A 288,358-nucleotide genomic window follows, 5' to 3' on the forward strand; every position below is an offset into this window, starting at 1 on the left:
ATTAAAAGATAATATCAAACGATTGATTTATCAGATACATTGTATGATCGTGAGTCTCTATTGAGAGGTCCACTTTGATGTAGGAAACCTTTTCTTTTTAACGATATTCGAAATAAATGGTAAAGTGAACAAATATGTCAATTAACGATTACTGGACAAAGGTTAGTAGAGATTAACTTTCAACACAATAATTGTCTCGTGTCTCTTGATAAAGTTAATTATTTAGTTTTCTTAATATTGAAAACTTTTTACGACATAGATGAAACCTTTTAAAGAATGATTTTGAATATAACTAATTCTGGAAAACTAAATTATATTTATTCGATTTAGGTCAAATATATGAAAGCGTTCTTCGAAATAATAGATTTTTAATTATTATAACGCTTCGATAAAAAGATGTGAATGTAATTAGTTTTAGAGAACTATAGTTATTCGATTTAGTATGAGCACGTTTTTCGATATAATAGAATTTGATTGTTAAAATGTTTTTATGGATTTTCAATGATATGAAAATGAAAATAAAGATAAAATAAAGATTTCTAATTAGCACTAAAATACTACAACATTTCATCTCAAGATTTCAAGTTAAAATGATGGAAATCACTAAACCTGTGCACTTGCACGAGAAAAATCATAACTAAATCATACTGACTCGAAAAAGGGTGATTCCGGTGTCCAGACGTCCGTAACTCAAAAATCTACAACTTTCGTGAAGACACCATACACGGACAGCGTACCTATCTACGCGAAACGCGTAATGTTTGTCGACATAAAAAGTTTGTCGACATAAAAAGTGATGGCGGCTTACCTTTTTATTATTATTATATTATATATTATATTATTATATTATTATTTTACATATATATATATATGAACGAAGTACTTATTAGGAACTAAAAAAAAACACTCACACACTCACATAAATAAATCACTCTGAATATTTTCTAGCTTAAAATTTTAAATTAGTAGTATGGTACTGTAACAAGTGATACATGGGTATTTTAATTTGGGTTACAAACCGATTATAACTAAGGAAACTATGGGTTATTGCCAAGGAGGTTATGGGTAATATTCGGGGATATATTTATGAATCAAACCTAGTGTTTATCATCTCCGTTACGTCTACGTACTTTCCTACAATATTGAATCTCAATATTGATATGTTGAGATCTACGATTATTTGATAATCCGAGTTTCGGTCACATTACGATGAACAACTTTATATGCTGCTAAGGTGAGTTTCATATGATCCCTTTTACTCAATATATTTTTGGGCTGAGAATACATGCGACTGTTTATAAATACTGAAAATACTAGATTTATATACGTGAGTTTCATTTGCTCCCTTTTTAAATGCTTTTGCAATATATATTTTTGGGCTGAGAATACATGCACTTTATTTTAAACGCAAAGGACACAAGTACATACTAAATTCTACACCGAGTTTGAACCGAAAATCCCTTAGCTTTGGTAACTAGTAACTGCCGGTTATAAGAACTGGTGGGCGCGAGTAGTTATATATGGATCCATAGGGCTTGATATCCCCGTCCGAGCTAGAGCGCTAGCCTTTTAACGGACGTATGCTATTTGAGAAGCGTACACGTTGGTTTGCGTGTATTATTAAGATGATTATACAAAGGGTATAAAATATATATACGTTAAGTTTAGTTACCATGGTGCTCAATTTCGTAGAATATTTTGATAAACGTTTCTGGATGAAACAACTGAAAACTTGTGATTCACCTTTATAAACAGATTATGCATAACACTAAAACTATGAACTCACCAACCTTTGTGTTGACACTTGTTAGTATGTTTATTCTCAGGTTTCCTAGAAGTCTTCCGCTGTTTGCTTATATGTTATACAAGCCATGTGCATGGAGTCATACATGATTTATTCAAGAAAACGTTGCATTCACAAAATCATCACCATCCATCTTATTTTGACTGCATTGTCAACGGAAATACTATTGTAAACTATTATTTACGGTGATTGTTTATATGTAGAAAGCATCAGATGTTGAAAACCTTTAATTTAAATATTCATATATGGTGTGCCTTTTCAAAAGAATGCAATGTTTACAAAACGTATCATATAGAGGTCAAATACCTCGCAATGAAATCAATGAATGATGTGTTCGTCCATATGGATTTGGAGCGATCGTCACAATACCATTTTCCATTTCTTCAGTAGTGAATCTTTCTTCCCATTTAGAAAGTGCAAAGCTGTTATCTTCAAGTATCATGTTATGTAATATGAGACAACATTCCATCACTCTTCGCATCCTGTTAACGCTCATACTTCATGAAGCTATGCGTATAATATGAAAACGACCTTGAAGAACCCCAAACGCCCTCTCTACATCCTTTCGGGCACTAGCTTGAAATCTTGTAAACTTAATCGTTGGTTCTTCAGTTGTACATGAATATCCTTTAACTAAAGTTGCCCAATCGGGATATATACCATCCGCAAGGTAATATCCTTTGCTATATTCATGCCCATTTACCTCAAATGGTGCGGATGAAAATGTTCCGTTCTTAAGTTTATCAAATATAGGTGATTGGTTCAAAACGTTGATATCATTGTTTGAACCTGCCATCCCAAAAAAAAAAAGCATGCCAATTCCACAAGTCATAAGAAGCAACAGCTTCAAGCATAAGGGTCGGTTTCTTGTGATCACCCCTAGTGTATTGTCCTTTTAAAGCAACAGGACAATTCCTCCACTCCCAGTACATACAATATATACTCCCGAGCATACCCCTAAACCCATGTCTCTCCTCGTGAGCACTATATCATCTAACAACATCGTGTGCATTCGGAGATCGCATGTATTCCTTTTTGTACAATGTAATAATACACATACAAAAGTAATCTAGACATAGTATTAATGTTTGCTCATTCATTTGCAAATATTCATCCCACATATCGGGAGCGGTACCATACGCCAATTGACGTATAGCCGACGTACATTTTTGTAAAGTAGTAAATGTAGGCCTACCGATAGCATCAACTCGTTGAGAAAAGTAAGTAAAATATTCTATAATCACTTTGGAAAGTAGTAATACCTTGCACTATCCGGAGAAATAATTGTATTCGCATGCGAAAACGGAGTTTAAATTTTCTTTGTGGATATTTTGGCGTCTCACAAAAATATTCATCCCACAAACGTTGTGCACCAACCTCCCATTCCCTAGGAATGTAACATCTAACTCTCGGAATAGATGGTTGATAACGCCAAAATTATACATATTTGTTGTCGTTAGTTCGATCCGATTTTGTATCATTTTGTATGTAATTGTTGTACTTGTGTATTGTAATAAGTTAAAATGTGTGTATAATCCATTGTGAGTGTTGAAGCGAAGATTTATGGAAAATATTGCTGATTTTAGAAGATTCTGCGCACCTGCACCGTTTTGGCCATAACTCGGTCATACGACCTCGCAAAAGGGTGAATTCGGAGCCCAGACGTCCGTAAATCAGAGCTATACAACATCATATTGGAAACTTACCAATAAATAGTACTAGATGCAGCGCATCTGCCTTAGATGCGGTGCATCTGAGGCCAAAAAAGTCCCGAAAGTTTCAGATGCGGAGCATTAGACATCAACAAAGCCAGATGCAGCGCATCTCATCCAGATGCGGTGCATCTGAAGGCCTGCTGACAGTTTTGGGTGTTAAAACGAGCTGGAATCCACTAAAAGTAAAGAGATGAGGCGCATCCCTTCTAGATGCGGCGCATCTGATGCATTTCTGGCCATTTTACCTAACTTTTGAGCCTATTTAAGAAGAGCTTTGGTTACACATTAGAGACACCACAATATAGATCAGTAGTAGTCTGAGAAGGGGGTTTCCCCGGCCATTCTAAAGGGTTCTTCACCCTTTTGAGCATCAAGATTGAAGAAGGGATCATACGCTACAATAGGTACTCTCGGTTTCATTTATTTTAGTGATAAGATTATGAATTCCTATTGTTTTGATTGTATTGTTGTAACCTTCATTATTATGATTGGCTAAAGCCTTGTGTGTTTACTTTAATGTAAGATTTATGGTTTGGGATTGTTCTATCTTTTAACGTTATTTAAGTTTCTATGATGTTTGATTGATTAAATTACCATGTCCAACCAAAAGAACCATAGTTATGTTAGTTTGGTACTTTCCTTCAATTACATAGATTGTTAACTACATGCGACACTAGAAACACAATCTATGCTTCAATACTTTTAGTAATCTAGACGGGTAAACATATACTTAATTGACGACTTTGCTATATGTTTAGATCGGTAATTGAATAAGTACTAGAACTACATAGTCATGAATTTGCCTTAAGTGATTGTTGTAATTTAGGTTTTACGTGAGTTTAACCGGTTTGGGTCTAATTAATCTAATCAATCTAAATCAATTATGTTCTTCCATAGATCCATTGTTGTAAGTATCCATTTACTCTAGTTCAATTATACAAGTTATGAATTGGTTTATGTGAGTTTATCAATGTTCATGGCTTGTACTTCAACACTTAGTGATTTAGACATCTACATGTGAGTGTAGGATGGTAATTGAATGGTAACTAGATTTCACAATAGTGTTGTTTATTTAGAGTGATCTTAATAAACTAGGTGTTATGTGAATTCAACTAAGGAAGAGTCTTATTGATTAAACATAGGTAAAGAAGAACTAATGACAAGGTTTATGTGAATTTACTAAGTTTATAGTTCTCGGTTTATAGATATTGTGAGATTGATATGAACCATTTACTTGTAACTACAAAATAACGGGTTTAAGTACAAAAGAACAATTCCCTATCATTTATCAAGCATTGAAGTAAACACCGCCTTCTCATCCTTGTTATTTATCTCATTTTATTTCCTGTTTGTCACTTAACAATTCTACAATTAAAACTCCCTCTTTAGAATAATTAATCATTTAAATTCCTTAAAACAAACTTCTCCATGTGGATCGAACTGGTCAATTTACTTGCTAGTTACTGCATGATCGGGTTTTAGTTGCCTGTATTATGTGTTAATTATTAAGCATATTGTCTACATTTTAAAGGTTACGTCTTAACACATCAACTTTTTTGCACCGCTGCCGGGGAGCGGTTTTGTTTAAAAGATTTCAATAGACTTTTAGTTATTCGATCCTTTCGTGGGAAGTCATTTTCACGAAAGTTACCTGCTTTATTTTTGTTTTTGTTTGTTTTGTTTTTCTTTTGTGGTGTGATTGCAGCTAGGTTACAGGTATAATATGGCTGGGTATGATTATATGATTTCGGAAGCCATGTATGATGTCCAACAATCGGGTGAATCATCGGTTTTCATGGGTATGAATGATGATTGGTATATGGATTCTCGGGAAGCTATGGTTGAACCAAGAAGTGTTTGTGAGACTTATGGAGGTCACTATATGCCCGAGGAGTGTGATGATAGTCTTATGTATCATTATACCCCTATGGACCAACCATGGGATTATTATGAAAATGGTAACTCATCCTGGAATTCATCTCAACAAGACCTTCAAATATAACAAGGAGAGGAGAGTCAGTCGAATTTAGAAGATGTAATTTTAGACTTCATGAGAAACGAGACTGAACGGAGCCAAAATTTGCAAGAAACACTAGCGGGCCAGCAAGAATCCATTGAGCGCTTATAGAGGACCATGAGCTGTCTACTCTACCAAATTGAAGAAAGGGAGCCGGACACTTTTTCGGCTAATTCACTAGCTTATTCGAGGGGTAATACGCAGATACCCGAGGTGGAGAGTGTTGAGCCTACCATTATTATACCACCTACCACCCCAGTTATGTCCACATTTGCAATACTTAATCCAGGAATTGATGAGGGGGAATTGCGGGCGATAGGTTGGTATTCATGGGATAGTGATGATGATGATGTTTTAACTACCGAGGTCGAAGAAATGGAGTCATCAAAGATCATCGACGATGAGGAGTCTAATATAGTAGAACCATTCCAGGAGTCACCTTCTCATGCGGAATTTGTATATCCTCACGAGGTTAGCACTTGAAATATATTAAAAGATGATCTGTTTAGACATGATCCACCTGAAAGAATAAAATTTTTGCTGCAAGCCGCACTTAGGAGAGAGTCATGTGTTGACTCTCGGGTTAGGTATTCCTTTTTCAAAAAATTGAAAAAGGAATTATATGATATAATATATACCACCCGAGACGTTAATGACTGGCTCACGTTACTTATTCGTGAAACTTTTTCCACTGATTTTACATGTCGTCCGATAAGTGTGGGGAAGAATGACCCCATTAGGTATTAAAAGAAGGGGTAAAGTTGGGTGCACAACTCATTAATAAATATGTACCATATAAAATGAGTAATGTGCTATGTGCTGCAATTTTTAAAGACTGACATGAAGTTCAGCAAAATACTTGCTTGATGATTAGTTTGTGATAGCGTTTAAGGAATGAATGATGTTCTTATCGTGATAGCAAATTCAGCGCCATCATCCCGTGATCTTCGGCTTAAAGCCTAGAAAGTATTAAATCTCTTTCATACTATCTGTCCTCTCGAATTTTACAATTTTTCTGATTTCATGTAATGAGGGCATTACATGATCTTAAGTGTGGGGAAGGAGTAAATTCTTTCGGGTTTTACAAAAAAACATGGTTTAAAATGACTTAAAATGTGGGTTTTACAAAAACATGGTTTAAAATGGCTTAAAATGTGAAAATTTTTAACTTTATAAATTCATTTACATGAATTTATTTTGTATAAAAGACTCAAGAAATAGCCAACTAAGGAAATGATCAACACGCAATATCACATACTTCGCGCAAGGATTCTATGGTACTTTGTTGAATTGGAAATCAAATCCAATACTCATTGAATTAAGGAAGTCAAGTCTTCCAAAATGACGCACTTGCTAACTTATGATTAGAAGATGCAGTCCAGAACAGCTATAGGTTGACGAAAAATCTTGAAAAGTCATCTCTATCATCGGCTGGAAATCCACCACACCTCAACATCAAACAGGGTTTTTGGTGATCAGACTTATCATAACCATGAGATGGATCTGTCTCGTACAATGGGGGGTGGGGCACAGTGCAAATTAGCTTTTAAGACTAATGAATTTAATCCCCAGATGGATGATCTCCGTAAAGATTAAACGCATCTATGTTTGACCGCGGTCAACATACATATGCCATAACGAATTGAGGTGTGCAAACTCATGGTTCACCGATGATATTTGGACATGAAATAGTTTCTTCTAAAACTTATGATTTTTTATGAACTATATTGTGTAAAACCATTTTTAGGACATCCGGTTACAAGTTCCATGATACTACAATCATGGGGGCGAGTAGCTTACTAATCGCCGACTGAGGCTTCGGTTTTCAGTTACCCTCAACCGGACTTTGAGGTTAAAACCGAAAAACTTGATTAGTGTAAAAACTAACATGACTATTTTTCAAAATATCAAAGGTTTTCTGCAAAGATCCTAATTTCCCTAAGGATCCAAATTTTTAAGAAATGTGGACTTTAAAACTGAAACAACCCAACCCGTATTCCATATGATAATTTTTTTTTTAAAATAATACATATTTACGCGCCAATTAAAAGTGTAAATCATTTCACAAAGTTCATTTAAACGTACAACAATTTAAATGTTTACAAAAGGCACGAAGGCCATTAATTAAGTTCAATACAAGTTTGACCCACTACAAATGATAGTTTATAATCCAAACGACACTTGAGCATGGTTTGGGACTAAACTACCCAAAACGTTAGGCCAACTTCCAAGCTTCAACAAAACATCATCAAAGGCCACCTAATGCCCGATAACCCCTTTGTCCTTATCCGCACCTATGACTAAAAAGATAAATAACGAGAGGGGTAAGCTAACGCTTAGTGAATGCAATAATTATACATGTTCATATATAACCTACTTACTTGCATCACTTACACAATACCGTACATAAGCTAGCAATTCGACAACTATGCAAACATTAAGCATAAACCAAGATCCGCAATTCACAAGAAGCTAGCGTCAATAGTAGCATATAGTTCACAATGTAATATGCTAAATACACATTTACACAACCATGGTTATCCAATCATACAAGGGAACGGTACATGAAAGCCCGTTGGAGTTCATAACATCCATTAGTGTTACTTAAACACCGCGTATTCACTAATCCCCCGGGTGATGTCTTGAACACCGCGACTAACTCACCCTCATGACAATGTGGCGTCTTAAACACCGCGACGAATCCACACGTCAATCAAAACAATGAGTGGTGTCTTGAACACCGCGACTATTCCACTCTCATGACAATGTGGCGTCTTAAACACCGCGACAATACCACATGTCAATCAACAATGAGTAGTGTCTTAAACACCGTGACAATACTACTCGCTACTAGAATGTGGTGTCGTGAACACCGCGACAATTCCACATTCATACCACACAAATAAATACATTATATACGTACACGCATAATTATTCCACTCACCTTGACACAAGGATGATGACTATGCACTTCCGAACTTCAAAGCAATGTACTGATACTATCAACGTGTAGCTAGAGACACAAGGAATAACTTTAAATCTTGCTCCAAGGTTCGATTCACAATTCTCCAACTCCAAATCTTAAATTTAATCTAAATGGGTTTTGTGTTTTGGGAGAGAAAATGGAAAGAAAAGAGAAAAAGAAATGAATTAAATGAACAAGTGGTGGAGATTTAATGCTCCCATCAGATCTACACGTTAAATTACCAATTTGCCCCTTGAAATCCCTTAAAAAGAGCAAAGTCCGGAATCTGTCCAGCAGGACTGCCGTGGCGCGGCTCATTCGTCGCGGCGCGACGTATAAAGGGAAATTCGACCCTTCTTAACCCATTTTCTGATCCAGGTTTGCTTAATATGCCGCGGCGCGAGACCCTTTATCGCGGCGCGACGAACAACGTGCACCAGTGATCCTATTTAAACCCCTTCCAGACTCAAATTTGTTTCCATTGTCGCGGCGCAACCAAGGCCATCGCGGAGCGGCTTAAGGCTGTACCTGAACAGCTCGACAACCTTAAACAAATTTCGATTTTATTTAATTTGTACATTCCAAACCCGCTTCCTATATTCACCTAGCCTTCACCAATAGTCTCACAAGACTTAACGCTAACAAAACCCATGTTTAAACTTATATATGCACACATTATCAAGTATACATATATGTATATATGTATATATATATATCTACACGTATATTCATACATTTACGCATAAGCTAACGAGTTATAAACGTACAAATGATTAAGTATGTCCCTTTCGATACGTACGGGAAAACGGAATGTTACAACTCTCCCCCACTTGAATCGGAGCACGTCCTCGCGATCCAAGCCGCATGACAAGAAGGAAGATAAACCAACACAAACTCTTCGGGCTCCCAAGTAAACTCGGAACCCTTACTACGACGCCATTGAACTTTAAAAGTCCTAACCTCTTTATGTCTCAACCTTTTGACCTTCTCATCAAGTATGGCAATCGGCTCTTCAATATACTCTAACTTATTGTTTAGCTCGATCTCGTCTAATGGCACCCAAGATGAATCATCCGCAAGACAATTACGGAGATGGGAAACATGAAATGTATTATGGATCCCCGCAAGCTCTTCGGGTAATTCCAAACGATACGCGACTTCACCAACACGAGCTAAAACCTTAAATGGTCCAATAAACCGAGGAGCTAACTTTCCCCGTTTTCGAAATCGAATAATACCTTTCCATGGCGAAACCTTAAGCATCACCATGTCACCTTCTTGGAATTCGATCGTTCGTCTACGTTTGTCGGCATACAACTTTTGCCTATCTTGAGCCTTTTTCAAATGCTCTCGAATCATATCAATCTTGCTATTTGTCTCTAAAACTAAATCGGTACTCCCGATTTCCTTTTGTCCCACTTCACCCTAACAAATCGGGGTTCGACATCTACGCCCATAAAGCATCTCATATTGGCGGCATCCCGATACTAGTATGATAACTATTATTGTACGAGAATTCCACCAAAGGCAAATGCTCATCCCAACTACCACCGAAATCAATAATGCACGCTCGTAACATATCTTCCAAAGTTTGATTCGTACGTTCGGTTTGACCGTTCGTTTGAGGATGGTATGCCGTGCTCAACTTCAATTGTGTACCCATATCTTCGTGAAACTTTTCCCAAAATCGAGATGTAAAACGGGTATCTCGATCTGAAATAATAGATATAGGAACTCCATGTCGAGAGATGACTTCCTTGATAAACAACTTAGCCAAGGTCTCCGACGATATCGCTTCCCGAATGGGAAGAAACAAAGCACTTTTCATCAATCGATCAACAATCACCCAAATCGAATCAAATTGGGTTCTCGCCGTTTTAGGTAACTTTGTAATGAAATCCATGGTAATGTGCTCCCATTTCCATTTCGGGATTTCTAACGGTTGTAACTTACCATACGGCTTTTGGTGCTCGACCTTAACTTGAAAACACGTGACACATTGCTCCACATACTTCACAACATCACGTTTCATGCCCGGCCACCAATAATCTTTCCTTAAATCATGATACATTTTCGTCACTCCCGGATGAATGGAATACTTTGACTTATGTGCTTCATCAAGTAGCACTCGCCGGTAATCACCCATCTTAGGCACCCACACTCTTTCTTGAAAAGACAACAAACCACGCGAGCCCATAGTGATGAACTCCGATTGCCCTACAATTCGTTCTTCGTGTTTGTTGTGAACGTAAGCCTCTATTTGAATCTCACCAAGCTTTACAAGAAAATCATTAGTAATAATCATACGTAACAATCCCAATCGTAATGCCGGGTGATGACTTTTTCGACTTAACGCATCCGCGACCACATTCGCCTTGCCCGGATGATAAAGTATTTCACAATCATAATCCTTTACCACATCCATCCATCTACGTTGACGATAATTCAAATCTATTTGAGTAAAGAGGTGTTTCAAACTCTTATGATCCAAATAAATCGTACACTTGACTCCATACAAGTAGTGGCGCCAAATTTTCAACGCATGTACCACCGCCGCTAATTCAAGATCGTGAGTCGGGTATCTCTTTTCGTGTTCCTTTAATTGTCGAGAGGCATAAGCGATGACTTTACATCTTTGCATTAAAACACACCCGAGCCCATTTAAAGAAGCATCACAATAAACCGTCATGTCTTCTACCCCTTCCGGCAATACCAACACCGGAGCTTGACACAACTTCTCTTTTAACAATTGAAAAGCAATTTCTTGCTCGTTCTCCTAATTGAACCTTACGTTCTTCCTCGTCAACTTCGTCAAAGGAGAAGCAATCTTAGAAAAGTCTTGGATAAACTGACGATAATAACCGGCCAATCCGAGAAAACTTCGGATTTCCGTAGGCATAGTCGGTCGTCCCCAACTCTTCACCGTTTCTATCTTCACCGGATCTACTTGAATACCTTCTTGATTCACAATATGGCCAAGGAATTGAACTTCCCTTAGCCAAAATTCACATTTGGAGAACTTAGCATACAATTTATCCTTTCGCAACGTCTTCAACACTTCACGCAAATGGTGTTCATGTTCCTTCATACTCTTAGAATAAACAAGTATGTCGTCAATGAACACAATTACCGACTTGTCCAACATAGGTTGGCACACTCGGTTCATAAGATCCATGAATGCCGCCGGTGCATTCGTAAGACCAAAAGGCATAACTACAAACTCAAAATGCCCATAACGCGTTCGAAAAGCCGTTTTCTCTATGTCTTCCTCACGGACCCGCACTTGATGATAGCCGGACCGTAAGTCAATCTTAGAAAAATACGTCGCACCTTGGAGTTGGTCAAACAAATCGTCAATCCGAGGCAATGGATAACGATTCTTGATCGTCACTTTATTCAACTCCCTATAATCGATGCACATCCGCATACTTCCATCTTTCTTTTTCACAAACAAAACTGGATCACCCCATGGCGAGGAACTCTGTCGAATGAAACCCTTTTCAAGCAACTCTTGGGTTTGATTTAACAACTCTTGCATTTCCGTTGGCGCTAAATGATAAGGAGTTTTAGCAATGGGAGTAGCTCCCGGAACCAACTCAATGTGAAATTCTACTTGTCTTTCCTCCGGAACCCCCGGTAACTCATCCGGAAAAACATCTTCGAACTCACTAACCACCAGAATTTCACGTATAGGTGGTGGCTCATCACGAGTATCAACAACATGGGCAAGAAAAGCCATGCCACCACTAACAAGAGAACGACGTGCCTGTGCAAAAGTGCACATCGGCACAAGTCTCCTACGCTTATCACCGTGAATAATTAACTCTCCCCCACTTGGGGTCTTCACTCGAATAGATTTTTCATGGCATGCGATATCGGCTCTATTTCGATCGAGCCAATCCATACCAACAACGATATCAAAATCTCCCAAAGTCAAAGGGATGAGATCAATTTTAAAGTTTTCGGCACCAAACACAACATCACAATTTTTACACACATCAACCACTAGCACCGTCTTGCCATCCGCTATTTCGACTTCTACCGGACGGCTTAACTTAGCTAGCGGTTTGTTAAGCTTAGATACAAATCGAGGCGACATAAAAGACAAATTAGCACCGCTATCAAATAATATCCTTGCCGGATTAGAGTTAACCATGAAGGTACCTGAGACAACTTCATTGGAATGCTCGGCCTCATCGTTGGTCATCAAATAATTTCGCCCTCAGGCCGTACCCGCCGCCTTCTCTAACCTCTTAACATTATCATTAATCAAATTGGGACATTCCGGCTTCTTGTGCCCTTCCTTACCACAATTATAACAAGTGAGTTTGGTTGTGGAAGATGGTTTGGTGCAATCACGGGCCATATGCCCCCTTCGCCCACAATTGTGACAAGAATAAGGAAAATCCCCCGAAGCACCTTTCTTCACGCTACCAACACTCTCGGAGCCCTTCTTATGCTTCTTGTTAGAAAAATTCGATTGATTAGTAGCTTCAAACTTCTTTTTGCCCAAGGTAAAGTCACTTTTTCTCAACACAAGTGCCTCAAAACCTTTGGCCATGTTAAACAACTCATCAAAGCTTTTTACTACATTCACACTTATCTTCTCTTGATAACTATCATTCAAGACCCGATAGAAATCTTCTTTCAACATCTTATCATTCCCGACATACTCCGGGCAAAATTGGGTCTTGGATAAAAACACGGATTTGAGAGTGTTCAAATCCATCGACCCTTGCCTCAAGGAACGTAACTCGTCCTTAAACCTAGTAAGATCGGCCAAAGTTCGGTACTCATCGAAAAACTCCACCTTGAATTCATCCCAAGTAAAATCCATGCATTGTTTTTCACCATAAACTTGGATTTTCGCATCCCACCATAGCTTAGCATCACCTCTCAACATGCTAAAACCATACCTTGTCTTCTTATCAAGAGGACATTCACAAGTACGGAAAGCCCCCTCCATATTGGAGATCCACCGGGCACTCTTCAACGGGTCTCTTTCGCCCTCAAAAGTAGGTGGTTGAGCATCTTTGAAATTCATAAAGAAAAAGTCGCGTCTTCCCACATTATTTTCATGTAGGACGGCCTTAACTTGTTCCTTTACTACATTGACTAATTGCTTGTCAATTGAATCTAGGAACATCTTCTTGATATCCCTAAGATTCTCTGCCTTTTGACTTTTAAGAATGGCCTCAATCTTGGCCGTCAACTCGGCATCCCCACTCGTATCTCCGTTATCATGTTCGGTGTCGTGTCCGTTTCTCATCTTCATTCTATAAAACGGAAAAGATTAAACAACGAAACGAAAGACATGACACATATACATATACGCCATACCGCCCCATCTTGCTCAACAATCGTCGTACATTGCTTGTTTGACACGATTTGCACCCGTAACAATGGTAGCTAGTCATTGCTATGCGAGCACGTCGCATTAACTTGCTAGTACAACGTCTATCTCGCTTGATGACTACAACTACAACACCAAACAATTAGTGCAGGGTTAAATCACGTAAACCTAAGCACTAACAAATTCCCGATTCGACCCGAAATCCTACAAGTCCCGCCTAAAAGTGCATACACAATAAAGTCTAAGTCTAGGCACCTATCTCAAGTCGCCTAAATCCCTTAGACCATGCTCTGATACCACTTGAAACAACCCAACCCGTATTCCATACGATATTTTTTTTTTAAAATAATATACATTTACGCGCCAATTAAACGTGTAAACCATTCCACAAAGTTCATTTAAACGTACAACAATTTAAATGTTTACAAAAGGCACGAAGGTCATTAATTAAGTTCAATACAAGTTTGACCCACTACAAATGATAGTTTATAATCCAAATGACACTTGAGCATGGTTTGGGACTAAACTACCCAAAACGTTAGGCCAACTTCCAAGCTTCAACAAAACATCATCAAGGGCCACCTAATGCCCGATAACCCCTTTGCCCTTATTCGCACCTGCGACTAAAAAGATAAACAACGAGAGGGGTAAGCTAACGCTTAGTGAATGCAATAATTATACATGTTCATATATAACCTACTTACTTGCATCACTTACACAATACCGTACACATGCTAGCAATTCGACAACTATGCAAACATTAAGCATAAACCAAGATCCGCAATTCACAAGAAGCTAGCGTCAATAGTAGCATATAGTTCACAATGTAATATGCTAAATACACATTCATACAACCATGGTTATCCAATCATACAAGGGAACGGTACATGAAAGCCCGTTGGAGTTCATAACATCCATTAGTGTTACTTAAACACCGCGTATTCACTAATCCCCCGGGTGATGTCTTGAACACCGCGACTAACTCACCCTCATGACGATGTGGCGTCTTAAACACCGCGACGAATCCACACGTCAATCAAAACAATGAGTGGTGTCTTGAACACCGCGACTATTCCACTCTCATGATAATGTGGCATCTTAAACACCGCGACAATACCACATGTCAATCAACAATGAGTAGTGTCTTAAACACCGCGACAATACTACTCGCTACTAGAATGTGGTGTCGTGAACACCGCGACAATTCCACATTCATACCACACAAATAAATACATTATATACGTACACGCATAATTATTCCACTCACCTTGACACAAGGATGATGACTATGCACTTCCGAACTTCAAAGCAATGTACCGAGACTATCAACGTGTAGCTATAGACACAAGGAACAACTTTAAATCTTGCTTCAAGGTTTGATTCACAATTCTCCAACTCCAAATCTTAAATTTAATCTAAATGGGTTTTATGTTTTGGGAGAGAAAATGGAAAGAAAAGAGAAAAAGAAATGAATTAAATGAACAAGTGGTGGAGATTTAATGCTCCCATCAGATCTACACATTAAATTACCAATTTGCCCCTTGAAATCCCTTAAAAAGAGCAAAGTCCGGAATCTGTCCAGTAGGACTGCCGAGGCGCGACGTATAAAGGGAAATTCGACCCTTCTTAACCCATTTTCTGATCCAGGTTTGCTTGATATGCCGCGGCGTGAGACCCTTTATCGCGGCGCGGCGAACAACGTGCACCAGTGATCCTATTTAAACCCCTTCCAGACTCAAATTTGTTTCCATTGTCGCGGCGCGACCAAGGCCATCGCGGCGCGGCTTAAGGCTGTACCTGAACAGCTCGACAACCTTAAACAAATTTCGATTTTATTTAATTTGTACATTCCAAACCCGCTTCCTATATTCACATAGCCTTCACCAATAGTCTCACAAGACTTAACGCTAACAAAACCCATGTTTAAACTTATATATGCACACATTATCAAGTATACATATATGTATATATATATCTACACATATATTCATACATTTACGCATAAGCTAACGAGTTATAAACGTACAAATGATTAAGTATGTACCTTTCGATACGTACGGGAAAACAGGATGTTACAAAAACCCACCTTTCGACTTTGGTGTGATTTCATTTCGTGTGTGTACTCAAAGTGTGTGTATTACATTGTGAAATAAATAAAAGCGTGTGTACTCTAAAGGTGTGTGTATAATCAAAACGCGTGAGTTTGATTCGTGTGTTAAATAAAAAGTGTGAGTGTGTATATATTGTGATTCGAGTGTGTTTTCATCAAAGTGTGTTCACTATAGTAAATTTCAATTTCTTGTACGTCTTGGTTGAGGACAAGCAAGGTTTAAATGTGGGGATTTGATAACGCCAAAATTATACATATTTGTTGTCGTTAGTTCGATCCGATTTTGTATCATTTTTATGTAATTGTCATACTTGTGTATTGTAATAAGTTAAAATGTGTGTATAATCCATTGTGAGTGTTGAAGCGAAGATTTATGGAAAATATTGCTGATTTTAGAAGATTCTGCGCACCTGCACCGTTTTGGCCATAACTCGGTCATACGAACTCGAAAAAGGGTGAATCCGAAGCCCAGACGTCCATAACTCAGAGCTCTACAACATCATATTGGAATATTATGAATAAACAGTACTATATGCGGCGCATCTGCCTTAGATACGGCGCATCTGAGGCCAAAAAAGTCCCGAAAGTTTCAGATGCGGAGCATTAGACATCAACAAAGCCAGATGCGGCGCATCTCATCCAGATGCGGCGCATCTGAAGGCCTGCCGACAGTTTTGGGTGTTAAAACGAGCTGGAATCCACTAAAAGTAAAGAGATGCGGCGCATCCCTTCTAGATGCGGCGCATCTGATGCATTTCTGGCCATTTTACCTAACTTTTGAGCCTATTTAAGAAGAGCTTTGGTTACACATTTGAGACACCACAATATAGATCAGTAGTAGTCCGAGAAGGGGGTTTCCCCAGCCATTCTAAAGGGTTCTTCACCCTTTTAAGCATCAAGATTGAAGAAGGGATCATACGCTACAATAGGTACTCTCGGTTTCATTTATTTTAGTGATAAGATTATGAATTCCTATTGTTTCGATTGTATTGTTGTAACCTTCATTATTATGATTGGTTAAAGCCTTGTGTGTTTACTTTAATGTAAGATTTATGGTTTGAGATTGTTCTATCTTTTAACGTTATTTAAGTTTCTATGATATTTGATTGATTAAATTACCATGTCCAACCAAAAGAACCATAGTTATGTTAGTTTGGTACTTTCCTTCAATTACATAGATTGTTAACTACATGCGACACTAGGAACACAATCTATGCTTCAATACTTTTAGTAATCTAGACGGGTAAACATATACTTAATTGACGACTTTGCTATATGTTTAGATCGGTAATTGAATAAGTACTAGAACTACATAATCATGAATTTGCCTCAAGTGATTGTTGTAATTTAGGTTTTACGTGAGTTTAACCGGTTTGGGTCTAATTAATCTAATCAATCTAAATCAATTATGTTCTTTCATAGATCCATTGTTGTAAGTATCCATTTACTCTAGTTCAATTATACAAGTTATGAATTGGTTTATGTGAGTTTATCAATGTTCATGGCTTGTACTTCAACACTTGGTGATTTAGACATCTACATGTGAGTGTAGGATGGTAATTGAATGGTAACTAGATTTCACAATAGTGTTGTTTATTTAGAGTGATCTTAATGAACTAGGTTTTATGTGAATTCAATCAAGGAAGAGTCTTATTGATTAAACATAGGTAAAGAAGAACTAATGACAAGGTTTATGTGAATTTACTAAGTTTATAGTTCTCGGTTTATAGATATTGTGAGATTGATATGAACCATTTACTTGTAACTACAAAATAACGGGTTTAAGTACAAAAGAACAATTCCATATCATTTATCAAGCATTTAAGTAAACACCGCCTTCTCATCCTTGTTATTTATCTCATTTTATTTCCTGTTTGTCACTTAACAATTCTACAATTAAAACTCCCTCTTTAGAATAATTAATCGTTTAAAGTCCTTAAAACAAAATTCTCCCCGTGGATCGAACTGGTCAATTTACTTGCTAGTTACTGCATGATCGGGTTTTAGTTGCCTGTATTATGTGTTAATTATTAAGCATATTGTCTACATTTTAAATGTTACGTCTTAACACATCAATGGTGCTGATTCGACTTCGGAATCATAATCTTCTATTTCTTGAATTAATTGAACAATCCGCAAATCTTCGGAGTCAGAACTAGACCCCCGTAACCTCGAACCCATTTATAAACTAATAAACTTTTGTAAAAAAAATAAAAAGTAGAAAGAAATAGAGTAAGTAAGAATGAATTGTGTGAAAAATGATATGATTGTTGGGATTTAAATAGAAGTAAAATGGAGTAAAAATTGAATTTTTTTTAATAAAAAAAAAAACCAAAATACGGGTATATATCCGTTGGGTAACGGATATATTACCCCACCCAATCATTTGCTGCCACCACACCATTTGAAGCCCATTTTTTCCAGTCAAAAAGCCGACTGATGCCCCCCCAGTGTCAAAAACTGACGCCCCGTTAATGGCGTCAGGGGCGTCAGATTGCGCCACCTCGTCTGACGCTGGCCCATCTGACGCTGCGTTGTATCTGACGCTGAGTGGGAACTTCCAACCCATCTGTAATAGACTTACAAAGATATTATCAAGTTCCTCTGACTCATTCACAATGAAATGCCTACACATATAATATTGAGTGGGAACGTTCATATAAAAATCAATAAGACATGTATCTTCAACTTAGACGTCTCAATTATAATTTTTTTATCTAGATCTTTTTAATTAAATAACTAGTGTAATATTATTTGTTACTGATAATTATTCATTTTTTATATTTAAGAAGAATTATTTATTTGTCTAAAAAAATTACGAGTATTTGACAAAAAGAAAAAAAATGAGCCTCGACGTACATGATAAGTATGTATCAAGCCTCTTTTACATTTACATCTTGATCTTAACTAGTTGTGGAGCCCTCGCTTCGCGCCGGAGGCTCCGTTTTGAATGCGAGTTAAAAAAAGTCTTGATCTATTTTGTAAAAAAGAATTTTTTTTCGACATCTAACGTTCAAGGGTTGTTCCTTTTGTGAAAGTTGCTTATTTTAGCTTCTTTTTTTTTTAAGTTAGTAGATCTATTTTGTAAAAAAAATGTTTTTCGACATCTTTTGGTAGCATTGAAGGGTTGTTTATTTTATGAAAGTTGCCTCTTTTATCGTTGAGAAAGAAAAGAGAGAGAAAAAAAAGTTAGTTGAATTTTTTGTAAAAAAGAATTTTTTTCGACATCATTTGGTAACATTGAAGGGTTGGTTCTTTTACGAAAGTTGCTTCTTTAATCGTTGGAGACCAAAAAAAAAAGTGAAATGACGAAAATACCTCCGGTTACTATTGGTGAGTAGTGAAATAGTGTTTTGTCTAGTAGTATATATAGACAATAGACAATTTATTTTACGCAGTATAACAATACATTAAATAAATTATTAATTAATTAATTAATAGAAATAGAAATAAAGTGTTAAACCTGACATGGATTTGACATTGTGCAATAGGGGGTATAACGATGTTGTGCCAAATAAATATAGATAGATCATTAAGGTGGTGTTTCGGATGGCAATGGATACCCAGTGGCGGAATTTGGAAAAAAAAATTAGGAGGGCCGAAACAATATTTTAATGTAACCACGCAGGCTTGCCTGAGTGGCCACCGAGTTGCCCAATGAAGCATACCACCCGGATTCAATTCCTGGCTATGCCAAATTGTTCACAAAAGGGAGTGTGACTAGGGGTGCGCATAATGTGTAATTTACCCGGTACCAGGTCTCGCGCTCGGGGGCTTGATTACTCGAGGTTTTACCTTCTATGGATGAGCCAATGCGCTCGTTCATAGAAGAGTTTCCTTGCTTACAAAAAAAATAATATTTTAATGTGTAGAAAATCGTGATAGAAAAATCCTTAGAAGAAAGAAAATCATTAGACAAAATATAAGAAATTATAGAAATAGAAATAGTACACAGAATTAAAACGTAAAAGTGGTGGCATATGAGCTGGAACATACGGAGTAAAACAATCACACGTACAAGCATATAATTACCCCTAATTAGTTAAAATACTAATTACACTAATACCCCAAATATTTAGGAGGGCTATTGACCTCCTTTGTCCCTTCAATCTTCCGCCATTGAGATACCCGATCCAGTGGATATTCATCCGATCTACCCAATTATTCATGGATATGGACGATCTAAATGGATATGGATATGAATGTGGATGAAAAAATTTCATCCATGGATGAACCCGCTTTCACCCGAAATAACTAAATATATAAATTTATCACTCAAATTAGTATTATTTATGTAGTGATATTTTATTAATTATATTCATATTCATCTTTCTTTATATTTTCTCTAAAATATAACTTTCTTCTTATATTTTGTTTTGTTTAAATAATCAAATGTATTTATCGTACTTTGGTGGTTCAAATGTGATTACATGTAACTAAAAGTAAGCAACTTACATGTCGATATCTTTACATGTTTAATAGGTTATCTATTGAATATTTGTTATATAGATTAGTAAAATGTGACCTTCGGTCTCATAAACTATTAAAAATATTACTTTTGATCGTATATAGTGAACCACCGCTTATAATTGTTAAAAATAAAATAAATTTAAACGGATATGGATAATTATCCATTAACCCGCTTCACCCGACGGATATGGATATAGATGGATGAAAAGTAAAAAAAAATAAATGGATATGGATATGGATACGGCCTCACCCGATCCATATTCGATCCATTGCCATCCCTAGTTGTTTGTTTTTTATATTGAAGACCTTATTTAGTCTTATGTTTGTGAACTGGAAGACATTTTCATTGAAGACGGTTTGTTTTTTTGAAGAAATAAGCAAAAATAAGATCTTAAAATGTCTTTAAATGAGAAGACCTAAAATATAGCTTGTCACTCTTAAAGACATTTTGAATTGTACCATTCTTTCCTCCTATTTTGAGTTGTAACCTTCTCTCCTCCGTAGTTGTAACCAAAACTAACAACCTTAACTTAATTTCAAGCCTACGAAATCAAAACTCATACCTGATTAAACAAGCTATCTATCTGTTACTTTATCTCAACTAATTTGTCCTTAGTTCTTCGTTCAACCTTTCCAATCTCGTAGATAACCTAACCCTCATTAGGCATCTGTGACTTTTTAACAAAATAATAGATTTGAGAAATACCGTGGTGTTGATAGCGATTTTGGTAGAGTCCCAATATTTCTCAAATGTCGTCAATAGCTTATCAACCGTAGTTTGACGATCATCCGTTCAGTTGAGTTGGTGAATAATCAATTTGCATTTGTGTTTTTGTTATTAATAGTATTGAGTTGGTGAATAATCGATTTGCATTTGTGTTTTTGTTATTAATAGTATTTGTGGATGGAAGCGTAATTTCTGTATTTTTGTTAAATTTAATTTTGTTATTACTATTGTTATTATTATTATTATTTTAGTTATGATTCGATAAAAGTTTTTTCAATTTATTTTTCAAGTTTGAATTGTACTATAAATGTTAAATTAAAAAAATGTTATGTTAATTAATGTTTTTGTTTTATAATAGTTCAATGGTCAATTATAAAACATCAAAGTACCATTAATTGAGAATGACTTTTGCAGACGTAAAAAACAAACAGCCTTCGATTTACAATTTGCAGACTTCAGAACTACATCTTCTTTGGTAGACATGGTTACAGACTTCATATATAAAACATCTTAAAAAATAGACACCTAAGTATACATAGCATCATTTAATGAATTGCTAAAACGATAAACATAATATTAACTTGAATGCCATTGATTGACATTTATATATATTCGTGAAACAATTCATGTAGAGTATGTGATATGTTATAATATCAATCTTAATACTCTATTCTCCTGGCTGGTTTCTATGTTTTATTAATTTGTGTTGCAACTAACAAGGTTTATAATGATAGGACGCTGCTCTCGCCGATTGAACTACATTCCCACAAAATTAAGTTATAAAGCCTCGATATTTTTCATTCACTTTCACTGTTTTGCAATGGAAATACTAAGCTCGCGCAAATAAGCTCATCCAAACACTAAAGGTGAACGTCTTTCGTAACATTAAACAAATAAGCTAGGAAAACCGATCACCACCATATAGTTCTTATAATAACACCCTACACTTTTTTGTTGGTAAATCAAGCCACAGATTAAATCACACAAAAACTTAATAAAACCCCAATCCTTAATACAACCCAATCCTTAATACATATAGCAGCCATCAGCCACAAGTCTGTTAAATATGTTCAAAACATCTGGTCCATGCCATAACATACATACAGATAATAATAATAATAATAATAATAATAATAATAATAATAATAATAATAATAATAATAATAATAATAATAATAATAATAATAATAATAATAATAATAATATATTTTATAATATGATAAGGCCACTTACTATCATTCGATTCTTTCACTATCATTTTCCCTGCCACATCAGCGACATATCAGCACAAATTCTTTAACATTCCTTTCACTAAATACTCACTATCATACACTTCATTCCAAACTTTAACCAATTTAAAATTATTATTTAAATACAATAAATAAATACCAATAATTAAAAAACAATTGATTTAATAAAATTAAAAACATTACATTAATAATAATTTTAAACATTACATAATTAAAAAATAAAAGACAATACATAAATAAAAAGAAAACGTTACATAATAAATAAATAAAATACGAACTTTTTAATAAAAAACGAGCTACTCGAGTGGTGTCGGGTCGTCGTCTTCGTCTTCGTTTTGTTGTTCTTCGGTGTTTGTGTTTTCTTCGTCTTCGTCGGTTAACAAGATCGTCTTCATTTTTTGTCGATACTTTTGAAGTATTTTTTGGTTTTCCCATGGCAAGTCCAGGTTGATGCTTGTGTTGAAAATTCGAAAGGCGTGATTCATTACTTTCATCAAAACCGATTGCGAGCAATTTCTTGTTGGGCGACCAACATTTGAGAACGAACTTCTTCGGATGAACAAGAAGAGGCGGCGTCAGACGAAGCCGAACTCTTTCAGTTTTTTCTCCCGGCTAGTCGACCCGGTGGACGTCGGATTGCATCTTCCCCGAATAAAGTAGAGTGATCGGGGTTTGGATCAACCCTTAATGGTTGATCGTCCCCCAAAGTGATCGGTGACTCCGGTATTGCACGCCAGCGAGATGTCACAACGCCTTCCGGGGCACAAAATTTCGGACAAGTTTTAAGTACTTGCCATGCTTTGTAATGCGTAAACGAAACACTTTGACGCTTCCGATATTCTTCACGCGCCGCTTCAATGACATCCGCGTCATTATGTCCACTTTGCCAAATTTTCTTAATTGGTTGTAAATACCAATAAAAACTTTGATATCTCTTGACATTTTCGCCCATTTCCCCGTTGTTGTATCGTTGTTCCTATGTCGATCGGCGACTTGATTATAGTTGTTCACAACCGTATTACAAAACGAATCGGCCGATTGTGAAGTTCCAATTTTCGAATTTTCCGTGGCATCGAGCCAACGTTTGACCAAAATTTCTTCTTCTTCCGGAGTCCAATGCATAAGTTGACGTTTCGGCTTGTCGCTTCCTTCGACTAATTTACTTTTTCCCTTTCTTTTAGCTTTTTGTTTTTGGTCTCGGGTTGTGTTTCGGGGACGGTTTCAAGCGTCGGTTGTGTTAAATGATGTTGTATGTATGGAAGTTGTTGTTGTGTGTGACGCCCCGTACAAAACCATCGTGTACGATTCGTCAACAACAGGATCTTTACACGGTCAAGTACTACATGCTATTTGAAAACCAGTTTTGCATTCATAAAAGACATAGCGTTTACAAAAGATAACGTGACACAAAGGCTGTAACACCGGCCATTTTTTTTTTAAACACACACAGCGGAAGACTTTATTAACAAACACACTATAAGTCGCGTCATTACATTAATCTGAGTAATTAAGTTTAAGTTTACACAACGGTGTTACGTTATTACAAAACATTATTTATACAAAAGTTCACATCAGAGTTGGGTTGTCAAACATGTCTTCTGCATCAATACCCATCCCGACTAGCAGTACCTAAACCTGCAAAGAGGGAAACATGTGGGGGATTAGCGCACCGCTAAGTGAATGAAATCTATCTAACAGATATAGCTTAAGCCACACAGAAGCTATATACTAACAACAACACTTGCTAACTACCAACTAGCATACAATAAGACAATACGAGGATCGGCGGCTTGTACGAGCACACGACTCCCAGCTGATCGGGCCTGAGTCTACCGATAGTCCCTGCTACTCAATTAACAGTATAGTTATCCAGATGCAGGGGATGCATCATTCACACTATACTCCACAATTAGTAGCCTATGGACCCAACCTCCCCTAGGCACGGTTGACCTCATACGGACTCTAACCTCTCCCAGGCACGGTCTCGAGTCCCCAGTCTCCCTAGGCCCGACTGGTGCCATTCACACAGTGTACACATAATTCACATACAACATCAGGCAAACGGTATTATTCTATCATGGCAATTCCTACACTATGCATGGTAAAAGAGTCAACCACAGTAGCATGATATGCTACTTAAACTCTATCCGTAGATAGACCCACTCACCAATTACCAGCAACTGCTCAGTTATTATTTCTGAACTTCCTCCTTGTCCTTTTCTCCTGAGAACAGCAAAAACCAAGTTAGAATAGTGTTCCCATCAAGATTAGACACGCTGACAGCGAATTATAGCAAATTTGTAAAAAAATGCGTCCGCTAAAATTTTCATGCTTAACACTTATGCACTTTCAAAATTTACATCCTGAAAATCTTAAAAATACACGGACAGCATAACGGCTATAAATCAACACTTAGTAAAATTTTCACTGCCAAAGACCATCGGTCGATGGTCCCATCCATCGGCCGATCGTCAACACACCATCGGTCGATGGTCTCCCCCAATCGGTCGATCGTTAAAATTACATCCGCTGGATAGAAGTCCTACACCATCGGTCGATGGTCTTGTCCACCGACCGATCGTCCCTCACCATCGGTCGATGGTCAACGACCATCGGCCGAAGGTAGTTCATCAGCTGCAGCAACAGCAAAGTGACGGGTTTCAACCCAAAATTACCAAATCTCGACTTTGGACACGTTTTTGACCTCAAAACTGAACACAACTCGTACACTAAACTTTTTGGAACATAAACCCACAACATTCAAACACAAACAACATCAATTTCTACCAATTTGACACAAAACCCCATTTTAACAAAAATTAACTTAAAAACCCATTTAATCACAGATTTGATCATGAAATCTTACAAACCTTACCTTGTTAGAATCACAATGACACAAGGAACGTTTTGACACCAAAATCAAGCTTCAATTCGAGATTAAATGATTTAGGGTTGAGATGAAAATGGTGAAGTTTAGGTTAGGTGAATGTGTGAGTGAGAGGAAAGTTCAGGAAACCTCAAGAAAAGAGCTGGTCACTAGCTTATATTTGTGTTAAAACACAATACCCCATCACACACGGGTATTTACCAGTTATCTGAAATCTTTCGCACAAGATTAGGTAACCCAAACGAGGTCCAAATAAAATAAACAAACCTGTTCTGGGACCCTTGTCACAAACTGGACACAACACAAATATAATAAAACACTAATTAAATAATTAAAATAAAAGCACTTAAAACTAAGCACAAACCCTTAGGGCAAAATGGACAACTTACAACTAGCCCGGGTTTCAGTCTGTTACAAAGGCCGTTACAAAGCCATTATTTGAAAATAACATAAACTACGAATGCAAAAGAAAAGTTCCATGATTGAGACATCTCTAAGAGTATGCAGCGGAATTCTAGCACAGCAGGTCCTTAACAGCAAGTCTAAACACCAAGACAGCAAGTCTAAACAGCGGAAGAAACAAACCTCTAAGCACCTGAGAAAACATGTTTAAAAACGTCAACAATAATGTTGGTGAGCTATAGTTTAAGTTGTAACAGTAATGTAAGGTAGGCCACGAGATTTCAGTGTTCCAATACATTATGAAAAGTATATGTTTAACCGTGGGCACTTGGTAACTAACTTAACGTTTATAACCCCCTAAAAGTACACTTGGCGAGTGAGTATATTTACGAAGTATTAAACACCCGTTAAATGCTAGCGCGACTAGCCCGAGTGGGGATGTCAAACCCTATGGATCCATATCTAAGATTCGCGTTCACCGGTTCAAAAACCAACAACTAAACGTTACCGAGCTAAGGGGAAAGTTTATGCCGTTGTATAACCCACACATATATAAAGTTTAAGTACTCGTGCCTAGTATGTAAAACGTAAAAAGCGCATGTATTCTCAGTCCCAAAATAGTTAAAGTAAAAAGGGATGCTATAACTCATAGTGATAAGAGCGATAAAGTCGATAATGAAAGTATGCAAGTAGTAAGTCGGTCCGAAAGGTCGTCAACCTAAGTCAAAGGTTATTAGGTCAGTGTGTTATCCTCATAAGTTCTAATAGTGCATAAAATAAGTTTAAGTGTCATCATCATCATCATCGTCCATCATCATAAATGCTAAGTAAGTTTGACAAGAATAGAGATCGAAACAATAGGCTGACTTCGGTCAGCTGCTACGACCTCTACGTAAATCGAAAAGACGCGTAATCAGTGTCTATGGCTCCGTATATGAGTTCCCTAACCGTTGACCAATTTTCAGAACCTAATCGTCTTCGTTTGACCGTGGCGACGGTTTAAGTGCGAGTAGGTCAGAAATTTCAGCACAACGTTAATAGGGTGTAGTGACTTTTGGAAGGCCATAAATCCTAAACCGTAACTCGGATTAAGACGAGGTCTAAATGGAAAATCATCTACTCGAACCGAACTAACCGAAAATCAACTTTCCAGTATCCCGGGTGGTCTGATCAGATCCAGAAAACAGTAATCAAGGTGCTCCGGTGGGGTTCTTAGTGCTTGATGCTCATCACGGTTCTCATCCTTGATGCTTGTAGCTTCAAGTGTACAACTCGCTGATGGGTTAGCATCACCTTGACCAAGATTTTACCATCAACACACAATATGTTAAGACCAAGTAAGAACACAACTCATTTAAGAGTCTTAGTGTAGCGACCCGATCAAATCATGTTTGACGGCGCCGTCTACTTAGGTCCCGTTACGTGGTCATAAGTCTTTAAAACAACGTTTGACCAAAAGATATGTCGCATTCATTTCAAATGTAAAGATTGTTCAAAGTTTACAAGAATAGTTCCACCACAAGTTGCGTTACAAAGTTATAAGTACAAATGAAACTTATGCGACACAATTTAAAAGTAGCCAAAAGACGCTCCATGTATGCATATATACTCGACATCCAATGCAAGTATCAAAATAAAGAGCGGAAGCATGTATCATGTATCGTTCAAGGACCTGAGAAAAACATAGAAATCTGTCAACGAAAACGTTGGTGAAATCATAGGTTTGAGTAAGTAAGTACAAGTGAACCACAAGATTTGCAACAATGAGATAATAGTAATACATTCCAAAAGTTTGTTTCACGAGCACCCAATTATCAATGCTTAACATTCCTTCCATAGAACCCATCACAATAGTGTTTGAACATACATTGTTTCTCGAAAATATATTTCATTCGTAAACGGTAGCGAACCGTTTGAATGAGGGTTTGTCAAACCCATATGGCCATATAACATAAGTTCTCGCTTACACCCGGCAAGTGTAACTAATGATAATTGAATTGAGAATTTTTGTTCAAACTCGTATGTAGAATGTTTGTTTTCCTGTACTTGTGTTCACTTAGTAAAAAGAAACGTTTATGTTTTTCTCATCCCAAATGTAAGTGCAAAAGAGTAAAAGTGGGACTATGATCTCACCTTTGATTGCAAGAGTAAGTAAGTACTTCAACAAGTAATGTGCGCAAAGGACAACGCTAGCCTCGACCTAAACAAATAGGTTGTATCAATAACGATAGTCACGAAGGGTCAAAGTTGCTCAATTAGTCCTATGGCTCAACACGACTCGATTATGAAGCATGTGAAGCAAATAGTCAAGTTTCATGCAAGATACATGTATAGAAACAAGTTAGAAAGATTGCATAATCAATTGGTTAAGTTTGAGAAAAAGTCAAACTTTGGTCGGTCAAAGTCAACGAAAAAGTCAACATGTTCGGGTCGGGTCCCGAACAAATTTTCTATGCTAATTATTCATATATAAGTATATTAAAACAAGTTTCATGTGAATCGAAGGTCGGTAGCTAGTCAAACATTTCACGTGAAATGGGACACGGAGGTCAGAATCTGTCCAGGTTGTTCTGCGCGCCGCGCGGGGTGAGGTGCGCGCCGCGCCACTTGCTGTTCAGCTATTTTCCTGTTTTTCAAAGATATGCACGAACCAAAACCAATTCTAACACAACACTTGACCCGCAAATACTTATAACGCTTATCATACATCGTTGGAAAGGTGTTTTGACGAGGAATGCAACTAAACACATATCATCAATCAAACTTCCACTTATAACAACCAAAAACCGCAATTAATGTTCCTCATTCAATGCATACAAGTCATAAATGCCATTTAATGATTTGGTAACCAAATTACATGAACAATATGCCGTTTCGAAGGTAATTAAGCATACAACACAACCTAACACTTACAATTAGCATTTCGTGTCATTTAAAGCATCAAAAGTCCATTTCTAGTTCATGAAACCCTAACTCAAATTCACCAAATTTCATAATCAAGTTTAGAAGGTTTCTTTAACCAAACCATACATCATAACGAAGCTAGTAACACTAGGAATAAGATTAAAACATGAACTCTTAGCATCAAACAACATATGAACACTCAAAACTCAAGATTAAGCATGTGAACTTTCAATATGAACTAGTTACATCAAAATAGCAAGAACAAACATACAAATCACATAATCATACTAGACTTGAGCCATAGACACTAATTAACAACCTTTTAACTCAAAAATCTCAAGAACACATAAAATTAGTGATTTTAGAAAGTTACCCAAATGCAATGAGATTGGTATGGAATCGAAGAGGAGATCACGAGGAGTTCAAATATGTAATTTGTTTGGCCCGAAGCTTGATCGATTGAATATGGATGAAGATTTGCTTTTTGATGAATTTAAAGAAAATATGAAAGTAGAGAATAAAAAGAGAAAAGAAAATGAAAAATGGAGGTGAAAGATGGTTGACTAGTCAAGTGCTAGTCACCATTTTGGGGTTTTGGCAAAACAAGTCCCTCAAGTCGTAGTCGGGTGCGTTAAATTACCTAAACGAGATAATTTGAAACGCGTATTAACGGGAGATGTTATAAACATATAACGGAGTTTAAAATAGTTAAACGGAAAAGTAAACGGAAAAAGGCGGGATGTTACACTTAGATGGATGATGAACCAAGGTTACATCATATCCTTAGTCATAACACAATTACAAGTTACATTTACAACTAAAGCTACAAACTTTACCTCAATCAAACAAGAATGAACATAATCTAAGTCAAATGAAGTGATAGAATCCTAAGCTAGAGAGCTTGGATCCTTTTCACACAAGTTATAAGGTCACAAAGCTAGAAAGCTTGAACTTTTAGTGTTCTTGAAGAACTTGAAGCATAAAGCTTAGATCTTTAAGTTATATGAAGACCATAAACACAAGTTTTGATCTTTATAACAAAATAATGAAATCATAAGTTAGAAAACTTAGATCCAACAAAAGATATGAAGATTCAAGCTAGAAAGCTTGCATCTTGGTTGTTCTTGAAGATCTTGAAGCATAAAGCTTGGATCTTTAAGTTACATGAAGATTACAAACACAAGTTTGAATCTTTATAACAAAATAGCAAGATTAAAGTTAAAAAAAATATAGATCTACAAAGTGGGTGAAGATTCAAAGCTAGAAAGCTTGAATCTTCCATGTTCTTGAAGGATTCAAATCTAAGTTTGAATCTACAAGATGTAATCAAGATCAAAGCTAAAAAGCTAGACTCATGATGATGATGATGATGAATTTGTGAGAGAGAGAGAGGAAGAAGAAGAAGAAAAATCAATACTTACACGTTTTAGAGAGAGAAGGACTAGAGAGAGAATTAGAGAGTGAGTGTGTGTGAATTACAAATGAAAGCAAGTGTAAAATGGATGGAATGAGGCTTGTATTTATAGGTGGATGGGGTGAGGTAGGGGGTATGTGGCCGTGGGTATGGGTGGGGGGACAAGGGAGACCAACTTTTGCTTTTTGGTTAATGGTTGTCTAAAGTTGGTGCTTATGTTGGGATCTCATGCAACATTAAGGATAATGCTTGACATAAATGCTAGTATGTTCCCTCTAATAAATGGGCATTTGTCTTACATATTAATGGGTCACTAGCTAATAATAATTGGGCTAATTAAATAGTCCACTAACTAGTGTAGGGTGGGCTAAGGCACAACAAGGTAGAAAGTCCAACAAGACTAACTAGTAAGCATAAGTAAATTACTACGCGTAATTAAGCATCCATAAACCCAAGTAATTATTATTATAAAATAATAATTAAGATTTCGTAGTCATAATATTCCGATTACGACAAAAGTTAAACGTGTACGCAGTACGCAGTTTGTTCGTAACGTCAAGTGACACTAACGGTCATAAAGGTTTCCGGTGATCAAGTTAAGTATCCTACGTACTTAAAGGCACGTTTTAACACATAAATGAAAGTAAGCCATGTGTATAAAGATTCCAGAGTATAAAGTAGCACAATACGCACAAATACGCAGTTTCGCTAAAACACAAGGCATAAAAGCAAGTCGAAAAAGTCGGGTCGTTACATTGTGATTGTGAAAAGAATTGTTGTTGGTTAATAGGAAATTGTTGAGGAGAATAATATGTATTCATGTTTTGAAATTGTAATTGTTGTTGAATGGTAGTGGTGGTGGTTGAACAATTGTAATTGTTGTTGAAATGGTGGTGGTGGTTGAACAAAATTTTGTTGTTGAGAAAAACTAGTTTGGCTTGGAGACGAATTGCTAGCTTGGTTCGAAGATGATTGATTTGGTGACGGGATTAGATTGTTTAACATATGGTTCAAGAAATCGTTATTTGGGTTAGACATTTTTTTTTTTTTTTTTTGGATTGAAATATTGAGAGTGTATTGTGTTTGAATAAAGATTCAGATTGAGAGTCTAGTGATTGAGTTTGTGTAGTATGTGTATGTATATATAGGGAAATAAAGTAAGGTATAAAAAAAATGCATTATAGCCGTTGAAAAAAAAGGCTGCATTTAGCCGTTGGGAACAAAAAAAAGAAAAAAAGAAAAAAAGAAAAAAAAAGAAAATACTGAGTTTACTGTTGCAAAAAAAAAACGCGTGAGGCCCACATGTCATCCCGTTAGAGCCGTTGCAGGCTTGGCTAACGAGGCCGGTAACGAAATGCTGGTGGTGGCGGTTATCCGTTAACGGTGAGTGGCGGTGGTGTTTCACTGTTGATAGCAAGTGGCCTTATCGTTTCACTAGTGTTAGCATGCTCTTTTCACTAGAGATATGGAATGGCCTAACTAACTATTGAAAATACCGACATTATCCAATTTTTTTAATATTTTGTTCATTTAAAAAGCTGGAGTATTTTTATTTGTTTTTTAATTGGTAAGACACCGAAGCTGTAAAAAAGAAGAATCTGATTTCTGATTATTATATTTAGAACGAACAAATAAGGGGAAAAAACGTGTTCTCATATATCACCTATTTGACTTGAGAAATAGTGTGTGAGCCTTTATGTGGGACCCAAGCATCGTCAACGAAATGCACCTGACCAATAACCAAGTCACAATTCACAATCATATATGGAAACTCGTGGTCGTCAACATTCGTGATACTCACCCTCTCACCGTAACTAAAAGCCACATAACTACTACATCTCTCCACTTCCATCTACTCTGCGCCACCGGTGCGCATCATATTAACCTACGCATATACCTACTGAGATTGTACCTAACTTCACGTTCTGTACGCCGTGAGCGTCATGCCAACGCCAACTAATCGGAATGTTAAAATTATTCCGTTTCAACATCCGTACACCGGCGGAGATACTGCAACAACGTCGTCGACGTCATCATCGGTTTCGAGATTGAGAGAGAAGTTTGATCGGATGAAAATGATTGACTGGATAGAAATGTTTATTCCTTGTTCACGGTGGATTCGTACTTACAATTGGCGCGAATATTTACAACCGGATTTAGTTTCTGGTGTTACCGTCGGTATAATGCTCGTTCCGCAGGTATATTTATTAATTAATTGTTGCTTTATCAGCTTAGTTGTTTTAATTGATGAAGTATCTGTTATATTTATCTGCATTTTGTTTGGTAGCATATTATAGTTATTTTTTGGGGACAATATTTTAGGTTAAAGTATCTGTAATAAAAATAATGAAAGTTATAAACTGTAAGCTATATATTTATCACTCTTATGAATTAAAAAAAAATATATAAACGGTTCGATTTAGTGAACTGAGATAAAATTAATGACCTCATTGATTTTCAGCTATAAGCTATGTAAAACAATGTTATTTTGAATTCATGGAGGTTATTTTTCTCAACCTGTTTGGAACAAATATTTGGTGTATAGGTGATATTTATATACTGTATATATGATATAAAATGATGAATTGATTGATGATGTGTAAAGTTATTGTTATTTGATTTATCTTTTGTTTCTATATATGTGAAGTCTATGTCATATGCAAAGCTAGCTGGACTTCAACCAATATATGGACTTTGTAAGTTTTAACTTATGCTCTGTTGGATAACTTTTGTTAATGAGTTAAAAGAAGTGAGAAAAGGATATGTTTACCTATCTTTGTAACTAACTGTCGCATTTTTGTATGGTTCTTGCATATCAGATACTGGCTTAGTGCCTATATTTGTGTACGCCGTATTCGGGTCATCGCGTCAGCTTGCTGTTGGTCCAGTTGCCTTAGTTTCATTATTAGTCTCTAATGTTCTAGGCAATTTTGATGCATCTGGTGAATTATATACGGAACTAGCCATATTATTGTCACTAATGGTTGGGATTCTAGAATGCACTATGGGACTCTTGAGGTACTTTTTGATTATGTTGATTAAGTCGATGTAGTTCTTAATCAATTTATTTACAACGTGCAGTAGATTCTAAAAATTTGAATTTTTAAGAACCTTAAGTATCTTTAACCGATATGATAACTTGTTATTAATTGTAGGCTAGGATGGATTATCCGATTTATAAGCCATTCTGTGATTTCTGGCTTCACGACTGCTTCGGCCATTGTTATAGCCCTGTCTCAAGCGAAATATTTTTTGGGCTATAGTGTAGAAAGAAGCAGTGAAATTATTCCACTAATTAGGAGTATAATAGCTGGCGCAGATCAGGTATATTTTTATTAGCCAGAAATATACTAATTAGGAGCATAATAGCTGGACCAGAATCAACTTTATTAATATATTTTGTAGTGATTGTTAATAAGGATATAAGTAGATAGACAAAGGAATCTTTGCAGAGGTGGTTGGCTGTTGTCTGTTGTATGTCTTTAACTTAAAATATAGTGTTTAACATTCTTTTTTAAATGGGGACATCATTGGTCAGATATTTTATTTTCATGGTTTTAGTTTGATGATAAACTATTTAAAGGGACCAAGTGGCCTTAAATTAAGGTTCCAAATGATCAGAAACTATGGTTGAGTTCAGAAATATGATATGGAGAACAAAATATGTGATCCCACTACGCCAGCACAACCTCTCCTACTTATATCTGTGTGTTGTGCCTTGTAAAAAATATTAAAGAAATTGAATGTAATCACATGATAAAAATATGGTTTATATAGAGGGTAACAAAAGTATGGTTGTAACTCAGAGAAACTTTGAATTATGTTATAACTAAGCTCAAATCATGTATAAAGTTGTGACCAACATCAACTTTTGAGCCATGAAGCTAAATGTAACCCAAACACACGATTTATACTAATTGTTTGTGTGCGTAAGAATGCTCGAATAGAGCACTACAACTTACAAACCTTCACATTTATCACAGTTTATAATTTTCAAATCAAGATATGATTCACTATGCTTTTGCTCCTTGATAACTTTATCATTCAACGTTAATAATCTCTCGCTTATTGTAGTCGTCATTGATAATGGTTTCTGTTTGTAGTTCTCATGGCCTCCTTTTGTGATGGGGTCAACTATTCTTGCAATTATGCTGATCATGAAGCACTTGGTACACGCTATTTCATCCAATTAAGTTAGATTTATTGTGTGTCTTCCGAGATGGTTAATTATATGGATTATTTCCTTCACATAGGGAAAATCAAGGAAAAATTTTCGGTTTTTGCGAGCAGGTGGTCCCCTTACTGCAGTTGTTCTGGGTACAACTTTTGTGAAAATATTTCACCCGTCTTCCATTTCTGTGGTAAGAATAATGAAAGGAACCTTTTTGTTACCGTTACTAAAAATAAACTATTATATCTTTGTATTAGCAATCAGATTGTTTACTCTCAGTGCATCCTTACCCGTACAAATACAAGCCAGAGTCAACTTTATACAAAGCAGAAATATCATATAAAATTGGATAACTATATCTTAAGCAACGTATTCTTTATTTCTTTCATTATCTGTTTTATAATGACTTTACGTATGTATTTGAGTGAGAAATTAAGGTGGGAAATATACCGCAAGGGCTTCCCTCGTTTTCCATCCCTAAAGAGTTTGCGCATGCGAAGTCTTTAATCTCTACAACGTTTCTTATTACTGGAGTGGCCATATTGGTAAGAGCAGAAATCTTTTACTAGCTAGTATCGTTTATATTATATGTACAGGCTGATTGCATAAAAAGTTAACCAACGTTTTTTGGCCAGATAAAGCCATTGTAGTTAATTAACCCATGAACATAAACATAGTAACATGAAGGTATCCATAACCGGTCAAAATGATTGCCTGGATGCTCACATATCAGTAAATTTCACAATGCTGACCATTTCATCAAAAACCTAAAAAACAATCATCTTAGATGCGTAGGTAATTTCCTTGAATCATAAATTTTATGGGTTTTCATGACCTAAAGACAGTTTGTGACCACATAAAATTTCCATTTTCATGATATTAACCTTCCACTGACTACACATTTGAAATATAGGAATCTGTAGGGATTGCTAAAGCCCTTGCTGCAAAGAATGGTTATGAATTGGATTCAAATCAAGAGGTATGTTCATGTGAAAACCGTTCATTATAATGTATTTTTTTTTTTTTTTCTTTGGAGCATTCATATCAGAATCCTTACTAATCAACTTAATACTATTTTCTAACAGTTGTTTGGGCTCGGGGTAGCCAATATTTTTGGGTCCTTTTTCTCAGCATATCCTGCAACAGGTGGGGTTTTCTTGGTGTCTTTTCATCAGTGTATGCATACTTAGATAAAATATGTAACTAAACCTTATTCCACTTTACTAATTCAAGTTATGCTTTATGTGTATCTATCTATTGAATATCTTGGATAGGTTCCTTCTCAAGGTCAGCAGTTAATCATGAAAGTGGCGCGAAAACTGGACTGTCGGGTATTATTATGGGCATCATAATATGTTGCACTCTGTTATTCATGACACCATTGTTTGAATGCATACCCCAGGTATGTCTGGTTTCGATACTGTGTTCTCTTGTTCTGCTAGTTTACTTTTCGGATCCCAATTCTGTTTCGAACTAATCCTCATAATCCAATAAGAAATTAAGTTTTCGATATTTGATTTTCTTTTATGTATCTGATCCTTTTCACCTTTGCAGTGTGCTCTAGCCGCTATTGTGGTCTCTGCTGTAATTGGGCTGGTAAGTATGTTATTTCCTTTCCCCAGAAATTTAGAAGATTTACATTTTTTTCATATATTCAATCTCTAAAAAGATATATAAGCTTAAGATTAATTAATACAGGTGGACTATGAAGAGGCAATGTTTTTGTGGCAAGTTGATAAAAAAGATTTTACTCTTTGGACAATTACTAGTGCAACTACACTATTCCTGGGGTTGGAGATTGGTGTCCTTGTTGGGGTATGCATTTATTCTCGTGTATCACATAAACACACATATTAACCACCTTTGACTTTGTCGCTAATAATGTCCATAGCACCATGCCTAAATAATCTAAAGTATTAGACCGTGTTGATATTTGTAGGTTGGTTTTTCTCTTGCTTTTGTGATTCATGAATCGGCAAACCCACATATGGGTGAGCTACTTAATTTATTTTAAAGATACAAGTAGCTGACTTTATGCTTATCTAATTGTCATTTTTTTTTGTATTGCAGCTGTGTTGGGGCGTCTTCCTGGCACAACTGTGTACCGAAACACTCGACAATACCCAGAGGCATACACATACAATGGGATCGTGGTTGTTCGAATAGATGCACCTTTCTATTTTGCCAATACAAGCTTTATAAAAGACAGGTGATTAATAATGTGGCTTGACTTTGTTCTATCCCCCATTCAATGATGTTTAGTTGTTATTTTACCGCAAGTGTTTGCTATATCTTTGTTATTGGATTTCAGGCTGCGGGAGTATGAAATTTCGGTTGACCAGTCTACTAGCAGACGTGGACCAGAAGTTGAAAGAATATGCTTTGTAATTCTGGAGTTGGCACGTATGCACTCATCATCTTTTCTTCTATATATTATATTATATTATTAATTAACTAGTTAACCATTAATCATAAAGGTGATTTTCAATGATCTTTTACTGCTAAATAAGTAAATGGTCATTCTCTTGAGTCTTGATTAATTAAAACAGTCATCGAACCATAAACTCCATCAATATTTTCTCAAGTGCATTAATTTTTTGATGTTTTTATATGGACTATATGAGGAAATGTGTCGATGATAAATCAACCTGGTATGTCATTTTAGCTGTTACCTATGTCGACTCCAGTGCAGTTCAAGCTTTGAAAGAGTTATATCAAGAATACAAGTTGAGAAACATCCAGGTGCATAATCGTGTTCCCCTATCATTATTACTTATACTTCGAATTAATTTAAACAATAGTATTTAACTAGTAAAATACTAGCTTATTATTTAGTGTCAAATAATCTTATCATGTGACAACTTTCTACCTTTTGTAACGCAGATAGCCATTGCAAATCCAAACCATGATGTTCTCATAACTCTATCGAAATCCGGATTTATCGATCTTGTTGGAAAAGAATGGTGTTTTGTAAGAGTGCACGATGCTGTTCAAGTTTGTCTTCAGTACGTTCAGACCTCGGTCCACTCACCCAGAGCACCACGACAATCGAAAGAGAGACTAACACTTCATAGCAGTTCGAGTTATACAGACCTTCTGAAGCTGAAAGAAAGACGTAAAGACGACTTATATGCAGATGAAATGGAGTCAGGTGAAAGACAACGTTTAATATCCAGAGATTCGGACCCCACTCTGGAGCCATTGTTGGAGGAGAAATCTGACTAATAATGCAGTTTTCTGCTAATTGTTTTGTACTGGTTTGTACCATATGTATTGAATAAGTGGGATTGTTTAACCCCCTAATGATTTGAATTTGTACCGGTGATGTGGTACTTGCGGCTTGCCGGTTTTCTTGTATGTATGTATGTAATCTTGTTGTGCAAATCATTTTTTGGTACATGTAGAAAAATATTGTGATTTGAAAGAATGTTGTATTTTAAGTTTACTTGAATTGAGATCTCATTTAGATTGTTACTGATTTATATCCTGCTAGAATACTACCAGTGATCCGGGTACCTATCCGATTGACACCATTTGATGATCATAAGTATTAAGTCATAAATGGTACACTTTTTCCGTAAAAATTCTGCAACTTTCTGTGCTCTTAAGTCTTAAACAGTGGGAATGGTTATAAAAGTAGATAATCTTATGATTGAATGATGAAGACATCGCTAGGCTAGTTGATTCTAATAGTGTTGTCAATAATCCGATAAAGAGATTTCTCACAAGCTATTGGTGTTCGTATTGACAGAATATATAAAATGACAACATATTGAGAAAATGACCACTTCCCATATATTTATAGGTATAACGGTAATAGTAGTTACTTCCATCAAATAACTGCCAAAGTTAGTTAGGGTTAATTATGTCATTAAGGCATCCATTATTTAATGGTGTATAATAGAATTGGTAAAAGGTCACATAAAATTAAATATTCCAACAATACATGTATGGTTACTAAGCTGTATTTTTTTTAAAGGAATGATAAATTGACCTTATTATCGGTAACCACATCCCTAGCATATACTAATCATGCTGAGCTGCAAGTGTTCACAACAGTTCACCGTAATTAACCCCAACTTCAGGGATAAAATGGTAATTCGTCTTTTTTTCAACTAAGCGCATGTTTTCCCCCTCGTTTAGACTAATGATCATCAATTATTTCAATAAAAATGACCATATATAATATGTTTTATTGTGTTCATTTACTTTTACGTATATATAAAATATAAAGTATAAATATCTAAAGATTAAATAAATATAGATACATCATTAAGTGTACTGTGTACATATCATCATTTAATCAATTGCTAAAACGACACAATATTAACTTGAATGGAGAGGAATCACCAAGCGACCATTAGCATAGCACTATCAAGCTAACCTTTCCAACCAAGAGATTGTAGATAGTTCATGGATTGACATTTGTATATATTCATGCAAAAATGTAGAGTAATTTAATGTATCATTGAAAAAATTATAGTAGAGTATGTGAATGCATCATTGAAAAAATTATAGTAGAGTATGTGAATGTATCATTGAAAAAATAATAGTAGAGTATGTGCATCAGTGCATGTATCATTGAAAATATAATAGCAATCTTAATACTCTTTTCTCGTATTTTATATGTTTTATTTATTTGTGTCGCAATCGCAACTAACAAGGTTCGAACTCGCAACTTTTATAATAGTAGGACCGTGCTCTCACCGATTGAACTACATCCCATGAAAATAAGTTGTACAATCTCAACTTTTTTTCGTTCCCTTTCACCGTTTTGCAATCGAAGTACTAAGGTCGCGCAAATAAGCTCATCCAAACACTGAACGTGAGCTTCTTTCGTAACATTAAGCAAATAAACTAAGAAATTCAATCCCCACCATATACACTTCTAATAGTAACACACTAACACCCTACTCTTTTTGTTGGTAAATCAAGCCACAGATTAAATCACACAAAAACTTATAATAAAACTCCAATCCTTTCATATATATAGCAGACATCAACCACAAGTCTGTTAAATATGGTTAAAACATTTGGGCCATGTCATAACATACATTCAATAATATATTTATAATGATAAGTTTAGAAAATGAGTTACTAGAATCATAGTTTAGGGCAGGTTCATGCATTAACCTTTGGAGCCCAACCAGCAATAACATATTCTTCTTTAGGAGGTTTGGTTTTCTCAAACGACGGTAGAGAAAAGAGTAACTGCACCAAAAACACAGCAATTATGTTTTGCCATTAAAATACATAGAAAAAGACGATAAGCACATAAATTCACAGCTGCGAACACAAGTTTTCATTTAAGAACATTAATTAAAAAAAAGTCTAACCCATGTTCCATAAAGGGGTTAAGCAAAGCTAAACAATAGGGTGACATTCTAATGTTTGACTGTTAAGCAGGACTAAAGGTGTGACTGAATAAGACTATCTATATTTGATATGTTAAACCATAATTTAAAATATGTGAACATAAGTATAATAATAATGATGTTAGTATAAGATAGGGATTAATTCCGAGTTTTGGCCGAGTTTTGGCCGAGTTTGACCGAGTTTGACCAAGTTTGACCAAGTTTGACCGAGTACTCCCTGGGTTTTTCCACAACAGAGTTTGACAAAGACATACTAACTAAAAAGACTAAAATAACTAGTGCATTAACAACTTTTAACTCTAAAATGTGATCCAACTGTTAGGCACTTAACCACTTCAAAATGACCCACATCATTATCATTATACTGTTTTATACAATTTATGTCTTCCATGCAACTATTTTCAGACACTAATGGAATGCTGATAGGACCCAAAATGTATTTTTTTAATTCAATTTGAAGAGATAGCGACAAAAAACAAGTAGATTGGTAGGTAAGCGAGAAAATCATCAAACACGTTCTACTCAAAACACATATGTAAATTCAAGTCATGTAAAACTACTAAAAAATGACTTTAAAAGGCATATTTCATACCTTTATGTAGTTATGCACATGATTCAGACTTTCAGGAACAGTCCATTTCTTAAAATGACCAAGAGCCACCTCAAGATGATAGAGCTTTGGTGCCAAACCCAAATCAACGGCTGTGATCTTATCCCCATTAATATAAGGTCCCTAATATATCATTACACAAATCAATTATCACTCAAACAGAACATCAAGATCTGTGCAGACTAAATATAACAAAAAATAACAATATTCATTACTTATGGTCTATAATAACAAGGGTATTTCATATTTCATGTGGCATACATTATTCTTGAGGTGTTCATCCAATGCCTTTAACTCATCAACTAAAGCTTGCTCTGTTCCATCATTCTCGTCCTTGCTCTTTAAAAAAGCTATAAACTTCGGGAAAATCTTTGACCCCCTACGATTTCATGTCACGCCAAAAATGGATGAAACAATACAATGAATTGAAAAGTTTATGGTTATATTAGCTCATGTTGAGTACTAGGTGTGAACATATAACACAATATCTGTCTTACGTCAACACAAGTCTTTTTGGAACAATTGTGAATTTGATATGTTAAAAAAAACTATATTGATCTTCTACAGTGGTAGCTAAGCAAGGTCATAAAAGTAGCTAACCGAGACTACATGGTCGGGGCCTTGTAGGGGACTAGTCGGTCAAGTTGGAACTAGTCACACATTGACCAACTTTGACTGTTTTGACCGATTTTGACCACATAAATCCGACTCTTGACCGATTTTGACCCGTTGTTGACTGACGTTGACTGGAGTTGGCTTTGAACTACTTCAAAAAGCCGCCCAGTCATCCGACTTTTGCAACCATGAGCTAAAGTGAAATGAAATGTCAGCTTCTTCAACTAAATTTGCACCCTTGTAATTGTTTAAGATAGTTATGATTCCAAATTGATCAACAAAGTCTCATTTATGGTCAATTTGACTACAGAAATTCAGAATCCATTTGAAAAACAAAAACCACAGTCAAGATATAAATAAATGACCAAATTGCTCATAATCTAAATGTAAGGGCACTCTACATTCAACAACATGACTAACTGGCATAAATATGTAAATATGTATACTAACTCAAGTCATAAAATAAAACAAGTAGTAATTGACTTTTAGCCAACATCCTTTGACCAAATAAGTCAAAAATAATTAAATAAATAAAATAATAATATTGAAATTAAGAAACAACATACACAGAAGTAAGCTCAGGGGGAGTTAAAAGAGAAGGTTCAGGAAACTTCTCTTCAATAAGACCAACAATTGCATCAGAATCAGATATCCATTTCTCATCAAACTTAATCAGAGGAACTTTCCCTTCTGGGTTCACTTCAAGAAACCTACAAAAACATTATTTTTTCAAAATGTTCAAGATTCTCAGGAAAAAAAAAAAAAAAAAAAAAAGGCATCATAATCAGTTAATCACCATTCAGGTTTGTTGCTAAAATCAATAAGATGAGTATTGTAAGGCACTTTCTTCTCTTCAAGAGTCAAAAGAACCCTCTGGCAAAATGGACCTAAATTTCATCATAAAAAAAGGTCACTAAAAATTGTTGTGTATACAAAATAAATGGTGAAAAAGAAAGAAAGATAGAAAATAATTACAGTCTCCAAGAACATCAGGTGCACCAGCAGCAGCTTTCACACAGATCTCAATCTCCATTTAGAGATATATCAAGTGTTGATTTTGGTTAGGAGATGGTGTTTGTATATAGACTGAAATCTGGGACGTATACGTTTCGATATTTATATTCACATGCCCCGTGAGTGTGACTTGATATAATATGGAGTCATAAGGAATACTCCCGTCTTAATTTTATTTTTTATTTTTTTAACACCGATTGAATCAACCGAGGGGACTAAACTACCCTTTGCGATCATCTCCTGTTTCGACTATGCCGATGCAGCGACAATAACCCCGCCCCCATCGCTTCCCGGGAGGAAACCTTAAAACCGATTCAAGGGCACGGCCAAGTAAAACTCCCCTCCCCTTTACCCCCCAAACGATATGTGAAAAGTGTCATGTGTGGATACTTCATGTCAGGGATTATAATGAGAAGAGGGGTGTATAATGAAAACTTCCTCATCAATCCCGAAGGTTTGCTACCTCCTTTATTTGAAGCAAGTCTTACTCACCCTGGAGAAGCGTCCTCTTTTGTTATATAGTTAACACTCGCCTCATCTTCACTGCTTAAGAAAAACTGGAAGGATTTGCCCCTAAACGGATAACTGTAAGGGACCTACAAACCCAAGCACAGGCCATAGACTTTCTCAGGCAGCGTATATTGACTTCTTCCTTTGCTATCACTTTCCCTATCAGACTTCGAGCCACTTCATCTATGCCATCAAACTCTTCAAAATCAGCCTTCCTTGACTACCTGTCTTTCTTCTACTAGTTCGGGTGGAAACCCTGATCAGGCGGGTGGCCTAGCTAACCCCTTTCTTCGTGCTTATACGAAAGATCGCTTCGCTTGCCATTGAACGGATCACAGGAAATCACCTAGCAGATAGAATCCGGAAAGAGCCAAGACAAAAATACTACAACAACATTGCACACATTAAGATACCTACGGTTTAGAGAATGACCAGGTCTTACACACCTAAACAAGTAAGACTTGAAAGAAATGCCTAACATGACACTCCCGTGGCAGTTCTGAGAAAGATAGGAGTGAGAGTGTCTCTTGAGTAGAGTATACTTCCCCTCAGTTAATTTTATTACTGTATTAGAGTTAAACTCAAGATTGCAAAAGACGTGAGACGGAGTCGAGACGGTCGAGTGACGGGATCGAGACAGACGTTGATCAAAGTTGACTTTTAAACATATAAGTATATAAATGTATATTTGTGTACATATTTTAAAGCCAAAAACCTAATTGACTAATTTGTACCCATAACCGTTATCACCGTTAATATAATACAGAAAATTCAAACTAAAATAAGACAAATTTGATCGATTTTACCGATTTTCTGGCTTTTCTGAATTTTAAGAGACTTTGACTTGATTTTTTTCATCTTTGACCCGGAATTTTGACCGTTGACTGTCATATTAGACGGTTTTCTTTGAGACGGGACGGACTAGTCACCAAACCGTCGCAACGGGCGTTGCAACGGCTCGAGACAGGGTGTTTTGCAACATTGGTTAAACCTATGATGTAAACAAAAAAAAAGTTTTGATAGTAAAATAATGATATTTTGAAACAATATGTTTTTTGTGTAGAGATAATTGAATTGAATTAAAAAGAATATAATATTTGCTTTTAATTTTTATAATTTCTCAATTTTATACGAGAAATACTCACTAGTAACTAGTGCCATGAGTTACAAATTAATAGTGATGAACATTAATTTCTCATTACTCTCCAATACTCCACTATGTAGAATTGAGTTTTTTTTTTGTTGTTAATTTTTCATTACTATTTCATTTATAATTTCTTTATATATAGTAAATAGTAATAGACAAAACACTTTCATTATTCAACAATAATAACAAAAGGTATTTTCGTCATTTCACTTTTTTTTTTTTTTTTTTTTAAGGCATCTTACACTTGCTTTTGAGGGTATCTGTTATTTGGTATCACCCTTATATATTTTTTTACCTACCTACATGACTCAGACATGTTCAATAGTTGGGTTCATCTCCACCCTCAGGTTTCTCCGCCCATCCCTTTTGGTCTCTCTGGTACGTTGGGTTTCTCCACCCTTCGGTTTCTCCACTCTTTGGTTTCTCCGCCGGTTTTGCTCCTTTGCCGGTGAAAGTGGGTTGGCGATTTCGTTTATTTGCCGGGGAAATCATACTCGGCTGACATCGATTGAAACCGTAATGGTTGTGATTGTATCGGCGGTCGTAAGGTTCGAATTCCAGATTTTGAAACCCTATGGATTCATCGTCGGAAATTAACGGAAACGGTCAACTTAACGATTTTTTTATAAAGCTGCTCAGGTAAAATTTGATCACTCACTTTGTTAATTAATTGGGGCTTTTTCCATGTGATTTAAATTATTTAGGGTTTGAATGTACACATGTTAGTAATTTTGTATATACGCATCTTATATATGAGTAGGTTTGTTAAAATTTTATGTGAAAGTTCAGGAGCCTTTAAGGAAGACAGAAAATTATTGTTAAAATTTGTTGGTGTTAAATTATTTAACGTTTTCAATACTATTTTCCACTGTTAATTGTTATTGTATGATATTATCGTATGTTTCACATTCACAGAAAACGTAGTAGCGATAAAAAAAGACTGAAAATTTAAGGCCTTTAAGAAAGAGATGAACGTAGAAAAGAGAAATTAGTAGCTGACTTTTGAATTTGATTGAAAAGCATAGCTTAAACATCAGCAAACTTGGATGCTAAAGCTCAGTGTAGAGTTGTTATTAGTAGCTGATATTTGAACATATATATTAGGATAAATTGGCTTATATAATAATAATGGATTTGTTATGTATGTATTTGAATGTTTATATGAGTTATATTGGTGCATATTACTGGGTATAATCTTTTGATTCAGAACTGAGAACTTGCTACACTTGCTAAACTGTTTTGTTATTTGAGATTGATGCATATGTATGTTATAAATTTTTCCGACACCATCGTTAAACTCGAAATAATTTTAGGAACACAATGTCACTAATTATACGCAAAACGGACGCTTTTTAAAAAAAAAAGCTAAATATTTTTAATTCGCCTCGAGTTGCGCTTCAACGACATCATCGTTAACCACGAAATAATTTTACAAACTAAACGCAATAAAATACATTGAAAACCGAACCCCCGGCGCGAAGCGAGGGTTCGTAAACTAGTTATAACTAATATTTATTATTTTGAAACATATGCTCTTAGAGTAGTAATTAACATATCTTTTTAATAAATTTATTTAATTTAGAGATTAACTCACTTGTGCCCTAAGATTATAAATTAAGAAACATTTATAGACCAAAATTTGCCATAAATAATATGAATTTTAATAAATATATAATATGTATAAGTGATAATTTTTATTAATTAACTTTTATATTAAATTTGGAAAATCTAGTGCATTAACTAAGCGTTATTTTATTCTCTTAGGCATAAGTTAGCCAAACTTCAGGGTTGAAAAACTCAGATCTTGGAGAGATCTCGTTTGGATATTTTTTTAAGAGTAAATTACACCGTTCGTCCCTGTGGTTTAATGTAAATTACGGCGGTCGTCCTTATTTCTCATAAATTACATCATTAGTCACGGTGGTTTTTAAAAGGACGACCGCGTTAAACCACAGGGACGAACGGTGTAATTTACTCTTTTTTTTAAAGATCTCGACATTTCATGGAGATTTCGGGGAAATTTTAGATGTTGACTTACTTTGATTTTTTAGTTTTTTAATTATATATACATATATATATACATACATATATATATACATATATATATATATATATATATATATATATATATATATATATATATATATATATATACATTTTTACGAGATTTTACAAGAAAATCCGAGAAATGAGTGAAAAAAATCGAGAAATTGCTAGATTTTACGGTTGACGAGAAATCTCGTGAGATCAAGTTTGACCCCGTTGACGAGAAATCTCGCGAGATTGACATCTCTTCTCGGCTGCCTTTAAAAAATAAGATCTCGGGGAGAAATGAGGAGATTTGCAACACTGCCAAACCTTATATATTATTGTAGGTCACAAACTTTTAAATTGTGTATCATTGCGAACAAAATGTTATCGATTACCGACTGGACCAGTTAAAATGATTATGTGAAATTTTTTCTTTTTCTTTTAAAGATGACGTGAATATAGTTATTATTTACTTGCATGTTACCGATTACCTTATCAAGTATAGTATACGTAGTAACCTTGTGTTGTAGCTCAATGGTAGTGGCATGTCTCTCTTAGCAAGAGGTCAGGAGTTCGACTCCCGTGGGGTGCAGTATTGCACACAATGTTGCCTCTTTAGCCTTGAATTCCACCCAAGGGTGCCTTCTGCACATCGCGTTGCGAGGGCATTGGGGGAGGGGGTTTTACCGCCTATGCCTTCGGATTGAGTCGGGTTTCCTCCTGTGCGGCAGTTGGGGGCGGGTTATGCAACTGCGGGAGATGAATGCGTTGGTGGTTAAGTCTTCCATGGGTGATCCCGTACTGCTTTTAAAAAAAAGTGTAGTATGTGTAGTTTGTGTATTCATCATAAACTAAAATTATTGTTACCATACTTGTAATTGTGTATTCAATAACTAATACAAATACATTGATACATCTTTGTTTGTTTGTTCTTAATTTCACCAAACTTGATTTGTTATAAACATTGATATTAAACATTGAATTCTTACTTTCTTACTATATGTCAATTAACTTATTTTGTTAGGAAGACTAGCATATTTTTCGAAATGAAAGTATTTCTATTTGACAAAACTATAAAAAATTATATGATAATTTATTAATATTTATTTATTTGGTTTTATTTTTTTATAAATTTTCTGGTTAAAAATTGAATCTGATCCAATAATTATTATAAGAGCAAAAGCAAAATTAATAGTTAATATCTAATTATATACGATCAAATTTAAGACTTGTAGAAACCTGTGACAATCCGGAAATTTTCGACCAAATTTAAACTTAATCTTTATATGATTCTGATACGATAATCAAAATTTGTAATGTTGAGTCTCGAAAATTTTGGAACTATGTTCATACATTCAATTACCCTTTTGACAAAGGTACGAATCACGAAACGTAAAGTACAAGTTTTCTAAGCATACGAAAATGCATTCGAGAAACCGGAACTGAGACATTAGTCGAGCGTAAACGTACGAGTCATCGGACCAAAAATTAAAAGTCAACTATGCACGTGAATATAATATAATATATAATTAATTAATATAAATTATATATATTATATATATATTATAAAAATATGTCGACAAACAAAACAACAAAAAATTGTGAGCTGAATTTTGGGGCCATGCGATCGCATGAGAAATAGGCATAAAACCATGCGATCGCATGACAGTCAGGATTCAGAAACATTCTATAAATTGGCCAGTTTGCTCGACGCACACACACACACATATCCTCACATCTCTATGCTCACTTTATATATATTTATATTATTATTATTATTATTATTATTATTATTATTATTATTATTAAGATTAATATTAATATTATTATTAATCTTATAATTAGGAGTATTATTATTAGTATTATTATACATAAAATACTACGACGAGGTCATGAGCAAGTTATTTTTAAAACAAGCTTTTCGAGCGGGATAGAGCTAAGGAAATTATGGGTTATAGCTATGGAGGTTATGGGTATTGCTTGGGGGTTATGATCATGAGTCAAAGGTCAACCTAGTATTTATCATCTCCGTTGCGTCTACGTACTTTCCTACAATATTGAATCACAATATTGATACGTGAGCATTCATATTTTATCTTTTATATATTAATAGTGTATCCATGTCTAGTGCTCGAGTATATATGTTTATGAATGCTTGTACGCTAAATTTCGTCGTTAGATAGTTTTATGATTAATCACGAATTTAATACATATACTACTGATATAAGGTATATGATATGCATGTTATTGGAAAGCTGGCGAAAATTTAATAACTTTTCATTTAGAAATCGAGTGATTTCGATGAACGGATTAAAAGATATGGTCAACTGAATTATGTTTAACGTTAATTGAAATTGTGTTTGAAACTGTAAATTAATATTTAAACAACTTGTCTATGAGATTGATAAATTGGATTTTTGGATACTACTAGTCGAGTAAATGAATTCTTATATAAGACACATCTCGTTTTGTTGAACAATTGTCAAAGTTGACTGTCTTATCATGTTTTAAAGCTTTATAAACACTATAATCTGATTCTACAAGTATTGAAAAAACTATGTGAAATAATAAAATATTTTCGATTGCCATGATAATTCAAATATAATATAGCTCCTGATATAAATAATATTTTGAGTTTGATAAACTATAAATTCATTCAATTATCAAGACTTATACTATGTTAATAAACATGTATAGATTTAAAGATCATATTGGGTCAGGCTGACTTTTGAGATGACTTTTGTTAACTTTTGCAAGTCGGTCTCGAGCATTAGGATTGTGATACACTATGACCAGACCTAGTTTGTTAAACATTTATTGACCAACATATGTTCTCTAGGTTGAGATCTACGGTTATTTGGGTATTCCGAGTTTCGGTCACATTTCGATGAACAACTTTATGTGCCGCTAAGGTGAGTTTCATTTGCTCCCTTTTTAAATTCTTTTGCAATATATATTTTTGGGCTGAGAATACATGGACTTTATTTTAAACACAATGGATACAAGTACATACTAAATTCTACACTGAGTTTGAACCGAAAATCCCTTAGCTTTGGTAACTAGTAACTGCCCGTTATAAGAACTGGTGGGCGCGAGTAGTAGTATATGGATCCATAGGGCTTGATATCCCCGTCCGAGCTAGATCGCTAGCCTTTTAACGGACGTATGCTATTTGAGAAGCGTACACGTTGGTTTGCGTGTATTATTAAGATGATTATACAAATGGTATAAATTATATATACGTTAAGTTTAGTTACCAGGATGCTCAATTTCGTAGAATATTTTGATAAACGTTTCTGGATGAAACAACTGAAATCTTGTGATCCACCTTTATATACAGATTATGCGCAACATTAAAACTATGAACTCACCAACCTTTGTGTTGACACTTGTTAGCATGTTTATTCTCAGGTTCCCTAGAAGTCTTCCACTGTTTGCTTATATGTTAGACAATCTATGTGCATGGAGTCTTACATGGCATATTTTTCAAGGAAACGTTGCATTCACCAAATCATCACCATGTATCTTATTTTGACTGCATTGTCAACGGAAGTACTATTGTAAACTATTATTTACGGTGATTGTCTATATGTAGAAATCATCAGATGTCGAAAACCTTTGATTTAAATATTCATTTATGGTGTGCCTTTTCAAAAGAATGCAATGTTTACAAAACGTATCATATCGAGGTCAAATACCTCGCAATGAAATCGATGAATGACGTGTTCGTCCATATGGATTTGGAGCGATCGTCACAGTTGGTATCAGAGCTTGAGGTCATAGGGAACCAGAATTTGTAATAGTGTGTTTAACTGGTAATTGTTAGGATGCATTAGTGAGTCTGGACTATGACCGTATCTGTTTTTACCGAGTTTTGCTTATCATTTCTTGTCAGAAATTACATGCTTATCTAGACACGTTTTTCTGCATTTATTGCATAGATAGTGAATGGACAAATTTCGTATCTTAAGTAGATCTATTACAGTAAACTCTGTCTTACACTTTCCGAAAATTTCTCCGTAACTTATGGGATTTTGGTATTATATATACATATGTAAATTATGTATCGGATAATACCAAACTAAATCCTATAATCTATCTCAAATCAAAATCAATTCCCTGATTATACAAGATGGATCCCGAATCTAGTTCAAATTCCTTAAACTCCGACAGCTATTCCGATATGGATATTCACCTGAACTCCGAAGACAGTGTAACCGGAATGGATCAACCAATCAGCCATCACCTATTCTGGATGAATTGGGGATGAGTTCGTAGCCTACTTAATCATTGGAGACAGGAAGAAGGTGATCTTTTCCATCCACCACATTGCCCTCTTGGTGATGAACCTGAAGCACTTACCGGTGAACCTATCCGAAACACCATTTTCTCTCTCATTTCCAGAGTATCTCATCATGATTATATACTATCTCAAATTCTAGATCTTATTCATCCGCTCGTCCGAACCGACAATCACCCCGGTGTAATAGAAGAAGTCAACGAGCTTCGCGCTCGAGTAGTGGCTTTGGAGAATATGGTGCAAAGGTTACAAGCACCAGCAGCATCACCAGCATCAACAGTACCACCATCATTAACACCAACAGTACCATTACCACCATCAACAACATCAACATCCCATGATTCAACATCACAAGATGTTCCACGAGCATCAACGTCATACGCACCATAGATACCAAGGAGTACCAACAACAATAACCGATGAAGTATTGATTCATAACTTCATTGGAGAAATATTCTACAGCGATTATGTAATATCTAAAGTTTTAAAGATTATATATTCTAGTCCTAATCGAAAACCAGATGAGATTAATATTATTAAATCCATGATTACATCTAAAGAAAATATATATGTAGGTATATTTTCATAAAGATTGTAATTAAAAATTCTTTTGTGCAAACTGTTAATGGGAGAATATTTTAACGGGTAGGTAATACCCGAAAGATATATATAAATTCACAATTAATATGTTACATTCTTCAATTCTGATTCAACAAATCATCAACTATACTCACTACTTTCACAACGAGATATATTCTTTCATAGAAATCAAAACAACCATACTCATTCAAATTCAATTACATATTCTGATTTTAACATATCAGAATCCAAGGCGAGATATAACCGATATCATCACTCTTAGATTTCTACATCTTTCAAAGCTGTATTTTGATTTCAAAACTGTGCTAGAACATCATATGTATATTAACGATTACGATCGGTGTTCAAACCCTTCGAAATTCCTGAAGACACTTCAAATAATGAACAATCGAGATGATGATCCAACCACATGTTATCCACAGTTATGTACCTGAAAAACTCTTGAAACCAAAGTCATAGTTTAACAAGTATCCGTGTTAGACCCTTTGGCATTTATTAGCTAAAATAACTTTGCAATCCCTTTACAAAGTAGTCAGTTTTGTCACAGCTCCAGCAAGTCAACTTCGATTCTTCAGTCGAAACAGCCTTATTATAACCTTGATATATACGTTGCCCCTTTCGCCATCGTTACCGGGGAACCGTTTATGTTCCACCACAAATAAACTTACCAACAACTTCACTGATCTTTGACTTTCCGAAAAATCATTATATTTATCGAAACCCCATCATTTACTCATCTGCATCTTATAACAAGAATTGTCTTGCCAATTACTGGGAATCAGCAATCAGTATTTTGAAATCTCGCAGCATGTCTACTCCAACAGTTATATGTGTACATATAACATCTATCTCCTATACTTACGTACTTTGAATGTGAAATTTCTGAAAAACACCCTAAACTGCGAACTAATTCTCGAAATTTCGAAAGATGCTGATGAAGCAGCAAAAACTGTAAACGACCTTAACAGTAAAAAGTTTGATGATAAAGAATAGGGTGTTGGCAAAGCTCAGAAAAAGAGAAGGTTTGGAACTGGAAAACAATTTGAGCAAAGTATGAAGGAGGCTGTGGACAAATCACAAAGACTAAACCTGCCTTCAAAGAATCCAAATGATTCAGTATCTGCTAAAGTCATTAACGAATATCTTGCTCCTGACTCTAAACCCTTGCGGACAATATTCTTCATCATCTTCTGATATTAGAAATTTTAAGATATCATCGTATCTTTTATTATAAATATCCTCCATATTTCTGAAGATATTTCCATAACTATTCTTATCTGAAATAATTTATCTCTTTGCACCATCTGTATTATATCATAAAAGAAACTATTTTAGTTTCTAAATTCTGAAACCTTCAAGTTTAAAATATGAATGTTTTTGAAGTAGTGTTGGGAATTGAAGCATGAGTTAGTATAATATAATGACACTTGATCAACGTGATTATATTACAGTAAGTCGTGCTGAGTTTCTAAATGGGACATGACGATTCACAGACCATACCGTCATCATGTGCCATGTTATACGACTCTGGTATTCTATTTACCCTCTAAGAATATCAAGAAAATATTTTCTTGATGATTCGTTCTTTTCCGGATATTCTGGTAATTTGACAAATCAAAATCATGCCATTACAATTTCCTTCTTAAGAACATTAGCTATGTTCATTTCAAAATCCATACCTATGAATTCTGGACCATTATTCGCTTGACTTGAAGTCGGGATGAGGAGACAAAAATATGGAACTCTTGGATATAAAAGAAAGTATAAAGCTCGACAACAACACATAAATTACAAACCGTGCATATCAATACGTATTGCCACGTAAAGACACGGGAGAATTAAAATTACTATAACCCCAAGGTAATAATAAAAATAAATAAAATTCTCCGGTGGTAGATGAAAGAGAAGAATGACAGATATGAAAGTTAGTAATATATCAAGGATCAGAACTGGATGTAGTATATTGACGAATGATTCAAAGTATGAATTAAAGGAGAAAGAATAGAGGGTGTGAGTTGTGGAAATAAGAAAACGAAGAGAATGGATTTATAGTGACATATCCGACAGAGCAATCAAAACAGGTTATCGCATTTAACCAAAGAAGATCCTAATTTCCTTAATTATCGAAGAATCAAATCTTATTACGAAAATTTTCTCTAAATTCCTTGAAATCCAGAAATCAATCCTATCTACGTCAAAAGATATGACGAATCTACATTTATTCATTTCACTCTTTTGTGATAGCTTCACTCGTACTCTTCACAAAATCAAATTGTTTGTCTATATTACTCGATGATGATAAAACTCTAATTTTCAGCTTGTATGCGTCATGAAAACATACTTACTGTCAGCCATGACCATCCCAATCAAATTTCGGGACGAAATTTCTTTAACGGGTACGTACTGTGACAACCCCAAAATTTTCGACCAAATTTAAACTTAATCTTTATATGATTCTGACACGATAATCAAAGTTTGTAATGTTGAGTCTCGAAAATTTTGGAACTATGTTCATACATTCAATTACCCTTTTGACTATGCTCGACGATTCACGAACGAATATATAAATGGATATGAATATATATATATATATATATATATATATATATATATATATATATATATATATATATATATATTATAACTTGAAAACGTTAACAAAGTATTAAATGTATAATATTTTAGATTAAACGTATTTGTCTCAATATATGCTTAATATATTCATCTACGGAATTAGAAAATAATACCAACGATTGGATTAGCAGATATTTCAACAATTATAGATTCCGTAAGTATTGTGATAAGTCTTTGTTGAGAGGTCCACCTTGATTTAAGAAATCTTTCCTTTTTGTAAGATCCTGTTTTCCCAGGTGCTTTGGACGCCGTTCAAATTGGTGGGACGCCGTCCCATTGTGAAGGGCTGGACGCCGTCCAAAAATCTGGACGCCGTCCAGATTAGCTGGCAGGCCAGCTGCATTGTTTTTAGATATTTTAAGTGGGTATTTTGGTAAATTCACTTGGGGAACGAATTTAAGGCCTTAGATCAGTTGGTGGAGCCTCATTCACTCCATTATCAACCACCTCATCCTTCCACTTCAAGTTTAGAGAGAGTGAGAGGAAAGTTTTAGAGTGAGAAAGCTCCATCTAAGGAAGAAGAAGCTTGTTTCGGGTTAGAGCTCGAGCATTAAAGTTGTTCATCTCCTCACTAGCTACGTTTTGATTGTGGTGGTAAGTCATAAACTTGATTTCCTTAGTTAAATTGTTTAAGGGTTAGGGTTTGGGCTAGTGATGAACATTAAAACCCATTTGTTGTGATTTGGGGGTTTTTTGGGTAAGTTTGGGTCATGAAGATTCAAAGATGACTAACCTAGAGTTTTGAAAAGTTAAAGTATGTAAATGGGTCTTAAAGGCCTAGTGAATCGCTAGCACACTTGTAGTTAATGTTAGTGGGTGTCATTTAGGTTAGTGGATGACCCGAAATGGGTATGTTGACTTTAAATTAGTCAAAGGGCTAATGATTGACTTAGTTGGGAAATGTGGGTGTGAAATACCCTAATGGTGTAATAGTTAGTGTTGTTGGACCTCAATCACTAGCTTTTAAGTGATTAATGATGGTCTTGACCCTTAAGGGGCGGTTTTGGTAAAACGGGGCATTTAATGCATTTAAGTCATTAAATGCACATAAGTGAATTGTTGGTATTTAGTCCAACAAGATTGTGTGTTGATTGAAGTATTTATTATATTAGGTACTTTGCTTTGAAGGTTGCGGAAGTATAAAACCATCATCGAATCTTTAAGGTGAGTGGAATAATTATGTGTGTCCGTATATAATGTATTTATTTGTGTTGTATGGATGTGGAATTGTCGCGTTGTTCAAGACACCACATTCTAAGTAATGAGTAGTATTGTCGCGGTGTTTAAGACACTACTCATTGGTTGATTGACATGTGGATGCCGCGGTGTTCAAGGCACCACATTGTCATGGGAGTGGATGCCGCGGTGTTCAAGGCACCACTCATTGTTTTGATTGACATGTGGATTCGTTGCGTTGTTCAAGACGCCACATTGTCATGGGGGTGAGTGAGTCGCGTTGTTCAAGACATCACCCGGGGGATTAGCGATTACGCGGTGTTTAAGTAACACTAATGGATGTTATGAACTCCGACGGTCTTTTAAGTACCGTTCCCTTGTTCGATTGGTTAACCATGGTTGTATAAATTTTGTATCGGCATATTTTAATTATGAACTATATGCTATTGGTATTGCTAGCTCATTGTGAATTTCGGTTATCGGTATATGCATAATGTTTTGCATGATTGTCGAATTGCTAGCTCGTGGACAGTATTGTGTAAGTGATGCATGTAAGTAGGTTATATATGTATATGTATAATTATTGCACTCACTAAGCTTTAGCTTACTCTCTCGTTGTTTACCTTTTTAGGCTCTGGCGCGGACAAAGGAAAAGGTATTCTGTTGGATTAGTGTTCTCCCGCTTATTTTGATAGGGGATGCTTTTAGGTAGCTATTGGAAGTTCGGCCAAGATTTGGGTAGTTTAACCCCAAACACCATGCTCTAGTGTCGTTTGGAAATTAAACTAGTATGGTCAAAACTTGTATTTTTGAACGAAACGAGTAATTCGGGCCGATGTGGGCCCGGTGATGTAAAACTTGTTTTGATGATGAAAACCTCTTAGTTTATTATATTGTGATATGTTGTGAAAAGATTTTCGTTTAAAAGTGTCGGAAAGCGGGATTTTCGCTCGTGTAAGTTGGACCCGGGGACAGCAGCTGGAAGGCCAATTGGACGCCGTCCAGATCTGCTGGACGCCGTCCCACCCTTCATTGCTGGACGCCGTCCAGATGTGCTGCACCAGATTTTTTTTTTTTTTTGGTACACGTTTTTGGTGACTTGAAGTCGGGTTGTTACACTTTTTGACTGTATTTGATATATAAATAACTTGCAACGTGTATAGAAAAAGTATTTATATATATATATATATATATATATATATATATATATATATATATATATATATATATATATATATATATATATATATATATATATATTAAGGTTCGAAATTATTTTTGTAAACAATAGTAACACCCATTTATTGTTCCATTTGATAAATAAATATTATATACAAATTTATATTTTTCTAAACGAAAATATATATTTTACAATGTGATAATGCATAGAATTGAATTAGATATAAAACGTTTCGATATTATTAAATATATTTTAATAAACAATGTGGAGTTGATTTATAGAAGCAAATGACCAAATTACTAAAATGTATAAGTTATACTTTGAGTAATATAGTTTATTGATAATTTAAGATTATATTTTGAAAAAGGTACGAATCACGAAACGTAAAGTACAAGTTTTCTAAGCATATGAAAATGCATTCGAGAAACCGGAACTGAGACATTAGTCGAGCGTAAACGTACGAGTCATCGGACCAAAAATTAAAAGTCAACTATGCACGTGAATATAATATAATATATAATTAATATATATATATATATATATATATATATATATATATATATATATATATATGTCGACAAACAAAACAACAAAAAATTGTGAGCTGGATTTTGAGGCCATGCGATCGCATGAGAAATAGGCATAAAACCCATGCGATCGCATGGCAGTCAGGATTCAGAAACATTCTATAAATTGGCCAGTTTGCCCGACGCACACACACACATATCCTCACATCTCTATGCTCACTTTATATAAATTTATATTATTATTATAATAATAATTATTATTATTATTATTATTATTATTATTATTATTATTATTATTATTATTATTATTATTATTATTATTATTATTATTATTATTATTATTATTATTATTATTATTATTATTATTATTATTATTATTATTATTATTATTATTATTAGGAGTATTATTATTAGTATTATTATACATAAAATACTACGACGAGGTCATGAGCAAGTTATTTTTAAAACAAGCTTTTCGAGCGGGATAGAGCTAAGGAAATTATGGGTTATAGCTATGGAGGTTATGGGTATTGCTTGAGGGTTATGATCATGAGTCAAAGGTCAACCTAGTATTTATCATCTCCGTTGCGTCTACGTACTTTCCTACAATATTGAATCACAATATTGATACGTGAGCATTCATATTTTATCTTTTATATATTAATAGTGTATCCATGTCTAGTGCTCGAGTATATATGTTTATGAATGCTTGTACGCTAAATTTCGTCGTTAGATAGTTTTATGATGAATCACGAATTTAATACATATACTACTGATATAAGGTATATGATATGCATGTTATTGGAAAGCTGGCGAAAATTTAATAACTTTTCATTTAGAAATCGAGTGATTTCGATGAACGGATTAAAAGATATGGTCAACTGAATTATGTTTAACGTTAATTGAAATTGTGTTTGAAACTGTAAATTAATATTTAAACAACTTGTCTATGAGATTGATAAATTGGATTTTTGGATACTACTAGTCGAGTAAATGAATTCTTATATAAGACACATCTCGTTTTGTTGAACAATTGTCAAAGTTGACTGTCTTATCATGTTTTAAAGCTTTATAAACACTATAATCTGATTCTACAAGTATTGGAAAACTATGTGAAATAATAAAATATTTTCAATTGTCATGATAATTCAAATATAATATAGCTCCTGATATAAATAATATTTTGAGTTTGATAAACTATAAATTCGTTCAATTATCAAGACTTATACTATGTTAATAAACATGTATAGATTTAAAGATCATATTGGGTCAGGTTGACTTTTGAGATGACTTTTGTTAACTTTTGCAAGTCGGTCTCGAGCATTAGAATTGTGATACACTATGACCAGACCTAGCTTGTTAAACATTTATTGACCAACATATGTTCTCTAGGTTGAGATCTACGGTTATTTGGGTATTCTGAGTTTCGGTCACATTTCGGTGAACAACTTTATGTGCCGCTAAGGTGAGTTTCATTTGCTCCCTTTTTAAATTCTTTTGAAATATATATTTTTGGGCTGAGAATACATGGACTTTATTTTAAACACAATGGATACAAGTACATACTAAATTCTACACTGAGTTTAAACCGAAAATCCCTTAGCTTTGGTAACTAGTAACTGCCCGTTATAAGAACTGGTGGGCGCGAGTAGTAGTATATGGATCCATAGGGCTTGATATCCCCGTCCGAGCTAGAGCGCTAGCCTTTTAACGGACGTATGCTATTTGAGAAGCGTACACGTTGGTTTGCGTGTATTATTAAGATGATTATACAAATGGTATAAATTATATATACGTTAAGTTTAGTTACCAGGGTGCTCAATTTCGTAAAATATTTTGATAAACGTTTCTGGATGAAACAACTGAAATCTTGTGATCCACCTTTATATACAGATTATGCGCAACATTAAAACTATGAACTCACCAACCTTTGTGTTGACACTTGTTAGCATGTTTATTCTCAGGTTTCCTAGAAGTCTTTCGCTGTTTGCTTATATGTTAGTCAAGCTATGTGCATGGAGTCTTACATGGCATATTTTTCAAGAAAACGTTGCATTCACCAAATCATCACCATGTATCTTATTTTGACTGCATTGTCAACGAAAGTACTATTGTAAACTATTATTTACGGTGATTGTCTATATGTAGAAATTATCATATGTCGAAAACCTTTGATTTAAATATTCATTTATGGTGTGCCTTTTCAAAAGAATGCAATGTTTACAAAACGTATCATATAGAGGTCAAATACCTCGCAATGAAATCGATGAATGACGTGTTCGTCCATATGGATTTGGAGCGATCGTCACAAAACTACTCATTAAAAGTATCAATCAAATCCAATTACATGTCAACTTCAATTGTTATAGACAGAGTCTGCTTGGTTGATGTCGATCTATTGAAGAAGGTTCGAATTTAACTTGGTCTTGACCGTCTCATGCTTTTCTTTTTTTCTTGGCAATAGCTTATTTCTTGGGTTGATGGTTGGAGTGGATCGTAAGAGGAGAAAGACAAGATCTTGGTGATTTGTGCGGCTTCCATTTGGATGCGTTTGTAGATTCGTAACAACACTATGTTCGAACTCGTTCCGTTGAAGAAATGTCTTTTATTTTATTAAGTTTATAATTTTTTTTAATTGATTTTGTAACAGAGGCTGTCAAAATGTAAGTTGGAACGTATTACTTTCTAAGCTATTGTAATTGGTTTTGCTAGGGGTTAGTTTATTAATATGTTCGGTTAAAAAGAAAACTTCAATTGTTATGGGCGGAAGGAGAATTTCAATCTTTAATGAACCAAATTTTACCCACTAGAAATTGAAAGATGAGTGGCATCTATGGTCCTCTCATTTCGATAGTGGAATTAAAGTGATGGATCACTTGCCTAAAGAATATGTATCTTTTTCTAACAAAGTTAAAATAATTGAGAATTGCGCAACGACGTAACCATGAAACCTTCACTTTATGCTCTTGGCCGGTGGACACTTGTAGGAATCAAACTTAACTAAAATCTAAAAGTTGACTACTCACTAAATTAGACAAAATAAATCAAATCATTACTTGTGCAAATTAAAATATTGTATAACCGTATTTCAAACAAAATAATTTATGAAATAAGACAAAATTAATATAATGCATTCTCACAAAGCGAACGAGAAGGCCCTGGAGTTAGGGCGAAGCCCTACCCGGTTTCAAACGTTATTAGAGTTATCTCAAGTTCTCATGCGCTTTAAGCGAGGGGAACCTTGGGCAAAGTTATGTCAAGAATCTAGAAAAAATCATTAGTCATGTGAAACTCGTCTCCGAATAACTAGTTCTCAAAAAAAGAGCTATGAACGACTGATAAACGGATTGTGTAAACACTACACTTCAACTAGAGGTTGGGGGTTCAAGCCTCGTTGTGAACTTATACGTGGATAAACTTATATTGAGTGTGTGAGTTGTTTTTTTTAGAAAATAATACAGTAATAATAAAAAAAAAAATGTATATATTAATTACATTTTATTTAAAAAAGTGTATCTTAATTTGCGATTGATAGACTTTATCATCACGAAACTTGAAATTGAGATGTTACAACTCACGTGTACAATTACGGCGCAGATAAATTAGGCAACATCACGTAAACGTCGTTGACCACTGATTATAGATACACACGTTGGTGGGCGCGTACAGTGATGTAATTCATTCAATTCAAATACATATAAACCCTAAATTCTGTCTCAATTTCATTTAGCCACCATTAAATTCAACTTCATTCTCAATTCAATTCAAACAATTCTGGTAATAACAATACAGTACTAGCTAGCTTCTGATTAATCGAAGACTTAATTCCGTGTTTTGAAGACGTTGATAACAATAATCATCTGATGGATATATTTGAGGTACGTTCTTTATATCAATTCAAATTTATTTTCGTTTCTTGTTGAACATGTAATTAGTTTCAATTGATTGCTTTTTAATCCGAATTAATCATTATGAATTTATGATCATGATGAGGAAAATGATGTTATTCACTTTCTACTTATCTGCTTGTGTTCCTTTTCAATTATAAATTTATAATGTTAAGTTAGTCGTCATAATTGCTACTTATTATGTCATGTTATTTGAATCATATCAGTACATTATTATTCAGAAAAATGAATATATTAATTCTTTAAATAGGCACGATGAAGATTGAACGAAACAATCAGAGTGTCATTGCAAGATTGATGGATTTTAACGTGGTGCCACGTCAGCAACATCAGGTGTATGGACAACAAAGAGTCTTCTCTGAGAACTACATACGGAATTTTGTTTCTGTAAGTTCGAATGAGACGAGACCAAGTAGAATTAGGCGAAAGAGTATACCGGAAACTAAGAAAATTTTGAGAAGTGATGATTGTTTTGATGAAATGGGCTTGAATTCAACTACCGTTGATTATCAAACGAATGGTACTCAAGAAAGAAATTTTGGGGATGTTGAACATGGTTCTATACCGTCATTTTTACGTGATGGTAGTAGTATTTTCGGGTGGGAATTTAAGAAGCAGCTTCTAGAAAGATCGAAAAGGACTAAATTTTGTAAACATATTCGGTCTAGTAGTAAACGTGTTTGTAATCTTGGTGAAGCACCTTCAGCGTTGGATCTTGAGTTAAAGCAAAGAGCGGAGATGGAAACACGATTTGGTATCAGGAGTAGTGAAGGTTGGAGAGATAAATCTGTCTCCAATTTACCGATATCAAAACAGTTAGATTTGTCTTCTAGTACAAATATAAAGTTCAAGAAAATGTCGAATAGTGATTCAAGATTGAGATCTGGAATATATAATAAGAACGTGTCTGCAAACTCTGAGGTTGTTGAGCTTTCTTGTTCTTCAAATGCTTTATTTGTGCAGGTAATACTTGATCCTTCTGTTGTATTTCTATCATGTTATTCAATTAAAATTTAGAGATCTTTTATCAGTCAGTATCAATCTTTGGTTCTATAAAGAAGTTAAGCATACGTTTTGGTTCATTGGGAAATGGGAAGTGAGACATTTGTAGTTGCGTATTTTGCAGGATTCACAATGTGAAGCGGGACTAATGTCTATGAATCGAATAGATATTCATGATGAGCTTCCGAGAAACACAGGTGAAGCTTATCTGCATAGTCCAAATTCGGTCCTGGAACCCGAAAATTCATCAAGCTTTGTATATGGTGGTGGTCTTAGCACTGATCTGCATGGTTAGTTTATTCAGAAGAGTTATCTTTCTAGATGTTGCGAGATCCTCAGGATCTGGTGGGTGGGCTAAAAGTCATAACTGGTCATTTGTAGTATGGGTTGGAGCGGGTTGGGTTGGGTTGGTTTGACCCACTTGCAGAGTTTTAACCATTTTTATATACTTTATCAACGCCTTTATTTAAAAAGAATATTACTCCAGTTAATCTTATCTTTGAACTAAAAGAATTATGAGGTTGCATACGTTAAATATATTATGGGTGACTTTTAACCCATTTGACATGTTCAACTATTTGATTTTGACCCATGACCCTTTTAGCTTACCCAGTTGACCTTTAATTTGTCAAAACACCACTTTTATCTTTTTCCTTTATAGTCGTTTGTGCGTGTGTTTATAGACTGCTAAATACTGTAGGTCTATCGATAAAACTTCAAATTCTTAAATCAGCATCGGAAGGAAATCATTCTAACGCTAATGTAGTCACATTGGGTGAAGGAGACTCTACCGAAAGTTCTCTTTCTCTTCATGAACACTTTGAACGTTTAAGATGTTATGGGTCAGAAGACACCCAACAATTTTCGTATTTACTAAACTTTCTCAATAAATTGGGATTTGATGGTGAAGAAATGGAGTTAAGTTTTGAAAAACGGCATCCCTGTGAACACATGTTAGATTCTTCGATGTTTGAAACGTTAGAAAAGTTATACAACAAGCAAGAATCATGGAATAAATCTGATAGGCGGCTCTTGTTTGACCGTATAAACTTTGGGTTGACTGAGACCGTTCGGTCAAAGCCTTTGAGGAGAAAAATGACTACTTTGTTTAGGGATATAATTGCGGAAGAATTGTGGAATATGCTAGTTAGTCAGGAAAAAGATGCGAATGCGGACTTATCCATGAAGGTTTTCAGTAAAGAACCGTGGCTCGAGTTCTCTGATGAAGTGGATTTCATTGCTGAACAGATTGAATCGTTTTTGTTCAATGAGCTTTTAATGGAGTTGGTTGTTGTTTGAAGATATTATTACAGAGGATTCTACATTCTTTTAACCGAAACACATATAAAAAGTAGGGATTACTGTTGTAAAAACAGGTAACGATCAGAGACCCACCATCTTGAGGAGCTGTTGGTGAAGCTCGGTATAGAGTATATATGATGTGAATCATGCGATTATAGAGATTGGTTTGTGTATACAATATGGGTATATAGCATTTCTCTTATAGACTATAGATTTGAGTGTGAACAAGGTCAAGTTTGATCTTTGATAGAGTTTTGTGTATCAAGTGGTTTTTGTATACAATATGGGTATATAGCAGCAGCATCAAATATTTTCATTCTTTTACAGATTTGAGTGTGAATAAAGGTCAAGTTTAATTTTTGATATAGTTTTGTGTAATAAGTGGTTTGTGTGTACATAGTGATGATGTTTAAAAAATCATTTGGTAAAATTCAGAAAGACACAGGTAACACATTTCAATTACAGATCAGTTCAAGATACAATATATGAAGAAGAAAAGCACTATAAACACAAAGTTATAATCACAAAGCACAAATGAAAATGCGCTCGTAGCCTTTGGTGTTGTGAGGTAAATATTGACATGAACATCAGTTTGAACGCCATCAGTAGTATGATCCTTCACTTGAGGCAGACTCTCAATCGTCGCATAACCTTTAGCTTCATCATATTTCCCAGTTCCACCAATCACATCAATATGCTTGAAACCCTTGTCCACGGCCAAGCACACCGGTACCAAGCTCGTGTCCTTTGGTTAGTTCATTTATTTAACGGCGATTCACTCGAACATTAGTTGTTCGAGGGTTATGCCAACTGGAAGTTGACCAGCTGAAACGAACGGCTCGTTGACAACGTTGTTGTTGTTACCGGTGATATGGACGACGGTGTTGGAATTCGGGTTGTTTTGGGAGTTGTTACCGGTGAAATCGGTTAAGAACGGGAGGTTGTTGTTAATGACTATACCATTAATACTGTTTAACAGAAGTCCATCAGTGTTTGGGAAAACTTGGTTGTTGGGAGTGGAGAAAGAAACTGCGTTAGCATTTGAACTTAGGCATGAGCAAATGGACCGAAAAACCGAAACCGAACCGGTACTGGTACTGAAAACCGTACCGAACGGTAAGCGGTATCGGTTTCGGTTTTAAGAAATCAACGTTTTCGGTACCGGTATTTTACGGTTCCGGTTCCGGTAAATATCCGGGATTACGGTACCAAATACCGAAATTATACACATACTATAAAATAGAATATTAGAATGAGATAAATAGAAAAAATACTCAAAAAATCCCTAGTTCCCTACATACTTACGGTGTCGACTTTTCTGCAATCATAAAGCTACAAAAATTTGTGCCGCAAATAAGGAACTTCTTCCTTCAAAATTGTTATATTCATTGTATTTGAACTTTTAATTGTGTTAGATATATTGGCAATACAAATTTCCACTGTGGCATCCGAGTCGGCATTTAGTACGGGTGATCGTGTACTTGACCCGTATAGAACAACGTTGTCAACCCAAATAGTGGAAGCATTGATTTGCAACTAAGAGTGGATAAAACAATTAAGTATTCCTATATTTGAAGATGAAGTAATTGATATACTGAAAGATGATGACGTCGCAATTGGTAAAATGTTATGTGTTATTTATTTTGTTTCTAAAAAATATTTGTACATGTTTTTACGATAAATAATGACCGATTAACAAAATTTGTGTTTTTTTATTATATAGAGATGAAAGAGACGATCAAGATACATAACAAAAGGGAAAAGAGAATGCGACCTCCGAAGCTTAGTTGGTTTTTTTGTTAAACTTTATTTAAACGAATTTTACAATAAGTTTTTCTATTTTTTTAATAGACATACATGTATGCAATTTTTGTTTTAATTACCAATTTTATTTCGTCATTCTTATATTTGTCTTTCGCATGTTCATATTCATTTTATTTATATATCATTGCTCTTTAACGAATAATTTACACTATATATAATCAAAAAATAATATTGTATATGTACATACATCATACCACGTCACTCGTATTATCTACATCATTGTCCAAAAATTGCGGTACCAAGTGGGTAAAAAACCGAAAAATACTGGTCCCGTACCGGTACCGAAACCGGTACCGTATTGAAATTTCGGTACGGTTTCAGTTCTTCATTTTACCCAATTTCGATACCGGTACTAACCGATTCCGGTACGGTTCGGTATAAACTTTGGGTTGACTGAGATCGTTCGGTCAAAGCCTTTAAGGAGAAAAATGACTACTTTTTTTAGGGATATAGTTGCGGAAGAAATGTGGAATATGCTACCTAGTCAGGAAAAAGATGCGAATGCCGACTTATCCATGAAGACTCTCGGTAAAGAACCATGGCTCGAGTTGTCTGATGACGTGGATTTTTCATTGTTGAAGAAATTGAATCCTTTTTGTTCAATGATCTTGTAATGGAGTTGGTTGCTGTTTGAAGATATTATAGAGTAGGGATTAGTGTTATAAAAACAGATCATAGAGATTGGTTTGTGACTTTGTGTATACAATATGGGTGTATAGCAGCATCAAATATTTTCATTCTTGTATAGATTTGAGTGTGAATAAGGTCAAGTTTAATTTTTGACAGAGTTTTGTGTAATAAGTGATTTGTGTATACATACTGATGATGTTCAAAAAACCATTTGGTTAAATAAAAAACGATAAAAGTAACACGTTTCAACTACAGATCACTCCGAGGTACAATATATGAAGAAGAAAGCTAATATGTAAAATCAGGTGTATAAATCATGCATGGAAATCACCGGTTATTAGATTAAAAACACATGCAAGTGTACAGTCGTATCGTAGTAACGTTTTGATAAATCCATTAAAAACACAACTAGACAAGTGTACTCAGTCGTATAGTAGTAATGATTTGGTAAATCCATTAAGTGGTCCACAACATAGGAGTCGTGAGATCAAATGGGTTTATTAAATTTGTCCAAATACTAAAATTGTAATTGGGTGTTACAATGACAATCTCATTATTTGGTCTTTTTAGTTTGTCTGTATATTTGTTCGATTGAGTAATACGTTAATGACGTGTTGTCTAACTATGAGCAACGTTTTTGATATGGGGTTCAAGTTATGATAACACATACGTGGGATATAGTTGAGGCTAAATTTAAGTCGGTTAGTACAAACCTACAAAGTTCGAGGACTAGTTGTGTTGTTCGGTAAATGTGCAAGGGTCCAAAATGTTAATTTTTATTTAGCTCATATAAAATAGGCGAAGTCGGGAAGTTTGAATGGTGGTGTCACAAAATAAAACAAAAATAGATCTAGTTAGGGATACGAAAAAATATCGAAATATAAAATGTACCATACCGAAATACAACTTAAATCTAAATCAAACACAAACTTCATTTCCCAACTCAAAATCAAAACACACTTCAATCTTTCAAGAATGTTGATTGGGCCACCCATGAAAGTCACAATTTCTGTCTACTTCGGAGGTCAATTCCGTAGTAATTTCAAAGATTACGATTACACCCGGCGTACGACACTAGAGTTCGAAGACATTGACATCCGCGATGTGGGTTTTACGGACCTTGAAGCCTTTCTGGATGAAAAGGTTCTGTTTGAATATACGGACATCTTTGATTTTGAAGATGACTATGATCCAGAAGTGGAGGCTACACAGCTCCGTACCGACGATCAGTTAGATGAAATAAAAGAAACCTTAATGGAGCGTTCTTATCGCATTTCTTTGTATTTGGTTTACGACAATGAGTATGTTGCGGACAAGTACGATACCGATGGCCAGTTTTTTGGAAGCTCTGATTCCGACTAATAACTTGTTGTAAATGTGTTTGTGTTTCTCTGTTATTGTATTTTCTTTTAAAAAAATGTAATCGTGTTTGTGTTTATTAAATAAAAGTGTTGTTTGAAAATAAGCTAGCAACAATAATAATCATAATCATAATAATAATAATAAACTAATAATTTATAACTGAAAAAAAATATTACATTAAATTAAAAAACAATACAAGTAAATTAAAAATACAATAAACATAAACTTCATCTAGTTGAAAGTCCCCTTCATCATCTTGTTCATCTCCATCTTCATCCTCTTCTTCATAATCTTCTTCCTCATTTTCTTCATCATTAACGTGTTCGAGAATGTTTGAAGGTCCTGCTACCGGATCATATCGAACACGGTGGTTTGGTGGAAGATTTCAAATATGTTCGATTAACATATCTCGAATAAAATGATGACTGCTCCTATCTCGTAGTTCTTTATCCATTCGCATATGTAGTTCAAGCCGTTCTCAAACGTTTAATCGTCTAGAACGACGCATCGGTGGGTAATCTTCCTCAAGTTCACAAAATGCACGCTCAATATCTTCGGTTATCATATTGTGTAAGAACACACAAGTATACATAATAAGTTGAATCTTGCTTACATAGAATTGTCTTTTCGGATTTTTAATAATTGCCCATCGACCTTGAAGTATACCGAAAGCTCGTTCAATATCTTTTCTTGCGGACTCTTGGAATCTTTTAAATTTCATTCCCTTTGAGTCAAGGGTACTTTTGAACGATTTAACCAGTGTTGTCCATTCTGGATAAATTCCATCGGCCAAATAATACTCATTAGTAAATGAAGCCCCATTCACCGTATAGTTACATGGAGGCCGGTAACTGATCTTTTAATAAATCATCAAACAAATCTGATTTATTTAGCACATTTATGTCGTTGTTTGAACCTGCAGGACCAAAATAAGAATGCAAATCCACGTATTATACGAGGCCACTGCCTCTAACATTATTGTTGGGTAACCATGATGACCTCGTGTATATTGCCCTTTCCAACAAACTGGACAATTTCTCCAACCCAATGCATACAATCGATACTCTCTAACATACCCGGAAAACCATGAATTTCTTCATGTTTAGCAATTAAGTCTTGCACATCATGTGCATTTGACTTCCTCATGTATTCGGCCCATATAAATGTAACACACTTTTGCAAAAGTGTTCCACACATTCATAAGATGTTGATTCACCCATATGTAAATATTCGTCAAATGTATCGGGCGCAACACCGTACGCTAATTGTCTTATAACGGACGTACATTTTTAAAAAACATTAAAACCAAATAAACCGGTTGCATCCCGCTTTTGACGAAAAAATTCAATATAATCGGGAATAGGTTCTTGATTAAAATTGATTATACCTCGACATATACGGATAAATAAAGACTTGCTCATACGGAAACGTCTTCTGAACTTATCCTCTGGAAATGTGGGCGTGTCGAAAAAATAATCTTTGAACAATTGTTGAGCTTTTCCTTCACGATCTTGTGAAAAATGTCTTCTAGCAGCTCTAGGTATAGAAACAACTTCTTGTTCTTTTTCATCTTGCTCTAAAAAATCGATAAAATTGAGTGCTTGAAGTGAATTATATGCATTTGCAATTGCAAAGGCCTCTTTATAATGTTGATCATCATGATCCAAACTCGAACATTTTTTAAAATAATCATAATTTTTATAATATTGAGTGATAGTTTGTAGTAGTGTAGAATGTGTGAAATAGAGTAGTGGTTGATATAGAAAATAATTTGTAATTAAAAAAAAAGAAATCCAACCGTTGGCAACGGCTATATGCCACATTTATAATTATTTTTTTTAATCGAAAAAAAAGTTATAACGTCTACAACTTTGGTTAAACACGGCAGAATGGGCGACGACTTAGCAACGGCGTCACAACAGCGCTTGTTAGCAACGGCGCCGTGAGTAGACGGTCGAATGGTGGCCCAATGAAGCAACCGTTGTGAGCAGTCTAAGGGCAATAAACGTTTTTGTAGCTTTTTATTTCAAAAACTTGGAATGTTAATTAATTGGCCACACATTTGTCAAGGGCTTTTTATATATAAAATTAAAAGATTAAACCTAATTAAGGGGTGTATATAAAAAGAGGTGCCGTGTGTTGATTTACGGGCCCTACTTGGGGTTTTATTGCTCTTACTCACGAAAAATAAAGAAGCAAATGTGTGTTTTGATTGGTCAAGAAAAAGAGAAACAATTACAAGTGTTGGTGTTGCTGTACGATCAGAACAAGGAAGAAAAGAGCCAAGGAACTATTGCATAATTTTTAATCTGGTTATTTCTTATTATTTTACTTCATATATATATTTTGGTGATTGTTCATGAACAAATATTATTTTTTATTATTCTGAATAGTAATTTGTATCTATGTGAATAATGAATTATTTATATCTTATTTATTGGTGTTCGTATTCAATTTATATTATGATTATGATCATTAGCTAAATTTAAATATGTTTACTTAGATTAAATACTGTGTTATATTGGATGATATTTGGTTGGTTAATTCAATTTGTTTGATAACCTAATGCTTGAATGAAATAACGATTCTAGATGTTATTTGTTCGACTTAATTGGTAATTGTGATTGTTGATCAAGCATAAAATGGTCGAAGATGTTCGGTTCATGCGAGATCAACGATAAGGGGGATTTAAGGGTTTTTTTGAGTTTAACTCTCCGGCCCGGAGTACCGTGAATAACCCCCATACAAGATGATGATCTCAGAAAGGGTGGTTAAATGTAACCCACCATCATTCGGGTTAACAGGAGTTGATGGCTCGTTGGACGGTGTTAGGGTTTATTGTTCAAGGAACGTTACCTAAGAACCGTTATCTATTATGATTGCGCCGATAGAGCGATGTAGTTATCTAGTATTTTTCTCTCTCTATCGTGAATCCTCTTTATGTGAAGTTGGATATGATTATTTATAGGCAAGAGTGGTTGTTATCTTCTCTGCCACGTAGGCGACAAGAAAAAGGGGGAGGGGACAGAATAGTACAAGGTAGTACTATTACGTCTCATGGATCGTGTACCTACGTGGTCCCCTCCATATCATGCTCTTTTGCCACATCCTGCCATTTGTACGATAGTCATGATTCTGTCCACAGTACCTCGTACTGTTTTTTATCTTATTCAGCCCCCATTGTGGAATCCGGGAAGTCGTCACCTGAATCGCGCCAATTATGGTGCGCACTGGTCTTGTAAGAATGGTAAAGCGAGACTTATGCGATCATAAGTATGCGCGATATGTTAGCATATTTTTATGCACGTCATTAATTGTCTAGTAGAACGAGAGCTCATTGGAGTCTATTACACAGCAAAAACAACAACAAAACCCAATCCCGCATATGCGAGGTATGAGAGAGGTGATATGTAGACTATCATTCCCCTATCCTAGAAAAAAGACAAGTAATTTCTCCACCCGAAGTGAAACACTCCCAAGAGTAGAGAAAGTCATCCATCTCAATGTTCTATTGATAGAGATATTGCTTCCAAAAGGACCTCCGACCTATAAGTAGAAAAAATTTTAAAAATAAAAATAAAAAATGAGACGCCATGAAAATCGTAAAATCAAATTTCCATTAGCTTTAAATCCTGCCTGGAATTCAATTTAGGTTCTAAGCGACCGTCAAGTCGTCAATAAATCGACGCTTGTTGTTGACTCGGTTAATAGAGCCAACATTGGAGTCTATTACATTTATTTTTAGTTGCTTAATCTATTATTTATTGGTGATTGTGATTGTCCGATTTAGTGACGCCTATTAGAGTCTATTGCAACCATTCCAATTGATTAGTTTAGGTTCGGTATTTAAGCGTTTAACCGGAGACGGTAACGAATTAAGTTCAACTAATAGTTATACAGGGGTGGATCATGCACAACGAGAGTTGGTGTAATTGTTGATGACTACGAGAGTAGGGTCACTATTTGAGTCATTGAGTAGTTGATTTGTTAGTCATAATCAGGAGGTCTTAGGCGACAAGGAGAGTTGTGTAGTGACCCGAACTTTTCCATATTTATATATATTAATTGAGATTGATATTTACATGATTAAATGTTTCCAACATGTTAAGCAATCAAACTTGTTAAGACTTGATTAATTGAAATATGTTTCATATAGACAATTGACCACCCAAGTTGACCGGCGATTCACGAACGTTAAAACTTGTAAAAACGACATGACGATATATATATGGATATACATATGGTTAACATGAGATTATGATAAGTAAGTATCTCCATAAGTATATTAACAATGAGTTATATACATATAAACAAGACTACTAACTTAAGGATTTCGAAACGAGACATATATGTAACGATTATCGTTGTAACGACATTTAAATGTATATATATCATATTAAGATATATTAATGTATCATAATATCATGATAATATAATAATTTAACATCTCATTAGATATAATAAACAATGGGTTAACAACATTAATTGAGATCGTTAACTTAAAGGTTTCAAAACAACACTTACATGTAACGACTAACGGTGACTTAACGACTCAGTTAAAATGTATATACATGTAGTGTATTTAGATGTATTAAAATACTTTTGAAAAACTTCAAGACATATATCAAAACACTCATACTTAACGAAAATGGTTACAGTTACTTTTCCATTCTTTTCTTTCATCAAGAATTCTAGTCGTATTCTTACCCGTATTATACACAGCTTCAAAACGTACTTACTATGAGTATATACCAATAGGAACTAGCATGGGATTCCACTCTTGATTATGTCATGTATGACTAATCAATTTTAACTTCTACCATGAGCTAGTCAACTGATAAGGCTAAAAAGGAACATATATTTCATAGCAATATCCCTCCTAAATAATAGGTTTTCATATGTAATTGTATTATATTTTCATTGTAATTGTTTAAATAAATAAGTGCGAAGACAAAAGGCGAAAACGAAGATTTGAAGACACAAACGTCCAAAAAGCTCAAATGTTCAAGATACAATTCAAAAGGTTCAATTTATTGATGAAAAACGTCTAAAAATGACAAGAGTACAAGTTACAAAATGCAAAGTACAAGATATTAAATTGTACGCAAGGACGTTCGAAAATCCGGAACCGGGACATGAGTCAACTATCAACGCCCGACGCAATGGACCAAAAATTACAAGTCAACTATGTACAAGAATATAATATAATATTTAAATAATTATATAAATTATTTATATATTATATATATTTAAAAATTATGTCGACAAGCTATGAGACAAATGATCCTGAGCTGGATTTTCAAACTCCGCGACTCGCGGAGTTTGAAGGCTAAAAACTCCACGACTCGCGGAGCTGTCAAAAATCAAAACTCCTATAAAAGCTCACGAATTCTGCGAGTAAAAAAATATAATAATAATAATACTCCTATGTAATAATAATAAATATATATATATATATATATATATATATATATATATATATATATATATATATATATATATATATATATATATATATATATTATATATAGTATAGTATAGTTTTATATTAGATTAGTTTTGGGTTATGCGAAGGTTATTTTACGGGTTTTAAAGTCGGAGCTCTGTCCGTGTAACACTACGCGATAAATAATCAATGTAAGCTATGTTCTCCTTTTTAAATTAAATGTCTCGTACTTAAGTTATTATTATGCTTATTTAAGCCGAAGTAATCATGATGTTGAGCTAAATATTAAAGACGGGGTAATTGGGTTTTGTACCATAATTGGGGTTTGGACAAAAGAACGACACTTGTGGAAATTAGACTATGGGCTATTAATGGGCTTTATATTAAATTAACGATACCTCGTTAATTTAATATAAAGGTTATGATTTGACGTATCTATATATAACCACATATGCTTAATCGGACACGATGGGCGGGATATTTATAAGTACGAATTATTGTTCATTTGACCGGACACGGGGATGGATTAATAGTCAATGGACTCATTAAAACAGGGGTGGATTACATTCAAGGGTAATTGGTGTAATTGTTAACAAAATATTAAAACCTTGGATTACACACAGTCGATAACCTGGTGTATTCATTAAACAAAGTATTAAGACCTTGTTACAGTTCGAATCCCCAGTTAGTTGGAATATTTGACTTCGGGCATAAGGTTAAATTTGCCGAGCATTTTATAATTATGATCGATGAACTATTGTGGACAAAAACCAGATAGGTTTCAAATACATCCAGGACAAAGGACAATTAACCCAGGACAATAAATTAAAATCAAAACGTCAAACATCATGATTACGGAAGTTTAAATAAGCATAATATATTTTATTTCATTTTTCCTCGTACTTTTATTTATTGTCATTTTAATTATTGTTATTTATTTTATATTGTTATTTAAATATCGTCATTTACTATACGCTTCGCTTAAAATATAAATCGACAAACCGGTCATTAAACGGTAAACCCCCTTTTATATATTATTATATATAATTATATATATTTTATACAAATATAGTTGTTTAAAAATATAGTGTGCAATAAGCCCACTCCCTGTGGAACGAACCGGACTTACTAAAAACTATACTACTCTACGATTAGGTACACTGCCTATAGTGTTATAGCAAGGTTTGGGTATATCCCATTTGTAAATAAATAATTAAAACTTGTGTAATTTGTAACGTATTTCGCACTAAAAATAATACTATTTTGTATACACCCCCTACGACATCAAGTTTTTGGCGCCGCTGCCGGGGACTTGGCGAAACGCTATATTTTTAATATATATTTGTATAAATATATTTTTAGAAAAACAATATCAAATTTAAAAAAAAAATAAAAAAAAAAACCGAAAAAAAATAAAAAATAAAATATATATATAAATCTAGTTTTACGATTTTTATTTATAAAATTATAAAGTAGTTCTATTTTTATATAAGTTTTTATTATATAAATATTTAGATTTTAAAACAGAAAAATATAAATAAAAAAAAAACACGTCGAATTAAAAACTGTACCAGAGTTGAATTTTGGAACCCCGCGACTCGCGGGGTTTGCTGCATCGATTACCGCGACTCGCGGAGACACTCTGACACGGGTACACAGAACCTTAATTCAGCATTAATTACGGATAATTATTAATTATTATTATTATAACCCTAACTAATTATTATTATTATAATTACTTTTACTTTTTATTTAATTTATATATTTTAGTTAAATTAGTTTAATTAATTTGTAAAATTAATAGTTTTAATAAATAAATAATATAAAAATAATATTTTTATAAAAATTGTACTTTTTACAACTTTTTGTATATTTTTATATTTTGTCCCTTTTTAATCGTTTTAGCGTAATATTTGTATTTTTAGCTCATATTTAGTTTTAAACTTAGTTTTTGCCATAGTTATTTTTACTTCTAGATTTTTAGGCTTTGCCGTAAAATCCCTTAAGTGCTTTTTCTTTAGACTAAGATTTAGGTGCTTTAGAATTTTGCGACGCCGTTTTTATATTTTAGTACCTTTTTAAGTTATTACCATTTAGGATATAGTTTTTCTTTTAAGCTTTAATATTTTTAGACGCAACTTTTAATTCTTAGTTTTTAATTCCTTTTTAAGTTACGACGCGCTATTTTCTTATTTTTATTTTTCGACGTTTTTCGACGCGCATTCTTTTTCTTTCTTATTTCTCGACGCTTTAGTTTTTAGGACTTAGAAATTTTCTCTATTTCTTATCTAATATCTCAAACAGAAAGAAAAATTATTTAAGTGGTTAAATTAATGGACGTTGACAATTTTCTGCTTCGTAGTAATAGTTGGATTTGTTAGTGGCTGAGTTGTGAGCTTCCGATTTAAAGGGTTCTGGCTCCCTGCTGCATCTTTTGGCTATTCGAAACGTGGACAAAAGCAGAAAAGTCTATTAATTGGACAACTTATATATGTTTTTCTATTTTTATAACTAATAGGATAATTAGTAAATGCACCACATTGTAGCTAAAATTTGGCCATCGCAATAAAATGGAAAATTTTGAAAACAAGGCTATGGAAACTCTTTTTGATATCCAAAATCAATTAAATCAATACTCTCAAACGAGTGTTGATGACAATTCGTTCGGTCAATCTTGGATCACGAATGACGAAACAATAACTGGTTGTGAAATCTGTGGAGATTATCACTCAACATGGGAATGTTATTATTACGTTCCTATGAAAAATTACGCACCCACGGAACCTGAATGGAATGATTATGAAGAATACAATTCAAATTGGGATTATTCCCAAGAATATATCCAAACTCAACAACCAGTAGACGAGGAAAATTACGTGTCTGAAAATTTATTAGACAATATGAAAATCAAACTCGAAGAACCCAATGCTCAAAATGAACAAATGAGAGAGTTTGTAAACCGGCAAGCTGAAACTCTATCAGACTACACACCTGTTGATCTGAGGAGTCGTGTGCAAGAAAATCTCATATCATCGAATTTTGATGAATTCGAGAGCTCCGAAATCACCAATTTTCCCGATGATACTTTTTATTCAGTCTTACCAATTTCACAACATATCGACACATTAGCCTCTACCGACGAAATCATTGATCCATCAATAGATGAAAAAGAAGTAAGGGTGACAAATTGGTACTCTTGGAAAAACAATAACGTTGAAAATTTTACCCCCGAGACCAAAGTGGTGGGACCAATAAGGACCGTTAAAGAAGAAGAATTTGCTTCGATCTCGAATTTTACCATCTCACAACCTTCCAACCCAATATTCTCAATAGACGAGTCATCTACCGGAAATGAACTACGAGCTGTAATAGATAATGACACCTCGAATTTCACCCAATTGGGTAATAGAGGTGAAAACTTTGACGTCGAGAATAAACGAAAGGAAATGTTAGGAATTGTCCACCCTATAGATATAAGTATGTCGGTGTATATCGATCCATTTGACCAAGAACCAGAAAAGAGACCTATCCATTTACTAAAAGCTACACTTAAAAAAGAATTAAGTAGTGACGATTGGGTGGGTCTAAACTTTAAACCCATTGATATATTATACACCACCCGAGATGTAAATAATTGGCTCACTACTCTAATTCATGGAACTTATTCTACCGACTTCACATGTCGTCAGCTAAGTGTGGAGAAGTCTAACCCCACTTAACGTTAAATTAGGGGTTCGGGTTAGTGCATAACTCGTTAATAAACATGCATAATAAATTAGGGTAAAAGACGCATTTTCAAAAATTATCAAACAGTTCAGAAAAGCAACCGTTTTTGAAAAAAAAAACATGTGTGATAAAACAAGAAGGAATGAACGATGAGGTGCACCATCTATCATCCTGCAATTTTATGGTATCTTTAACTACTTTCTACACTAATCACCCTCATGAATTTATAATTATAGTCTGATTTCATGCAAATGAGGGCATTGCATGATCTTAAGTGTGGGGAAGGGTTATAAATTCTCTCGGGTTTACACTTGGTTTTATTTGCCAAATTTTGTGAAAATTTGAAAAAATTTCAACTAAATGAAGTCAAAATCATGTTTATACATATTTATAAACGATGAAAACTAGGTGTTAATACCGAAATTATCGTTACCTCGGAAAGGACATAAATTGAGAAACACCCTAAAACGATTGAATTCATTTAAAATGGAATAAAGGAGAATAAAAAGGCAAAGAAAGAAACTAAGTGTGGGGAGAATGTGCCAAGTTATTCAATTAAAAACTATCTATCACATGTTTCTGTAAAGTTTATTGCAGGTGCTTTTGTTTTGAACTAAATTAACTGTTTTACCCGATTTACTGTAATGAAAGATGGATCTACACGATGAATCAATTCCATCATTTAAAGGAAGTAAAGTCTTTCGAAAAAGACACGCGCTTCTTGATTTAGGTCATGAAGTTGTCGTCCAGACCAGCTGTAGGTTGACGAAAAATCTAAAAAAGTCATCTCTAAAATCAGCAGGAAATCCACGGACCTCAGCATCAAACAGGGTCGCCAAGTGGTCAGATTTATCCTAACCATGAGAAGGATTTATCTCGTAAAATGGGGAGGGCGCCGTGCAAATTAGCTTGATAAGACTAATGAATCAGACCCCCAGAAAGGATAATCTCCTTAAAGATTAAAAATCAGCTTTTAAGCCTGATATTACTCAATCCTTGAGATTGACCTTAAAGATTGAGAATTACAAACTCATGGAATTCAATGATATCTAAACTCGAGCTTGAACGAGAAAATATTTTGATCAAAATTACAAACCGATTTGTTTTCTGAAAACCCTATTTTCAATGCGTTCATTACCATTGAACGTAAAATCCTAGGAATTCACCTGGAATTCATTAGGTCACCTGAACCAAATCGGGTGTCAACCGTAAGAACGGTGGTTGCATAGCATGGTCAAAGACAAGACCTTGTGCCAGACTGAAAAATCATAGGATGATCTTTACTATTGCTCCTACAAAGGATAGTAATAGCATCCGACACGTTTATAGACCATAATCAAAAGCATGTCACGGGACATTGCCTTAACAGTTGCTTGTTCATCACTTTCCTTTATAACCGGACGGTAGTTTGCCGAAAGGTAATATACGGGACAAGTAAACTGGACGTGTTGCTTTCCTAATACAAGGTTAGCAAGTGGGTAACACAAAACCACAAGTGTTGAGCTAAAATTTTCAAATCTGAAACCCACACAACCCACAAAAATATTTTGCAAACACCGGTGAAGGGTTATTCCGGAAAACTTATCTAGGGTAAAAGCTAGATTGAATTTTCAAAAGATCAAATATTTTCATAAAGATCCAATTTCCTTAAGGATCTACATTTTTATAGTCATGTGGGACTGTAAACCGCCTTTCAAATGTGCACTTTGCTTTGGAAACCGAAAGTAAATCGGCTATTTGATTGCAAGTGTCGTTGACCTAAACCCGAGGCAACTGTGGATGACACACCCACCTTTAACCATGGTTCTATCGTTACTATCATTGTTTATACCACCATATCAAAATCACTGATGTACAAAGTGTGATGAATAAAAAAGTGATTCATGTATGTTTTTATTTCAAGTTCTGTATTGCTTGAGGACAAGCAACGCTCAAGTGTGGGGATATTTGATAAGGCTAAAAAGGAACATATATTTCATAGCAATATCCCTCCTAAATAATAGGTTTTCATATGTAATTGTATTATATTTTCATTGTAATTGTTTAAATAAATAAGTGCGAAGACAAAAGGCGAAAACGAAGATTTGAAGACACAAACGTCCAAAAAGCTCAAATGTTCAAGATACAATTCAAAAGGTTCAATTTATTGATGAAAAACGTCTAAAAATGACAAGAGTACAAGTTACAAAATGCAAAGTACAAGATATTAAATTGTACGCAAGGACGTTCGAAAATCCGGAACCGGGACATGAGTCAACTATCAACGCCCGACGCAATGGACCAAAAATTACAAGTCAACTATGTACAAGAATATAATATAATATTTAAATAATTATATAAATTATTTATATATTATATATATTTAAAAATTATGTCGACAAGCTATGAGACAAATGATCCTGAGCTGGATTTTCAAACTCCGCGACTCGCGGAGTTTGAAGGCTAAAAACTCCACGACTCGCGGAGCTGTCAAAAATCAAAACTCCTATAAAAGCTCACGAATTCTGCGAGTAAAAAAATATAATAATAATAATACTCCTATGTAATAATAATAAATATATATATATATATATATATATATATATATATATATATATATATATATATATATATATATATATATATATATATATATATATTATATATAGTATAGTATAGTTTTATATTAGATTAGTTTTGGGTTATGCGAAGGTTATTTTACGGGTTTTAAAGTCGGAGCTCTGTCCGTGTAACACTACGCGATAAATAATCAATGTAAGCTATGTTCTCCTTTTTAAATTAAATGTCTCGTACTTAAGTTATTATTATGCTTATTTAAGCCGAAGTAATCATGATGTTGAGCTAAATATTAAAGACGGGGTAATTGGGTTTTGTACCATAATTGGGGTTTGGACAAAAGAACGACACTTGTGGAAATTAGACTATGGGCTATTAATGGGCTTTATATTAAATTAACGATACCTCGTTAATTTAATATAAAGGTTATGATTTGACGTATCTATATATAACCACATATGCTTAATCGGACACGATGGGTGGGATATTTATAAGTACGAATTATTGTTCATTTGACCGGACACGGGGATGGATTAATAGTCAATGGACTCATTAAAACAGGGGTGGATTACATTCAAGGGTAATTGGTGTAATTGTTAACAAAATATTAAAACCTTGGATTACACACAGTCGATAACCTGGTGTATTAATTAAACAAAGTATTAAGACCTTGTTACAGTTCGAATCCCCAGTTAGTTGGAATATTTGACTTCGGGCATAAGGTTAAATTTGCCGAGCATTTTATAATTATGATCGATGAACTATTGTGGACAAAAACCAGATAGGTTTCAAATACATCCAGGACAAAGGACAATTAACCCAGGACAATAAATTAAAATCAAAACGTCAAACATCATGATTACGGAAGTTTAAATAAGCATAATATATTTTATTTCATTTTCCTCGTACTTTTATTTATTGTCATTTTAATTATTGTTATTTATTTTATATTGTTATTTAAATATCGTCATTTACTATACGCTTCGCTTAAAATATAAATCGACAAACCGGTCATTAAACGGTAAACCCCCTTTTATATATTATTATATATAATTATATATATTTTATACAAATATAGTTGTTTAAAAATATAGTGTGCAATAAGCCCACTCCCTGTGGAACGAACCGGACTTACTAAAAACTATACTACTCTACGATTAGGTACACTGCCTATAGTTTTGTAGCAAGGTTTGGGTATATCCCATTTGTAAATAAATAATTAAAACTTGTGTAATTTGTAACGTATTTCGCACTAAAAATAATACTATTTTGTATACACCCCCTACGACATCATCAACTAACTAGAACTCCTTTTAACCCCACTCACCACTCACCAATTACCACTCATCATTCACTCCATTTCACTTCCAATTCTCTTTCTAATTCTCTCTCAACACACACACACTATTATGAACGTATTTTTCCAGTAGTTAATCATCATCTTCATCAAAAATCACTTCAAGAATCAAGCTATAATCATCATAGGAAGAACACTTCAAGAACACTTCAAAAATCCCTTCAAGTTTACTAATTTACTTCCAAGCTTTCTAATCCATTCCAAGTAATCATCTAAGATCAAGAAACCTTTGTTATATACAGTAGGTTATCTTTCTTATTCAAAGTAATATTCATATTCAAACTTTGATTCAATTTCTATAACTATAAACTATCTTAATTCGAGTAAAAATCTTACTTGAACTTGTTTTTGTGTCATGATCCTACTTCAAGAACTTTCAAGCTATCCAAGATCCTTTGAAGCTAGATCATTTCTTGTCACTTCCAGTAGGTTTACCTACTAAACTTGAGGTAGTAATGATGTTCATAACATCATTCGATTCATATATATAAAACTATCTTATTCGAAGGTTTAAACTCGTAATCACTAGAACATAGTTTAGTTAATTCTAAACTTATTCACAAACAAAAGTTAATCCTTCTAACTTGACTTTTAAAATTAACTACACACATGTTATTTATCTATATGATATGCTAACTTAATGATTTAAAACCTGGAAACACGAAAAACACCGTAAAACCGGATTTACGCCGTCGTAGTAACACCGCGGGCTGTTTTGGGTTAATTAATTAAAAACTATGATAAACTTTGATTTAAAAGTTGTTATTTTGAGAAAATGATTTTTATTATGAACATGAAACTATATCCAAAAATTATGGTTAAACTCAAAGTGGAAGTATGTTTTCTAAAATGGTCATCTAGACGTCGTTCTTTCGACTGAAATGACTACCTTTACAAAAATGACTTGTAACTTATTTTTCTGACTATAAACCTATACTTTTCTGTTTAGATTCATAAAATAGAGTTCAATATGAAACCATAGCAATTTGATTCACTCAAAAAGGATTTAAAATGAAGAAGTTATGGGTAAAACAAGATTGGATAATTTTTCTCATTTTAGCTACGTGAAAATTGGTAACAAATCTATTCCAACCATAACTTAATCAACTTGTATTGTATATTATGTAATCTTGAGATACCATAGACACGTATACAATGTTTCGACCCATCATGTCGACACATCTATATATATTTCGGAACAACCATAGACACTCTATATGTGAATGTTGGAGTTAGCTATACAGGGTTGAGGTTGATTCCAAAATATATATAGTTTGAGTTGTGATCAATACTGAGATACGTATACACTGGGTCGTGGATTGATTCAAGATAATATTTATCGATTTATTTCTGTACATCTAACTGTGGACAACTAGTTGTAGGTTACTAACGAATACAGCTGACTTAATAAACTTAAAACATCAAAATATATTAAAAGTGTTGTAAATATATTTTAAACATACTTTGATATATATGTATATATTGTTATAGGTTCGTGAATCAACCAGTGGCCAAGTCTTACTTCCCGACGAAGTAAAAATCTGTGAAAGTGAGTTATAGTCCCACTTTTAAAATCTAATATTTTTGGGATGAGAATACATGCAGGTTTTATAAATGATTTACAAAGTAGACACAAGTACGTGAAACTACATTCTATGGTTGAATTATCGAAATCAAATATGCCCCTTTTTATTAAGTCTGGTAATCTAAGAATTAGGGAACAGACACCCTAATTGACGCGAATCCTAAAGATAGATCTATTGGGCCTAACAAACCCCATCCAAAGTACCGGATGCTTTAGTACTTCGAAATTTATATCATATCCGAAGGGTGTCCCGGAATGATGGGGATATTCTTATATATGCATCTTGTTAATGTCGGTTACCAGGTGTTCACCATATGAATGATTTTTATCTCTATGTATGGGATGTGTATTGAAATATGAAATCTTGTGGTCTATTGTTACGATTTGATATGTATAGGTTAAACCTATAACTCACCAACATTTTTGTTGACATTTAAAGCATGTTTATTCTCAGGCGAATACTAAGAGCTTCCGCTGTTGCATACTAAAATAAGGACAAGATTTGGAGTCCATGTTTGTATGATATTGTGTAAAAACTGCATTCAAGAAACTGATTTCGATGTAACATATTTGTATTGTAAACCATTATGTAATGGTCGTGTGTAAACAGGATATTTTAGATTATCATTATTTGATAATCTACGTAAAGCTTTTTAAACCTTTATTTATGAAATAAAGGTTATGGTTTGTTTTAAAAATGAATGCAGTCTTTGAAAAACGTCTCATATAGAGGTCAAAACCTCGCAACGAAATCAATTAATATGGAACGTTTTTAATCAATAAGAACGGGACATTTCAGTTGGTATCCGAGCGTTGGTCTTAGAGAACCAGAATTTTGCATTAGTGTGTCTTATCGAGTTTGTTAGGATGCATTAGTGAGTCTGGACTTCGACCGTGTTTACTTGAAAAATGATTGCTTAACAAATTTTATTGGAAACTATATATTTTTAACATGTGAATATTATGTGATATATTAATCTCTTAACGCGTTTGATATTATGTGATAGATGTCTACCTCTAGAACAAGTCCCATTGACTCACCTAATAATAATGAAGAGTCAAATGTAAATTGGAATGATTCGTGGACTGATTCACAAGTTCCCGAAGAGGAACCGGAAGAAGAATCGAAACCGGAAGAAGAATCGGAACCGGATGAAGAAATAGAACCGGTGGGGGAAATAATAAAACGGTTAAGTAAAAGAAAATCCTCAACCAACCGACCAAGGTTAATTATGGTCAATGGTGTTTCCGCCAAGGAAGCAAAATATTGGGAGGATTACCAATTCTCCGATGAATCGGATTCCGACGAGAATTCCGTTGATGTTATAGAAATTACCCCAACTGAATTTAAAAAGGCAAAAGAAAATAATAAGGGAAAGGGCATAAAAATAGAGAAATCTAATTCCAACCCCGATGAACTTTATATGTATCGTCAACCCCCGAAGTCCTTAAGTTGTAACAATGACCCGGGAACCTCTAAACCACCAGGTTTTTCTAAACCAATGTGGACAACGATGACTCGTATTAGGGGAACATCATATATCCCTAGAAACTTGGCAAAACGAACCAAAACCAAACAAGAAGAAACGAGCGAGTCAAAATAAGATAGTTGTATTCGTGTGGTGTAATATATGTAATATAGTGTGCTTATGCTTTATGATATATGTAAAAATTGCTTGTATTAATAAGTATTTTTTTTATGAATAACTCTTGTCTATTTTACAGTATAAAAACACAAAATGGATAGACAACCCAATATTTTAAGAGACCTACCCGGAGACATGATTGATGAAATCTTGTCTAGAGTCGGTCAGAATTCTTCGGCACAACTATTTAAGGCGAGATCAGTTTGTAAGACATTCGAAGAACGTTCCAAGAATGCCTTGGTTTATAAAAGGCTTTCGTTCGAAAGATAGGGGATATCACATTGGGAAATCCATAAGTTACGATGTGTTTACTTTGACGCATATATTGCGGGGAACCCAAATGCTATTTTACGCAATGGGTTAAGAAATTATTTTGACTCTGTATATCCGAATATAGGACTTCGTGATTTAGAAAAAGCGGCTAACATGCAACATAAAGAAGCATGTTATGCTTACGGGTTAGTAATGTTCGCTTCTCACCAAAGTGAGAACAAGAACATCGGGCTACAACTATTAAACAAAACGTTCCCACAAGTGACGGAGTCGGTAATTGGGGTAAGAAATGAGGTTTTTAGGTTATTACGAGACTGTTGGTCATTACGTAACCCTCGTCCCTTTGACGACGTTACAACACGCTGTCTTATCAACGGCCATAACGGTTATGTTCCACAAGACCAAGGATGGGAAGTAGTCCTAGTAAAACCAGAATGCATGACTTGTTTCTGGACGTATGAATTACGTGTCTTTATTGCCTTTGCTGAACGACTTGTGTACTAGCTAGAATTATCTTCACAACTATCTTGTATCAAAGTTATTGTGTGCTATATTTCATGCTTTATGTAAAATAAGCGGTATTGTAAGTTTGTAAAATATTGTATAAAAGTTTGAACGCGAAATATTATTACAATCAGTTTTTCATATAGAATTGTGGTAGTTGAATTGTATATTAGCTACTAAGTATGAACTTAACGGGAAATGGCACCGACTACTCGACACACCGTGAATATGAATGAAGAGGAATTCCGTACTTTTCTAGCTTCAAACATAGCCGCAGTACAGGCTGCGCTACATACCAACAATAACCTTGGATCTGGCAGTACAGGAAATCGTGTAGGATGCACCTACAAAGAATTCACTGCCTGCAAACCTTTGGAATTTGATGGAACCGAAGGACCGATCGGATTGAAACGGTGGACCGAGAAGGTCGAATCGGTGTTTGCCATAAGTAAGTGTACTGAAGAGGACAAAGTGAAGTACGCTACGCATACCTTCACAGGTTCTGCGTTAACATGGTGGAATACCTATCTAGAGCAAGTGGGACAAGATGATGCGTACGCACTACCATGGTCAGCATTCAAGCACTTGATGAACGAGAAGTACCGTCCCAGAACCGAGGTCAATAAGCTCAAGACAGAACTTAGAGGGTTACGAACCCAAGGATTTGATATTACCACGTACGAAAGACGATTCACAGAATTGTGCCTATTGTGTCCGGGAGTATTCGAAGATGAGGAAGAGAAGATCGACGCGTTTGTGAAAGGATTACCGGAAAGAATCCAAGAAGATATAAGTTCACACGAGCCCGCCTCCATACAACAGGCATCTAGAATGGCTCACAAACTAGTGAACCAGATTGAAGAAAGAATTAAAGAACAGACTGCTGAAGAGGCCAATGTGAAGCAAGTCAAAAGAAAGTGGGAGGAAAACGGTGATAAGAATCACCAATACAACAACAACAATAATCGCAACAATTATCCCAACAATCGCAACATCAATCGCAACTACAACAAACGGCCCAACAACAACAACAACAACAACAGCAACTACAGCAACTACAACAATCATCCCAACAACAATAATAACCGCAACAACAACAACAATCAGAAGCAGCTATGCCAAAGGTGTGAAAAGTATCACTCGGGGTTCTGCACCAAATTTTGCAACAAGTGTAAAAGAAATGGTCATAGCGCGGTGAAGTGTGAGGTCTACGGACCAGGGGTTAATAGAACGAAAGGAACAAATAGTATCGGAACGAGTAATGGCGGAGCAAGTAGTGTCGGAGCAAGTTATGCCAATGTAGTTTGTTATAAATATGGAAAACCGGGCCACATTATTAGAAATTGCCCGAACCAGGAGAACACGAATGGACAAGGCCGCGGAAGAGTTTTCAATATTAATGCGGCAGAGGCACAGGAAGACCCAGAGCTTGTTACGGGTGCGTTTCTTATTGACAATAAATCCGCTTACGTTTTATTTGATTCGGGTGCGGATAGAAGCTATATGAGTAGAGATTTTTGTGCTAAATTAAGTTGTCCATTGACGCCTTTGGATAGTAAATTTTTACTCGAATTAGCAAATGGTAAATTAATTTCAGCAGATAATATATGTCGGAATCGAGAAATTAAACTGGTTAGCGAAACATTTAAGATTGATTTGATACCAGTAGAGTTAGGGAGTTTTGATGTGATAATCGGTATGGACTGGTTGAAAGAAGTGAAAGCAGAGATCGTTTGTTACAAAAATGCAATTCGCATTATACGAGAAAAAGGAAAACCCTTAATGGTGTACGGAGAAAAGGGCAACACGAAGCTACATCTTATTAGTAATTTGAAGGCACAAAAACTAATAAGAAAAGGTTGCTATGCTGTTCTAGCACACGTCGAGAAAGTACAAACTGAAGAAAAGAGCATCAATGATGTTCCCATTGCAAAATAATTTCCCGATGTATTTCCGAAAGAATTACCGGGATTACCCCAACATCGATCCGTTGAATTTCAAATAGATCTTGTACCAGGAGCTGCACCAATAGCTCGTGCTCCTTACAGACTCGCACCCAGCGAGATGAAAGAACTGCAAAGCCAATTAAAAGAACTTTTAGAGCGTGGTTTCATTCGACCAAGCACATCACCGTGGGGAGCTCCTGTTTTGTTTGTCAAGAAGAAAGATGGTACATTCAGGTTGTGTATCGACTACCGAGAGTTGAACAAACTTACCATCAAGAACCGCAACCCACTACCGAGAATCGATGACTTATTTGATCAACTACAAGGCTCGTCTGTTTATTCAAAGATTGACTTACGTTCCGGGTATCATCAAATGCGGGTGAAAGAAGATGATATTCCAAAGACTGCTTTCAGAACACGTTACGGTCATTACGAGTTTATGGTCATGCCGTTTGGTTTAACTAATGCACCAGCTGTGTTCATGGACCTTATGAACCGAGTGTGTGGACCATACCTTGACAAGTTTGTCATTGTTTTCATTGATGACATACTTATTTACTCAAAGAATGACCAAGAACACGGTGAACATTTGAGAAATGTGTTAGAAGTATTGAGGAAGGAAGAATTGTACGCTAAGTTTTCAAAGTGTGCATTTTGGTTGGAAGAAGTTCAATTCCTCGGTCACATAGTGAACAAAGAAGGTATTAAGGTGGATCCGGCAAAGATAGAAACTGTTGAAAAGTGGGAAACCCCGAAAACTCCGAAACACATACGCCAGTTTTTAGGACTAGCTGGTTACTACAGAAGGTTCATCCAAGACTTTTCCAGAATAGCAAAACCCTTAACTGCATTAACGCATAAAGGGAAGAAATTTGAATGGAATGATGAACAAGAGAAAGCGTTTCAGTTATTGAAGAAAAAGCTAACTACGGCACCTATATTGTCATTGCCTGAAGGGAATGATGATTTTGTGATTTATTGTGACGCATCAAAGCAAGGTCTCGGTTGTGTATTAATGCAACGAATGAAGGTGATTGCTTATGCGTCTAGACAATTGAAGATTCACGAACAAAATTATACGACGCATGATTTGGAATTAGGCGCGGTTGTTTTTGCATTAAAGACTTGGAGGCACTACTTATATGGGGTCAAAAGTATTATATATACCGACCACAAAAGTCTTCAACACATATTTAATCAGAAACAACTGAATATGAGGCAGTGTAGGTGGATTGAATTATTGAATGATTACGACTTTGAGATTCGTTACCACCCGGGGAAGGCAAATGTGGTAGCCGATGCCTTGAGCAGGAAGGACAGAGAACCCATTCGAGTAAAATCTATGAATATAATGATTCATAATAACCTTACTACTCAAATAAAGGAGGCGCAACAAGGAGTTTTAAAAGAGAGAAATTTAAAGGATGAAATACCCAAAGGATCGGAGAAACATCTTAATATTCGGGAAGACGGAACCCGGTATAGAGCTGAAAGGATTTGGGTACCAAAATTTGGAGATATGAGAGAAATGGTACTTAGAGAAGCTCATAAAACCAGATACTCAATACATCCTGGAACGGGGAAGATGTACGAGGATCTCAAGAAACATTTTTGGTGGCCGGGTATGAAAGCCGATGTTGCTAAATATGTAGGAGAATGTTTGACGTGTTCTAAGGTCAAAGCTGAGCATCAGAAACCATCAGGTCTACTTCAACAACCCGAAATCTCAGAATGGAAATGGGAAAACATTACCATGGATTTCATCACTAAATTGCCAAGGACTGCAAGTGGTTTTGATACTATTTGGGTAATAGTTGATCGTCTCACCAAATCAGCACACTTCCTGCCAATAAGAGAAGATGACAAGATGGAGAAGTTAGCACGACTGTATTTGAAGGAAGTCGTCTCCAGACATGGAATACCAATCTCTATTATCTCTGATAGGGATGGCAGATTTATTTCAAGATTCTGGCAGACATTACAGCAAGCATTAGGAACTCGTCTAGACATGAGTACTGCCTATCATCCACAAACTAATGGGCAGAGCGAAAGGACGATACAAACGCTTGAAGACATGCTACGAGCATGTGTTATTGATTTCGGAAACAGTTGGGATCGACATCTACCGTTAGCAGAATTTTTCTACAACAACAGCTACCATTCAAGCATTGAGATGGCGCCGTTTGAAGCACTTTATGGTAGAAAGTGCAGGTCTCCGATTTGTTGGAGTGAAGTGGGGGATAGACAGATTACGGGTCCGGAGATTATACAAGAAACTACCGAGAAGATCATCCAAATTCAACAACGGTTGAAAACCGCCCAAAGTCGACAAAAGAGCTACGCTGACATTAAAAGAAAAGATATAGAATTTGAAATTGGAGAGATGGTCATGCTTAAAGTTGCACCTTGGAAAGGCATTGTTCGATTTGGTAAACGAGGGAAATTAAATCCAAGGTATATTGGACCATTCAAGATTATTGATCGTGTCGGACCAGTAGCTTACCGACTTGAGTTACCTCAACAACTCGCGGCTGTACATAACACTTTCCACGTCTCGAATTTGAAGAAATGTTTTGCTAAAGAAGATCTCACTATTCCATTAGATGAAATCCAAATCAACAAAAAACTCCAATTCATCGAAGAACCCGTCGAAATAATGGATCGTGAGGTTAAAAGACTTAAGCAAAACAAGATACCAATTGTTAAGGTTCGATGGAATGCTCATAGAGAACCCGAGTTCACCTGGGAGCGTGAAGATCAGATGAAGAAGAAATACCCGCATCTATTTCCAGAAGATTCGTCAACACCTTCAACAGCTTAAAATTTCTGGACGAAATTTATTTAACGGGTAGGTACTGTAGTGACCTAAACTTTTCCATGTTTATATATATTAATTGAGATTGATATTTACATGATTAAATGTTTCCAACATGTTAAGCAATCAAACTTGTTAAGACTTGATTAATTGAAATATGTTTCATATAGACAATTGACCACCCAAGTTGACCGGCGATTCACGAACGTTAAAACTTGTAAAAACGACATGACGATATATATATGGATATACATATGGTTAACATGAGATTATGATAAGTAAGTATCTCCATAAGTATATTAACAATGAGTTATATACATATAAACAAGACTACTAACTTAAGGATTTCGAAACGAGACATATATGTAACGATTATCGTTGTAACGACATTTAAATGTATATATATCATATTAAGATATATTAATGTATCATAATATCATGATAATATAATAATTTAACATCTCATTAGATATAATAAACAATGGGTTAACAACATTAATTGAGATCGTTAACTTAAAGGTTTCAAAACAACACTTACATGTAACGACTAACGGTGACTTAACGACTCAGTTAAAATGTATATACATGTAGTGTATTTAGATGTATTAAAATACTTTTGGAAAACTTCGAGACATATATCAAAACACTCATACTTAATGAAAATGTTTAGAGTTATTTTTCCATTCTTTTCTTTCATCAAGAATTCTAGTCGTATTCTTACCCGTATTATACAAAGCTTCAAAACATACTTACTATGAGTATATACCAATAGGAACTAGCATGGGATTCCACTCTTGATTATGTCATGTATGACTAATCAATTTTAACTTCTACCATGAGCTAGTCAACTAACTAGAACTCCTTTTAACCCCACTCACCAATTACCACTCACCAATTACCACTCATCATTCACTCCATTTCACTTCCAATTCTCTTTCTAATTCTCTCTCAACACACACACACTATTATGAACGTATTTTTCCAGTAGTTAATCATCATCTTCATCAAAAATCACTTCAAGAATCAAGCTATAATCATCATAGGAAGAACACTTCAAGAACACTTCAAAAATCCCTTCAAGTTTACTAATTTACTTCCAAGCTTTCTAATCCATTCCAAGTAATCACCTAAGATCAAGAAACCTTTGTTATATACAGTAGGTTATCTTTATTATTCAAGGTAATATTCATATTCAAACTTTGATTCAATTTCTATAACTATAAACTATCTTAATTCGAGTAAAAATCTTACTTGAACTTGTTTTTGTGTCATGATCCTACTTCAAGAACTTTCAAGCCATCCAAGATCCTTTGAAGCTAGATCATTTCTTGTCACTTCCAGTAGGTTTACCTACTAAACTTGAGGTAGTAATGATGTTCATAACATTATTCGATTCATATATATAAAACTATCTTATTCGAAGGTTTAAACTCGTAATCACTAGAACATAGTTTAGTTAATTCTAAACTTGTTCGCAAAAAAAGTTAATCCTTATAACTTGACTTTTAAAATTAACTACACACATGTTCTATATCTATATGATATGCTAACTTAATGATTTAAAACCTGGAAACACGAAAAACACCGTAAAACCGGATTTACGCCGTCGTAGTAACACCGCGGGCTGTTTTGGGTTAGTTAATTAAAAACTATGATAAACTTTGATTTAAAAGTTGTTATTCTGAGAAAATGATTTTTATTATGAACATGAAACTATATCCAAAAATTATGGTTAAACTCAAAGTGGAAGTATGTTTTCTAAAATGGTCATCTAGACGTCGTTCTTTCGACTGAAATGACTACCTTTACAAAAATGACTTGTAACTTATTTTTCCGACCATAAACCTATACTTTTCTTTTTAGATTCATAAAATAGAGTTCAATATGAAACCATAGCAATTTGATTCACTCAAAACGGATTTAAAATGAAGAAGTTATGGGTAAAACAAGATTGGATAATTTTTCTCATTTTAGCTATGTGAAAATTGGTAACAAATGTAGCGACCCGGCAAAATCGTCATTGACGGCGCTGACTACTTAGGTCCCGTTGCATGGTCATAGTCCCTATATGAGACTCGTTTGACCAAAATTATGTCGCATTCATTTGAAACGTACAAGACTTGCAAAGTTTAGTTTACAAACAATTCGACAACAAGTTTAAGATTACAAAAATTGTAAAGTATAAATGAAATAACTTGCGACATAATATAAGTTGAAAATCACAGTTGCTATAAATAGCGTAAGTATGTATGCTTTAAGGTTTAATCCAAAAGTGCTATCACTAGCGTATGCATGTATGCTTGACCTCAAGCAAGTAATCAAAGTGTGCGGAAGCATGTATCAAGTAGCCGAGTATGAACCTGAGAAACATATAGAAAACTGTCAACGAAAAACGTTGGTGAAATCATAGGTGTATTTGTAAACGTTGTTTTTGAACCACAAGATTTAGTATTCCCATAGTTGATTATCAAAATCGTTTGCATTCCAAAAGTATTGTTCGCGAGCACCCAATTATCAAGACTTAACGTTTCCTTCCATAGAACCCCATCACAATAGTGTTAGAACATACACTGTTTCTCGAAAATATATTTCATCCGTAGACGGTAGCGAACCGTCCGTAATGAGGGTTTGTCAAACCCGTATGGCCACACAATATAAGTTCTCGCTTACACCCTGCAAGTTTAACTAATGATAATCGAATTGAGGATTTTTGTTCTAACTCGCTGTGGAATGTTTGTTTTCCTTGTACTTGTGTTCAAAGTATAAAAGTAAGTAGTACAAAATGTAACAAAGTATATTTCTCAGCCCACAATTTAAAAGTATAAAAAGTTGTTGAAAAGGTGGGACTATGATCTCACCTCGAGTGCACGAGTATAAATGTACTTCACAAAGTAAACGTGTGCATGAAAGTTGCTTAGCCTTGACCTAAACAAATAAGTTGTATCAATTAACCGGTTACGACACAAGGTCGGGTGAAATGTGTTCAATTAGTCCTATGGCTCATTACGACTCGATTATATAGCATGTGAATCACGTTGTCAAGTTTCATGCAAGAATCAAGTATAAAATAAGATTAGAACGATTGTATAAGTGTTTTGTTAAGTTTGACTAATAGTCAAACTTGGTCAAAGCAACGAAAAAGTCAACGGGGTCGGGTCGGGTCCCGAACTATTTTTCTGAGGTTTTTATTCATATATAAGCATGTTAGAACAAGTTACATGTGAATCGGAGGTGCGTAGCATAGCAAACATTTTTCGAAATTTGACAAAGTAGGTCAGAACCCAAACACGGCTATTGCCGCGCCGCGGCCAGAGGTGTCGCGCCGCGACATTAGGCGTGGCCTGGTACCTGGTCAGTTTCAAAAGTTCAAGTCTTGATCCAAAATTCAATTTAGCACAAAACGCAAACCGTAAACACTTAGAATACGCATCTTATATCATTGGAAAGCTCTTTTGACAAGGAATACAATTAACTACCTTTCACCAAGCAAAAACATCAATTACAATAACCGAAAACTCGTCAATTGATCAAGAAAGATTTATTTTCAAAGTTTCAAGTTCGTAAAACGTATTTTATGATTCGGGAATCCAATTTACACATACGATATGCCGTTTCGAAGGTAATTAAGCATACATTGCATCTAAACACTTACTAACAACATTAACAAGCATTCAACGCATCAAAAGTTCATTTCAAAGTCTATCAAACCCTAACCAAAATTCACAAAAATCAATAATCATGTGTTTGAAGTTTTCTTAATCAACCTACGCATCAAAACGAAGCTAGTGATACTAGTAACACAATTAAAACATGAACTTTAACAATCAAACAACATTTAATCTTCCAAAATGCAAGATTAAGCAAACCCATTTCAAATGTTCAAACTAGTTACTCAAAACAACAAATCGAGCAAACAAAATATATATTCATGTTACACACGAGCCATAGACACTAACTAACACCATTTCAAGTATAAAAACACGAATTTAGAGAAAATCTAGAGTTTTAGAAATGTTACCCAAACTTGATGAAATTGGTACCAAAATGTAGAGGATGAAGAGAGGATCACGAAAATGTAATTTGTTTTTATGTTTGCCTCTTGATCCGGATTTAGATGATGATTTCTTGTTTGTGTTCTTGAGAGAAAAAAAAGAAAGTAAGAAAGAAAGAAAGATGAATGAATGAATGGATGAGGAAGGTGGGAGGTGGTTGACTTAGTCAACCACTAGTCACCTTTTTGGTTAAATGGCAAAACTAGTCCCTCCAGTTTGTAGTCGGGTGCGAGAATTAACCGAACGAATATTTTAAAAATGCTCGAGTAAACGAGTGATGTTATAATTAAGTAACGGGAATATTATGAACGTTAGTCAACGGAAACTACGAATTTAAATAACGAAAGGTATTATTTAAAAAAAAATAGTGTTAAAAATAAATTTAACGGAAAAAACGCGGGATGTTACATTACCTACACCTTAAAAGAAATTTCATCCCGAAATTTAGTTGGAAGTAGTAGTTGTTGTTTCTTCTTCGAAACCTTGCGTTGCAAATTCTACGGATATGTGAAGGTACTTCCTTGGGCATTTCAATGAACTTTGACAATCGGGATTTTACGTTGGTTTAAAGTTTGGTTTCACGATATATAGTTTCAATCGGTCCTCCTATGAGGTGGAGTTTATCGTTGATAGTAAGTTCATCGAAGAGGATAACAAGTTCTTGTTTCGCAAGACACGCCTTTAAGTTTGATACGTAGAATTTAGGATGAACGGAGACTCGAATGAGTTGAAAAATCTAAACGGCTAGTAACGGGTCCAAAACGCCCCAGGATTTTAAAAGGACTAAAAATATCGCGGATTTAGCTATCTACGTTTCCCGAAACGGATTACACCTTTTCAAGGTGCGACTTTAACGTTACGCGGTTACCCACTTGGAATTCGAGAGGTTCACGTCTAACATCGGCATAGTTCTTTTGGCGACTACGATCCGCCTTGAGCCTTTCTTGGAATTGAAAAATTTTCCGGTTGTTTCATGAATGATTTCGGGTCCGGTGGTTCGCTTGTCACCTACTTCGGTTCAACAATTTAAGAAAACGACAATTACGGCTATACGGGTCCTCGAAAGTGTGACGTTAAGACTTGAATGATAACCATCGTTGTAAGAGAATTTGGTTAAAGGCAAAAACTTTTCTCAAGTAAATTTGAAGTTGATAACACAAATTCGTATTACGGTTTCCAAGGTTTGAATCGTATGTTTGCTCGGTCCGTCGGGTTGTGGTTGATGTGCGGTACTCATGTCTAAACGTGGTCCCGAGACTTTTTGTGAGGCACTCCAAAATATAGAAGTGAAACGAGGATCTCGATCCGAAACGAGGTACATCTCTTTAAGGTATATTTGAAAGAGTTTGTTAGGACGTGAAAACGTTTGTTGGAACAAGTTTCTGTTTCTCAAGAATTTCGCGCCGCGGAAGATTTATCGGTTTCCGAAAATGTTCGATAGGACTATTCACCCTCGAGGCGAATACTAGTATAGTGTGAAGAGTCTCTCTCTCCATTGAGAATTTAGATAAAATATTTCCTTAAACGGAAGTACGAGTGTATGGCGAGAGAAATTTTCGCCTCGATGTGAGCATACCAAGCATTTTGTAGTTCGTCTATAAAAACTATAAGAAAACGAGATAGTACACACGTGTAACATATGTTTGAAGTCGGAAGAATTTGTCATTCATTCGGAAGCATCAATATGGTTTGACAATAATCGAAAATGTGTCCCGGGTATGGTTGTTATCAGTATTCTCGGAGTTTTCGGATGTTCAAACAAGAAAAATAAAGTCATGTACATGGCACATGGTGGTGATTAGGTTGATCGAGTCTAACCACCATCACGTGTCATTAGAACTTTGGTATGTCTTACCGTAATATAACCACGTTGATCGAGTGTCGTTATATTACGCTAACTCATACCTCCATTCCCACATCACTCCATAACATCAAGTTCGTGTAACTGTGAAGATCTAATATGAACAAAATGTAATGACGTCTCAAACGTGACTCGTATTAAATCGAAAGAATTTCTGCAACTCTAAGGAAGCGTTCCCCGAGGGAAGTGTATAAATGATTGTTCACGTCATTGCGGTTCAAGTCAAGCGATAATGCCCTTAGGCACGAAAAGAGTAACAAATCATGATAACAAAAAGTACGCAACCGTAGTGATAATTAGCGATGACGATACTCACCTAGAGTAGTGATGGTAGTAACAAGAAGTGGTAGATAGTAAGGAACACCGGTGTGACACCGATAGTAAGTTGAAACGGTGGCGAATCATAATCTGGGAGACAGGGTTCCTGGACAAGTGTGACTAATGAAGTTGTTGTCATCCTTACGCGCATGAATCTCGAATTTACGTGTGTTACCAGGAAGTGGCAGAATACGGATTCGTATGATGAAAGTTTGGTACCATTATGGAGTTCACCTAAGAAAGATTCAAGTATATATGCACAAATAGTCAAGTAAGTGCTATCTATAGCAAATGCAAGTCAGGATGCAATGATTAACTATCCGGTTGTAGTCTAGATTCACTAATGCGTCTTAACGACTCTATCAGACACACTAATGCACATCCTAGTTCCCTACAACCAACGCTCTGATACCATCTGTAGCGACCCGGCAAAATCGTCATTGACGGCGCCGACTACTTAGGTCCCGTTGCGTGGTCATAGTCCCTATATGAGACTCGTTTGACCAAAATTATGTCGCATTCATTTGAAACGTACAAGACTTGCAAAGTTTAGTTTACAAACAATTCGACAACAAGTTTAAGATTACAAAAATTGTAAAGTATAAATGAAATAACTTGCGACATAATATAAGTTGAAAATCACAGTTGCTATAAATAGCGTAAGTATGTATGCTTTAAGGTTTAATCCAAAAGTGCTATCACTAGCGTATGCATGTATGCTTGACCTCAAGCAAGTAATCAAAGTGTGCGGAAGCATGTATCAAGTAGTCGAGTATGAACCTGAGAAACATATAGAAAACTGTCAACGAAAAACGTTGGTGAAATCATAGGTGTATTTGTAAACGTTGTTTTTGAACCACAAGATTTAGTATTTCCATAGTTGATTATCAAAATCGTTTGCATTCCAAAAGTATTGTTCGCGAGCACCCAATTATCAAGACTTAACGTTTCCTTCCATAGAACCCCATCACAATAATGTTAGAACATACACTGTTTCTCGAAAATATATTTCATCCGTAGACGGTAGCGAACCGTCCGTAATGAGGGTTTGTCAAACCCGTATGGCCACACAATATAAGTTCTCGCTTACACCCTGCAAGTGTAACTAATGATAATCAAATTGAGGATTTTTGTTCTAACTCGCTGTGGAATGTTTGTTTTCCTTGTACTTGTGTTCAAAGTATAAAAGTAAGTAGTACAAAATGTAACAAAGTATATTTCTCAGCCCACAATTTAAAAGTATAAAAAGTTGTTGAAAAGGTGGGACTATGATCTCACCTCGAGTGCACGAGTATAAATGTACTTCACAAAGTAAACGTGTGCATGAAAGTTGCTTAGCCTTGACCTAAACAAATAAGCTGTATCAATTAACCGGTTACGACACAAGGTCGGGTGAAATGTGTTCAATTAGTCCTATGGCTCATTACGACTCGATTATATAGCATGTGAATCACGTTGTCAAGTTTCATGCAAGAACAAGTATAAAATAAGATTAGAACGATTGTATAAGTGTTTTGTTAAGTTTGACGGTCAAAGTCAACGAAAAAGTCAACGGGGTCGGGTCGGGTCCCGAACTATTTTTCTGAGGTTTTTATTCATATATAAGCATGTTAGAACAAGTTACATGTGAATCGGAGGTGCGTAGCATAGCAAACATTTTTCGAAATTTGACAAAGTAGGTCAGAACCTAAACACGGCTATTGCCGCGCCGCGGCCAGAGGTGTCGCGCCGCGACATTAGCCGTGGCCTGGTACCTGGTCAGTTTCAAAAGTTCAAGTCTTGATCCAAAATTCAATTTAGCACAAAACGCAAACCGTAAACACTTAGAATACGCATCTTATATCATTGGAAAGCTCTTTTGACAAGGAATACAATTAACTACCTTTCACCAAGCAAAAACATCAATTACAATAACCGAAAATTCGTCAATTGATCAAGAAAGGTTTATTTTCAAAGTTTCAAGTTCGTAAAACGTATTTTATGATTCGGGAATCCAATTTACACATACGATATGCCGTTTCGAAGGTAATTAAGCATACATTGCATCTAAACACTTACTAACAACATTAACAAGCATTCAACGCATCAAAAGTTCATTTCAAAGTCTATCAAACCCTAACTAAAATTCACAAAAATCAATAATCATGTGTTTGAAGTTTTCTTAATCAACCTACGCATCAAAACGAAGCTAGTGATACTAGTAACACAATTAAAACATGAACTTTAACAATCAAACAATATTTAATCTTCCAAAATGCAAGATTAAGCGAACCCATTTCAAATGTTCAAACTAGTTACTCAAAACAACAAATCGAGCAAACAAAATATATATTCATGTTACACACGAGCCATAGACACTAACTAACACCATTTCAAGTATAAAAACACGAATTTAGAGAAAATCTAGAGTTTTAGAAATGTTACCCAAACTTGATGAAATTGGTACCAAAATGTAGAGGATGAAGAGAGGATCACGAAAATGTAATTTGTTTTGATGTTTGCCTCTTGATTCGGATTTAGATGATGATTTTTTGTTTGTGTTCTTGAGAGAAAAAAAAGAAAGTAAGAAAGAAAGAAAGATGAATGAATGAATGGATGAGGAAGGTGGGAGGTGGTTGACTTAGTCAACCACTAGTCACCTTTTTGGTTAAATGGCAAAACTAGTCCCTCCAGTTTGTAGTCGGGTGCGAGAATTAACCGAACGAATATTTTAAAAACGCTCGAGTAAACGAGTGATGTTATAATTAAGTAACGGGAATATTATGAACGTTAGTCAACGGAAACTACGAATTTAAATAACGAAAGGTATTATTTAAAAAAAAAATAGTGTTAAAAATAAATTTAACGGAAAAAACGCGGGATGTTACAACAAATCTATTCCAACCATAACTTAATCAACTTGTATTGTATATTATGTAATCTTGAGATACCATAGACACGTATACAATGTTTCGACCTATCATGTCGACACATCTATATATATTTCGGAACAACCATAGACACTCTATATGTGAATGTTGGAGTTAGCTATACAGGGTTGAGGTTGATTCCAAAATATATATAGTTTGAGTTGTGATCAATACTGAGATACGTATACACTGGGTCGTGGATTGATTCAAGATAATATTTATCGATTTATTTCTGTACATCTAACTGTGGACAACTAGTTGTAGGTTACTAACGAGGACAGCTGACTTAATAAACTTAAAACATCAAAATATATTAAAAGTGTTGTAAATATATTTTAAACATACTTTGATATATATGTATATATTGTTATAGGTTCGTGAATCAACCAGTGGCCAAGTCTTACTTCCCGACGAAGTAAAAATCTGTGAAAGTGAGTTATAGTCCCACTTTTAAAATCTAATATTTTTGGGATGAGAATACATGCTGGTTTTATAAATGATTTACAAAATAGACACAAGTACGTGAAACTACATTCTATGGTTGAATTATCAAAATCGAATATGCCCCTTTTTATTAAGTCTGGTAATCTAAGAATTAGGGAACAGACACCCTAATTGACACGAATCCTAAAGATAGATCTATTGGGCCTAACAAACCCCATCCAAAGTACCGGATGCTTTAGAACTTCGAAATTTATATCATATCCGAAGGGTGTCCCGGAATGATGGGGATATTCTTATATATGCATCTTGTTAATGTCGGTTTCCAGGTGTTCACCATATGAATGATTTTTATCTCTATGTATGGGATGTGTATTGAAATATGAAATCTTGTGGTCTATTGTTACGATTTGATATGTATAGGTTAAACCTATAACTCACCAACATTTTTGTTGACATTTAAAGCATGTTTATTCTCAGGTGAATACTAAGAGCTTCTGCTGTTGCATACTAAAATATGGACAAGATTTGGAGTCCATGTTTGTATGATATTGTGTAAAAACTGCATTCAAGAAACTGATTTCGATGTAACATATTTGTATTGTAAACCATTATGTAATGGTCGTGTGTAAACAGGATATTTTAGATTATCATTATTTGATAATCTACGTAAAGCTTTTTAAACCTTTATTTATGAAATAAAGGTTATGGTTTGTTTTAAAAATGAATGCAATCTTTGAAAAACGTCTCATATAGAGGTCAAAACCTCGCAACGAAATCAATTAATATGGAACGTTTTTAATCAATAAGAACGGGACATTTCAAGTTGCATCGTGTAATTCTGTATAGGTGTCTGCGCTTCCAGGTGGACCGACTAAGTATTTCACGTACATTGAGAATTAATCCAGTATTAAGTTATTTAAATATCTTTCATAACCCGTCCTAATCCATCAGGACGAAGTCCATATCGATTATAAACGATTCATAATAGTTGATTACATCGCGAGGTACTTGACCTCTATATGATACATTTTACAAATATCGTATTTGTTTTTAAAAGACAAACTTTCAATACATTGAAAGTTGATGGCCTGCATACCATTTCATAATATATCTAAACTATAAATGACTTAATAATAATCTTGATGAACTCGACGACTCGAATGCAACGTCTTTTGAAATATGTCATGAATGACTCCAAATAATATGAGCAAATGCACAGCGGAAGATTTCTTTCATACCTGAGAATAAACATGCTTTAAAGTGTCAACCAAAAGGTTGGTGAGTTCATTAGTTTATCATAAATAATCATTTCAGATAGTATAATAGACCACAAGATTTCATTTTCATAAACATCATTCTCGTATCAGGCATTTCGCAAACTGCATAGAGATAAAAATCATTCATATGGATTGAACACCTGGTAACCGACGTTAACTTAATGCATAGAATATCCCCAAAACATAACCTCTCGTCTGTATAATAATCTCAAAGTACTAAAGCATTCGTACCCCGAATGGGACTTGTCAAGGTCCATAGATCTATCTTTAGGATTCGCGTCAATCAGGGGCCATTTCCCTAAATTCTTAGGTTACCAGACTTGAAGGGCGATATTCGGTTTAATAATCCAACCATAGAATGTAATTTTAAGTACTTGTGTCTATTCTGTAAAATAGTTGTAAAAGCAGTGCATGTATTCTCAGTCCCAAAAATATATATTGCAAAAGCATTTAAAAAGGGAGCAAATGAAACTCACCTAATGTATTTTGTAGTAAAAATACATATGACGACATTTAACAATTGAACAATGCAGGGTTGGCCTCGGATTCACGAACCTATATCATTATATATATATATATATATATATATATATATATATATATATATATATATATATATATATATATATATATATATATATATATATATATATATATATATATTTATTAGTTATATCATTTTTATATCAAAAGTATATATATGTTTCATGTATTTCTTTTGTATATGAAAATATAAATTTTGTTATGTTTAATGTATAAAATATATATATCGTTTGTTTGTTAAAATTAATAGTTGTAATAATACTAAAATGGTATTTGTAATGGTAATATGATAATATTGATAATACTTAATATTAGTAATAAAAATAATAATGTTAATAATTCTATTAGTGATAAATATAATGATATTAATAATAAAAGTTGTAAAGATATTAATTTTTACTATTACTGATAGTTATGATAATGGTTTTAGTAATTATATAATAATACTCATTAACAATACTACTTATAATGGTAGTAATAGAAGTAATAATATAATTGTAGTGATAATAATAATAATATTAATAGAAGTAATAAATATGATAATGCTAATAATAATAATAATGATATTTATAATAATACTTATGTTAATAATAATGATACTAATATTAGTATTACTTATATTACCATAATCTCATTCATAACATTATAATTTCACTTAATCAATTCCTAATATAATTATTATCGTTTTATAATATCAAGTTTGTATCATAATAAAAGTTTTATTATTATCTTCATCCCTAATCCTATTTACATATTTATATTTATATTCATATTCATATCATACTTATATTCTTGTCATCAAAACATATCAATCATTATCATTTTTTTCATAATAACACTAATATGTATAATACTTAATAATAATAATAATAATAATAATAATAATAATAATAATAACAATAGCAATAATAATTTATAATAATAATAATAATAATAATAATAACAACAATAATAATAATAATAATAATAATTACAATAATGAATGTAATAAAAAAGACTACCTTTAAGAAAAACAGCAAAAATAGTGTCCCGGCTCGGGCTCGAACCTGAGACCTTTCGCTAAACCGACACTCCTCTTAGCCGCTCCTCCATTCTAATTTTTCTGAATTAATACAGAACTATATGTATATAACTCGTATAAATTAATTGTTCCTGTTCTTCATCTTCTTCCTTAAATAAATTGACCAGGGATGTTTCAAAACTAAATTACCGAATTTTATGGCTTCAATTAAGACTTGTAAACATTAATAACATCATAAAATGTGGTTTTGAACAATAAAAAAAAACGAAAGAAAAAAAAAACAGCAACCTTGCTGCAGTCGCTGGGTTTTTTTTTAAAAAAAATAAAGATTTCGCATTAGAGGTTGTTTTGGACAAATTCATCAACATGAACTAGGTTCTAAATGATTCGTAAAAACTTTCTGAATCATCTATTGATTCGTAAACATCAATCTGAATCCGAATTTTGATATGAACAAAACAGTTGAATATTTCAATTTATACTTTGACCTTAAAATTGAAACTCATTTTGAGAAATTGAAACGCGAATTTTTGCAGAACGATCATTTAGTACATTCCTAACAAAACTGCATTTGTACTTTTTGAAATTGATTTCGAATTCGAGCTTTTGATAAAAAGTTAAGCAAACAGAGGTATCGATTGTTTTTCTTTCAATTTTTGTTTATATTTGACAATTAAAAGCAAACGAAAGCAAAGTATGATTGATAAAAAGGGTGGAATTCGAATGATTTATTTATCAATATGAATTTGATCGTTTGTATGTAAAGAAGGAAATGGGTCGACAGGTTTGGTCAGGGAGGAAAAATAAAAATATAAAAAAAAAATACAAAGTCAGATGGTGCTTGTGTCGACCAGATTCATGAATGAGTAGAAAAAAGGAAACAAAACTAAAAAAATAATTCTGCTAAAGTCTAACAGATCACGCGTAATATAAGTCCTTTTATATTATATTTAATATTAAATATTAAATATTAATATATTAATAATTATTAATATAAATGAAGATTTGTTAATAATAATACTAATTGATAATGATAATAATAATATTAATATTAATATTTATATATATATATCAAATGGTATAACTATATGTTATATATACATTTAATATAATGATGTTAAAAGTACTAATGTTGATATTAATCTCGAAAGTGATAATAATATTACTTTTAGTAACTATATTTTAATTTATAATTTAATTTAATATCTTAATATTATTTATTATTAATTATGTAATATAATATATTATATAATAACATATATTGAATATTTAATAGTTACACATTATATATATATATATATATATATATATATATATATATATATATATATATATATAATGTAATTGTATTTACATATTAGTTACATCATATATATTTAAATATGAATACCTTACTAATGTTTTATATATATAATTATTATATATCTATTTACTATATTACATTAGTTCATAATAGAGATAGATATTATAAATTTCAACACATAATATTTATATCTTTTATATTACCATATACATATAATAATGATTATGTATAGTTATCATATATGTTTATGTATGGATTCTTTTTAATAAATACTTTATTATATTATATATTATTTTACACATTTAGTTCTACTGATTAATTTATATTTTAATATTTCACATTATTATTTATACACACACACACACACACACACACATATATATATATATATATATATATATATATATATATATATATATATATATATATATATATATATATACATACATACATACACACACACACACATATTTATTAACAACAATTGTTCGTGAATCGTCGGGAATAGTCACTGCTTAAATGAATACATGAGCACAGTTTAAAAAAAATTGTTGAGACTCAACATTACAGACTTTGCTTATCGTGTCGGAAACATATAAAGATTAAGTTTAAATTTAGTCGGAAATTCTCGGGTCATCACAGTACCTACCCGTTAAAGAAATTTCGTCCTGAAATTTGAGTGAGGTGGTCATGGCTAACAATAATAATGTTTTCATAACCAATATGAGTTGATAATTAGAGGTTTATCATCATTGAATAATAATGATAAAATAATTCGATTATTCTAAAGATACGAATGAAGCTATCGCAAAAGAGTGAATTGAAGAAAATAAGATTTTTCTTAGCTTTTGATGTAAACAGGGTTGAATTTAGAAAATAAGGTGCGTCTTAACTTTTGACGTTGTCTTGGTTGAATTCCGGAATTCAAGGGATTTAAAAGAAAATCTTGGAAACCTATAAGATCTGATTCTTTGGGATTTATAGAAATCAAGATCTCTATAATCAAGGTTGCAGAATTCGGATCTCGGGGAGATCTCGTTTGGACTTTTTTAGGGAGATCTCGGCATCTCGAAATAATCTCGGGGAGATCTCGGACGTTGACTTACGTTGATTTTATAGTTTTTTTTAATAAAAATATACATAAAAACATAAATATATGTATATTTATATACGTTTTTACGAGATTTTACAAAAATAACTGAGAAATCAGCGTGAAAATCTTAGAAATTGCGAATTTTACAAGAAAATCTTATAAATTGGCAAGAAAATCTGAGAAATCGTAGCTTTGACTAAGTTTGACCCCGTTGATTGAGAAATCTCGGGAGATGAACATCTCGTCTCGCTTGCCTTCTAAAAATGAGATCTCGGGGGAGATCTCGGGAGATTTACAACACTGTCTATAATTAAATACGGTGATCTGTCTCGATTAATCTGCCTGATATTCCCATTATAAATTAAACTCTTCCGTTCCATTATTCTCACCATTCCTATACTTTCTTTCTTAGTCCATACATCCAAAAGATTATAATAATGCTTAATCCGGTTCTAATTCTTGTTCTTATTCCGACTATCGTAATGATCGTTCTTCTTTTCCAACTCCCACCGGAAAAATCTGTTTATTTCTACTATGCTATAGGGATTATTGTATGCATAATCCTTCCGTGTCTTTTTATTGCTATACGCACTGATATCCACGGTTTGTAATTTCAGTGTTATCATTGGGCTTTATATTTTCCCTTATATACCGGAGCTCTTTGCCTTTTTATTCTCTTCTCGACTCTAAGTATAACCAGTAATGGTCCAGAATTCGTAGGTATGGGTTTTCGAATTAACATGACTAATGTTCTAAGAGAGATTGTAATAGCACGATCTCGAGTGGTTAAGTTACCAGAATTCAAGAGAAAAGATAGAACTATCAAGAAATTATGTTCTTGATATATTTAGAGATTAGATAGAATGTAAGAGTCGTGTAACATGGCACATGATGACGTTATGATCTGTGAATCATCACGTTCCAATAGAAACTCAGCATAACTTACTGTAATATAATCACGTTGATCAAGTGTCATTATATTATACTAACTCATGCTTCAGTTCCCAACACTACTTCAGAATTCATTCATAGTTTATACTTAGATTTTACAGAAATTTTCCAGTATAATGTATTACAGATAGCACGAAGAGGTATATAATTTTGAACGAGAATATTTATGAAAATATCCTCATAAATATCGAAGATATTTATGATGATATTTTGGAATTTCTAAGTTCGAAGGTTGATGAAGAAAGATTTTTCGCAAGATTTTAACACGAGTACGGAGCAAGATATTCGTTGAAGGTTTCATCAGATCCAGAATTACTTGGATTCTTTGAATATATGGTATGGTCCGTGTATTTGGCCTTGGTCTCCTTCATGGTTTGCTCAATAAGTTTTTCAGTACCAAATTTTCTATCGAGCGTTCCTAACACTCCCTTCTTTATCATCAAACTTTTGGCCGTTTAAACCATCTACAATTTTTTTGTTTCCTCTGCATTTAATGCTACAATATCTGAATCATCGATTATCAATCCAAGGTGGTTTCAGGAGAATTGTATTTTTTTTAGATGATTAAACGCTGATGGTAATATGGTGGAATATAAAAGGTTTCTCGGTAACAATAAAAGAGCACGTATATATATCAAGGTTGTAATAAGGTTGTTTTGAATGAAAAGTCGAAGTTGTCTAGCTGGAGCTTTGACAAAATTGGCTATTTTGAAAAAGAACTGCAAAGTTATTTTGGGTAATAATAATACTAGAGGAATTAGCACAGCTACGTGTTAAACGTTTACTCAGTTTTCGAGAGTTTTTCAGGTGTATAACTATATGCATAAATCTTTTCTTTCGTAGATGAAGTGCGGTTGGTTCATCCTCTCGATTGAGGTGTTATCAAGAATCATGAAAGGTTTGAACGCAGATTGTAATTGTCAAGATACAAATGAGGTTTAAGATGAAATCAAGTGGCAAACTTGAAGAGATGTTTAGTTTCATATGTTATAATCAATGTTTTAATTCATTTTAATTGTCCAATGTTGGTAGTCCTCAGTTGATAGTTCACAGTTAGCAGTTCAATAATTCATATATAGTTTAATATGTAATATTTGAATTAATTAATACGTATCGTGACCCGTGTACATGTCTCAGACTCGATCACAACTCAAATTATATATATTATTGTAAAATCAACCTCAACCATGTATAGAGAACTCGTTCATTACTGCATATAGAGTGTTTATGGTTATTCCAAATAATATATATAAATGCGTCGATATGATATGTCAAAACCTTGTATACGTGTCCCGATATTTAAAGTGCGTAAAATAAATAACAGAAATTAAATAACGATAAATAAAGTGTGTAAAGTAAATAACAGAAATTAAATGACGATAAATAAAATTGCGAGAATGTAAATTGCGATAATTAAATTGCGATAAATAAAATGTAATCAGTTAGCTAGGAACAATTAGCTAGGAACAGTTAGCGTGGATTCTTAACAAAATTTCTCATAGTTAATTTGTTTGTTTCTAACAAATTTTATTTTGTCAAATGTTTTCTTCATTATGCCACTTGTTGGATTCTGATAAATCAAAATCCCAATATGAAATTGGATGAATATGGTTATTCCGTGGTGAACGGATTTGTATATCGGTGGATGTAAGTAGGATAGTAAATGACTATTGAATCTGATTCGAAGAATGTACAGTGTAACTTATTGATGTGAAATCTAAATATTCCTCGGGTATTACCTACCCGTTAAAATATTTTCATCATTAACAGTTTGTACAAAATAATTTTCAATTACAATCGTTATGAAAAAATATATATACATATATATTTTCTTCAGATGTAATCATGGATTTAATGAGTTAACATGATATTAATCTCATTTGCTTTTCGGTTTGAGCTAGAATAAGTAATCTCTAAAACTTTCAGAAACCACATATTCTTCGCAGAATATTTATTCAATGAAGTTATGAATTAATACTTCATCGTTCATTGTTGTTGGTACTCCTTGGTATCTATGGTGCGTATGACGTTGATGTTCGTGTGACAAATTGTGAAGTTGAGGTTTGCGATGCGGTTGTTGTTGGTGGTGGTAATGGTACTGTTGGCGTTGGTGGTGGTGATATTGGTTATGCTGCTGGTGCTGCTGCTGGTGTTTGTAACCTTTGCACCATATTCTCCAAAGCCACTACCCGAGCGCGAAGCTCGTTGACTTCTTCTAATACACCGGGGTGATTGTCGGTTCGGACGAGCGGATAAATATGATCTAGAATTTGGTATAGTATATAATCGTGACGAGATACCCTGGAAATGAGAGAGAAAATGGTGTTTCGGACAGGTTCGCCGGTAAGTGCTTCAGGTTCTTCGTCAAGAGGGCAATGTGGTGGATGGAAATGATCACCTTCTTCTTGTCTCCAATGATTGAGGAGGCTACGAACCCATCCCCAATTCATCCAGAATAGATGATAACTGATTGGTTGATCCATTCCGGTCACACTGCTTTTGGAGCTTGGGTGAGATTCCATTTCGGAATCCGAGGGACTTGAACTGATGACAAATTCCATTTCGTACGATTGGATAAAGGATTTTTTTTTTTTTGATATAAAATGATTTTCCGGCTATCGGGTGGTATTCTATTTACATAGGATATATATATATATATGTATAGATCAAAAGATTTCGTAGATTACGGAGGAATTTGCGGGATATGTCAGGCAAAGTTTAAAGTAACAGATACGATAAGATATGATTTAGCAGATACGCTAAGATATGAATTTTGTCTATACACTACTCATGCAATTAATGTAGCAAGGCGTGTCTAGACTAATAATGATAAGCATGTAATTTTCTAAGGATGATAAGCAGATGATTTTCGAATAGAAATGATAAGCAAAACTTTTGACATGCAGACACGGTCGAAGTCCAGACTCACTAATGCATCCTATCAACTTATCAGTTAGACACACTAATGCAGACCTGGTTCGCTAAGACCACCGCTCTGATACCAACTTTCATAACCCGTCCTAATCCATCCGGACGAAATCCATATCGATTATAAACGATTCATAATAGTTGATTACATCTCGAGGTACTTGACCTCTATATGATACATTTTACAAACATCGCATTTGTTTTTAAAAGACAAACTTTCAATACATTGAAAGTTGACGGCATGCATACCATTTCATAATATATCTAAACTATAAATGACTTAATAATAGTCTTGATGAACTCGACGACTCGAATGCAACGTCTTTTGAAATATGTCATGAATGACTCCAAATAATATGAGCAAATGCACAGCGGAAGATTTCTTTCATACCTGAGAATAAACATGCTTTAAAGTGTCAACCAAAAGGTTGGTGAGTTCATTATTTTATCATAAATAATCATTTCAGATAGTATAATAGACCACAAGATTTCATTTTCATAAACATCATTCTCGTATCAGGCATTTCGCAAACTGCCTAGAGATAAAAATCATTCATATGGATTGAACACCTGGTAACCGACGTTAACTTAATGCATAGAATATCCCTAAAACAGAACCTCTCGTATGTATAATAATCTCGAAGTACTAAAGCATTCGTACCCCGAATGGGACTTGTCAAGGTCCATAGATCTATCTTTAGGATTCGCGTCAATCAGGGGCCATTTCCCTAAATTCTTAGGTTACCAGACTTGAAGGGTGATATTCGGTTTAATAATCTAACCATAGAATGTAATTTTAAGTACTTGTGTCTATTCCGTAAAATAGTTGTAAAAGCAGTGCATGTATTCTCAGTCCCAAAAATATATATTGCAAAAGCATTTAAAAATGGAGCAAATGAAACTCACCTAATGTATTTTGTAGTAAAAATACATATGACGACATTTAACAATTGAACAATGCAGGGTTGGCCTCGGATTCACGAACTTATATCATTTGTTTATTTATTAATACACACACACACATATATATATATATATAAATATATATATATATATATATATATATATATATATATATATATATATATATATATATATATATATATATAAATATATATAAATTTATTAGTTATATCATTTTTATATCAAAAAAATATATATATGTTTCATGTATTTCTTTTGTATATGAAAATATAAATTTTGTTATGTTTAATGTATAAAATATATATATCTTTTGTTTGTTAAAATTAATAGTTGTAATAATACTAAAATGATATGTGTAATGGTAATATGATAATATTGATAATACTTAATATTAGTAATAAAAATAATAATGTTAATAATTCTATTAGTGATAAATATAATGATATTAATAATAAAAGTTGTAAAGATATTAATTTTTACTATTACTGATAGTTATGATAATGGTTTTAGTAATTATATAATAATACTCATTAACAATACTACTTATAATGGCAGTAATAGAAGTAATAATATAATTGTAGTGATAATAATAATAATATTAATAGAAGTAATAAATATGATAATGCTAATAATAATAATAATAATGATATTTATAATAATACTTATGTTAATAATAATGATAGTAATATTAGTATTACTTATATTACCATAATCTCATTCATAACATTATAATTTCACTTAATCAATTCCTAATATAATTATTATCGTTTTATAATATCAAGTTTGTATCATAATAAAAGTTTTATTATTATCTTCATCCCTAATCCTATTTACATATTTATATTTATATTCATATTCATATCATACTTATATTTTTGTCATCAAAACATATCAATCATTATCATTTTTCATAATAACACTAATATGTATAATACTTAATAATAATAATAATAATAATAATAATAATAATAATAATAATAATAATAATAATAATAATAATAATAATAATAATAATAATAATAAAAATAGCAATAATAATTTATAAAAATAATAATAATAATAATAATAACAATAATAATAATAATTACAGTAATGAATTTAATAAAAAGACTACCTTTAAGAAAAACAGCAAAAAGAGTGTCCCGGCTCGGGCTCGAACCTGCGACCTCTCGCTAAACCGACACTCCTCTTAACCACTCCTCCATTCTAATTTTTCTGAATTAATACAGAACTATATGTATATAACTCGTATAAATTAATTGTTCCTGTTCTTCATCTTCTTCCTTAAATAAATCGACCAGGGATGTTTCAAAACTAAATTACCGAATTTTATGGCTTCAATTAAGACTTGTAAACATTAATAACATCATAAAATGTGGTTTTGAACAATAAAAAAAAACGAAAGAAAAAAAAACAGCAACCTTGCTGCAGTCGCTGGTTTTTTTTTTAAAAAAAAAAAATAAAGATTTCGCATTAGAGGTTGTTTTGGACAAATTCATCAACATGAACTAGGTTCTAAATGATTCGTAAAAACTTTCTGGATCATCTATTGATTCGTAAACATCAATCTGAATCTGAATTTTGATATGAACAAAACAGTTGACTTTTTTCAATTTATACTTTGACCTTAAAATTGAAACTCAATTTGATGAATTGAAACGCGAATTTTTGCAGAACGATCCTTTAGTACATTCCTAACAAAACTGCATTTGTACTTTTTGAAATTGATTTCGAATTCGAATTTTTGATAAAAAGTTAAGCAAACAGAGGTATCGATTGTTTTTCTTTCAATTTTTGTTTATATTTGACAATTAAAAGCAAACGAAAGCAAAGTATGATTGATAAAGAGGGTGGAATTCGAATGATTTCTTTATCAATATGAATTTGATCGTTTGTATGTAAAGAAGGAAATGGGTCGACAGGTTTGGTCAGGGAGGAAAAATAAAAATATAAAAAAAAATACAAAGCCAGATGCTGCTTGTGTCGACCAGATTCATGAATGAGTAGAAAAAAAGAAACAAAACAAAAAAAATAATTCTGCTAAAGTCTAACAGATCACGCGTAATATAAGTCCTTTTATATTATATTTAATATTAAATATTAAATATTAATATATTAATAATTATTAAATATAAATGCAGATTTGTTAATAATAATACTAATTGATAATGATAATAATAATATTAATATTAATATTTATATATATATATCAAATGGTATAACTATATGTTATATATATATTTAATATAATGATGTTAAAAATACTAATGTTGATATTAATCTTGAAAGTGATAATAATATTACTTTTAGTAACTATATTTTAATTTATAATTTAATTTAATATCTTAATATTATTTATTATTAATTATGTAATATAATATATTATATAATAACATATACTGAATATTTAATAGTTATACATTATATATATATATATATATATATATATATATATATATATTATGTAATTGTATTTACATATTAGTTACATCATATATATTTAAATATGAATACCTTACTAATGTTTTATATATATAATTATTATATATCTATTTACTATATTACATTAGTTCATAATAGAGATTGATATTATAAATTTCAACACATAATATTTATATCTTTTATATTACCATATACATATAATAATGATTATGTATAGTTATCATATATGTTTATGTATGGATTCTTTTTAATAAATACTTTATTATATTATATATTATTTTACACATTTAGTTCTACTGATTAATTTGTATTTTAATATTTCACATTATTATTTATACACATATATTTATATATATATACATATATATATATATATATATATATATATACACACACACATATTTATTAACAACAATTGTTCGTGAATCGTCGGGAATAGTCACCGCTTAAATGAATACATGAGCACAGTTTAAAAAAAATTGTTGAGACTCAACATTACAGACTTTGCTTATCGTGTCGGAAACATATAAAGATTAAGTTTAAATTTAGTCGAAAATTTCCGGGTCATCACAATATCCAACATACAAGCGAATATAGTCTAGGTAAACATATTCGTCTCGTTTTGGTATTTGTCTACTTGCTACTTGTTTCATTTATTATTTTTAGTTATTATTATTTATTTTGACATTCCGGTCTTTAAACGGAAAACCCATACTTGTTTGTTTACTTGCTACGTGTTTACTTGTTTATTTGTTCTAATTAATCACATTTTAGTATACATTCTTGAATTACATCCATAATATTCTTGGAACGATACCTGTATTTTACCATTTTCTATACTATTGCACGATCGGGTACACTGTCTGTAGTTGTGTGGTAGTCATTTTAACCGGTGTTTTTCAGACTTAAATTATATACTAGATTTTACACATCAACGGTACTTTTGGTATGGTAGCAGTATTTTCCCGTTTAATACCTGGTACTGCGTAACAATCATAAGTTATTCATAATTCATATACTTCGTCATGTTTTCATTATAATATGATGTAATGTTGTCGTTGTTTGGTTGATGTGTAGCTTCTTATAAATTACGCGTACTCACGTATATGTTATTTATATGTAGAGTCTCCATGTGATAGTTCGAAAAAGTACTCATTATTTACACTTTGTTAATAATTTCGAAACAAGGTTGAAATGTTAATTCGCCATATTTTTAAGAAGTTATGATGTTTTAGGTGTTACGACATGTTAAAATTATGTTATATTAATTTAATTAGGAATTAAATTAAATTGATGATGTTTTAGACTTTTAGTCTGTCATACAAGATAGCAAATTAGCAACTACTTTGCATGTTTTGGGATTTATCATTAAGAATCACTACATGATCCTTTATGAGACGTAAATCAATTGCAAATGACAATGAAGAAACGAGTAAGAATGATTCAATTTGTTATTTAAATCGGTACCATATAGGTATAGGTATACTACCTATTTTTACTGTACCGGTATCGGAACTGTACCGGTACCGAACCGATAAAATCGGTACGGTAGTACTCATTTTCGGATAAAAAATAAAAGCAGTACTAACCAGTTCAGTACAGTTCAGTACCGATACAATATCACACTCATCCCTATACCAAACATCAAAAAGGAGTTGGTCGACCACTTCACAAACTCCTCTTTTATGTTTACCACTTCACAAACTTCTCTTTTAAGTTTGGTAGGCTATGTAGTCAATCATCATTGTAAAGTGGTCGACTAACTTCTTGGTAGACTATGTAGTTGGCCATCCTATTGAAGTGGTCGACTAACTCCTCTTTTATATTTGGTAGACTATGTAGTCAACCATCCTATTGAAGTGGTCGACCAACTCTTTGGTAGACTATGTAGTCGACCATCATATTGAATTGGTCGACCAACTCCTATTTAATGTTTGGTAGACTATGTAGTCTACCATCATATTGAAGTGGTCGACCAACAGTTGTAAAAAGGTGTAGTCGACCACTCTATACATGTGGTCTATCAAAATGATGGTCGACCCAACGGTATATAACCCCAAGTGCAACCACACGCCACCAGCATGCCATTAACGCGGCGTGCTGGTGGGCTCGAAGGTCTAGCGTGCTGGATGGTGGCACGATGCAAACTGAAGCGTGTTCAAGCTCATATGACTACGTGGCGAACATGGGATGAATGGTTGAACGACTAGTTTGACCCATTTCATATGCAACGGCTAGAAATACAAATACATAAAACTTAATAAATACATAAAATTAGTAAATGAATATATAAAATTTTCATCTATAAAAATACACTCCACTCACTTTATTTTTTACACCATCTCATATATATTTTCTCCCACTCTATTATTCTTCTATATTTTCTAAAACAACTATCAAACTGTAACAACCCAAACCAACCCGCGATTAAACCGTGTAAAATTACAACAACAAAAATTTTTTTTTGCTGAACTGCCACCTGGCGCGGCGCGCCATATAGGCCGCGCGGCGCGCCAAACCTGACTGTCCGGAAAGTCTTTAAATGCGAAAATGTTTGACTAGTTCCCGACATATTTAGGCGTAACGCTTTTAACCCCATGTTCCATATATAAAAACTAGCACGTTCTATTAATAAAATTATGTTTACGAAGCGGGGCCCACATCGACCCAAATTACCCTTTAAGTATCAAAATTACAATTTTCGACCATAAGACTTTTAATACAAAATAAAGCCGAGCATGGCGATTGGGGATACGCTACCCAATCCTAATAAATCCAAAAGCAAGCCTTCTACGCAAACTATGCAAGTCCTCTAATCCTCGCGCTTACCCGAGCCACCATCCGCATGCAATCTATAAAAAGAGTCAACAACGAGAGGGTAAGCTAACGCTTAGTGAATGATAATATACTACATACATATATATGTATAAAATGGACACGCCACAAAATAACAAATACCGCATACCGAGGCATCCATATAAGGCACTACACTAAGCATACCATACGATCTCTAAGCAACGAGCTAAAGATACAACAACAATATAAGTTCACCAACGACGAAGTGAACAACGCCAAATAGCTACACCCGGAGGGTTAGCTACAACACAACAATACATTAATATGTAACAATATAAATATAACAACGCGTAACACTCCCAAGGTTAACCATAACGCTATGGTGCTACCGGCTCGTGGTTCACACCATACGCAATTGAGTCATACTCTTTTATAGTGCTACCAGCTCGTGGTTCACACTCGATGCTACCGGCTCGTGGTTCACATCAATTATTTTATAGTGCTACCGGCTCGTGGTTCACACTCGATGCTACCGGCTCGTGGTTCACATCTTAGTTTATAGTGCTACCGGCTCGTGGTTCACACTCGATGCTACCGGCTCGTGGTTCACATCAATTATTTTATAGTGCTACCGGCTCGTGGTTCACACTCGATGCTACCGGCTCGTGGTTCACATCTTAGTTTATAGTGCTACCGGCTCGTGGTTCACACTCGATGCTACCGGCTCGTGGTTCACATCTTAATTTATAGTGCTACCGGCTCGTGGTTCACACTCGATGCTACCATAACATCCACAAACAAATACGCCATAAACATGAACGCATAATTATTCCACTCACAATATTAACCCTTCGCCATTGGGGTTATATAATCCACATCGCCCGCCCATGTGATAACGTACACACAAAGTGTGCACCTCGTCAAAGGTGGTCAACCAAAATGCACAACCGTGCCAATTGGACCTATACACAAGTCCATCAATCCACCTATATGTGAAGTGAGCTCTATGACCGAGAACCACTTCACCCGACCCGCACCCATCCTACACATACATATGCACATAGGATATTAACACTCACCTTGAAGTCTTGAAGAAAGCTTCCAAGTAAACCAGAACTCGCCAATGGAAAATACCTATTCCATTATCACAATTACAACAATACACTTAGAGTGGATTTACAAATCAACCCAATTCGTCACTTAGTGCAATTTCGACCCAAATGCACTTCCAAGCACAAACCGTGCCCAAAACTAACCAATAATCACTAACACAAGTGAGAATGGTCCTAATACGCCAATTAAACCCGAACTCAAGTGTTAAACACGTGTCATACCCATTTTGACACTTAAACCCTAATTTTGACCCATAAGGTCAAAATCTCACCATTTACAAGTTTTGACACCAAAACACATTTAACTTGGTTTTATACTTCAACTTAATCCATTTTAAGTTTATAAACCTCATTAAATCGCCAAATGGGTCATAATCACCACCAAACCCTAGTTTGACCCAAAGTCACAATTAGTCAACCAAATAACCTTAAATGGGTTTCAATACTTCCATAATCACTAACTTAAGTGATTAAACTCAATTTCAAGTCCTAAACATGGCCAATTAGTTCACCAACCCAAAATCCACCAACACTAACAATAAACCCAATTACTAGCATCACTAAACCCATTTCATCATCTAAAAGGGTTTTACAACAAACTAACTCAAAACCCTAACTTGAATAACAAATCCAATAAATGAAATTCGGAGTTTGAGCTTACCAATACTACCACAACGTAGCTAGGAACGAAAGGAACAACTTTAGAACTCGAGCTTTTGATCCAAACGGCCTCCTTCTTCTCCAAAACCCCAAATCTCTCTCTAGAATCTCTCTCTCTCTCTAGATAGTTGGGAGTGATGAATGGATGTGAAAATGATCCAAAACTGATCCAAACCAGCTAATATGGCTCACAAATCCGGCCCCAAGTGAAATTACCCAAATACCCTTCATTAAAACCAATTAACACAAAGGATTCTGTCAGCGCCAAGTGGCGCGGCGCGCCCCAAACCCGCGCGGCGCGCGACCCTACTGAAACAGTTTCTTTTGCATTTTAATTTATATACAATAAAACCCACACCTTTGAACACCATAATACACAAGTATACAATATAAATATTCGGGTCTTACAACTCTCCCCTACTTAAACTCGATCACGTCCTCGTGATCCTCGTCACTTAACCAAACGGACCACACTCCACGGTCCTCAAACATACGTCCCAATCCGACTTTCCTAGGCAACTCTTCCCAATGAATCACCTCTAACAACCAAAATCGTCACACGCGATTTAACAAATCACAATCCGAGCACTAAAACCATGCTCAATCCCTCACATCGGGAAACTCCACCAATCTCGAACCGAAATATCAACCCTCTAGCGTAACATTACCAAGTACAATGCTAAAAGCAACCAAGTTTAAATCCTAAAGTCAACAATCCGAAACGATGAAGACCGAACCAAACGAACCCTTGCGGATTACACCAATCACTAAACATCCCTTGTAGTGCGCCATACGACCAATACACAACTACCGTAACATCATAATCCAACGGCTAGAACCGATAGCGCCCAAAATGACTATGGAAACGCAAAACCCAAGGTGTACGAAATCAACCATCGTCACACCCGTAACAAACATGTGAGCGAAACACGGCTATCGCCTCACTAATCCCACAACATGGTCCTCACGGCCCCACCATTAACGTATAAAACGACCGATAGTTCCCGCAACATGGTCCTTACGACCCTACCATTGATGTATCAAACAACCAATAGATCACACGACACGAAGGCTGGCCGAAAACACACGCGCCCTAGTGAATCTGAACTACACGCGACTCACTACCTTCACCACAACAACAATCGGGAATGGCCGAACTACACGCGCCATAGTGAATCCGAACTACACGAGAGTCACTATCCTGGAGGAATGACCGAACTACACGAGTCATTTGTGAATCCGAACTACACAAGACTCACTCCTCAATACAATGACCGAAACCACACGAGATTACTACCTCAATAAGATGACCGAACTACACGCGTCATCGTGAATCCGAAAACACACGCGATCCACAATCTCAACACAGGAATGGTACTCGCATTTCCCACCGGTACTCGCATTTCCCGATAGTGTTACACCATACCGACATAACACTACTCCCTTGATGAAGTCAGCGGACCCCGAAGGTCATGCTCCACCAATCACAACACCGGATGAAGTCAGCGGACCCGAAGATCATGCTTCACCGATATAACACCACGCTCATGATGAAGTCAGCGGACCCCGAAAGTCATGCTCCACCAATCACGTATTCCCATGACGAAGTCAGCGGACCCTAAAGATCATGCTTCATCAAACAACCATACCATAATCGAGCAAGAACCACCTATACCAAACATAGGTACCAAACAATAATTCTCCACAAGAGAACCTGACACACACCTCCCTTAACCGGAGGATTTCACCTTGCTCGCCAAACACGTCCATTATCTCTCAACGAGATTTACCACGTTACCACCTCGGTGATGATTCAAATCCAAACCATAAGTACAATTTATCCGAAATTGTACTCTACCACAAATCGACCCAACCAGGTCTCGACAACATTTTCCGGATCTACCAATAGCATCATCCGAAATCTCACACTAAAACTTCCTCGTGCGGGAGTGTAACTCCCCCACTTAGAACCACGTTCCATATCCACAACTCGTACAACCGCACAATGCTACCACAGGTAGACTTTACCAACAATTGGGCTCACACGACCCATTACCACATCTTGCTCCAACCTTGAGCACACGAAGGATTTTAACCAACCCTTAAACACTTTGTACGAAAAGTGTACCGCAACACAATCGGAGTCGAACACCACGCTAGTAGGTATAAAAGAGGCACCTAATGTCGCGTCATAAAGACTCCATTACCAACACACATCGAGATTTAAAACACTCGATCTCAAGGGTTCCAACCAACCGACGAACCTCATGATTCGTCACTTCAACATCAAAGCGAACACGCGCTTAACAACCAAACACCAAAACCATTTCCGTGGCTTGGTAGAAACGTTTCCCAAATACTAAGGAATGCTTGGTTGCACCAAGTCTTACGCCCTTCGCCCGTCAATCAATCATCAACATAGGGTACTTCCATTGGGAACGTCACCCATAGCATAACATGCATAACAAAGGCACGCAACTCAAACTCAAACGGCATTTAATAAATAATCAGAAGACATATTTATCAAAATTAAACGTACCTTAACGTCTCCTGGCTGCACCCGTCCCCGCTAACTTGGGACATCCCGACTTACGATGTCCTTCTTTTTGGCAATTGAAGCACACCATACCATCACCCTTTGGTACCGAACATTCCCAAGACTTGTGACCCCTCATGCCACAATTGTAACATCTAGCCGCACTAGAATCCGACATACCCGTTCGCGTACCACCCGTGCTCACACTCGGACCCTTAGTGTAACGACCCGCACTTTTTCGATCATACTATACTTATAAGATTAATATTTACATAAATTAAACCTTGCCAACATGATAAGCAATCCAAATTGTCGAGATTTATATTTCCGAAAAGAGTTTTACACAACGTTTGACCGTCTAGTTTGACCGATGATATCACGAACTATACAACGTATGATAATTATACGTTTGTGTATATATATATGTATATATACATGTTTAACATGATTAATGAATGTTTTAATATCTCATTTTGTATTAATAACAACAAGTTATAAGTATATTTTGAAACTACTAACTTAAGTTTTCAAAACGATAACAATACGTAACGTTATTTGACTTAAATACTTATAACATATAATGTTTATACATATATTGTATAAGTAATGTATTTAATCACTTTTAAAGACTTAAATACATAAAACCATATAAGTATATTCACAAAAGATAGCTATATTTGAATCCTCATTCCATTTTTCACAAAATTTCTATACGTATACCTAGAGTATTTGTACTCGTATCATACCAAGCTCCTATACGTATTTACTAATAGTAAATACACATCAAAATCACCACCTAACCAGCCATTATTCATGCCCTTAGAGCTAGGTAATTACTTTTGAATCATTGCAAGACTAATTACAAAAATACAAACTAGAATTTTGTCATGTTATCCTTAAAGATCACATTTTTAGGAGTATATATGTATCATCATTTTTGATTCATTTTTACTTCAATCTCTTAACTAAAAACACACACTCTTTCTTACTCTCTAAACTCCATAACAACCCAGCAAAATTCCATAAAGATCTAGCTTCAAAAACCATACTAAAACACCATAAGAAAACCATACAAAAACACTTCAAGAAAACCCTCCAAGAACACCAACTTACTTCCAATCTTTCATCCACTTCTATCACCCTTTTGATTCTAGCTTCTTACTCCTCTTTTACAGCAAACTTATCCAAGGAACTTGAGGTAGAATCTATGTTCATAACCTTATTCAATTCATATATATATAGCTATCTTATTTTGTGGTACAAAAGTTTAACAACAAGAACATAGTTTGAATGTTTTCAAACTTGTTTGCAAACTAAATAGATCCTTCTAACTTAACTTTTAAAATACTTCAAGACCTGTAATATAACTTATGTATATGCTAATTTAACAAGGTAAAACTTGGTTTTTCAAAGTATAAGTATTTTTAGAAAAATGGTCATTAAATGATTTTGTTGTAACAAAAATGTTTAACTTCATATGTTTCACTAATGTTTCACTTATGCCGTATGATTTTGAATACAAACCAAGGTATTTACAGTTCATAGTCTTAAAGAAGAACTCGATCCAAGAAGATGGCAATTTGAATCAACGAAAACGGATTTGTAACGAAGAAACTATGACCGAAACAAAATTGGTTATCCTAGATCATTTCAACTACGGGATCAATTGGAAAAAAATGATATAAATCACATATTTCTAAGATAACATGATATTTTATATATATGTACTTATAATTCAATTTCATATGGTTCAGGATCACCCGTAAACAATACGAGAAGATTAATCATAAGATCCCGTGTTTGTACGCAACACGTCATTTGACAACACCGGTACTTTATGTACGCAACACGTCATTTGACAACACCGGTACCATGGGTCAAGATTAATCTCGACCAATACATATACGATGGGGTTTTATTTATTTCGTTGGGGGTTTTGTTTATTGCGGGTATATTAAACATCTAAAAATGAACCATTAAAAATTGAATTACTAACATCGGAATGCTAACTACGGACTAAGGAAATATTCAAAATATTAAAAGTATAACAAGTATATATATATATATATAACGTTTGTTTTAAAATGAAAACATATTGATATATTATATATGGATAGGTTCGTGATATCAACCGGAAGACCGAGTCAAAATATATATATCATCAAGACAAGAGTGAGTATATAGTCCCACTTTTAAACTCTAAATATTTCGGGATGAGAATACATGTATTTTATGTTTTACGATATGGACACAAGTAACTGAAAAATATGTTCTACGTTGAGTTGTACCACTGGCATACTTCCCTGTAGCTTGGTAACTAATATTTACAGCGGTATTGTAAACGCGAATCCTGTTGATAGATCTATCGGGCCTGACAACCCCAATCGGACTGGACGACCAGTATTCAACGGTTGCACAGTACTTCGTTTTGTGACTACACTTGGTACGGTGTAGTAAGATTTCATATTAAAGGGAATATGCGACGTGAAAATGTTAAGTATGGTTACCAAGTGCTCAACCACTTAGAATATTTTTATTGAAATGTTTATATACGAAATCTTGTGGTCTATATATATATATTGCTGCGCACTAAACCTATATCTCACCAACTTTATGTTGACGTTTTTAAACATGTTTATTCTCAGGTGATAATTAAAGCTTCCGCTGCATTATGTTGAATCTAAGCAGGATCATGCGTACTCATATTTGTGTCAAAAATAAAACTGCATATCCGAGGACGTGTGTTGTAAAATATGCTAGAAATCGTGTTGTTATTATCATTTGTAAAGTTTGTAAGTCGAAGATTATCGTTAAACGATAATCATCTTTTTATTGTCTAAAGCTTGTACAAAAATAATGGTTTGGTTTGTAATGTATAATATATGCAGTTTTCCTTTTTAAAAATGTCGCATATAGAGGTCAATACCTCGCAATGAAATCATACGTTATCTAACACGTTCTTATGGTTAAGGACGGGTTATGACACTTAGCCCTCTTACTCGGAGCACCATAAGAAACGACCCTTCGCTCACTTGAAGGTTCACCCTTTTTCGATCGTGAATACGACTCGAAACCTCTAGCCAAGTCGAATAATTCCGAAAACGATTTCGCTTGACCCCGACTAATTTTACCTTTCAAGTCATCATTGAAGGTCCGATAGAAATCTCCCATCAACAAACGATCATTCCCCAAATACTCCGGACAAAAACGAGCCTTCGCCATAAAGGTCGTCTTGAGAGTACTCAAATCCATAGATCCTTGTCGCAAATTTCGCAACTCATTACGCAATTCCCACAAATCGGCCGAAGTTCGGAACTCCTCGAAGAATTCCTCCTTAAAGTCGTCCCACGATAAAGCCATAAACGTCTCGCCACCGACAAGATCAATCTTACCATCCAATCAATCCCTTGCCCTACCCCGCAACAAACTCGTAGCGAGTCTCGTCTTTCTCTCGGGAGGGCAATCGATAGTACGGAAACACCCTTCGACGTCCGAAATCCAAGTTGTGTGTGACGACCCCGTCAAAACACTTAACGGATCCGTCAGTTGGTCCCATAGCTTGATCGAACTTAAATGAATTAAATAAACAAAGTTGCATTCTTTTATTTCAAAATGTTGCCCAAAAAGGAAACAAACCCAATTTAGTATTTTAAAATCAACCAACCATAGTAATGAACCAAAAGTTGACACAAAACATTGCCAACAAACCCACAATTTAAATTATCCAAAATAGAATGCAAACTTAAGTTTCATAAATAGTTTCATAAAATCTGCCCAAATGCATGCAGACTCTTCTAACGACAGCGGAAGCATCAAATAACTCAAGTACCTGTGAAAACATGCAAGTAAACTGTCAACACAAAGGTTGAGTGAATTATAGGTTTAAATAGATAAGTAAACTTTAGACCACAAGTTTTAAAAATGTTAGAAAACATTAAACATTATTCCATTATCAATGAGCCACCTGGTAACCACTTAACCCTTTATTTACCCTTGCCAAACACAATAAAAATATACACTTGGACAGTGTATCTACAACAAATTACGAAGTACTAAACATTCCGATTATAATTTGCTAGCGCGACTAGCTCGAAATGGGGTTGTCAAACCCGATAGATCTATCCGTAGGATTCGCGTTCACCGGTAGAAACCAATGATTACAGTTACCAGACTAGGGAATATTTTTGTCCAACTCACAATGAATAATTAAATTTAACTGTTACTTGTGTCTAACCGTAAATAAAAATATGCATGTAATCACATCCCAAAAAGTATACTTTGAAAAGTATATAAAAACGGGACTATAACTCACCTTAAATAGCAACTGAAGAAATCTCACAAACAAGCGAACAACAAGTAAAGTAAAGTGATCAAGAAAGATCACAACGCCGACCTATAAATAAAGCAGGTCGAAATAAATAACTAACTTAGGCCAAGTCTTAGTATGATAGCTATTGTACATGTTGCAAGTAGGCATAGAACATTACTCAGCAAGCATCGGTTTGATTGGAACAGCATAAGGACACACACTTTCTATTTTTAGAAAGTTTCTATTATTGGAAAGTTTCTATTTTTGGAAAGTTTCTATTTTTGGAAAGTTTCTATTTTTGGAAAGTTTCTATTTTTGAAAGTCAACAGAAGTCAACTGAAAGTCAAAGTCAACCGAAAGTCAACTCAAAAGTCAACCTTGGTCAAACATAGTCAACATTAATTTGAAAAGTGTAAGTTATAATAATAACATAGGTTATAATGTTATTTAAAGTCAAAAGTGTATAATAATGTCTTAACATAAGTTTAATTAAATAAAATGAATTATTAAAGTTAATATAAGTTGAAATATTATAATTAGTACGACATAAGTATTTAAATAAATTAATTAAATACTAATCATAATATAAGTATTATTAATAATAATAATTTTTAAATTATATCATAAGTATTTTTAATTAATAATGAATTATTAATCATATCATAAGTTTCTAATTAAAATTATTAAATCATAAGTATTTAATAATTAAATCATAATTAAATAATAATTAAGTCTTATAATAATTAAATAATTATTTAATCTTTATTATAAGTCTTTTAATAATTTCTCAAAAACAAATTTAATACTTATCATAAGTATTTTCCTTTAATAATAAAAGTATTATTAATCATAAGTTTAATTAAAATGTTAATTAAATCATAATTAATAATTAAATGATATAATAAATATTTATATCATAAGTTTTAAATAATAATAATTACTTCTTTTATCATAAGTAATTAATTAATAATGAAATCCATAATTTTTATCATAAGTTTAATCATTAACCACAAGTTTTAAGTTTAAAAGTTCATCGGGTCGTATCTTGAGCCCCGGGTGTCGGTTTCGGGCGAGCCACATATGCATTTCCGCCTACTCAAACCACCCAACACAATTATGAACTCAAGAACACTCCAAGAACAGTCCCTAGGTCGTGGATATCAGCCATGACCACACTTGGGAAAATCAATTTACTCAAAACAGTAATTCGGGCACAACGGGTGAACCGTGGCTCAGATTTAGGTGACCCGAACATGAGAATTCGTCTCACCATCAGTCCTAACCAAATGAAACACCCTAAAGACACCAAGGATGGTCACAAAGTCGGACCCAACCTTGTTCATGCCAAGAACACCTTTCAATCTTTAACAAAAATCAAATTAAGCATATCTAGGGCTCCGGGAATCGAAACGACATGAATCCGGAGTCTAAAATTAATGTCTTGATGAGAGAAACTCATTTATGTACTTTATTTTAACATTCATATCAGTTACAAAGTCAGAAAACACGAATCAAACTGCTGTCCAAAATTTACAAACCGAAAACATATGCAAACGAGTAATTCTACGCATCCAAACAGCATTACAACAACTAATAAACATCATACTAATAATATAAACACAAAATACAGAAATATGAATAGAAATTAAAAGTTCTAGGGTTAGGGTTTATACCCTAATCGAGAATCAAAGAATATAGATGTGTAGAGGAGATTGTGTAGAACGCGTTGGTGTTAATTGTTTCTTGATCCAAGCAATTGTTGAAGCAAAATGATGATGATGATGGGTGTGAAGGGCGACAGCCACAAGAGGGAGAGGAGAGAAGAAAAAGTGCAAGTTAGGTTTAGGGAATTTTTTTGTGAATTAAAATTATGTGAAACAAAAATGAGAAGCAAAGGGATACACCCCCCTCCCATATTCGGCCGATTTTGAATGGGGGTGGGCCCCTTAGTAGGCCAACTTGTCCATTATTGAAAAACATGCAATTCCTGATGGCCCGAAAGCCCGAACGAATCCCGAAATGCGAAAACACGCTTACGCGATTAAAAATCCGGAAAGATAACAAACGCGCGACGAAAAATAAATATAAATACACCTATTAATAATATGATCATAAAATATCATATTTAAATATTTAGGATTTAAAAATCCCGAAAGCTCGACCGTTGGTTTAAAAACCGAAAAGATTCGCCGGATGGAAATCCGCGAGACGTAGAAACGTATGAATTAAAATATGAATACATATATTCACATAACACATAATAATTATTATATATATATTATTACAAAAATAATAATATAGGTCATAGAAATGACGTGGCACACTAACAGTTAACGGTCGTTAAATAATTAACGGAAAAAGATAACGGAAAAAGTAGGGTCGTGACAGTACCTTCCCGTTACGGAAATTTCGTCCCGAAATTTAAGCAGGCGCAGGGGTTGACTCGGCATCTGAGAACAAATGCGGGTACTTCTGCTTCATTTGGTCTTCACGCTCCCAAGTGAACTCGGGACCGCGTCTAGCGTTCCATCGGACCCGAACAATAGGAATTCTGCTCTGTTTAAGAGTCTTAACCTCTCGGTCCATGATCTCAACTGGCTCCTCAATAAAATGCAATTGCTTGTCAACTTGAAGTTCCTCCAAAGGAATAGTCTGATCAAATTCAGCCAAACACTTCTTTAAGTTCGAAATATGGAAAATATCGTGAACAGCACTGAGTTCTTGTGGCAACTTCAAACGATAAGCCACCGGTCCAACTCTTTCAATGATCTCAAACGGTCCCACGAAACGAGGACTTAACTTTCCTCTTTTACCAAAACGAATAACACCCTTCCAAGGCGAAACTTTTAACATAACACGATCACCAACTTGAAATTCAACATCTTTCCTTCCTTTGTCGGCATAACTCTTTTGCCGACTTCTAGCAGTTCTCAACCTTTCTTTAATTTGAACAATCTTCTCAGTAGTCTCGTGAATAATCTCTGGACCTGTAAGTTGAGCATCCCCAACCTCATTCCAACAAATAGGAGACCTACATTTCCTACTGTACAAAGCTTCAAACGGTGCGGCTTTAATACTTGCGTGATAACTGTTGTTATAAGAAAACTCAGCTAACGGCAAATACTTATCCCACCCATTCCCAAAATCAATCACACAAGCTCGCAACATATCTTCTAATGTCTGAATGGTCTTCTCACTTTGACCATCCGTTTGAGGATGATAAGCGGTGCTCATATCTAATCTAGTTCCCAAGGCTTCCTGTAAAGATCGCCAAAACCTCGATACAAAACGACTGTCTCGGTCCGAAATAATGGATACAGGAACACCATGCCTAGAAACAATCTCCTTCAAGTACAAACGAGTGAGCTTCTCCATTGAATCTGTTTCCCTGATTGGCAAAAAGTGAGCCGACTTAGTGAGTCGATCTACAATGACCCAGATAGTGTCATAGCCACCCGCAACTCTCGGTAACTTAGTAATAAAATCCATTGTAATTCCTTCCCACTTCCACTCGGGAATCTCGGGTTGTACCAACAGTCCAGACGGTTTTTGATGTTCAGCTTTAACCTTAGCACAGGTCAAACACCTAGCCACATACGTAGCCACATCACCTTTCAAATTTGGCCACCAATACAGCTCCTTAAGATCATGATACATCTTTCCTGAACCAGGATGAATAGAGTACCTAGACTTATGAGCCTCATCCAAAACAAGTTGTCGCAGTTCACCAAACTTCGGAACCCAAAGACGTCCTACAAAGTACCTAGTACCATCTGCTCGAATCTCAAATTTCTTAGCCATACCTCTTACGTTCTCTTTCACAAAATTCTCTTCCTTCCAGGCTTCTTGTTGTGCCTCAAGAATCTGCCTTGCGAGGTTTGTTCTAATTGTCATATTCAAGGCCCTAAACCTGCGAGGTTCAGCCCTTTCTTTACGACTCAACGCATCCGCCACCACATTGGCCTTACCCGGATGATACAAAAGTTCACAATCGTAATCATTCAACGTCTCAATCCATCTTCGTTGTCTCATGTTCAACTGTTTCCGATCGAGGATATGTTGAAGACTTTTGTGATCTGTGTACACAGTACTCTTGACCCCATACAAATAATGTCTCCAAATCTTAAGTGCAAAAACAACGGCCCCCAACTCTAAATCATGAGTTGTATAGTTCTGCTCGTGAATCTTCAACTGACGTGATGCGTACGCAACGCGAAGCATCACAATAAACAACAAAATCATCATTACCCTCAGGTAGTGACAATATCAGAGCGGTAGTCAACTTCTTCTTTAAAATCTGAAAAGCAGTCTCTTGTTCATCCTTCCACTCGTACTTCTTCCCTTTATGCGTTAAAGCAGTCAGAGGTTTCGCGATACGAGAGAAATCTTGTATGAACCTTCTATAGTAACCTGTTAATCCTAGGAACTGACGAATCTGAGTAGGAGTTTTCGGGGTTTCCCACTTTTCAATCGCCTCAATTTTAGCAGGATCAACTTGTATTCCCTGTTTACTAACAATATGACCAAGGAACTGAACTTCTCTTAACCAAAAAGCACACTTAGAGAACTTAGCGTACAACTCTTCTTTCTTTAACAAATCAAGCACTAACCTCAAGTGTTCTTCGTGCTCTTCATCACTCTTAGAATAGATAAGGATGTCGTCGATGAAAACAATAACGAACTTGTCCAGATAGGGTCTACACACACGGTTCATGAGGTCCATGAACACAGCAGGTGCATTTGTCAATCCGAACGGCATAACAAGAAATTCAAAGTGACCGTAACGGGTGCGAAAAGCAGTTTTTGAAACATCAGATTCTTTAACACGCAACTGATGATAGCCAGAACGAAGATCAATTTTTGAATAAACAGAAGAACCCTGAAGCTGATCGAACAGATCATCAATTCTCGGAAGAGGATAACGATTTTTAACAGTGAGCTTATTCAGTTCACGATAATCAATGCATAAATGAAAAGAACCATCCTTCTTCTTAACAAACAGAACAGGAGCTCCCCAAGGGGACGAACTAGGACGAATAAAACCTTTGTCTAACAACTCACGGAGTTGACTTGACAATTCTTGAAGTTCAGAAGGCGCAAGACGATAAGGAGCACGTGCTACAGGAGCAGCGCCGGGAACAAGATCAATCTGAAATTCTACCGCGCGTTGCGGCGGAAGGCCAGGTAAGTCATCGGGAAACACCTCGGGAAAATCCCTAACAATATGAACGTCATCAACGTTCTTTACTTCCTTACTAGGATCAACAACATGAGCAAGGATAGCATGACAGCCTTTGCGGAGATGTTTACGAACTTTCATACAGCTAATAAGGTTTAACTGTGTGCATTTCTTATCTCCAAAGACCATCAGTGGCTCTCCAATCACATCAGTAATACGAATAGCTTTATCATAACACACGATCTCAGCACGGTTCGCAGACAGCCAATCCATACCAATAACAATATCAAAACTACCAAGTTCAATCTGTATCAAATCTATCTCGAAATCCCTACCACCCAGATTAATGTTACACTTACGATGTACAGTCTTAGCAGTAAGTTCCTTACCATTAGCTACTTCAACAACATAAGTATTCTCTAAGAGAGTTAACGGCGTTTTGATTCTCGGACTTAATTTACTCGACACGAAACTTAAATCAGCCCCTGAATCAAATAACACATAAACTGATAAATCGTTGACTGAGAACATACCAGTAACAAGCTTAGGATCTTCCTCCGCATCCTTAGCATTAATGTTGAACGCTCGGCCGTGTGCAGTCTCTGCAGTCTTCTTGTTGGGACAAGCATCTCGGAAATGCCCCGGCTTCCCACACTCATAACAAACCCTTGGATTACCTCCATTATTCGATTTCCCATTACCGTTACCGTTACCACCTCTATTACCAACATTATTATTATTACCACCAGTCGCGGGAGTAGCAGACCCCGGCAAAAGCACTATACAATCTTTAGCAATGTGCCCTTGCTTAGAGCACCTCTTACAAGTAACTGTGCAGTAACCATCATGAGCTTTATAGCAACGAGGACACACACGCTGATTTCTGTTATTAGCACCTGAGGTATCATGTTTCTTCTGCTGACCCTGGTTTTGATTGCGGTTGTTATCCCACTTTCGTTTCCCATTATCAGCCTTCTTAACAACCTCCTCACTACTTTCAACAACTGTAGTCTTGCTTCTTCTCAACACCTTGTCATTAAGTTTGTGGGCCATAGACATAGCTGCCTCAATAGTCTGGGGTTCACTGGACTCAACCCCGTGTTCAATCTTCTCGGACAAACCATCAATGTAAGCCTCAATTTTGCGGTCCTCACCCGCATAAACCCTAGGACACAGCAAAGTTAACTCGAAAAACCTTCGTTCATAGGCATCTAACTCAGTGCCATGCATTTTCAAATTCTTGAGCTCAACCTCTAGCTTCTTAAGCTCACCCCGAGGTCTATAGCGGGTGATCAATCTTTCCTTAAAATCATTCCAGGCCAAACCATAAGCTACATCGCTTCCCAAACTACTAACCAGATTGTTCCACCATGTCAAGGCACTATCCTTGAGAGTGCAACTAGCGAAACTAACTTTGTCCTCTTCACGGACCCGACTGACCCTGAAAATAGATTCGATTTTCTCGAACCAACGAGTAAGCCCTATTGGTCCTTCCGTACCACTGAATTCTTGGGGTCGACCAGCCATAAAAGTTTTGTGGGAGCATCCCACGTTGTTGTTCACATTGGCGTTAACATTAGCATTTGCTGCCATAGCAGCAGCAATTCCTTCATTGATCAGGCGTTGCATACGCGCTTCAGTGGACTCTCTTGGAGGCATGATCTTCAAAATAGAATAACACATCGTTAGTACCAAGAATAATACTAGTGTCATAAAGGAATAGATCAAAACACGAAAAGACTAACCATTAAGATATTAGTCAACTAACACTATGAGTAATAACATGACAATTATGATTGTTATAGAAATAACCATCATATGCATACATATTTTATGATAACATCATACAACATACATAGCACCTAACATACATGAACATATATTACGCATAATATAACATGCCAAGAGCCACAACATCAGAAATAAAACATGATAATGATAATAGATGTCATAAAAATAACCATCCATACATAATGAAAAGTATCCCATAACAAAAGCTTAATAAAATCCTCGGCAAAACGCCATACATAACCGAAAATGTATGTATAAAAAGGACATTAAGTCTGATGAAATAGATAATCAATATGAATAATCACATCACATTCGCTTAGAGCGGGTGTGATAAGCTGGTCCAGCATGAGTCTCAGCAGGATCCTCATACTTACGCAACTTCCCTTTCACAACATCCAACTCTTCCTTCAACACACGAACAGTGCTCTCGAGAGCCTCGAACTTAGCATTAACTTCTCGATCACGCTTACGGTTCGCATCCTCAACCCTATGCTTGAAAGTGATAAAGTTACCCATGTCGGCACGGATCTCGTCCATAACTTCATTATGTGGCAAGGTGCGCAAACAATCACTAAGGGCATTAATACGTGTCACCTCATTATAAGCCCGGTTCATATGAGTAATGGTAGAAAAATAGTAATGAACAGGATCATCGATCTCTGGTTGATTAGCACGACGTCTAGCAGGAGACGGTGGAGCAGGAGCAGCAACAGAGTTATCGCTCGAAGTCGACATCTGCAAACAGCAAAACCGCAAACCACATACTAAAAAGATATGAAAGCTAATAATATAACTTATACGAAATGAAATGCATATTAATGCTATAGCAAAAAGGTCGGGCTGTAGACTAGACTCTAATGCACCCTAATAACCACGGGTTGACCACATTAAGACCGCCTAGTTCCCTACAACCAGAGCTCTGATACCACATGTGACGACCCCGTCAAAACACTTAACGGATCCGTCAGTTGGTCCCATAGCTTGATCGAACTTAAATGAATTAAATAAACAAAGTTGCATTCTTTTATTTCAAAATGTTGCCCAAAAAGGAAACAAACCCAATTTAGTAGTTTAAAATCAACCAACCATAGTAATGAACCAAAAGTTGACACAAAACATTGCCAACAAACCCACAATTTAAATTATCCAAAATAGAATGCAAACTTAAGTTTCATAAATAGTTTCATAAAATCTGCCCAAATGCATGCAGATTCTTCTAACGACAGCGGAAGCATCAAATAACTCAAGTGTAACATCCCGCCTTTTTCCGTTTTCTTTTCCGTTATACTAATTTAAACTCCGTTACATGTCTATAACATCTCCCGTTAATACGCATTTTAAAATATTCCGTTTAGGTATTTTCCGCACCCGACTACAAACTCGAGGGACTAAAATTGACACGGGGCAAACTAGTTGACTAGGTCACCTAGTCTACCCCAATCACCACCATTCAACCATCTCTCTCTCTCTCTTTCTCTCTAGCAAGAACACACCCAATTTCCAAATTCATTCAATCATCATCTAAATTCGATCTAGGAGGCTTATAACAAAATAAATTACATATTCGTGATCCTCTCTTCATCCTCTTCGTTTTGGTACCAACTTCATCTCGTTTGGGTAACATTTCTAAAACACTAGTTTTCTTTAAATTTGTGTTCTTGACTTAAAAGTATGTTAATTAGTGTCTATGGCTCATTGTGATGTCGTGTATGTAATTTGTATGCTCGATTTGTTGTTTTTGGTGTAACTAGTTCATTATGAAAATTTCTTGCTAAATCCTTGATTTTGGATGATCAAATGTTATTAGATTGTTAATGTGCATGTTTTAAAAGTGTTACTAGTATCATTAGCTTCATTTTGATGTATAGATTGATTAAAGAAACTTCATAAACGCGATTATTGATTTTGTGAACTTTTGATTAGGGTTAACAACTCTTAAAACGAACTTTTGATGCGTTGAATGCTTGTTAATGTTATTGATAAGTGTTTAGTGGTATTACATGTTTCATTACCTTCAAAACGGCATATCATATGTATAAATTGGATTCCCGAAACTTAAATTACAATTGATAAACTTGAAACTTGAAAATAAACCTCTATTGATCACTTGACGGGATTTCGGTTATAGTATATGATGTTTTTGCTTGATGAAAAGTGCTTAGTTGCGTTCCTTGTCGAAAGAGCTTTCCGATGATATAAAATACATGTTCTAATTGTTTGCGGATCATAAAATGTGATTGTTTGTGTTTTGGTTCGTCCATTTGAGGAATACAGCAAACAGGGCCTGGGAACCGATCAGGACGCCGTCCAGATACTGGGGACGCCGTCCCACCTTTTGAACCTAGACGCCGTCTAGGATATCAGGACGACTTCCCACCCTTCATTGTGGGACGCCGTCTAGCCATTTGGGACGCCGTCCCATTGTACTAAAACTGGCTGTTTGGGTTGTCTTTTGACGTAAAAATATTTGCTATGCTACGGACCTCCGATTAACATGAAACTTGGCCAACATGCTCATATATGATTATATAACTTAGAAAAATTGTCGGATACCCGACCCGACCCCGTTGACTTTGACTTTGACCAAGTTTGACTTTTAATCAAACTTAACCAAATGGTTGTGCAATCGTTCTAACATGCTTTTATACTTGTATCTTGCATGAAACATGACAACTTGATTCACATGCTACATTATTGAGTTGTAACGAGCCATAGGACTAATTGAACATCTTTGACCTATCGTGTTTACCGTTATTGATACAAACCTATTGTTTAGGTCAAGACTAGCATTGTTCTTTGCACACGTTTACTTGTCGAAGTACTTTACTACTCGTGCACTCAAGGTGAGATCATAGTCCCACTTTTACTCTTTTTGAACTTATATTTGGGATGAGAAAACATAAACGATTCTTTTGAACTAAGTGAACACAAGAACGGGAAAACAAACATTCTACATACGAGTTTAGAACAAAATCCTCAATTCGATTATCATTAGTTACACTTGCCGGGTGTAAGCGAGAACTTATGTTGTATGGATCCATATGGGTTTGACAAACCCTCATTTAAACGGTTCGCTACCGTTTACGAATGAAATATATTTTCGAGAAACAGTGTATGTTCTAGCACTAAGTGATGGGGTTCAATGAAAGGAAATGTTAAGCATTGATAATTGGGTGCTCGTGAAACAAACTTTTGGAATGTATTACTATTATTTCATTGATGCAAATCTTGTGGTTCACTTGTACTTACTTACTTAAACCTATGATTTCACCAACGTTTTCGTTGACAGATTTCTATGTTTTTCTCAGGTCCTTGAACGATACATGATACATGCTTCCGCTCATTATTTTGATACTTGTATTGGATGTCGAGTATATATGCATATATGGAGCGTCTTTTGGATACTTTTAAATTGTGTCGCATAAGTTTCATTTGTACTTAAAACTTTGTATCGTAACTTGTGGTGGAACTATTCTTGTAAACTTGAACAACCTTTACATTTGAAATGAATGCGACATATCTTTTGGTCAAACGTTGTTTTAAAGACTTATGACCACGTAACGGGACCTAAGTAGACGGCGCCGTCAATGACGATTTGGTCGGGTCACTACAGATGGTATCAGAGCGTTGGTTGTAGGGATTTAGAGTTCATTGGTGTCAACCTCGAGTCATAGGGTACATTGGTGAGTCTAGACTACAACCGGCATATAGACTTGAAGTAGGAATTACTTGACTACTTGTGCATTTATACTCGAACGCTTCTACTCATATCTACTCTTAGTTCATCTTAATCTCACGTTGTTTAATTTGATTGACGCGCCACCTTGACTATATGAAATGATGTCGAATGCACATATGAATCAGGGTAATATAATTTCCGGGATTATATTACGGTGACTCATATGAACGTTCCGACATTATGACATAAAGAATTTAAGGCGAGTCGAGGAAAAACTTCTCTTTATCTTTATTCTATATCACGGTTAGTATTATTGAGAATACTAATCAATGATATTCTTGTGTCTTGAAGGAACAATGGCTCCTCGTCGTGTACGCCGCAATGAAACTCCCGAACAAGCTCTCGAACGGATGATAGCTACCGCCGTAGATGCGGCCATGGCCGGTCACTCATCCAACAACAATAATAATAACAACCACAACAACAACAGCAACAACAACAACAACAATGGAGCCGGAAACTCAAACGAGGGATGCTCCTATAAAGCTTTCATGGGGTGCAAACCTCACACTTTTGATGGAACCGGGGGACCGGTCGTGCTCACCCGATGGTTTGAGCAAACGGAAGCCGTCTTTAGCATAAGCGGTTGTCGGGACCAAGACAAGGTCAAATACTCCACTCACACTTTCTCTGGAATTGCTCTAACATGGTGGAACACCTATGTTCAATCGGTGGGTACCGATGAAGCTCATGCCCTCTCTTGGGCCGATCTAAAGGAAAAGATGATTGTTGAATATTTTCCGCGCGAAGAAACCCGAAAGCTTGAGGAAGAACTAAGAGCTTTGAAAGCGGTCGGAAACGATCTTAAAGCTTATAATCAACGCTTCGCCGAACTATCCTTGATGTGTCCTAATCTTGTTAACCCCGAATCTCAAAGGATTGAGCTCTACATGCTCGGTCTTCCAAAAAGCATCAAACAAGGGGTGATGTCATCCAAACCCACTACTCATCAAGCCGCTATGAACATGGCTCGCCAACTAATTGAAACGGTTGACGAAATTGTAGTTCCGGCACCTAAGGCCGAGGATAAATCGGGCAGCAACAAAAGAAAGTGGGAACCCTCCCAATCAAGCAACAACAACTTTGCTAAGAAGCCTTACACCTCCGACGGCAAGTGGGGTTATGCCGGGAACCTACCTCTTTGCAACAAATGCAACAAACATCACTTTGGTGAATGTGGCAAGTTAATTTGCCACCGGTGCCAAGGAGTTGGTCATAAGGCCAACGATTGTAAAAGTGCCACTCCCGTTGCTCGAAAGTGGCCCAATGCACCAAAGACGGGCACTTGTTACGAATGTGGTCAAACGGGTCATTATAGAACTGCATGCCCAAAGAAGAAAGATAACCCCAACACGCGCGGCCGAGCTTTCAACATCAACACCGAGGAAGCCCGGGATGACACTGAACTAGTCACGGGTACGTTTCTTCTCAACAATTCTTATGTCTCCTGTTTATTCGATTCGGGTGCCGATAAATGCTTTGTATCCAAGACTTTGACTCATTCTTTTAGCACTCCACCTCTTCCATTAGATACCACTTATACCATTGAAGTGGCTAACGGGAAACTATTAAGTGCCGACACATATTACCGGGGGTGTACGATAAACATTTTGGGTAAGAAATTTGAAATTGACTTGATACCCATGGAACTAGGAAGCTTTGAGGTAATAATCGGTATGAATTGGTTAGTCAAAACGAAATCTCACATTCTTTGTGATCTTAACGCAATCCGAATTCCTATCGAGAATGGTGAACCTTTGATCGTCTATGGCGATAAGAGTTGCACCGGACTCAACCTCGTTTCGTGTATTAAAGTTAGAAAACTACTCCGTAAGGGTTGTTTTGCGATCCTTGCTCACGTTAAGAAAGTCGAGTCCGATGAGAAGCACATCGATGATGTGCCAATTGTTAGTGACTATTCCGATGTATTTCCCGATGAATTGCCGGGTCTTCCGCCTCATCGATCGGTTGAATTCCAAATCGATCTTATTCCGGGAGCCGCACCCGTAGCACGTGCACCATATAGACTCGCTCCATCTGAAATGCAAGAATTGCAAAGTCAAATCCAAGAACTACTTGATCGTGGTTTTATCCAACCTAGCCATTCACCTTGGGGCGCTCCGATTTTGTTTGTTAAAAAGAAAGACGGATCCCTACGAATGTGCATTGATTATCGTGAACTAAATAAATTGACGGTTAAGAACCGATATCCTCTTCCTCGCATCGATGACCTCTTTGATCAACTACAAGGGTCTTGTGTATATTCGAAAATCGATCTCCGCTCGGGTTATCATCAATTGAGGGTTAAGGGGGAAGATGTCTCCAAAACCGCTTTCCGAACTCGTTATGGTAGTTATGAATTCCTTGTCATGCCATTTGGTCTCACTAACGCACCGGCGGTGTTCATGGATCTTATGAACCGCGTGTGCAAACCGTATCTCGATAAATTCGTTATTGTGTTCATCGATGACATATTGATCTATTCTAAAAATGAAGAAGAGCACGAACAACATCTCCGACTTGTGCTTGAACTTTTAAGACAAGAACAACTCTATGCCAAATTCTCCAAGTGTGAATTTTGGTTAAAGGAAGTTCAATTTCTTGGTCATGTTGTAAGTGACCAAGGTATTAAAGTCGATCCAACGAAAATCGAAGCCATTAGCAAATGGGAGACTCCTACTACTCCTACTCACATTCGTCAATTTTTGAGTCTCGCCGGGTACTATCGTAGATTCATCGAAAATTTCTCTTTGGTTGCACGTCCTCTAACCGCATTGACTCACAAGGGAAAGAAATTCATTTGGGCGACCGAACATGAATCCGCATTCCAAATCTTGAAAACGAAGCTAACCACCGCTCCTATCTTGTCACTTCCCGAAGGCAATGATGACTTTGTTGTATATTGTGATGCCTCGAAACATGGTTTTGGGTGTGTATTGATGCAACGAACGAAAGTCATTGCTTATGCTTCTCGACAACTCAAAATTCATGAACGAAACTACACGACGCATGATCTCGAACTCGGAGCCGTCGTCTTTGCACTTAAAATGTGGAGACACTATCTTTATGGAACCAAGAGTACTATCTTTACTGACCACAAAAGTCTCCAACACATTTTCGATCAAAAGCAACTAAACATGAGACAACGACGGTGGATTGAAACTTTGAACGATTACGATTGCGAGCTTCGTTACCATCCCGGGAAGGCAAACGTAGTAGCCGATGCCTTAAGTCGAAAAGAAAGAGCGGTGCCTCTTCGTGTCCGAGGCTTAAACATCACCATCCACACAAACCTTAATAGCCAAATTCGGGTAGCCCAAGATGAGGCCCTCAAGGATGAAAACCTTTCACACGAGCTCTTGAACATTCTCGTCTCTCGATTCGAAATTAGGGAGACCGGACTCCGATATTACGCCGGAAGGATTTGGGTGCCTAGTTATGGGGACCTACGAAGCCTTATTTTAGATGAAGCCCATAAGTCACGATACTCGATTCACCCCGGTGCCAATAAGATGTACCACGACCTTAAACAACTATATTGGTGGCCGAACACCAAAAGGGACGTAGCTACTTATGTTTCCAAGTGTTTGACATGTTCCAAAGTCAAAGCCGAACACCAAAGACCGTCCGGACTACTTCAACAACCCGAGATCCCGCAATGGAAGTGGGAAAGGATAACGATGGATTTTATCACCAAGCTACCAAAAACGACGGGCGGTTATGATACCATTTGGGTTATTGTTGACCGTCTCACCAAATCCGCACACTTCCTGGCCATGAAAGAAACGGACAAAATGGAGAAACTTGCACAACTTTACATTAAGGAGATCGTAGCCCGACACGGTGTACCTTTATCGATTATCTCCGACCGAGATGGCCGTTTCGTTTCTAGATTTTGGCGTACTTTGCAAGAAGCGTTGGGAACGCGTTTAGACATGAGCACCTCATATCATCCTCAAACCGATGGACAAAGCGAACGCACAATTCAAACCTTAGAGGACATGTTACGAGCTTGCGTGGTTGATTTCGGAAAAGCTTGGGACAAGCACTTACCTCTCGCCGAGTTCTCTTACAATAATAGTTATCACGCGAGTATAAAGGCCGCACCTTTTGAAGCGCTATATGGCCGAAAATGTCGTTCACCTCTCTGTTGGGCCGAAGTAGGCGACGTACAAATCACCGGACCCGAACTCATTCACGAAACCACCGAGAAGATCGTTCAAATCCGAGATAGGCTTCGGACGGCCCGGAGTCGTCAAAAGTGCTATACCGACAAAAGACGCAACGACCTTGAATTTCAAGTCGGTGACCGCGTCATGTTAAAAGTCGCACCTTGGAAGGGTGTAATCCGCTTTGGGAAACGCGGGAAGCTAAATCCGCGGTATATTGGTCCTTTCGAAATCTTGGAGCGTATTGGAACCGTTGCTTATCGTTTAGATCTTCCTCCTCAATTGAACTCCGTTCATCCTACCTTCCATGTATCTAACTTGAAAAAGTGTCTTGCCGAACCCGATATCGTCATCCCTCTCGAAGAACTTACTATTGATGACAAACTTCATTTTGTGGAGGAACCGGTTGAAATTGTGGACACCTCCGTCAAGACATTGAAACAAAGCCGAATCCCGATTGTTAAAGTCCGTTGGAACGCCAAAAGGGGACCCGAGTTTACTTGGGAAAGACAAGATCAAATGCAAAGGAAGTATCCTCATCTATTTGTGAATTCAGAAACGCAAGATCTCGAGGAAGAAACAACGACTACTACGCCTACTTAAATTTCGGGACGAAATTTCTTTTAAGGAGTAGGTAATGTAACATCCCGCCTTTTTCCGTTTTCTTTTCCGTTATACTAATTTAAACTCCGTTACATGTCTATAACATCTCCCGTTAATACGCGTTTTAAAATATTCCGTTTAGGTATTTTCCGCACCCGACTACAAACTCGAGGGACTAAAATTGACACGGGGCAAACTAGTTGACTAGGTCACCTAGTCTACCCCAATCACCACTATTCAACCATCTCTCTCTCTCTCTCTCTTTCTCTCTAGCAAGAACACACCCAATTTCCAAATTCATTCAATCATCATCTAAATTCGATCTAGGAGGCTTATAACAAAATAAATTACATATTCGTGATCCTCTCTTCATCCTCTTCGTTTTGGTACCAACTTCATCTCGTTTGGGTAACATTTCTAAAACACTAGTTTTCTTTAAATTTGTGTTCTTGACTTAAAAGTATGTTAATTAGTGTCTATGGCTCATTGTGATGTCGTGTATGTAATTTGTATGCTCGATTTGTTGTTTTTGGTGTAACTAGTTCATTATGAAAATTTCTTGCTAAATCCTTGATTTTGGATGATCAAATGTTATTAGATTGTTAATGTGCATGTTTTAAAAGTGTTACTAGTATCATTAGCTTCATTTTGATGTATAGATTGATTAAAGAAACTTCATAAACGCGATTATTAATTTTGTGAACTTTTGGTTAGGGTTGACAACTCTTAAAACGAACTTTTGATGCGTTGAATGCTTGTTAATGTTATTGATAAGTGTTTAGTGGTATTACATGTTTCATTACCTTCAAAACGGCATATCATATGTATAAATTGGATTCCCGAAACTTAAATTACAATTGATAAACTTGAAACTTGAAAATAAACCTCTATTGATCACTTGACGGGATTTCGGTTATAGTATATGATGTTTTTGCTTGATGAAAAGTGCTTAGTTGCGTTCCTTGTCGAAAGAGCTTTCCGATGATATAAAATACATGTTCTAATTGTTTGCGGATCATAAAATGTGATTGTTTGTGTTTTGGTTCGTCCATTTGAGGAATACAGCAAACAGGGCCTGGGAACCGATCAGGACGCCGTCCAGATTCTGGGGACGCCGTCCCACCTTTTGAACCTAGACGCCGTCTAGGATATCAGGACGACGTCCCACCCTTCATTGTGGGACGCCGTCTAGCCATTTGGGACGCCGTCCCATTGTACTAAAACTGGCTGTTTGGGTTGTCTTTTGACGTAAAAATGTTTGCTATGCTACGGACCTCCGATTAACATGAAACTTGGCCAACATGCTCATATATGATTATATAACTTAGAAAAATTGTCGGATACCCGACCCGACCCCGTTGACTTTGACTTTGACCAAGTTTGACTTTTAATCAAACTTAACCAAATGGTTGTGCAATCGTTCTAACATGCTTTTATACTTGTATCTTGCATGAAACATGACAACTTGATTCACATGCTACATTATTGAGTCGTAACGAGCCATAGGACTAATTGAACATCTTTGACCTATCGTGTTTACCGTTATTGATACAAACCTATTGTTTAGGTCAAGACTAGCATTGTTCTTTGCACACGTTTACTTGTCGAAGTACTTTACTACTCGTGCACTCAAGGTGAGATCATAGTCCCACTTTTACTTTTTTTGAACTTATATTTGGGATGAGAAAACATAAACGATTCTTTTGAACTAAGTGAACACAAGAACGGGAAAACAAACATTCTACATACGAGTTTAGAACAAAATCCTCAATTCGATTATCATTAGTTACACTTGCCGGGTGTAAGCGAGAACTTATGTTGTATGGATCCATATGGGTTTGACAAACCCTCATTTAAACGGTTCGCTACCGTTTACGAATGAAATATATTTTCGAGAAACAGTGTATGTTCTAGCACTAAGTGATGGGGTTCAATGAAAGGAAATGTTAAGCATTGATAATTGGGTGCTCGTGAAACAAACTTTTGGAATGTATTACTATTATTTCATTGATGCAAATCTTGTGGTTCACTTGTACTTACTTACTTAAACCTATGATTTCACCAACGTTTTCGTTGACAGATTTCTATGTTTTTCTCAGGTCCTTGAACGATACATGATACATGCTTCCGCTCATTATTTTGATACTTGTATTGGATGTCGAGTATATATGCATACATGGAGCGTCTTTTGGATACTTTTAAATTGTGTCGCATAAGTTTCATTTGTACTTAAAACTTTGTATCGTAACTTGTGGTGGAACTATTCTTGTAAACTTGAACAACCTTTACATTTGAAATGAATGCGACATATTTTTTGGTCAAACGTTGTTTTAAAGACTTATGACCACGTAACGGGACCTAAGTAGACGGCGCCGTCAATGACGATTTGGTCGGGTCGCTACATCAAGTACCTGTGAAAACATGCAAGTAAACTGTCAACACAAAGGTTGAGTGAATTATAGGTTTAAATAGATAAGTAAACTTTAGACCACAAGTTTTAAAAATGTTAGAAAACATTAAACATTATTCCATTATCAATGAGCCACCTGGTAACCACTTAACCCTTTATTTACCCTTGCCAAACACAATAAAAATATACACTTGGGCAGTGTATCTACAACAAATTACGAAGTACTAAACATTCCGATTATAAATTGCTAGCGCGACTAGCTCGAAATGGGGTTGTCAAACCCGATAGATCTATCCGTAGGATTCGCGTTCACCGGTAGAAACCAATGATTACAGTTACCAGACTAGGGAATATTTTTGTCCAACTCACAATGAATAATTAAATTTAACTGTTACTTGTGTCTAACCGTAAATAAAAATATGCATGTAATCACATCCCAAAAAGTATACTTTGAAAAGTATATAAAAACGGGACTATAACTCACCTTAAATAGCAACTGAAGAAATCTCACAAACAAGCGAACAGCAAGTAAAGTAAAGTGATCAAGAAAGATCACAACGCCGACCTATAAATAAAGCAGGTTGAAATAAATAACTAACTTAGGCCAAGTCTTAGTATGATAGCTATTGTACCTGTTGCAAGTAGGCATAGAACATTACTCAGCAAGCATCGGTTTGATTGGAACAGCATAAGGACACACACTTTCTATTTTTAGAAAGTTTCTATTTTTGGAAAGTTTCTATTTTTGGAAAGTTTCTATTTTTGGAAAGTTTCTATTTTTGAAAGTCAACAGAAGTCAACTGAAAGTCAAAGTCAACCGAAAGTCAACTCAAAAGTCAACCTTGGTCAAACATAGTCAACATTAATTTGAAAAGTGTAAGTTATAATAATAACATAGGTTATAATGTTATTTAAAGTCAAAAGTGTATAATAATGTCTTAACATAAGTTTAATTAAATAAAATGAATTATTAAAGTTAATATAAGTTGAAATGTTATAATTAGTACGACATAAGTATTTAAATAAATTAATTAAATACTAATCATAATATAAGTATTATTAATAATAATAATTTTTAAATTATATCATAAGTATTTTTAATTAATAATGAATTATTAATCATATCATAAGTTTCTAATTAAAATTATTAAATCATAAGTATTTAATAATTAAATCATAATTAAATAATAATTAAGTCTTATAATAATTAAATAATTATTTAATCTTTATTATAAGTCTTTTAATAATTTCTCAAAAACAAATTTAATACTTATCATAAGTATTTTCCTTTAATAATAAAAGTATTATTAATCATAAGTTTAATTAAAATGTTAATTAAATCATAATTAATAATTAAATGATATAATAAATATTTATATCATAAGTTTTAAATAATAATAATTACTTCTTTTATCATAAGTAATTAATTAATAATGAAATCCATAATTTTTATCATAAGTTTAATCATTAACCACAAGTTTTAAGTTTAAAAGTTCATCGGGTCGTATATTGAGTCCCGGGTGTCGGTTTCGGGCGAGCCACATATGCATTTCCGCCTACTCAAACCACCCAACACAATTATGAACTCAGGAACACTCCAAGAACAGTCCCTAGGTCGTGGATATCAGCCATGACCACACTTGGGAAAATCAATTTACTCAAAACAGTAATTCGGGCACAACGGGTGAACCGTGGCTCAGATTTAGGTGACCCGAACATGAGAATTCGTCTCACCATCAGTCCTAACCAAATGAAACACCCTAAAGACACCAAGGATGGTCACAAAGTCGGACCCAACCTTGTTCATGCCAAGAACACCTTTCAATCTTTAACAAAAATCAAATTAAGCATATCTAGGGCTCCGGGAATCGAAACGACATGAATCCGGAGTCTAAAATTAATGTCTTGATGAGAGGAACTCATTTATGTACTTTATTTTAACATTCATATCAGTTACAAAGTCAGAAAACACGAATCAAACTGCTGTCCAAAATTTACAAACCGAAAACATATGCAAACGAGTAATTCTACGCATCCAAACAACATTACAACAACTAATAAACATCATACTAATAATATAAACACAAAATACAGAAATATGAATAGAAATTAAAAGTTCTAGGGTTAGGGTTTATACCCTAATCGAGAATCAAAGAATATAGATGTGTAGAACGCGTTGGTGTTAATTGTTTCTTGATCCAAGCAATTGTTGAAGCAAAATGATGATGATGATGGGTGTGAAGGGCGACGGCCACAAGAGGGAGAGGAGAGGAGAAAAAGTGCAAGTTAGGTTTAGGGAATTTTTTTGCGAATTAAAATTATGTGAAACAAAAATGAGAAGCAAAGGGATACACCCCCTCCCATATTCGGCCGATTTTGAATGGGGGTGGGCCCCTTAGTGGGCCAACTTGTCCATTATTGAAAAACATGCAATTCCTGATGGCCCGAAAGCCCGAACGAATCCCGAAACGCGAAAACACGCTTACGCGATTAAAAATCCGGAAAGATAACAAACGCGCGACGAAAAATAAATATAAATACACCTATTAATAATATGATCATAAAATATCATATTTAAATATTTAGGATTTAAAAATCCCGAAAGCTCGACCGTTGGTTTAAAAATCGAAAAGATTCGCCGGATGGAAATCCGCGAGACGTAGAAACGTATGAATTAAAATATGAATACATATATTCACATAACACATAATAATTATTATATATATATTATTACAAAAATAATAATATAGGTCATAGAAATGACGTGGCACACTAACAGTTAACGGTCGTTAAATAATTAACGGAAAAAGATAACGGAAAAAGTAGGGTCGTGACATTGTGCTTATCAAAGGATCCGGCTTTCCGTCATACATCGGGGGTTTAGTCCTCATGAAGCTCTTAAGATAACGCTCCATTTCACCACTACTTTGAAGTTCGGAATACCTCCTTTCCATTCTTTCTTCTAACGCACCCATTTGCTCCGCAACGGCGACCGCAACCCTAGTGTTAAACTCCGCGACATTCGCCTCGGTCTCGTTTCGCGTCGTCATTCGAAAGAATGCAAAACCATTAGTCCACGAACGTGTAAAACCGTACGTACGACACAGCCCCATCTTGCTAAACACTCATCGTACATCACTTGTTAGACACGATTTGCACCCGTAATAAGGTTTGCAAGTTCTTATTACGCACACATGCCGCATCGACTCGTTAGTACAACGACCGTCTCGCTCGATGATATACACAAACTCAACCAAAATTCTACGCGGTACAAACACACGCGAGAATTATTATCACAACACAATAGCATATTAATAATATCTGCATTACTAATATAAATGTTAGTCAACCTATAAAAAAGGCATTAACTAAACCCATTCCGACCCGTAATCCTACAAGTCCCGCAACAAATTTAGCACACACAAAAGTCTAAGTCTAGGCACCTATCTCAAGTCACCTAAATCCCTTAGACCATGCTCTGATACCACTTGTAACAACCCAAACCAACCCGCGATTAAACCGTGTAAAATTACAACAACAAATTTTTTTTTTGCTGAACTGCCACCTGGCGCGGCGCGCCATATAGGCCGCGCGGCGCGCCAAACCTGACTGTCCGGAAAGTCTTTAAATGCGAAAATGTTTGACTAGTTCCCGACATATTTAGGCGTAACGCTTTTAACCCCATGTTCCATATATAAAAACTAGCACGTTCTATTAATAAAATTATGTTTACGAAGCGGGGCCCACATCGACCCAAATTACCCTTTAAGTATCAAAATTACAATTTTCGACCATAAGACTTTTAATACAAAATAAAGCCGAGCATGGCGATTGGGGATACGCTACCCAATCCTAATAAATCCAAAAGCAAGCCTTCTACGCAAACTATGCAAGTCCTCTAATCCTCGCGCTTACCCGAGCCACCATCCGCATGCAATCTATAAAAAGAGTCAACAACGAGAGGGTAAGCTAACGCTTAGTGAATGATAATATACTACATACATATATATGTATAAAATGGACACGCCACAAAATAACAAATACCGCATACCGAGGCATCCATATAAGGCACTACACTAAGCATACCATACGATCTCTAAGCAACGAGCTAAAGATACAACAACAATATAAGTTCACCAACGACGAAGTGAACAACGCCAAATAGCTACACCCGGAGGGTTAGCTACAACACAACAATACATTAATATGTAACAATATAAATATAACAACGCGTAACACTCCCAAGGTTAACCATAACGCTATGGTGCTACCGGCTCGTGGTTCACACCATACGCAATTGAGTCATACTCTTTTATAGTGCTACCGGCTCGTGGTTCACACTCGATGCTACCGGCTCGTGGTTCACATCAATTATTTTATAGTGCTACCGGCTCGTGGTTCACACTCGATGCTACCGGCTCGTGGTTCACATCTTAGTTTATAGTGCTACCGGCTCGTGGTTCACACTAGATGCTACCGGCTCGTGGTTCACATCAATTATTTTATAGTGCTACCGGCTCGTGGTTCACACTCGATGCTACCGGCTCGTGGTTCACATCTTAGTTTATAGTGCTACCGGCTCGTGGTTCACACTCGATGCTACCGGCTCGTGGTTCACATCTTAATTTATAGTGCTACCGGCTCGTGGTTCACACTCGATGCTACCATAACATCCACAAACAAATACGCCATAAACATGAACGCATAATTATTCCACTCACAATATTAACCCTTCGCCATTGGGGTTATATAATCCACATCGACCGCCCATGTGATAACGTACACACAAAGTGTGCACCTCGTCAAAGGTGGTCAACCAAAATGCACAACCGTGCCAATTGGACCTATACACAAGTCCATCAATCCACCTATATGTGAAGTGAGCTCTATGACCGAGAACCACTTCACCCGACCCGCACCCATCCTACACATACATATGCACATAGGATATTAACACTCACCTTGAAGTCTTGAAGAAAGCTTCCAAGTAAACCGCAACTCGCCAATGGAAAATACCTATTCCATTATCACAATTACAACAATACACTTAGAGTGGATTTACAAATCAACCCAATTCGTCACTTAGTGCAAATACGCTAATTAAACCCGAACTCAAGTGTTAAACACGTGTCATACCCATTTTGACACTTAAACCCTAATTTTGACCCATAAGGTCAAAATCTCACCATTTACAAGTTTTGACACCAAAACACATTTAACTTGGTTTTATACTTCAACTTAATCCATTTTAAGTTTATAAACCTCATTAAATCGCCAAATGGGTCATAATCACCACCAAACCCTAGTTTGACCCAAAGTCACAATTAGTCAACCAAATAACCTTAAATGGGTTTCAATACTTCCATAATCACTAACTTAAGTGATTAAACTCAATTTCAAGTCCTAAACATGGCCAATTAGTTCACCAACCCAAAATCCACCAACACTAACAATAAACCCAATTACTAGCATCACTAAACCCATTTCACCATCTAAAAGGGTTTTACAACAAACTAACTCAAAACCCTAACTTGAATAACAAATCCAATAAATGAAATTCGGAGTTTGAGCTTACCAATACTACCACAACGTAGCTAGGAACGAAAGGAACAACTTTAGAACTCGAGCTTTTGATCCAAACGGCCTCCTTCTTCTCCAAAACCCCAAATCTCTCTCTAGAATCTCTCTCTCTCTCTAGATAGTTGGGAGTGATGAATGGATGTGAAAATGATCCAAAACTGATCCAAACCAGCTAATATGGCTCACAAATCCGGCCCCAAGTGAAATTACCCAAATACCCTTCATTAAAACCAATTAAAACAAAGGATTCTGTCAGCGCCAAATGGCGCGGCGCGCCCCAAACCCGCGCGGCGCGCGACCCTACTGAAACAGTTTCTTTTGCATTTTAATTTATATACAATAAAACCCACACCCTTGAACACCATAATACACAAGTATATAAGATAAATATTCGGGTCTTACACAAACAATGAAGCCGAACGATTGGTCATTGTATAATAACATTTTAACCGGCGCCAGCAAGCCGACAACTCCCAGCTCATCGTCTTCAAACCAATCTCGACTTACATTTGGTTTTGCCAATTATACGACTAGCTAGTTCAATATGAGCCAACAAGAAATTGAACATCAAATCTTATCAACTACAATAACTTCGAAAACTACAAGAAATTCAAAAAGAACGCGGGTTAACCCCACAACGACCTTTTCAGCAAGCTAAAAACATTACCAACCACAAACCCAACCACAAACCAAAGTAGAACTCGAACAAGCCGGTGACGCGAGGGAAAAAAGAAGTCACCAACGAAAAGGCACGCGAACCGTGCCATAAAAGAATTTGGACACCGGCCCATGAGGTTTGGTTGGTAAAACATTGGGTTGATTTGTCGAAGAATTCGATTATCGGAAACTCTAAATTTATCAATCTTTGTGGGGTACTGTAATGGTCATATTCAACGATAACGAAACCGTATGGTTTCGAAATGAAGATGCGTTATCGAAAAAATGACCGTTATGTGGACATGAGATGTAAAGCTTTTCAAGGCCATTATGAGGAGGAAAAACGCAAACCAAGGCGTGGTGGAAAAGCCGAACAAGACTTTTATGAGGGTGCGGTGAAAGCCTATTGTATGAATGAGCATAAAACAAGGGCGTTTAAAGATGCCTGTGAATTTTTGAAAGACAAAATGAAGTGGCTTGCGCCGACTCCGATTGGTGGAGCTATTTATGGTAGAGGTTTGAGGGATGAGGATGAGGAAGACGCAATCCATACGATTGATATCACGGATGATCATACCGATGATCCGCTTTTAGGTGATGATCTAATTCCAAGGCCCATTGGAAGGAATCGAGCAGAGAAAGGGGATAGGACCTCCGTATCTTCCGATCCGACGACAAGTAATCAAAGCCATAGGTGGGTATTCAAATAAAGGGGAGCACCTTGCTATCATGAAAACGCAAGCTCTTACCATAACACTTAGAGCAGATGGAGATTCTCGGACGGGGAAAAGCGGCACTCGACATCTATCAAAACAAGACCAAAAACAAAGCTATCGTTCAACAAACTCTTCAAAATTTGAGGGGTTATGTGATCAAGTTAACGCATACAAGACCGAATTTGCAAAGAAAAAGCTTCAACAAATGGATACTATTGTCAAGGGGGAACGTACGAAATCCGCACTCGAAGCTACAAAATCTATGTCGTCCTTGGACATCTCAAACATACCGAACTCGAGGGAAAGGAAGCGTTGCCTACAGATGAAGAAGAACTTGCTCGAAGAGTACGACGACTTAATTAAGTTGTCGGATTAGGATGACGAGTAATTTTAATATTTAAATTATTGTATTTTTCAATTTTTAGGACTTTTTTAAAAATAAAGTGAGTTTTAAGACTTTTAATTATTGTAACTTTTATTTCCAGGATTTTTTATTGAATGTAATCGTATTATTAATTTTACTTTTAATGTGTTTTTTATTTAATTTGTTTCTATAATTACAAAATAATAATCTAAATCTAAATCTAAATAATTGAAACAATCATGATATCAATTGATGGGTCACCCAACAAAAGTCCATTGAGTTACCCAATGTGAACAAATATGGGCTGTGAGTTTTTGAACTGATGAGTGGTGTCACAGCCCAACCTCGGGTGTCCATGTAGCTCAGCCTCACTATAAATACATTAGTGGATTAGGGTTTGGTTATCCATCTATCTCTCAGCCGAATTTTGTTACCAGATTAGGGTTTCATCATCATCTTGTTTAGAGAAATGATTTTTCTCTGATTTGATTTTGGTTAATAATTAATAATTCGTTTGAGGGTTTTGTCGATTAACCTCTGTTTTCTATCATCCTCTTATTTACTAATTCACCCCACCACTTCTTCAATTTCACTCGACACCCTCTAACTTAACCCTAACCCAACACCGATTTTTATGCTCTTCTCCGATTAAAACAACCATTCGTGAATTCTTCAGATCAAGTTCGAACATCGTTAAGTCAATTATTTCGTCATCTTCGCCGCCGTCGGTTTGGGTGGCAGATACGGTGGAGCGGGGTTAAACCCTACCTGAGACTGTGGTTGCTGTGGATTCTGGTGATGATTGTGTGATTCAAGATGCTAAACCTTCTATTCTACTGAAGGCTTATTTTGTCTCTACCAGGTGTGTACTTTTATTTCTCTTAATTTTTTTAATGGTCTAATATAAATTTTCTTCGACGATACATTGAAGGTTTTTAGTATTTATAATTTTATGCTCCGTAATTTTTATGATGATGAATAAATAAAAAGCATTTTTGACTTGAAATAGTAGGTACTGCCGTACTGCACATGCTTGTAAAGGAATCTGTTCCGAGACACTGGAACTGATTTTTCAAAGCAACAAATTTGCCTGATTATGCCTAATACGTAGTATCTTCGAGAATGAATATTAAAGGATCTGTAGCAATAATATGTTTTTGAAGATGGTTTCGTGAATTTATGATTTATTTTTCGTTGAAAATGGTCTTGTGAATATATGTTTTAAAACAATGCTCTAGTTCTTAGTTTAGGACAATGATAAGCTAGATGCACACTTGTTTATCCGGATTGGTTTATATGACTCTTTTTGTTTGATGAACATTTTTTGTTACTATTGATTAGCTTGTTTAACTTGGATTTGATTTTAACTTTGTGATTTGTTTGCAGCGTTGATTTGAAATCTCAAAAGAATACATCTCGGATAACTAGTTAGGATGTTATAAGGTTTGGTAGTACGAAGCCTGAATATTGTAAGTTTTCTTCTTTTCTTGTCATTATAACTGTCAGTTTCATTCTTGTGTGTTTGATTTTTGGGGAAGTATATGTTTAATAGCAGTTGATAAGTAGTTGATAAGTATTAAATACAGTTAGATGCTTGGTGATAATTCTTTCAGGAGATAGTTGAAAGGAGACATGATGGTAAGCCTTTCTTTTAGTTTTTGATGTGTTTTCCAATTCATGCTACTTTAGTGCACCTACATTGGTTTGTTAGTATACTATTATTCTCGAATATTGGATACATTTACATGTGAGTTTTTTATGTTTAAATTCAAAGTATGAGGTAAGGGAGAAACTAAGGTGGTGTTTGTTTTTTTTATCGAAGACCTTATTATGTCTTATGTTTGCGGGCGGGCAGATGTTTTTGTTGAAGACGATTTGTTTTTTTGAAGACATAAGACAAAAAAAGATCCGCCAATGTCTTCAAATTAGAAGCTTTATACTATAGCTTCCAATTCTTGCAGACATTTTATCAGTCCATCATTCTTTCCCAACCTCATCACTTCTCTTCCAATCACATCCCCTTCTCTTCCAACTCTTTCCTACTTCCTAACCCATCTCCACCGGCACCACCACCGCTGTAGACACCTCCACTGACTGCACCACCTTCGACCACACCACCGACACGGCGACACCACCACCGACACCACCACCGACACAAGCCTTATTTTTTAATTAAGGTTGTTTTAGGGTTTGATTGTTTAGGATAACCATCTCTGAAGGAATCTGGTGTTTGATGTACATATGAAGAACAAAATGTGAAAATAGTCTTGATATTGGATTTAGATACAAAGAACATCTATGAAGGAATCTGGATATATGATGAAGGATTAAGATTAAGATGATATTAATATACAAGTTCCAAAAATAAATTACATTACACAGAGAGAGAGAGAGATAAAAATTATAGATAGATACAAGATCGATATAAAAGAACAAAAAAGAGGACTTTCTGGATATGTTAAAGTAGAGATGGGGTAGAGTTGATAGGTATATACAAGTGGATGATTTGGTTTCTATTTTTAAAGTTATAAATTATAAATTATAATCATGATTATATTTATTACTCCATATTATATCGTTTAAGTTTATGTAAAAGTTATATTAACTCAGGACAAAATTGATTTTTCAGACATAAAAACAAACATTCTTCAATATTAAGCATACAGACCTTCAGACCACATCTTCTCTACAGACATGGTCTGCAGATCTTCAGACAAAAACATCTTAAAAAACAAACAACACCTAATTTTAGATACATGGATGAAAGGTCGGTTGTATTATATAATATGTCAATATTTGAACATTTACGGGATCTGTACAATTTGAAGTGTTTTGCTCAACATATAGCTTATGATTACTATGTTCACAAGGCATGTCATGAGATTTGCAGTGTTAGTTTTTCATAGTAATTAAAAGAGTTGGCAACTTGATCCATTTAATAATGAATGGGTCATTTTAGTTCAACATATACTTTATTTCTAACAGGTTAGACAAAATTACTCAGGTCGTCCTTGAACTTGTACCCAAATCACTAGAGTCGTCTTTAAACTTTTTTTTTAACTGGTGTCGTCACTATTCTTTGAAAAAGTAACTCTTGTTGTCCTTCCGCTTAACAGACGTCTATATTTCCGTTAAACTTGATCATGTGCCAAACATGTGAGGATATTTTTGTCATTTAACCACTTCCTTTTGTCACTTTTCCCCATCCCTTTAAATCTTCATATCAATTCAAAAAAATAAGAACCCTAATATTTATAAAATAAGAATCTTAAATATTTATGAGATGGAACTAATCAAATTAAACCCGAATCAAAACCAGACCAAACCAAAAATTATATCAAACAGTCGGTACTCCTCTGTTATCATGTATTTGGGAACATATACGACTTCATATAAAAACCAAGAACGAACTATATGCGTATGTATATATATACGAGCTATAGATACTAATAATCACATAAAATGATAATAAAAATCAACAAATGAAGGAACCAATTTCATCATAACCACTTCCTTTTTGTCTCGCTTTCACTTTTGTTATAACCGAAGGAACCAATTTCATCATACGATTGGACTTGATTCAACAAATGAACACAGAAATAAAAATCAATTAATGTTAAATATCACATATGGAATCTCGCAATTTTCCGGCAAGTTGAAACTAATATTCTGGTGGTTTAAATTTTCCGACACCGAATTTATACTAATTAATTGCTTTTGCAATCGATCACCAGCACGACGCCATTGTAGATCTGGAGTTACTGTGGTTCAGAGCTCCATTTGTTGATCGAAATCTCTGAAGTTTAACAGAGAGATAACGTGAGATGGTGGTTTGCAGCGGTGGTCAATGTCTCCAGTCAGATGCGGCGTTTGAGAAGATGATGGTCAATCAACAATCATCACCATCCCCACCCAGTTCATCTACAAACTTCATCATCTCCCTAAAATTTCAACCACCACCACCGTCACCGCCACTCAGGTCACCTGCAACATCTCCGCCGTCACGATGATGATACAACGATGATGTTTTTGTTCTCTGCAAGTGACTGATTTAGGGTTTATTCTCTTGTTGCTTTGTATGTAATTTGGTTGCTTTGATTTAGGGTTTACTCTTACTTTGTAAATTATTGTGTTTAATTGGTCTTGAATAATGGGTGGTGATGAGGATGATGAATAGATCATGAAGATGATGAATCCACGAGGAAGATGAAGATGATGATTTATTAAAGGACAAGATTATTAGAGGAATTTAGGTGAAAGTGTTATGGTTTTGGGTAAAGAATTTGGGGTCTGAAATAATGAGAAATATATTGAGGATAAAGATGAAGATAAGGGGTGCAAGACTTAAAGGATGGAAAAAGACTGAAATACCCTCACGTGATACGCACATGATTCAGGTTAACGGTAAGTTTAGACGGTAATGAGACGGAAGGACGACAGACGTTACTTTTTGAAAGAATAGTGACGACCCCAGTTAAAAAAAAAGTTTAAGGACGACCCCAGTGATTTGGGTACAAGTTCAAGGACGACCGGAGTAATTTTGTCAACAGGTTATTTAAAAAGTTTGCTAAGACGAGAATCGATTTGAATTGATAAAATGGGTCTATCAGGTTAAAAGTCACCAAAGTGTATTATTAATCGTTAAACTTACCCTTATAAAAGAACATGTTAGTTATGTGTAATTTTCATAATCATAGTTGACACATTAATCATTTATGACAAAATGTCCAAGTATTTGTATGAACATAGTTCTGACTTTACAATACTCAAGGTGATGGTGGTTTTATAAAGGTTTTGGTGGGGTATAGTGTTGAAGTGGCAGAATTTATAGTATGATATTGGTTTTGAGTTTGTAGTGGTGTTGGTGTGATGATGGTGTTATAGAAGCTAGGTCCCACCATTTTTAATTTCTTTTCCATTTTTTATGTTGAGTTAGTTATATTAAAATATTTCATTGATTAAAAATAATAAAACACGCTTACTAAAAATTAATAAAAGGTTCACAATTTTTTAAAAGACCTAAAAATAGAAAATTACATTTATTAAAATTCATAATACGATTACTATTTTATCAAATCCTGAATTAAGTATTCCCGCTTCGAAAGTTTAGCAGAAGACCCAAATGTATGCGGTGAGATCGCGTTAAAGTTGGCTATGCACTTTCATGTCTCGTACTTCTTTATTTCTTATTTTACGTGCATGTCTACTACTTGTAGTTCGATTCCTTACATAGTTCGGTGCACTTCTCTCATTTGTAAGTAATTCTTCCTTGAACCAGGAAATTGCGTACCCGTTATCTCTACTATCATGCTGTGCGATAGTACACATCAATACAAAATCCGACTCATCTTTAAACTGTCTGATCGTCCAAGTTTTAAAATCCAAAATCTATCTTGAAGGACATCGAATGCTCTCTCGTCATCAGTTGGAGACGATGGTGCCTTGATAAGCGTTGCCTAATCTGGATTAATGCCATCCGCTAAATAATAACCATGGGTGTATTAATTACCGTTTACAGTAAATGGTGCTTGTGGCGCAGTTCCTTTCTTTGTCAATGACAACGAAGATTGATTTAAAACATTAACATTGTTGTTCCCACCCGCCGTACCAAAGAATGCATGCCAATCCACGTATCATATAACGCAACGGCTTCAAGTACTATAAATATTCGCATTGTTAAAAACGAATACTTCGTAAATCAAATACATTTTAAGGTTTAATTATTAACTCTTTTCATTTATCGTTGTTAGAGTGCTCCCAATGGTGACAGGATGTCTTCCAGGACTAATCAACCATTCAGCGCCACATCAGTACCTCCATCTCACTATATATATATATATATATATATATATATATATATATATATATATATATATATATATATATATATATGACTAAACACTCCCAACAAAGACACTCCTCCTTCCATTTTTTTATTTTCTTTTTGAATTATTTTATATTATCAAATAATTATTAATATTTATATTTATATGATAAATTTTAAATAAAAAACATAAAACTACCATTTCATTAAAATTAAAACAAAAATACAATACTTAAAATTTAAAACATTACGACAATTTAAAATTAAAAGATTACGACAATTAAAAAATAAATACTAGAAAGCTAAATAATCAACCACTTTTCTCGCCCACAAATATGCTCAACATAGACCAAACGGTGGACGAAGGGCCCTGGGCGGACCCTTGGGCGGGTTCGTGCCAAGGGCGCCCAGGCTGGGCGGTTTTGGGCGGGTCTCCTGGGCGGACCGTTGGGACTACTCTTAGAACTTGTACTTTTTATTTAAAACTCTAACTAACATACATACTAATAACTAATCACTTATATTTTGTAACGTATGTGCTGAAAACCTAGTTATTATTATGTAGTATTAATTATTATGTAGTATTAACAATACAGTATCGGCTTGTATTACAGAGTAAATAAATTAGGTAAATTAGTTAATTTATTATATGAAAGAAACGTTCACTTTAATTTGATAAATTAGGTAAACTTAGAAAACTAAAATGGTATCATTTTCTGCATCAGCTACTAATTAAAGCTACTAAATAAAAACAGCATCAGCTACTAATTAAAGCTACTAAATAAAAACAATGTAAAATTTTGTCGCGGGATCCTGCTGGGAAACAAACGTGGATATATTCTTGGTCGTTTGGGAAACAAACGTGGATATATTCTTGGTCGTTTTGGACCGCATTAACCTTTGAAACCTCGAACTGAATTTTCGAGGTTATCACTTTAGCAAACATGACTTCATCTTTTTCTTCAATAACCGAAAGCCTCTTATATATGGCAACTTCAACATCTTTTTTGAGGTAACTGTCACCTAAGTTCATAGTCGCTAACTTCTTGTGTCCCATACACTTCGATCTGACTTTTTCCAGCATAGTTAACTTGAATACGACACTCGAAGCTAAGACAACCGTATCGGCTTCTCCCGATTCATAAGGGAAAAAAACTATTATCATACTCCTATACGTACAAATATTTTAGAAATTATCAAAACAGTTTAAAATAAGTTATACCGTACCACTGTTAACTTGTGGATCTAGTTATACTTTTATCAGCTCATCGATGACAACGCGTATAACCTTTTCATCACTAATCAGGTCTTTGATAACAAGACGATAACTTTATAGTAGTCTTTTCTAGTTGATACCCTAAGGATCGAGTTGAGACCATCCAAAACACCCGAAGCTAAGAAAAAATGTTTTTTTCGGTTAATAATAATCACAGTTATTGTTGATTAAATTAAAAAAAGGGAAAAACAAAGAGAGAAAATAAAATATTAATAAAAAACCAGAAATTCTTGCATGGTGATGGATGAACTTCAGAATCTTTTTCAGATTCGCATTCTTGTGGGTTCTCGTTGCAATTCCAACTCCAATTGAAGGTGGAGACGAGATCTTACAAAAATGTGAATTTGAGAAGGAATTTGAAGTTCGTCTACCACCATGGAAAAATTCAGGCTTTTATTAATTGTTTTTTTTTTCTTTTTGCTTTTTTTTTCCCTTTCCTTTTTCCTTTAATTTAATCATGAATAACAATAACTGTGATTATTATTAACCGAAAAAACATTTTTTCTTAGTTTCGGATGTTTTGGTCGGTTATGAAGAAGTCTGAGATGGTAAGCTCAAAGAAGCTCGTACGAGACTTAAAGCTGGCCTCAACTCGATTCTTGGGGTATCAACTACAAAAGACTACTATAAAGTTATTGGTCTTGTTATCAAAGACCTTGTTTCGGATGAGAAAGTTAAACAAGTTGTCATCCATGAGCTGATAAAAGTATCCTTGATCCACAAGGTAATAGTAGTAGTTAATTTTAATATTTTAAACTGTTTTGATTATTTATAATATATACTTGTACGTATAAGTGTACAATGATAGTTAAACTTTTTCCTTGTGAATCAGGAGAAGCTGGTGTGGTTGCCTTAGCTTCGAGTTTCACATTCTTGTTAACCATACTGGAAAAAGCCAAGATCGAAGTGTTTTTTGATAGGACACCAAAAGGATTTCCGTTATCGACTGTGAACTTAGGTGACAGTTACCTTAAAAAAGATGTTGAAGTTGCCATATGTGGGAGGATTTCGATTTTTGAAGAGAAAGATGAAGTCCTGTATGCTACCCTCAGATTTTAAGTTTGAGGTTTCAAAGGTTTGTGTTCAGAAGCGACCAAGGAGATATCCACGTTTGTTTCCCAGCAGGATCTACATACAAAAAATACGGGGTCTACTCTTTTCATTTCATTATTCAAAATTAGCAGATTCAGATCGATAGATGAGAAACCATCGATAGATGAGAAACCAAGAGACATGAGGGTTCGCACATTAGCATAAGCAGATCAATACTTTGCAAAATACAATTACGATGGTATATGAAAGAGTCATTCTCTCTGAAATTGAAAATCAACAAGAAACCACGAAACATTCATCCATAAAAAATTAAAATTAGGGTTCGCAAACGGGAAAATTGGGATGATTTGTTATTCTTCATCAGATTTATTGGTAGACTTACACTCCTTTGTGCGATTCGTTTTTCCATTTCTATTCTTTGATTCACTGGCTTCGCGTGAAGTTTCCACGAACATGAGGGTTTTTTTTTGTTCATTACAATCGATTCAAGATTTTGAAAGCGATTAGGGTTTCAATCGATTAACCGATCACCATCGTTGTTGTAGCCAACGTCGGCTCCTCTACTATAATCGCCGCTAAGGTATTTCTGGCGGTTGCCTTGAAAATCGATTTTGTATGTGTTCAGATTGTTATAATCGAGACTGCATTTGTTATTTTTAAGTTGTTTGAGGAGTTTTGTAAGAAGTTGGAATTTGCAGTTACTTTTTAGTGTTAATTTAGGTAATGTATTTTGATTTTGTTGTTGAATATAGCCAAAATTCATATAAAAACAGCTTCTTTGTTAATTGATTCATGTTTGATGATAAATGATGTTGTCATGAAGATTATGTTTGTTTAATGATGATGTTCACCAAGTGTTTGATTAAATTTCAAGATAAAAGTGTCCTTTGCTTTTAGCACAAAGATTTTATATGCCACAGAATTCTCAAGCTAAGAGAGCCAAAATCATTGAACTCTTTACGCGATAATCATATTCGATGGGGATAGGGCTTAGAATCCCAAATTACAGTCTAGTCAAAAATTCAGTTTGCTTTTTTCGTTTGGTGACACGCTCTGAATGAAGCTATATTGTGAGTATTAGCTGTCTTTTAATAAAATTTACTAAATTGTATATGTGAAATTATTGTTTTTGTCAATACTAAAGATGTTGATTGAAATATATAGGACACTAGACAAAATTTCATGTCAATTATTGATAACAATATATTTGATGTGAAGTTGCATGCCTGTCAATTATTGTAGGAGCAGAAATGCTTACTTATGGTATGGTTGCAAAATTGCAGGGGCTCAGAATCATTAAATATGTGTTTGGATACTGTTTTGTGCATAGGTAAATCTATCATATGTTGTGTTTTGTAAATACCTTAGGGATGGCTTGGTATGAGTTGGTTATTATATGGGGTTTTGGATAGTAGTTATAATTGGCCATCTTTTGATATGGTTTTGGTGCTGCTAGATAATTGCTTCTGTTTGTGGTCATACAAAGGTGAGTTTTTGTATTTTCGATTATAATGCTCATGCCTCACACTTTAAGTAATGTTAAATGATGTCTCAACTCGAGGTTTTTACAAAAATGGCAAGGACCGGGTCGAGTGAAGACTTGCCTCAGCCAGGTAACTTAGAAAGTGGTCAGAGTTTACTTTCACGATTGATAAAAGTGGTGTTGTTTGCACTGTAGATTGTGTTGGTATCAGCTTTGATGATTTTGTCAATGATGTTGAAGCTGGAGGCATGCTTCTGGTTGATGGTATGCTAAGTTTTTATTTACCTATTACCTGAATTTTGTCAAAGAAACACAGGTTATCCATGAGCTGAAGAATTATCTAAAAGGTAATCATATTAGTATTGCCAATGAATTATCTAAAAGGTAATCATTCATCTATTATTTAGATAAACATAACCTTTTAAAGAGCTAATCATATAGTTTTAGTTCATACAACCTTATAAATCAATTAGGTTTTCATCAAAATGAAATTTATGTAATCTTTTTTGACACAAAAAAAGAATATATCTTGAACTAACGTGGAATCAGTTTCATCGAATTGGTATGATTATGAAGAGCTAATCGGGTGAATATAGCATGGGGAAAGCTAGCTGTAGTTGTTGCAACAAATGTATATGTTTGAAAGCCTGATTGTTCATCCTACACATACACGAACAGTGGTATCTGATATTGCTATTGCCGCTAGAGAGGGGGCTGACGCGGTCATGCTTTCTGGAAATACTGCTCATGAGAAGTAATACTTATCTTTTAAAATAGTTTCAGCAACTTTATTTGTTAGGAATCAAGAGTGCAATATATATAAAAATATATTTTATTTATTTATAAGGTTTATGCTTAAAGGCGTTAATGTAATGCACACATTTTGGTTAAGAACTGAATCAAGCATAATGAGTGGCGGCACAGGCGCACAGTGTCAAGGCCTGTTCAACCCTTTGAGGTGTTATTAACTCATTCATTAAACATTAGGGGTTTTCATGTTTATTTTGTTGGAAGATTTATGACGTCTAGACGATGTAAATACAACCATATGAGCGAAATGTTTGTGTACCGATGTCCAGCACTCTTGGAACTTTAATCGTAGTTTTCACTAGAACCAGTACCATGGTCGACCGAGCCATTATCAACCCAATGGGACTATATTTGCCTTCACACATGAGTAAGCCTTCCAATTCATTCAAAATGCTGTGTCTCCTTTCTAAAGATGGTTTTCAATTGTCCCGGTTATTTTTATTGATTTTCGATCACAAACTTGATTGATAATCCGGTAAAGGGTACAAGTGAAACTGGCTTTGTACCAAGGAGTGTGCCCCCATTTACTTGGAGTTCTCATATGATTCCGAATAAACCCTCACAAAAGCTCTTACTGTGTTGAAGGTGAGATCATCTCCCCCCTTGATAAGCATTTGTTGTTTAAATGTGTACGTACATATATGTCTCTAACATATATGTCTCTAGTTTTGAGTTTATTAATCAAAATCATATATTATATTATATTTATATTAAAATTAATATTAATAATTAATAATATTAATAATTTAAACCGGTGTATATTGACTATTGACAACATATGATATCTGAATCTTGCAAACCGTGACTTCTAAATAAGATATTCTATTTAATTTCATGTAGGTTGCTATGGCTGCAACTACTGGTGTGTCCCTATTAGATGTAATCAAGAAAATACTCCAAGTACATGGTCGGCCCGAATCGATGTACACGCTAGGATAATGAGAGTAGTTAGAACTCTATACCAGCTTAAGACCCTGCGAATTCACGAGTTTTTTTTTTTAAGTGTCAAATCAAATTTTAATTTGTCCCATTAATAAGATTAATAAGATTTATTATAGTATTTGTTAGATTGATTATAAATCAAAACAATATTAGAAGTAATGGTGTATTAATATTGTAAAAACCAAATAACATGAAGTTGAAAATCATAATATTGCAAAAAAGCGAGATGGTAGAGTTTCTTACAGATTACTCCACGATTCTAATATCTTAACGTGTTGATGAATTGTTTAAAGAGTGAAAGCTGTTTGTTTTATTTTGAGTTTACATTGGAAAAGACGTGTAATTTATCTGTCTCTGTCTGTAACAAATTAAAATAAATAGCATTATACCATTCTCTGAAATAAATAGTTCATATGTGTAAATTATCAAATTATTCTGAAAGACGTAATATTATGAATGACGAAGTGAAATACGGAGTATGTTTCAATCACTTGATCAAAAATGTTGAGGGGAGGATATGGAATAATAAACGTATTCGAGTTGCAAATTATAGCTGGAAATGTAAATCTATAAACTGCAAGGGTGAAAAATGTAAATATGTATGTGTTAACTAATTTTAGTCGGAAGATCAGTTTAAACGAATGTTAGGGTTCGGTTTTGATTAATTGTGAAATTCTCTTATACGTTCTAAATTTATAAAGTTGTAGAATTTAGCTTGTAAATTTAAACTTGTAATCATGTTTATTCGATAACTAATAAAATATATAACTGTATTTGCTCGTTCAAAAACAGAAAAACTTCAATTTGATCAATGTTATATATCTAATTGGTATTGGTACAAGGGGAACCTCATATATCATGAGTCTATTGACTTAAATAAAATTTGTCATTATACTGTAACATTTATGCCAATCGAAACAGTTACCAAAATATATGGTTTGTTGATTTTAACATTTTCTATGAAATTAAAAGTTTTTCTTTTTTATTCTCTTTATTTTGTATATACTTGCAAACTATCCTCATGATGTTTATAATAAAAAAAAATAAAAATAAAACTAATAATTTAGTTTCTTCGATAAGTGCAATTATATATGTAGCAATGTAATCTCCAGAATAGTACTCCGTAATAAGTAGTTTGAGCTCGGGGGGTTTGATTACCCGAGGTTTTACCTTCTATGAGGGAGCCAATGTGCTCGTTCATAGGAGGGTTTCCTTGCTTACCCAAAAAAAAAAATTGACTTTTCATTAGTAAGCGCTTGTCCGTGGGTTGCTGTAGATGATGTAGTATAATTGCAAAACATTTGGCATTTGACGTGCTAAAATTACAAAATAGTGTAATTTAGAAGACTGTTGCAAACTCTAAAAACATTCCATATATGTGATTCCTTTTTGAGAGTTTGATAGCGTTTTTTACTCTCTCCTTTTTTCGGTTGTTGTCATCTACATTTGTATCTATTAAATTGTAAAGAGAGTTTGATAGCATTTTTCACTCTTTCCTTTTTCCGGCTGTTGTCATTTACATCTACATGAAAAGGATATATTAGTTAGTAGTATAAATTACGATAAGAGACAATATGTACATCAATAACAATGCAATTGTCAAGTGCTACACGAATTTGCAAAGTTAACAAAGGGTGCTATTGTAGCAGTCAACAGAAAGCAGTTGGATACTAATATTGTGGACCAGATCGCAATGAAAAATTCAATAAGACAACAACGTATAGAGAAAGCAATAATGATTTACACAGAAATGAAAGTCCTCCAATTATTAAGATCTCACCAAATGAAAGTACTTAAAAGAGGTGGGAATTTTGACCCATATAATTATGAATTGTCAATTTGAGCTATGTTTTGTCTTTAACGGATCAAATGGGTAGTGTCAAAATGTTAAGTTAAAATTAATTGGCTCAAGCAGGTCAAGGAAGTACCCTAGCGTGTCAATGTCCATTTTTAATGCATCAAACCTTCTAAATCATTTTATTTAGAGAATACCTTTTTTATAACTATAATACTTGACAAAGGAATTACCAAATTGAAAGTTATTGCCAAAAGGTGTTATTGGTAGCTTGTATAGAATATAGAATATAATATAATCTGTCATGAGACAGTTTTGATGTTTCCTGTTGCTTATTTTGAAACCATGACATAACATACATTCGCATAAACTATGTACATTAACTCGAACCTGTTACTGTTAGACTATGTGCATGGGAAACCCTAAAACCCTAACCCACAAACGGGTTGGGTGGGCTTCCCATGCACATAGTCTAACAGTTACATGCTTATACTAAAATAATTCATATAATTTGTTGGTGATTTTAGTGAAATCCAACATATCATTTTAGTTAGTTAATTGGATTTAATAGGTTGAAAATGGAAGTGATCTATCGATACTCTAAACGAATTCGGTGAAGTGTGGAGTACACGTTCGTAAAGGGTGAGATAGATTGCGGAAATCGAAAATGAGCTTGGTAATGTTTGAAAGGTTCATACCGTGCGAACCTGACCAAAACAGGGGTGGTATGCCGTGTCAAAAAGTGGCACGCCGTGCCACATGGTGACTGAAAATGGTAGAAGAGAAGTGGCATGCCGTGCCACTTGTGACACGCCGTGCCACATACGGGCTGCACTAAAAGGGTGGTAACTTTTGACTGAAAAGTTGCTTCGGTTCACCATAAGTTGTACAGGTTTCCTGGTCATTAAAGGACGGTTTATACATCAAATTTAGCATGATTAGACACCATTTAAAGGGTGTTGGTTCGCAAGTGATGTACCATTTCATTATGGTCATTTTGAAGGGTTGCAACACTTGATTGCACATTTTGACCAATTATAAATAAATGTCTTCATTCATTGAAGAAGGGTTCTAGAATTTTGATGATTCTAACCACACTTTCAACACAAAACTTCCAGATTATACTTTCTAGAATTGCAAGAAACAAATATTCTTTTGGCCAAGAAAGATTGTTCATACTAGTCTTATCCTATTAGTGATTTCGTGTAACCCGTGGCCAAGTGGGTCGAAATACTCTATTAAGAAAGTGTTCACACGATTACAGATCAATCCGATTACATATTCTTAACCCACTAATCTGTATTTTCCTACATAATCGAACCCTATCCAACTTTGATGATTCAAATATTGGTGGCATATGCATGCAAAATGTCGGACTTAATTAAGCCCTTGGTCCCTAAAGTTTTATCCTTTTCTCATCCTTGTCCCTAAAGTATTTTTGTTTCATCCTAACCCTTTAGGTTATGATATGGTTTCATTTAGGCCCCCCGTTAATGGATTGAGTTAACGACAGTTAACCATGGGGACCTAAATGAAACCATATCATTACTTTAAGGGTTAGGATGAAACAAAAATACTTTAGGGACAACGATGAGACAAAAATACCTTAGGGACCAAGTGCGTAATTAAGTCAAGCGGGAATTAAATTTTAGGGAAATAAATAATAATTACTTCGTACTTACTTATATACGTGGATGTCAACCGTAAAGGTGCATGATTGGTATTTGGTCTGTTACGGGTGGTTGGCTCTTTGCTTGCACAACAACTCCCACCTGGCCTGCCTTTTGAGTTCTTTTTGTCAATGTCTTTCGGATCTATTATTTGAGGCAACATCAATCGTCGATTTATTAGCGATTTGACTGCTGCTTAGAGCCTAGATTGAATCCTAGACATGCTTAAAAACCCATCGAAATTTGATTCTACCATTTCTATGGCGTCTTGTTTTTATTTTTATTTTATTTTATCTTATTTTATTTATTTTAATTTATTTTATTATTTTATTGTTTTTTTAGCCGAAGGTCCTTACGGAAGCAAACGTTATTAGGGTTCTCTCAAGTTCTCATTCGCTTCATGCTTGTAGAATCTTGGGCAAAGTCATGGTAAGGAGAAAAAAAAAGTCATGTCAAGAATTTAGAAAAAGTCATGGTCAGGTGAAACTCTCTTCGAATAACTGGTTCTAAAAAAAAAAGCTATAAACGATCAATAAACGATGGTGTAAAAACTGCACTTCAACTAAAGGTTAGGGGTTCAAGTCCCGTCGTGAACTTATAGGTGGATAAATTTGTATTAAGTGTGTGAGTTGTTTTTTTAAAAATAATAATAAAATAAAAAAGAGTATCTATTAACATTAACATTTTTATAAAAAATTAAAAAGTGTATCTTTGTTATAATAATAATAATAATATAGATATGGATAGTCAATTTTGGTGTATACATATAGTCAATTTTGGTACACAAAGTATGTATTTTTATATTGAGATTTTAGGCTATAAATACTCATGAATGCAAGCATTAAACTTGCACCATTTCTCACACTTACAAAGTGTTTCTTTCTTTCTCTCCATTATCATCTTTGTTCTTACACTTCATTATTAGTATTCTAAATCAAGAATCAAATCACTAAAGGTAGTTATAAGCCTACTGAATTATAACATCAAGAATCAAACCACTAAAGGTAGTTATAAGCCTACTGAATTATAACATCAAGAATCAAACCACTAAAGGTAGTTATAAGCCTACTGAATTATAACACGTTATCAGCACGATAATCTTAATACTAAATATGGTTGGCTCTGCCACCAAAATGATATATGGTCGGTTATACCACCAAAATGATATATGGTCGGTTATACCACCAAAATGATATATGGTCGGTTATACCACCAGAATGATATAGGTCGGTTATACCACCTGAAAAAATATATGGTCGACACTGTCGCCAAATTTTCATTTATGTTTACTAATATTTATATTTTTGTTATATAACATTTATTTATGATTGCTTACACATGGTCGACACTGTCACCTACTTATCATTTATGTTATATTAAATTTATGTTTAATGTTTATATACTTATGAATATAAATTGACTCTAATTTATCATGATGTTTGTTTTAATTTTTGATAATAGAAAATGTCGAATCTGGAAAAGCTTAAATTTACTCCTTTAGAATCAACTGGAAACAACTACATGCCATGGATTATAAAAGTAAAAATGCATCTTAAATCAATGGGCATTCTTGAAACCATAAATGAAAACAACACTTGTTCTGAAAAAGAACAAGCTACGGCATGTTGCTTTATTCATCAACATATTGATGAATGCTTACAAAATAATTATGTGACTGTAGAAGATCCCCATGTTTTATGGGAAGGTCTCAAAAGCAGATTCAATAATCAAAGAGAAATTTTACTTCCAGCTGCAATGGAACAATGGAGAACATTAAGGTTCCAAGACTTTAAGAAAGTAAATGAATACAGCTCAGCTCTGTATAATACATGTTCACAACTTAAATTCTGTGGACATGAAATTAGTGATGCAGACATGATGGAGAAAACTTTCTCCACAATGAATGCTGCAAACATCACAGTGCAAAGAAATTTGAGAATGCTAAAGTTCAAAACATATCCTGAACTTAATTCATATCTCTTAGTTGCAGAGCAAAATGATGAGCTATTAATGAAAAATCAGCAATCCCGTCCTACTGGTACACTTGCAATCCCTGAAGCAAATACTGCAAATAATTATAAACAGGGACAAGGACGCGGGCAAGGTCGTGGTTATAATAACCATCACCATCATCATGCCAAAAGCCATAACTATGGTAGAAACCATCCTTATGGTAATGGTAATGGGCGTGGACGTGGTCGTGGTCGTGGCCGTGGTGGTCAAAGAAATAGTAATCCACGAAAATATAAATATCAACCACAAAACAAGCCCATTAAACAAGATGTTGAAGAAAATTCTTCTAAAAATTCTGAAGAATCTTGCTACAGATGTGGTAGAATGGGCCACTGGGCTAATACTTGCCGAACATCTAAACATCTTGTTAAGATGTATCAGGATTCGCTGAAAGGTAAAGAAAAGGAAGTAAATTTTGTGGATAATATTGATCCAACAGTCACTGAGAAACCATCTGATTTATATGAAGATTTCTTGAATGTTTAAGTTGTGTGTCTTTTGAAAAATAAACGATTTAATATCGTCTGTCTTTGTCATTATGTTTGCTAAATGTTTCAGTACTATCTATTTGCGTTTAAAATATTGTGTAATATTAATGTACTCACTATTTATTTCTTATATATGAAGTTCAATATGAATTTTGATGGAATACAACATCAATCAAGTGGTGGAGATCTCTGTATAGCAGACAGTGGAACTACACACACTATACTTAAATCCGAGAAATATTTTATTGATCTAAAACCAACGGAAGGAACTATACATACAATATCAGGACCTGCTAACTTGATAAAAGGGATAGGAAAGGCAAATTTCATACTACCAAATGGTACAAAATTTTTAATAAATGATGCCTTATTTTCTCCCAAGTCAAGCAGAAATTTATTGAGTTTTCTCCGACATATACCTTAACGGGTATGATTATCAGTCAGTGACAACAGAAAATGAGAAATATTTAAGTATCACTGACAAGAGTCATGTGGTTGAAAAACTGCCAAGACTTAGTTCTGGATTACATTATACACATATAAATGTACCAGAAATACATATGGTAGTTAACGAAAAATATATTGATCCTGGTGTATTCAGTTTATGGCATAACAGATTAGGCCATCCAGGATCAACAATGATGAAAAGGATTATTGAATGTACTCATGGACATCCACTAAAGGATAGAAAAATCCATCATGATACAATGGTTCCATGTACATCTTGCTCTCTTGGAAAATTGATAACTAGACCCTCACCACTTAAGGTTGAGAAAGAATCACCAATGTTTCTTGAAAGAATTCAAGGTGATATATGTGGACCAATTCATCCACCATGTGGACCATTTAGATATTTCATGGTTCTAATAGACGCATCTAGCAGATGGTCTCATGTTTGTCTGTTATCAAGCCGTAATGTGGCATTTGCAAAATTTCTTGCCCAAATTATTAAATTGAGAGCTCATTTTCCTGATTACACCATTAAAAGGGTGAGACTTGATAATGCTGGTGAATTTACATCTCAAGCATTTAATGACTATTGCATGTCTATAGGAATTGTTGTTGAACATTCTGTTGCTCATGTGCATACACAAAATGGTTTAGCTGAGTCATTGATTAAACGTTTACAGTTAATCGCTAGACCATTGATAATGAGAACAAAACTCCCTGTATCTATATGGGGTCATGCAATTTTACATGCTGCTGCATTGATTCGCATCAGACCAAGTGCAAGTCATAAATATTCCCCCCTACAACTTGCTTTTGGTCAAGAGCCAAATATTTCCCATCTTAGAACATTTGGTTGTGCAGTGTATGTTCCAATTGCGACACCACAACGTACAAAAATGGGTCCTCAAAGGAGGTTGGGAATATATGTTGGATATGAAACATATTCAATATTAAGGTATATTGAACCTATGACAGGTGACGTTTTTACAGCACGTTTTGCTGATTGTCATTTTAATGAAACATTGTTCCCTAGATTAGGGGGAGAAATGAAAAATAAAGAAAATGATGTTTCATGGTGTGAACCTCAATTAAAGTATCTTGATCCTCGCACAAAAGAATGCGAGACAGAAGTTCAAAAGATAATGCATATACAAGAACTTGCAAATCAATTGCCTGATGCATTTACAGATACAAAAACGGTGACAAAATCATATATACCAGCAGTAAATACTCCAGCTCGAATTGAAATTCCAAAAGCTGGCAATAACGTCACTCATGAATCTTTGCCACGTCAGAAACGTGGAAGACCAATCGGTTCAAAGGATAAAAATCCTCGAAAAAGAAAATCAGCTGATAATGAAGTAAAAGAAAGTGTTCAAGAAGAACCACAAATCAGTACTCCTACTGCAGAGGAGATTGATGATGTCAATACAGAAATTGCAATCAATTATGCATATTCAAAAATATTATGGAACCGAAATGAAATGAAAAATCTTGATGAGAAATTTTCATTTAATGTTGCATATGACATCATGAATAATGATGATGATCCAGAACCAACATCTATGGTTGAATGTCAAAATAGACATGATTGGGCTCAATGGAAAGAAGCAATACGAGCTGAATTAGAATCACTCAATAAAAGAAAAGTTTTCGGATCCATCATTCTCACTCCTAAAGATGTGAAACCTGTAGGATACAGATGGATTTTTGTCCGAAAAAGAAATGAGAAAAATGAAGTTACAAGGTATAAAGCTAGACTTGTAGCTCAAGGTTTTTCTCAAAGACCGGGAATTGATTATGAAGAAACTTATTCTCCTGTTATGGATGCAATTACTTTTAGGTACTTAATCAGTCTGGCAGTTTCTAAAAATTTAGAAATGCATCTCATGGATGTTGTGACTGCTTATCTATATGGATCACTTGATAGTGATATATATATGAAGATACCTGAAGGATTTAAGGTACCAGAAGCATCAAATGCAAAACCCAAAGAAATGTATTCGATTAAATTACAAAGATCTTTATATGGGTTAAAACAATCGGGACGTATGTGGTATAACCGATTAAGTGATTACTTGATAAGCAATGGGTATACAAATAATCTTACTTGCCCTTGTGTTTTCATTAAGAAAACAACATCCGGATATGTGATCATAGCTGTTTATGTTGATGATCTTAACATCATAGGTACAAATAAAGAGATCCATGAAGCCATTCAACTTCTAAAGAAAGAATTTGAAATGAAAGATCTCGGAAAAACCAAGTATTGCCTTGGTTTACAAATTGAGCATATGCCTAATGGTTTACTTGTACATCAAACAACATATACTGAAAAGATTTTGAAACGTTTCAATATGGACAAGGCAAAACCATTAAGTACTCCTATGGTTGTTAGATCACTCAATGTTGAAGCTGATCCATTTCGTCCATGTGAAGATCAAGAAGACATTCTTGGACCAGAAGTACCATATCTTAGTGCAATTGGAGCTCTTATGTATCTTACAAATTGTACAAGACCTGACATTTCTTTTGCAGTTAATTTGTTGGCAAGGTTCAGCTCTGCTCCTACCAAAAGACACTGGAATGGGATCAAACACATATTTCGATACCTTCGAGGAACTACTGATTTAGGATTATTTTATTCTAACGAATCAAAACAAGATTTGGTTGGTTATGCAGATGCAGGTTATTTATCTGATCCACATAAAGCTAAATCTCAAACTGGATATGTATTCCTAAATGGAGGTACTGCAATATCATGGCGTTCTCAAAAACAAACACTTGTTGCTACATCGTCAAATCATGCCGAAGTGATTGCATTACATGAAGCTACTCGAGAATGTTTTTGGTTGAGATCAATGACACAACTCATTACTGATTCTTGTGGACTAGAACGCGATAAAAGTCCAACAACTATCTATGAAGATAATGCAGCTTGCATAGCACAGATGAAAGAAGGGTATATCAAAAGTGACCGAACAAAACACATACCACCTAGATTCTTCTCATACACTCAAAATCTCATTAAGGACAACCAGATTGAAATGAGATATGTGCAATCTAGCAAAAACTCTGCTGATCTTTTCACGAAAGCACTTCCAACTGCTATTTTCAGAACACACGTTCATAACATTGGCATGAGACATGTTCAAAAGATGTAACAGCTGAAGCGATGTCTACTTGAGGGGGAGTCAACTCCATGCTGCACTCTTTTTCCCTTAGCTAAAGTTTTTTCCCACTGGGTTTTCTTTAGCAAGGTTTTTAACGAGGCAGTAATTTATAGTTGATCTTCAACAAAATAAAATTGCTATCCAAGGGGGAGTGTTATAATAATAATAATAATATAGATATGGATAGTCAATTTTGGTGTATACATATAGTCAATTTTGGTACACAAAGTATGTATTTTTATATTGAGATTTTAGGCTATAAATACTCATGAATGCAAGCATTAAACTTGCACCATTTCTCACACTTACAAAGTGTTTCTTTCTTTCTCTCCATTATCATCTTTGTTCTTACACTTCATTATTAGTATTCTAAATCAAGAATCAAATCACTAAAGGTAGTTATAAGCCTACTGAATTATAACATCAAGAATCAAACCACTAAAGGTAGTTATAAGCCTACTGAATTATAACATCAAGAATCAAACCACTAAAGGTAGTTATAAGCCTACTGAATTATAACTGATTTTATCATCACGAAACTTGAAATTGATATGTTACAACTCACGTGTACAATTACGGCGCAGATAAAATAGGCAACATCATGTAAACGTCGTTGACCACTGATTCTTATACATATATATATATACACGTTGGTGGGCGCGTACAGTGATGTAATTCATTCAATTCAAATAGTACATTTAAACCCTAAATTCTCTCTCAATTTCATTTAGCCACCATTAAGTTCAACTTCATTCTCAACTCAATTCAAACAATTCTGGTAATAACAAACCTTGTGATTAATCGAAGACTTAATTCCGTGTTTTGAAGACGTTGATGATAACAATAATCATCTGATGGATATATTTGAGGTACGTTCTTTGTATCAATTCAAATTTGTTTCCGTTTCTTGTTGAACATGTAATTAGTTTCAATTGATTGCTTATTAATCCGAATTAATCATTAATCATCATCATCATGATCAGGAAAATGATGTTATTCACTTTCTACTTATCTGATTGTGTTCCTCTTCGATTATAAATTTATAATGTTAATTGCTACTTATTATGTCATGTTATTTGAATCATATCAGTACATTATTATTCAGGAAATGAATATATTTAATTCTTTAAATAGGCATGATGAAGATTGAACGAAACAATCAGAGTGTCATTGCAAGATTGATGGATTTTGACGTGGTGCCACGTCAGCAGCATCAGGTATATAGACAACAAAGAGTCTTCTCTGAGAACTATATACAGAATTTTGTTTCTGCAAGTAGAATTAGGCGAAAGAGTATACCGGAAACTAAGAAAATTTTGAGAAGTGATGATTGTTTTGGGGATGTTGAACATGGTTCTATACCGTCATTTTTACGTGATGGTAGTAGTATTTTCGGGTGGGAATTTAAGAAGCAGCTTCTAGAAAGATCGAAAAGGACTAAATTTTCTAAACATATTCGGTCTAGTAGTAAACGTGTTTGTAATCTTCGTGAAACACCTTCACCGTTGGATCTTGAGTTAAAGCAAAGAGCAGAGATGGAAACACGATTTGGTATCAGGAGTAGTGAAGGCCGGAGAGATAAATCTGTCTCAAATATACCGATATCAAAACAGTTGGACTTGTCTTCTAGTGAAAATTTAAAGTTTGCAAAAATATCAAAGAGTGATTCAAGATTGAGATCTGGAAGATATAATAAGAATGTGTCTGCAAACTCTAAGGATGTTGAGCTTTCTTGTTATTCGAATGCTTTATTTCTGCAGGTATTACTTGATCCTTCTGTTGTTTTTATTCACAGAGAATTGAGACATTTATAGTTGCGTCTTTTGCAGGATACACAATGTGAAGAGGGACTAATGTCTTTGAATCGAATAGATATTGATGATGAGCTTATGAGGAACACAGGTGAAGCTTATCAGGATAGTCCAAATACGGTCCTGGAACCAGAAAATCCATCAAGCTTTGTGTATGGTGGCGGTCTTAGCACTGATCTGCATGGTTAGTTTATTCAAAAGAGTTAGTATCTTTCTAGATGTGGTGAGATCCTCAGGAGGATCTGATGGGTGGTCATACATGGTCATTTGTAGTACGGGTCAGAATGGGTTGGGTTGACCCACTTGGAGAGTTTTAACAAATTCTATACACATTATTTAATACCTTATTTGAAAAGAATACAGTTAAGGAAATAAATGATTTATGAGGTTAAGTATTCTGGGTGACTTTCAACTCATTTGACATGTTCGCCCAATTGGACTCCTGACCATTTTAGCTAAATATTTTACTGATTTTGTCAAACACCACCTTTATCTTTTTAAATACTTTATAGTCATGTGTGTGTGTGTGTGTGTGTGTGTTTTTTTTTTAGAGACTGACATTTTGTGCTAAGTACTGTAGGTCTATTCTCAAAACTTCAAATACTTAAATCAGCATCTGAAAGAGATCATTCAGATGAAAACATGGAATGTTTAAGATGTTATGGGTCTGAAGACAGGCAACGATTTTCATATTTAGTAAACGTGCTTAATAAATTGGGATTTGATGGTGAAGATATGGAGTTAAATTTTGAAAAATGGCATCCCTGTGAACACATGTTAGATTCTTCGATGTTTGAAACGTTAGAAAAGTTATACAACAAGCGAGAATCATGGAATAGATCCGATAGGCGGCTCTTGTTTGATCGTATAAACTTTGGGTTGACTGAGATCGTTCGGTCAAAGCATTTGAGGATATAATTGTAGAAGAACTGTGGAATATGCTAGTTAGTCAGGAAAACAGAGCGAATACCGACTTATCGATGAAGGTTTTCAGTAAAGAACCGTGGCTCGAGTTATCTGATGAAGTGGATTTTATTGTTAAAGAAATTGAATCGCGTTTGTTCAATGAAATTGTAATGGAGTTGGTTGCTGGTTGAAGATATTATTACAGAGGATTCTACATTTCTTTAACCGAAACGCACATAAAAAGTAGGGATTACTGTTGTATAAACGGGTAACGATCAGGGACCCACTATCTTGAGGAGCCGTTGGTGAAGCTTGGTATAGAGTATATACAATGCGTTTATAAAGATTGGTTTGTGTATACAATATGGGTGTATAACAGTTCTTTTATAGATTGTATATTTGAGTGTGAACAAGGTCAAGTTTGATCTTTGATGGAGTTGTGTATAGTAAGTGGTTTGTGTATACAATATGGGTGTAGAGCAGCATCAAATATTTTAGTTCTTTTATAGATTTGAGTGTGAATAAGGTCACGTTTGATTCTTGATAGAGTATTGACGTATTGTATAATAAGTGGCTTGTGTATACATAGTGATGATGTTTAGAAAACCATTTGGTAACATTCAAAAAGACTAAAGTAACACATTTCAATTACAGATCACTCCAAACAATATATGAAATAAAGCACTATAAACACAAAAAGCTAGAATAACAAAGCAAAAATTGTAAGGAGCTCGTAGCCTATGGTTTTGTGAGGTAGATATTGATATGAACAATGGTTTCAACGCCATCAGTAGTATGATCATTCACTTGAGGCAGACTCTCAATCATCAAGTAACCTTTAGTTCAGGGGTAGATCTAGTGTATGCCGAGTGGTTGCGCCACTGAAATACGCGATGAAGTGGAAGTTGACCGGCTGAAACAAACGGCAAGTTATTTCCTCCTTTGACAACGTTGTTTTTACCAGTGTTTTGAAGGACAGTGTTGGAATTTGGGTTGTTTTGGTGGTTGTTACCGATGAAACCGGCTGTTTTTACCAGTGTTTTGAAGGACAGTGTTGGAATTTGGGTTGTTTTGGTGGTTGTTACCGATGAAACCGGCTAAGAACGGGAGATTGTTGTTATTGACTATACAGTTAATATTGTTTAACGGGACTCTGTTAGTGATTGGGAAACTTGGCTATTGGGAGTAGAGAAAGGAACCGCGTTATCATTTGAAGTGGCTACGATTCCGGTAACCACCCTGCTTGTAGCGTGAGACCCACCTAGTACATCGTGCATGAAAAAACTCTGTCGGGTGTTCAGCACCTACGACTTCACTACCACTTGTGGCACTGACGACCCATGAACCTATTGTGTGGAGTCCACGGGGGCGGTCACTGGTGCCACATTAGTGGCAGGTGAGTTCACAGTAGGTGCTGCAGTAGTTGGTAGAGGGACGATGGAGTCCATGACTGGCGCAAGTGTTATGATGGTTGGAATTGGACCATTTGGTAGTGTAGTCTATTGGACCATCCGTGTTAGGATGATTGGTGGGAAGTGGGGATACAGGAGATACATCATCTGACGTATCTATCAAAATGCGGGCCCCATTGGAACACTGTAGAAAAATAGCTAGCAGAAAGATGCAAAATGTGGTTTTCAGAATGGTAGAAATAGATGATTTGGTATTGTCCATTTGTATGTTTGTTTGTTGATGAAGGGAAAAGGGAAGATGTGTTTTGTTTTTATGAAGCGGAATGTGTGTATAACATGGGTATATAACTATTTTGAATTATATTCTCATTACCATTAAATGATAATAGAGATTCCGAAAAATGATCATCTAAATATAACATGAAGAGGTTTCCCTCATGATAATCATTTCCAACAACACGAGAAACTTTAAACTAATATACACTTTATTGTATCCAAACGTAAATACAAGTTCATCAGTATTTAGTTTAGATACACATATTAAGTTTCGAGTTACGATGAGTACATAAAGAGTTCCATAAAATTTAAACAAAAGCCACCTTCAAATATTAATGAAAAGGTTCCAACAGCTTCTACGTTTAAATCAACACTATTCTCGACTTTAACCGTTCGTTGGTTTTCCTTTAATGTACGCATTGTATGGAATCTCAATAAAAAAATTGCAATGCGTATCATTGACTAATAGTTAATACCAGTGGCGGAGCCACTTGATAATGAATGGGTGCAAGTGACACCAACGGATTGGTCGTATTAATTATTGGCTTTTAAACTTGTGTCACTATCCAATTCCAATTAAGGTACCAACCCTTCTAAATATTTATACAACTAACATAATACAGAGTTTTGTTTTTGTTGGCCCAATAGAAAGATCACATTTGGCAGCAATATTTTGACTTTTTCTTCAAACAATTTACTCAGCATCTAAATTTTTCAACTACAATTTTATTGTGGTAGTTGTTTTTTATTAATTCTGATTTCAATTGGTGTTTCAATCGAAGTATAATTCTTAGTTAGTTCACTTGCAATAATTAATAGTATAAATTTCATTTACCATTTTATAATTTATGATTTATATTTATATAGTATCTTATATCTTATTGTCAATTAATCCTTAAATTTTATGCATAAGACTGCGTAATTACAACAATAACAATAAAAAACAATCTCACAAAAGTGGAATATGGAACATAATACTACGTAATTATTATATAATAATTTTGTCAATCAATTTTTGTACTTAAAGTTGTAGATTTTATGTTTTATATTTATTATAAGTCATATGTACTTAAGTTTGTTTTTTATTTACTTATTTATCATTCAAATTGGAAATAAGATGGGGAGTGATGCACTTATTTAGAGATTAAGATCTTAAATGACATTTCTATTAAGAAGTAAGTCGATTTAAAAAAAATAAAAAATCCAAAGCCCAAATGTAGCATATGGGGATTAAACTTCTGTTTCATTTGAAGATTCAGTATCATTCATCTATTTTGCCATTTCTTGTGGGTTAGGTAACTTAACTAATTTTTTATGTTGGTACTGTGACGACCCGGAAATTTTCGACCAAATTTAAATCTAATCTCTATATGATTTCGATACGATAAGCAAAGTATGTAATGTTGAGTCTAGAAAATTTTGAAACGATGTTCATATATTCAATTGACCTTCGACTGCTCTCGACGATTCACGAACAATTAATTGTAAATAGATATGTGTGTATGTTTATATAAATAATAATTCGAAATATAATTGGAAGTATTATATGTTGTTATTATTTAAAATAAATAAAATAAAAATAGGATATTATAATAATTATTATTTAAAATATATCTATATATATAAATAATGTATAAATATTAAATGATTGTAATACTCATTTGATGTCCCGATTGATATTAAGTAAATTAAGTTCAAACGTATGTAATTTTAAAATAAACGGTGACACGAAAATGAGTTCTATAAATTTTAGGCTTATTAAAAATGTATTTAGAAACTATTTGTTAAGTTTTAACACTTTTTATATTTTACCCATAAATGAGAGGGACAGTTGATGTAATTTTTATCTAACGAATTTAGGATCGAATTTTATACCATAATGACTAAAATAAATAAATAAAGTTAATTTAAAAATATGAGATTTTTCTGAAGACTTTTATCCGCTACTATTTATCAACGAGATACGAAATAGTAGTCCGTGAAAACTGTCCGTAGTATACACCCAACAAATTGTCACGAGATGATAACTTATTACTGCTTTTGCTTTTGATTGATTCCATTGAAACAATGAAGATACTTATTATTACTATATTATTTAAGTTTACTGTTTTTGTTGGTTACCTTTACTATCCGTAACTTTATATAAAAATAAATATAATGATATAGATATTGATATTCACTTTCATTAACCTTTCCTCGAACACTTTGTAATCAATTCATTTTGTTTTGTTGTTGTGCTACTGCTCCATGAAACCCACATTTCATTATCTTATCTTATTTAGCCAACTTTCTATCACCACTATATTCTATCTAATTTTATATATCCATATACTAACATATACCTACATATACAAATATTGCAAACACCACCTTGATCTACTCTGTGTAATCGACAAACTAAACCACTTGTGTTCATTTTCTTTTTCCTTGTTTCGGTTGGAATCACTCAAATTTGATCACCACTTGCCATCGACCACAAAAAAAAACCACCTACACCTCCTACTATAATTGTGCTTCGGGTTCAGACCCACACAAGAGAACCACCACCTCTATCATACTCAACGAGCACCACCCAAATCGATCACCTTTCTCTTGTTCTTCTCTTTCTCCAACGACACATTACCATCACCATCTCACCACGACCGCCATCATTATAAAATTTTGCTGCTCGTTTCAAGCTCCACTTTTACTCCGGATGTAACCCGCAACCATGAACCATCAAACCCAACCCCTCATGATACTGTTATGATCAACCTCTTCACCATCTAGTCGATCACTATTCAATCACCACCTTTGTTTTTGGTTTCTATTACTACCATCGACACCCTCGCCACCTTTAATCACCAATCACCGAACCTCCACCACTCTCGTGTTTCCTGTTTCAGTCGTCACGAAACACCACCCCACCACAAGCCCTTTTCTTTTTTTATTTTTTATTTTTTTGTGTGTGTTATTGCTATTTTAGACATCACTGACACTTTCATTCGTATCATTGATGTTAAACTGCTAATGCGTGATTCCTTTTTATGATTGGCCGACATTCACTACACAAACTACCCCACTTAATTATTAAGAGGCCTTTTCTTTTATTATCTTTATAAACGGAAACCTTACGGCTCGTATAATTACTAGATCAAAAAGAAACGAGTTGCTTAATGTAGGCCTGTGTACATTGGACTTGTAATATTACTTTTGGGTCAAGGTATATGATGGGCTGAGCAATTGAAGATAACGATAATTCTTAGAAAGATATAAACGAGAATATAGATAGACGATATAGACAGATTTAAGGAGATGAAGATCGTAAAATTATGATAATGATAATCGGATGACGATGATGTGATGTTGATGATTATGGTACACGACGATGATGAATGAAGATGATGATGTTATGATGGCGAGGTGATGATGATAATATAAAGTATGATGATGATGAAGATTACGGTTACTATGATGTTGATAAGATGATGCTTGTGGTGATGCTAGTAAGAAGATGATAAACAGTCATAGCTAAATATATTTAAGATTTATAAGAGACGTATGTGAGCTAGTTGCTCGATGGTTTAGGAGATGGGATGATGAGCGAGAGGTCCTAGGATTGAACCTAGCCGGATGCTTATATTTTTTTAAAATTCTAAAAGGTTGCTGTTGGGCTTGTTCTCTGTTGGGCCGTGTTTTTCCATTGGGCCGAGTTAATACAAAATTCGGTTGGGCTTGAAAACGAAAATACGGGTCATATTTATATCGATGGGATTTAAGTCAGGAAAACATATAGGGAGTAATGGTCTTTGGGATAGCGGGTATGCGAGAGGTCCTGGGTTCAAGTCTCGTCATGGGCAATTCTTTTTAAAGGAGATTTTTAAGGGTATAATCATTTATTTCTTTTTATTATTATTATTATTATTATTATTATTATTATTATTATTATTATTAGTATTGTTGTTGTTGTTATTATTATGATTATATTATGTATGATTAAGATTATGATATATTAAGATAATCTTATGGACATATAAATAGATATTAACACGACGTACGTAGAAATATTTGTATGTAATGGAGTAAAGATTGTTATTTAAAATGATAGGTATATGTATAAGTAAACTCTCCATATATATATATATATATATATATATATATATATATATATATATATATATATATATATATATATATATATATATATATATATATGATCAATACATATAGGTGTTATTAATAAATATAATAAATATCTTTTACATATATTAATTATAATTTTCTTTTATTAAAAGGTATAATTTTTTTCTAAAAATTAAATGAAATACGTTTGTATATAAGTATGTTTATTATAAATTGAATTGATTTAAAAATATTAGGATATTAAAATTTTGAATACTTAAACATATTTATATTAATAAAATTTATAAAGATAACTTAATAATAAATACTAATTAGTTGTTTATCATATATATTACTAATTTAAATAAGTAAAAATATTATATAATTAATATTTGTTTAATTACTACTATAGGTTCATTACATTATTTGATATATATTACTGATATAGGTTCGTGAATCCGAGGCCAACCCTGCATTGTTCAGTTTCGTCGTATGAATATTTTTACTACAAAATATTGTAGAGTGAGTTTCATTTGCTCCCTTTTTAAATGCTTTTGCAATATATATATATATATATATATATATATATATATATATATATATATATATATATATATATATATATATATATATATATATATATATATATATATATATATTGGGACTGAGAATACATGCGCTTTTATAAATGTTTTACGGAATAGACACAAGTAATTGAAACTACATTATATGGGTGAATGATCGAAGCCGAGTATGCCCCTTTTGCTTGATAACCTAAGAATTAGTAAACCGATCTACTAATTGACGCGAATCCTAAAGATAGATCTATTGGGCCTAACGAACCCTATCCAAAGTACCGGATGCTTTAGTACTTCGATGTTGTTTTTATCATGCCCGAAGAATTTCTCGGAATGATAGGGGATATTTATATGCATCTTGTTAATGTCGGTTACCAGGTGTTCACCATATGAATGATTTTTGTCTCTATGCATGGGACGTATATTTATGAGAACTGCAAGTGAAATTCTTGTGGTCTATTAAAATGATGGAAATGATTATTTATGTTAAACTAATGAACTCACCAACCTTTTGGTTGACACTTTAAAGCATGTTTATTCTCATGTATGAAAGAAATCTTCCGCTGTGCATTTGCTTATTTTAGAGATATTACTTAGAGTCATTCATGACATATTTCGAAAGACGTTGCATTCGAGTCGTTGAGTTTATCAAGATTATTATTAAGTCAATTATAGTTGGATATATTATGAAATGGTATGCATGCCGTCAACATTCGATGTAATGAAAGTTTGTCTTTTAAAAACGAATGCAATGTTTGTAAAATGTATCATATAGAGGTCAAGTACCTCGCGATGTAATCAAATGTTATTGTATTCGTTCTTATGGATTAGGACGGGTCTTTACAGGTACACATTGTATAACTAAACTTTTGGGACGCAATAAATTTTGGGTTAATTTGTTGACACCATCGATTTAAATTTCTGGCTTCGCCACTAACTTAATACACCATGAACTAATATGGACAATTGAAAGATTCAAATATATCTTTTGTTGCTAGTCATTCCTTGAATTATAGACAGTCCTTTTGAATACGTCATTTTTATGATAATATTCATATTTTAGACAGTCTTGGAATGAGCTGGTATTTGCACCCAATTTCGGGACTTTAGGTGGAGCATAATTATCTCCACTTGAACCAACATTTTCCTTTCTATGAGCCCTTTCTCTTATTGGGTTTGTGAAAACAATTCTGAGCGACATCGGGTTTTTTCAACTTTGAGATGCTCTTCCTCTTGCACACACATGGCAATCAGTTCTTTCATTTTCCACTCTACCCTTTGCGTATTATAATTGATCTTTAAAGGACCAAATTTGCATAGGGAAAATGTCATAATGAAAATGAACTAATAAACCTTCGTTGATTTTCATGTTCGAGCCTTTCAGTTTATTAGCCATATCGCTCATCATCATAATGTGCTCACGTATACCAATAACACATTCATACTTGGTAGTCAACATTATAAGAATCAAAGTGCTTGCATGGGCTTTTAAAGTCCCCTTAAATTGTCCCTCTACGGAGCTTGCATATTCTTTTGCATTCTTAGATTCAGGTCTGACTCCTCGAATAACGACATATATGGAATTTTTAATGATCATGAGTGACATACGGTTAGATCTCTCCCACTGTTCATAAGCACATTTTTTATCTGATGTACAAGCATCAGTAAGTGCATCATGAGGATCAGTACGAAGCGCATGATCAAAGGTCCATTATTCCGAGAGTAAGTTTTACTTGATATCTCCATGTTGAGAAGTTAGTATTAGTTACGAGTAATTTCGATTTAGTAACCCTTATTGAAAGTTCAGGTGGATGGTGCATAGATTGAAACTTAAGTGTATGCTCAAAATTAAGCGAATAAAGAATTAACGGGATATATATAAGTAAAGTCAAGCATATCAGCATAAACATAAAACCTATTATGAACACCAAAATAATAAGCATATAAGATGTTTGTCATATTATCAACCTCATGTTGGTTTAGTTAATAATTAGATCCTTATACATCTTTAATAAGACTAAGCAGTCATGCATATTACATATCACCATTGGGCAGAAACGTAACATGCATGCCAATTATGCTCAATGTATATTTCCTTGTTTAACTTAAACACACAAATAGTCGTTGGGTTCATTGAGTGAACACTTAAACGATTATGTAGTATGGTATTACTTAAGCTTCTATGTTAATTTAAATAACCATTTGTTGAGCCGGTTATATAAACTAACATAAAAGTTACCATCAAGTCAAATAATCACATAAAAGTTAACATAAAAAATTACCACATAAAGTAGTAACAAACGTACATGTGCATCCTATATCTTTCGTTGATTATTGTCATGAAATAATGCCCTTAATGTAATCAATGTATATGATTAATGTAACCGTTAAATATATCGAATGACAGAATCTGAACAAATAATTGTACATTTATTTTAAGTACCCTAGAATGACAGATTAATATTTGGTCGTTAATGTATACTTTGTATACTAAGTTTCCAGATATATTCTTTTCCACAAAAAGGAACACAAAAATTAATTACTAAAATTATTTTTAAATTAATTACAACATATCATTATTGTTGTGTTATGGATGTATTCAGAGTATTTGATTTCATCTAACATGCATATAGTAACTTTTGAATGTATACATGAAGATTAGATTACTCAACAACTGAGAGTGGTCAATAAAATTATTATGATTGTAGCATGCAATAACAATCAAAATCAACTGACCATTTTAATAATCAAGTGATCATCACTAAAAATCAAGTGACCATTATAATCATAATATTTTCAATAATCTTTGAATTACAATTTATGATTATCATAAATTTAAATTAAATTACTTTATTGAAATTGCTGGTAAAACATCTACATAATTAATTGATAAGTAACGTTTTAATAAGTATAACACTAACGACGGTTCTTGTTAATTATCCATTGATATTTACATGGGTAATTAAAATATGATTGGAAAATTAATTAATTCTATCCATACATGTCGGTGGAAGATCAATTCATTATTTCTAGATGCATACCAACAATTTACTCACATTTACATAATTAATTGAAAATATGATACCATGCAAATAGTCTGTAATTACTTTCTTCATAAGAAATTATTTGATATCATGTTTGGCGAAAACTATTTTCAATTGTTAATGATCATTGTGATAAATAAGATGTAATTTCAATATTGCTCTGATACCACATGTTGAATTAATACATCATTATTCATATGAACAATCATGTAATCACATAATATCATAATAAGAACATTAAAGTAAACTTACTTGATTTATAGAACTGACGAGATCTTTGATTTGAATGATGAAACCATGGCGTTAGGGATTGTCAATTTCAATAGTATTTGTCAATAATCCGATGGAGGGATTTCTCTCTAGTTATTAGTATTCTTGAGATAATACATAAATGACAACCTATTAGAAAATGACCACATCTCATTATTATATAGTTAGGATAGTTATGGCGGTTACTTGCATCAAATAACTACCAATAGTTAGTTAGGAATACATTATGTCATTTACGCGAACATAAAGGGTCAAATGGTAAATAGACCATATTCATTTACGAATAATTCTAACAAAATTACCTTAAAATCACTTATAAATATAAGAAAATAATAAAAAAGTAACTTGGACGACTTTTAACCTACTGTAATTCTAAAATTATTATTACAAGTTTTTATTTACTGGGTGATACCCATACCCCAAAAAAATTGTAAATTATAATTATATAAAAGTTCATAAAAGGTTTCTTGTTCCCGAAGAAAATCCTCTCTATATATATCTAGTAGCAACTGACCATTTGTAAATCAAATAACAGATCCCAATTAAGTCTAAAAACATTACTTCTAAAATGTTGAAATTTATTAAATCTTGTTTCTTATCAACTATTGCCGCAAATCAAAAAAGTAAAGTCAAACGTGACACGTATTCGAAAAAAACAACAAACAAAAAGCTAAGTTCATCTAAAAGAAATAAAACATGGGTTAAGTCCAGCTGTGACATTGACGTCAATTGGAGCTAGTGTTGTAATGAGAAGTTACAAAGTTTTCAATCTAAAAACCATTCTCAAATTCATTTACCACCGTGGAAGGATCTCAGTTTTTAGTATGAATTTTTTACTCTTTCTTCTTTTTTGGTATTATTTAATTTTAATATAATCATATAACTTTGATTGTTAATTATTAATAAAAAAACATTTTTGTTAGCTTCGGGATCTTTAATCGGTTGTACGGAAGTAAAAAATATTAATCTCAAAGGGGCTTGTAAGAGACTTAACGCTGGTTTAAAGTCGATCGTTAGAGAGGTTGGTAGAATGGAGAACTATCAAGTTACCGACCTCATGATAAAAGAACTTGTTACCGATGAAAAAGTTAGAAGAGATGTGATAGACGAACTGATAAAAGTAACCTTGAATCTACACGGTAATATTTACTTCATTTCATTCATTGGTATTATTTAGATATATTGAACTGTTTTATTATATTTCTAAAATACTTGTACTTTTTTCGTGTGAATCAGGAGACGCTGGTGAGTACGCCTCAGCTTCGAGTGCCATATACAAGCTAACAACAGAAGAAAAAGACATAATGAGAAATTATTTGATACCATGATTGGCGAGAACTATTTTCTATTCGTTTATGATCATTGTGATAAATAAGATGTAATTTCAACATTGCTCTGATATCACATGTTGAATTAATACATCATTATGCATATGATCAGTCATGTAATCACATAATATCATAATAAGAACATGAAAGTAAACTTACTTGATTTGTAGAACCGACGAGATATTTGATTTGAATGATGAAACCATAGCGTTAAAAATTGTCAATTCCAATAGTATTTGTAAATAATCCGATAGAGAGATTTCTCTCTAGTTATTAGTGTTCTTGAGAGAATACATAAATGACAACTTATTAGAAAATGACCGCATCTCATCATTATATAGTTAGGGTAGTTATTGCGGTTACTTCAATTAAATAACCACCAATAATTAGTTAGGAATACATTATGTTATTTAGGCGAACATAAAGGATCAAATGGTAAATATGCCATATTCATTTACGGATAATTCTAACAAAATTACATTAAAATTAATTATAAATATATAAAAATTATAAAAGAGATACTTGGATGTCTTTTACCCTACTGTAATTCTTAAATTATTATTAAAAGTTTTTATTTTATTTACTGGGTGATACCTTTACCCAAATAAAGATTGTAAAATTATAATTATATAAAAATTCATAAAAGGTTTCTTGTTTCTGAAGAAAATCATCTCTCTATATATCTAGTAGCAACTGACCATTTGTAAATCAAAGAACATATCCCAATAAATTCCAAAAACATTACTTCTAAAATGTTGAAATTTATTAAATCTCGTTTCTTATCAGCTATTGCCGCAAATCAACAAAGTAAAGCCAAACGTGACACATATTCGGAGAAAACTACAAACTAAAAGCTAAGTTCATCTACAAAAAAAATAAAACGAGGGTTAGGTCCAGCTGTGACATTGACGTCAATTGGAGCTAGTGTTGTAATGAGAAGTTACAAAGTTTTCAATCTGAAAACCATTCTCAAATTCATTTACCAGCGTGGAAGGATCTCATTTTTTAGTATGAATTTTTTACTCTCTCTTCTTTTTTGGTGTTTTTATTTTTAGTATAATCATGTAACTCTGATTGTTAATTATTAACCAAAAAAAAAGAACATTTTTGTTAGGTTCGGGAGCTTTAATCAGTTGTGTGGAAGACAAAAATGTTAATCTCAAAGTAGCTTGTAAGAGACTTAACGCTGGTCTAAAGTCGGTCGTTAGAGAGGTTTTTAAAATGGCGAACTACCAAGTTACTGGCCTCGTGATAAAAGACCTTGTTACCGATGAAAATGTTAGAAGAAAGGTGATAGACGAACTAATAAAAGTAACCTTGAATCTATCCGGTAATATTTACTTCATTTCATTTTTTGGTATTATTTAGATATATTAAACTATTTTATTATACTTCTAAAATACTTGTAGTTTTTTGTGTGAATAAGGAGACGCCGGTGAGTACGCCACAGTTTCGAGTGTCATATACAAGCTAACAACGGAAGAAAAAGATATAATAAGAAATTATTTGATACCATGTTTGGCGACAACTATTTTCAATTCGTTTACGATCATTGTGATAAGTAAGATGTAATTTCAACATTGCTCTAAGACCACATGTTGAATTAATACATCATTATGTATATGATTAATCATGTAATCACAAAATATCAGAATAAGAACATGAAAGTAAACTTACTTGATTTGTAGAACCGACGAGATCTTTGATTTGAATGATGAAACCATAGCGTTAGGTATTGTCAATTCCAATAGTATTTATCAGTAATCTGATGGAGAGATTTCTCTTTAGTTATTAGCGTTCTTGAGAGAATACATAAAGGACAACCATTAGAAAATGATCACATCCCATCATTATATTGTTAGGGTAGTTATGGTAGTTACTTTCATCAAATAACCACCAATAGTTAGCTAGGGTTATATTATGTTATTTAGGCTAACATAAAAGGTCAAATGATAAATATGCCATATTTATTTACGGATAATTCTAACAAAATTACCTTAAAATCACTTATAAACATATAAAAATAATAAAAAAGATACTTGGATGTCTTTTACCCTACTGTAATTCTAAAATTATTATTACAAGTTTTTATTTACTGGGTGATACCTTTACCCCCAAAAAATTGTAAACTTATAATTATATAAAAATTCATAAAAAGTTTCTTGTTCCCGAAGAAAATCCTCTCTCTATATATCTAGTAATAATTGACCATTTGTAAATCATATAACAGATCCTAATTAATTCCAAAAACATTACTTCTAAAATGTTTAAATCTCATTTCTTATTAGTTATTGTCGTAAATCAAAAAAGTAAGCCAGTGACACATATTCAGAAAAAAAACAAACAAAAAACTAAGTTTATCTACAAAAAATGGGGGTTAGGTCCAGCTGTAACATTGACGTCAATTGAAGCTAGTGTTGTAATGATAAGTTACAAAGTTTTCAATCTAAAAACCATTCTCAAATTCATCTACCACCGTGGAAGGATCTCAGTTTTTAGTATGAATTTTTTTACACTCTTTTCTTTTTTGATGTTTATTATTTTTAATATAATCATATAACTCTGATTGTTAATTATTAACAAAAAAAAAACATTTTTGTTAGCTTCGAGAGTTTTAATCGGTTGTGCGGAAGTAAAAAATGTTAATCTCAAATGAGCTTGTAAGAGACTTAACGCTGGACTAAAGTCTATTGTTAGAGAGGTCGGTAGATGGAGAACAATCAAGTTACATGCCTCGTGATAAAAGACCTTGTTACCGAAGAAAAATTTAGAAGAGGGGTTAAGGGTGATAGACGAACTGATAAAAGTAACCTTGAATCTACCCGGTAATATTTACTTCATTTCACTCATTGGTATCATTTAGATGTATTAAACGTTTCATTATATTTTTTTTTAAATATTTGTACTTTTTTCGTGTGAATTAAGAGACGCTGGTGACTATGCCTCAGCTTCGAGTGCTATATACAAGCTGACAACAGAAGAAAAGGACATAATAAGAAGTTATTTGATACCATGTTTGGTGAGAACTATTTTCTATTCGTTTATGATCATTGTGATAAATAAGATATAATTTCAACATTGCTCTGATACCACATGTTGAATTAATACATCATTATGCATATGATCAATCATGTAATCACATAATATCATAATAAGAACATGAAAGTAAACTTACTTGATTTGTAGAACCGATGAGATATTTTATTTGAATGATGAAACCATAGCGTTAGGAATTGTCAAATGCAATAGTATTTGTCAATAATTCGATGGAGGGATTTCTCTCTAGTTATTAGCGTTCTTGAGAGAATACATAAATGACAACCTATTAGAAAATGACCGCATCTCATCACTATATAGTTAGGGTAGTTATGGCGGTTACTTCAATTAAATAACCACCAATGGTTAGTTAGGAATATATTATGTTATTTAGGCGAACATAAAGGGTCAAATAGTAAATAAGCCATATTCATTTACGGATAATTCTAACAAAATTACATTAAAATCACTTATAAATATATGAAAACAATAAAAAGATACTTAGATGTCTTTTACCCTACTGTAATTCTAAAATTATTATTACAAGTTTTTATTTACTGGGTGATACCTTTACCCAAAAAAATTATAAAATTATATTATATAAAAAGTCATAAAAGGTTTCTTGTTTTCGAAGAAAATCATCTCTCTATATATCTAGTGGCAACTGACCATTTGTAAATCAAAGAACATATCCCAATAATTTTCAAAAACATTACTTCTAAAATGTTGAAATTTATTAAATCTCGTTTCTTATTAGCTATTGTCGCAAATCAAAAAATTAAAGCAAAATGTGATACGTATTCGAAAAAAAAAACAAACAAAAAGCTAAGTTCATCTACAATAAAACATAAAACGGGGGGTTAGGTCCAGTTGTGACATTGACATCAATTGGAGCTAGTGTTGTAATGAGAAGTTACAAAGTTTTCAATCTGAAAATCATTCTCAAATTCATCTACCACCGTGGAAGGATCTTAGTTATTAGTATAAATTTTTTTACTCTCTTCCTTTTTGGTGTTTTTTATATTTAATATAATCATATAACTATGATTATTAATTATTAACCGTAAAAAATATTTTTGTTTGCTTCGAGAGCTTTAATCGGTTGTGTGGAAGTCAAAAATGTTAATCTCAAAGGAGCTTGTAAGAGACTTAAAACTGGTCTAAAGTCGATTGTTAGAGAGGTTGTTAGAATGGAGAACTATCAAGTTATTGGCCTCATGATAAAAGATCTTGTTATCGATGAAAAAGTTAGAATAGAAGTGATAGACGAACTGATAAAAGTAACTTTGAATCTACCCGGTAATATTTACTTCATTTCATTCATTGGTATTATTTAGATATATTAAACTGTTTAATTATATTTCTAAAATAATTTGTTTTTTTTTCGTTTGGATCAGGAGACGCCGATGAGTACGCCTCAGTTTCGAGTGCCATATACAAGTTAACAGCGGAAGAAAAAGACATAATAAGAAATTATTTGATACCATGTTTGGCGACAAGTATTTTCAATTCGTTTATGATCATTGTGATAAATAAGATGTAATTTCAACATTGCTCTGATACCACATGTTGAATTAATACATCATTACACATATGATCAATCATGTAATCACATCATATCATAATAAGAACATGAAAATAAACTTACTTGATTTGTAGAACTGACGAGATCTTTGATTGAATTATGAAACCATAGTGTTAGGGATTGTCAATTCCAACAGTATTTGTCAATAATCCGATGAAGGGATTTCTCTCTAGTTATTAGTGTTTTTGAGAGAATACATAAATGACAACATATTAGAAAATGACCACATCCCATCATTATATAGTTAGGGTAGTTATGGCGGTTACTTCCATTAGATAACCATCAATAGTTAGTTAGGGATACATTATGTCATTTAGGCGAACATAAAGGGTCAATTGAGAAATAGACCATATTTATTTATGGATGATTCTAACAAAATTACCTTAAAATCACTTATAAATATATATAAAAATAATAAAAAAGATACTTCGCTGTCTTTTACTCTACTGTAATTCTAAAATTATTATTACAAGTTTTTATTTACTGGTTGATACCTTTACCCCAAAAAAATTGTAAAATTATAATTATATAAAAATTCATAAAAGGTTTCTTGTTTCCAAAGAAAATCCTCTCTCTATATATCTAGTAGCAACTGACCATTTGTAAATCAAATAACAGATCCCAATTAATTCCAAAAACATTATTTCTAAAATGTTGAAATTTATTAAATCTCGTTTCTTATCAACTATTGCCGCAAATCAAAAAAGTAAAGCTAAACGTGACACGTATTCGGAAAAACAACAAACCAAAAGCTAAGTTCATCTACAAAAAAAATAAAACGGAGGTTCGGTCCAGCTGTGACATTGACGTCAATTGGAGCTAGTGTTGTAATGAGAAGTTACAAAGTTTTCAATCTGAAAACCATTCTCAAAGTCATCTACTACCGTGGAAGGATATCAGTTTTTAGTATGGATTTTTTACTCTCCCTCTCTCTTATTTTTTAAAATTTTTTAATATAATCATATAACTTTGATTGTTAATTATTAATCAAAAACAAAATTTTGTTAGCTTCGGGAGCTTTAATCGGTTGTACGGAAGTAACAAATATTAATCTCAAAGGAGCTTGTAAGAGACTTAACGCTGGTTTAAAGTCGATCGTTAGAGAGGTTGATAGAATGGAGAACTATCAAGTTACCGACCTCGTGATAAAAGAACTTGTTACCGATGAAAAAGTTAGAAGAGATGTGATAGACGAACTGATAAAAGTAACCTTGAATCTACCGGGTAATATTTACTTCATTTCATTCATTGGTATTATTTAGATATATTGAACTGTTTTATTATATTTCTAAAATACTTGTACTTTTTTGTGTGAATCAGGAGACGCTGGTGAGTATGCCTCAGCTTCGAGTGCCATATACAAGCTAACAACAGAAGAAAAAGACATAATGAGAAATTATTTGATACCGTGATTGGCGAGAACTATTTTCTATTCGTTTATGATCATTGTGATAAATAAGATGTAATTTCCACATTGCTTTTATACCACATGTTGAATTAATACATCATTATGCATATGATCAGTCATGTAATCACATAATATCATAATAAGAACATGAAAGTAAACTTACTTGATTTGTAGAACCGACGAGATATTTGATTTGAATGATGAAACCATAGCGTTAGAAATTTTCAATTCCAATAGTATTTGTCAATAATCCGATAGAGGGATTTCTCTCTAGTTATTAGTGTTCTTGAGAGAATACATAAATGACAACCTATTAGAAAATGACCGCATCTCATCATTATATAGTTAGGGTAGTTATGGCGGTTACTTCAATTAAATAACCACCAATAATTAGTTAGGAATATATTATGTTATTTAGGCGAACATAAAGGGTCAAATGGTAAATATGCCATATTCATTTACGGATAATTCTAACAAAATTACATTAAAATCATTTATAAATATATGAAAATTATAAAAGAGATACTTGGATGTCTTTTACCCTACTGTAATTCTTAAATTATTATTAAAAATTTTATTTTATTTACTGGGTGATACCTTTACCCAAATAAAGATTGTAAAATTATAATTATATAAAAATTCATAAAAGGTTTCTTGTTTTCGAAGAAAATCAACTCTCTATATATCTAGTAGCAACTAACCATTTGTAAATCAAAGAACATATCCCAATAAATTCCAAAAACATTACTTCTAAAATGTTGAAATTTATTAAATCTCGTTTCTTATCAGCTATTGCCGCAAATCAACAAAGTAAAGCCAAACGTGACACATATTCGGAGAAAACTACAAACTAAAAGCTAAGTTCATCTACAAAAAAAATAAAATGGGGGTTAGGTCCAGCTGTGACATTGACGTCAATTGGAGCTAGTGTTGTAATGAGAAGTTACAAAGTTTTCAATCTGAAAATCATTCTCAAATTCATCTACCAGCGTGGAAGGATCTCAGTTTTTAGTATGAATTTTTTTACACTCTTTTCTTTTTTGATGTTTATTATTTTTAATATAATCATATAACTCTGATTGTTAATTGTTAACAAAAAAAACATTTTTGTTACCTTCGGGAGTTTTAATCGGTTGTGCGGAAGTAAAAAATGTTAATCTCAAATGAGCTTGTAAGAGACTTAATGCTGGACTAAAGTCGATCGTTAGAGAGGTTGGTAGAATGGAGAACAATCAAGTTACATGCCTCGTGATAAAAGACCTTGTTACCGAAGAAAATTTTAGAAGAGGGGTTAAGGGTGATAGACGAACTGATAAAAGTAACCTTAAATCTACCCTGTAATATTTACTTCATTTCATTCATTGGTATCATTTAGCTGTATTAAACGTTTCATTATATTTTTTAAATATTTGTACTTTTTTCGTGTGAATTAAGAGACGCTGGTGACTACGCCTCAGCTTCGAGTGCTATATACAAGCTGACAACGGAAGAAAAGGACATAATAAGAAGTTATTTGATACCATGTTTGGTGAGAACTATTTTCTATTCGTTTATGATCATTGTGATAAATAAGATATAATTTCAACATTGCTCTGATACTACATGTTGAAATAATACATCATTATGCATATGATCAATCATGTAATCACATAATATCATAATAAGAACATGAAAGTAAACTTACTTGATTTGTAGAATCGACGAGATATTTTATTTGAATTATGAAACCATAGCGTTAGGAATTGTCAATTCCAATAGTATTTGTCAATAATTCGATGGAGGGATTTCTCTATAGTTATTAGCGTTCTTGAGAGAATACATAAATGACAACCTATTAGAAAATGACCGCATCTCGTAATTATATAGTTAGGGTAGTTATGGCAGTTACTTCAATTAAATAACCACCAATGGTTAGTTAGGAATATATTATGTTATTTAGGTGAACATATAGGGTCAAATGGTAAATAAGCCATATTCATTTACGGATAATTCTAACAAAATTACATTAAAATCACTTATAAATATATGAAAACAATAAAAAGATACTTAGATGTCTTTTACCCTACTGTAATTCTAAAATTATTATTACAAGTTTTTATTTACTGGGTGATACCTTTACCCAAAAAAATTGTAAATTATATTATATAAAAAGTCATAAAAGGTTTCTTGTTTCCGAAGAAAATCATCTCTCTATATATCTAGTGGCAACTGACCATTTGTAAATGAAAGAACATATCCCAATAATTTCCAAAAACATTACTTCTAAAATGTTGAAATTTATTAAATCTCGTTTCTTATTAGCTATTGTCGCAAATCAAAAAAGTAAAGCAAAACGTGATACGTATTCGAAAAAAATAAACAAAAAGCTAAGTTCATCTACAATAAAACATAAAACGGGGGGTTAGGTCCAGCTGTGACATTGACATCAATTGGAGCTAGTGTTGTAATGAGAAGTTACAAAGTTTTCAATCTGAAAATCATTCTCAAATTCATCTACCACCGTGGAAGGATCTTAGTTATTAGTATAAATTTTTTTACTCTCTTCCTTTTTGGTGTTTTTTATATTTAATATAATCATATAACTATGATTATTAATTATTAACCGTAAAAAATATTTTTGTTTGCTTCGAGAGCTTTAATCGGTTGTGTGGAAGTCAAAAATGTTAATCTCAAAGGAGCTTGTAAGAGACTTAAAACTGGTCTAAAGTCGATTGTTAGAGAGGTTGTTAGAATGGAGAACTATCAAGTTATTGGCCTCATGATAAAAGATCTTGTTATCGATGAAAAAGTTAGAATAGAAGTGATAGACGAACTGATAAAAGTAACTTTGAATCTACCCGGTAATATTTACTTCATTTCATTCATTGGTATTATTTAGATATATTAAACTATTTAATTATATTTCTAAAATAATTTGTTTTTTTCGTTTGGATCAGGAGACGCCGATGAGTACGCCTCAGTTTCAAGTGCCATATACAAGTTAACAGCGGAAGAAAAAGACATAATAAGAAATTATTTAATACCATGTTTGGCGACAAGTATTTTCAATTCGTTTATGATCATTGTGATAAATAAGATGTAATTTCAACATTGCTCTGATACCACATGTTGAATTAATACATCATTACACATATGATCAATCACGTAATCACATAATATCATAATAAGAACATGAAAATAAACTTACTTGATTTGTAGAACCGACGAGATCTTTGATTTGAATTATGAAACCATAGTGTTAGGGATTGTCAATTCCAACAGTATTTGTCAATAATCCGATGGAGGGATTTCTCTCTAGTTATTAGTGTTTTTGAGAGAATACATAAATGACAACCTATTAGAAAATGACCACATCCCATCATTATATAGTTAGGGTAGTTATGGCGGTTACTTCCATTAGATAACCATCAATAGTTAGTTAGGGATACATTATGTCATGTAGGCGAACATAAAGGGTCAATTGAGAAATAGACCATATTTATTTACGGATGATTCTAACAAAATTACCTTAAAATCACTTATAAATATATATAAAAATAATAAAAAAGATACTTCGATGTCTTTTACTCTACTGTAATTCTAAAATTATTATTACAAGTTTTTATTTACTGGTTGATACCTTTACCCCAAAAAAATTGTAAAATTATAATTATATAAAAATTCATAAAAGGTTTCTTGTTTCCAAAGAAAATCCTCTCTCTATATATCTAGTAGCAACTGACCATTTGTAAATCAAATAACAGATCCCAATTAATTCCAAAAATATTATTTCTAAAATGTTGAAATTTATTAAATCTCGTGTCTTATCAACTATTGCCGCAAATCAAAAAAGTAAAGCTAAACGTGACACGTATTTGGAAAAAACAACAAACAAAAAGCTAAGTTCATCTACAAAAAAAAATAAAACGGAGGTTCGGTCCAGCTGTGACATTGACGTCAATTGGAGCTAGTGTTGTAATGAGAAGTTACAAAGTTTTCAATCTGAAAACCATTCTCAAAGTCATCTACTACCGTGGAAGGATATCAGTTTTTAGTATGGATTTTTTACTCTCCCTCTCTCTTATTTTTTAAAATTTTTTAATATAATCATGTAACTTTGATTGTTAATTATTAATCAAAAACAAAATTTTGTAAGCTTCGGGAGCTTTAATCGGTTGTACGGAAGTAAAAAATATTAATCTCAAAGGAGCTTGTAAGAGACTTAACACTGGTTTAAAGTCGATCGTTAGAGAGGTTGGTAGAATGGAGAACTATCAAGTTACCGACCTCATGATAAAAGAACTTGTTACCGATGAAAAAGTTAGAAGAGATGTGATAGACGAACTGATAAAAGTAACCTTGAATCTATCGGGTAATATTTACTTCATTTCATTCATTGGTATTATTTAGATATATTGAACTGTTTTATTATATTTCTAAAATACTTGTACTTTTTCGTGTGAATCAGGAGACGCTGGTGAGTACGCCTCAGCTTCGAGTGCCATATACAAGCTAACAACAGAAGAAAAAGACATAATGAGAAATTATTTGATACCGTGATTGGCGAGAACTATTTTCTATTCGTTTATGATCATTGTGATAAATAAGATGTAATTTCAACATTGCTCTGATACCACATGTTGAATTAATACATCATTATGCATATGATCAGTCATGTAATCACATAATATCATAATAAGAACATGAAAGTAAACTTACTTGATTTGTAGAACCGACGAGATATTTGATTTGAATGATGAAACCATAGCATTAGAAATTGTCAATTCCAATAGTATTTGTCAATAATCCGATAGAGGGATTTCTCTCTAGTTATTAGTGTTCTTGAGAGAATACATAAATGACAACCTATTAGAAAATAACCGCATCTCATCATTATATAGTTAGGGTAGTTATGGCGGTTACTTCAATTAAATAACCACCAATAATTAGTTAGGAATACATTATGTTATTTAGGCGAACATAAATGGTCAAATGGTAAATATGCAATATTCATTTACGGATAATTCTAACAAAATTACATTAAAATCAATTATAAATTTATGAAAATTATAAAAGAGATACTTGGATGTCTTTTAACCTACTGTAATTCTTAAATTATTATTAAAAGTTTTTATTTTATTTACTGGGTGATACCTTTACCCAAATAAAGATTGTAAAATTATAATTATATAAAAATTCATAAAAGGTTTCTTGTTTTCGAAAAAAATCATCTCTCTATATATCTAGTAGCAACTGACCATTTGTAAATCAAAGAACATATCCCAATAAATTCCAAAAACATTACTTCTAAAATGTTGAAATTTATTAAATCTCGTTTCTTATCAGCTATTGCCGCAAATCAACAAAGTAAAGCCAAACGTGACATATATTCGGAGAAAACTACAAACTAAAAGCTAAGTTCATCTACAAAAAAAAATAAAATGGGGGTTAGGTCCAGCTGTGACATTGACGTCAATTGGAGCTAGTGTTGTAATGAGAAGTTACAAAGTTTTCAATCTGAAAACCATTCTCAAATTCATCTACCAGCGTGGAAGGATCTCAGTTTTTAGTATGAATTTTTTTACACTCTTTTCTTTTTTGATGTTTATTAATTTTAATATAATCATATAACTCTGATTGTTAATTGTTAACAAAAAAACTTTTTTGTTAGCTTCGGGAGTTTTAATCGGCTGTGCGGAAGTAAAAAATGTTAATCTCAAATGAGCTTGTAAGAGACTTAACGCTGGACTAAAGTCGATCGTTAGAGAGGTTGGTAGAAAGGAGAACAATCAAGTTACATGCCTCGTGATAAAAGTCCTTGTTACCGAAGAAAAATTTAGAAGAGGGGTTAAGGGTGATAGACGAACTGATAAAAGTAACCTTGAATCTACCCGGTAATATTTACTTCATTTCATTCATTGGTATCATTTAGATGTATTAAATGTTTCATTATATTTTTTAAATATTTGTACTTTTTTCGTGTGAATTAAGAGACGTTGGTGACTACGCCTCAGCTTCGAGTGCTATATACAAGCTGACAACGGAAGAAAAGGACATAATAAGAAGTTATTTGATACCATGTTTGGTGAGAACTATTTTCTATTCGTTTATAATCATTGTGACAAATAAGATATAATTTCAACATTGCTCTGATACCACATGTTGAATTAATACATCATTATGCATATGATCAATCATGTAATCACATAATATCAAAATAAGAACATGAAAGTAAACTTACTTGATTTGTAGAACCGACGAGATATTTTATTTGAATGATGAAACCATAGCATTAGGAAATGTCAATTCCAATAGTATTTGTCAATAATTCGATGGAGGGATTTCTCTCTAGTTATTAGCGTTCTTGAGAGAATACATAAATGACAACCTATTAGAAAATGACCGCATCTCATCATCATATAGTTAGGGTAGTTATGGTGGTTACTTCAATTAAATAACCACCAATGGTTAGTTAGGAATATATTATGTTATTTAGGCGAACATAAAGGGTCAAATGGTAAATAAGCCATATTCATTTACGGATAATTCTAACAAAATTACATTAAAATCACTTATAAATATATGAAAACAATAAAAAGATACTTAGATGTCTTTTACCCTACTGTAATTCTAAAATTATTATTACAAGTTTTTATTTACTGCGTGATACCTTTACCCAAAAAAATTGTAAATTATATTATATAAAAAGTCATAAAAGGTTTCTTGTTTCCGAAGAAAATCATCTCTCTATATATCTAGTGGCAACTGACCATTTGTAAATCAAAGAACATATCCCAATAATTTCCAAAAACATTACTTCTAAAATGTTGAAATTTATTAAATCTCGTTTCTTATTTGCTATTGTCGCAATTCAAAAAAGTAAAGCAAAATGTGATACGTATTCGAAACAAACAAACAAAAAGCTAAGTTCATCTACAATAAAACATAAAACGGGGGATTAGGTCCAGCTGTGACATTGACATCAATTGGAGCTAGTGTTGTAATGAGAAGTTACAAAGTTTTCAATCTGAAAATCATTCTCAAATTCATCTACCACCGTGGAAGGATCTTAGTTATTAGTATAAATTTTTTTACTCTCTTCCTTTTTGGTGTTTTTTATATTTAATATAATCATATAACTGTGATTATTAATTATTAACCGTAAAAAATATTTTTGTTTGCTTTGAGAGCTTTAATCGGTTGTGTGAAAGTCAAAAATGTTAATCTCAAAGGAGCTTGTAAGAGACTTAAAACTGGTCTAAAGTCGATTGTTAGAGAGGTTGTTAGAATGGAGAACTATCAAGTTATTGGCCTCATGATAAAAGATCTTGTTATCGATGAAAAAGTTAGAATAGAAGTGATCGACGAACTGATAAAAGTAACTTTGAATCTACCCGGTAATATTTACTTCATTTCATTCATTGGTATTATTTAGATATATTAAACTATTTAATTATATTTCTAAAATAATTTGTTTTTTTCGTTTGGATCAGGAGACGCCGATGAGTACGCCTCAGTTTCGAGTGCCATATACAAGTTAACAGCGGAAGAAAAAGACATAATAAGAAATTATTTGATACCATGTTTGGCGACAAGTATTTTCAATTCGTTTATGATCATTGTGATAAATAAGATGTAATTTTAACATTGCTCTGATACCACATGTTGAATTAATACATCATTACACATATGATCAATCATGTAATCACATGATATCATAATAAGAACATGAAAATAAACTTACTTGATTTGTAGAACCGACGAGATCTTTGATTTGAATTATGAAACCATAGTGTTAGGGATTGTCAATTCCAACAGTATTTGTCAATAATCCAATGGAGGGATTTCTCTCTAGTTATTAGTGTTTTTGAGAGAATACATAAATGACAACCTATTAGAAAATGACCACATCCCATCATTATATAGTTAGGGTAGTTATGGCGGCTACTTCCATTAGATAACCATCAATAGTTAGTTAGGGATACATTATGTCATTTAGGCGAACATAAAGGGTTAATTGAGAAATAGACCATATTTATTTACGGATGATTCTAACAAAATTACCTTAAAATCACTTATAAATATGTATGAAAATAATAAAAAAGATACTTGGATGTCTTTTACTCTACTGTAATTCTAAAATTATTATTACAAGTTTTTATTTACTGGTTGATACTTTTACCCAAAAAAAATTATAAAATTATAATTATATAAAAATTCATAAAAAGTTTCTTGTTTCCAAAGAAAATCCTCTCTCTATATATCTAGTAGCAACTGACCATTTGTAAATCAAATAACAGATCCCAATTAATTCCAAAAACATTATTTCTAAAATGTTGAAATTTATTAAATCTCGTTTCTTATCAACTATTACCGCAAATCAAAAAAGTAAAGCTAAACTTGACACGTATTCGGAAAAAACAACAAATAAAAAGCTAAGTTCATCTACAAAAAAAATAAAACGGAGGTTAGGTCCAGCTGTGACATTGGCGCCAATTGGAGTTAGTGTTGTAATGAGAAGTTACAAAGTTTTCAATCTGAAAACCATTCTCAAAGTCATCTACTACCGTGGAAGGATATCAGTTTTTAGTATGGATTTTTTACTCTCCCTCTCTCTTATTTTTAAAATTTTTTAATATGATCATATAACTTTGATTTTTAATTATTAACCAGGAAAAAACATTTTGATAGCTTCAAGAGCTTTAATCGGTTGTGCGAAAGTCAAAAATGTTAATCTCAAAGGAGCTTGTAAGAGACTTAACGCTGGTCAAAGTCGATCGTTAGATAGGTTGGTAGAATGAAGAACTATCAAGTTACTGGCCTCGTGATAAAAGACGTTGTTACCGATGAAATAGTTAGAAGAGAGGTGATAGACGAACTGATAAAGTGACCTTGAATCTACCCGATTATATTTACTTCATTTCATTCATTGGTATTATTTAGATATATTAAAGTGTTTCATTATATTTCTAAAATACTTGTACTTTTTTCGTGTGAATCAGGAGACGTCGGTGATGACGATTCAGTTTCGAGTGCCATATACAAGCTAACAGAGGAAGAAAAAGACATAATAAGAAATTATTTGATACCATGTTTTGCGAAAACTATTTTCAATTTGTTTATGATCATTGTGATAAATAAGATGTAATTTCAACATTGCTCTGATACCACATACTGAATTAATACATCATTATGCATATGATCAATCATGTAATCACATAATATCGTAATAAGAACATGAAAGTAAATTTACTTGATTTGTAGAACCGACGAGATATTTGATTTGAATGATGAAACCATAGCGTTAGAAATTGTCAATTCCAATAGTATTTATCAATAATCCGATGGAGAGATTTCTCTCTAATTATTAGTGTTCTAGAGAGAATACATAAATGACAACCTATTAGAAAATGACCGCATCTCATCATTATATAGTTAGGGTAGCTATGACGGTTACTTCAATAAAATAACCACCAATAATTAGCTAGGAATACATTATGTTATTTAGGCGAACATAAATGGTCAAATGGTAAATATGTCATATTCATTTACGGATAATTCTAACAAAATTACATTAAAATCACTTATAAATATATGAAAATAATAAACGCTCTACGCTAAGATGCTACCATCATACTTTAGTTTTGATGTTACAAAGGTGTACGGGTTCAAAAGGGACCCAAGAGTGATTCGCGTGTGTTTCTCACCCGGATCCGACCCCAAAATTTTCTTTGATAAGATGGTTTACGTTATTATTAATTAACTAGTAGATAGGTACTACATTGATTCTGTAAACAATTGTAAGTAATTGATTGTTTTATTCGATAAAATGAATCGAGTTAATTGATATTTTACAAAGAACTTAAATGGCTATTTATACTACAAATCTAGACAACGGCTATATCTCTAACAAAGGCAAGGAACCTTTTTTATCTTTGGAAAGAATTCAATTATTGTAAGTTTGGTATGTATCCGTTGGACCCTCTTTAGCCTTGCTATATTCTTTTTCTTCTGAATATTCTAACAGATGCATGAAATGGTATGCACATCATGATTGAGTTAACCATGCATGCATCACTTTTATGCTTTCTAATTAATTAGTTAAATTATTGAACTTTAATTTCTTTCATATTAAAATTAATGAAGTATTATTATTACTCCATTATTTATTTATTTATTTGTTTATATATATATATACATATATATATATATATATATATATATATATATATATATATATATATATATATATATATATATATATATATATATATATATATATATATATATAAAGTCGATATTGAGAGAGGTTGGTAGAATGAAGAACTATCAAGTTACTCGCATGATGATAAAAGGCCTCATCAGTGATGAAAAGGTTAGAAGATAGGTGCTAGACGAACTGATCAAAGTATCTTTGAATGTACCTAGTAATATTTACTTCATTTCATTCATTGGTATTATATAGATATATCAACAGTTTTGGATCAACAAATTTTTAAGTTAAAATTTTGGGTTTTTTTTTTATTTTGCCCCCAACTCAAAAGTCTATCATGCAAAAGTATGATATTATAACTTGTAGTATGCTTATTTTGGATAGTTTAAATCTAATTTAATGAAATTAGAACAAGAAATTTGAAGGCTAAATTTGAATTCCATTAAAGTCGTATTCAGTTGCAGGTGATCTTTTGAAGAAGATGACCATGTACTTTTTATAGGAGTTTTCATTTTATGACCTTCAATTATCAAAAAGTGACTGTCTAGTCCTTTAATGTTTTCTTGTAATGCTCTTCTATTATGTTGACTTTATTAATTCTACCCTTATCAATTTAACCTCAATTGGTAATTTCAAAATGACAAATGTGAACTTAATATCATAAATGCCATCTACAAGCTAATATCATACTTGTAAATTTTTCCGTGTGAATCAGGAGAAGTCGGTGAGTACACATCCCCCTCAAATGCCATATACAAGCTAGCAACGGCAGAAGAAGACATCATCAAAGTGACTTTTGAAAAAACGAAGCGAGAAGGGTTTCCCTTAGCTACTATCAATTTAGGTGAGCTGAGTTACCTCGAACAAGATGTTGCTATAGCGATATATGGGACACTTCTTATTGTTGAAGGTAGTGGACAAACGCTCTACGCTCAGATGGTACCACCATTCTTTAGTTTTGATGTTACAAAGGTGTACGAGTTCAAAAGGGTCCCAGGTGTGATTAGCTTATGTTTCCCACATGCATCCTACCACAAGGTTTTCTTTGATAAGATAGTTTACGTTATTATTGTTAACTAGTAGATATATAGGTACTAGAGTGATGCAAGGAATTGTATGCAGATCATGATTATCCATTGTATGCATCACTTTTATGCTTTTTAATTAATTAGTTAAGTTATTGAACTTTAATTTCTTTCATATTATAATTATTGAAGTATTATTATTACTCCATTTATTATTTATTTATTTATTTATTTGTTTGTTTGTTTATATATATATATATATATATATATATATATATATATATATATATAGTACTGTGCAACTACCTCTAGGAATTGAACATCTGTGGAATATGACATTGTCAGAATGGTTGGGGATTGTGTGTTTGGAATATGCAGCTTTTGCTGCTATCGACGACGCATGGATTAAATGGACGTTCATGATCAGTTGATTTAAAAATAGAGTGAGAGTGCGTAAGAGATGAGGAATACTAAATATATGAGTAATTTACTACTCAATATATATATATATATATATATATATATATATATATATATATATATATATATATATATATATATATATATATATATATATATATATATATATATATATATATATATATATAAGCAAACAAAGATTTTATTAAAACTGAAATCTTAGATACAAGAGTAGGATTCCAGATCTATACATATGAAACTGGATTGCCAATATATTATAACAGGAAGATTAAAAATCCGACTTTTAAACAACTATGTGTATAAAAATGACTCAATTACCAAAATATGATTCTTTTTGTAATTGTAGAAAAGTTTATGTATGTTTTATGTTATAGTTCCTAACGTATGTATAAAGTGAAAATAGTACAATAAGTCCAATAGAAGCCTTGAAAAATATGTTTCTCTCTCTTGTTGTACTCATTTCAATTATCTTTGTATCGTTCTATATATATCATGATATAATTATCTTTGTAACTATAGTAAGTTTTATCAATAATAACCACATTTGAATATTCCCTTTAACTTAATATATAGACATTATAAATAATTATGGCTCTTTCAATATAGACACTATTATACTCTTTCAAGTTTTGTTTAAATTCTAAACATAAAAAATATAACTGAAACATTGATCAAATGTTTCATTCTTATTTCTATTGGTCCTTCTATTCTTTAACCCATCGATGTCACTTTTTGATGCTCATGCATTTCCTTACATTGATAAAAACCAATGATGTAGATTCACGTTGTAATTCCCAACTCGTATGTCATATCTTCATCTATTTACTATTGAATAGACAAGAATTTTTTTTTTTTAAAGGCAAGAATGGTTTTATTAATCACAAAAGTTCAAAGATGATACATGATACATAAGTTGGTAATCAAGTACCAAAGATGAACTAGTACACACTAATTTACAAAGTTTGCAAAATGAGCAAACCTATTAACTCTACGAACTAAAGTTTGAGATATATGCTAGGATTATTCTATTACTGTTGTATATTGATTATGATAGTTTAGCCCATTATTATTTAGTTTATGTTCTAAAATGTAAAACCCTACAGCCCATTTGTACATGTATATATTGTGTGCTAATAGGATCATATAATTCATTGTGGAAAATATTTTTCAATATGGTATCAGAGCAATAATTTTTTTCTCATGATTTCCTTTCCATAAATCTTTCCTGACTCTCAATCTTGCTTAATATTCTTCTCTTGCTCCATAGCTACCTACTCTTCTTGACACAGTCGTGTATATTCTCACAAAAAAAAATATTTTGTTTTCAATTAGAAGCAGCCATGGCAATTTAGACTTTTGTGTTTCAATTCTTCACTTCATGTCACGTTTCACTAGCCTTGATCCTATGATGCCTTCAATTTATTTTTCCTTGGATTTCAACTGATCCACTAGTTATTTATTAAAATAATTCTTTGATTTGATCATTATCGTAATCCGATCAATTATTGTGGTTCTTTGTTTGTTGGCAAGGTAAATAAGTCATTTTTTATCTGTGGACTTCTTATGGAGGAATTCAACCTTGGGCTTGCTATTATGGCCACTACAATTCAATCATTAAGCAGGCCCAACAGAATAATGTCTTGGGTCAACAAAAATATTTGGTCCAATAGCACATGCCTATTAGGCAGGAGTCCATTAACAAGGGGTGTCCTAAGGCTTTTAGCTCATGCATGAGCCCTGTTGATGATACTTGGTACATGGATACCGGAGCTTCTGCTCACCTTACCTCTGAGTCAGGTAAACTCAACACTATTTTTAATAAAAACATTCTGCCATCTGTTATTGTCGGTAACGGTTCCACCATACATGTATTAACATCCGGAAAAGCCACTATACCTAATCCCTACCAAACCCTACACCTTCACAATATCCTTGTTACACCCAATATCGTTAAAAACCTAATTTTTGCCAAACAGTTTAATAAATATAACAAATCCACCATTGAATTTGACGAATATGGTTTTTCTGTAAAGGATACCCGGACCAGACATACTCTTCTTCGATGTGACAGTGATGGTGACCTTTACCCTGTCACTCCATCCAACGTATCTAACATTTCTTTACTTACATCGAGTCAACCTCTTTGGCACAATCGCTTAGGACACCCTGCCGATCATGTCTTACATACTTTAGTTTCCCGTGGTTTATTTAATTGTAATAAAACTCTGACAAAAACTTTATGTCATGCATGTCAGTTAAGAAAACATGTTAGATTAACGTTCTCTCGTGCCAGTTCTATTGTTTCCAAACCCTTTGAAATAATACATTCTAATTTATAGACATCTCCCGTTGTTAGTGTAGGTGGTTTTAAATATTACCTGTTATTATTAGACCACTTTACTCCTTTTTTTATGGATATACCCTCTCCGTAAGAAATCTGATGTCTTTTCCAAATTCTTAAACTTTCACGCATATGTTAAAAACCAATTTAATACAACAATCAAATCTCTCCAATGTGACAACGAAGGTGAATACGATAATGCCTCCTTCCATGACTTCTTTGCCACTCATGGTATTGAGTTTCGTTTCTCATGTCCACATACCTCCCAGCAAAATGGTATGTCAGAATGAATGATCCGTACTATTAATAATAACATCCGATCCCTTCTCTTTCATGCTCGCCTCCCACCCAAATATTGGGTTGAGGCACTTCACATGGCCACACACCTTCTCACCATTCTTCCTTCAAGTTCTATCTCAAATGACATACCTTTTACTAAACTTTTTAATAAAAACCTAAATTTTCCCATCGTTATATCTTCGGATGCTTGTGCTACCCACATCTTCCAACACCTAACAAACTCACCAAACGTTCCAGCCCCTGCATCTTTCTTGGGTACCCATCTAATCATCGTGGGTACCGTTTGTAGTGACCCGAACTTTTCCGAACCTTTCTATGATTATATGTTTAATGAAAACTATATTTACATGATTAAATGTTTCAAACATGTTAAGCAATCAAACTTGTTAAGACTTGGTTAATTGAAACGGAAATTTTGTAAACGTCTGATTACCCAGTTTGACCAATGATTCACCAACGCTATAAGTTGTATATGACATGATGATACATAAATGAATAAATATATATGTTTAACATGATATAATGATCATCAAGTATCTCATTAAAAATAGTAACAATAAGTTATATACTTAAAAAGGAGACTATTGACGTATGAAACTCGAAACGATACATATAACGATTATCGTTATAACCACGTCTTACTAAATATATATGAAGCATATTAATACATTGTTATATTATATATAACATGATAATATGATAATTAAATATATCATTAAGTGTATTAACAATCAACTACATAAGTAAAAACAAGACTACTAACTTAAGGATTTCGAAACGAGACATATATGTAACGATTATCGTTGTAACGACATTTAAATGTATATATCATATTAAGATATAATTAATATATCATAATATCATGATAATATAATAATTTAAAATCTCATTTGATATTATAAACTTTGGGTTAACAACATTTAACAAGATCGTTAACCTAAAGGTCTCAAAACAACACTTACATGTAATGACTAACGATGACTTAACGACTCAGTTAAAATGTATATACATGTAGTGTTTTAATATGTATTCATACACTTTTGAAAGACTTCAAGACACTTATCAAAATACTTCTACTTAACAAAAATGCTTACAATTACATCCTCGTTCAGTTTCATCAACAATTCTACTCGTATGCACCCGTATTCGTACTCGTACAATACACAGCTTTTAGATGTATGTACTATTGGTATATACACTCCAATGATCAGCTCTTAGCAGCCCATGTGAGTCACCTAACACATGTGGGAACCATCATTTGGCAACTAGTGAAATGTCCCGTTCTTATTGATTAAAAACGTTCCATATTAATTGATTTCGTTGCGAGGTTTTGACCTCTATATGAGACATTTTTCAAAGACTGCATTCATTTTAAAACAAACCATAACCTTTATTTCATCAATAAAGGTTTAAAAAGCTTTACGTAGATTATCAAATAATGATAATCTAAAATATCCTGTTTACACACGACCATTACATAATGGTTTACAATACAAATATGTTACAACAAAATAAGTTTCTTGAATGCAGTTTTTACACAATATCATACAAACATGGACTCCAAATCTCGTCCTTATTTAAGTATGCGACAGCGGAAGCTCTTAATAATCACCTGAGAATAAACATGCTTAAAACTTCAACAAAAATGTTGGTGAGTTATAGGTTTAACCTATATATATCAAATCATAATAATAGACCACAAGATTTCATATTTCAATACACATCCCATACATAGAGATAAAAGTCATTCATATGGTGAACACCTGGTAATCGACATTAACAAGATGCATATATATGAATATCCCCATCATTCCGGGACACCCTTCGGATATGATATAAATTTCGAAGTACTAAAGCATCCGGTACTTTGGATGGGGCTTGTTGGGCCCGATAGATCTATCTTTAGGATTCACGTCAATTAGGGTGTCTGTTCCCTAATTCTTAGATTACCAGACTTAATAAAAAGGGGCATATTCGATTTCGATAATTCAACCATAGAATGTAGTTTCACGTACTTGTGTCTATTTTGTAAATCATTTATAAAACCTGCATGTATTCTCATCCCAAAAATATTAGATTTTAAAAGTGGGACTATAACTCACTTTCACAGATTTTTACTTCGTCGGGAAGCAAGACTTGGCCACTGGTTGATTCACGAACCTATAACAATATATACATATATATCAAAGTATGTTCAAAATATATTTACAACACTTTTAATATATTTTGATGTTTTAAGTTTATTAAGTCAGCTGTCCTCGTTAGTAACCTACAACTAGTTGTCCACAGTTAGATGTACAGAAATAAATCGATAAATATTATCTTGAATCAATCCACGACCCAGTGTATACGTATCTCAGTATTGATCACAACTCAAACTATATATATTTTGGAATCAACCTCAACCCTGTATAGCTAACTCCAACATTCACATATAGAGTGTCTATGGTTGTTCCGAAATATATATAGATGTGTCGACATGATAGGTCGAAACATTGTATACGTGTCTATGGTATCTCAAGATTACATAATATACAATACAAGTTGATTAAGTTATGGTTGGAATAGATTTGTTACCAATTTTCACGTAGCTAAAATGAGAAAAATTATCCAATCTTGTTTTACCCATAACTTCTTCATTTTAAATCTGTTTTGAGTGAATCAAATTGCTATGGTTTCATATTGAACTCTATTTTATGAATCTAAACAGAAAAAGTATAGGTTTATAGTCGGAAAAATAAGTTACAAGTCGTTTTTGTAAAGGTAGTCATTTCAGTCGAAAGAACGACGTCTAGATGACCATTTTAGAAAACATACTTCCACTTTGAGTTTAACCATAATTTTTGGATATAGTTTCATGTTCATAATAAAAATCATTTTCTCAGAATAACAACTTTTAAATCAAAGTTTATCATAGTTTTTAATTAACTAACCCAAAACAGCCCGCGGTGTTACTACGACGGCGTAAATCCGGTTTTACGGTGTTTTTCGTGTTTCCAGGTTTTAAATCATTAAGTTAGCATATCATATAGATATAGAACATGTGTTTAGTTGATTTTAAAAGTCAAGTTAGAAGGATTAACTTTTGTTTGCGAACAAGTTTAGAATTAACTAAACTATGTTCTAGTGATTACAAGTTTAAACCTTCGAATAAGATAGCTTTATATGTATGAATCGAATGATGTTATGAACATCATTACTACCATAAGTTCCTTGGATAAACCTACTGGAAAAGAGAAAAATGGATCTAGCTTCAACGGATCCTTGGATGGCTCGAAGTTCTTGAAGCAGAATCATGACACGAAAACAAGTTCAAGTAAGATCATCACTTGAAATAAGATTGTTATAGTTATAGAAATTGAACCAAAGTTTGAATATGATTATTACCTTATATTAGAATGATAACCTACTGTAAGAAACAAAGATTTCTTGAGGTTGGATGATCACCTTACAAGATTGGAAGTGAGCTAGCAAACTTGAAAGTATTCTTGATTTTATGTAACTAGAACTTGTAAAATATATGAAGAACACTTAGAACTTGAAGATAGAACTTGAGAGAGATCAATTAGATGAAGAAAATTGAAGAATGAAAGTGTTTGTAGGTGTTTTTGGTCGTTGGTGTATGGATTAGATATAAAGGATATGTAATTTTGTTTTCATGTAAATAAGTCATGAATGATTACTCATATTTTTGTAATTTTATGAGATATTTCATGCTAGTTGCCAAATGATGGTTCCCACATGTGTTAGGTGACTCACATGGGCTGCTAAGAGCTGATCATTGGAGTGTATATACCAATAGTACATACATCTAAAAGCTGTGTATTGTACGAGTACGAATACGGGTGCATACGAGTAGAATTGTTGATGAAACTGAACGAGGATGTAATTGTAAGCATTTTTGTTAAGTAGAAGTATTTTGATAAGTGTATTGAAGTCTTCCAAAAGTGTATAAATACATATTAAAACACTACATGTATATACATTTTAACTGATTCGTTAAGTCATCGTTAGTCGTTACATGTAAGTGTTGTTTTGAAACCTTTAGGTTAACGATCTTGTTAAATGTTGTTAACCCAATGTTTATAATATCAAATGAGATTTTAAATTATTATATTATCATGATATTATCATGTATGAATATCTCTTAATATGATATATATACATTAAACGTCTTTACAACGATAATCGTTACATATATGTCTCGTTTAAAAATCATTAAGTTAGTAGTCTTGTTTTTACATATGTAGTTCATTGTTAATATACTTAATGATATGTTTACTTATCATAGTATCATGTTAACTATATATATATCCATATATATATATGTCATCATATAGTTTTTACAAGTTTTAACGTTCGTGAATCACCGGTCAACTTGGGTGGTCAATTGTCTATATGAAACATATTTCAAATAATCAAGTCTTAACAAGTTTGATTGTTTAACATGTTGGAAACATTTAATCATGTAAATATCAATCTCAATTAATATATATAAACATGGAAAAGTTTGGGTCACTACAGTACCTACCCGTTAAATAAATTTCGTCCCGAAATTTTAAGCTGTTGAAGGTGTTGACGAATCTTCTGGAAATAGATGCGGGTATTTCTTCTTCATCTGATCTTCACGCTCCCAGGTGAACTCGGGTCCTCTACGAGCATTCCATCGAACCTTAACAATTGGTATCTTGTTTTGCTTAAGTCTTTTAACCTCACGATCCATTATTTCGACGGGTTCTTCGATGAATTGAAGTTTTTCGTTGATTTGGATTTCATCTAACGGAATAGTGAGATCTTCTTTAGCAAAACATTTCTTCAAATTCGAGACGTGGAAAGTGTTATGTACAGCCGCGAGTTGTTGAGGTAACTCAAGTCGGTAAGCTACTGGTCCGACACGATCAATAATCTTGAATGGTCCAATATACCTTGGATTTAATTTCCCTCGTTTACCAAATCGAACAACGCCTTTCCAAGGTGCAACTTTAAGCATGACCATCTCTCCAATTTCAAATTCTATATCTTTTCTTTTAATGTCAGCGTAGCTCTTTTGTCGACTTTGGGCGGTTTTCAACCGTTGTTGAATTTGGATGATCTTCTCGGTAGTTTCTTGTATAATCTCCGGACCCGTAATCTGTCTATCCCCCACTTCACTCCAACAAATCGGAGACCTGCACTTTCTACCATAAAGTGCTTCAAACGGCGCCATCTCAATGCTTGAATGGTAGCTGTTGTTGTAGGAAAATTCTGCTAACGGTAGATGTCGATCCCAACTGTTTCCGAAATCAATAACACATGCTCGTAGCATGTCTTCAAGCGTTTGTATCGTCCTTTCGCTCTGCCCATCAGTTTGTGAATGATAGGCAGTACTCATGTCTAGACGAGTTCCTAATGCTTGCTGTAATGTCTGCCAGAATCTTGAAATAAATCTGCCATCCCTATCAGAGATAATAGAGATTGGTATTCCATGTCTGGATACGACTTCCTTCAAATACAGTCGTGCTAACTTCTCCATCTTGTCATCTTCTCTTATTGGCAGGAAGTGTGCTGATTTGGTGAGACGATCAACTATTACCCAAATAGTATCAAAACCACTTGCAGTCCTTGGCAATTTAGTGATGAAATCGATGGTAATGTTTTCCCATTTCCATTCTGGGATTTCGGGTTGTTGAAGTAGACCTGATGGTTTCTGATGCTCAGTTTTGACCTTAGAACACGTCAAACATTCTCCTACGTATTTAGCAACATCGGCTTTCATACCCGGCCACCAAAAATATTTCCTGAGATCCTTGTACATCTTCCCCGTTCCAGGATGTATTGAGTATCTGGTTTTATGAGCTTCTCTAAGTACCATTTCTCTCATATCTCCAAATTTTGGTACCCAAATCCTTTCAGCCCTATACCGGGTTCCGTCTTCCTGAATATTAAGATGCTTCTCCGATCCTTTGGGTATTTCATCCTTTAAATTTCCCTCTTTTAAAACTCCTTGTTGCGCCTCCTTTATTTGAGTAGTAAGGTTATTATGAATCATTATATTCATAGATTTTACTCGAATGGGTTCTCTGTCCTTCCTGCTCAAGGCATCGGTTACCACATTTGCCTTCTCCGGGTGGTAACGAATCTCAAAGTCGTAATCATTCAACAATTCAATCCACCTACGCTGCCTCATATTCAGTTGTTTCTGATTAAATATGTGTTGAAGACTTTTGTGGTCGGTATATATAATACTTTTGACCCTATATAAGTAGTGCCTCCAAGTCTTTAATGCAAAAACAACCGCGCCTAATTCCAAATCATGCGTCGTATAATTTTGTTCGTGAATCTTCAATTGTCTAGACGCATAAGCAATCATCTTCGTTCGTTGCATTAATACACAACCGAGACCTTGCTTTGATGCGTCACAATAAATCACAAAATCATCATTCCCTTCAGGCAATGACAATATAGGTGCCGTAGTTAGCTTTTTCTTCAATAACTGAAACGCTTTCTCTTGTTCATCATTCCATTCAAATTTCTTCCCTTTATGCGTTAATGCAGTCAAGGGTTTTGCTATTCTGGAAAAGTCTTGGATGAACCTTCTGTAGTAACCAGCTAGTCCTAAAAACTGGCGTATGTGTTTCGGAGTTTTCGGGGTTTCCCACTTTTCAACAGTTTCTATCTTTGCCGGATCTACCTTAATACCTTCTTTGTTCACTATGTGACCGAGGGATTGAACTTCTTCCAACCAAAATGCACACTTTGAAAACTTAGCGTACAATTCTTCTTTCCTCAATACTTCTAACACCTTTCTCAAATGTTCACCGTGTTCTTGGTCATTCTTTGAGTAAATAAGTATGTCATCAATGAAAACAATGACAAACTTGTCAAGGTATGGTCCACACACTCGGTTCATAAGGTCCATGAACACAGCTGGTGCATTAGTTAAACCAAACGGCATGACCATAAACTCGTAATGACCGTAACGTGTTCTGAAATCAGTCTTTGGAATATCATCTTCTTTCACCCGCATTTGATGGTACCCGGAACGTAAGTCAATCTTTGAATAAACAGACGAGCCTTGTAGTTGATCAAATAAGTCGTCGATTCTCGGTAGTGGGTAGCGGTTCTTGATGGTAAGTTTGTTCAACTCTCGGTAGTCGATACACAACCTGAATGTACCATCTTTCTTCTTGACAAACAAAACAGGAGCTCCCCACGGTGATGTGCTTGGTCGAATGAAACCACGCTCTAAAAGTTCTTGTAATTGGCTTTGCAGTTCTTTCATCTCGCTGGGTGCGAGTCTGTAAGGAGCACGAGCTATTGGTGCAGCTCCTGGTACAAGATCTATTTGAAATTCAACGGATCGATGTGGGGGTAATCCCGGTAATTCTTTCGGAAATACATCAGGAAATTCTTTTGCAATGGGAACATCATTGATGCTCTTTTCTTCAGTTTGTACTTTCTCGACGTGTGCTAGAACAGCATAGCAACCTTTTCTTATTAGTTTTTGTGCCTTTAAATTACTAATAAGATGTAGCTTCGTATTGCCCTTTTCTCCGTACACCATTAAGGGTTTTCCTTTTTCTCGTATAATGCGAATTGCATTTTTGTAACAGACGATCTCTGCTTTCACTTCTTTCAACCAGTACATACCGATTATCACATCAAAATTCCCTAACTCTACTGGTATCAAATCAATCTTAAATGTTTCGCTAACCAGTTTAATTTCTCGATTCCGACATATATTATCTGCTGAAATTAATTTACCATTTGCTAATTCGAGTAAAAATTTACTATCCAAAGGCGTCAATGGACAACTTAATTTAACACAAAAATCTTTACTCATATAGCTTCTATCCGCACCCGAATCAAATAAAACGTAAGCATATTTATTATCAATAAGAAACGTACCCGTAACAAGCTCCGGGTCTTCCTGTGCCTCTGCCGCATTAATATTGAAAACTCTTCCGCGGCCTTGTCCATTCGTGTTCTCCTGGTTCGGGCAATTTCTAATAATGTGGCCCAGTTTTCCACATTTATAACAAACTACATTGGCATAACTTGCTCCGACACTACTTGCTCCGCCATTACTCGTTCCGACACCATTTGTTCCTTTCGTTCCATTAACCCCTGGTCCGTAGACCTCACACTTCGCCGCGCTATGACCATTTCTTTTACACTTGTTGCAAAATTTGGTGCAGAACCCCGAGTGATACTTTTCACACCTTTGGCATAGCTGCTTCTGATTGTTGTTGTTGTTGCGATTATTATTGTTGTTGGGATGATTGTTGTAGTTGCTGTTGCTGTTGTTGTTGTTGTTGTTATTGTTGGGCCGTTTGTTGTAGTTGCGATTGATGTTGCGATTGTTGGGATAATTGTTGCGATTATTGTTGTAATTGCTGTTGTTGTTGTATTGGTGATTCTTATCACCGTTTTCCTCCCACTTTCTTTTGACTTGCTTCACATTGGCCTCTTCAGCAGTCTGTTCTTTAATTCTTTCTTCAATCTGGTTCACTAGTTTGTGAGCCATTCTACATGCCTGTTGTATAGAGGCGGGCTCGTGTGAACTTATATCTTCTTAGATTCTTTCCGGTAATCCTTTCACAAATGCGTCGATCTTCTCTTCCTCATCTTCGAATGCTCCCGGACACAATAGGCACAATTCTGTGAATCGTTTTTCGTACGTGGTAATATCAAATCCTTGGGTTCGTAACCCTCTAAGTTCTGTCTTGAGCTTATTGACCTCGGTTCTGGGACGGTACTTCTCGTTCATCAAGTGCTTGAATGCTGACCACGGTAGTGCGTACGCATCATCTTGTCCCACTTGCTCTAGATAGGTATTCCACCATGTTAACGCAGAACCTGTGAAGGTATGCGTAGCGTACTTCACTTTGTCCTCTTCAGTACACTTACTTATAGCAAACACCGATTCGACCTTCTCGGTCCACCGTTTCAATCCGATCGGTCCTTCGGTTCCATCAAATTCCAAAGGTTTGCAGGCAGTGAATTCTTTGTAGGTGCATCCTACACGATTTCCTGTACTTCCAGATCCAAGGTTATTGTTGGTATGTAGCGCAGCCTGTACTGCGGCTATGTTTGAAGCTAGAAAAGTACGGAATTCCACTTCATTCATATTCACGGTGTCTCGAGTAGTCGGTACCATTTCCTTCAAAATAGTCAAATGGAACAAGTTAATCATACAGAATATTAAGAGTAGTTAATAGTATTTCGTAGCATAATATGAACTCATTTATAAAAGCTTTTTCTTCATATTAGCGTTTTATAAGTTTAAATTCGGGTAGTACCTACCCGTTAAGTTCATACTTAGTAGCTAATATACAATTCAACTACTACAATTCTATATGAAAAACTGATTGTAATAATATTTCGCGTTCAAACTTTTATACAATATTTTACAAACTTACAATACCGCTTATTTTACATAAAGCATGAAATATAGCACACAATAACTTTGATAGAAGATAGTTGTGAAGATAATTCTAGCTAGTACACAAGTTGTTCAGCAAAGGCAATAAAGACACGTAATTCATACGTCCAGAAACAAGTCATGCATTCTGGTTTTACTAGGACTACTTCCCATCCTTGGTCTTGTGCAACATAACCGTTATGGCCGTTGATAAGACAACGTGTTGTAACGTCGTCAAAGGGACGAGGGTTACGTAATGTCCAACAGTCCCGTAATAATCTAAAAACCTCATTTCTTACCCCAATTACCGACTCCGTCACTTGTGGAAACGTTTTGTTTAATAGTTGTAGCCCGATGTTCTTGTTCTCACTTTGGTGAGAAGCGAACATTACTAATCCGTAAGCATAACATGCTTCTTTATGTTGCATGTTAGCCGCTTTTTCTAAATCACGAAGTCCAATATTCGGATATATTGAGTCAAAATAATTTCTTAACCCGTTGCGTAAAATAGCATTTGGGTTCCCCGCAATATATGCGTCAAAGTAAACACATCGTAACTTATGGGTTTCCCAATGTGATATCCCCCATCTTTCAAACGAAAGTCTCTTATAAACCAAGACATTCTTGGAACGTTCTTCGAATGTCTTACAAACTGATCTCTCCTTAAATAGTTGTGCCGAGGAATTCTGGCCGACTCTAGACAAGATTTCATCAATCATGTCTCCGGGTAGGTCTCTTAAAATATTGGGTTGTCTATCCATTTTGTGTTTTTAAACTGTAAAATAGACAAGAGTTAGATTCATAAAAAAATACTTATTAATACAAGCAATTTTTACATATATCATAAAGCATAAGAACACTATATTACATATATTACACCACACGAATACAACTATCTTATTCCGACTCGCTTATTTCTTCTTCTTCGGTTTTGGTTCGTTTTGCCAAGTTTCTAGGGATATATGATGTTCCCCTAATACGAGCCGTCGTTGTCCACATTGGTTTAGAAAAACCTGGTGGTTTAGAGGTTCCCGGGTCATTGTTACAACTTAAGAACTTCGGGGGTTGTCGATACATATAAAGTTCATCGGGGTTGGAATTAGATTTCTCTATTTTTATGCCCTTTCCCTTATTATTTTCTTTTGTCTTTTTAAATTCAGTTGGGGTAATTTCTATAACATCATTGGAATTCTCGTCGGAATCCGATTCATCGGAGAATTGGTAATCCTCCCAATATTTTGCTTCCTTGGCGGAAACACCATTGACCATAATTAACCTTGGTCGGTTGGTTGAGGATTCTCTTTTACTTAACCGTTTTATTATTTCCCCCACCGGTTCCGATTCTTCTTCCGGTTCCGATTCTTCGTCCGGTTCCGATTCTTCTTCCGGTTCCGACTCTTCTTCCGGTTCCTCTTCGGGAACTTGTGAATCAGTCCACGAATCATCCCAATTTACATTTGACTCTTCATTTTTATTAGGTGAGTCAATGGGACTTGTTCTAGAGGTAGACATCTATCACATAATATCAAACACGTTAAGAGATTAATATATCACATAATATTCATATGTTAAAAATATATAGTTTCCAATAAAAATGTTAAGCAATCATTTTTAAAGAAAACACGGTCGAAGTCCAGAATCACTAATGCATCCTAACAAACTCGATAAGACACACTAATGCAAATTTTCTGGTTCTCTAAGACCAACGCTCGGATACCAACTGAAATGTCCCGTTCTTATTGATTAAAAACGTTCCATATTAATTGATTTCGTTGCGAGGTTTTGACCTCTATATGAGACATTTTTCAAAGACTGCATTCATTTTAAAACAAACCATAACCTTTATTTCATCAATAAAGGTTTAAAAAGCTTTACGTAGATTATCAAATAATGATAATCTAAAATATCCTGTTTACACACGACCATTACATAATGGTTTACAATACAAATATGTTACAACAAAATAAGTTTCTTGAATGCAGTTTTTACACAATATCATACAAACATGGACTCCAAATCTCGTCCTTATTTAAGTATGCGACAGCGGAAGCTCTTAATAATCACCTGAGAATAAACATGCTTAAAACGTCAACAAAAATGTTGGTGAGTTATAGGTTTAACCTATATATATCAAATCATAATAATAGACCACAAGATTTCATATTTCAATACACATCCCATACATAGAGATAAAAGTCATTCATATGGTGAACACCTGGTAATCGACATTAACAAGATGCATATATATGAATATCCCCATCATTCCGGGACACCCTTCGGATATGATATAAATTTCGAAGTACTAAAGCATCCGGTACTTTGGATGGGGCTTGTTGGGCCCGATAGATCTATCTTTAGGATTCGCGTCAATTAGGGTGTCTGTTCCCTAATTCTTAGATTACCAGACTTAATAAAAAGGGGCATATTCGATTTCGATAATTCAACCATAGAATGTAGTTTCACGTACTTGTGTCTATTTTGTAAATCATTTATAAAACCTGCATGTATTCTCATCCCAAAAATATTAGATTTTAAAAGTGGGACTATAACTCACTTTCACAGATTTTTACTTCGTCGGGAAGCAAGACTTGGCCACTGGTTGATTCACGAACCTATAACAATATATACATATATATCAAAGTATGTTCAAAATATATTTACAACACTTTTAATATATTTTGATGTTTTAAGTTTATTAAGTCAGCTGTCCTCGTTAGTAACCTACAACTAGTTGTCCACAGTTAGATGTACAGAAATAAATCGATAAATATTATCTTGAATCAATCCACGACCCAGTGTATACGTATCTCAGTATTGATCACAACTCAAACTATATATATTTTGGAATCAACCTCAACCCTGTATAGCTAACTCCAACATTCACATATAGAGTGTCTATGGTTGTTCCGAAATATATATAGATGTGTCGACATGATAGGTCAAAACATTGTATACGTGTCTATGGTATCTCAAGATTACATAATATACAATACAAGTTGATTAAGTTATGGTTGGAATAGATTTGTTACCAATTTTCACGTAGCTAAAATGAGAAAAATTATCCAATCTTGTTTTACCCATAACTTCTTCATTTTAAATCCGTTTTGAGTGAATCAAATTGCTATGGTTTCATATTGAACTCTATTTTATGAATCTAAACAGAAAAAGTATAGGTTTATAGTCGGAAAAATAAGTTACAAGTCGTTTTTGTAAAGGTAGTCATTTCAGTCGAAAGAACGACGTCTAGATGACCATTTTAGAAAACATACTTCCACTTTGAGTTTAACCATAATTTTTGGATATAGTTTCATGTTCATAATAAAAATCATTTTCTCAAAATAACAACTTTTAAATCAAAGTTTATCATAGTTTTTAATTAACTAACCCAAAACAGCCCGCGGTGTTACTACGACGGCGTAAATCCGGTTTTACGGTGTTTTTCGTGTTTCCAGGTTTTAAATCATTAAGTTAGCATATCATATAGATATAGAACATGTGTTTAGTTGATTTTAAAAGTCAAGTTAGAAGGATTAACTTTTGTTTGCGAACAAGTTTAGAATTAACTAAACTATGTTCTAGTGATTACAAGTTTAAACCTTCGAATAAGATAGCTTTATATGTATGAATCGAATGATGTTATGAACATCATTACTACCTTAAGTTCCTTGGATAAACCTACTGGAAAAGAGAAAAATGGATCTAGCTTCAACGGATCCTTGGATGGCTCGAAGTTCTTGAAGCAGAATCATGACACGAAAACAAGTTCAAGTAAGATCATCACTTGAAATAAGATTGTTATAGTTATAGAAATTGAACCAAAGTTTAAATATGATTATTACCTTGTATTAGAATGATAACCTACTGTAAGAAACAAAGATTTCTTGAGGTTGGATGATCACCTTACAAGATTGGAAGTGAGCTAGCAAACTTGAAAGTATTCTTGATTTTATGTAACTAGAACTTGTAAAATATATGAAGAACACTTAGAACTTGAAGATAGAACTTGAGAGAGATCAATTAGATGAAGAAAATTGAAGAATGAAAGTGTTTGTAGGTGTTTTTGGTCGTTGGTGTATGGATTAGATATAAAGGATATGTAATTTTGTTTTCATGTAAATAAGTCATGAATGATTACTCATATTTTTGTAATTTTATGAGATATTTCATGCTAGTTGCCAAATGATGGTTCCCACATGTGTTAGGTGACTCACATGGGCTGCTAAGAGCTGATCATTGGAGTGTATATACCAATAGTACATACATCTAAAAGCTGTGTATTGTACGAGTACGAATACGGGTGCATACGAGTAGAATTGTTGATGAAACTGAACGAGGATGTAATTGTAAGCATTTTTGTTAAGTAGAAGTATTTTGATAAGTGTATTGAAGTCTTCCAAAAGTGTATAAATACATATTAAAACACTACATGTATATACATTTTAACTGATTCGTTAAGTCATCGTTAGTCGTTACATGTAAGCGTTGTTTTGAAACCTTTAGGTTAACGATCTTGTTAAATGTTGTTAACCCAATGTTTATAATATCAAATGAGATTTTAAATTATTATATTATCATGATATTATCATGTATGAATATCTCTTAATATGATATATATACATTAAACGTCTTTACAACGATAATCGTTACATATATGTCTCGTTTAAAAATCATTAAGTTAGTAGTCTTGTTTTTACATATGTAGTTCATTGTTAATATACTTAATGATATGTTTACTTATCATAGTATCATGTTAACTATATATATATCCATATATATATGTCATCATATAGTTTTTACAAGTTTTAACGTTCGTGAATCACCGGTCAACTTGGGTGGTCAATTGTCTATATGAAACATATTTCAATTAATCAAGTCTTAACAAGTTTGATTGTTTAACATGTTGGAAACATTTAATCATGTAAATATCAATCTCAATTAATATATATAAACATGGAAAAGTTTGGGTCACTACAACTAGCATGAAATATCTCATAAAATTACAAAAATATGAGTAATCATTCATGACTTATTTACATGAAAACAAAATTACATATCCTTTATATCTAATCCATACACCAACGACCAAAAATACCTACAAAAACTTTCATTCTTCAATTTTCTTCATCTAATTGATCTCTCTCAAGTTCTAACTTCAAGTTCTAAGTGTTCTTCATAAATTCTACAAGTTCTAGTTACATAAAATCAAGAATACTTTCAAGTTTGCTAGCTCACTTCCAATCTTGTAAGGTGATCATCCAACCTTAAGAAATCTTTGTTTCTTATAGTAGGTTATCATTCTAATACAAGGTAATAATCATATTCAAACTTTGGTTCAATTTCTACAACTATAACAATCTTATTTCAAGTGATGATCTTACTTGAACTTGTTTTCGTGTCATGATTCTGCTTCAAGAACTTCGAGCCATCCAAGGATCCGTTGAAGCTAGATCCATTTTTATCTTTTATAGTAGGTTTATTCAAGGAACTTAAGGTAGCAATGATGTTCATAACATCATTTGATTCATACATAAAAACCTATCATATTCGAAGTGGTAAACTAGTAATCACTAGAACATAGTTTAATTAATTCTAAACTTGTTCGCAAATAAAGTTAATCCTTCTAACTACACTTTTAAAATAAACTATAGACATGATCTATATCTATATGATATGCTAACTTAATGATTTAAAACCCGGAAACACGATAAACACCATAAAACCGGATTTACGCCGTCGTAGTTACAACCGGGGGCTGTTTTGGTTTGGATAATTAAAAACTATTGATGTTATGCGAGGTGTATATGAAATAGCTTTATTTTTACTAGGAAATACTATTAAATACGATACAATTTTACACAAGATATTTATTTATTTATAGAATGGATATACCTAAACCTTGCTACAACACTTATAGGCAGTGTACCTAATCGTACAGTAGTGTAGTTTTTAGTAAGTCCGGTTCGTTTCACAGGGAATCTTTTAAACAAAGCTTAACGCTATATTAGTTTTAATTTATAAAAATACAAATATATATATAAGTAATATTATTATTATAAAAGGGGGTTTTTACCGTTTAATGACCGGTTTATCGATTTTAAAACTTTAGTCGTAGTTAAAACCTAATGTAAAATATTAATTAAATAAAAGACTTAATTTAAAGCATAAAGTAAATAACGATAATGAAATTGCAATAAATAAAAGTGCGATGAAATAAAATTGCGATAATTAAACAGTGCGATAATTAAGATTGCAATTAAATACAATGACAATAAATAAAAGTGCGATAATTAGAAGTGCAATTAAATATGAAAATAAAGGAATTATGCTTATTTAAACTTCCGTAATCATGATGTTTGACGTGTTGATTTTAGTTTATTCCCATGGGTTAATTGTTCTTTGTCCTAGATTATTTAATATGTCCATCTGGTTTTTGTCCATAACAGTCCATCAGTCATAAATATAAAGTGCGAGTGTCCTCGTCAAATTATCCTTATACCCGAACTCAAATATTCCAACTAATTGGGGACTTAAACTGTAACAAGGTTTTAATACTTTGTTTAATAATTACACCAGGATATCGACTGCGTGTAACCCAAGGTTTTAATACTTTGTTAACAATTACGCCAAGTGTCCTTGTACATAATTTCACCCTTGTTTTAATAAATCTATTAACTATTAATCCATTCCAGTGTCCGGTTAAATGAACGATTATTCATACATATAAATATCCCGCCCATCGTGTCCGATTGAGTGTATATGGTTATTTATAGGTACGTCCAATTATAAATCTTTATATTAAAATTAACAAACTATCATTTAGTTAAACAAATATAAAGCCCATTAATAGCCCATAGTCTAATTTCCATAAGTGTCGTTCTTTTGTCCAAACCTCAATTATGGTACAAAGCCCAATTACCCAATTTTAGTATTTAGCCCAACATCATGATTACTTCGTTTTAAATAAACATAATAATAACTTAGCTATGAGACATTAAATTAAAAAGGTTGAACATAACTTACAATGATTAAAAATAGCGTAGCGTTACACGGACAGAATTTCGACTTACACCCTTACAATATTTGCTAACATGCCCTTATTATTAGAAATTAAAATTAAAATTAAAATTAAAATTAAAATATATATATATATATATATATATATATATATATATATATATATATATATATATATATATATATATATATATATCTTACGTATGAATGACGAAGAAAAAGATGTGTAAAAATTGGCCGAATGCTCGGCCTTTTATAGGCCCACGTAATACCGTTTGACCTCCGCGAGTGCGGAGGTTTTTGTCTTCAAAGCTCCGCGAGTGCGGAGCCCCTGATTCCAGCTAACATAAGTTTGGCTCCTAGCCTGCCGACGGATTTTATTATATAAATATAATATAAATATATAATTTATATAATTAATTATATATTATATTATATTTATATACATAATTAATTTGTAACTTTCGGTCCGTTGCATCGTACATTGAAAGCTGGTTCATGTCTCGGTTTCGGATTTTGGAACGTCCTTTCGTATGATTTAATATCTTGTACTTTGCATTTTGCGGCTTGTACTCTTGTCATTTTTAGGCGTTCCTTATCAATAATTTGAACCTCTTTGCTTGTACTTTGTACTTTTTAGCTTTTTGGTCATTTGCGTCTTCAATTTGTCGAATCTGCCTTTTGTCTTCACCTTTTAATATTCAAACGAATATCCCTTGTAAATAGGACAACTGCAACTAAAAGCTTGTCTTTCTTTGAGGGATAATGCTATGAAATATATGTTCATTTTTAGCATTATCAACTATGAAAAACTTTGATTTAAAAGCTATACTTCTGGGAAAATGATTTTTCTTATGAACATGAAACCATATCCAAAAATCATGGTTAAACTCAAAGTGAAAGTATGTTTTTCAAAACAGTCATCAAGATGTCGTTCTTTCGACGGAAATGACTACCTCTTTCAAAAATGACTTGTACCTTGTATTTCTGACTATAAACCTATACCTTTTCTGTTTAGTTTCATAAAGTCAAGTTCAATACGAAACCGTGGCCACTTAAATAACTCAAAACGGATTAGAAACGAAGAAATGGCGAGCAAAACAAAATTGGTAAAAACTACTCATTTTAGCTACGTGAAAATTGGTAACAAATCTATTCCAACCATAACTTAATCAACTTGTATTGCATATTATGTAATCTTGAGATACCATAGACACGTATACAATGTTTCGACCTATCATGTCGACACATCTATATATATTTCGGAACAACCATAGACACTCTATATGTGAATGTTGGAGTTAGCTATACAGGGTTGAGGTTGATTCCAAAATATATATAGTTTGAGTTGTGATCATGTAACGACCCGGATTTTTCTGATCGTTTATTGCATATAAGATTAATATTTACATAAATTAAACCTTACCAACATGATAAGCAATCTAAATTGTTGAGATTTATGTTTTTGAAAAGAGTTTTACACAACGTTTGACCGTCCAATTTGACCGATGATATCACGAACTATATAACATATGATAATTATACGTCTGGGTATATATATGTATCTATATATATTTAACATGATCTAAGGATGTTTAACATCTCATTGTGTACTAATAACAATGAGTTGTAGGTATATTTTGAAACTACTAACTTAAGTTTTCAAAACGATAACTATACGTAACGTTCTTTGACATAAATACTTATAATCTATAATCCTTATACATGCATCGTATAGATATGTATTTAATCACTTTTAAAGGGCTTACATACATAAAACAATATAAGTATATTTACAAAAGATAGTTATATTTGAATCCTCGTTCCATTTTCTCAAAGATTTCTATACGTATACCTAGGGTATATGTACCGGCATCATACCCATCTTCTAGATGTATTTACTATTGGTATATACATGTCAAATCAACATCTATTCAGCTCTTGTTCATGCCCTTAAGGCTAGGTAACTAGAATTGGAAGTATGCATGACTAATTTTACAAAATAACAAAATGAAAATTTGTCCATGTTCCCCATTTTCACATTTTTAAGACCTCCCCCCATTCCATTTCTAATTCAATCTTTTACCTTCATTTCCTAGCTAAACACACACATATTCATGAGCCTTAAACACCTTAAACATCTCAGCAAACAATCATGAAGATCTAGCTTCAAAAACAACACTTAAACATCATAAGAAAATCTTTCCAAGAACACTTCAAAAATCCTTCCAAATTTACAAGTTTACTTCCAACCTTTTGATCCAACTCCACCACTCTTTTGGTTCTAGGATTTTACTCATATTTTACAGCAATCTTGTCCAAGTAACTTGAGGTAGTAACCTTGTTCATAATTTTATTCGATTCATATTTATATAGCTATCTTATTTTGTGATATAAAATTTTAACAACAAGAACATAGTTTGAATGATTTCAAATTTGTTCGCAAACTAAATAGATCCTTCTAAATTAACTTTTAAAATACTTCAAGACTTGTAATATATCATAATGATATGCTAATTTAACAAGATACAACTTGTTTTTACAAAGAACACCTTAAAACTGAATCTATGTCGTCGGAGTGTAACCGGAGGCTGTTTTGGGTTGGATAATTAAAAACCATCTTGAACTTTGAATTAGAAGTTCATGTTCTGGAAAAATGATATTTCTTATGAATATGTTAACACATAAAAATTTCATGGTTTAATTCAAAGTATAAGTATTTTTAGAAAAATGACCATTAAATGTTGTTTTTATGACAAAAATGATTACTTTCATAAGATTCACCTAGAGTTTGGACTATAACCTGTGATTCCGAATGTAAACCAAGGTATTTACAGTTCATATTCTTAAAATTTGACTCGATCCAAGGAAGTGGCAAGTTGAATCAACAAAAACGGAGTTGTAACGAAGAAACTACGACTAAAATAAGATCGGGTATCCAAAGCTTGTTTAACAACGAAAATAATTGGAGAAAAATTAAATAAATCATATCTTTCCTAATTAATATGATATTTCATATATATTTACTCATGATCTAATTTTATATATTTCAGGACCACCCGTAAACAACACGAGAAGATTAATCATAAGACCTCATGTACGTACGCAACACGTCATTTGACAACACGGTACTTTATGTACGCAACACGTCATTTGACAACACGGTACCGTGGGTCAAGATTAATTCCGATCAACATGAATACGATGGGGTCTTTATTTTTTTTAGCAACTAATTGTGGACTACTAACATCGGACTGCTAACTACGGACTAAGAAATTATTAAAAGTATTAAAAGTATATATATGAAACGTTTATTTCTTAAAAAGAAAATATGTTGATATATCATATATATGGTTAGGTTCGTGATATCTATCGGAGACCAAGTCGAGTTAAGTACCTTCAAGGAAAAGGTGAGTATATAGTCCCACTTTTAAACTCTAAATATTTCGGGATGAGAATACATGCATTTTATGATTTACGTTATAGACACAAGTACTTAAAAATATATTCTACGTTGAGTTGTACCAATGGCATATCTCCCTGTAACTTGGTAACTACTATTTACATGCGGTATTGTAAACGCGAATCCTGTTGATAGATCTATCGGGCCTGACAACCCCAACCGGACTGGACGACCAGTATTCAACGGTTGCACAGTACTTCGTTTCGGTGACTACACTTGGTACGGTGTAGTAAGATTTCATAATAAAGGGGAATATGCGACGTTGATTAAATGTTAAGTATGGTTATCAAGTGCTCAACAACTTAGAATATTTTTATTGAAACGTTTATATATGAAATCTTGTGGTCTATATTTATAACGCTGCCGGCATTAAACCTATATCTCACCAACTTTATGTTGACGTTTTAAGCATGTTTATTCTCAGGTGATAACTAAAAGCTTCCGCTGCAACATGTTGAATTTAAGCAAGATCTTAAGTATGCATATTTGTGTCAAAAATAAAACTGCATATCGGAGGATTTGTAATGTAAAATATGTTGGAGGTCGTATTGTTATTATCACATGTAAAGTTTGTAAGTCTAAGATTATCGCTAAACGATAATCATTATTAAGTTGTTTAAACCTTGTATTTGTAATAAAAGCTATGGTTTGTATTGTAAAAACAAATGCAGTTTTTGAAAAATGTCGCATATAGAGGTCAATACCTCGCGATGAAATCATATGTTATTGTATTCGTCCTTATGGTTAAGGTCGGGTTATGACATGTGGTATCAGAGCGTTGGTCTTAGAGAACCAGAGAATTTGCATTAGTGTGTCTTATCGAGTTTGTTAGGATGCATTAGTGAGTCTGGACTTTGACCGTGTTTGATTTCGAAAACTATTGCTTATCCTTGTTGGTTAAAAATTAATATGTAAATATTATGTAGTATTAACGTGCTAGTTGTTATGTGATAGATGTCTGGCTTAGAACTTATTATCACATTCAGCGACTCCGAACCAGACTCTTCAGATGGTGTTCCAGTCATTAATCTATCCGATGATGAAAACGACACCTTTGGGGAAGACTCACAAGTTCTGGATGAATCAATTGAAGAGGAACCGGAAAGTGATCCTGAGGAGGAAGAAATACAGGAAATTACGAAAGACATGTTCGAACGAGGAAAGAAACGAAAGGCTACTGAAATGGAAAATCTAAATCCCGAGTCTAGAGAGGATGTTGTGGCACCAACTCCACCAGATACTTCCACACCTATTCCCCCTATTCCTATTAGTTCTATCCCGACATCCAGTTCTTCGGTTCCTCAGCCAAAACGCAGGGAGACAACCAGGATAACCTTTAAGCGATTTCTTTGAACACGAACGCTTTGGGTTAAATGATGCGCTGTTGTTTTAAACCATGAGATTATATAATGTTTTGTATAATATTATTAGTGTGGTTTGCTTAATGTTTGATGTAAGATAAGCATATGTAAAATAGTGAAGTGTGAAATGCAATAATTTTCCATGGTTAAGTATTATTTGGGTGGTAGTAATTGATTTTCGTACTAAGCTATTAAGTATGAACTTTAACGGGTAGGTACTACCCTAGATATAATTATAAAACGCTAATAAGAAGAAAAGGCTTTTATAATAATAACTGGTTCATATTATTAATAAGCTACGATGTACTGTAAATACATACTACATCTATAATATTCCATGTGAATAATTATTTTTTTCATTCTTATTGAAGATTATGGCGCGATTGAACCGAATGACGGAACAAGAAATCCAGGAACTCATCAATCAGCGAGTGAACGACAGAATGTTATGGGTCGAGGCTGCAAGAGGTGCTGCAGTTAACCCAAATCCTCATGTGGGGTGCACTTACAAAACTTTTCAAGGTTGCAAGCCCTCATCATTCAGTGGAACAGAAGGACCGGTCGGTTTAACCCGGTGGATCGAAAAGATTGAGTCTGTGTTTAAAATCAGTGGTTGTATTGAGAAGGACATGACCAAGTATGCATCGTGCACCCTACAAGATAGTGCACTCACGTGGTGGAAAAACCATATGAAGGCCGTAGGAGGAGATGTAGCTTATGATACTCCTTGGGAAGAATTTAAAACAATGCTAATCAATGAATATTGTCCAAGGAACGAGGTTAGGAAGTTGGAAGCTGAATTACGAAGCCTGAAAGCTGTTGGTACTGAAGTCACCAACTACAATCAGTGATTCATGGAATTAGCTTTGCTATGTCCCGAATTAGTACCAACCGAAGAACGGAAGATTGAACTGTACAAAGACGGTTTGCCTAAAAAGGTCAAGGCAAATGTTACAGCATCCAAACCCAAGACTATTCATGAAGCTATCACCATGGCGAACGAATTGATGGACCAGATTATTCTGGATAAGAACACCGATGTCAAGACATCGGGAAACAAAAGAAAGTGGGAAGGTAATCATCAACAATCCAACAAGAAACAAGAAACCATGCAAGGTGCGGGTAGCGGTTCAAACTCAGGTTACAAAGGATGAAATCCTTTATGTAACAGATGCCACAAACATCACTCTGGTTATTGTAATGTGGTGTGCAACAATTGTAATCGAAAAGGTCATCTTGCTGAAGATTGTAGGGTTCCTGCTACAAATACAAACGGTACCAAGACTCCTGCCACCAATGCAAATAGAACTGCCTTGGCCACTGTTACTTGTTATGGGTGTGGGAAACAGGGTCATTATAAGAGCCAGTGTCCGAATCCAGAGAAGAATAATGGATCTGCACGTGGAAGAGCATTTGTTATTAATGCTAGAGAGGCGTGTGAAGACCCGGAACTTGTTACGGGTACGTTTACCATTAATAACTTATCCGCATCTATTATATTTGATACTGGTGCCGATAGAAGTTACGTGAGTAGAGACTTTTACGCTAAATTGAATTGTTCATCATTACCTCTAGATGCTAAGTACATGATTGAGTTAGCTAATGGTAAACTAATTAAAGCCGATAAAATTTACCGTGATTGTAAAATAAATTTAGCCGGAGAAACATTTAAGATTGATTTGATACCCGTAGAATTAGGAAGTTTTGATGTAATAGTCGGCATGGACTGGATGTCCAAAATAGGAGCTGAAGTTGTGTGCGCCAAGAAGGCAATTCGCATTCCTCGTAAGGATAAAACGCCAGTAATGATTTATGGAGAGAAGGGTAACTCAAAGCTAAAACTCATTAGTTTTTTGAAAGCTCAAAAGTGCTTGAAGAAAGGGTGCTATGCTATCTTAGCATATGTTAATAAAGTCGAAATGAAGGAAAAAGTGAAGAGCATCAACGACGTGCCTGTGGCAAGAGATTTTCCTGAAGTATTTCCGGAAGAGTTACCAGGATTACCTCCATTTAGATCTGTAGAATTTCAAATAGATCTAGTACCGGGAGCTGCACCAGTGGCTCGTGCTCCATATAGACTTGCACCATCTGAGATGAAAGAGTTACAAAGCCAGTTACAAGAATTACTGGACCGTGGTTTCATTCGACCGAGCACTTCACCGTGGGGAGCTCCGATTTTATTCGTCAAGAAGAAAGACGGATCTTTCCGAATGTGTATAGATTATCGTGAATTAAATAAGTTAACTATCAAGAATCGGTATCCACTACCGAGAATTGATGACTTATTTGATCAATTGCAAGGATCATGTGTTTACTCAAAAATCGACCTAAGGTAGGGCTATCATCAACTACGCGTCAAAGAAGAAGATATTCCGAAAACTACTTTTCGGACACGCTACGGTCATTATGAATTTTTGGTCATGCCGTTTGGATTAACGAATGCGCCAGCTGTATTCATGGACCTCATGAATCGAGTTTGTAGTCCGTATTTAGATAAGTTTGTTATCGTTTTCATTGACGATATTCTTATCTATTCCAAGAGTGAGCAAGAGCATGAACAGCATTTAAGATTGGTATTAGAATTGTTAAGAAAAGAACAATTATACGCCAAATTTTCTAACTGTGCGTTTTGGTTGAAAGAAGTGCAATTTCTTGGCCATGTTGTTAGTAGCAAAGGAATTCAGGTTGACCCAGCTAAAATTGAGGCCATTGAAAAATGGGAGACTCCTAAGACACCAACGCAGATACGCCAATTTTTGGGTTTAGCCGGTTATTATAGAAGGTTTATTCAAGATTTTTCCCGAATAGCTAAACCATTGACAGCGTTAACACAAAAAGGGAAGAAGTACGAATGGACCTTTGAGCAGGAGAGTGCATTTCAATTACTCAAGAAGAAGTTGACCACGGCACCTATTTTATCGTTACCTGAAGGGAACGATGATTTTGAGATATATTGTGACGCTTCGCGACAAGGTTTTGGTTGCGTCCTTATGCAACGAAAGAAAGTTATTGCATACGCATCCCGACAATTGAAGATTCACGAGCGGAATTATACGACGCATGATCTAGAATTGGGGGCAGTAGTGTTTGCATTGAAGATATGGAGACACTATTTATATGGAGTTAAATGCACTGTGTTTACTGATCATAAAAGCCTTCAACATATTTTCGATCAGAAACAGCTGAACATGAGGCAACATAGGTGGGTCGAGCTGATAAACGACTACGATTGTGAGATTCGCTATCATCCCGGGAAAGCGAATGTAGTGGCCGATGCTTTAAGCAAAAAGGAACGAGAACCAATTCGAGTACGAGCAATGAACATAAAAATTCGCATGAATCTCAACTCACAAATCAAAGAGGCTCAACGAGAAGCTCTTACTAAAGAAAACATAGGAAATGAAATAATGAAGAAGTATGGGAAACAACTCATTATGCGGGAAGATGGAATTCGATATTTTGCAAACCGTATTTGGGTACCAAAGTTGGGTGGATTAAGGAAGTTAATATTGAATGAGGCACATAAGACAAGATACTCGATACATCCTGGAGTTGGAAAGATGTATCAAGATCTTAAGACGCATTATTGGTGGCCTAATTTGAAGACAGACGTTGCAACATATGTTGGGGAATGTTTAACTTGTTCCAAAGTCAAAGCAGAACACCAGAAGCCGTCAGGATTACTTCAACAACCAGAAATTCCAGAATGGAAATGGGATGGTATTACCATGGATTTCATCACAAAATTACCTAAGACTGCCTGGGGTTATGACACCATTTGGGTAATAGTTGATCGTCTCACCAAATCTGCACATTTCTTGCCTATAAAGGAAACGGATAGAATGGAGAAACTATTACGATTATACATAAAGGAAATTGTTTCAAGGCATGGAATACCTATTTCCATTATATCCGATCGTGATAGTAGATTTACATCAAAGTTCTGGCAATCACTACAGGAGGCCCTAGGAACTCGTTTGGATATGAGTACCGCATATCATCCGCAAACTGACGGGCAGAGTGAAAGAACAATTCAGACTCTTGAAGACATGCTTAGGGCATGTGTGATCGATTTTGGAAACGGATGGGATAAATATCTACCATTAGCAGAATTCTCGTATAATAATAGTTATCATGCGACCATTAAAGCTGCACCATTCGAAGCACTGTATGGAAGGAAGTGTAGATCCCCTATCTGTTGGAATGAAGTAGGAGATCGACAATTAACTGGACCCGAGATCGTTGTTGGTCCCTTAATAACAACAGGAGTATTGTAGAGGGGGGGTGAATACAATTCTCTTCTTAATTAACTAGTCAGTTAAACACATTTAGTATTCTGTAGTAAATAAGATAGAGTCACAGGTAATTTTCAACCGTTATTCTTTATTGATTAAATCAGAAAGAATCACAACTATCCTTGGCGGAAATGATAGTTGGTTGATACAGATTACCTAGATTATAGCTAAGAGATAAACTAAAGCTATTACACGGTTTGGACTCTAACAGATAAACCCACACCACTAGTTTTTACAATAGTGGATACAACAATATATATAGTAGTTCTATTAACCGTGTAATTAATCTATTGTCCACTAGTACATTGGATGCCTTGTACTTGTGGGGACAATTGTGTCAGAAGGCGTGCTCTCCTTCTTTCCTCTTAGGTAGCTATTTGCAGGAACACACCAATTCGGTTTGGCACTACCATTTGATTTAAACAAATGGAATGTTGTGTTCCCTAGGTATGAATAAAGTATAACACATGTCTGCACATGCGTTCCACTTCTGCATTCCCACGTGGTCTTGTAAGGTCACTTGTCAGCCGCCGACTCCTGTCCTTTTTTGTTCAACTTTGTCTTCGACTTCTGTTGAATAGTGCGTTGATGTAGACCACTCTGGGAAACTACCATGCTTGTAATGGAGCATGGCTGTCTTGTGTTGTATGCTAATATCCAGACTTGCTGGTCCTTTATATGCTGAGTCACTTGATATTCTTGATTTGCTGGGTGCACATCCTGTGCTGATTCGAAGAATACATTTCTACCTTGTGCTGATAGACTAGGCAGCATACTAAACACTCGACACAGCTATATTAGCTGACTATTCATAAACAAACGTGTGCTGGCTGCACATAACACTTTAGTGCAAATAAATATTGTTTTGTCATAATTAAATCCTTAACTATTTTGGGGACTCAACAATCTCCCCCTATTTGATGATGACAAAACCTATGACTTGAAGAGAAAACACTAAAGCCAGCACTCAGGGACCTAGAGAGAGTAGACAGTAAATTCGTCCCTTTAAGTTTGTTTTGGGATCTTTTGATGAGTTATCTATATCTTATAATTTGATATGATTTTGAAGATAAACTCACTTTACTTACATTACACCAGATATATACAATAATTACAAGATAATTCATAATAAAAAGTAAATTACAAAGATACAAGTTAAGCACATAGGAGACTATCTATCTTTATCCCTTTCTCTTTCTCTTTCTTCATCAGATAGCTCCTCTTGTTTAATCTTCCAGGCTTCAGGGAACAGGAGAGGTAATTCAGCAGGGTCAAAAACAGGGATGGAAGGAGGTAGAACAATTCGGCTTCTCCCAGTTGGTCCTTCACCAGTAGGTTGCTTCCCTTTAGGCTTTTGAGCAAGAAATTCATCAACATCAACTACTGGTGCATTCCCAAACTTAGTTGCCTTCTTGAACAGCTGTTGCAGTTCAGTCTTAAGAGCACTCTTGATAGCACTCTCACCTTTACCAATGAAATACTCCAAGATTTCTATCCATTCACTGAATCCAAGAGTTCTTAAGTCATCAAAACTAATCCTTTCTTGAACATTGTTATCCCTGACAACATTGAAAGCCCTTTTTGTCCCCCTGTTTACCTTGATAATTCTGCAGGGATTAGATCTTCTATTCATCACATTACCATACCTGCTCTTATAATAAGTATCAGGAAACTCAATATTGTGATCAGGTACTACAGGAGCAGTGGTAGGTACTTTCTCAGCAGTTTCTATCTTATCAAAAACCTTATCCTGTTCTTTGACAATGGCTCTGGCTAGTTTGAGGGACTCAGCCTGTTGATCTCTGTCAGCAGCCAATCTGTCTTCAATATCCTGAAGCCTTGATCGTTCAGCAAGTTCAGCATCAGCAGCTTCTCTGGCTTCCCTTTCAGCAGCTAAACCCATCAGATAATCATCATAAGAAATGTTCAGGGATCTTACTGCTTCAACCATCTTTCTACCCTCTTCAGTACTAAGGGCAGCACAATACTCCCTTATATCCATACCCAGCTGGAGAGCATCTTCAAAATGAATTCTTTCATCAGTAGTGGAGAGCCTGAGACCACTGTTATTCAAGTATACCCTAATGTCAACGCCAAAGGTTAGTGCAGCAATATAGCGTGGCTGATCAAGAGGGTGATGCAGCAGCCTGACTTGACGAATTCTTTCATTAAGTTCAATTTGTCTTTGTTCAAGCAACTCTGGAACAGTGATCTGAAGTCTGTAGGCATCTCTTTCATCTGGGTTCATTTTTCTGATGTTCGGCTCACCATGGGTTACTGAGTCATCTTCCCAAGTGATATGTTTGTCATGAACCCTTGGGGAAGATGGAGGATACATAGATGATTCATAGCTGCCAGATGAACTAACTGGATGCTGATTGACCCGGTTATCCTGTGTTCTGTCAAAGTAAACTTGAATCTGGGGAGGAAGAGGAGATAGAACAAATGTTTGGCCGTCTCTTCCCCAGACTGTGAAGTGAGCAGGATCAACCGTTTCATCATCTACTTGTTTAGCACCCAGCTCAACCGACTTTGCTGGGTCTTCAACACTTGTACTACCCAGCAGCACACTTCTGGCTGGGTCTTCTATCACAGCACTCCTTGCTGTGTCTTCAATGCCAGCTGACTGATTAGTATCAGCTGGCTCAACCACTTCAGTACCTTCATCAGCTGCCTCGAATAGGGGTCCTTTCCTCAGGGGCTGATTGTCCCTAGGAGCAGATTTCACCCTGTATTTGTCAATAGGCCTGGGTTCAGCTGATGGTTCTTGTGTCGATACTGGTTGAATAGGAGGCAGGTAAGGAACAATAGCAAGATGCTCCCCCTGTCTAGTAACATCATCATCATAAAGGATGATTGTTTCTGCTGGCTGTGTTTGTTGTGTAGCTGGCTGAGCAGCAGATGCTGGTTGAGGAGTAGAGCTGGCTTCTAACATAGCATCAACCCATTTCATGAAAATATCAGCTCTAACTCCACCAGTTGACTCAGTAGAATCAAGGTAATCCTTCATCTCAGCAGGAGTCATGTTCCTGATTCTTTCTGCTCTCTGTGCATACAGCTTTGCCCTCTGTTTGTCGTATTTGACCATGAACTTGGCATTTCTTTTTCTTGCCTCTTTTCTGTGTTTATCAAAGGCAGTCAGGTCATCATCGATTTCCATTGCTTTTGGACTCAGCCATCTTCTGTGCATAATCTTACGACGTTTAAGTTCAGCAAAGGCCTCAAACTTGGCATTGAAGGCATCATCTAGTTCCTGCTGTCGCTTTTGATGTCTCTCTAACTTCCTCTTCATTTTACGTTCAATAGATTGAGACAGCACAAAAGCTTCAGCTACAGCCATATCAGAAACATCACTGGGCTTACTGCCAGAACCAATATCATCCACTGGTGTGGCAGACACACTGGGTTGAGTACCACCAGTTGCCTGTGCACCACCAGCTTCAGTATGAGCGTTGCTGGGCTTAGGGCTAGTGTCTTGACCATCACCATCACCATCTCCATCTCTCCTGGGTTGTTTAGGAGCCTTTTCATGTTCATGCTCCCCCTCAGACTGTTTTCTCTTTTTAGATTTCTTTTGAGACTTTTTCTCCCCCTTTTTGTCATCAGCACGGGCAGTAGGGTGAATAGAAGGGGAGACAGTAGCATCAAGATCACTGTCTGACTGAGGAGCAGAGAAGGCAAAATTGTTCCACTCAGCAACCTCTGGAGTAAGATGGGCACCAGGATCCACACCAAATTGTCTTAGCAGAAGATTGGAGGATCTAACTTCATTCCTAGCTACACCCATAGCCATTTGTTCAACGATGGCCCGAACATCACCTTGCAAAGCAGCCATTCGTTGCATGTTTTCAACCATCTGAACATAGGCAGCAGCAGGAATCATGTTAGCCATTTGAGCTTCCTGCGATTCCAATCTCTCGTGTAACACCCTGTTCTCCTCATTTAAGAAAGTATTTCTGCTGTTAGCAGCATCCAAATCAGCTTGGAGTCGGGTGATATTTTCACAGTACTCATTGTGAGAGATAATTCGCCTTTCAAGCTCCTCTTCATCTTCGTGGTGCTTTGTGATTGCTTCGACTGCCACATCAGCAAAAGCACACACCTGCTAGAGTTTAAGATCAATAGGAGTTGTAACAGCCTCTCCAGCAGATCTGACAGCAGCAGAGACACTATCAACAATAGCTCTGCGAATAGTTTCCTCCAAATTTGGTGTGATCCCTTGCAGTGTCTTATAGACAGCAAAGGTGGAAATATCAGCAACCTCATCTGCATTGAACTTTAAGTATGCAGAGGTTGAAGGTTGGTCAGCACAAGCTAACAGAGGAGTATCACCGTGGGGTGGTGGAGATGGAAGGTCAGGAGCTGACTCATCACCATGATCACCATCGTTTTTACCTTCGCCCGAAGGCTTAGAACCACTGATATCCTTGTCAGCATTACTATCAGCATTGTCATCAGTAAGATCCACTGGTTTGTCTTTGGAACCAGTCACGTTATCATGAATGACTGGTTCGCCCTTACCAGTACCTTCATCAGCATCCTCATCAGAAGAAGATGAGGAGGAAGAAGCTGAGGAAGAAGAAGGTACTGGCGAATCAGGGACATTTTGCATAACACACTTACCAGTAGTAGGATCGATGACAAACTTGAGAGGCCTCCATGTACCAGGAAATGGCGAAGCAGCTGGAGCCATACCAAAAACATGATAGTAAGGCTGTTCATTGATTTGCTCCAGCAGGGCTATCCTCTCATAAATTTCTTCTCTAGCTGGTCTATCAAGCTGAGATAATAGCTCAACCATCTCTTCACGAGGTAATCTGCTGGCTGAGACTATCGCAGATTCGGGATCGATGGTCAGCTGATCGACCAGCATAGCAATCTTGGGAGAGATTGAAGCTCCTTTGAAAATGAAGTTAGGAACAACTTCATCTGGATCTGGTACCTGCACAACATATGGCTTTGTTTCCTCAGTAACAGAAGCCTTAGTCGAATCAGTAGTTGTGTCAGCAGAGGTACCAGCATCCTTAACATCAGCAACCTGTGCACCAGAATCAGAACCAGGAATGACAATAACATTAGCTGCATTCGGCTGAATGGTTTCAAACTCCATCTCAGCAGCTGGTTCAGTAGCAACCAAAATCGGACCAATAGGATGACGAACTGCCGATTCTGTAAGAACTTGACGTTCCATAGAAGAAGAATCAGAAGAATCAGCAGGCTCATCAGACATTAATGCAGAGTCCACTCTTGGCTGGGTGACAGGTTCATCAAGAAGAACATCCTTGACAATATTGTCAATAACGTTCTCAAGAACAGGAGGTTCTTCCATGATAACATCTTCCACACCAGCAGCAGCAGAATCAACAGTACGAGCATCAGCACCACCAGTAACAGAATTAGTGGCGCCAACACCAGTAGCAGAGGCAGCAATATCACCAGTAGGAATAACAACATCTTTATTTTGCTCCCCCTCTGCCTGTTCATCTACCCTGCTAAGAACTGAAACAATAGAACAAGTTATGTTAGCAACTGTAGAACCAAATAAATTTGACTCAACAATTGCATCTATTTTTGGTCTCTGGGGACAGACTTTTGATTTGGTCAGCCCTTCGAATGAGACAGAAGAATGTGTCTGTAAGTACAGCGGTGACTCTGCTGACTCATTGGCAACACATGTTGACCCAGATAGTGTAAGAGATCTGGCTGGTAATGATGTAGGAGTGCGACTCTTATCAGTATCCGAGTAACATACTGGCTGTGCAGTCACCTGAGCTGGTTCAACACGATGAAGACCCAGCTCAAGCCTGCTTTGGGGGTCAGTTATGTTCTCTGCTGGTTGTACTGTCAGCAGAGAGTATTGCAATAAGTTCATTTCAGAAAAATGTGGAAGTGCCTGGTTAGACGAGTATGGGTTGCTACTCTTCTTGACACCAGTTTTAAAACCAGTCAGCTTGGGAGCCAGGGTTATACCGTTAACTCCCTCAACATTTTTCAAGTCAGCAGTTAAAAAATTTTCAATTAAGTTAGATTGTTCTGCTGTTTGGTCTAGAAACGCACCAGGTTCCATAGCTACATCCTTTGCAGGAGCAGCAGCTGAGACTGGTGCAATCTCCCCTGTGGTTCGCTTGGAGCCAGCTTTAGCACGCTTAGGTTTGCCTGTTACCAAGAAATAGATGAGCAACGGATTCCAACACTAGAATTGGGTAGTCAGTATATAAGACTAGGGCTGTTCTTTATGATTAGAGAGCACTAGATTCTAATACAACTACTGCTTTACCAGTATATGAGACGGTGGCTGTACTAGTTGAGGTAGCTGGCTGCTTCCTTCGCGTTGCTGGCTTTCGCTGAGGACCCTCCCCCTCAGCTGGTGCAGAACCAGAGGCAGTCGATTGGGTGGCTCCACGACGAGCAGCAAGATACTCGTTCATTGCTGGTGTCAACTCAGCATATGGAGCAGCAGGTACATCCTTTGGCATACCCCCTTGTTTTACTGGGACCTCAAATGATTGATCAGCAATTTGCTGATAAGCTTCACCCAGTTCACTTTCAAATACCAGGCTTAAGAATCGTGGAAATGGAATCAAGTTGGTTCTTACTCTAGCAGTCACCATTTCCCTTAGCCTCAAATAAATTTCAAGGGCGTAATCGATGTTCCTGTTGAACAACAACCCATGACCAAGCTTGAGCTCAAAATCTGAGCATTGGTCAAAGCTTCCTGACTTTTGACTCATGCACTGAGTCATCAACCCAAAGAAGTAGTACCACAGAGGTGGCATATGCTTTCTCAATGGTGTATGTGCCACTGGTCCAGCAAACCCAATAGTCTCCAACACCTCCCTTCTTAATTCGTCACTAGTAGGTGAAGCAACAAATGGTCCACCGGGCAATTGAAGAGCACGTCTAATAGCTTCGACGGTGACAGAGCAATTTAGGGTTTCAGTCACCATGCCACGAATACATGGAACGTTGCCGGGAGTGGTGGCAACAGTGGCAGTATACCAAAATCGTGCCAAACAGGCAGCATAGAATCGGGAAGGTACACCGGTGATGGCTCTTGCCAGAGGTGATTGACGGATGTATTCGATGAGGGCCTCATACCCTTTGTTAACCTTCGATTTGGTAATAGAAAGGGCATGTGCAGCATTGCCTCTAGATAGGCGAATCAGTGAGTGATCAGGTGCATTGGGAGCCCTAATCAGGTTGGGGTGGAGATTGAACAGTGGTCCTTGAATGACGTGTTCTTGAACCACCGGTTCCTCCGGTGCCGTTGCCGGTAGTGGGGCAGGTTGTTGTTGCTGTTGTGGTTCGACTGTTTGAGGTTGTTGTTGCTGTTGTTCCTCTTGCTGGCTTGCAGCACGTGATGATTGCTGTTGTTGTTCTGCCATTGATGAGTGTAGGATGAAGATTTGAAGATTGAAAAGATTTTGAGAGTAAAAGTGTGTGTGTTTTGAAAAATGAATAACCGAAGGTTATTTTGTAAGATGAAACACACTTTTATCCGTTGTGATTGGGTGAAAAAGTGCAGGAGAGAGAAAATTACTGTCATCTGCAGGCGCGTGGGCAGATGTGACAGACTGGCACGTTTTCAAATGGAGACAGACGGTTGACATGACATTTATACGGCTTAAACACTCATTACTCCCATACAGCATTAAATGCATCAGATTTCATTTCAAACAAATTGATTTAAAACCTCAAAAATAATTTTTTGTATTAAATACAAAATACTTTTGTTACATTTAATATGTCATGAATTTAATTTAAATCATTGGAAGTAAATGAGTTTCCAGTTTTAAGGAATCATTAAATTTGGAGAGCTATTTATTATTTCATTTAAAACATTTAAGTAACCAAAATATAAAAGACCTTGCTGTGCTGGTTGTTTGACATGTAGGCAGTAAGTAAATAAATGTGACTTACTGGTTTTCCCTACACGTTGTAGAGCCAGCACACCAACAAAAGTTTTCCTTTATTTAAAGCTCAAGCATACCCAGCTCAGAGATGAGATAGTTAAAACGTTTCTCATCTAATGGCTTTGTAAATAGGTCTGCTAATTGCTGGTCTGTAGAAATAAAATGTAACTCAACATCACCCTTTTGAACATGATCCCTTATGAAATGATACCGAACATCGATGTGCTTAGTCCTTGAGTGCATCACAGGATTGTTGGTGATAGCAATTGCACTGGTGTTGTCACAGTAGATTGGAGTTTTTGTAACATGAACACCATAGTCCTTTAGCTGGCTTTGCATCCACAGTACTTGAGCAGTACAACTACCAGCAGAGACATATTCTGCTTCAGCAGTGGATGTGGACACAGTATTTTGCTTTTTGCTTGTCCAGCTGACTAGCCTACTACCCAGTAACTGGCACCCACCAGTAGTACTTTTCCTGTCTATTTTACACCCTGCAAAGTCAGCATCTGAATACCCAATTAGTTCAAAATCCTGGTCTTTGGGATACCAAAGACCACGTTTAGCAGTACCTTTTAGGTATCTGAATATTCTTTTTACTGCCAGCAAGTGTGACTCTTTAGGATCAGCTTGATATCTGGCACAGAGACATGTGGCGAACATAATATCTGGTCTGCTGGCTGTGAGATAAAGTAGGGATCCAATCATACCTCTATATTCAGTGATATTGACTAGTTCACCATTTGGATCAGCATCTATTTTAATGGATGCTGCCATTGGAGTCCCTATGTCTTTTAAACAGGTCAGACCAAATTTCTTTAACATATCTTTGATATATTTATCTTGACTTATGAATATTCCATCATCAAGTTGTTTGATCTGCAATCCTAAAAAGTATTGCAGATCTCTTTGTAAACTCATTTCATATGCCTTTGACATACGTTTTGAAAAATCTTGACAATGTTTTTCATTTTTAGAACCATAAATAATATCATCCACATATATCTGTACCAACAAGAGATCACCATCTATCTCTTTTGAGAATAGAGTGGTATCAATTGTTCCAACTTTAAAACCTATACCAGTGAGATACACATGAAGTGTCTCATACCATGCTCTTGGAGCCTGTTTAAGGCCATAAAGAGCTTTGTCTAACTTGTAGACATGGTCTGGATATTTACTGCTTACAAAACCAGGAGGCTGTTTGACATAAACTTCTTCTTGCAGCTTCCCATTCAGAAATGCAGATTTAACATCCATCTGAAATACTCTAAAGTTCATCCTAGCAGCATATGCTAAGAACAATCTGATAGCTTCCATCCTAGCCACTGGTGCATAAGTTTCCCCATAATCCAATCCTTCTTCCTGTCTAAACCCTTGAGCAACCAATCTTGCTTTGTTTCTGATAACGACACCATCTTCATCCATCTTGTTTTTAAACACCCACTTAGTACCAATGATCTTCTTTGTCTTATCCTCAGGTTCAGGTACCAATGTCCACACTTTGTTCCTATCAAACTGAGTAATTTCTTCTTGCATTGAACCAACCCAGCTAGGATCTTGAAGTGCTTCCTCAGGACACGTGGGCTCAATGGTAGACACAAAATTAACATGCATACAAAAGTTACTGGTAGCATGCCTGCGTGTTTTAACACCACTCGCAAGATTACCAATAATCTGCTCAATCGGATGCTCCCTTGTCCATTTGGTGTTATGAACAGGTGAGCTGGTTGTAGAACACACAGCATCTTGATCATCAGCTGGTTCAGATGATTGAGCAGCAACAGAAGGTTGCTGATCAATATCAGTAGAATCAGTACCAGCTTGTGATCTCTCAGAACCAGCAGACCTAGGCTCAAGTTGCAGCACTTCAGTAGAGCCAGTAGGTCCACTTGGTTTAGACACAGATGGAACAGAATGTTCCATTTCATCATCAGAGAACCCAGCAGCATGGATTGGTGAGGGTTGTGCTGCTGGCTCTTCATCATCAAGAGCTTGCTGAGTAGGCTCTTCAAACAGTAACACTTCATCTTCACGATCAGTAGATGAAGCAGAGGCAGTTTCATCGAATGTAACATTAATGGATTCTTCAAAATAACCTCTTCTTTTGTTGTAGACCCTATATGCCTTTGACATGTTGGAATATCCAAGGAATATACCTTCATCAGCTTTAGCATCGAATTTGCCCAGCTGATCCCTATTATTTAGAATGTAACAGGGAGTGCCAAATACATGAAGAAATGAAATTGAGGGTCTTCTTCCTTTGAGAACTTCATATGCAGTTTTCTGATGTCTTTTCACAATAAGAGATCTATTCTGGGTAAAACAGGCAGTATTCACAGCTTCTGCCCAGTAGGAATTCTTTAACCCAGACTCAGCCAACATAGATCTTGCTGCTTCAATGAGAGTTCTGTTTCTTCTTTCTGCAACACCATTTTGCTGAGGTGTTCTCACAGCAGAGAAATTTTGGGAAATACCTTTGTCAGCACAAAATTCTTCTAATGTAGCATTTCTGAATTCTGTACCATGATCACTTCTTAGTTGCTTCACCAGTTGCCCATTCAAAAGCTCCATTCTTTTGATAAAATTGATGATTTCATCAGCAGCTTCACTCTTTTGCCTCAGAAAGAACACCCAAGTGTATCTTGAGTATTCATCAACAATAACCAGTGTATACTTCTTCCCACTACAGCTGGCCACATTCACTGGACCAAATAGATCCATATGAAGTAAGTGAAATGGTTTCTCAACAGATGAGATTTGCTTTGATTTGAACGAGGCATGGTGATGTTTCCCCTTTTCACAACCAGGACACAATCTGTCCTTCACATAAGACATTGTGGGTAGCCCAGACACCAAACTTCTACTGGATAATTTGTGAATATCTTTGAAGTTGAGATGTGAGAGTCTCTTGTGCCATAACCACTTCAGGTTGTCTGCTGCCTTCGAATAGAAACAAGTATCAGTTGTTGTGACTGCTGTGTTCATGTCAATTTGATACATGTTTTCATGACGTTTTGCAGTAAGCAGTGGCTTCCCTGTCTTATCAAAAATAGTACCAATTTTCTTTCTGAATTGGACTATCTTATTCTTGCTTGTCAGTTGGCTTATGCTGAGTAAGTTATGTTTAAGCCCAACTACATATGCAACATTTGAGAACGTGACATTCCCATTTGTCAAAGTACCAAAACCCTTTGTGTAACCCAACGAATTATCTCCATACGAAACAACTGGACCATCCTTTTCCTGATAGTCCATCAGCAGGGACTTACTTCCGGTCATATGTCTCGAACAACCACTGTCGAGATACCAGATTTGCTTGTTTTGAATGCCCTGCACAATAACTTAGAGATTAGTTCTTTTTGGGAACCCATCCAAGGATGGGTTCTGAAGGAGTCACCTTTGATGACTTCTTCTTTTCTACTGGCTTGCTAGAAGGAGCAGCAGATGGGGTTTGGGTTTGAGTACACTGGTTAGCCAGGTGAGCTTTGCTGCCACATTTGTAGCATTTTCTCACTTTTGGCTTTTGTGGCTGGTCATGCACAGATCTAATAAGGGCAGTAGGATCGGGTCGACTTTTAGTTACTGCCTCAATTAGCTGGTCAAGCTTGGCTGTCATTATCTCAGTGATAGACAACTCATCAGTCGAGTCAATTTTTGCTTTTCCCTTATGGGCAGCTTTCCTTTTGGAACCAGTACCATGACCATGGCGAACTGTCTTTCCTTTATCATTTGACAAGTTAGCGTGGGAAGTTGCTGGCTTGTCTTCTGATGCTGATGAACCAGTAGGTATCTTAACTGCTGCCTTACATTTGCCAGTATTTCGTTTCACTGGCTTGTCTGCAGCTACTGGGTAACCAGTAGATTGGTCATCAGCTGGCTTAGCACTGGTAGAACTCGAACACGAAGGGGAATCAGTTGGTTTAACTTTTCTCAAATTGTTTTCAGTGATTTCCCTTTTAATACGTCTTTCTTTCGGAGTCATGTAGTGGATGCTTGAGGGGTCAGTAGTCTCATCAATTGAGTTACTGGCTTCTCTTGCTCTAACTTCATCCTCCAAAATTTCTTTCATGGCAGGTGGTGGGGACACAGTAGGTCTAACAAATTTGTTTGTCACAACCTTTTTACCTTCAACTATCTTGGCAAAAGTATTTGGCAAGACAGCTTCAGGATCAGTTTCAAGAATCGGGTCCATGAAAGTAACTTCTGCAATAGCAGCAGCAGCAGCATAGTCACCAGCAAAGAAGGCTTGAACCTGGGCAGGCACCTGCTCGTTAACACATTTAGCTGTGCGTTGAGCAGATGTGCACCATGAAGCAACAACTCTTTTGAGATTGTCCAGCTGGGTCTTGACTTCTGCTGCCTCAACGTGAAGAGTTTCTAAAGCAAAGTTTTGTTTTTCAAGTTTGGAAATTGTATCTTTTAAGATCTTAATTTCATCATTTTTGCCTTTGAGTTTTTCATTTAAAGATTTGTTATTAGATTTCAAACTCTCTTCACGTTTGCAGCTTCTGCATAAATCAATTCTTAGGTAGTCAAACATTTCAGCTTTTTCATCATCAGTATAAGTTCGAAAATTATCAACCTTATACATCATTTCAGTTTTCCATTGAGGAGAATCTCTGTTTTGATCAGCTTCCCTCATATCAGCCAAAAACGTACTACCACCATCATCCTCATCAGACTCCTCGACCTCTTTGGCCATCAAACACAGCTTTTTACCAGTAGCATAACCAGCACCATCATCATCAGTATCACTATCAGAAGATGAGGACGTGCTGGCTTCATCCCAGTCATGATGTTCAGCAACTAGAACCTTTTCTGGCTGTTTACCCTTCTTGTCAGTCTTTGCACTTTCCTTCATCTGAGCTTTCATAGCTTTGTACTTGTTTTTGTACTTATCAGCTTTTGAGAAAGAGTTAGCATGTGACGTGGAAGGTTTCTTGGACATGCATTCAGCAGCAAAATGTCCAACCTTCCCACAATTAAAGCACTCAGATTTAGGACCCTTGACTGACTTGCTGTTGTACCTAGCATTTGGCTTTTTGCTCCCTTTGTATGACTTGCTGGTTCTACTACGATTGAACCTTTTGAACTGCCTAGCCAGCAGAGCCATACCTTCAGCAAACCCTTCTACATCACTTTCATCTGTACTGCTTTCTTCAGACCCAGTACCACTTTCCTCAACACTATCAGCTGACTCTTGTTCTGCCAGTAACTTTTGAACCAGTAAAGCTTTTTGAGCTTTCTTCCATTTAGCAGCAGCAATAAGAGCAGCATCATCATTTTTAGATGATTTTGAAGTGGTGGGGGCAGACCTAAAGTTTTCTTTCATGTTAAGTTCAAACTTGGCTTCTGCCTTCTCATGATTCCAAAGGGAACTGTAGAGAGAAGACAGGTTAAAGTTCTTTAGGGTCTGTGTGGTTCTTAATGGGTCAGTAACAGGTTTCCATTTACATGGCAGTGCATCAATGAATTTGTTCACTTGTTCAAATTCAGTGTAGGTTACATTTAAAGTGGTCAGGTCTGCTATCAAAGAGTTAAACCTAATGAAGGTTTGCTTAAGGGTTTCATTCTTATAGGCAAAGAACATTTCATATTCTCTTTTAAGAGCAATCATCCTGTTCTGCCTAACTTCTCCCATACCCTCATAGGTGACATCTAGGTAGTCAAGCATAAGCTTAGCATTTTCTTTTCCCTTGATCAGTTTGAACAGTGGGTTAGGAAAAGTTATGGCTAACAGGGTTCTGATTTTAGGGTCAAGACCAACTCGACGTTTATCCTCATCATCCCATCTAGAGGGAGTGAGAATAACCTCTCTGCCAGGGATGGCAGGAGTGTCAGCTGTTGCTGGTGCACTACCAACTGTCTCAGTGGGAACAAAAGGGCCATCTTTGGCAATTCCAGGCATGAGTGAATCCACAGACTCAAGATGGAGCATGAACCTTGCCTTCCAGGTTTCATACTCATCTTCATCAAACTTTGGTGGTCTGTTAGACGAGCCATTCTCAAGGTAAGCTGAGTTTGAATACGAAGCCATAAGAGAATTCAGATCCAAGATATTAATTATCAAGACTGAAGCTCTGATACCAGTTGTTGGTCCCTTAATAACAACAGGAGTATTGTAGAGGGGGGGTGAATACAATTCTCTTCTTAATTAACTAGTCAGTTAAACACATTTAGTATTCTGTAGTAAATAAGATAGAGTCACAGGTAATTTTCAACCGTTATTCTTTATTGATTAAATCAGAAAGAATCACAACTATCCTTGGCGGAAATGATAGTTGGTTGATACAGATTACCTAGATTATAGCTAAGAGATAAACTAAAGCTATTACACGGTTTGGACTCTAACAGATAAACCCACACCACTAGTTTTTACAATAGTGGATACAACAATATATATAGTAGTTCTATTAACCGTGTAATTAATCTATTGTCCACTAGTACATTGGATGCCTTGTACTTGTGGGGACAATTGTGTCAGAAGGCGTGCTCTCCTTCTTTCCTCTTAGGTAGCTATTTGCAGGAACACACCAATTCGGTTTGGCACTACCATTTGATTTAAACAAATGGAATGTTGTGTTCCCTAGGTATGAATAAAGTATAACACATGTCTGCACATGCGTTCCACTTCTGCATTCCCACGTGGTCTTGTAAGGTCACTTGTCAGCCGCCGACTCCTGTCCTTTTCTGTTCAACTTTGTCTTCGACTTCTGTTGAATAGTGCGTTGATGTAGACCACTCTGGGAAACTACCATGCTTGTAATGGAGCATGGCTGTCTTGTGTTGTATGCTAATATCCAGACTTCCTGGTCCTTCATATGCTGAGTCACTTGATATTCTTGATTTGCTGGGTGCACATCCTGTGCTGATTCGAAGAATACATTTCTACCTTGTGCTGATAGACTAGGCAGCATACTAAACACTCGACACAGCTATATTAGCTGACTATTCATAAACAAACGTGTGCTGGCTGCACATAACACTTTAGTGCAAATAAATATTGTTTTGTCATAATTAAATCCTTAACTATTTTGGGGACTCAACAATCTCCCCCTATTTGATGATGACAAAACCTATGACTTGAAGAGAAAACACTAAAGCCAGCACTCAGGGACCTAGAGAGAGTAGACAGTAAATTCGTCCCTTTAAGTTTGTTTTGGGATCTTTTGATGAGTTATCTATATCTTATAATTTGATATGATTTTGAAGATAAACTCACTTTACTTGCATTACACCAGATATATACAATAATTACAAGATAATTCATAATAAAAAGTAAATTACAAAGATACAAGTTAAGCACATAGGAGACTATCTATCTTTATCCCTTTCTCTTTCTCTTTCTTCATCAGATAGCTCCTCTTGTTTAATCTTCCAGGCTTCAGGGAACAGGAGAGGTAATTCAGCAGGGTCAAAAACAGGGATGGAAGGAGGTAGAACAATTCGGCTTCTCCCAGTTGGTCCTTCACCAGTAGGTTGCTTCCCTTTAGGCTTTTGAGCAAGAAATTCATCAACATCAACTACTGGTGCATTCCCAAACTTAGTTGCCTTCTTGAACAGCTGTTGCAGTTCAGTCTTAAGAGCACTCTTGATAGCACTCTCACCTTTACCAATGAAATACTCCAAGATTTCTATCCATTCACTGAATCCAAGAGTTCTTAAGTCATCAAAACTAATCCTTTCTTGAACATTGTTATCCCTGACAACATTGAAAGCCCTTTTTGTCCCCCTGTTTACCTTGATAATTCTGCAGGGATTAGATCTTCTATTCATCACATTACCATACCTGCTCTTATAATAAGTATCAGGAAACTCAATATTGTGATCAGGTACTACAGGAGCAGTGGTAGGTACTTTCTCAGCAGTTTCTATCTTATCAAAAACCTTATCCTATTCTTTGACAATGGCTCTGGCTAGTTTGAGGGACTCAGCCTGTTGATCTCTGTCAGCAGCCAATCTGTCTTCAATATCCTGAAGCCTTGATCGTTCAGCAAGTTCAGCATCAGCAGCTTCTCTGGCTTCCCTTTCAGCAGCTAAACCCATCAGATAATCATCATAAGAAATGTTCAGGGATCTTACTGCTTCAACCATCTTTCTACCCTCTTCAGTACTAAGGGCAGCACAATACTCCCTTATATCCATACCCAGCTGGAGAGCATCTTCAAAATGAATTCTTTCATCAGTAGTGGAGAGCCTGAGACCACTGTTATTCAAGTATACCCTAATGTCAACGCCAAAGGTTAGTGCAGCAATATAGCGTGGCTGATCAAGAGGGTGATGCAGCAGCCTGACTTGACGAATTCTTTCATTAAGTTCAATTTGTCTTTGTTCAAGCAACTCTGGAACAGTGATCTGAAGTCTGTAGGCATCTCTTTCATCTGGGTTCATTTTTCTGATGTTCGGCTCACCATGGGTTACTGAGTCATCTTCCCAAGTGATATGTTTGTCATGAACCCTTGGGGAAGATGGAGGATACATAGATGATTCATAGCTGCCAGATGAACTAACTGGATGCTGATTGACCCGGTTATCCTGTGTTCTGTCAAAGTAAACTTGAATCTGGGGAGGAAGAGGAGATAGAACAAATGTTTGGCCGTCTCTTCCCCAGACTGTGAAGTGAGCAGGATCAACCGTTTCATCATCTACTTGTTTAGCACCCAGCTCAACCGACTTTGCTGGGTCTTCAACACTTGTACTACCCAGCAGCACACTTCTGGCTGGGTCTTCTATCACAGCACTCCTTGCTGTGTCTTCAATGCCAGCTGACTGATTAGTATCAGCTGGCTCAACCACTTCAGTACCTTCATCAGCTGCCTCGAATAGGGGTCCTTTCCTCAGGGGCTGATTGTCCCTAGGAGCAGATTTCACCCTGTATTTGTCAATAGGCCTGGGTTCAGCTGATGGTTCTTGTGTCGATACTGGTTGAATAGGAGGCAGGTAAGGAACAATAGCAAGATGCTCCCCCTGTCTAGTAACATCATCATCATAAAGGATGATTGTTTCTGCTGGCTGTGTTTGTTGTGTAGCTGGCTGAGCAGCAGATGCTGGTTGAGGAGTAGAGCTGGCTTCTAACATAGCATCAACCCATTTCATGAAAATATCAGCTCTAACTCCACCAGTTGACTCAGTAGAATCAAGGTAATCCTTCATCTCAGCAGGAGTCATGTTCCTGATTCTTTCTGCTCTCTGTGCATACAGCTTTGCCCTCTGTTTGTCGTATTTGACCATGAACTTGGCATTTCTTTTTCTTGCCTCTTTTCTGTGTTTATCAAAGGCAGTCAGGTCATCATCGATTTCCATTGCTTTTGGACTCAGCCATCTTCTGTGCATAATCTTACGACGTTTAAGTTCAGCAAAGGCCTCAAACTTGGCATTGAAGGCATCATCTAGTTCCTGCTGTCGCTTTTGATGTCTCTCTAACTTCCTCTTCATTTTACGTTCAATAGATTGAGACAGCACAAAAGCTTCAGCTACAGCCATATCAGAAACATCACTGGGCTTACTGCCAGAACCAATATCATCCACTGGTGTGGCAGACACACTGGGTTGAGTACCACCAGTTGCCTGTGCACCACCAGCTTCAGTATGAGCGTTGCTGGGCTTAGGGCTAGTGTCTTGACCATCACCATCACCATCTCCATCTCTCCTGGGTTGTTTAGGAGCCTTTTCATGTTCATGCTCCCCCTCAGACTGTTTTCTCTTTTTAGATTTCTTTTGAGACTTTTTCTCCCCCTTTTTGTCATCAGCACGGGCAGTAGGGTGAATAGAAGGGGAGACAGTAGCATCAAGATCACTGTCTGACTGAGGAGCAGAGAAGGCAAAATTGTTCCACTCAGCAACCTCTGGAGTAAGATGGGCACCAGGATCCACACCAAATTGTCTTAGCAGAAGATTGGAGGATCTAACTTCATTCCTAGCTACACCCATAGCCATTTGTTCAACGATGGCCCGAACATCACCTTGCAAAGCAGCCATTCGTTGCATGTTTTCAACCATCTGAACATAGGCAGCAGCAAGTAGTAACCTTTTGGTAGTAACCTTTTACTCATCTTTTACAACTCCACCACTCTTTTGGTTCTAGGATTTTACTCATCTTTTACAGAAATCTTGTCCAAGTAACTTGAGGTAGTAACCTTGTTCATAATTTTATTCGATTCATATTTATATAGCTATCTTATTTTGTGATATAAAATTTTAACAACAAGAACATAGTTTGAATGATTTCAAATTTGTTCGCAAACTAAATAGATCCTTCTAACTTAACTTTTAAAATACTTCAAGACTTGTAATATATCATAATGATATGCTAATTTAACAAGATACAACTTGTTTTTACAAAGAACACCTTAAAACTGAATCTATGTCGTCGGAGCGTAACCGGAGGCTGTTTTGGGTTGGATAATTAAAAACCATCTTGAACTTTGAATTAGAAGTTCATGTTCTGGAAAAATGATATTTCTTATGAATATGTTAACATATAAAAATTTCACGGTTTAATTCAAAGTATAAGTATTTTTAGAAAAATGACCATTAAATGTTGTTTTTATGACAAAAATGATTACTTTCATAAGATTCACCTAGAGTTTGGACTATAACCTATGATTCCGAATGTAAACCAAGGTATTTACAGTTCATATTCTTAAAATTTGACTCGATCCAAGGAAGTGGCAAGTTGAATCAACAAAAACGGAGTTGTAACGAAGAAACTACGACTAAAATAAGATCGGGTATCCAAAGCTTGTTTAACAACGAAAATAATTGGAGAAAAATTAAATAAATAATATCTTTCCTAATTAATATGATATTTCATATATATTTACTCATGATCTAATTTTATATATTTCAGGACCACCCGTAAACAACACGAGAAGATTAATCATAAGACCTCATGTACGTACGCAACACGTCATTTGACAACACGGTACTTTATGTACGCAACACGTCATTTGACAACACGGTACCGTGGGTCAAGATTAATTCCGATCAACATGAATACGATGGGGTCTTTATTTTTTTTAGCAACTAATTGTGGACTACTAACATCGGACTGCTAACTACGGACTAAGAAATTATTAAAAGTATTAAAAGTATATATATGAAACGTTTATTTCTTAAAAAGAAAATATGTTGATATATCATATATATGGTTAGGTTCGTGATATCTATCGGAGACCAAGTCGAGTTAAGTACCTTCAAGGAAAAGGTGAGTATATAGTCCCACTTTTAAACTCTAAATATTTCGGGATGAGAATACATGCATTTTATGATTTACGTTATAGACACAAGTACTTAAAAATATATTCTACGTTGAGTTGTACCACTGGCATATCTCCCTGTAACTTGGTAACTACTATTTACATGCGGTATTGTAAACGCGAATCCTGTTGATAGATCTATCGGGCCTGACAACCCCAACCGGACGGGACGACCAGTATTCAACGGTTGCACAGTACTTCGTTTCGGTGACTACACTTGGTACGGTGCAGTAAGATTTCATAATAAAGGGGAATATGCGACGTTGATTAAATGTTAAGTATGGTTATCAAGTGCTCAACAACTTAGAATATTTTTATTGAAACGTTTATATATGAAATCTTGTGGTCTATATTTATAACGCTGCCGGTATTAAACCTATATCTCACCAACTTTATGTTGACATTTTAAGCATGTTTATTCTCAGGTGATAACTAAAAGCTTCCGCTGCAACATGTTGAATTTAAGCAAGATCTTGAGTATGCATATTTGTGTCAAAAATAAAACTGCATATCGGAGGATTTGTAATGTAAAATATGTTGGAGGTCGTATTGTTATTATCACATGTAAAGTTTGTAAGTCTAAGATTATCGCTAAACGATAATCATTATTAAGTTGTTTAAACCTTGTATTTGTAATAAAAGCTATGGTTTGTATTGTAAAAACAAATGCAGTATTTGAAAAATGTCGCATATAGAGGTCAATACCTCGCGATGAAATCATATGTTATTGTATTCGTCCTTATGGTTAAGGTCGGGTTATGACAGATCAATACTGAGATATGTATACACTGGGTCGTGGATTGATTCAAGATAATATATATCGATTTATTTCTGTACATCTAACTGTGGACAACTAGTTGTAGGTTACTAACGAGGACAGCTGACTTAATAAACTTAAAACATCAAAATGTATTAAAAGTGTTGTAAATATATATTGAACATACTTTGATATATATGTACATATTTGATATAGGTTCGTGAATCGATCAGTGGCCAAGTCTTACTTCCCGACGAAGTAAAAAATCTGTGAAAGTGAGTTATAGTCCCACTTTTAAAATCTAATATTTTTGGGATGAGAATACATGCAAGTTTTATAAATGATTTACAAAATAGACACAAGTACGTGAAACTACATTCTATGGTTGAATTATCGAAATCGAATATGCCCCTTTTTATTAAGTCTAGTAATCTAAGAATTAGGGAACAGACACCCTAATTGACGCGAATCCTAAAGATAGATCTATTGGGCCTAACAAACCCCATCCAAAGTACCGGATGCTTTAGTACTTCGAAATTTATATCATATCCGAAGGGTGTTCCGGAATGATGGGGATATTCTTAAATATGCATCTTTTTAATGTCGGTTACCAGGTGTTCACCATATGAATGATTTTTATCTCTATGTATGGGATGTGTATTGAAATATGAAATCTTGTGGTCTATTATTATGATTTGATAATATATAGGTTAAACCTATAACTCACCAACATTTTTTGTTGACGTTTTAAGCATGTTTATTCTCAGGTGATTATTAAGAGCTTCCGCTGTCGCATACTTAAATAAGGACGAGATTTGGAGTCCATGCTTGTATGATATTGTGTAAAAACTGCATTCAATAAACTTATTTCGTTGTAACATATTTGTATTGTAAACCATTATGTAATGGTCGCGTGTAAACAGGATATTTTAGATTATCATTATTTGATAATCTACGTAAAGCTTTTTAAACCTTTATTGATGAAATAAAGGTTATGGTTTGTTTTAAAATGAATGCAGTCTTTGAAAAACGTCTCATATAGAGGTCAAAACCTCGCAACGAAATCAATTAATATGGAACGTTTTTAATCAATAAGAACGGGACATTTCAGTTGGTATCCGAGCGTTGGTCTTAGAGAACCATAATTTTGCATTAGTGTATCTTATCAAGTTTGTTAGGATGCATTAGTGAGTCTGGACTTCGACCGTGTTTACTTGAAAAATGATTGCTTAACAAATATTGTTGGAAACTATATATTTTTAACATGTGAATATTATGTGATATATTAATCTCTTAACGTGTTTGATATTATGTGATAGATGTCTACCTCTAGAACAAATCTCATTGACTCACCTAATAATAATGAAGAGTCAAATGTAAATTGGAATGATTCGTGGACTGATTCACAAGTTCCCGAAGAGGAACCGGAAGAAGAGTCGGAACCGGAAGAAGAATCGGAACCGGAAGAAGAATCGGAACCGGAAGAAGAATCGGAACCAGTGGGGGAAATAATAAAATGGTTAAGTAGAAGAAAATCCTCAACCAACCGACCAAAGCTAATTATGGTCAATGGTGTTTCCGCCAAGGAAGCAAAGTATTGGGAGGATTACCAATTCTCTGATGAATCGGATCCTGACAAGGATTCCGATGATGTTATAGAAATTACCCCAACACAATTTAATAAGGCAAAAGAGAACAATAAGAGAAAGGGCATAAAAATAGAGAAATTTGATTCCAAACCCGATGAACTTTATATGTATCGTCAACACCCGTATTTCATAAGTTGTGACAATAACCCGGGAACCTCTAAACCACCAGGTTTTTCTAAACCAATGTGGAAAACGACGGCTCGTATTAGGGGAACATCATATATCCCTAGAAACTTGGCAAAACGAACCAAAACCGAAGAAGAAGAAACGAGCGAGTCAGAATAAGATAGTTGTATTCGTGTGGTGTAATATATGTAATATAGTGTGCTTATGCTTTATGATATATGTAAAAATTGCTTGTATTAATAAGTATTTTTTTTTATGAATCTAACTCTTGTCTATTTTACAGTATAAAAACACAAAATAGATAGACAACCCAATATTTTAAGAGACCTACCCGGAGACATGATTGATGAAATCTTGTCTAGAGTCGGTCAGAATTCCTCGGCACAACTATTTAAGGCGAGATCAGTTTGTAAGACATTCGAAGAATGTTCCAAGAATGCCTTGGTTTATAAAAGGCTTTCGTTCGAAAGATGGGGGATATCACATTGGGAAATCCATAAGTTACGATGTGTTTACTTTGACGCATATATTGCGGGAAACCCAAATGCTATTTTACGCAACGGGTTAAGAAATTATTTTGACTCAATATATCCGAATATAGGACTTCGTGATTTAGAAAAAGCGACTAACATGCAACATAAAGAAGCATGTTATGCTTACGGGTTAGTAATGTTCGCTTCTCACCAAAGTGAGAACAAGAACATCGGGCTACAACTATTAAACAAAACGTTCCCATAAGTGACGGAGTCGGTAATTGGGGTAAGAAATGAGGTTTTTAGATTGTTACAGGACTGTTGGACATTACGTAACCGTCGTCCCTTTGACGACGTTACAATACGCTGTCTTATCAACAGCCACAACGGTTATGTTCCACAAGACCAAGGATGGGAAGTAGTCCTAGTAAAACCAGAATGCATGACTTGTTTTTGGACGTATGAATTACGTGTCTTTATTGCCTTTGCTGAACGACTTGTGTACTAGCTAGAATTATCTTCACAACCATCTTGTATCAAATTTATTGTGTGCTATATTTCATGCTATATGTAAAATAAGCGGTATTGTAAGTTTGTAAAATATTATGTAAAAGTTTGAACGCGAAATATTATTATAATCAGTTTTTCATATAGAATTGTAGTAGTTGAATTGTATATTAGCTACTAAGTATGAACTTAACGGGTAGGTACTACCCGAATTTAAACTTATAAAACGCTAATATGAAGAAAAAGCTTTTATAAATGAGTTCATATTATGCTACGAGATACTATTGACTACTCTTAATATTCTGTATGATTAACTTGTTTCATTTGACTATTTTGAAGGAAATGGCACCAACTACTCGACACACCTTGAATATGAGCGAAGAGGAATTTCGTGCCTTTCTTGCTTCAAACATAGCCGCAGTACAGGCTGCGCTACATACCAACAATAACCTTGGATCTAGCAGTACAGGAAATCGTGTAGGATGCACCTACAAAGAATTCACTGCCTGCAAACCTTTGGAATTTGATGGAACCGAAGGACCGATCGGATTGAAACGGTGGACCGAGAAGGTCGAATCGGTGTTTGCCATAAGTAAGTGTACTGAAGAGGACAAAGTGAAGTACGCTACGCATACCTTCACAGGTACTGCGTTAACATGGTGGAATACCTATCTAGAGCAAGTAGGACAAGATGATGCTTACGCACTACCGTGGTCAGCATTCAAGCACTTGATGAACGAGAAGTACCGTCCCAGAACCGAGGTCAATAAGCTCAAGACAGAACTTATAGGGTTACGAACCCAAGGATTTGATATTACCACGTATGAAAGATGATTCACAGAATTGTGCCTATTGTGTCCGGGAGCGTTCGAAGATGAGGAAGAGAAGATCGACGCGTTTGTGAAAGGATTACCGGAAAGAATCCAAGAAGATATAAGTTCACACGAGCCCGCCTCCATACAACAGGCATGTAGAATGGCTCACAAACTAGTGAACCAGATTGAGGAAAGAATTAAAGAACATGCTGCTGAAGAGGCCAATGTGAAGCAAGTCAAAAGAAAGTGGGAGGAAAACGGTGATAAGAATCACCAATACAACAACAACAGCAATTACAACAATAATCGCAACAACTATCCCAACAATCGCAACATCAATCGCAACTACAACAAACGGCCCAACAACAACAACAACAACAACAACAACAACAACAACAACAACAACAGCAATTACAACAATCATCCCAACAACAATAACAACCGCAACAACAACAATAATCAGAAGCAGCTATGCCAAAGGTGTGAAAAGTATCACTCGGGGTTCTGCACCAAATTTTGCAACAAGTGTAAAAGAAATGGTCATAGCGCGGTGAAGTGTGAGGTCTACGGACCAGGGGTTAACAGAATGAAAGGAACAAATGGTGTCGGAACGAGTAATGGTGGAGCAAGTAGTGTCGGAGCAAGTTATGCTAATGTAGTTTGTTATAAATGTGGAAAACCGGGCCACATTATTAGAAATTTCCCGAACCAGGAGAACACGAATGGACAAGGCCGCAGAAGAGTTTTCAATATTAATGCGGCAGAGGCACAGGAAGACCCGGAGCTTGTTACGGGTACGTTTCTTATTGACAATAAATCTGCTTACGTTTTATTTGATTTGGGTGCGGATAGAAGCTATATGAGTAGAGATTTTTGTGCTAAATTAAGTTATCCATTGACGCCGTTGGATAATAAATTTTTACTCGAATTAGCAAACGGTAAATTAATTTCAGCAGATTATATATGCCGGAATCGAGAAATTAAACTGGGTAGCGAAATATTTAAGATTGATTTGATACCAATAGAGTTAGGGAGTTTTGATGTAATAGTTGGCATGGACTGGCTGAAGAAGGTGAAAGCAGAGATCGTATGTTATAAAAATGTAATTCGCATTGTACGAGAAGAAGGAGAACCCTTAATGGTGTACGGAGAAAAGGGAAACACGAAGCTACATCTTATTAGTAATTTGAAGGCACAAAAACTAATAAGAAAAGGTTGCTATGCTGTTCTAGCACATGTCGAGAAAGTACAAACTGAAGAAAAGAGCATCAATGATGTTTTTGTCGCAAAAGAATTTCCCGATGTATTTCCGAAAGAATTACCGGGACTACCTCCACATCGATCTGTTGAATTTCAAATAGATCGTGTACCAGGAGCTGCACCAATAGCTCGTGCTCCTTACAGACTCGCACCCAGCGAGATGAAAGAACTGCAAAACCAACTGCAAGAACTATTAGAACGTGGTTTCATTTGACCAAGCACATCACCATGGGGAGCTCCTGTTTTGTTTGTCAAAAAGAAAGATGGTACATTTAGGTTGTGTATTGACTACAGAGAGTTGAACAAACTTACCATCAAAAACCGTTATCCACTGCCGAGAATTGACGACTTATTTGATCAACTACAAGGCTCGTCGGTTTATTCGAAGATCGATTTACGTTCTGGATATCATCAAATGCGAGTAAAGGAGGATGATATTCCAAAAACTGCTTTTAGGATGCGTTATGGTCATTACGAGTTTATGGTTATGCTGTTTGGATTGACTAACGCACCAGCTGTGTTCGTGGACCTTATGAACTGAGTGTGTGGGCCATATCTTGACAAGTTTGTCATTGTTTTCATCGATGACATACTTATTTACTCAAAGAATGATCAAGAGCACGAAGAACATTTGAGAAAAGTGCTAGAAGTATTGAGGAAAGAAAAACTGTACGCTAAGTTTTCAAAGTGTGCATTTTGGTTGGAAGAAGCTCAATTCCTCGGTCACATAGTGAACAAAGAAGGTATCCAGGTGGACCCGGCAAAGATCAAAATCGTTGAAAAGTGGGAAACCCCAAAAACTCCGAAGCATATACGTCAATTTTTAGGATTGGCTGGTTACTACAGAAGATTCATCCAAGATTTCTCCAAAATAGCAAAACCCTTGACTGCATTAACGCATAAAGGGAAGAAATTTGAATGGAAGGATGAACAAGAGAAGGCGTTTCAGTTATTGAAGAAAAAGCTAACTACGGCACCTATATTGTCATTGCCTGAAGGGAATGATGATTTTGTGATATATTGTGACGCCTCAAAGCAAGGTCTCGGTTGTGTATTAATGCAACGAACGAATGTAATTGCTTATGCGTCTAGACAATTGAAGATTCACGAGCAAAATTCTAAGACGCATGGTTTGGAATTAGGCGCAGTTGTTTTTGCATTAAAGACTTGGAGGCACTACTTATATGGGGTCAAAAGTATTATATATACCGACCACAAAAGTCTTCAACACATATTTAATCAGAAACAACTGAACATGAGGCAGCGTAGGTGGATTGAATTGTTGAATGATTACGACTTTGAGATTCGTTACCACCCGGGGAAGGCAAATGTGGTAGCCGACGCCTTGAGTATAAAGGACGGAGAACCCATTCGAGTAAAATCTATGAATATAATGATTCACAATAACCTTACTACTCAAATAAAGGAGGCGCAACAAGGAGTTTTAAAAGAGGGAAATTTAAAGGATGAAATACCCAAAGGATCGGAGAAGCATCTTAATATTCGGGAAGACGGAACCCAGTATAGGGCTGAAAGGATTTGGGTACCAAAATTTGGAGATATGAGAGAAATGGTACTTAGAGAAGCTCATAAAACCAGATACTCAATACATCCTGGAACGAGGAAGATGTACAAGGATCTCAAGAAACATTTTTGGTGGCCAGGTATGAAAGCCGATGTTGCTAAATACGTAGGGGAATGTTTAACGTGTTCTAAGGTCAAAGCGGAGCATCAGAAACCATCAGGTCTACTTCAACAACCCGAAATCCCGGAATGGAAATGGGAAAACATTACCATGGATTTCATCACTAAATTGCCAAGAACTGCAAGTGGTTTTGATACTATTTGGGTAATAGTTGATCGTCTCACCAAATCAGCACACTTCCTGCCAATAAGAGAAGATGACAAGATGGAGAAGTTAGCACGACTGTATTTGAAGGAAGTCGTCTCCAGACATGGAATACCAATCTCTATTATCTCTGATAGGGATGGCAGATTTATTTCAAGATTCTGGCAGACATTACAGCAAGCATTAGGAACTCGTCTAGACATGAGTACTGCCTATCATCCACAAACTGATGGGCAGAGTGAAAGGACTATACAAACGCTTGAAGACATGCTACGAGCATGTGTTATTGATTTCGGAAACAGTTGGGATCGACATCTACCGTTAGCAGAATTTTCCTACAACAATAGCTACCATTCAAGCATTGAGATGGCTCCGTTTGAAGCAATTTATGGTAGAAAGTGCAGGTCTCCGATTTGTTGGAGTGAAGTGGGGGATAGACAGATTACGGGTCCGGAGATAATACAAGAAACTACTGAGAAGATCATCCAAATTCAACAACGGTTGAAAACTGATGTTAAAGCTAAGGTATACGAAATAGTTTTATATTTTACTAGGAAATACTATTAAATATGCTACAATTTTACACAAGATATTTATTTATTTATAGAATGGATATACTTAAACCTTGCTACAACACTTATAGGCAGTGTACCTAATCGTAAAGTAGTGTAGTTTTTAGTAAGTCCGGTTCGTTCCACAGGGAAATCTTTAAACAAAGCTCAACGCTATATAAAAATACAAACATATATATAAGTAATATTATTATTATAAAGGGGGGGTTTTTACCGTTTAATGACCGGTTTGTCGATTTTAAAACTTTAGTCGCAGTTAAAACCTAATGTAAAATATTAAATAAATAAAAGACTTAAATTAAAACTTAAAGTAAATAACGATAATGAAATTGCGAATAATAAAAGTGCGATAAAATAAACTTGCGATAATTAAAAAGTACGATAATTAAAAGTGCGATTAAATAACAATAAATAAAAGTGCGATAATTAGAAGTGCAATTAAATATAAAATAAAGGAAATTAAATATGAAATAAAAGAATTATGCTTATTTAAACTTCCGTAATCATGATGTTTGACGTGTTGATTTTAGTTTTATGCCCATGGGTTAATTGTCCTTTGTCCTGGATTATTTAATATGTCCGTCTGGTTTTGTCCATAACAGTCCATCAGTCATAAATATAAAGTGCGAGTGTCCTCATCAAATTATTCTTATACCCGAAGTTAAATATTCCAACTAATTGGGGATTCGAATTGTAACAAGGTTTTAATACTTTGTTTAATGAATACACCAGGTTATCGACTGCGTGTAAACCAAGGTTTTACTACTTTGTTAACAATTACACCAATTACCCTTGAATGTAATTTCACCCCTGTTTTAATTATTCTAGTGGCTATTAATCCATTCCCGTGTCCGGTTAAATGAACGATTATTCGTACATATAAATACCCCGCCCATCGTGTCCGATTGAGTGTATATGGTAATTTATAGGGATGCCCAATTGTAAATCTTTATATTAACATTAACAAACTATCATTTAGTTAAACAAATATAAAGCCCATTAATAGCCCATAGTCTAATTTCCACAAGTGTCGTTCTTTTGTCCAAACCCCAATTATGGTACAAAGCCCAATTACCCAATTTTAGTAATTAGCCCAACATCATGATTACTTCGGATTAAATAAGCATAATAATAACTTAGCTACGAGACATTAATGTAAAAAGGTTGAACATAACTTACAATGATTAAAAATAGCGTAGCGTTACACGGACAGAATTTCGACTTACACCCTTACAACATTCGCTAACATACCCTTATTATTAGAATTATAATTAAAATTAAAATTAAAATATAAATTATATATATATATATTTTACGTATATATGAGAGAAGAGAGAAAATAGATTATATTTTGCGATCAGAATTCGGTTGGCTTTATAGGGATTTTCGATTTTTGGTGCTCCGCGACTCGCGGTGAATTTTGCCTTCAAACTCCGCGAGTCGCGGAGGTTACTTTTACAGCTCAGAGGAGTTTGGCTCTTTGTTTACCGATGGTTTATAATATATATATATAATATATATATAATTAATATAATTAATTATATATTATATTATATTTATATACATAGTTAACTTGTAATTTTTAGTCCGTTGCGTCGAGCGTTAAGAGTTGACTCTGGTCCCGGTTCCGGATTTTCAAACGTCCTTGCGTACAATTTTATATTTTGTACTTTGCGTTTTGAATCTTGTACTCTTGTAATTTCGAGACGTTTCTTATCAATAATTGGAACCTTTTTTATTGTCTTTTGTACTTTTGAGCTTTTTGGTCGTTTGCGTCTTCAATTCGTCGAATCTGTCTTTTGTCTTCACCTTTTATTATTTAAACGAATATCACTTGTAAATAGAACAATTGCAACTAAAAGCTTGTCTTTCTTGAGGAATAATGCTATGAAATATATGTTCGTTTTTAGCATTATCAAATATTCCCACACTTGAGCGTTGCTTGTCCTCAAGCAATATCGTCTTGAAATACTAGAATCACTTCTTTATTCTTCACACTTTGTACATCAGTGATTTCTATACGGCGGTATAAACAATGGTAGTAACGATATGGTTTACAGTCCCACATGACTATAAAAATTTAGATCCATTAAGGAAATTGGATCTTTATGAAAACATTTGATCTTTTGAAAATTAAATCTAGTTTTTACCCTAGATAAGTTTTCCGGGATAACCCTTTACCGGTGTTTGCAAAATATTTTTGTGGGTTTGGTGGGGTTCAGAATTGAAAATTTTAGCTCAAAACTTGCTGTTTTGTGTCACCCACTTGCTAACCTTGTATTAGGAAAGCAACACGTCCAGTTTACTTGTTCCGTATATTACCTTTCGGCAAACTACCGTCCGGTTGTAAAGGAAAGCGTTGAACAAGCAACTGTTAAGGCAATGTCCCCTGACATGCTTTTAATTATGGTCTATAACGTGTCGGACGCAATTACTATCCTTGGTAGGAGCAATAGTAAAGCTCACCCTTATAATTTTTCGGTCTGGCACAAGGTCCTGTCTTTGACCACTATGCAACCACCGTTCTTACGGTTGACACCCGATTTAGTTCAGGTGACCTAATGAATTCCAGGTGAATTCCTAGGATTTTACGTTCAATGGTAATGAACGTATTGAAAATAGGGTTTTCAGAAAACAAATCGGTTTGTATTTTTGATCAAAATATTTTCTCGTTCAAGCTCGAGTTTAGATATCATTGAATTCCATGAGTTTGTAATTCTCAATCTTTAAGGTCAATCTCTAGGATTGAGTAATATCAGTCTTAAAAGCTGATTTTTAATCTTTAAGGAGATTATCCTTTCTGGGGATCTGATTCATTAGTCTTATCAAGCTAATTTGCACGGTGCCCCCCATTGTACGAGATAAATCCTTCTCATGGTTAGGATAAATCTGACCACTTGGCGACCCTGTTTAATGCTGAGGTCCGTGGATTTCCTGCTGATTTTAGTGATGACTTTTCTAGATTTTTCGTCAACCTACAGCTGGTCTGGACGACAACTTCTTGACCTAAATCAAGAAGCGCGTGTCTTTTTCGGAAGACTTTACTTCCTTTTAATGATGGAATTGATTCATCGTGTAGATCCATCTCTTCTTTTCTTTCATCGGGTAAAACAGTTTAGTTTAGTCCAAAGCAAAAGTATTTTCAGTTATTTGTTACAGATATATGTGACATATGTTTAAGATAACTTGGTAAATTTTCCCACACTTGGCTTTTATTTTCCTTTTTATCGTCCTCTATTCCATTTTAAATGAATTTTGACATTTTAGTTTGTTTCTTAATTTATGTCCTTTCCGAGGTAACAATAATTTCGGTGTTAAAACCTAGTTTTATCGTTCATAAATATGTATAAACATGATTTTGAATTCATTTAATTGAAAATTTTGAAAAATTTTACTAGAATTGGGTAGTCAGTATATAAGACCAGGGCTGTTCTTTATTATCAGAGAGCACTAGATTCTAATACAACTACTGCTTTACTAGTATTTTTAATGGTAACCAAGTGTTTAAGATAAAAATTTTAAAATCCAAAAGAATTTAACCCCTTCCCACACTTAAGATCTTGCAATGCCCTCATTTGCAAGAAATCAGTAACAATTTAAATTATTGAGGGTGATTTGTGTGAAAATGATTAAATTTTTACCAAAGTTTCCAAATATATTGGCGTTTGTTTGCTGAATGATAAATGGTGCACATCATTTGTTCATTCCGTCTTGTTGTTATTTCACATATATTTTGCATCTTGTCGTCAAAATTAGTTGCTTTTGCTGAACTTAATGCCAGTCTTTGAAAATGCGTTGTTTTACCCTGTTGTGTACATAAGATAAACTTGCAAACATATATACATATTTTTGAAGTTTGGTATATTACCCCACGTTCAAAAATTATTAAAATCTAAGAATAAAAGTTAGACAATTTTAAAAATGATTACAATATTAACAAAAGTATTAAACGTATCAATAATTACAAATTACAAAATAAAAAAAAATAATAAGTAAACTAAGGATGATATTGGTACCAATAGGGGTTCCAGGCATAACCATAAGTGCTATAGAATGCTTCGGCAGGGTCATACGTAGGATATGGTGGCTGCATCTCTATAGACCAAGGAGGGAAGATGAGTTTCGGTGTAGGAATATAGTTTCTACCTATATGTTGGCAATGAGCTATGATCTGGTTCTGATGAACTTGCCAATCTTCAAATGCTCTCTGTCTAGCATTTTCGTATTCCTGAGAAGCTATAAACCTATGCATTTCTTGCATCTCATTCCCCCCTCCTACATTACCTTGCTGCTGGTTTCTCTCCACCTGTGGATGTCTACCATGGTATCGTACTGCGGCGTTATTTCGCCTCTTCAAAACTTTCGCACCATGGTATACATTTAAACCTATAGTATCGCGGGGTTCCGGCTCTTCTAGTAATAATCCCCCCCGACTTATATCCATACCGAGATATTCACCAATCAAAGTAATAAAAATACCACCTCCTATTATGCTATGTGGTCGCATCCCCCGAACCATAGCTGATAAATAATAACCCACACAATATGGTATACTTACAGCGCTCTGTGGGTCTCGAATACACATATGGTAAAACAAATCCTGTTCATTTACTTTTTCCTTGTTCTTACCCCTTTGTGTAATCGAATTAGCTAAAAACCTATGTATCACTCTTAATTCGGCTCTATCTATATCCAAATAAGAGTAATTTCCCCCTTTGAAACGGTGATGGCTTGTCATTTGACTCCACACACCGTGTGTATCAAAATTTTCATCTATCTTTCTACCGTTTAGTATCAATCCTCTACAATCGGCAGACGGTAACTCCTCAGGCGTATATATACGTAAAGCCTGAGCCATGTCCAGTAAAGACATGTGGCGCATCGAACCGCCTAACAAAAATCTAATAAAAGAACGATCGGTTAAACTAGCTACCCGATCATTCAACTCTATACTACATAACAATTCTTCACACCATACTTTATATACAGGTCTACGTATGGTGAATAAACATACCCAGTCATTAAAAGAAGAATTACCATACCTCTGTACAAGTAATTCCCTAATTGGCCCGGCCAATTCTACAGCTTCTAAGGGTCCCCATTCTATGACCCTTGGTACCTCAACAACCTTAGAATGAAGAGTATGCAAACCCCTTTGATATTTTGGATAATCTATCCAAAGTCTGTCAAATCTCAGGTTCGGGTGCAACTCTTCCAAATGCATATCGGAAAAGGTCATGACTGGATGAGGTACATCCTGCTTGTAGTAGTTATCCACCTCCTGTTGTTCCAAATTCTCAGCAGGAGCATTGCGGGCTTGGGATGAAGATTCACCCCTTTCATTCTGCAAAACACATCAAACGCAATTTTTGTGCATCCAAATATGCATTAGTGTCAGCAAAATCATCAATCAAAATAATTACAATGACATTATCAATTTATATCAAACTTAAGCTCATTTTCACATTTTTATCAAATCTACACTTTTTCAAATAAGCATATACGAAAATGTTCGCCAAGTTCATAAGCATTCAACTCAAATAACATGTCAAAATAATCATTACTAGCAATTAAACAAGTCTCAAATGGCATTATCTTTCAAAAATCAAGTTCATGAATTTTAGACTTGAAAAAGTCCACTTTAATTCTCAAAATCATGTTTAGGCTCAAAGTTTGGATCATTTAACTACCTAGACATGTTAAACTACTCAATTTAGCAACAATTCATGATAAAAATCGGCCATAACCTGTTTATATCAAAAAGCCCCAAATTTGCTCAAGAACATAAACCCTAGATTACTCAAAATTTGAAGTTTAAGGCTTCTAATCATGTTAAACAGCATCAATCTAGGTTATACAAGCATAATACATAAACAATTTAAGTCTAATTACACTAAAAAGCATCAAAATCAAATTGGGGAAAAAATGACTCAAGAACATCAAATTTCGGATTAAATGGTGTTTAGGTGTAGAAATTTACCGTTTTTCTTGAGTAATTCTTAGATAGCATCCTTCTCAACATGATTTTAGCAAAAAATTTGGTGATTAACCGTTAAAAATTGGGATTTTTGTGGTGTTTTTGGGTGGTTTTTCGGAGTGTTTTTCATGCAGAATTCTGTTTTGAGTTTGTGGAGTGTGAAACTGAGCTGTTGCAGCTCTTATTTTTTTTTTTGTAATCCGACTCCTCCGCGAGTCGCGGGGATTTACCCTCCAAACTCCGCGAGTCGCGGAGTTTGGTATATATATTTTTTTTTTTTTTTATAATCATTAACTTATTAAAACAATTAAGAAATTAATTTTAAAATTTTGTTTCCCTTATTATTTAGGACGAGGTCGTTTCGGATCGATGTCCTAGTCCGTCCTTCGACAAAATTTTAAAATTTGTCTTTTTGTAGCGATTGTTTTAAAAGCTAAGATTTTTGAGTTTTTTAATGTTTTTGGCATACTTTAAATCAATAAGATTAAAAATAATGATAATAAAAGTTCTCGTCCCTCCCTTGGGTAAAGCAATTTCGGTTCAAAGACCTAGTCTTCAACTTACGACGAATTTTAAAAATCATATTCTTAACTTAATGAGATAAAGTAAATTTTTGTTTTTAAATTCACACAACTTAAATATAAAATTCAAAATTATTATTAAAAATTCACACCAAACTTAAAATTTAAAATGCATAAAATTAAGAATTTATATTTTAAAAATTAAAAGTTCACACCAAACTTAATTTAAAAAATCAAATAATTATAATTTTAAAAATATTGTTTTTACAAAGTTTACAATATTAATTTAAGATTTAAATATTAATTTTAAAAACATGGTAAAAATAAAATAAAAAAATCTTTTTGTCTTTTTATCCCACTTTAATCAATCAAATATTATCAAAAATATGCGCCCCTCTTTTCGGTAAAGTAATTTCGGTTCCAAGACCTAATTTAACTCATGACGAATTTTTGAAATATTTTGGGTTAATTGTTTAAAGATATTTATACCTTAAGAATAAACGTTAAATTTCGCAGTGATGTAATAAATTTTTGAATGATATCAATAATTTCGGTCGCCAAACCTAATTTTATTCAATACCAATTTAATACTTTTTAGCGAACAAATTAGCGTTTATTATCAAAAGGTTAAAAATAAAAATAAAAATAAAAACTGTACAGACATACCTGTGAAATAGATTTCTTAGTTATATGATCTATCCCATTCATAAGATAGTCGGTTTAATTGGTTTTCCATGGCTACATAGGCGTAACCTCGAGCATTCAGTGTCTTTTCTTCTAAACATATGAACGGTCCGTCTCTGCATAAAGTAACAAATTCGGTATTTGAATAGGTTTGATTATTTGAACATTTACCTCCATGTGACCATTTTCCGCATTTGTGACATCGTTCTAGGTGTCGTGCTCTTCTTTTCGCTGCGGATTTTGATTTTCCTTTACCAAATTGTAACTTATTATCTTCGCATCTGGATTCTTTTCTAACTCCGTCCATTCTTTCTCTGATTACTGATACTATTTCACTCGGTAGTATGTCATTATTTCTTTTAGTGATCAAAGCGTGTAGCATTAGACCATGGTTTAGTTCACAGGCAGTCTTCATTTTGTAAAAACCTAAAAAAAATAAAAATTCAGAATGGGGGGAGAAGACTAGTTCTTTAGGGTCTGCTAGGGAAAGACCATTCGGGTTCCATTTTCGAGAACTACACGAAAACAGACAATCTAACTCTAACAGAAATACATATTATCCTTTAAAGACTTGATTCTCCCCACACTTAGTTAGCTGTGGTGTCGAAATTGTGATTAACTTCGTTGTCGACTTCCATCGGACCATGTATGTAATGTTTAACTCTGTGACCATTAACTTTAAATTCAATCCCATTTGAATTTATTAATTCTATCGTTCCGTATGGGAAAACTCTTTTGACTATGAATGGTCCAGACCATCTTGATTTCAATTTTCCAGGAAATAGCTTGAATCGTGAATTGAAAAGAAGAACTCTGTCTCCTTCTTTAAATTCTTTTGAACTTCTGATTCTTTTATCATGCCATTTCTTCGTTCTTTCTTTATAGATTAACGAATTTTCGTATGCTTCATGTCTTAATTCTTCTAATTCATTTAGTTGACTTAATCGTAGACGTCCGGCTTCATGTAAATCAAGATTACATGTCTTCAAAGCCCAAAATGCTTTGTGTTCAATTTCTACTGGAAGATGACATGCTTTTCCATAAACAAGTCTAAAAGGTGTGGTTCCAATTGGAGTTTTGTAGGCTGTTCTAAAAGCCCAGAGTGCATCCTCCAATTTAATGGACCATTCCTTCGGATTTGATCCTACGGTTTTCTCTAGAATACGTTTTAAAGCTCGGTTGGTATTTTCAACTTGTCCACTTGTTTGTGGATGATATGCGGTGGAGATTTTATGAGTTACTCCATATCTTTTAAGAACTTTCTCAAGTTGATTATTACAGAAATGAGTACCCCGATCACTTATTAAAGCTTTCGGTGTTCCAAACCTTGCAAAAAGACGTTTTAAAAAGTTGACTACAACTCGTGCATCGTTAGTTGGGAGAGCTTGTGCTTCCGCCCATTTAGATACATAATCAATGGCTACGAGTATATATAGATTATTATGAGATTTTGGAAATGGACCCATAAAGTCAATACCCCAAATGTCAAATACTTCACATACTTGTATGACATTTTGTGGCATTTCATCACGTTGACTTATTTTTTCGGCCCTTTGACATGCATCACAGGATTTGCAAAGAAGGTGTGCGTCTTTGTAAATTGTAGGCCAATAGAATCCAGCTTCATAAACTTTTCTTGCTGTTAGTTGAGGCCCATAATGCCCTCCTGTTGGTCCTGTGTGACAATGTTTTAAAATTTTACTAGCTTCATCTCCAAATACACATCGGCGTATTATTCCATCGGGACAACTTTTAAACAGATGTGGATCTTCCCAGAAATAGTGTTTTATATCACTGAAGAATTTCTTTCGTCTTTGGTACGATAATCCTTTTTCAAGGAATCCACAAACTAAGTAGTTTGCATAGTCTGCAAACCATGGGATTTCATTATAATCTATCTTCAATAGATATTCATCAGGAAAGTTGTCTTGTATGGCTGATTCATTTAGAACTTCTAACTCAGGATTTTCAAGACGAGAAAGATGATCAGCGGCGAGATTTTCTGCTCCCCTTTTATGTAGTGACCCGAACTTTTCCATGTTTATATATATTAATTGAGATTGATATTTACATGATTAAATGTTTCTAACATGTTAAGCAATCAAACTTGTTAAGACTTGATTAATTGAAATAGGTTTCATATAGACAATTGACCACCCAAGTTGACCGGTGATTCACGAACGTTAAAACTTGTAAAAACTATATGATGACATATATATGGTTATATATATAGTTAACATGATATTATGATAAGTAAACATATCATTAAGTATATTAACAATGAACTACATATGTAAAAACAAGACTACTAACTTAATGATTTTGAAACGAGACATATATGTAACGATTATCGTTGTAACGACATTTAATGTATATATATATCATATTAAGAGATATTCGTACATCATAATATCATGATAATATAATAATTTAAAATCTCTTTTGATATTATAAACATTGGGTTAACAACATTTAACAAGATCGTTAACCTAAAGGTTTCAAAACAACATTTACATGTAACGACTAACGATGACTTAACGACTCAGTTAAAATGTATATACATGTAGTGTTTTAATATGTATTTATACACTTTTGAAAGACTTCAATACACTTATAAAAATACTTCTACTTAACAAAAATGCTTACAATTACATCCTCGTTCAGTTTCATCAACAATTCTACTCGTATGCACCCGTATTCGTACTCGTACAATACATAGCTTTTAGATGTATGTACTATTGGTATATACACTCCAATGATCAGCTCTTAGCAGCCCATGTGAGTCACCTAACACATGTGGGAACCATCATTTGGCAACTAGCATGAAATATCTCATAAAATTACAAAAATATGAGTAATCCTTCATGACTTATTTACATGAAAACAAAATAACATATCCTTTATATCTAATCCATACACCAACGACCAAAAACACCTACAAACACTTTCATTCTTCAATTTTCTTCATCTAATTGATCTCTCTCAAGTTCTATCTTCAAGTTCTAAGTGTTCTTCATAAATTCCAAAAGTTCTAGTTTCATAAAATCAAGAATACTTTCAAGTTTGCTAGCTCACTTCCAATCTTGTAAGGTGATCATCCAACCTCAAGAAATCTTTGTTTCTTACAGTAGGTTATCATTCTAATACAAGGTAATAATCATATTCAAACTTTGGTTCAATTTCTATAACTATAACAATCTTATTTCAAGTGATGATCTTACTTGAACTTGTTTTCGTGTCATGATCTTGCTTCAAGAACTTCGAGCCATCCAAGGATCCATTGAAGCTAGATCCATTTTTCTCTTTTCCAGTAGGTTTATCCAAGGAACTTAAGGTAGTAATGATGTTCATAACATCATTCGATTCATACATATAAAGCTATCTTATTCGAAGGTTTAAACTTGTAATCACTAGAACATAGTTTAGTAAATTCTAAACTTGTTCGCAAACAAAAGTTAATCCTTCTAACTTGACTTTTAAAATCAACTAAACACATGTTCTATATCTATATGATACGCTAACTTAATGATTTAAAACCTGAAAACACGAAAAACACCGTAAAACCGGATTTACGCCGTCGTAGTAACACCGCGGGCTGTTTTGGGTTAGTTAATTAAAAACTATGATAAACTTTGATTTAAAAGTTGTTATTCTGAGAAAAATGATTTTTATTATGAACATGAAACTATATCCAAAAATTATGGTTAAACTCAAAGTGGAAGTATGTTTTCTAAAATGGTCATCTAGACGTCGTTCTTTCGACTGAAATGACTACCTTTATAAAAACGACTTGTAACTTATTTTTCCGACTATAAACCTATACTTTTTCTGTTTAGATTCATAAAATAGAGTTCAATATGAAACCATAGCAATTTTATTCACTCAAAACGGATTTAAAATGAAGAAGTTATGGGTAAAACAAGATTGGATAATTTTTCTCATTTTAGCTACGTGAAAATTGGTAACAAATCTATTCCAACCATAACTTAATCAACTTGTATTGTATATTATGTAATCTTGAGATACCATAGACACGTATACAATGTTTCGACCTATCATGTCGACACATCTATATATATTTCGGAACAACCATAGACACTCTATATGTGAATGTTGGAGTTAGCTATACAGGGTTGATGTTGATTCCAAAATATATATAGTTTGAGTTGTGATCAATACTGAGATACGTATACACTGGGTCGTGGATTGATTCAAGATAATATTTATCGATTTATTTCTGTACATCTAACTGTGGACAGCTAGTTGTAGGTTACTAACGAGGACAGCTGACTTAATAAACTTAAAACATCAAAATATATTAAAAGTGTTGTAAATATATTTTGAACATACTTTGATATACATGTATATATTGTTATAGGTTCGTGAATCAACCAGTGGCCAAATCTTACTTCCCGACGAAGTAAAAATCTGTGAAAGTGAGTTATAGTCCCACTTTTAAAATCTAATATTTTTGGGATGAGAATACATGCAGGTTTTATAAATGATTTACAAAATAGACACAAGTACGTGAAACTACATTCTATGGTTGAATTATCGAAATCGAATATGCCCCTTTTTATTAAGTCTGGTAATCTAAGAATTTGGGAACAGACACCCTAATTGACGCGAATCCTAAAGATAGATCTATTGGGCTTAACAAACTCCATCCAAAGTACCGGATGCTTTAGTACTTCGAAATTTATATCATATCCGAAGGGTGTCCCGGAATGATGGGGATATTCTTATATATGCATCTTGTTAATGTCGGTTACCAGGTGTTCACCATATGAATGATTTTTTATCTCTATGTATGGGATGTGTATTGAAATATGAAATCTTGTGGTCTATTATTATGATTTGATATATATAGGTTAAACCTATAACTCACCAACATTTTTGTTGACGTTTTAAGCATGTTTATTCTCAGTTGATTATTAAGAGCTTCCGCTGTCGCATACTTAAATAAGGACGAGATTTGGAGTCCATGCTTGTATGATATTATGTAAAAACTGCATTCAAGAAACTTATTTGGTTGTAACATATTTGTATTGTAAACCATTATGTAATGGTCGTGTGTAAACAGGATATTTTAGATTATCATTATTTGATAATCTACGTAAAGCTTTTTAAACCTTTATTGATGAAATAAAGGTTATGGTTTGTTTTAAAATGAATGCAGTCTTTGAAAAACGTCACATATAGAGGTCAAAACCTCGCAACGAAATCAATTAATATGGAACGTTTTTAATCAATAAGAACGGGACATTTCAGTTGGTATCCGAGCATTGGTCTTAGAGAACCAGAATTTTGCATTAGTGTGTCTTATCGAGTTTGTTAGGATGCATTAGTGAGTCTGGACTTCGACCGTGTTTACTTGAAAAATGATTGCTTAACAAATTTTGTTGGAAACTATATATTTTTAACATGTGAATATTATGTGATATATTAATCTCTTAACGCGTTTGATATTATGTGATAGATGTCTACCTCTAGAACAAGTCCCATTGACTCACCTAATAATAATGAAGAGTCAAATGTAAATTGGAATGATTCGTGGACTGATTCACAAGTTCCCGAAGAGGAACCGGAAGAAGAGTCGGAACCGGAAGAAGAATCGGAACCGGAAGAAGAATCGGAACCGGATGAAGAAATAGAACCGGTGGGGGAAATAATAAAACGGTTAAGTAAAAGAAAATCCTCAACCAACCGACCAAGGTTAATTATGGTCAATGGTGTTTCCGCCAAGGAAGCAAAATATTGGGAGGATTACCAATTCTCCGATGAATCGGATTCCGACGAGAATTCCGATGATGTTATAGAAATTACCCCAACTGAATTTAAAAAGGCAAAAGAAAATAATAAGGGAAAGGGCATAAAAATAGAGAAATCTAATTCCAACCCCGATGAACTTTATATGTATCGTCAACCCCCGAAGTCCTTAAGTTGTAACAATGACCCGGGAACCTCTAAACCACCAGGTTTTTCTAAACCAATGTGGATCACGACGGCTCGTATTAGGGGAACATCATATATCCCTAGAAACTTGGTAAAACGAACTAAAACCGAAGAAGAAGAAGAAACAAGCGAGTCGGAATAAGATAGTTGTATTCGTGTGGTGTAATATATGTAATATAGTGTGCTTATGCTTTATGATATATGTAAAAATTGCTTGTATTAATAAGTATTTTTTTTTATGAATCTAACTCTTGTCTATTTTACAGTATAAAAACACAAAATGGATAGACAACCCAATATTTTAAGAGACCTACCCGGAGACATGATTGATAAAATCTTGTCTAGAGTCGGTCAGAATTCTTCGGCACAACTATTTAAGGCGAGATCAGTTTGTAAGACATTCGAAGAACGTTCCAAGAATGTCTTGGTTTATAAGAGACTTTCATTTGAAAGATGGGGGATATCACATTGGGAAACCAATAAGTTACGATGTGTTTACTTTGACGCATATATTGCGGGGAACCCAAATGCTATTTTACGCAATGGATTAAGAAATTATTTTGACTCAGTATATCCGAATATAGGACTTCGTGATTTAGAAAAAGCGGCTAACATGCAACATAAAGAAGCATGTTATGCTTACGGGTTAGTAATGTTCGCTTCTCACCAAAGTGAGAACAAGAACATCGGGCTACAACTATTAAACAAAACGTTTCCACAAGTGACGGAGTCGGTAATTGGGGTAAGAAATGAGGTTTTTAGATTGTTACGGGACTGTTGGACATTACGTAACCCTCGTCCTTTTGACGACGTTACAACACGCTGTCTTATCAATGACCATAACGGTTATGTTCCACAAGACCAAGGATGGGAAGTAATCCTAGTAAAACCAGAATGCATGACTTGTTTCTGGACGTATGAATTACGTGTCTTTATTGCCTTTGCTGAACGACTTGTGTACTAGCTAGAATTATCTTCACAACTATCTTGTATCAAAGTTATTGCGTGCTATATTTCATGCTTTATGTAAAATAAGCGGTATTGTAAGTTGTAAAATATTGTATAAAAGTTTGAACGCGAAATATTATTATAATCAGTTTTTCATATAGAATTGTAGTAGTTGAATTGTATATTAGCTACTAAGTATGAACTTAACGGGTAGGTACTACCCGAATTTAAACTTATAAAACGCTAATATGAAGAAAAAGCTTTTATAAATGAGTTCATATTATGCTACGAAATACTATTAACTACTCTTAATATTCTGTATGATTAACTTGTTCCATTTGAATATTTTGAAGGAAATGGCACCGACTACTCGACACACCGTGAATATGAATGAAGAGGAATTCCGTACTTTTCTAGCTTCAAACATAGCCGCAGTACAGGCTGCGCTACATACCAACAATAACCTTGGATCTAGCAGTACAGGAAATCGTGTAGGATGCACCTACAAAGAATTCACTGCCTGCAAACCTTTGGAATTTGATGGAACCGAAGGACCGATCGGATTGAAACGGTGGACCGAGAAGGTCGAATCGGTGTTTGCCATAAGTAAGTGTACTGAAGAGGACAAAGTGAAGTACGCTACGCATACCTTCACAGGTTCTGCGTTAACATGGTGGAATACCTATCTAGAGCAAGTGGGACAAGACGATGCGTACGCACTACCGTGGTTAGCATTCAAGCACTTGATGAACGAGAAGTACCGTCCCAGAACCGAGGTCAATAACCTCAAGACAGAACTTAGAGGGTTACGAACCCAAGGATTTGATATTACCACGTACGAAAGACGATTCACAGAATTGTGCCTATTGTGTCCGGGAGCATTCGAAGATGAGGAAGAGAAGATCGACGCGTTTGTGAAAGGATTACCGGAAAGAATCCAAGAAGATATAAGTTCACACGAGCCCGCCTCTATACAACAGGCATGTAGAATGGCTCACAAACTAGTGAACCAGATTGAAGAAAGAATTAAAGAACAGACTGCTGAAGAGGCCAATGTGAAGCAAGTCAAAAGAAAGTGGGAGGAAAACGGTGATAAGAATCACCAATACAACAACAACAGCAATTACAACAATAATCGCAACAATTATCCCAACAATCGCAACATCAATCGCAACTACAACAAACGGCCCGACAACAACAACAACAACAACAACAACAACAGCAACTACAACAATCATCCCAACAACAATAATAACCGCAACAACAACAACAATCAGAAGCAGCTATGCCAAAGGTGTGAAAAGTATCACTCGGGGTTCTGCACCAAATTTTGCAACAAGTGTAAAAGAAATGGTCATAGCGCGGCGAAGTGTGAGGTCTACGGACCAGGGGTTAATAGAACGAAAGGAACAAATGGTGTCGGAACGAGTAATGGCGGAGCAAGTAGTGTCGGAGCAAGTTATGCCAATGTAGTTTGTTATAAATGTGGAAAACTGGGCCACATTATTAGAAATTGCCCGAACCAGGAGAACACGAATGGACAAGGCCGCGGAAGAGTTTTCAATATTAATGCGGCAGAGGCACAGGAAGACCCGGAGCTTGTTACGGGTACGTTTCTTATTGACAATAAATCTGCTTACGTTTTATTTGATTCGGGTGCGGATAGAAGCTATATGAGTAGAGATTTTTGTGCTAAATTAAGTTGTCCATTGACGCCTTTGGATAGTAAATTTTTACTTGAATTAGCAAATGGTAAATTAATTTCAGCAGATAATATATGTCGGAATCGAGAAATTAAACTGGTTAGCGAAACATTTAAGATTGATTTGATACCAGTAGAGTTAGGGAGTTTTGATGTGATAATCGGTATGGACTGGTTGAAAGAAGTGAAAGCAGAGATTGTCTGTTACAAAAATGCAATTCGCATTATACGAGAAAAAGGAAAACCCTTAATGGTGTACGGAGAAAAGGGCAACACGAAGCTACATCTTATTAGTAATTTGAAGGCACAAAGACTAATAAGAAAAGGTTGCTATGCTGTACTAGCACACGTCGAGAAAGTACAAACTGAAGAAAAGAGCATCAATGATGTTCCCATTGCAAAAGAATTTCCCGATGTATTTCCGAAAGAATTACCGGGATTACCCCCACATCGATATGTTGAATTTCAAATAGATCTTGTACCAGGAGCTGCACCAATAGCTCGTGCTCCTTACAGACTCGCACCCAGCGAGATGAAAGAACTGCAAAGCCAATTACAAGAACTTTTAGAGCGTGGTTTCATTCGACCAAGCACATCACCGTGGGGAGCTCCTGTTTTGTTTGTCAAGAAGAAAGATGGTACATTCAGGTTGTGTATCGACTACCGAGAGTTGAACAAACTTACCATCAAGAACCGCTACCCACTACCGAGAATCGACGACTTATTTGATCAACTACAAGGCTCGTCTGTTTATTCAAAGATTGACTTACGTTCCGGGTATCATCAAATGCGGGTGAAAGAAGATGATATTCCAAAGACTGCTTTCAGAACACGTTACGGTCATTACGAGTTTATGGTCATGCCGTTTGGTTTAACTAATGCACCAGCTGTGTTCATGGACCTTATGAACCGAGTGTGTGGACCATACCTTGACAAGTTTGTCATTATTTTCATTGATGACATACTTATTTACTCAAATAATGACCAAGAACACGGTGAACATTTGAGAAAGGTGTTAGAAGTATTGAGGAAGGAAGAATTGTACGCTAAGTTTTCAAAGTGTGCATTTTGGTTGGAAGAAGTTCAATTCCTCGGTCACATAGTGAACAAAGAAGGTATTAAGGTGGATCCGGCAAAGATAGAAACTGTTGAAAAGTGGGAAACCCCGAAAACTCCGAAACACATACGCCAGTTTTTAGGACTAGCTGGTTACTACAGAAGGTTCATCCAAGATTTTTCCAGAATAGCAAAACCCTTGACTGCATTAACGCATAAAGGGAAGAAATTTGAATGGAATGATGAACAAGAGAAAGCGTTTCAGTTATTGAAGAAAAAGCTAACTACGGCACCTATATTGTCATTGCCTGAAGGGAATGATGATTTTGTGATTTATTGTGACGCATCAAAGCAAGGTCTCGGTTGTGTATTAATGCAACGAACGAAGGTGATTGCTTATGCGTCTAGACAATTGAAGATTCACGAACAAAATTATACGACGCATGATTTGGAATTAGGAGCGGTTGTTTTTGCATTAAAGACTTGGAGGCACTACTTATATGGGGTCAAAAGTATTATATATACCGACCACAAAAGTCTTCAACACATATTTAATCAAAAACAACTGAATATGAGGCAGCGTAGGTGGATTGAATTGTTGAATGATTACGACTTTGAGATTCGTTACCACCCGGGGAAGGCAAATGTGGTAGCCGATGCCTTGAGCAGGAAGGACAGAGAACCCATTCGAGTAAAATCTATGAATATAATGATTCATAATAACCTTACTACTCAAATAAAGGAGGCGCAACAAGGAGTTTTAAAAGAGGGAAATTTAAAGGATGAAATACCCAAAGGATCGGAGAAGCATCTTAATATTCAGGAAGACGGAACCCGGTATAGGGCTGAAAGGATTTAGGTACCAAAATTTGGAGATATGAGAGAAATGGTACTTAGAGAAGCTCATAAAACCAGATACTCAATACATCCTGGAACGGGGAAGATGTACAAGGATCTCAAGAAACATTTTTGGTGGCCGGGTATGAAAGCCGATGTTTCTAAATACGTAGGAGAATGTTTGACGTGTTCCAAGGTCAAAGCTGAGCATCAGAAACCATCAGGTCTACTTCAACAACCCGAAATCCCAGAATGGAAATGGGAAAACATTACCATGGATTTCATTACTAAATTGCCAAGGACTGCAAGTGGTTTTGATACTATTTGGGTAATAGTTGATCGTCTCACCAAATCAGCACACTTCCTGCCAATAAGAGAAGATGACAAGATGGAGAAGTTAGCACGACTGTATTTGAAGGAAGTCGTCTCCAGACATGGAATACCAATCTCTATTATCTCTGATAGGGATGGCAGATTTATTTCAAGATTCTGGCAGACATTACAGCAAGCATTAGGAACTCGTCTAGACATGAGTACTGCCTATCATCCACAAACTGATGGGCAGAGCGAAAGGACGATACAAACGCTTGAAGACATGCTACGAGCATGTGTTATTGATTTCGGAAACAGTTGGGATCGACATCTACCGTTAGCAGAATTTTCCTACAACAACAGCTACCATTCAAGCATTGAGATGGCGCCGTTTGAAGCACTTTATGGTAGAAAGTGCAGGTCTCCGATTTGTTGGAGTGAAGTGAGGGATGGACAGATTACGGGTCCGGAGATTATACAAGAAACTACCGAGAAGATCATCCAAATTCAACAACGGTTGAAAACCGCCCAAAGTCGACAAAAGAGCTACGCTGACATTAAAAGAAAAGATATAGAATTTGAAATTGGAGAGATGGTCATGCTTAAAGTTGCACCTTGGAAAGGCGTTGTTCGATTTGGTAAACGAGGGAAATTAAATCCAAGGTATATTGGACCATTCAAGATTATTGATCGTGTTGGACCAGTAGCTTACCGACTTGAGTTACCTCAACAACTCGCGGCTGTACATAACACTTTCCACGTCTCGAATTTGAAGAAATGTTTTGCTAAAGAAGATCTCACTATTCCGTTAGATGAAATCCAAATCAACGAAAAACTTCAATTCATCGAAGAACCCGTCGAAATAATGGATCGTGAGGTTAAAAGACTTAAGCAAAACAAGATACCAATTGTTAAGGTTCGATGGAATGCTCGTAGAGGACCTGAGTTCACCTGGGAGTGTGAAGATCAGATGAAGAAGAAATACCCGCATCTATTTCCAGAAGATTCGTCAACACCTTCAACAGCTTAAAATTTCGGGACGAAATTTATTTAACGGGTAGGTACTGTAGTGACCCGAACTTTTCCATGTTTATATATATTAATTGAGATTGATATTTACATGATTAAATGTTTCTAACATGTTAAGCAATCAAACTTGTTAAGACTTGATTAATTGAAATAGGTTTCATATAGACAATTGACCACCCAAGTTGACCGGTGATTCACGAACGTTAAAACTTGTAAAAACTATATGATGACATATATATGGTTATATATATAGTTAACATGATATTATGATAAGTAAACATATCATTAAGTATATTAACAATGAACTACATATGTAAAAACAAGACTACTAACTTAATGATTTTGAAACGAGACATATATGTAACGATTATCGTTGTAACGACATTTAATGTATATATATCATATTAAGAGATATTCGTACATCATAATATCATGATAATATAATAATTTAAAATCTCTTTTGATATTATAAACATTGGGTTAACAACATTTAACAAGATCGTTAACCTAAAGGTTTCAAAACAACATTTACATGTAACGACTAACGATGAATTAACGACTCAGTTAAAATGTATATACATGTAGTGTTTTAATATGTATTTATACACTTTTGAAAGACTTCAATACACTTATAAAAATACTTCTACTTAACAAAAATGCTTACAATTACATCCTCGTTCAGTTTCATCAACAATTCTACTCGTATGCACCCGTATTCGTACTCGTACAATACACAGCTTTTAGATGTATGTACTATTGGTATATACACTCCAATGATCAGCTCTTAGCAGCCCATGTGAGTCACCTAACACATGTGGGAACCATCATTTGGCAACTAGCATGAAATATCTCATAAAATTACAAAAATATGAGTAATCCTTCATGACTTATTTACATGAAAACAAAATAACATATCCTTTATATCTAATCCATACACCAACGACCAAAAACACCTACAAACACTTTCATTCTTCAATTTTCTTCATCTAATTGATCTCTCTCAAGTTCTATCTTCAAGTTCTAAGTGTTCTTCATAAATTCCAAAAGTTCTAGTTTCATAAAATCAAGAATACTTTCAAGTTTGCTAGCTCACTTCCAATCTTGTAAGGTGATCATCCAACCTCAAGAAATCTTTGTTTCTTACAGTAGGTTATCATTCTAATACAAGGTAATAATCATATTCAAACTTTGGTTCAATTTCTATAACTATAACAATCTTATTTCAAGTGATGATCTTACTTGAACTTGTTTTCGTGTCATGATCTTGCTTCAAGAACTTCGAGCCATCCAAGGATCCATTGAAGCTAGATCCATTTTTCTCTTTTCCAGTAGGTTTATCCAAGGAACTTAAGGTAGTAATGATGTTCATAACATCATTCGATTCATACATATAAAGCTATCATATTCGAAGGTTTAAACTTGTAATCACTAGAACATAGTTTAGTAAATTCTAAACTTGTTCGCAAACAAAAGTTAATCCTTCTAACTTGACTTTTAAAATCAACTAAACACATGTTCTATATCTATATGATACGCTAACTTAATGATTTAAAACCTGAAAACACGAAAAACACCGTAAAACCGGATTTACGCCGTCGTAGTAACACCGCGGGCTGTTTTGGGTTAGTTAATTAAAAACTATGATAAACTTTGATTTAAAAGTTGTTATTCTGAGAAAATGATTTTTATTATGAACATGAAACTATATCCAAAAATTATGGTTAAACTCAAAGTGGAAGTATGTTTTCTAAAATGGTCATCTAGACGTCGTTCTTTCGACTGAAATGACTACCTTTATAAAAACGACTTGTAACTTATTTTTCCGACTATAAACCTATACTTTTTCTGTTTAGATTCATAAAATAGAGTTCAATATGAAACCATAGCAATTTTATTCACTCAAAACGGATTTAAAATGAAGAAGTTATGGGTAAAACAAGATTGGATAATTTTTCTCATTTTAGCTACGTGAAAATTGGTAACAAATCTATTCCAACCATAACTTAATCAACTTGTATTGTATATTATGTAATCTTGAGATACCATAGACACGTATACAATGTTTCGACCTATCATGTCGACACATCTATATATATTTCGGAACAACCATAGACACTCTATATGTGAATGTTGGAGTTAGCTATACAGGGTTGAGGTTGATTCCAAAATATATATAGTTTGAGTTGTGATCAATACTGAGATACGTATACACTGGGTCGTGGATTGATTCAAGATAATATTTATCGATTTATTTCTGTACATCTAACTGTGGACAGCTAGTTGTAGGTTACTAACGAGGACAGCTGACTTAATAAACTTAAAACATCAAAATATATTAAAAGTGTTGTAAATATATTTTGAACATACTTTGATATACATGTATATATTGTTATAGGTTCGTGAATCAACCAGTGGCCAAATCTTACTTCCCGACGAAGTAAAAATCTGTGAAAGTGAGTTATAGTCCCACTTTTAAAATCTAATATTTTTGGGATGAGAATACATGCAGGTTTTATAAATGATTTACAAAATAGACATAAGTACGTGAAACTACATTCTATGGTTGAATTATCGAAATCGAATATGCCCCTTTTTATTAAGTCTGGTAATCTAAGAATTTGGGAACAGACACCCTAATTGACGCGAATCCTAAAGATAGATCTATTGGGCTTAACAAACCCCATCCAAAGTACCGGATGCTTTAGTACTTCAAAATTTATATCATATCCGAAGGGTGTCCCGGAATGATGGGGATATTCTTATATATGCATCTTGTTAATGTCGGTTACCAGGTGTTCACCATATGAATGATTTTTTATCTCTATGTATGGGATGTGTATTGAAATATGAAATCTTGTGGTCTATTATTATGATTTGATATATATAGGTTAAACCTATAACTCACCAACATTTTTGTTGACGTTTTAAGCATGTTTATTCTCAGTTGATTATTAAGAGCTTCCGCTGTCGCATACTTAAATAAGGACGAGATTTGGAGTCCATGCTTGTATGATATTATGTAAAAACTGCATTCAAGAAACTTATTTGGTTGTAACATATTTGTATTGTAAACCATTATGTAATGGTCGTGTGTAAACAGGATATTTTAGATTATCATTATTTGATAATCTACGTAAAGCTTTTTAAACCTTTATTGATGAAATAAAGGTTATGGTTTGTTTTAAAATGAATGCAGTCTTTGAAAAACGTCACATATAGAGGTCAAAACCTCGCAACGAAATCAATTAATATGGAACGTTTTTAATCAATAAGAACGGGACATTTCATTTTATCTCGGATTTCAATATCAAACTCTTGTAAGAGTAAGATCCAACGGATTAATCTTGGTTTAGCATCTTGTTTTGAAAATAGGTATCTAAGAGCAGAATGGTCGGTATAGACCACCGTTTTTGCTAGAACGAGATATGATCGAAATTTGTCAAAAGCAAAGACAATAGCAAGGAGTTCTTTTTCAGTAGTTGTATAGTTTGTTTGTGCTCCTTGTAACGTCTTACTAGCATAATATATAGGTTGAAATCGTTTTTCAATCCTTTGTCCTAAAACGGCTCCCATTGCAAAATCACTTGCATCGCACATTAGTTCAAATGGTAGATTCCAATTTGGTGTTATCATGATCGGCGCATTAGTGAGTTTTTCTTTAAGAATATTAAAAGATTTGATACATTCATCTGAAAAGATGAATGGCGCATCCTTTTCTAGGAGTTTATTCATAGGAGTGGCAATTTTAGAAAAATCTTTTATGAAACGTCGGTAAAAACCGGCATGCCCTAGAAAACTCCTAACTCCTCTAACATTGGTGGGATGTGGAAGTTTAGCAATTACATCTACTTTAGCTCTATCCACTTCAATTCCTTCTTTTGAAATTTTATGTCCAAGAACGATGCCTTCTTTAACCATGAAATGGCATTTCTCCCAATTAAGTACTAGATTTGATTGTTCGCATCTAATTAGCATTCGTTCCAGATTAACTAGACATGATTTAAATGTATCACCGAAGACTGAAAAGTCATCCATGAATACTTCCATGCATTCTTCTATCATGTCATGAAAAATCGCCATCATACACCTTTGAAAGGTTGCAGGGGCGTTACAAAGTCCAAATGGCATGCGTTTGTAAGCAAAAGTACCATAAGGGCACGTGAATGTTGTTTTCTCTTGATCCTCGGGTGCTATTGGAATTTGAAAATATCCGGAAAATCCATCTAGAAAACAATAGTAACTATTTCCGGCTAATCTTTCCAACATTTGATCTATGAAAGGTAAGGGAAAGTGATCTTTTCTGGTGGCGTCATTTAATTTTCTATAATCAATACATACACGCCATCCTGTTACAGTCCTAGTAGGAATAAGCTCATTTTTCTCATTTGTAATGACAGTCATGCCACCCTTCTTAGGTACGCATTGAACTGGGCTTACCCATGGACTATTAGAAATTGGATATATCAAACCTGCATCTAGCAGTTTAATAATCTCTTTCTTAACTACATCTTGCATATTAGGATTTAGTCTTCGTTGGCGTTGCACATACGTTTTATGACCTTCTTCCATAAGGATTTTATGTGTGCAATACGAAGGACTTATTCCTTTAATATCATGAATCTTCCATGCAATGGCTGGTTTATGAGCTTTCAACACAGAAATGAGTTGTGATTTCTCATTTTCAGTAAGAGAAGACGATATTATTACAGGTAATTCAGATTCACCATGTAAATAAGCGTATTCCAAATGGTTTGGAAGTGGCTTTAACTCTAATTTCGGAGGTTCTTCTATTGATGATTTATATCGATATCTGTCTTCTTCGTTTAGCATTTGAATTTCTTCTGTTGTTGGTTCATATCCATTAGCTATAAGTGTAGCTAACATTTCAGCTTCATCAATTGGTTAATTACCTTCTCCTAAAGAACATTCTCCTGTTCCTTGTAATTCTGGAAATTCTTCTAATAATTCTGCATGTGCATCTATAGTTTGAATATAATAACATGTATCATCTGCAGATTGTGGTTGTTGCATTGCTCTATCAACTGAAAATATAACACTCTCATCCTCTATACTTAGGGTCAATTTCTTACCGAACACGTCTATCATTGCTTTAGCCGTGTTTAAGAATGGTCTTCCTAATATGAGAGGAACTTGAGAATCTTCTTCCATGTCCAAAACAACAAAATCTACTGGAAATACTAAAGTACCAACTTTAACTAGCATGTTCTCCATTATCCCTCTAGGATATTTTATTGATCTATCGGCTAGTTGTATGCTTATTCTGGTTGGTTTCAATTCTCCAAGGTCTAGTTTAGCGTATAGTGAATACGGCATTAGATTTATACTAGCACCTAAGTCTGCCAATGCTTCTATTGAACTAAGACTGAAATGTCCCGTTCTTATTGATTAAAAACGTTCCATATTAATTGATTTCGTTGCGAGGTTTTGACCTCTATATGAGACGTTTTTCAAAGACTGCATTCATTTTTAAACAAACCATAACCTTTATTTCATCAATAAAGGTTTAAAAAGCTTTACGTAGATTATCAAATAATGATAATCTAAAATATCCTGTTTACACACGACCATTACATAATGGTTTACAATACAAATATGTTACAACAAAATAAGTTTCTTGAATGCAGTTTTTACACAATATCATACAAGCATGGACTCCAAATCTTGTCCTTATTTAAGTATGCGATAGCGGAAGCTCTTAATAATCACCTGAGAATAAACATGCTTAAAACGTCAACAAAAATGTTGGTGAGTTATAGGTTTAACCTATATATATCAAATCGTAACAATAGACCACAAGATTTCATATTTCAATACACATCCCATACATAGAGATAAAAATCATTCATGGTGAACACCTGGTAATCGACATTAACAAGATGCATATATAAGAATATCCCCATCATTCCGGGACACCCTTCGGATATGATATAAATTTCGAAGTACTAAAGCATCCGGTACTTTGGATGGGGCTTGTTGGGCCCGATAGATCTATCTTTAGGATTCGCGTCAATTAGGGTGTCTGTTCCCTAATTCTTAGATTACCAGACTTAATAAAAAGGGGCATATTCGATTTTGATAATTCAACCATAGAATGTAGTTTCACGTACTTGTGTCTATTTTGTAAATCATTTATAAAACCTGCATGTATTCTCATCCCAAAAATATTAGATTTTAAAAGTGGGACTATAACTCACTTTCACAGATTTTTACTTCGTCGGGAAGTAAGACTTGGCCACTGGTTGATTCACGAACCTATAACAATATATACATATATATCAAAGTATGTTCAAAAATATATTTACAACACTTTTAATATATTTTGATGTTTTAAGTTTATTAAGTCAGCTGTCCTCGTTAGTAACCTACAACTAGTTGTCCACAGTTAGATGTACAGAAATAAATCGATAAATATTATCTTGAATCAATCCACGACCCAGTGTATACGTATCTCAGTATTGATCACAACTCAAACTATATATATTTTGGAATCAACCTCAACCCTGTATAGCTAACTCCAACATTCACATATAGAGTGTCTATGGTTGTTCCGAAATATATATAGATGTGTCGACATGATAGGTCGAAACATTGTATACGTGTCTATGGTATCTCAAGATTACATAATATATAATACAAGTTGATTAAGTTATGGTTGGAATAGATTTTTTACCAATTTTCACGTAGCTAAAATGAGAAAAATTATCCAATCTTGTTTTACCCATAACTTCTTCATTTTAAATCCGTTTTGAGTGAATCAAATTGCTATGGTTTCATATTGAACTCTATTTTATGAATCTAAACAAAAAAAGTATAGGTTTCTAGTCGGAAAAATAAGTTACAAGTCGTTTTTGTAAAGGTAGTCATTTCAGTCGAAAGAACGACGTCTAGATGACCATTTTAGAAAACATACTTCCACTTTGAGTTTAACCATAATTTTTGGATATAGTTTCATGTTCATAATAAAAATCATTTTCTCAGAATAACAACTTTTAAATCAAAGTTTATCATAGTTTTTAATTAACTAACCCAAAACAGCCCGCGGTGTTACTACGACGGCGTAAATCCGGTTTTACGGTGTTTTTCGTGTTTCCAGGTTTTAAATCATTAAGTTAGCATATCATATAGATATAGAACATGTGTTTAGTTGATTTTAAAAGTCAAGTTAGAAGGATTAACTTTTGTTTGCGAACAAGTTTAGAATTAACTAAACTATGTTCTAGTGATTACAAGTTTAAACATTCGAATAAGATAGCTTTATATGTATGAATCGAATGATGTTATGAACATCATTACTACCTTAAGTTCCTTGGATGAACCTACTGGAAAATAGAAAAATGGATCTAGCTTCAATGGATCCTTGGATGGCTCAAAGTTCTTGAAGCAAAATCATGACACGAAAACAAGTTCAAGTAAGATCATCACTTGAAATAAGATTGTTATAGTTATAGAAATTGAACCAAAGTTTGAATATGATTATTACCTTGTATTAGAATGATAACCTACTGTAAGAAACAAAGATTTCTTGAGGTTGGATGATCACCTTACAAGATTGGAAGTGAGCTAGCAAACTTGAAAGTATTCTTGATTTTATGAAACTAGAACTTTTGGAATTTATGAAGAACACTTAGAACTTGAAGATAGAACTTGAGAGAGTTCAATTAGATGAAGAAAATTGAAGAATTAAAGTGTTTGTAGGTGTTTTTGGTCGTTGGTGTATGGATTAGATATAAAGGATATGTAATTTTGTTTTCATGTAAATAAGTCATGAATGATTACTCATATTTTTGTAATCTTATGAGATATTTCATGCTAGTTGCCAAATGATGGTTCCCACATGTGTTAGGTGACTCACATGGGCTGCTAAGAGCTGATCATTGGAGTGTATATACCAATAGTACATACATCTAAAAGCTGTGTATTGTACGAGTACGAATACGGGTGCATACGAGTAGAATTGTTGATGAAACTGAACGAGAATGTAATTGTAAGCATTTTTGTTAAGTAGAAGTATTTTGATAAGTGTATTGAAGTCTTTCAAAAGTGTATAAATACATATTAAAACACTACATGTATATACATTTTAACTGAGTCGTTAAGTCATCGTTAGTCGTTACATGTAAGTGTTGTTTTGAAACCTTTAGGTTAACGATCTTGTTAAATGTTGTTAACCCAATGTTTATAATATCAAAAGAGATTTTAAATTATTATATTATCATGATATTATGATGTACGAATATCTCTTAATATGATATATATACATTAAATGTCGTTACAACGATAAACGTTACATATATGTCTCGTTTCAAAATCATTAAGTTAGTAGTCTTGTTTTTACATATGTAGTTCATTGTTAATATAATTAATGATATGTTTACTTATCATAATATCATGTTAACTATATATATAACCATATATATGTCATCATATAGTTTTTTTACAAGTTTTAACGTTCGTGAATCACCGGTCAACTTGGGTGTTCAATTGTCTATATGAAACCTATTTCAATTAATCAAGTATTAACAAGTTTGATTGCTTAACATGTTGGAAACATTTAATCATGTAAACATCAATCTCAATTAATATATATAAACATGGAAAAGTTCGGGTCACTACAGTACCTACCCGTTAAATAAATTTCGTCCCGAAATTTTAAGCTGTTGAAGGTGTTGACGAATCTTCTGGAAATAGATGCGGGTATTTCTTCTTCATCTGATCTTCACGCTCCCAGGTGAACTCGGGTCCTCTACGAGCATTCCATCGAACCTTAACAATTGGTATCTTGTTTTGCTTAAGTCTTTTAACCTCACGATCCATTATTTCGACGGGTTCTTCGATGAATTGGAGTTTTTTGTTGATTTGGATTTCATCTAACGGAATAGTGAGATCTTCTTTAGCAAAACATTTCTTCAAATTCGAGACGTGGAAAGTGCTATGTACAGCCGCGAGTTGTTGAGGTAACTCAAGTCAGTAAGCTACTGGTCCGACACGATCAATAATCTTGAATGGTCCAATATACCTTGGATTTAATTTCCCTCGTTTACCAAATCGAACAACGCCTTTCCAAGGTGCAACTTTAAGCATGACCATCTCTCCAATTTCAAATTCTATATCTTTTCTTTTAATGTCAGCGTAGCTCTTTTGTCGACTTTGGGCGGTTTTCAACCGTTGTTGAATTTGGATGATCTTCTCGGTAGTTTCTTGTATAATCTCCGGACCCGTAATCTGTCTATCCCCCACCTCACTCCAACAAATCGGAGACCTGCACTTTCTACCATAAAGTGCTTCAAACGGCGCCATCTCAATGCTTGAATGGTAGCTGTTATTGTAGGAAAATTCTGCTAACGGTAGATGTCGATCCCAACTGTTTCCGAAATCAATAACACATGCTCGTAGCATGTCTTCAAGCGTTTGTATCGTCCTTTCGCTCTGCCCATCAGTTTGTGGATGATAGGCAGTACTCATGTCTAGACGAGTTCCTAATGCTTGCTGTAATGTCTGCCAGAATCTTGAAATAAATCTGCCATCCCTATCAGAGATAATAGAGATTGGTATTCCATGTCTGGAGACGACTTCCTTCAAATACAGTCGTGCTAACTTCTCCATCTTGTCATCTTCTCTTATTGGTAGGAAGTGTGCTGATTTGGTGAGACGATCAACTATTACCCAAATAGTATCAAAACCACTTGCAGTCCTTGGCAATTTAGTGATGAAATCCATGGTAATGTTTTCCCATTTCCATTCCGGGATTTCGGGTTGTTGAAGTAGACCTGATGGTTTCTGATGCTCAGCTTTGACCTTAGAACACGTCAAACATTCTCCTACGTATTTAGCAACATCGGCTTTCATACCCGGCCACCAAAAATGTTTCTTGAGATCCTTGTACATCTTCCCCGTTCCAGGATGTATTGAGTATCTGGTTTTATGAGCTTCTCTAAGTACCATTTCTCTCATATCTCCAAATTTTGGTACCCAAATCCTTTCAGCCCTATACCGGGTTCCGTCTTCCCGAATATTAAGATGCTTCTCCGATCCTTTGGGTATTTCATCCTTTAAATTTCCCTCTTTTAAAACTCCTTGTTGCGCCTCCTTTATTTGAGTAGTAATGTTATTATGAATCATTATATTCATAGATTTTACTCGAATGGGTTCTCTATCCTTCCTGCTCAAGGCATCGGCTACCACATTTGCCTTCCCCGGGTGGTAACGAATCTCAAAATCGTAATCATTCAATAATTCAATCCACCTACGCTGCCTCATATTCAGTTGTTTCTGATTAAATATGTGTTGAAGACTTTTGTGGTCGGTATATATAATACTTTTGACCCCATATAAGTAGTGCCTCCAAGTCTTTAATGCAAAAACAACCGCGCCTAATTCCAAATCATGCGTCGTATAATTTTGTTCGTGAATCTTCAATTGTCTAGACGCATAAGCAATCACCTTCGTTCGTTGCATTAATACACAACCGAGACCTTGCTTTGATGCGTCACAATAAATCACAAAATCATCATTCCCTTCAGGCAATGACAATATAGGTGCCGTAGTTAGCTTTTTCTTCAATAACTGAAACGCTTTCTCTTGTTCATCATTCCATTCAAATTTCTTCCCTTTATGCGTTAATGCAGTCAAGGGTTTTGCTATTCTGGAAAAGTCTTGGATGAACCTTCTGTAGTAACCAGCTAGTCCTAAAAACTGGCGTATGTGTTTCGGAGTTTTCGGGGTTTCCCACTTTTCAACAGTTTCTATCTTTGCCGGATCCACCTTAATACCTTCTTTGTTCACTATGTGACCGAGGAATTGAACTTCTTCCAACCAAAATGCACACTTTGAAAACTTAGCGTACAATTCTTCCTTCCTCAATACTTCTAACACCTTTCTCAAATGTTCACCGTGTTCTTGGTCATTCTTTGAGTAAATAAGTATGTCATCAATGAAAACAATGACAAACTTGTCAAGGTATGGTCCACACACTCGGTTCATAAGGTCCATGAACACAGCTGGTGCATTAGTTAAACCAAACGGCATGACCATAAACTCGTAATGACCGTAACGTGTTCTGAAAGCAGTCTTTGGAATATCATCTTCTTTCACCCGCATTTGATGATACCCGGAACGTAAGTCAATCTTTGAATAAACAGACGAGCCTTGTAGTTGATCAAATAAGTCGTCGATTCTCGGTAGTGGGTAGCGGTTCTTGATGGTAAGTTTGTTCAACTCTCGGTAGTCGATACACAACCTGAATGTACCATCTTTCTTCTTGACAAACAAAACAGGAGCTCCCCACGGTGATGTGCTTGGTCGAATGAAACCACGCTCTAAAAGTTCTTGTAATTGGCTTTGCAGTTCTTTCATCTCGTTGGGTGCGAGTCTGTAAGGAGCACGAGCTATTGGTGCAGCTCCTGGTACAAGATCTATTTGAAATTCAACGGATCGATGTGGGGGTAATCCCGGTAATTCTTTCGGAAATACATCGGGAAATTCTTTTGCAATGGGAACATCATTGATGCTCTTTTCTTCAGTTTGTACTTTCTCGACGTGTGCTAGAACAGCATAGCAACCTTTTCTTATTAGTTTTTGTGCCTTCAAATTACTAATAAGATGTAGCTTCGTGTTGCCCTTTTCTCCGTACACCATTAAGGGTTTTCCTTTTTCTCGTATAATGCGAATTGCATTTTTGTAACAAACGATCTCCGCTTTCACTTCTTTCAACCAGTCCATACCGATTATCACATCAAAACTCCCTAACTCTACTGGTATCAAATCAATCTTAAATGTTTCGCTAACCAGTTTAATTTCTCGATTCCGACATATATTATCTGCTGAAATTAATTTACCATTTGCTAATTCGAGTAAAAATTTACTATCCAAAGGCGTCAATGGACAACTTAATTTAGCACAAAAATCTCTACTCATATAGCTTCTATCCGCACCCGAATCAAATAAAACGTAAGCAGATTTATTGTCAATAAGAAACGTACCCGTAACAAGCTCCGGGTCTTCCTGTGCCTCTACCGCATTAATATTGAAAACTCTTCCACGGCCTTGTCCATTCGTGTTCTCCTGGTTCGGGCAATTTCTAATAATGTGGCCTGGTTTTCCACATTTATAACAAACTACATTGGCATAACTTGCTCCGACACTACTTGCTCCGCCATTACTCGTTCCGACACCATTTGTTCCTTTCGTTCTATTAACCCCTGGTCCGTAGACCTCACACTTCGCCGCGCTATGACCATTTCTTTTACACTTGTTGCAAAATTTGGTGCAGAACCCCGAGTGATTCTTTTCACACCTTTGGCATAGTTGCTTCTGATTGTTGTTGTTGTTGCGGTTATTATTGTTGTTGGGATGATTGTTGTAGTTGCTGTTGTTGTTGTTGTTGTTGTTGTTGTTGTTGTTGGGCCGTTTGTTGTAGTTGCGATTGATGTTGCGATTGTTGGGATAATTGTTGCGATTATTGTTGTAATTGCTGTTGTTGTTGTATTGGTGATTCTTATCACCGTTTTCCTCCCACTTTCTTTTGACTTGCTTCACATTGGCCTCTTCAGCAGTCTGTTCTTTAATTCTTTCTTCAATCTGGTTCACTAGTTTGTGAGCCATTCTACATGCCTGTTGTATGGAGGCGGGCTCGTGTGAACTTATATCTTCTTGGATTCTTTCCGGTAATCCTTTCACAAACGCGTCGATCTTCTCTTCCTCATCTTCGAATGCTCCCGGACACAATAGGCACAATTCTGTGAATCGTCTTTCGTACGTGGTAATATCAAATCCTTGGGTTCGTAACCCTCTAAGTTCTGTCTTGAGCTTATTGACCTCGGTTCTGGGACGGTACTTCTCGTTCATCAAGTGCTTGAATGCTGACCACGGTAGTGCGTACGCATCATCTTGTCCCACTTGCTCTAGATAGGTATTCCACCATGTTAACGCAGAACCTGTGAAGGTATGCGTAGCGTACTTCACTTTGTCCTCTTCAGTACACTTACTTATGGCAAACACCGATTCAACCTTCTCGGTCCACCGTTTCAATCCGATCGGTCCTTCGGTTCCATCAAATTCCAAAGGTTTGCAGGCAGTGAATTCTTTGTAGGTGCATCCTACACGATTTCCTGTACTGCTAGATCCAAGGTTATTGTTGGTATGTAGCGCAGCCTGTACTGCGGCTATGTTTGAAGCTAGAAAAGTACGGAATTCCTCTTCATTCATATTCACGGTGTGTCGAGTAGTCGGTGCCATTTCCTTCAAAATAGTTAAATGAAACAAGTTAATCATACAGAATATTAAGAGTAGTTAATAGTATTTCGTAGCATAATATGAACTCATTTATAAAAGCTTTTTCTTCATATTAGCGTTTTATAAGTTTAAATTCGGGTAGTACCTACCCGTTAAGTTCATACTTAGTAGCTAATATACAATTCAACTACTACAATTCTATATGAAAAACTGATTATAATAATATTTCGCGTTCAAACTTTTATACAATATTTTACAAACTTACAATACCGCTTATTTTACATAAAGCATGAAATATAGCACACAATAACTTTGATACAAGATAGTTGTGAAGACAATTCTAGCTAGTACACAAGTCGTTCAGCAAAGGCAATAAAGACACGTAATTCATACGTCCAGAAACAAGTCATGCATTCTGGTTTTACTAGGACTACTTCCCATCCTTGGTCTTGTGCAACATAACCGTTATGGCCGTTGATAAGACAGCGTGTTGTAACGTCATCAAAGGGACGAGGGTTACGTAATGTCCAACAGTCCCGTAATAATCTAAAAACCTCATTTCTTACCCCAATTACCGACTCCGTCACTTGTGGAAACGTTTTGTTTAATAGTTGTAGCCCGATGTTCTTGTTCTCACTTTGGTGAGAAGCGAACATTACTAATCCGTAAGCATAACATGCTTCTTTATGTTGCATGTTAGCCGCTTTTTCTAAATCACGAAGTCCAATATTCGGATATATTGAGTCAAAATAATTTCTTAACCCGTTGCGTAAAATAGCATTTGGGTTCCCCGTAATATATGCGTCAAAGTAAACACATCGTAACTTATGGGTTTCCCAATGTGATATCCCCCATCTTTCAAACGAAAGTCTCTTATAAACCAAGACATTCTTGGAACGTTCTTCGAATGTCTTACAAACTGATCTCGCCTTAAATAGTTGTGCCGAAGAATTCTGGCCGACTCTAGACAAGATTTCATCAATCATGTCTCCGGGTAGGTCTCTTAAAATATTGGGTTGTCTATCCATTTTGTGTTTTTAAACTGTAAAATAGACAAGAGTTAGATTCATAAAAAAAATACTTATTAATACAAGCAATTTTTACATATATCATAAAGCATAAGAACACTATATTCCATATATTACACCACACGAATACAACTATCTTATTCCGACTCGCTCGTTTCTTCTTCTTCGGTTTTGGTTCGTTTTGCCAAGTTTCTAGGGATATATGATGTTCCCCTAATACGAGCCGTCGTTGTCCACATTGGTTTAGAAAAACCTGGTGGTTTAGAGGTTCCCGGGTCATTGTTACAACTTAAGGACTTCGGGGGTTGACGATACATATAAAGTTCATCGGGGTTGGAATTAGATTTCTCTATTTTTATGCCCTTTCCCTTATTATTTTCTTTTGCCTTTTTAAATTCAGTTGGGGTAATTTCTATAACATCATCGGAATTCTCGTCGGAATCCGATTCATCGGAGAATTGGTAATCCTCCCAATATTTTGCTTCCTTGGCGGAAACACCATTGACCATAATTAACTTTGGTCGGTTGGTTGAGGATTTTCTTTTACTTAACCGTTTTATTATTTCCCCCACCGGTTCTATTTCTTCATCCGGTTCCGATTCTTCTTCCGGTTCCGATTCTTCTTCCGGTTCCGACTCTTCTTCCGGTTCCTCTTCGGGAACTTGTGAATCAGTCCACAAATCATTCCAATTTACATTTGACTCTTCATTATTATTAGGTGAGTCAATGGGACTTGTTCTAGAGGTAGACATCTATCACATAATATCAAACACGTTAAGAGATTAATATATCACATAATATTCATATGTTAAAAATATATAGTTTCCAACAA

General features: G+C 34.8%; 5 protein-coding genes, 1 long non-coding RNA gene and 1 pseudogene across 7 annotated transcripts in view; 5 read left to right on the forward strand and 2 right to left on the reverse strand.

The window, feature by feature from the left end:
* The first annotated feature begins 31,772 nt into the window (after positions 1–31,772).
* Positions 31,773–37,634, forward strand: LOC139893591 (sulfate transporter 4.1, chloroplastic-like). The gene is made up of 17 exons (XM_071876755.1): positions 31,773–32,216; positions 32,666–32,714; positions 32,838–33,036; positions 33,174–33,342; positions 34,122–34,187; positions 34,272–34,379; positions 34,627–34,734; positions 35,103–35,168; positions 35,275–35,335; positions 35,464–35,591; positions 35,744–35,785; positions 35,888–36,004; positions 36,129–36,180; positions 36,260–36,398; positions 36,501–36,592; positions 36,855–36,931; positions 37,073–37,634. Exons 1-17 carry the CDS (start codon positions 31,962–31,964, stop codon positions 37,412–37,414), a joined length of 2,070 nt encoding a protein of 689 aa, XP_071732856.1. The 5' UTR covers positions 31,773–31,961; the 3' UTR covers positions 37,415–37,634.
* Positions 37,635–39,165: 1,531 nt separating this feature from the next.
* LOC139893592 (glutathione S-transferase DHAR2-like) lies at positions 39,166–41,897 on the reverse strand. The gene is made up of 6 exons (XM_071876756.1): positions 41,765–41,897; positions 41,586–41,676; positions 41,356–41,499; positions 40,436–40,553; positions 40,157–40,297; positions 39,166–39,400 (listed from the first exon to the last, which is right to left on the reverse strand). The coding sequence occupies exons 1-6, from the start codon at positions 41,820–41,822 to the stop codon at positions 39,311–39,313; spliced, it is 642 nt and encodes a 213-aa protein (XP_071732857.1). The 5' UTR covers positions 41,823–41,897; the 3' UTR covers positions 39,166–39,310.
* Positions 41,898–59,662: 17,765 nt separating this feature from the next.
* On the forward strand, positions 59,663–62,434 carry LOC139893593 (uncharacterized). Its single transcript, XM_071876757.1, has 4 exons — positions 59,663–59,786; positions 60,067–60,779; positions 60,943–61,108; positions 61,519–62,434. The coding sequence occupies exons 2-4, from the start codon at positions 60,072–60,074 to the stop codon at positions 62,115–62,117; spliced, it is 1,473 nt and encodes a 490-aa protein (XP_071732858.1). The 5' UTR covers positions 59,663–59,786; positions 60,067–60,071; the 3' UTR covers positions 62,118–62,434.
* Positions 62,435–62,586: 152 nt separating this feature from the next.
* Positions 62,587–171,845, reverse strand: LOC139890070 (dirigent protein 9-like; annotated as a pseudogene).
* On the forward strand, positions 146,770–157,071 carry LOC139894622 (uncharacterized). 2 transcript variants are annotated; one of them, XR_011775106.1, is made up of 5 exons: positions 146,770–147,339; positions 147,864–147,946; positions 148,064–148,115; positions 154,087–154,301; positions 154,410–157,071. It is a non-coding gene; the product is annotated as an uncharacterized lncRNA (long non-coding RNA). The 2 variants fall into 2 exon arrangements; XR_011775107.1 differs by lacking the exon at positions 148,064–148,115 and having other exon boundaries at positions 146,772–147,339.
* Positions 168,794–170,679, forward strand: LOC139893594 (uncharacterized). Its single transcript, XM_071876758.1, has 3 exons — positions 168,794–169,214; positions 169,284–169,449; positions 169,846–170,679. Exons 1-3 carry the CDS (start codon positions 168,990–168,992, stop codon positions 170,181–170,183), a joined length of 729 nt encoding a protein of 242 aa, XP_071732859.1. The 5' UTR covers positions 168,794–168,989; the 3' UTR covers positions 170,184–170,679.
* Positions 171,846–200,540: 28,695 nt separating the features above from the next.
* LOC139890071 (uncharacterized mitochondrial protein AtMg00810-like) overlaps positions 200,541–288,358 on the forward strand; it is a 102,601-nt gene continuing 14,783 nt past the window's right edge. Inside the window, exon 1 of the mRNA XM_071872974.1 lies at positions 200,541–200,664. Coding sequence (XP_071729075.1) covers positions 200,541–200,664 — 124 coding nt within the window. The remainder of the gene's footprint in view (positions 200,665–288,358) is intronic.

This window comes from Rutidosis leptorrhynchoides, chromosome 2 (genome assembly GCF_046630445.1).
Source record: "Rutidosis leptorrhynchoides isolate AG116_Rl617_1_P2 chromosome 2, CSIRO_AGI_Rlap_v1, whole genome shotgun sequence".
NCBI lineage: Eukaryota > Viridiplantae > Streptophyta > Magnoliopsida > Asterales > Asteraceae > Rutidosis > Rutidosis leptorrhynchoides.

Coding starts and splice junctions, on each gene's coding strand:
- LOC139893594 (XM_071876758.1), top strand. CDS start 168,990: ATGGAAACACGATTTGGTATCAGGAGTAGTGAAGGCCGGAGAGATAAA. Junction 169,215..169,283: donor CGAATGCTTTATTTCTGCAG/GTATTACTTGAT, acceptor CGTCTTTTGCAG/GATACACAATGTGAAGAGGG. Junction 169,450..169,845: donor TCTTAGCACTGATCTGCATG/GTTAGTTTATTC, acceptor TAAGTACTGTAG/GTCTATTCTCAAAACTTCAA.
- LOC139893593 (XM_071876757.1), top strand. CDS start 60,072: ATGAAGATTGAACGAAACAATCAGAGTGTCATTGCAAGATTGATGGAT. Junction 60,780..60,942: donor CAAATGCTTTATTTGTGCAG/GTAATACTTGAT, acceptor CGTATTTTGCAG/GATTCACAATGTGAAGCGGG. Junction 61,109..61,518: donor TCTTAGCACTGATCTGCATG/GTTAGTTTATTC, acceptor TAAATACTGTAG/GTCTATCGATAAAACTTCAA.
- LOC139893591 (XM_071876755.1), top strand. CDS start 31,962: ATGCCAACGCCAACTAATCGGAATGTTAAAATTATTCCGTTTCAACAT. Junction 34,188..34,271: donor TGCTGATCATGAAGCACTTG/GTACACGCTATT, acceptor TCCTTCACATAG/GGAAAATCAAGGAAAAATTT. Junction 35,336..35,463: donor CTCAGCATATCCTGCAACAG/GTGGGGTTTTCT, acceptor TATCTTGGATAG/GTTCCTTCTCAAGGTCAGCA.
- LOC139893592 (XM_071876756.1), bottom strand. CDS start 41,822: ATGGAGATTGAGATCTGTGTGAAAGCTGCTGCTGGTGCACCTGATGTT. Junction 40,554..41,355: donor CCCCCTGAGCTTACTTCTGT/GTATGTTGTTTC, acceptor ATGAAATCGTAG/GGGGTCAAAGATTTTCCCGA. Junction 40,298..40,435: donor ATGAACACCTCAAGAATAAT/GTATGCCACATG, acceptor ATGATATATTAG/GGACCTTATATTAATGGGGA.